Below are 281,400 nucleotides of genomic sequence, written 5' to 3' on the forward strand. Positions count from 1 at the left end.
CTCATTTGGGGTTTAGAGGAGAGTGGGGGAGTAATGGGGCTAAAACGGGGGTCTCTCCGTAGGTGTGGTGCTTCATTGGAAGTTCTGCATGTTGTCTAACTTGAGTATCTCCTGCTTCAGTCTGGGCCCATTTCCTCATGTTTATCTTCAGTGTGGGTGGGGAGCTCAGGAACTCACTGTTTGCTTTTTTCTTCTGTTTTCTCTGCCTGAGAAAATCCCTCAATCCCTCTTTCTTCTTGAGTTCTGGCCTCTTCTGGGCTCCTGTGCCCCCATTCTACCTCTCCTTTGGCCTGCTTCCAACATCTCCTAACAATACTGTTTTGGCTCATCCTGGCTCCTCTTCCTTGGGTGTCCATTCCCCAGATGGCGGTGTGAACTGTGTGTTCCAGACAGGGTGCTCTTGCCGAGGGTTCTGGTGGGGAGCGTCTGTCTGGTGGGGGGGGGGGGGTCTGAACTTGCTTTGACAGTCACCCCAGGGCGTTTTCACATTTAATGTAATCCTCACAACTATCCCATGAGGTTAGGATCCTAGTCTCCGTTATACAGAAGAGGAAACAGGCTCAGAATAGGGAAATAATCTCTTCAAGGTCATACAGGATTTGGACCCCGGGCTCTGCTACCTTTGTACCTGTATCCTTTCCTTTGGGAGGTGACTCTTCCTGTACATTTTCCCCTGGCATGCTCTGAAGTGCACTGGGAGGTAAGAAAGGCAAAGGCAGCAGTACCCGTTCTCCAGACCATGCTGAGCTCCCAGAAGCGCTGTGCTCAAGCTGTGTCTGGGATGTTGTCTTCTGTCCTTCAGTCTGACTCCTCACCCCTCAAGGCCTCATGACTTTGCTTATCCTTCCATGGGGCTGCATCAGTAACTTCCTCTTCTCTGGTCTGCCGGGGTCCTGCGCCTGCCCTGCTCTGCCCTGAAGCTATCAGAGTGAGAATAGAACATGCCAGGAGTTGGGCTTCAGTGGATCACAGAGAGGGTCTGGGACCCTTTGGGGAGTGGGAAGAGGAAGCTGTATTGTACCATTCTGGTCAGGGGAGCAAATGGAAGTCCGCAGGGCCTTGGAGGGCCTCTAGCCTCGAGAGGGTGCAGGATCCAGCCAGGGTGCGTTGAGATGCCACCCCTCCTGGCATCTGTGGAGTAGTGAAGAATTTGCATCTGGTGGGGCTTGGGTCCCCTCAGGAGCTTGTTTTTGGGCCTGGCCCCTGGGCCAGCTGGGGCCTCCTCCTAGTCAGGAATCAAGTGCCCTGAGAGCTTTGGCCCAGATCTGGCTCCTGACCACAGGGGCTGCAGCTGGGCCCTGGCGGGAGTCCCTTGCTTGCTTCTGGAGCCTGGGTATAAGGCCATGTGACCTTGTTTTGTGCCTTGGTTTCCCTGGGTAGCTGGCAGGTGGCACCCTGTGCTTTCTCTCCTCTTTGGTCTATTCCTTGCCTCTCCTCCCCTCCCCTAATGCCGGACCTTTGCTGCGGCCCTTTGTGAGTTGGTCACCTGCCTCCCTGCCTCCCTGTCCTCCTGCTGGCCCTCCTGCCTTTCAATTTGGCTTACCTCCTTCTCCCTACTCACAGGGGCTTTCTCTCACTTCCTGTGTTTGACATATTAGCCCCAGTGCCTTTCTTGTCTTTGCATGTCTCTCTTGGAGGCTCTGTTTCCCCCCTCCTGTCTTCAGCTTGGTCTTGGGGTCCACCTGGGATCTGTCTCAGTGACCTGGCTCCTCCCTGACCTACTCACTTCCCTGGAGTGCAAGGTGTAGGCCGAGGGCCCTGGGCACAGTGGGGAGCCTGAGAGTCCTGGGGTCCCTTTTCTTGGACTCCCTCCCATTTCTTCACTCTGTTGTCAGGGGTGGGCCAGGGAAAGGAGCCCAATGATGAAGTGGCACTGTGTGTGTGTGTGTTTGCATGGTGAGGGGTGCCAGGAGTGGGATGGGAGGGAGATTGTTGGTGAATAGGGGGTAGACAGGGATCTGCTTATCTGTCTGTATCTGACTCTGTTTGCCTGTCTCTGGATGTCTCTAGCTGTCTGCCAGTCTCTGTCCCTGTCTTTGCCTTTCCGTGTCATCTTGGTTCTGGGACTGGGGACTTAACCCAGCTCCTCTCCTCTGTGCCTCCCCCACGCACCACCCTCTCTGTCCACTTCAAGGGCGGGCCAGTCAGTGGGCTGGTTTCCCAGGAAGGGAAAGGGGCCGTGTGGGGGGGTGGGGTGGGGGTGGAGGTGAATGGTAATTGTATTAGCTAGTTCTGATGCAATTGGGCTTCCCAGACTGGGCCCCCCCCCCCCCCCCCCCCCCCCCGCCAACCCCCCTTTCCCTCCCCTGTCCCCCGCACCCCTCCTCTGTCTCTCCTCCTGTGCTCTCCATTCATCTCCCTCCCTCTCCCAGTTCCATCAGAATCAATTAGACAGTCCCTGCTTTAATCTCATGCAGGAGCCTGGGCTCAGACCCAGCTGCCCAGCTCCTGGTCTGCAGTGTCTACATGGGGCCCTGCAACCCAAACCCCAGGGGCAGAGGGATAACCAGGATGACCTTAGGGCCCCTGTTCTTCCTTCTCCACCCGCCCCCCTCCCCACCATGCTCTAGCCTGCCTTGGGAGGGAGACCAGGCCTTAGGCTCCCCAAGGGATCAATACTCTTCATGGCTCTGGGTCTGTCCCACCCCTCCCCCACGCACCACCGTTTATCATGTCAGCTGCTGGGTGGTGATTGAAGTCGTTTGGAAAGGGGCCCAGAGGACCCCAGGAATCTCATCCAGCAGAATAGAGAGGGGTGGGGGTGGGGTGGGGATGGGGGCTTGAATAATGAGCTGCCAGAGCCTGAAGGCATTCATTGTGCAGAAGAGAGTGACCAAGTCCTTCTCCTTCCCATGCAAGGCAGTACAAGAGGAAACGGGTTTGGAATTTGAGAGGGGGATGGAGGCTAGGTATCAGGAGGAACTTCCTGCCTGTCAGGGGTCAGAGACCTGGATTAGGGGGTGAAAGGGAGAGAGAGAATTTAGGGACTCACCTCCTTGGGATATCTGTAAGAGGAGGAGCATTTCCTGCCTCTCCTCTTCCCCTCCCCCTTCTCTCTCCTCTCCTCCTGTCTGCAATGCTGTGCTATGGAAAAGCAATGAACCAAGAATGGGGGGCCTCGATCCACTTCCAGCACTGCTACTGTCTAGCTGAGTGACCCCTGACAAGTTACTTTACCTCTCTGGGCCTTGGTGTCCTCAAGTGTAAACTGAGTGTGTGTTGGGGCAGGGGGCAGGAGAAGGTAGTAGGTCTTTTTCAAGTGTACCTCGAATCAGGGACTGGATATTGGGGAGCTGTTTCAGAATAGGAACAGGGTCCCCTAGTTAGGGGTGAGATGCATAATGGAGGATGCATAAAGACATCACTGTCCTGGCTGTAGAGCTGCAACAACCCTGAAAGTGACACTTCCCCCCCTGGCCCATAATCCAGGGCTGGGGGAGGGATCTAGTGGATCTGGAAGGAGGAATGGTCTTCCTCCCTCCCTCCCTCCCTCCCTCCTTCCCTCTCTCCCTCCCTCCCTCCCTCCTTCCCTCTCTCCCTCCCTCCCTCCCTCCCTCCCTCCTTCCCTCTCTCCCTCCCTCCCTCCCTCCCTCTCTCCCTTCCTCCCTCCCTCCCTCCCTCCTTCCCTCTCCTCCCTCCCTCCCTCCCTCCTTCCCTCTCTCCCTCCCTCCCTCCCTCTCTCCCTTCTCCCTCCCTCCCTCCCTCCTTCCCTCTCTCCCTCCCTCCCTCCCTCCTTCCCCCTCTCCCCCCCTCCCTCCCCCCCTCCCTCCTTCCCTCTCTCCCTCTCTCCCTCCCTCCCTCTCTCCCTCCCTCCCTCCTTCCCTCTCTCCCTCCCTCCTTCCCTCTCTCCCTCTCTCCCTCCCTCCTTCCCCCTCTCCCCCCCTCCCTCCCCCCCTCCCTCCTTCCCTCTCTCCCTCCCTCCCTCCTTCCCCCTCTCCCCCCCCTCCCTCCCCCCCTCCCTCCTTCCCTCTCTCCCTCCCTCCCTCCCTCCCTCCCTCCCTCCTTCCCTCTCTCCCTCCTCCTTCCCTCTCTCCCTCCCTCCCTCCCTCCTTCCCCCTCTCCCCCCTCCCTCCCCCCCTCCCTCCTTCCCTCTCTCCCTCCCTCCCTCCCTCCCTCCCTCCCTCTCTCCCTCCCTCCCTCCTTCCCTCTCTCCCTCTCTCCCTCCCTCTTTCCCTCCCTCCCTCTCTCCCTTCCTCCCTCCCTCCCTCCCTCCTTCCCTCTCTCCCTCCCTCCCTCCCTCCTTCCCCCTCTCCCCCCCTCCCTCCCTCCCTCCCTCCTTCCCTCTCTCCTCTCTCCCTCCCTCCCTCTCTCCCTCCCTCCTTCCCTCTCTCCCTCCCCTCCTTCCCCCTCTCCCCCCCCTCCCTCCCCCCTCCCTCCTTCCCTCTCTCCCTCCCTCCCTCCTTCCCCCTCTCCCCCCCTCCCTCCCCCCCTCCCTCCTTCCCTCTCTCCCTCTCTCCCTCCCTCCCTCCCTCCCTCCCTCTCTCCCTCCCTCCCTCCCTCCCTCCCTCCTTCCCTCTCTCCCTCCCTCCCTCCCTCCTTCCCCCTCTCCCCCCTCCCTCCCCCCCTCCCTCCTTCCCTCTCTCCCTCTCTCCCTCCCTCCCTCCCTCCCTCCCTCCCTCTCTCCCTCTCTCCTCCCTCTTTCCCTCCCTCCCTCCCTCCCTCCCTCTCTCCCTTCCCTCCCTTCCTCCCTCCTTCCTTTCTTCCTTTTATTCATGCAACCAACCAACCAATCTACCAAGTAATGTATGTCCATCGACCACGTGCCAGGCCATGCTGGGTGCTGGGGGGGGGGGCGGGGAGTGCAGTGGCTGACAAGGTGTTCTGGAAGCTGGCATTCTGGTGGGGAAGAGATGAATTAGTAAAGTGAGCAAATCTGTCAACAAGAGGCACTAAGTGCTATGAAGAAATGCTGGGTTGAGGGTGGGGGAGGGCAGGCAAGGACTTTAACGAGGCTGTCTGAGGAGGTGGGAACCTAGGAGGTGACGTTGGAGCCCACATGAGATGGGACCCCATCTCTGCAGGGACCCCTATTCTGTCGCATGGCAGGAGAACTGTTGAGTTCTGGATCTTGTAGATGGTTGTGCAGTGTAGCTATGGGTGCAGCCCATGAAGTCCCTGTAAGTGGTGCCGGACCCTGGGGAAACCAGCCTGGGAGGTGAGACCAAGTGAGAGCCCCCTGGGGGCCACAAGAGGACTCCTTGAAGCTGGGAGGGTGTTGAAACTAACTGGTAGTGAGAAAGCCAGGTCTGCCAGAGCCGTCCCCATCTGATGGGGGAGAAAGGCTGGGAGGTCCCTGGGGAGCGGCCTCTGTGCATCTCTCTCTGAGTGTGAAAAGAAGACCCGGAGCCTCCGATCTGATGCCCAAGCCATTCTCCCCCAGACAGGAGCCGCCATTGTCCCCCCACAGACAAAACCAGCTGGGGGCACTGTGACCCTGGGGGCCTGAGACAGAGGAGGCTCTGTGCCTGCCCTGAGCCAGTGGGCCCTCCTCCCAAGGCCTGTCCCCAGGGGGCTACTGGCTATGACCTGCTCTCTTATTTCCTTGACACCTTTGCTGGCTGCCTGTGGGAAGTTTCCCATTCTTCTCCTACTCAAGGGAAAAGTAGGCCCTCCTGGCTCTGACCCAGGGAAAACTTGGGGAGAAAAGCCCAGAGTGGCCCCCTCTCTGTGCACGTGGCTTCCGTCTCACCTAGTCTCTGGAATTTCCTCCCTGGCCTGCACTCAGAATCTGGGTCTCTGGGTTGTGTGAACAAGAGTGGGGTGAGGAGAGATTCCTCCTCCTTCAAGTCCTGGCCAGACCCACAACACAGCTTAGTTTGCTAGTCTGGAATCTAGCTGAGGAGAGGAGGAAGAGGGAGGAATAGTGGAGGTTCCGGAGGGTGGCAGGGCTGGGAGTCAGGCCCAGGGACCACTGAGGCCTGGGCAGGGCCACGTCACATGAGTTGGGGGGCGGGGGGTGGAAGCAGTCATTGGAAGGTTGGTTAATCCTCTGAGGATGCTGGCTAGCTTTACAAAAGCTCCAATGGGGAGGGAGAGTTAGGAGTCTGGGGGCTCTTGTCCGGCACCCTCATGGGCACCGTAGAAAGGTTGGGGTTCTGATATGAGGCCCTCTGATGGACCAAACTCCACCCAGGCTCATCCTGGCTCCTCATTCACTCCATGCCTTGGCTCTAATGTGTGGTCCACTGTGTTTGAGCATCCGTGTCTGGTCCATTCTGTGGAGCCTTGCATCTGTCCCCAGTATTCAGGGGACTGGAAGAAGAAGGAGGGAAGATTTACTAAACACCACCGGGTACTGGATGCAGTTTCTGGTGCTTTGACTACTTTGCGGGAGAAGGGGATTGAGATTAAGAGACCTTTTGGGATTCGGCTCCTCCCCCCCCCCCCCCAAAACCACAAGAGCCTTGGTGGAAGAGGAAGCAAAGGGGTCCCTACTAAAACCTTCTGGGAGATTCTGGGGATTCTGCGGCTGCTATTCTCAGGATTCTGCCCTCCTCTGGTGGTGAATGCCGAACAGAGGCCTTGTGGTTTCCCACGAGGCATCACACTCCCAGGGCCACATTTCTGGGTCCCACCAAGGCAGCATCCACGGGGGCAGGGTTAATCTTCAGGAACTGAGGTGTGGGGCATGAAGCTAGGCCAGGAGCTGGGGGAGAGGGGAGAGCTGGGAAGCAGCTGGAGGCAGTGATGGGCTTGACTGCCTGACTCTGTCAGCTGCACAGACTCTTCCGTTCCTCTCTGGAGGGTCCCTTGGTTTAAGGACACCTCCTGCTGGGCAGTGGATGAAGTGAAGGACTCTGTCCTTTTGAGCCTTTTTCATCGGATCTCCTTGTTCCGAAGAGCTAGGTCTAGCCATCAGTTTCTACTCTTTCTTCCCACCCTCCCTCTTTCCTTTCAGTGTCCTTGATGAGTGCCTTTCATGTCCTAAGTGCCAGGAAGACTTAAGGATGCTGTTAAGAGAAAGTCATCTTGTCCTCTTTTCTGCCAAGCAGGGCCACCCTTCAGCAGCCAACCCTATCTGAAGGACTTCCTCCTATTTAAAAAATGCAACAAGTGATTTCTTTGATTAAACTTTGTTCCACTCCCTATGGATTAAGCCCCATTTCCTCACGTCTCACGTTTTATCCATTTCCTCTGGTGCCCCGGTGGGGAGGCTGTGGAGACTGCCGGACCCCCAGAGAAGAGGAACGCCCCTCTGCAGCCCTGGAAGAGGCTTGAGCAGTGCCAGGGCCTTCGCTGGAGGTCACAGGCATGAGCGAAGGCCTGCTAGGGGGATGGGCTCACTTTAGTGGGAGGTGTAGAGTGTCCCCCTGAGGCCCCCTCCAGCTTTCACCTAGAGCCTTCTGTGTGTGTGTAGGGTGATGGTGGTCCCCTTGCTTGGGGGATTGTTAGGGGCTGAGGGCCCTGATGTCTGTCTTCCCCTCTCTTACTAGCCATGCACTGGCTGGGATCTTTTCCTTCTCTTTCACTGTGTCCCTGCCCAATCTCCCCCAAAGCACTGTACCCCACTGCCTTGTCTCCTGGTGGGGATCTGAAGTGGGGAGGGGGCAGGGCCTGAGAAGTCTGCTGGAGAAGGGAAGAGCTTGGGACAGGGGTGAGGGGAAGGGGGTAGGGAGACCGCATTGGCAAGAAAAATGGCCCTGAGATGGTCCCAGGGAAGCCTGGCTGGGCAGTGCAGGCCATGGGGGCCCTGGGGGCGGGGTCCCTAGCTGGCTCTGGTGGCCTGTGGCTGCGGAAGAGGCCCTGGCAGGGTCCTGCAAGCGCACAGCTCCCCCGCCCCTTTTCTCTCTGGGCTTGGCTGGCTGGCTGCCTTCCCGTTTCTCTGCAGCAACAGAAAGAGGGGCAAAGCTCATGGCTGCCTGTCCACCTCTCTGTGGTCTGGCAGTGGGTCTCCAGTGTGTCTGTCTTTGCCTTTGTGTCTCTCCCTCTCTCCTGCACCTCCCCCTCACTTCTCTCTTCTTCCCTCTTCCTCGTTCCACGGTCACAGTATGGTTACCCCAAACAATATTCCTGCGAGGACCCATCCTCGGTTCACATCATCTGAGCACAGCAGAGGCAGAGGTGGGTCCCGGCTCTAGTGGCAGCCACGGGGCAGGACAGAAAGTGAAGATGGGGAGTGGAGTGCCCTGAACCCTGAGCAGGAGGCTCGGCCATAGCCAGAGGCAGCCTGTCCAACTCTCATTCATCTGAGCTGGTTCAGCCTCCCAGGTAGGGTTCCTTCCAACCTGTGCGGGTTCTGGATGCTCAGAGCTCCCTCCCTCCCTGACTTGGCTGGAGAGAGATCCAGGTAGAGGAGTCTGGGTGTGGCCAGGGTCAGGGGTTGGTGGTGAGTTGGGACAGGTGGTTCAGGTTGTGTTCAGCGTCCCCATGTGCATGCCCCAGCTCGAGGATGTTTCTGCTTGTGCTGGAAGCCGGTGGCCTCCGTTTAAGTTAATCACATTATACTCTGGGGAGCAATATGGGAATTGAGTGAGGTCTGGAGGGGAATCCACACACGCACGCTGGCTCGCACACTCACTGCAGCTCGGAGCACAATGCCGCCGCCGCCGCTCAGCCTCCCAGCGCCGCTGTGCCTTCCTCGCAGGTGGACGCCGGGCGCCTGGCACCGCCTCTGCCGGGTCCCGACCCGCCTCTCCCGCGCGGCCCCGCGAGCCTCCCAAGTTGCCGGGGTGCTTGCGCCCGCCCCCCAGCCCGCCCGAGAAGCAGGCGGGCCGAGGCCGTCTCGCCGAGGGGAGGAGAGAGGGAGCCGCCGGAGGAAGTCCCCGAGGGTGGAAGCGCCCAGCAGCGGCCGGCGCCTCCCGCAGGGGCTTCCGGGGAGATGGAGCCACGTCGGGGCCGCTCCTCCCGCTAGAGGGGGCGGGACACTCGCGCGGCTCCTGCGGGGCTCAGGTTCCGGGAGACCCCGGGGCAGGGCTCTCGCCTTCCTCCTCGCCCCACCCCAACTCGGCGCCCCGAGCGGCGGGTCCACGTGCCCAGACCCTCTCGCCCGCCCGTGGCGCCCACCCTCGGGGTCATCATGACTCGGCTGAGCTGGTGCTTCTCCTGCGTGATCCGATGGGGCAAGTACCTCTTCTCCTGCCTCCTGCCCCTGCGCTTCTGCCTCCGCAGCCAGGTAAAAGTCCTCTGCCTCTGGCACCTGTCCCCTCCCTGCACCCCTCCCTCAGACAGGCACTCCGGGCAAGCGGTGTGCGGTCTGCCTGGGGGCCAGTGTATCACCCTCCCACCCTCAGGGACACCACCGTCTTGACCATTGTCAGCCTGGCTTTCGTCAGAGTTTGGGGACTCCTGGGGGGCCCCTACCCATGCAATAGGGATACATGAAGGAGGAGTGGCTGCCCCTCCCCAAGCGCACCTTAAGTTTGGTCAGAAGTCTGGAGGATAGTCTTTGGGAAGGCAGTGGGGATTTGGGCACGGAGGAACCTATCTAAGGGTTTAAGCATCCCTAAGTTTCTGTGGGAAGGGAGGACTAGTTCCTGGAAACGTCTCTTTTCCCCCACCGGACTGAGGAGGGGCCAGAGTTAAGGCTGGGGGAGAGCAGAGTGACATGGAAGTGGGGTGTGAGGGGCTGGTGGACTCAGAGGGGCTATCCCAGTAGATGGAAGGACCGGGGAACGGGACAGGGAGAGGATGGGGGCGGGAGGCAGTAGCTGGGTTAGTGAGGGTGGAAGGGTCTGCAGGGACGCAGTGCTATGGGTGGGTGTGTCCTAGCTGAGCATCCTGGGATCCTCCCCGAGGAGAGTAGATCCTTGACAATGTCTTCAGGGTGTGTTTGCCTCTGTGTGTGTGTGTGTGTGTGTGTGTGTGTGTGTGTGCGTGTGTGCGTGTGTGCGTGTGCGCGCGCGCACGTGTAAGGGGGAGGGTGGGGAAAGGGTGGAGGTGGGGGCATAGGTGGCCAGCAGAGTAGGGAACTGGAAAAACCGCTTGTAACCTCACATTCTCCCCTGGAGGGGCAGAGAGAATCCCCAGGGCATGACTTGAGCCCTTGGAAGCTTCCAGTGAGGGGAAGGAATTTAGGGACTCGGGGTCCTATGGCAGGAAACTGACCTTCTGATCTGTTCTGCATTCCTTTGAGAAACTGGAAGGGCCCGTGTCACACTGGGGAAGAGGGGTGCAGTACCCCACTCTGGTTAATTAAGAGTGCCAGCTGCAGAGCCCGTCTGCCTAGCTCTGAATTCTGGCTCTTCCATTTACTAGCTGTGGACGTTGGGCAAGGTGCTTAATCTGGCTGGACCTGAGTTTTCACACGTGTCACATGGGCATGATGAAACTACCTACCCCAGTGAGTCGTTGTGAAGGTTAAATGGGGCAGTACGTTTAAAGTGTTTACCAAAGTGCCCACTACATAGTAGTGTTCCATAAAAATTACGGATATTGTCTTTATTATTAGTGTGCCTTTCCAAGCAGGGGTCTCCTTCCTTGTAGACCTCCAGACAGGCCAGAACGGGGGTATGTGGGGATGGAGGGATTTCTCCCAGTATCTATTCTCCCCCTCATATGGAATTGAATGTTCAGCTCCTCCTCCCAGGTGCTGCCTCTGGGCCTCAGTTTCCCTCTCTGCCACTCCGCAGTGGGGAAAGGTGCCAGCAGGCTTCCGCCCCAGTCACCCAAGGTGTGCTTTGAAATCTTCTAGCAAAATGCATTGTCCCCAGTGATTGGCTGGGAGGCAGCCGCTGCAGCTGTGGAGCACGGGACCAGAGCACCATCCATGGTCCAGTGGGCTCTGAGTTCAGATGCTGCGGAGTCGGGTTTTCACATTTGGGAAAAGGCAGCCTGCAGCGGGCAATGGCCACCCAGGACCAGGTCAGTCGGACCCCAGGCTGCTTAGCAATTCCCCCTCCTCATTTGCAGAGGTAGAGAGTGACCTGAACTCCTCCTGGGCCAGGATTAGAACTGGGCACTGGTGGTGGGGGTGGGGGGGGTGAGGGGCTGGCTGAGCAGGTGCAGTCACCTCCCTCCAGCCAGCCTTTGAGGGCCTGAGTCAGGCAGGAAATTAGAGCTGGGGGAGAGATCAAGATCATTGAGTAGAGCTCTGGGAGAGATTTTATTAAAAATTGTTGGGATTGGGCCCAGACTCTGTCCCCACCTAGGGTGCTGGTGGAGGGGAGGTTAGGGGAAGGGGATGTGAATGATGCCCTTTCCTATGTCAGCTGGGGAAACTGAGGCCCAGGCAGGGCCGGGTTGGAACCTCACCTTTTGTCTCAGGGAGCATCCAGATTTCTGGAATGCAAGGGGGCCACCTCCATCTCGTACTAGAGGGGTGGTAGTCATGGGGGCAAGAGGCAAGACCTCCCCTAGCCCACAGGGTGCCTTGGTGGGCTTTGGGATGGATGCCCCATGCTCCGGACTGATGCGGCCCATGCCAGGCTTGGTGACTGGAGTATGGATGGGACTTCAGCCCCCACCTCGCCCCTTGGCTGCACCCTTGTGTGATGAACATCCCACGTAGTGGTACATGGAGGCATGCTAGGGCTCCAGCACCCTAGAACTCGAAGGCCAAGTGTGTGTGTGCTGGTGGGAAGCAGGGTGAGGAATCATGGCTTACCCGAAAGGAGGCTCTCTGGGCAGCGGGGGCCAGACCCTGTGCTCACCCAGGTCTCGGCCCCAGGGCTTGCTGGTACTGTGGCCTTTCTCTTCCTGTTGCCTCTTCTAGAGCCATAAGGGAGCCCAGCCTGTCAGTCTCACCCTGAACTGTGCGGCAGCACTCTTTCCTGCCCCCTGCTCCTCCCACCCAAGTCAGACCTGGGCAGCTGACCCCCTTTGTGGAGCTGCAGCACCAGCCCTTTGATAGGGGGTGGCAAGAGAGCTCACATGTCACCACAACATGGGACCTCAACCCCTCGTCCCTGGGTGACCGTACTGCTTGCTACAGGAGCGGCAGGAAAGTTCTCAATTCTCATGAGATGTTGAGTCAGACGCCCTGGTCTCCATTCTCACATACACTAGCTGTGTGACTCTGAACCTTTCTGTGCCTCAGCTTCTGCATCTGTAAAATGAGAGCTGGTAGGAGTCTTAAATACCACAGTGAAGGGCCGAGTTAGTTACTAGTGATCTTTCCCGGGGCCAGAGGTGGCATGGCAGAGGCTGAGGGGACGAAAGCTGACAGATACAGTTGCCGAGTGCTTTGGTGTTAGGATCTGCAGTTGGACATCGGACAGGAATTCCAGAGCCGGCAGTGCACCTGCCTATTTGATGGGAGGCCTCTGGGACCGGCTGGGAAGAAGGCCATGGTTTGAGCGGCCCCTGCGTGGAAGGCGGTGGGCTGTGGCATTGGTAGGAAGCTGAAAGCTGGACTCTGGTCTGATAGTGACCGGAAGGCAGGCTGCTTAGGAGAACGTGTGGGGCCTGGGACGCACGGGTTGGGGGCTCTGTTCCTGACCCGCTGGCTCTGTGACCTCCCTCCACTGCAGGGCTGTCATCTGATAACCAAGGAAGCTGGATGAGGTCAGCTGTGCCCCAAGGCCAGACTCTCCCAGTGGATATGTTTGACTGACAGAGTGGTTTCTTTAAAAAAGCCAGCGTGGTGAAATTTGCTTTTTTGTTCATATTTGGTATAAAAGACTTTATACGATAATATAGATTTGGGGCCTCTCTCGGCAGATCAAAAGATCTGATGGTATGGGCTCACATCCCTGATGCCACAGTGGCTGTCACTGAGAAGCGTGTGTCCCCTTTAGCTGGGGCTGCCGTCTCGAGGTCACCAGAGACCCCTCTTCTTTGCCTTCTCTAGTGCCCCTGAGAGCTCTGGCCTGTGACCCTTCCAGTCACCCTGACTGTGGCTGCTAGCTGAGCCAGAGGGTCTTTCCGCCTCCGATGGTCTATGATTTTCACGTCTGTGCTGGTGGTGACAGAGGAAAGGCTCAGTGCCACCATCGGAGATGGGCTGGACAACAGGAAGAACTTTTTGATAGATGAGTGTCGAGAGATAGGAGGAATGCATTGGAGGGAACTTGGTGGCATCAAAGAAGGTGCAGCTGGAAGGGGCCTTGGAGGCCATCAGCTCGGCCATTTTGCAGGTGAGGAAACTGAGGCTGGGAGAATGTCAGGCTTACAAAGCCCTTTTTAGCTTCATTCCTGCCCTCACTCACCCATCCCTCCGCGTCAGCTCAGTTCACCTCCGACCGGCGCCGGCCCTAGAACCTGCAGAACTGTTTCTTCCGTTGACTGCTGGGTCTGGATCTGGATCTGGAGACCCGCTAGCAGGAAGTGCTCTGCGTGCAGGTGGGGGAGACGAGTGGAACACAAACCAGGCCACAGCAGCGGGGAGGCAGTGGGGTGGTGTGGCACAGGGCGGTGGCAGGTTCTGAGGCTTCTGGGATCCCAGTCTGGAAAATCCAGCAGGCCCGCTGGCGTGTACCTGATGTCTGCTGCAGACAAGACCCTGGTGCAAGCGCGAGGCGGGGAACCCCAGACTGAGCACGAGTGTTCTGGCCTCCTGAGAGTCTGCAGCCTGAGAGAGCTCAGAGGCAAGGGAGGGGGTGGCAGGAAGAGACAGTACTGAAGATGGGTGGGTATCGTGGGCATGTGCAAAGGTGTGCAGGCTGGACTGCCCAAGGCCTTTTCAAGGGGGCCAGAGGGGGAGAGAGGGAAGGATTGGGAAGTTAGATGCTAACTGTAGGAAAATAGGTTAAGACCCATTGATTGACAGATTGACTCATTCATTCTTTAATCAGGTCTGGTACCTGCTGTATGCCAGGCTCTGGGGATATAAAGCACAGGACGTGTCCTTGCCCAAGGAGCTCTCCCCTTGCGTGGGTGGGGGAGGGAGCACCAGGCTGTGCAGGATGAATAATGGGTAACGAGCCCCAAACAGGGGGTCGTTGCAGAGTTAAAGACACCTCAGGTGGCAGAGCTTAACATTAAACCGGCTGGATGGTGGTTAGGTAGCAGGAAGGACTTCCCAACAGTGAGAGGTTAAGATACAGGAACAGACCCCCAGAGGCTTGGAAAAGAGAGATGGGAGCCTTCTGGGGGAGGGTTCTGCGGCACTAGGGCCCTTCCCACCTGTTTTTAGTCCCAGCTGGGGGGGACTGGGGAAGGCACTGGCCTAGAGGCTGCAGGGCCCCTTTGGGCTTTGTGGGAGGCAGACAAGTTGCTGTCACTGTGACTTGGTCCTCAGTTTTGTTTTCCAGCATTTCTGGGAAGCTGCAAGGTAATTTCTCAGAACTTCTGTGATAGCTGCTGGGAGGCACATTTCCTAGTGACGCCAGCAGGAGAGGGCGGTGGGAGCAGGCAGAGAGGACGGGTGGGCGTGGGTACTGGGGTGTCAGGACGTGGCCGCCTGAGCCCTTGAAGCGGTGGGAAGGCTGGCAGGGCTGGTGGTGGTGGTTGGGGGGGTGAGTGGGCTCCAGGCGCTCAGAGAGGCCTCCTGAAAAACCACTCCTCCTTGCTTGCCCCTACGCTTGGGTCCAGCAGAGGGTGGGAGGGTCTGCAGGAGTGTCTGTCTGTGGACGCCCCCAATGGGCTTGGTAGGGAGGTGGCTGGGGTGAGGGGGCTGAAGGGTATTATGACGCTGCAGGGCATGCAGTGTGGGGGCAAAACCCTTTGTAGCTCAGTAGCTCTGCAGAAGCGCTTGGAGCAGGAGGAGCAGGGAGTCCTGATTCCTCACCCCATCCCCCTGAGCAGAACAAAGACTTAGGCACCTGCTCCAGGAAGGACCAGAATCAGACACCTTGCTTCAGTGTCCTCCCCTGACTTCTTAGAACACCAAACGATAAGAATGTCAGTCCTTGTGCAGTGCACAACCCGTGTTTCTGTGTGTGGCAGCCTTTCCCCAGAGGAAATGTGAATGTTTCCCTCTCTTTTTGGAGTTTCTCAGGTAAATGTCTTGGCTGGACTGTGGGCTGGGAGTCAACATACCTGCTGGGCAGGTCCGGCTGAGGGGAGAGGCCGGTTGTAGAGACTGACCCCTGGGGATGCACTGTGTGTGTGGTGCTGACAGAGAGTGGCAAGGGCATGCTCTTGGGTGACGGGGGTGGGGGGAGCGAGGCTGGGAATTTGTAACCCTTTGTACATGTGGCCGGGGGCGTATACAGCACACTCGTGCATGTGCGTAGGAGCTCAAGCGAGAGGACTTTTTTGCCAGGTTACTCAATCCAGGAAAATGGTCTCAGAGTGCTCTGGGTGGGGCCCTGTGCTCGGCATTTTGAGTGTTTATGTGAGTTGGACTCTGTGTCCTGATGTGTGTGTCTTCAGAAGGGGGTGGGGCTGAGCCCTCTTTCCCTCCCCTGAAAGGCTCCAAAAAGCAGAATGGGTGATTCACCAGCCCCACCCACTCTCACTTGGTCCAGCCTCGGCCAGAGCTCAAAGAGGAAAGTCTTTGGGGGAAAGGTGGGGGGTGGGGGGGGGGTGGATCCAGACAATGAGAGCCTGAGCAGATTTTGCTGGATTCGCCTGCAGTGCTCCCTGGGAATACACTTAGATTCTGTACCCTACTTTTTACCCCTCTCTGGACCCCAAACTATTGCCCCGAGCTAAGGTGGGGGGAGGGGAGGGCTGGCCAGGAAGGGGGACACTGTGGGGGAGAAGTAGGCGGGTGGAATGGTGGGAGGTGAAAACCGGGCCCAGGGAGGGGGAGCCAGGGAGGTGGAGGAGGAAGTGGGGAAATGCAAACCAAATGTTGGCCCAGGGTACAGTCAAGAAAAACAGACTCTTGCAGGAGCCTGGAGCGGGGCTCCCTTTAGGAAGGGCAGGAAGGGCTGGGACAGATGTTTGGAGAAAAGAAAGAAAGAAGGAAAAAAAAAGAAGTAGGAAAAAAATTGGAATGAAATCCACAGCCTGGAGGCAGGGCCATTCTCCCACAGTCTCTGGCCTGGTTTCTCTTGTGTTAAGGCCTGTGTTAAGGCTGAGTGTGTGCGAATAAATGTGCGTTCCCAGGGCGGGAGAACGTGCATCTGTACTCAGAGATGGGATGGGGCCAGGGAACCCCAGGATATACAGACTGTGTCTGTCTGTCTGTTCATCAGTGGTCTGGGGGTGGGGAGGGGGGCTCCGCAGTGAGGACAGCAGACTCCAGGCCACCGGCATCAGATCAGAAGGTGGAGGAAGTTTTGGTGGCTCACCAGGGTTGTATGTCTGGAGGTGTGTGTGTGGGGAGTGCAGGGTGGACGGTGATGGCTTGTGGGGGGGCTGTCTCCGGTAGCTGTCCCTTTGCCCCGTCTCCTTCACACCCCCTGCAAAGCAGGGCTTCTGACCCCCAACGCCACCAGCCACCAGCCACCAGCGGAGCCTGGAAGGAGGGAGGAGACTGGAGGCTGGGACAAGGGGGTGGAGTGGGGGGAGGAGGAGGAAGGGAGGGAGGGCGAGAGGCCCGACAGATGCTGGCTGGAGGAGCAGCGGCCTCATTCTCAGAGCTGCCTTCTGCCTGCTCCGCGAAGGCTGTGAGCTCAGGGGGGCCGTGTGCAGGCTCCGGGCTTGGCCCGAGCGACGGGACCCACCAAAGATGACGTGGATCTGTCTGTCCTGCATGCTCTGGGTAGGTCTGGCTGCTTTAGCTAGGAGGTTGTACCCCCACCCCCGGTCTTATCCTTAGGCTGAGAGCCAGTGGTGGTCGGGTCTTTGGGGGGGAATGGAGGTTGGTGGTGAAGGCGGAGGGCCTCTCTGCCTCTAACTGACAGAAGGACAGACTGACTTGGGCAGGCCCTCAACCGTAGTCCTTCCCCATCAACAGGGCCTAGGCCCTGGTTCTCGTGGTCGGCATATCCCCCCTCTCTACCTCTCTGGCCTCCACTTGAGTGCAGGGGCTGCAAGTAGAAGAAAGAACCAGAAGTTTGTTTCTTTTTGGGGCCTCTCCTGCCTGCCGCCCCCACCCCCTGCCATCTTGGGGAGGGGTGGGGGGGGGAATTCCTCCCCCCCTGGGTTGCTCAGCCCAAACTGGAGAAGGTGGCTGTGCTAGGGGCCCAGGGAACGGGAGACACTGACCTAGCAAATGTAACCTGGGAAAGCCTGGCTGCAAAGAATTCTGCTGGGATTCCATCACTTCTGTCCCTTCTCCACTCACTTTCAGCCTCTACCCACTGCCATCCCTTCCTCTCTAGGCCTCCCATCCTTACGGACACCCCTGCCGCCCCTCCCCTCCTGCCCAGGGGAGGAAACCCCTGCCTCGTCCTCCTCCTCGGTTGAGGAAGGTGTGGGTTGAGGTGAGGGTGCTGAGGTGTGGCCAGGCAGGGCTTGGTGGGGGGCACATGATGAGGTTAAAAGCCTCGTGGGAGAGATGGGGGCTGGGAGAGTCCCGGCTGTTGCAAGAGGGGTGAGGGCAGGGGCAGGAGACCCCTTCCCTAGAGGGGCTACTTGGCTGTCTGGGCTGGGCGAAGGCATGCACAGGGGTCAGGAGGGCGGGGAAGCCATCCCCGGCTGAGGTTCATGTCGTCTCAAAGAGAGTGATGACTGGTTTTGGGGGAGGGAGCTTTAGACCCGGATCCAGATGTGGCCTTTCCTGCCCCTTTCCCTGTTCTGGCCAGGCCCTAGGCAAGCTCAGTCTGAGGACAACCGTGGGACATCAGACTTGGGTAGCCAGGTGTACTTGGGACAGAGGGGGGAAGGGTGGGAGACGGGGCTGGGATGAGGGGCTTTGGGTGGAGTGTGGGGCTCTGGGGCAGGCGTGGGTCTGAATAGTAGACTGAGGGTGCCTGGAACATCCTGCACACGGGATGCATCAGTGGTTTGCCGGGCTGATGTTGACATCTGTAAAATGGGAGCTTTGACCAAGTTCATCTCTCTAAGGTCTTCCGGCTTCCCTCAGATGAGCTTACCATGCTGAGGACTGAGGTGGGCAGTGGGGGAGCCCTGCAGGGGGAACAGAGGGCAGTTAGACTTCCAGGGATGATAGGCTGCTGTGGATGGAGGAAGGGCCACCCCTGCTCAGAGGTCGTGGGGAAAGTCCTTCATCCTGACAAGCCTCAGTTTCCCCGTGGGTGAAATGAAGATGGTAAAGGGGCATTGCAGAGAGGTAGGCGTGTGTGCCCTATGGATCTTACTGTCCTTTCTAAGAGTTGGGAGAAGGTGCTGTTGACCAAAGGGAGGTACGGGCGCTGCGACTTTGGTGCCTCTAAGCCCCTCCCCTGCCCCCTCTCCTGGTGCCTTCCCAGCCCTGTCCCTCCTGGCCCTGTGGGACAGCCCAATGGGCACTCGTCTACGGGATGGGGAAGAGCTGAGGGAGTGGGCTGGGCAGAGGGGGTGGCCGTTGCCAGGGTGGGCTGCAGTCTGGGGAAGTGTGGACTGGACCGAGGGCCCCGTTCTGGCCGTGTCCAGGCTGTTGTCTCCCCCCTCCCCCACAGCTGCACGGGTAGTTGTACCGGCAAACTTCCTCTCTTCTGGGTGGGCCTTGGTGGGACTGGGGTGTGTGTTTGTGGCAGGGAATGGAGGGGTAGATGGCACCAGTTATGGAGATGGGGCACAGAAGCCCTGGAGACTTTGCCAGGGGGGCTGCTTCTGCCTCGAAAGGCACCTGGCGGTGGGAAATGCGTGGACTCTGATACTAGACAGGCCTCAGTTAAAATCTTAGTTCTATTACTTGCTAGATGGGCAGCCTTGGGTAAAACAGTCCCCTTTGTGAGTCTCAGTTTCCTGATCTGTAAAGTGGGAATAATAAAACACACCTTGTATAGCTGGGATGAGCACAGAGGTAATGTATGTCAAAAGATCAGGTACCCAGGCACACAGTAGGTGCTCAGTAGATGCTGGTCCTTCCCCCTCTCGGAAACCTTGGCTCGTGGGATCCCCTGTATCCCAGATCTCATGTGCGGGGAGGATCTACCTGGGATGGCTGTTGTGGGCCGGGACCCCACCTCTGAGGCTCCCGACTGCCCAGGGCCTGGGGCCAAGAACTAGCTGGGTCTGCAGTTATTCTGGAGCCAAGAACTAGCTGGGTCTGCAGCTTAGGAAGGTAAACTGAGGCATGGTCTGGAAGAGATGTCTTATGCCCTAGTGTGAGTGCATGATTGTCTATGTGTGCATATGTTCCCGGACAGGGATAGCTACAGATGTTTCATCCAAGAAGCAACGTATCTGCAGGGTATAGTTTTCACAAGCTCTAGGAATGAAACAAATATCACTTTATTAGCTGAGGGGTAGAGCTACATATTCTGCATGACTTGATTCTCTCATCAAATGCTCCCGTTTGTTTCTACATATCCGAGTATGGTTTATTTAGAGAATAATACATGCCCATTAATTGAGGCTTTTTGATGTTACGCCGATTGAGTTAGAGCCACTCTGTCCTCTGGAACTGGAAGGAACGCCTCAAGGGTGGTGGGGCTGAAAGAGACACAAGGCCGTGGCGGGGAGTGGCGAGGGCGCCCAGGCCCTGCCCTGAGTAAGCCACGTGGCCTCTGGCTGGCCACTCGACTTTTCTGGACCTCGCAGAAGTGTGGATAGTATTTTCTGAGGCCATTTCCAGCTGCAGACAACGAAGTGTTCTCTGTTCTGGAGTTCATGCTCTTCCCAGTGCTAAGCACATATTTTTTTCGGAAGGGTCCTCACGAGCCCTCAGGTTCTCAGCGTGCGGTTTCTGCCACATAGACCCCAGTCTGACCTCCTGGTCCTGAATTTGCTGTCTCTGGAGTTTTGTTTGCCCGTGAGGGCTGTGCCCACCCGGGGCCTCCTGATAAGCAGGGTTTGGGACCTAGGCTGGGCTGGATGAGACTGACCAGGGTCTGAAACAAACCCCTCCTTGGGCAAAGCTTTTCGGAATGACTTTTGAGGCACAAAGTCAGAGACAAGTACCTCACTGTCTTTCTGCAGTGTTCAAAGGAAGTGCTGTGTGCTCGCTGACAGTGCCGTGCCTGGCCTTGATCCCGGCCTCGCTACTTGCTGGCTGTGTGCCCTTAGACAAGTAGCTTTACATCTCTGTGCCTCAGTTTTCCCACCTACCTATAGGGTTGTTAGATTTCAAATGAGCTAATAGACCCACACATTTGGAACAGTGTCTCTCACACAGTCAGGGCTCAAGAAATGTCAGCTCTTATCGTATGATGGCATGTTTTCAAAGCCACCCAGCAAGCTAGACTCAGGACTAGAACCTGGGTCTCCTGGTCCCCCATCAAGGGCTTTCCACTCTGGGACTCCTTCAGGGTAGGGTGTGTGGAGTCGATGTGAATGGGGCCAGGAGAACGATGTGAAGGCAGAGAACAATCAAGGCCTTCCCCTGCAGACAGCACACACAATGCTCAGAACACGGCCTCTGGAGCCAGCCTGCCTGGGTCCAAATCCTGACTCTGCCACTGGATAGCTGTGGTGGTCAGACAAGTTATTTTGCCTCTCTCTGCCTTTCTTGTGTACAGTTCCTTGACTTAAACAATTTCGTTTGAACCTCAGTGTGATTCCGTAAGGCACGAAGGGCAGGGACAACAAGTACCAGTTTCCAGCCATGGCGAAGGGGACCCACAGAGGGTAGGTGGCTTGCCCAAGGCCACATGGCCGCTGGGTTCAGTGTTCCTGGACAGGGAAGGTGAGGGCCAGTGCGGGGTGAGGGGTGTTGGAGCTCTGGTTAAAGGGGGTTGGGGGCGAGCAGCGAGGGGTACGGGCTGGTGTTGGGGAAGTACCGTGTGTGATGGAGAAACCGTCCGGCCATTGGGCCATGTTGGCACCCGCCTGCCCACCCACTGCCTGTCCATCCATTTCATGGATGATGATGGGGTTCTACTTTCTTCAAGAAGCTTGCAGATCTTGGGCTGATGATTACAATAAGATGGGTGTTGCCAAGAGGGAAGCTGTGGGTGTAGGTTAGGGGGTACCAAACCTGGATTGGCAGAGGCAGAGGTGTTAGGAAAGGCCTCTTGGGAGGCCTTTAATGCAGAGGTGAAGCTGAGAGCTCGGAAGTCCAAGTACAGCAAACGAAGATCGTTGTGGATGGATAGGACAGGGTCAACTAGCCAGGATATGGCCTTTGGGTAGAGGGGCACTGACGATGTGACTGTCAGGGCTCCTAGAGATGGCCAGGACGGGCCACTTCCGGCATACTGTTACAGATGATGGCAGTGAGGTGGCTAGGGACTTGGGACCTTGCCTCAGTCAGACCTGGATTCGAATCTTTGTTCCATCCTGCCCTACCTGTGTGTCTGGAGTAAGCTCCTCACCTCATCGTCACTGTGAGGGGTCCGTGAGGGACTCCGTGGCAGCCTCTTGCCGTGGCACCAGCCCATGAATGTGGCTCAGACTATCCCGTCCCTGTGTCCTTCCACCCCGGGAAGGGTGGGCACAAAAAGGGACCTGGGACTTGTTGATCAGGAGCGTTGGGATGTGGTTTGTGAAGGAGCCGAGTGGCGCAGAGAGAGGCCAGCTGAGGGGAGAGATCATTCAGCTCAGGGGACCGAGTCAGGGGCTGAGTCCTGGGCTCCCACGCCTCTCATGCTCCTCTGTCACCTGGGAGGAACTCAGTCAGTGCCGCCCCCTGCCCTCCTCCTTCCGCAGAGATGCAGGGCTACTCACAGTCAGAGAGCTTTCTTCTGAGCTTGGATCGGTGGCTGGTAAGGGGGTGACCTGTGTCCTCTCCCCGAGGGCAGGTCAGTGGGGTACAATTACACGGGGAACTGAGGCCAGGCATCAACTCCATTCAATTCGCTCCTTCTTTAGGGATCACACTGTTCCAGCACCTGAGGAGCAGAAGTACCGGCAGACACGTGTACCTGGGGAGCTAGTCTAGCGTGCACGCGCACGTGCGCGCACACACACACACGCATACACACGCAGGAGTGACAGACATGGTGAAACGTAGCCCATACCTAGGGAGCTTTTACTATGTGCCAGGTGCTGTTCCCTTGGCTTTTGAGGCATTGTCTCACAAGCTATGGGTGGTTACTTTTATCAGCCCATTTAACTAAAGTGAGGCAGACAGGGGTTCAAACACTTGCCTGGGGCCACCCAGCTAACAAGGGAGGGGAGGGACAGTCACATTGCACAGAGTCCTATGATGCAGCCCCAGGAAAACACAACCAGGAGAGGAAGGGATACCTGGGTTGCGGGTGGGGGGCGGTGCTTAGCCTGAATTGAATCCTGAGGAACCTGAGGGACCTCCTGCCAAAGAGCCTAGAGTCTTCGAAACAGGGAAATCAAAAGGAGGAGTAATGGGTCCAGATGAAAGAAGATGAAAGAAACCTAGCAACGAAATGTAATACAGGCCTCTGCCTGAATCCTGAGTGCAAAAGAAAAACAAAACCAACGGCCCAGCTCTGAGGGATGTTAATGGGGCAAAAGGGGAAATGAGAATATGAATTCAATATTAGATAATAGTACCACATTGGTGTGGAACTTCCTGCGCGTGAGACTCAGTGGAGCTTGTGTAGGGGCAGAGACGGAGAGGGAGCGCGGACCCAAGTGGCACATCATTAACAAACGGTGAATCACGGCCACGGAACAAGCATGCTCGTCTTTTCCAGCGCTTTTACGCTTTTCAAAACACCAAAAGAAGGCAGCAGTGGAGAGACTGAATCTGAGCCGGTGGTGTGTGGGGGAGGGTATGGGGAAAATCTCCCTGAGGGGGTGAGGTTTGGATGAAGCCTTCCAGGATGAGGACAGAAGCCTAGAAGCTTGGCCAGCTGAGAAGGGAGGACGGGCATTTTGGGAGGAGGCAAGAGCAGAGCAGAGGCTCAGAGGTGGACGCAGGGCAGGGAGTCGGGGAGTGGGGTGTGGGGATTGAGATGGCGGGGTGGGCTGCTTACGGACCAAGGCTGCTTCCCCGGCTGGCTTGAGGGAGTCCGGGTTTCATCTTGGATTCATGGGTAGGCATGGAAGCATTCTGGGGGGAGTGGGGGCATCAGTGACCTCATAGAGCGGTGCTCCTTAGAGGCTGCATGGAGGCTATGTGGGGAGTAGGGGCCCGGTGTCAGGGGACCAGAAGGCTGTTGCGGTAGCCGTAGGTTGAAGTGACAAGGCCTTCAATAAGGCAACGGCCCTGGAATCAAAAAGTACAGGAGGGCTAAGAGTGTTCAGGAAGCAAAATTCAGAGTCTGGCAGCTGGTTGGATTGGAGGGTGGAGGGCCAGGAGTTGGGGGGTGACTCAGAGTTTTCCACCCTGGCGACCAAGAACACTGTCAGGCCATTAGCTGGCTAGCAGATTGCAGGTGGTGGTGGTGGGTAAGGAACTTTGGTGTGTATGTGACAGGAAGTGGGGTTGGGGGAAGTTTGCTCTTGAGGTGACCGGGGTCTCCCAGATGCTCCTTGGGGAGTCTGAGTCTCCTCCACAGAAATGACAGCTGATGCCAGCCTGGCAGCCTAGCACAAGACTGCCAGACGTGGACTGGTGGATGGCCAGCAAGCAGGGCAAGGCCTGCCCTAGGCCTGCTTTTTGGTGACTCTCTTCCCTGAGGCTCACTGGCCGCGTAGACTTCTGCCCTCTGGCCACATCCTCTAGGGCTCCTAGCCTCAGGGCATAGGGAACCTAGTGGGGATAGGGCTGGGGAAGTTTCTCTGGAGGGGGCAGGAACTCCTGAGCTGGAGGACCCCTAGGGCTGCCAATCCCCTTTCACTCCCCACCCCCACACCATCACACTCTGCCCCCACGGGGCAGGGAGGAACCAACAATCAGCCTTTCCCACCCCAGGGCCCAGGACTCCCGCCAAATCTGTCGCAGCCAGATGTGCCCCGCCCCTCTGGCTGGGATGTATCTGGCAGGCAGGCTTGGCTGAATGGAGGGTGGGAAAGAGAGGATCCCCCTGAGGCCCAGGAAAGCCCTCTGATGCTGGGTGGGCTTGTCACAGGGGCAGGGGACTCTGGGCTCGGAGGGTGGGGAAGTATGACTTCTGGGCTGGGACCCCTTCCCTTTTCGGGGCTCTGGCTCTTGAGGGAAGTGGGTGTTGGAGAGATCGGGGAGCTCCTGTTGTGTCTTCTGTGTCCCCCTAGTTTCCCCCAGGCCCTCCAGGAGCTAATCCAGCTAGGAAGGGTGGGGAGTGCTTTGTGAGGCTGTCTGCCACCTGTCAGGAAAAATGATGAGCACTGTCACAACAAGTGGTTACCCCTGCACAGAGATTTGCACTTCACGGGCTCGTTCACATCCTCTGCCCGTATCTGCAGAGTAACTCTGGGGGAAGGCAGTGAAGGTACCCGACCCCCATGTTTTTTCTTTGTCTGGATTTTAACATGTGGTCGTCGGGAAGTTCTCGTACCCCCTCGAGTCTAATCTTGTGTCCTTGTGACTTCTGCCTGCCCCCCACTGAGTTTTGTTTTGTTTTCAGTAACTTCATAGATCACGTCTGGTTCATTCTTACCGTGACACCTCCTTCAGATATTTGAAGACATAAGCTTCACCCACCCTAGACTTTCTCCTCCAGCAAACTGGGAAATCTTCATACCTCTGTGGGTGACCCTTTCAATGAAACTGCCAGATACCCATTGGATAGCCGGTGAGCCGATACTGTAAAGTGGAGGTCACAGCCTGGAACCACTTGCCTGGGGTTGGCCAAGCTGGCCTCCTCACTCCCACCTGGGTTCCCTAGACTCTCACAGAGGGGTGATATCTCATGAGACATCTCTCTGTGTCACCATGAGCATGTCCTGCCCTCCGTTCCTCCAATCCCTTCATCTCAAACGGGCCCATTGTTTCCCCTGCTCTGTCTATACTCAGAGGATCTTGTCCAAACCCGTCACTTCTGTCTGGGGACTGTGAGAACCAGAGAAGGTCACTGATGTTCTCAAGGTCACCAGCCTAGACAGCAGGTCTCTAGATTCCCATCCCAGCACTCCTTGAGCCAGAGAGCCAGAATGGGGTGGGGGTGAGGGGCAGGAGTGTGCTGGGCCGTCGCCCACAGGCTGCTTAGAGAGGCCGCGAGTGAGGCCCCGAGTGTATCTGAAACCCTGTTCCTGTTCTCCAAGCCTGTGTGGGGAGAGATTTTGTAAACTCACATTTATGAGTTTGGGCAGGCAGAGCAGGCAAGCCCAGGGCCCACGGGAGAAGTCTGGGCGGTTGCTTGTCAGTCTGGAAGGCTCCGCCTGCTCCCCATCTGTTCACTGGGCAGCCAGGACCCTCTTTTGGGAGATTCCACTGCTCCAAGTATACTTTGGGGAGAAGGTCTCTTTCTGCCGGCTTTGGGGGAAGGGCTGAATTTGGGGTATAGGTGGAGAAGTCTGGGGGATAAATCGGAATGGGGGGCCCTGCTTGACTCACTGGGGTGGGAGAGGCAGGTTTAGGGGGTGGCTAGAGTAGGCCTGAAAAGACTGGGCTTAAGGGCTTCCTGCCTGCCTCCCCAGACAGGCCTTAAATTGAACTCCGGGTCCCCTTCCTGCTCCTCCCCCCAGCCCAGGGGGTGCTGCTGCGTCTGACATTGGGCTGGGCCCCCTCCCTGGAATGTCTATGACAGAGATTGTCTGGAAGGCTGCCAGCCAGGGGCTCAGATGGGAAAACAGGGGGGGTGAGACCTCAGAATGGAGGGAGCTCACCTACCCTCCTTGCGGGCTGGGGGACAACTGAATGAGGTCCAGAGCAGGACAGTGCCCTGTCATGTCCTGCCCCCATCCTCAGAAGCTGGAAGCACAGCTCCTAGGACCCAGCACGCTGGAGTATCAGAACCCAGGCCCTGCTGCTGGGCTTAACCACTAGGGGGCACTGCTGGGCTTCTGGCACCACTCTGGCTCCATTGCCCCCTGCCCTTGCCACTTCTGCCCTGGGCTTTGTTTCTGATCCATCCTGCCTCCCTGCCATCTCTAGCTGCCTGTCTCTTTGAATTTTGAGACAGTCTCAAACTTGAGATAGTTGCAGATACAGTGCAAAGAACTTTTTTTCTTGAGCTATTTGAGAGTAAGTTGCTGACACAATGCCCTGCCACCCTTTAATGCTTTCCTGGTTTTCCTACAGGGACTTTCTCCTACCTAACCCAACACAGCCATCAACGTCCGGGACCTGACATCAATACATGACTACTGTGTCCTCCTCAGACCCCACCGAAGTGTGGCCAGTTGTCCCACTGACGTCCTTTATGGGCATGGGAAAAATCCAGTTCAGAATCAGCCACTGCTTTTGGCAATCATTATCTCTTTAGACTCCATCAGTCTGGAAATCTCCTCCATCTTCCCTTGACTTTTGTGACCTTGTCACTTTTGATGATTATAAGCCATTTAATTGGTAGACTGTGCCTCGATTTGCGTTGGCCTGATGTTTCTTCACGATTAGATTCAGCTTGTGTCTCTTCGGCAGGGAAGTGGCAGAAGTGGTGTTCTGTTCTCAGTGTGTGTCCGCCATGGTGCACGATTTCCAGTCTTCCCATTACTGGTGATGTTCGCTTTGATCATTTGATTAACGTGGAGTCTGCCGGGAAAAGTGACTTTTTTCCCTTTGTAATTTATAAAAGTGTGGTGTGGTGAGGTGCTTTGAGATTTGTAAGTATTCCGTTTCTCATCACACTGTGAATTTTTTTCACGTATTTTGCATATCAGCATGGGCTCATTTAGGCCACTGCTATCGTTCTGTATTGTGATGCTCAAGTCTTCCCAGAGTTAGCGTTTGGGGGCCCATTCAAGCTGGCTCCTGTGTCCCTTTGTCTGTCTGCCCCTTTGATTCTCTGGTTCCCTTTACAGTCTCTGTGTGTTTCTATCTAATTTCTCTTATTCTCCATGTGTGCTTGTTCATCTCTGCCTTTGTCTCTGCCTTATCTCTGTCTTCTTCCTCTCTGACTCTCTGTTGTCTTTCTCTGTCTTTCTCCGTTTCTCTGTCTTTATCTTTGTCTCTCGGTCTCTCCAACTCTGAGTTTCTGTCTCTGTCTCTCTCTTTCCCTCTCTGTCTCTCTGCCTCTTTGTCTCTCTGGCTTTCTGTGTCTCTCTCATTTTGTCTGTTTTTTTCTCTCTGCATCTCTCGCGGCTCAGACTCACTCTGCCCCCCAGGACTCACCACTGCAGTGTCTTCAGAGAGGAGTCCTGGACCTGCTAGCTTTCGGGATGCTCTGAACACACAAGTCGCCCCCTCCGGCCCCTGTGTCAGCGCTTGGAGGCTCTGGAGCAGGGCACAAGGAGGGGGACCTTGAAGAGAAGAACCCTCCCCTGGGACTTCAGGGTCTGCTATAGGTTGTGTCTCTGTGTGTGGCCATGTGTGTGCAGAGGGGTGTCAGGGAGCCCTGCGCAGGGTGAGGGAGCTGCCGATGTCTGTGTTCTGCCGGCCCCTGCTGCCAAAGCCGGGAAATGCATCAGGTTGGACACCAGGGTGAGGGGCCTTGGAGAGGCATGGCGCCCGTGGGCAGGGATGGCTTCCCGGGGCATCCACGGGAAGCTCCCTGAGCCTGGGCCTGGGCTGAGGGCTGCAGATGGGAGGAGGGGGTCCTAGGCAGTGTGGGTGCAGGGTTTTGTGGCTTAGAGTGTGTTCCCATATGTGGTTACAAAGGACAGACTGTCAGAGTTTGAGGGTGTGGTGCCCAACCTCATGCCATCCAGAGCAGGAAACCGAGGCCTGTGGCCGCGGCGGCTGGTGACTGGCTCAGGGCTCACGGCCAGTCGGACACAGAGAAGGCTGGACTGTCAGCCTGCCTCTCATCGCATGTGTGTGGTGCTGTCGTTTTAAAAAGGAGGTTTAAGAGGCGCCTGCCTGGGTGGCTCAGTTGGTTAAACATCCAACTCTTGATTTTAGCTCTGGTCTTGATCTCAGGGTTGTGAGTTAAAGCCCCGTGTTGGGCTCCGTGCTGGGTGTGGAACCTACTTAACAATAAATAAATAAATAAATAAATAAATAAGTAATAAATAAACAAATAGATAAATAAATAAAGGGGCACCTGGGTGGTTCACTCGGTTAAGTGTCTGACTTCGGCTCAGGTTATGATCTAGCCGTTCGTGAGTTTGAGCCCCGCGTTGGGCTCTGTGCTGACAGCTCAGAGCCTGGAGCCTGCTTCGGATTCTGGGTCTCCCTCTCCCTCTGCCCCTTCCCCACTCACACTCTGTCTCTCTCTCTCAAAAATAAATAAATGTGAAAAAAAATAAAAAAAATAAATAAAAAGGAGATTTAACATGCCAATATTTTCATAGTGCAAAGAACCAAAAATAAAGATGGAAGAAGCCCGGGCTGGGGCAGGAGGTGGTAGGGATGGGGGTGAGAGAGAATGGAGGGACGTGTCACATTGGCGACATGGGGACACGGACAGGGAAAGGAATTAGCTGTGTTCACACACGGTGATGAAAACGAGGTGCTGCTGCTCCGTGCGACTGTGTGGATAAACCCCACGGATTAATCCTGAGTGACAGAAACCTCACAGTGAAGCTTAGAGCTCCGGCAAAATGCATCTTTGGTGAAAGGAGTCGCCACAGTACTTACCTTAGGGGGCTATTGACCGGGTCGGCCATGAGACAGCCTCCCGGGGTGTGGTTGTGCGGTGTGCGCGTGTAAAACCGTATTGAGCAATCCATTTAAAATCAGTGTCCCGGTAGGCTGACCCAGCTAATTGTGGGAGTCTGGGTCACACTCAGCTTTCTCTCTCCTGGGGCACCTCCTCCCAGAAATGGGCCCAGGCCTGTCACCCCTGACGGGGCTCTCACTTCTCCTTTTCCCCAGTCCTTGCCCACTTGTCCCCTAGTCCCCTCCGCCTCCTTCCCCGGCCTTCTGCCCAGGCCTGATCACTGTGCCTCTCCCCCCACCCCCCACAGCCGGAGGATCTGGAGGCCCCCAAGACTCACCACTTCAAGGTGAAGACCTTCAAGAAGGTGAAGCCCTGTGGTATCTGCCGACAGGCCATCACCCGGGAGGGTTGCACCTGCAAAGGTGAGCAGCTGGTCAGGCTCTGGCGGGGGGGGGGGGGGTGCGGGGAGAGCACTGTCATGGGAACGAGGTGGCCTGGGGCTGGGGCAGATGTCCTCGGGGTCCTAGCCTGGTGCCTGGTTCTCCTGTGGGGAGAGGTGCTACGCACACCAGATGGCAAGCTTGTGGGTGTGTGTGGATGGTACCTGGCAGGTGTGGGTGGCACGGGCATGACCTGTGGCTTGTGAGCGAATGGCCGGGATGCGTGTGGATGATATGAAGAAGGCAAGCGGAAGGGGTGTCGCATGTGGATGGCGTGTGGACGGTGCGGGGGAGGTGTGTGGATGTGTGCCTGGCACTGAAGAAGACGCCAAAGCTAGGGAGGAGTGCAAGAGGCTCTGAATCCGACTTGGGGGAGAGCCTGGCGGCTGCTGGGCTTTTTCAATCACTGTTCTCATGTGCTTCTGACACGGCCTGGGATTTGGCTGTGACTGTTGCCAGAGAGGTCAGTGTCTTGCCCCAGATCACACAGTAAAATCAGCAGGGGGGCCCCGCGCACAGTCTCAGTGATGGTGACTGACACCCCCCGCCCAGCGGCCCTACCAGATGCCTCCTTCTCCTGCCGCCCCCCCCACCTCCCATCAATCGCCAGGGCCCCCAGTGTAGTTTGAATCACTGAGCCTCTCCAATTCAGGCTGGCAGCACCTGTCATCCGGAGGGCTGACTTCAGCTCTTGGCATCCTGGCCCGCCCTCTCCAATCTACCGTCCTCACCAGCTCCGAGAGGGACTCCACGTAGATCTGGTTATGTCAGCTCCCTGGGTAAAGGTTCGGGAGCCCCCACTACGCTCAAGACAAAGCACTGACTCCTTCCTGTGCCTCCAAGGCCCAGCAGGACCCACCCCGTGCCAGCTCTCTGACCCATCCGCCCTGTCCCCCAAGCCCATACTCACCCCGGCTGCACCTCGCTCAGATCTGGAATACGCCAAGTATATCAAACATGCCAGAGGGGCCGGGCTCCTTCTTGCCCGAGGGTCTTCACTCACGTGGCTCTACCCGGACTCTCCCCTCCCTCCCTGCCAGTCTCGGCGGGGCTGGGAAGCTGGGCATCAGAGCCTAGGGAGCAAGCACGAAAGCACTTAGTATGAAAGCACTCACATGGATCTCCTGCAGGGCTCGCAGCCTCCGGAAAGTGCTAGTGTCGCCCTCAGTTTACAGATGAGGAAACCAAGGCTCAGAGTAGTTAAGTCTCTTGCCAAGGCACACAGCTGGCTGGGTCCGAGTGGGGTTGTCGAGGGTGTGCTCTCTGGGGGAGGGAAGTCCTCCTAGACAAGGAGTTTCAGCAGTATGTTGGAGGGGGGAGTGGGTGGATGGGAATGTGTGAGTGTGTGTGAATGTGCACGTGGAGGCATTCTAGGCACGTCCTGCTATGCGCAAAGGGCAGAGGTTAATGGTCCTTGACTGAAGAGCTGGGACGCCCGGAAGGAATTTAGGAGGCACAGGGACTTTTGCAGTACCAAAGTAAGCCGCATGGTGTCACCCTCCTCCCAAGAGGTCCGGCTGGGACGGTGTCGGGTTAGGGTGGGAGCCGGGAGAGTCAGGAGGAGATTGCTGGGGGCGCCGTTTTCCATTTTGCTTGCGTCACCGCCCCCACCCGACCCGCTGAAGTTAGCCCCTGAGCCTCCATTCCCTCCACCTCCCACCAGTTCCTTCCTTCCTTCCCTGGTGTGCCTTCCCTTCACCCCAGACCGCCAGCACTCCTCTGATAGGAGGCAGAACAGGGGTGGGGTAGAAGGAAGTCTGGCACTCAATGTCTGACCTTGGCACATCTCTGGCTGCAAATTCTGTAATAGTCTGTAGTCCTAAGTTCCCCAGTTGACCTGGCTTGAAGGCCTGGGTTGAGGAGGGGATGTGAACCTGTGGGAAGGGAAGGCCGCCAAGGTGAGACCTGGGTTTTACCTGGTTCGGAGCCTGGCCCTGCCAGTGTGAACCAGAGTGGAGGGCAGGTGGCCAGTGAGCTGCCAGGCTGGTTTGGCAGCTCTGAATGAGTTATTGAGAAGTGGGAAGAAAGCCAGGACTGCAGCCCAGAGGCACCACCAGGTGTCAGGACTGGGCCATGGAAGGGCTGGGGCTGGGCCCAGCAAGGGAGGATTGAAGACTCCCAGCTCTACAGGAGACTACGATGTGCATTCTCAGCAGAGGGTTGGGGTCACCAGGCCTGGGGATGGTGTTGGAGCCACTGGGCTTGCTGGTGAGAGATACAGGAGTGGGCCAACTCTCTGTGTTTTGGAAGCAGAAGGTGGCACAAGATGGACAGACCCCCTTATCCACCCACCCACCCATCCATCCACGGCCACCAGCTATGGTTGTACAGGTTGTTCCCCGGCTAAGGGGGTGATTGTGGACTAAAACCCAGGTCATGTTTTGTTCACCAAGCCCAAACCGAAGGGTTTGTGGTGCTCTCTGGTTCCTTTTTTGGTCTTCGAGTCTGGGGTCACAACATGGTCATTCTCTGGATTAGTGGCTGAGGGTGATGAATGTGGAGGGGTGCATGGAACATCAAGGCTCTGAATTCAGTCTCCTTGCAGTGCTGAGGGCACTCCAAGTGCAGGCATGGAAAGTGAGGGCACTTTCCTAGATCTAGAGAAATGGGGGCGTTTGTCCTGTCTCCCTCTGGCTGACCTGCTCTATAGCTTGGACCAGTCTTCTGCTCCCTGCCTTCCGCATTTCACTGTTTAATGTACTATGGCTGAAGGGGTTGGGGTTGATGATGGGGATGGGGAAAGGAGTCAGGGAACCTAGGGTCTAGTTCTGGACGGGGAGACTCAAAGATGGACAATGCAGGCAAAGAACGAAGGTGGCAGGACATTTGGGCATAAGTATGACTGATACACGCAGAGAGGTCACTGTGAGACTGTCACCAGTCTTTTCCTTCCCTGAGCCTGTTTCCTCCTGTGTACCATGGGATTAGTAATAAACCCTGTCCTGCGTCTCTGGGGGGGGTGGTTACTGCGAGGAACACTGAGGTTCTGTGTGTGGCTGTAAAATGAATACCAGTGTTCTGGACTAAGGCTCCCTGTGAGGGAGACAGATGGATGAGACAATGGGAGGAGAAGAGGCCCAGGCCTTTGTTAGCGGTCCAGGCACTCTGTCTGGCCCTGCCACTCACAGGCTGTATGACCTCAGATAGATCACGTCACCACTCAGGACTCAGTTTCCTCAACTGTAGAGAAGGGGCTGGACCAAGAATGTTCCCTGAGCCCCGGCCAGTGGGAGGGCCTGGAAAACTCCTCTGTTGGAGTCTGTAAAGGCTAGATAAGTCTCCCAGTGTAGGTTGCCACCTCACCTCCTGCACACACAAGGACATCCACCTGGCAGTCGTGAACTAAGGGCCCTCTGGGCTGGACTCTGTACCAGGTACTGGTGCCGAAACCCAGCCCCTGACCTGGGAAGACAGACATGCCATGAGACAATCACAGAACATGTGGCCAAGCTGACACAGAGGTGTATGAGAAAGGTTGTCTCTGACTTAGCAGAGATTTTCCTGTTAGGCTTCATCAGGGAAGGCAGAAGGAGGCTGGGTCTGGAGGGATGTTTATGAGTTCCTCAGGTCAAATGGTGGGTTTCCCCCAGGTCCTTGGGGGCAGTGCTTTAGGGAGTCTAGGGCCTTGCTAAAGGACTCTAGCCTTCTGCTAGGCTGAAAGCTGAGAGGAGAGACCAAAATGCCGGCTCCAGAGCCCAAGGATTGCCATCTGGGCCTCGGTGTGGGCCTAGTTTTAGACTACCTCCTTTCTCAATGCCACTGACCAGCCTGGAAGGCAGGGGAGGTGCCTGCTGCCTCCCCAGAGTGGGATGTACCCAGGGAAGACAATTCACCTCTCAGTGGGACAGGCCTACTCAGAAGCCCTTACTGGTTGGATTTGGGGAAAACTTGTTTCAGGGAGCTTGTTCTCCTCTGTTATTTCACTGACAATGACAGCTTTCACCCTGTTTCTGAGGACCTCTTTGGAATCATTGGAGGCAGCCTGGTAGGGTGGAAAGACCCCAGGTTCTTGTCGTGGCTTGCTATGCTCTGGCTGTGTGAGCTTGGGTGAGACACTTAACCTCTCTGGGCCTGACTTTCCCCTTTCTCTAAAAGAGGGATTGGACTGGATTAGAGGTTCTAAACTGTTCTCCAAAGGAACTGGATTTTTTTTTTTTTTGAGATAATTTAGGGGCCTGAGAAGGTAGGAAAAAGGAGAAATCCAAGGGAAGGCTTGAGGGGCTGAGACTCTGGAGCCCCTGCCCATTTGAATCAGAAAAGCTCTGGTTGTGGGAGTTAAATATATCAGGAGGCAGAATGGATGGTGGTTTTGTACTTAGCCCAGGCATCCTGAATTCATATCCCAGCTCTGCCACTTACGAGTGAGAACTTAGGCAGGTCGCATAACCCCTCTGAGCCTCAGTTACCTCTCCTTTCAAATGACACACATCACACACCTCTCTCCTTGACTTACTTTGGGGATGAAATGAGATAATATGTACACATAAAGGGCTCAGAACAGAGCCTGGTACAGAATGAGCATTCCTGAATGGTAACCAATATCAAAGGAGTCCATGCGCATGATGGTAGCCAATATCATAGGAGTCCATGTGCATGAAAGTTTCAAAAGCACTGGACGGGATGATCTAGAAGTTTCTTCTCGCTCAACTTCAAAGTCTCATGGCGCCCGTACCTCTGACCATCCCTTGCATTAGTTGGGGTTCTCCAGAGAAACAGAACCAACAGGATGTGTGTATAGATGGATGGATGGGTAGGTAGGTAGTTGATGGATGGATAGAGATAGGTAGGTAATTTGTTTTAAGAAATTGGCTCATGCAGTTACAGAGACTTGGCAAGTCCAAAATCTGCAGAGTAGGTCATCAGGCTGGAGACCCAGGGAATTGCAGTTCAAGTTCTAAACTAGTCTGTTGGCAGAATTTCTTCCTGCTTGGGGAGGTCTTTGTTTTATTCAGGCCTTCAACTGATTGGATGAGGCCCACCCACATTATGGAAGTTAATGTGCTTTACTCAAAGTCTCCTGATTTAAATGTTACTCTTATCCATAAAAAAACCCCTTCATAGAAACAACTAGAATAATGTTGAACAACTGTTTGAGTACCATGGCCTGCCCAAGGCCATGGAGATCAGCAGAGCAGGGAAGGGCTGTTAGGCTGGGTGGGCAGGTGGGTGGCTGGGCTAGTCACTCTGTCAGCTGGGGAAGAAGCTGAGGCCCACTGGGGGTGTGGGCGGTTATTGCTGGGGTCAGGTGCACACTGAGGCTATGTGCTCATTTTCCAAGCCGAGGCCAGGAGGAAAAGGCCATTTAGATCCCAACAATGTTGGCTTCCTGTGTTCCTGAGAGGCAGGAAGCCACCTCAGGACAGAGTCCTGGCAGCCCAGTGAGCCAGTGAGGCGGGAGCTGGCTGAGGGCTGGGGTTGGGGGTGCATTTTTCCACCCCAGAAGGTAACCTATGGACCCCTCTACACTATGGGGCTCTCAGCTCCCTCTTAGGCCACCAGCTGGTGTATCAGGAGCCTGGAAGGCAGGGGAGGTGCCCTGCTGTGTGGGGGTCACTGTTGACACCCATGGGCAGAGATGGGACTCTCGGGGCTGCACGGAGCTTTGGTTTGATGGGATCACTCCCCAGGGGGCTTCATCTTGCAGAGTCACTGGCTTCAGAGGCCACTGTCTTCTGTGGGAGCTGGGGAGGGCCACGGTTCGCTCAGGTGGGGTTGATCCTGAGATGTGCATCTGGGAAGGACTCAAGCGTAGAGGACATCAGGCCGGGAAGGGTGGCGTATTCCTGCCCTTGACCCTCAGTGAGGTGTGGTACAGTGTGGAGTGGGCATCCATGTCAATCACAGGCTGGGTGTTTCCTCCAGTGTGTGGGATGTGCGCAGGGTTGGAACCTGGGCTTCCCCCGCTTTCTTCGATGTTCGCTGGAGGGAGGAAGAGACAGGTGGTGACTGGTGGGGAGACCGGTGGGTAACCCAGACTGTCACAGCTGGAAGAGGGCTTGAGGACCATCTGTTCCAGGGCTCAGTGACGTAGGGAACTTCAGGGGTAATGTAGGCAAATGAGTGTGAGTCAGCAGGGCGTGGTGGGGACCAGAGAGTGGGAATGACTTACTTGCCTCACGTCACACAACTATATGATGGCAGTTGGGACCGGAAGCCGGGCCTCCTGACTAGGAGTTGGGGGCTCTCCAGTATAATAACAGCAGGGATGAAAAGCTGCTATGCTGTGGGTCGCCCACATATAGGGAGTCAGTTAATTCCCATAACAACCCTGTAAAGTAGATACGGTTATTGCCCCCATTTTATAGATGAGGAAATTAAGGCTCAGAGTGGTTAAGTAACTTGTCCCAGGTCACAGAGCATGACCTACATCTGAGCTGAGAGCCAGTCTACACGCAGCCAGGTAGGTAAGTGGGTAGATGGAGAGCTGGACCAGGTTGGATCGTAGGTAGTATTTGTACTGACACACCCGGAAAGCACTGACCACGGTCCCTATTTGCCCTTTCCCAGCAGGAGCTGAGCTGAAAAGTAGGGCTCACCTACCCTCTCTTGTGTCTGTTTCATTGCCCCGGAACATCAGCCCCAGTCCCAGTGGTTTGGGCTGGGGAGAATTTTTCCAGTTTTAAGTGTACTCCACGTGTGTTGAGCCCCATCTGTATGTCAGACCCTGTGCTAGGAGAAGGGGCAGGATACCAAGCTGCCAAGTTGAACAGGACCTGCCTGGGAGCACAGAGGAGGAGGCTTTGAGTGCCTGATCATCTAGGGAGGGGCGTTTTGAACTGGGCCTCAGAGGATGTATATGAGTTCACCATTTCAGGCCTACTAGCCTCAATGTCCTTTGGGGGAGTTCACTGTGGCAGCAACAGATCTCTTTTGGGGCAGTGGCTGGAGGCCAAGACAAGACCTGCCTGTGCGGGGCCTTATAAGCGTGCTGAGGTGCTGGACCAGGTGTTTCTAAGAAGGAGTATAAATGCGATTGGTTTGCACTTGAGAATGGCCTGTGGTTCTGTGGATTGAAGGGGGACAAGGCTGGAGGGGAGACGGGGCCCAGGGAAGGATAATTGGCCCGAACTGGTGCAGTGGTGGGGGGCTGGCAGGAAAAGGGTGACCCAACTGCCTCTTTGGAGTTACTTTCTGGGACAGGATGACTAATCGTATTGTAGGGTAAGGAGAGGGGAGAAGGGGTTACGGGGAGGAGCATGCTGGTCCCAGGACGCAAGGCAGGACTGAGAAGATGGCCTCTGGCCTCAATTCCCAGCAACAGCCTTTAGCCTCTTGCTTTCTGAGGGATCCTGTGCCCTGGTTTCTGTGTTGTTTATCTGTAGCTACTTAACACATCATCCCCCGACTTAGCAATTTACAATAAATATGCAATTATTATGTCACAGAGTTTCTGAGGGTCAGGGGTTCCCGTGTGACTTAGCTGGGTGGTTTGGACCCTGGGTCCCTCATGAAGCTGCGGCCAGGGCGGTAGTCATCGGAGGGCCTGACAGACAGGGCCTGGAGGATCCACTTGCCAGGTGGCCCGGGCCTGTGCCTGACAAATGGGCGCAGGCCGGTGGCAGGGGGCCGCGGCCGTTCCTCGCGTGGCCCTGTCTATACCGCCTCGTGGCATCGGGACTCGCTTCTGCCCCAGCAAGTGATCCAAGAGACCAGGGCTGAAGCCACAGTGCCTTTGATGACTGAGCCCCAGAGGTCACACAGCAGCCTTTCGATGATATTCAGTTGGGTGTATAAAGCAGCCCTGTTCGTTGTGGGAGAGGGTTCCGGGAGGTGCCATTGATCTGGGAAGTGAGAAGCCAGCAGAATGTCATGCTCAAGTTTCAAATTACAGCAGAGGGGATGTGCAAGTCAGAGTAGGAAATACTGCCCCGGGTGTGTGGGGGGTTGCTGAGAAGGGGTGACAAATTTGTGAGTGCACAGTCCCTGGAGGGCACTCAGGGCAAGAGGGCCTCCTTGGGGAGTGGTGGGCAGGTGCTCCTAAGGTGTCAAAAGCTCTCAGCAGAGCTGCTTGGAACCTGCCACTTGAGTTGAGTTTGCCGAGCTTTTGTCTTCTGGGCTCTGGGGGGTTGGGGGAGGTCTTCCCTTGCTCCCCACTGTAGAGCTTTCAAGGGCAAGTTCTCTGCATTCCAGCACGCAGGGAGCCCTCAGAACACTGTACTGCAGTTGCCCGATGATTTCTCCATCTGCCCTCCATTCAAGGGCATTTGTGGAGTGTCTGCCCACTGTGTGATAGGCGGGGCTGCCCTGTATGGTCATGCAGGCTGTTCATTGCCAAGGGCGCCTACCCGAGGGAGCCCTGGAAGCAGCCACTCTTTGCTCTCCAAACCACACACTCAGGTACAGAGTGGGGTCTGCCTGGAGAGGGGGCACCTCCTTGCCATTTCCACAAAGATACTCTACTCAGCTGTGTGTCCAAGGGGTTGGTTTGCTCAGAGGGTAAGCCTTTTTCTAATTTGCACAAAGCTGCTGTTTGCTGTTGTGGGCTGGAGCAGATACCGTTCTAGCTACTGGGGATATGGTGCGAATGAGACAGGCATGCTCCTTGTCCTGGTGAGTCTAGTGTAGGGAGATGCACTATTCATAAATGAGCAGGAATTGCCCACGTTGACTTCAGACTGTGAACTGTATTAAGAAGGAAATTATCAGGGTACCACTGAGAAAGAATATTGGAAGTACCTAATGTAATTTGGGTGGTCAGAAAAGCCTCTTTGGGGAGATAGATGGCTTTCGGTGGATTCTAGAAGTAGGAGAAGGATTTGGCTTGGGGAACAATAGACGGCTGGGGTGAGGGAGAGTGTTCCAGGCAGCCAGAACAGCAAGTGCAAAGGTCCTGAGGCAGGCAAGAGTTTGGTGCATTCTGTGAACTGTCAGGTATGCAGTATGATACTGGAGGGAGATGGAATCCTGGCTGTTGGTATCTAGACTGGGATCAGGAGGCCCAGATTGGATACTTAGGGATCCATTTTAATGGATAGTTAACTGTTGGGGGCAGAGTATGGCTCAGGGAAAGGCTGAGAGTGGGGTGGGAATGATTAAATGGGGGTGTACATAGATTCCAGGGGAGATCTTCAGTCAGGTCCAACTCATCAATCATTTGTTAAACCTCTACTGTATACCAGGCACTGTGTAGTGTGTGTGTGTGTGTGTGTGTGTGTGTGTGTGTGTGTGAGAGAGAGAGAGAGAGAGAGAGAGAGAGAGAGAGGGAGGGAGAAAGAGAGAGAGAGAGAGAGAGAGAGAGAGATCCTTCCTTTGAAGGAGCCCACAGCTGTAGGAACCAAGGAGGTGATGGGAAACATGCTCTCTCTGGTGATACCTGCAAGGAGGTAGGGAACAGTGAGGGAGGCCTCCAGATGAGGGGCCCAGGACTTTTTCCTGAAGGCCTGGGATTTGATTAGCAGAGGAAGGGGAAAGCTCCTTCAGGCTGGAGGTAGTGGCCCAGTGGGGGGCCGGTCTGGCTGGAAAGGCCTTCAGAGCTCAGGCCACACTCAGCCTGAGGCTTTCTCAATTCCATATTCTGAGGCCAGAAAAGAAGGTGTGGAGGTGGGGCTGGGGAGTCTGAAGGGGAGTTGCCACGCTGGGGTAGTGAGAGTGGGGAGACAGAGAAGCAGAAAGGCTAGCAGATGGGCATGACTTGTTTTGGGTGGCCAGGGGTGGATACGTCTTGGTGTGGCCAGGGGCGGAGAAGTCCCTGAGCTGGGCTGGGTGGCTGGTGGGGTCAGGAAAGCCTTGTGCAGCAGCAGCTGAGTCACATGCCTGAGCTGGGGCCAGGACTAGGTTCTGGGAGAACAAGGTCCCAGGTGAGGAGGGCCAATAGCCAAGGTTGAATCCTAGGCTCCACCCATTGTGCCTCTGGACTTCCACTCCCACGGACCAATCAGAAGCCTTGGTATGGAGAGCCCCAGAGCCTCTTTTGGCAACTCTGGGCCTTCCTCTGTGCCTCAGTCTCCCCTTTTGCATTCTGCTGAGAATCAAGTTGGCTCAAAGACAGAAAAGGATTAGAGGAACTAATCCTTGGATCCTAGTGGATCCAAGAGGTCAGGGCAGTTGGCTGTGGCTACCAAGGATTTGGGGTTGCAGCAGCTCCCCTGCCTCCCCGACCCCTGTTCTCTAACCAGTGCTGCTAACCCACTGTCTCAGCAGGTCGTGGGTAGCAAATAAGGTCAAGTCCGTGTAGGAGCTCAGCTCAGGAGACCCCTCACTCCATCTGTGGGACTTGGTGGGAGGGGACCAGCAAATCCCAGGGTGAAGGGCCCTGTGGGTGGGGCAGGCAGGGCTGGGACATTCCAGACGGAGGGAACCCCAGAGGAAATTTGATTCCAGCTTCTGGTAGTGGGAGGGCAGAATTAAGTCCTGTGTGTGTGTGTGTGTGTGTGTGTGTGTGTGTGTGTGTGTGTGTGTGTGTGTGTGTATGTTTCAAATGATGGACAAGAAGTTTGTGAGCCTGTATGAGCATCTGTCCATATGTCTGTGTCTACACGTCCGTGTCAGGCTGTGTGTTGGTGTCCCTGAGTCAGAGGTTTCCCTTGGGCATGAGTGTGAGTGTGTGTGAGGCTATATGTGTACATATGGTTATGTTTGCAAGTCTGGCTGAGTGTACGGGTATAAGTGGTTATGGGTGAGTCTGTGTGTGTATGGGTGTAAATGCGAATGTATGTGTGCACCGGTCTTCTCCTGGACTGTAAATCGGGTCCGTGTGTCCCTCTCTGGGGGAGAGTGAGTGCTATTGTGGTTCCTGGGGTGCCGACTGCCTTCCTGGAGCGCGCGCGCGCACGTGTGTGTGTGTGTGTGTGTGTGTGTGTGTGTGTGTGTGTGTAAGGGGAGAAGGCCCCCGTTATTCCTTGGCGCGGCTGGCATGGGGCCTGGGTCCGGGCCACCTCTGCCCCTGGCAGGGATCCAGCGGGGGAGTCTGTCCCCCCCTCCCCTCCTCCTGTTCCTCCCACCTTCGCAGGCCTGCCCCAGGGGCTCTGGTGATGGGGGCTCGGTGCCTCCCGGCCGGAGGGTCCGCAGTCCCCGGCGTTCCCACCCCGCGGGCCCCGGGGAGCTGCGGCAGCGGCCCCCCTCCGCCGCCTCCTCCCTGCGTCCCTCCTTCCCTCCTTCCCTCCGTCCCTCCTTCCCTCCTTCCCTCCTTCCCTCCTTCCCTCCCAAGCGCGGAGTGCGGGCGGGGGTGGGAGGAGATTCGCCGGAGTTTCCATTTCATACCTCGCGGCTAAACTTTCTTTCTGTGTCTCGCCCTCTCACAGTCTGCAGCTTCTCCTGTCATCGGAAATGCCAGGCCAAGGTAAGGGGCCGCGGGCCGCCTGGATCTGCGGGGGGCTCGGGGACGGGACTGGTTCGGGTTCTGGGACGGGAGCGGGGGCACGGGGGGCGCCCGGGGCGCCGGCGGGCCGGGGGCGGTGCGCGGGTCGTCCCCTGCCCTGCTCTTTGTTTATGCTAAGCTTTGGGGCCGGGAGCGGCCCGGGTCAAGGTGAAGGCGAGGGCCGGGACTGGCGGGAGGGGGGCGGGGGAGGGGGAGGGGGCTCTGGATGGGGGCCGCGCGCGGGGTCTCCGCAGCTCCTGAACGTGGCTGGCGGGGACCAAGCTCCGAGGGAGGGGCTTCTGAAGGCATTTCCCTTGGTTGGGGGGGGGGTGTGCTTGTGGGAGTGGAGGGGGAGGAGGAGGACGACGCGTTTCAGTTATCCCATGGGCCGCGCAGAGCCCTGGTTGGCCTAATTGGGGCAATCTGGAAAAACTCGGGATGGGGGCCACAGTCAAAAGAGCCCGAGGGCGGGAAAACGGGGTAGGTAGAAGTGGGGATGAGGTTGGAGGTCAGGGTTTCCCTGGGCCTGGAATCTCCTGCGAGACTATCCCACTCTCTTTATTGGCCAGGTGGCACTTTGGCCCTCAGTTTCCCCATCAGTGTTTCAGGGCTGGTCTTGGTGGGAGAGGAAAACTGAGGCAAGAAGGTCAGAGGGACTGCTGGGTCCTGGTTGGCCAGGTTGGCTGGAGCCCTGCTGCATCCTCTCGGGCCTGGACCGAGGAGTGATGGATCACGAGTTGGCTTCTTGGAGTAATGGATTATGATGGAATACTTGGGAGAGCAGCTGTTCTGTCAGATGGGCTCAGCTCTCTGGAGGTGGAAATGCCCTGCCTTACCCGTTACACAGCCCATCTCTGCATTGTCCTCCATCATTACTTACATCCTCCCTGCCCTCTCACCCCACCTTTGCCGTTCACACCTGATCTTTCAGGAAGGAGTTCCTTGAATGGAAGCAGGAGGGAGGATGTCTCAAAAAGAAGTACTGGGCAGTTGAGGCCCAGGATCCAGTACATCTCGTGCTCTGCTTCTTTATTTACTGAGTGACCTTGGGCAAGGCATCTAACCTCCCGGAGCCTCTGTTTTATTCTCAAGGGTATGGGGTAAGAAAAGGTTATTATGAGGATAAGATGGGATAATGCGTGTGAAGCGCGCAGTCCAGTGCCTGACATAAGGCAGGTGCTCAAGAGCAGAGTAATTGATTATTATCAGTTGGTAGCTCCAAGAGCCAACTGTTGTTTTGGGGAAGGGTGCCCCTGGAGCAGGCAGGTCTGCAAGGGAATCCACTTCTTCCGGAGTGACCTTGCTCAAGCAGGGTACATGGCCTTGCTGGGGGCATCTCCCCATCTGTGTGTGAACTCCGGGGGTGGGGGTGGGGGAGGGGGAGTGCCCTCGTAGCAGAGGTGCCAACGGCCCGGCTCGCAATGGGCACAGGTGGACGGTCCTGCCCCTCCAGGTGCCTTCTGCTTTTCTGACTCTCCCAGCCTTGCCTTCTTCAGGTGGGGGCAGTGGGTTTCTGCTCCTCCCTCCATCTCCCTCCTTGTTCTCTTCGTCCAGAGCAGAGCTTTTCCACCCTTAACTCCAGAACCTTTGTTTCCTCCCTCCTCCCTGTCTACTCCCTTTCTCTCCTGCTTTCTGCACCTGCTTCTCTTAATAACAATGGATGTTTGTACAGTGCTTCAGGCTTTAGAAAGCACTTCAGTGCATTGTCCGATTTTATTCTTTTAATTCCATCACCGCATAAAGCAGGCTGAAAGATCTCCTTGTTTTACACATAAGCAAACTGAGGCATCCAGAGGTTGGATGACTTTGCCAAGGTCTCACAGTGTAACTCGTCACCCATCTTTGTCCCTGGACCTTTGTGCTTCCTTCTAAATATCCGATCTTGCTGACGTTCCTTAATCCTTACCTGCCCCTCCGTCTTTGCTTTCCATCTCTTATGGCAGCGGATTCCTTCAACTAGGATAAGGGGACGAACATACTGGCAATGAAGGGTCTGAGTCTGGGTGAACAGGGGCTGAAAGAGGTCCGGAGGTGTGACAGAAGAGGGTTCCCTATTATGCAGCAGCCTCCTGTGGGGTGACAGAGGGATGCCAAAGATGACTTCTGGGGGGTGTAGCCTGCCTGGTAATTCTTGAAAATACTGGAAGCTCAGAATCCACCAGGCTGCGGCAGTCCTGCTCTGCCCAGCCAAGGACGACAACTGAGAGGGTAGAGGTGGCCCGGCAGGGCAGTGGCCAGGCAGACAGAAGGAGCTTTTTGGAGGATTTTCCTCTGTAGGAAATGGGACCCACCGGTGGTGTGAGCTCCACCCAGCTGGCAAGTCTTTCCCCTAAAACCACAGCTCTTACTACCGCCCTGCCTTTTCCTCTGCTGGGAAGGGCGATGTGAGCCCCAGAGCACACAGCAGAGCTCTGTCCTCTGGATTTTACAGCCAGATCAACTTGGAGGTCATTTCATCCACCCCCTTACCTCTAGACAGGATTCATTAAACAAATGTTTATTGAACTCTTTCCATATGACACTGTTTTTTTTTTTTGTAAGAAACACATTTATTTTAAGACACTGTTTTTTTAAAATGTTTATTTATTTATTCTGGGGGGGGAGAGAGAGAGAGACAGACCAACTATGAGTGGGGGAGGGGCAGAGAGAGAGGGAGAGAGAGAGACAATCCCAAGCAGGCTTGACACACAGCATGGAGCCTGATGTGGGGCTCAATCTCGTGACTGTGAGATCATGACCTGAGCTGACATCAAGAGACAGACACTGGTTTTGAAGTGAATAAGATAGATAAGGTGTTTGCCCTTATGGGACTGACACTTTTCTGGGGGAGACAGGCAGTAAATAGGTAAACATGTTATGAAGGAAATGAGCTAAAGCAGTGGGTTAGAGAGTGATTATGTTAGTGTGGCCCCGGAAAATTCAGAGGAAGTATTGCATGAGGTGAGACCCAAATGATGATGTTACATGATGATCTGGAAGATTGAACGAGCAAGTGCAAAGGCCCTGAGGTGAGATGAGCTTATTATGCTTGAAAGAAGGCCATGCCTTGTTGGAGAATAGTAGCCCTGGAGTGTTCTGAGCACATGCCACATGATCTGATCTCTATTCTGAGAAGACTCCTCTGGCCTTGAACAGGCACAAGAGTAGGGTAGGGAGATGGGTCAACAGGCTGCGGATGTTGGCCAGGTGAAGGGGGCTGGTGGTTTAGGCCGTGGTGCTTGCAGGAAAAGCAGTGAGAAGGGGCCAGGTCTGGGATACATTCTGGGGTAGAGCCCAGAGCTTGGCTGATGGATGAGATGTTGGGTATGTGAGAGAGAATGGGCTCAAGGATGACACCCAGGTTTTTGGCCAGAGTAACTGGCCACGTGGTTCCATTTACTGAGATAGATGGAGTGTGTAAGAAATTTCTAGGTAGGAAGGTGCCAGGATTTCTGCTTTGCCTGATTTCTTATTTCACGGTCCTTCTCGCACATGCTGGGGATTTCTTGTTGATGTGTGTCCTCTCCGGTCCTCTCAAATTCAGCCCGTGCTGGCTACCCCTCTGGTGAGTGGATCATTCTGGACCCCTTAACATGCCACCTTCCGGACTGTTCCTGCAGCATGAACCCATGGCTCTGAGCTGAGAGGGGCTATATTATTTATATGAAGCAATATGATATAACAAACAGCCCCCAAATCTAGTAGCTTAAAGCAGCAACAAACATTTATTATCTCATACAGCTTCCATGGGTCAGAAAGTTTGGAGTGGCTTGGCTGGCTGATTCTGGCCTGGAGTCTCTCATGGGGTGGCAGTCAAGATGTCAGCTAGGGCCGCAGTTATCTGAAAGTCCGACTGAGGCTAGAGGAGCTGCTTCCAAGGTGGTTCATTCATGTGGCTGGCAATTTGGGGCTGGCTGTTGGCAGGAGGTCTCAATTTCTCACCACATGGCACTCTCCCTAGGCTGCTTGAGTGTCCTTACAACATGGCGGCTGGCTTCCACAAAGTGGGTAATTCAAGGCAGAGCAAGGTGGAAGTCACAGTGTCTTTTATATCCTAGCCTTGGAAGACAAATACTGTTATTTGTACAATATCCTGTTGGTTGCATAGGTCATCTTCATTGTGGGGGGGGGGGGGAGCGATATAAAGACACGAATACTTGGAGGCAAGAATCAGTGGGGGCCACCTTGGAGGCTGACTGTACAGATGCCCAGAGAGAAGGCACGGTGGATCTGGCTCCTGGGGGGCTGTGAGAGCGTTGGGAAGGGCAGAGATGTAGGAGTCAGACATACCTGGGTTTCAACTCTACCCCTGCTGCCTTCCAGCTATGTGAGCTCTGTTGTAGAGGAATAAATGGATACCAGCACCTAGTAGACAGCTTTCTCCTTTCTTGAACCACAGGTGGAGAAGGGTTATCTATTCCAGATATTCTTTGCCAGCTCTTTACCACTTGGACCTGCTTGAGAGAAAATGCTTAGTGTTGGTAGAGGAGGGGCCTCAAAGTATATGTTAAATACCTGTTTACTGCACAAAGGAGGGCTGAGAGTTAGGTTGCACCCTCAAGTTTCTAGAATGGTGCCTGACCCCACTATTCTAGAGGTAGGGGTTCCAATGAAGGAGTAAAGGAATAGAATCAAGGAATGTTGAGGGACAAGAAGTTCCCATTTAGAGAGAGGCTATGGAGGGGGGTGGTGAGGGGAGGGTGTGAGAGCAGGAAAGAAGGAGTAGCAAATGGGTTCATAATTTCCCTCCAAAAGCCCTCTTACCTTCCAACAGAGACTGACTCCACATAGTAATTTTAGTCATTTACATTTTCTAGCTGAGGTATAAGTTATGTACCATCAAGTATACATTGATAAGTCTGTACCTATATATGAACCAGATCAAGATCCAGAACATTTCCAGCACCCAGAAGTGCCCTTATGCGCCCCTCCAAGTCAGTATCCCTCAAAGGTAATTTCTAGTCTTACTTGCACCATCCCAGATTACTTGCCTCTGTTTGAACTGCATACGAATTGACTCCTACAGTATGTTGACTCTTGCTCCTGACTTATTTCACTCACCATTAGGTCTGGGAGGCTCATCTGTGTGCGTGCACACTGTAGCGGTTCATTCTTCTTGATTGCTGTGTTGTATTCCAGCACATGAATAAACCACAACCTGTTTATCCATGCCACTGTTGATTGCCATTTGGGTGATTTCCAGTTTGGGGCTATTATGAACAGACGTGCTATGAACATTGAATCATCTGGATTTACACAGATCTTTGCAACACACAAAACGTTTCCACTCATCTTCTCGGTTCTGTGATGTGGGCTGGACTCCTGGTAGTCCTATTTTATAGATCCCAAATTGAGGCCTGGGCAGGGTAACCAACTTGGCTAAGGGCCAGTGGTCTTCTACATGATTCTGGCCCTGCCCTTGGACCCATGGGTGGGAAGCAGGTGAGAAGGGAAGAGAATGAGAGAGAGAGAGAGAGAGAGAGAGAGAGAGAGAGAGAGAGAGAGGAGCGCCAGCACGAACAGGGGAGGGGCAGAGAGAGAGGGCGACAGAAGATCCGGAGCAGGCTCTGCACTGACAGCAGAAAGCCTGATGTGGGCTCGTACTCACGAACCATTGAGATCACCACCTGAGCTGAAGTCAGACACTCAACTGACTGAGCCACCCAGGCGCCCCATTTATCTATCACTTTAAAGGCAACTTGTAATTTTAGAGTTGTTTTAGATTTATGGAATAGTTGCCGTGATAATACAGAGTACCTGCATAGCCCACACGGTTTCCCTAATCCCCAGATACATTTTTGAGAAATGCTTTTCTCACTCCTGGTTTGCTCCTTGTTTTGAAATAGCCGTCCCCGCTGAAGAGAGCGGCTCCTTCCAGCAAAGTGCTCCTCACCCGTTCCCAGGCCAGAGAAGAGTTAAATGAAAGGACCAGGCAGCCGGGCAGGCAAACTGCCCACTCCTCAGCCTTCAGGCAGCTCCCACTCACCTCCTGCTTCTTTATCTCTCTCCTTCCCTCTTCCCAGACCCTGGCTCTTCCCTGTCCCGAGCACCAGCAATGACTTGGTCTCCTCCCCTGTCCCAAAGGGGTTTAAATCCCGTCCTTTAAGCTTGAAAGGAAAGCAAATCCCATAATTAACCCCCACCTTTCAGTCATATTATACACCACCTTTACCACTCTCTCATAAACACACCTGCGGCTTTCCTTCACAATTGTGTTGGAGGCTTGGAGAATTCTCCTGCTGTCCCGGGTATAGTTGGACTGAGGGTTGTGGGGGGTGGGTGTGTTTCATGCCTTGGGACCCATTGAGTCTTCTCTGGCCCTGGAGGCAGAATATTGAGTTTAAATCCTGACTGCGTGGATAATTGGTTGCGTGATCTTGGGCAAGTTGCTTTACCTCTGTGAGCTCCATTTGCTCATCTGTATCGTGGGGATTATAGTAGGGCCTATCCTGTAGGACTCTTGTGAGCACTGAGAGTGATGACCCAACTGTAATGCCAAGCTCAAAATCAAGTGGTCAAAAAGTTGCTAATATTTATTATTATTATTATGTTTAATGTTTTATTTATTTTTGAGAGGGAGAGAGAGACAGACAGACAGAATGTAAGCTGGGGAGGGGCACAGAGAGAGGAAGACACAGAACCCAAAGCAGGCTCCAGACTCTGAGCCGTCAGCACAGAGCCTGACGTAGGGCTCGAACTCAGGAACCATGAGATCATGACCTGAGCTGAAGTCAGGTGCTTAACCGACTGAACCACGCAGGTGCCCCAATATTTATTATTTTACATTCCTTCCGCCTTCTCCTAACTCATGAAAGGTGGGGAGAATCTGGAAGACCAACATAGCTGACTCGAGACTAGATGCTTGCCTATGTTTTCTTCTCTTCTTTCCATTATCAAGGAGGCATCAGGAAATGGTGCAGGTGAATATAATGTGTCTTTTGCTTGGTTGCTGGCCCCAAGGCACCTGAGATTGTAGCACTGGCTTTCAAGACCTTGTCTGTGCATTAGAATCACCTAGGGGCAATGATGATGCCTGGGTCCTTCTCCCCAGAGAGTCTGATTTAATTGGCTTGCGACATGACCCGGGCATTGGGATTTTTAAAAGTGGCAACTAGCAGTGGGAGTGTAAATGGTACAACCATTTTGGAAAACAGACCGTTCCTTATTAAGTTAACATACACGGTTGCTCCCTGACACAGCAATTCCACTCCAAGGTATTTACCCAAGAGAAATGGAAACATGTCCACAAAAATGCGTGCATATCCATAGCAGCTTTATTCACAGTAGCCCCTACCTGGGGAAACCCCAATATTCAATAACAGGTGAATGCAGAAATTGTGATATAATGGCCCAATGGAATACTACTTAGCAACGAAAAGGAGTGAACCATTGTTCCGCATAGCACTGGAGGTGAATGTCAAAAACACTGTTGAGTGAAAGAAGCCAGACACAAAAGTACACACTGGCTGATTCCATTTTTATGAAATTCTGGAAAGTATGAAGCTGTCGTGGCAAAAAGCAGATTAGTAGTTTTCTGGCCCCGGGGGTGGTAGGAAGACTGACTGCAAAAGGGTGTGAGGGAACTTTTTTTGGGTGATAGAAATGTTCTTTATCTTTGTTGTGGTGGTAGTTATGCACATGTATCCATCTGTCAAACTCATTGGACTATATGCTTAAAAGGGATGTGTTTACTGTATGTAAATTCTGTCTCAATAAAGTTGATTTAAGTAAAAGCCTGCCAGGCGAGTCCTCTTTGCGACCAGATTTGAAAACCAGTGGTCTGCAGCTTCTGGAGACCTCTCTCCATCCTTTCCCTCTTGGTCATTCTCTCTCTCTCTCTTTGGTAACAAGTATATTGAGGTATAATTCACATACCATACAATTCACCCATTTAAAGTGATAGTTTTTTGTTTTTTGCATATTCAGTGTTCTGTGACCATCAACATCAGAACCTTTTTGTCCCCTTGAAAAGAAACCTGTACATTATAGCTGTCACTTCTCAGTCTCTCTATCCTTTCCCCCCACCCCTGCCCCAGCCCTTAGCAACCACTGATCTACTTTCGGTCTCTACATATTTCCCTGTTCTGGAGATTTCATATGAATGGAATAATAGAATGTATGGTGTTCATTTAATGATTGGCTTTTTTCGTTTCACATGTTTTCAAGGCACATCCTTTCTATGTCTGAATAACATTCCATTATGTGAGGTTATCCGTTCATCAGTTGATGGATATTTGGGTTGTTTCCATCTTTTGATTATTATGAATAATGCTGTCATGAATATTCACGTACAAGTCTTTTTGTGACCATATGTTTTCATTTCTCATGGGTATACGGTTGGCCCTTGAACAGCACAGGTTTGAACTGCACGGGTCCACTTATAGATTTTTATAGTACAGTACTGTAAATGTATTTTCTTCTCCTTATGATTTTTTAATTAACATTTTCTTTCCTCTAGCTTACTTTATTGTAAGACTACAGTATATAATACATACGCTATATAAAATGTGTGCTAACTTTGAGTAAAAAACGTGTTGGTTGACTATGTTATTGGTAAGGCTTCTAGTCAACAGTAGGTTATTAGTAGTTAAGTTGTTTTGGAATCAAAAGTTATATGGGGATTTTCATGTGCCGGCTATTGGTGCCTCTAACCCCCTCATTCAAAGGTCAACTGTATATACCTAGGAGTGGAATTGCAGGGTCATATGGTGACCCTGTTTAACTTTTTGAGGAACTGCTAGGCTGTTTTTCAAAGTAGCTTATATTAGTTTTCGAGATCTGCTATACCAAAGTACCAAAACCCGTGACCTAAAACAACAGAGATTTATTGTCTCACGGTTCTAGGGGCTGGAAGTCCAAAGTCAAGGTGTTGACGGGGCCATGTTCCTCTGAAAGCTGTAGAGGAAATCCTTTTCCTCTTCCCAGCTTCTGGTGGTTTGCTGGCAATCTCTGGCATTTCTTGTCTTATAGATCCATCACTCCAATCCTGTCTTCATGTGGTATTTTCCCTGTATGTCTCCACATTATTTTCCCTCTGTGTCTATCTCTGTGTCCAAATTTTTATAAAGACACCAATCATGTTAGATTAAGACCTATAACAATAACCTCATCCTAACTTGATTATCTCTATAAAGAACCTACTTCCAAATAAGGTCCCCATTCTCAAGTATTGGGGATTAGGACCTCAGCATATCTTTTTAGAGGGACACAATTCAACCTGTAACATTGCTATACCATTTTACATTCTCACCAGTAACGTACGAAGGTTATGATTTCTCCATGTCCTTGTCACTGCTTATCTTTTTGATTATAGCCAGCCTAGTGGATATGAAGTGACATCTCATTGTGGTTTTGATTTGATTTCCCTGATGACTAGTGATGTTGAGCATCTTTTCATGTACTTATTGGTCATTTGCTTTATCATCTTTGGAGAAATGTCTGTTCAGATTCTTTGACCATTTAAAAATTGGATTATCTGTCTTTTTATTGAGTTGTAAGTGTTGTTTATAGGTTCTTTTTTTTTTTAATTTTTTTTTTAACGTTTATTTATTTTTGAGACAGAGAATGACAAAGCATGAACGGGGGAGGGTCAGAGAGAGGGAGACACAGAATCTGAAACAGGCTCCAGGCTCTGAGCCATCAGCACAGAGCCCGATGCGGGGCCCGAACCCACGGACCGCGAGATCATGACCTGGGCCGAAGTCGGCTGCTTAACCACTGAGCCACCCAGGCGCCCCTATAGGTTCTTGATACAAGTCCCTTATCAGATATGATTTGAGATATTTTTCCCATTCTGTGGGTTGTCCTTTCATTTTGCACAAAAGTGTAAAATTTTGATACAGTCTAATTTATTTATTTTTTCTTTTATGACTTTTGCTTTTGTGTCGTACCTAATAATTCATGGCCGAATCCAAGGTCATAAAGATTTGCCCCTATGTTTCGCCTAAGAGTCTAATAGCGTTGGCTCTTTCAGGTAGGTCTTTCATCCATGTTGAGTTAATTTCTATATTGGGTATGAGGTAAGGGTCCAACTACATTCCTTTGCATGTGGCTATCCAATTGTCCCAGAAGCATTTGTTGAAAGGACTGTTCTTTCCCCACCAAATGATCTTGGCAACTCTATCAAAACTCACTTGACCATAGATGTGTGGGTTTATTTCTGGATTCTTAATTCTATTTCACTGATACATATGACTGTCTTTATGCTAGTACCACACTATTCTGATTACTGTTGCTTTGTGTTGTAAATATTAAAATTGGGAAGTGTGAGTCTTCTGTGTTGTTCTTTTTCAAGATTACTTTGGCTATTCTGGGTCCCTGGGTTTTAGGATCAGTCTATCAATTTCTAAAAAGCAATCTGCTGGGATTCTAATAGGGGTTGCATTGAATTTATAGATTGATTTGGGGAGTATTACTATCCTAATGATATTGAGTCTTCTGATCCATGAGCATGGAATGTCTTTCTGTTTATTTAGATCTTCTTTAATTTATTTCAACATGGTTTTGTAGTTTTCTGAGTGTGTTTTGTAAAATTTATTCCTAAGTATTTTAATCTTTTCTATGGAAGAAATGGATTTCTTTAAATGAAATTGTTTTCTTAACTTCATTTTTAGATTATTCATTGCCAGTGTATAGAAATACAATTATTTTTGTATATTGGAGATTTATCCTGCAACATGATGAACTCATTAGTTCTAATAGTTTTTTAAGGGATTCTTTAGGATTTTCTATACAAAATCATATAACCTGTGAATATGGTTTCACTTCTTCCTCTCCAACCTGAGTGTTTTTTTTAATCCCCCCTCCCCCCAGTTGTCCTGGCCGGAACCTCCAGTATAATGTTGACTTGAAGTAGCCAGAGCAGAAATCCTAATCTTGTTCTTGACCTTAGGGGAGGCATTCAGTCTTTTACCACTAAGCATGATGTTAGCTGTGGGGTTTTTTGGTGATACTCTTTGTCAGGGGCATTTTCTTTTATTTCTAATTTGTTGAGTGTTTTTTAAATCATGAGATATGGCTGGAGTTTGTTAAATCTTTTTCTGCATCTATAGAGATGATTATGTGGTTTTTGTATTTTTGTTCTTTGATATGGATTGTATTATAGAATGGATTAAACTAATTGATTTTCAGGTGTGAAAACAGCATTCCTGGGGAGAATCCCATTTGGTCATGGTGCATAATTATTAGTACATGTAGCTGGCTTTATTTTTTAGTATTTTGTCAAAGGTTTTTGCATCTCTATTCATAAGAGATATTGGTCTTTAGTTTTTTTTTTCTCTTGTAATGTCTTTGTCTGGTTTTGGTATCAAGGTAATAAGGATCTCATACAATGAGTTGGGAAGTGTTTGTTCTTCTTCCAGTTTTTTAAAGAGTTTGTGAAGAATTGGTATTGGTTCTTCTTTAAATGTTTGGTAGAATTCACATGTGAAGCACTTTGGGTCTGGGTTTTCCCTTGTGCATAGTTTTTTGATTGCAACTTTGAGCTCTTCAACTTGGATTTTCTGTTTCCTCTTGAGTCAGTTTTGGAAGTTTGGTTTAAAAAACATTTTTTTTTACATTTATTTATTTTTGAGAGACAGAGAGAGACAGACCACAAGTGGGGCGAGAGAGGGAGACACAGAAGCCAAAGCTGAGGTCCAGGCCCCGAGCTGTCAGCACAGAGCCCAATGTGGGCTCAAACTCACGAACTGCCGAGATCATGACCTGAGCCGAAGTCAGATGTTCAACCGACTGAGCCATCCAGGCGCCCCTGTTTTGTTTTCGTCTTTTTTTTTTTTTTTTTTTTTTTTAAGGATTTTGTCCATTTCCTCTTGGCTATCTAATCTATTGGCATATGGTTGTTTATAGTCTTCCTTCATGATTCTTTTTATTTCTGTGAGGTCAGCAGGAATGTCTCCTGTTCCATTTCTTTCTTTCTTTCTTTTTTTTTTTAATTTTTAAGCATTTACTCATTTTTGAGAGAGAGAGAGAGACAGCGTGCAAGTGGGGTTTGGGACAGAGAGAGAGAGGGAAACACAGAACCTGAAGCAGTTTCCAGGCTCTGAGCTTTCCGCACAGAGCCTGATGTGAGGCTCGAACTCACGAACCGTGAGATCATGACCTGAGCCAAAGTCAGACACTTAACCGACTGAGCCACCCAGGCGCCCCAAACTCCTGTTCCATTTCTGATTCTAGTAATCTGAGTTTTCTCTCTTTTTTTCTTGGTCAGTCTACCTGGATGTTTTGCCAACTCTGTTGGCATTTTCAAAGAATCTGCTTTTTCTCTTACTCTTACAGGATTTTTTGTTGCAATCACTTTGGTTAAAGCCACTGTTTATTGAGTGTCCTCTGCAGGGTGGCTACTTGACCCTCAACTCATTTAATCCCTGAAAAAAACACACATAAAGCAGGTGCAATTGGCCCCACTCTCAAATAAGAACACTGAGGTGAAATACTTTGTGCCAGTCATGAAGCTGGCAGGCAGTGGACCTGGGGCTCCAAAGCCTGATCACTTTTCACTGCAGCAGGGGACCTCCCCTGTTCTGCTCTCAGCCTCTACTCTCTGCTGCCGAGGTTTGTTTTCTGATTTCTAAGGGGAAGAGCCATGGGTCACGGTTCCCTCACATCACCTGTCAGTGGAACTCAGCATCATCTGGGGAGCCTGTTAAGCATATTCCTGCCACCCTCAGCTTTGATTCAGTGAGACTGGGCTCGGGTCCAGGGATATGCATTATTATCTACCATTCCTAACAATTCCGATGCTGGGGTTCTCTGACAACACCTGAGTAACCCATGTTTGCCCCTGGAAACTCCTCCTCAATTTTCCTGGGGGCAAGCCCCCTAGGAGCAAGCCACTGGTTCCTCTGGGCTCTGTGTTCTCCTGGCTTCTGCTTCTCCTGGGGTGCCAGTCAAGGCCAAGGTAGGTCTGGGGCGGGAAGCTGTTTTCTCTCTGCTTTATAAAAATTTGCAAGAAGTTGTAACAACCCATGCACCCCTACTTCATCTTCCTAAAGTTCTCTCTGAGGTAATAGAGTGTAGGACCTTCAGGAGTTAATAAGTTAGCTTGGAGTGTGTCATAAGCAGTTAGTGCACACACACATACACACACGTACACCGGCAGGGAGGGGGTGAGGCGAGGGGGTGGGGGGGGGGCAGAAAGTGACACTGAGCTGTGACTGGCTTCTCATTTTCCTGGAATGTGGCTCCCAAAAGGTCTCATGGGTTTCAGCGTTTCTGACTCTGAGGCTGTGTAAACATCACACAGGGGGTTGCTGCCTCTGAGAGAACAGAGGAATTAGAAAGGGGGAGGGTGGGAGCCCAGAGCAGGGAGAGAGGGCAAATTGGAGCCAGAGAGGGAGAAAGGAGAGGGAAATCCTGGGGGTCTTGTTGAAACAGGACACGTGGTGAGGTATGTGGGAGGGAACAGAGGCCAGCAGCTTCCCACTGCGAGCAAGCATGAGGGATCTGGTGAGGGCTGGGGTCCGTGGTGTGAGGGTAGAGGGCAGAGGGCCCTGTGAAGATTAGGAGGCTTGTCAGTGGTGTGGGAGAGAACGGGGTGACTCCTGGACCCCTGACCCACACTAGTCTCCCCTACTCCTTCCAGTTTTTAGCTTGGGAGTTAGTCTTTCCTGGAGCTGGCTAAGCACAGAGGGTGAGGACGGGCTGGGCTCCCCGCTCCTGGGGCATGGTGAGCCCGGTAGCTAGGAACTACAGCTCCTGCCTCCTGGCATCCTCAGTTGCCTCTGGAGAACCTGGCATTCTCTCCTGCATTGCTCTTTCTAGGGGCCAAGACTGTCTTAGCCTTCTGAGCCTCCCAAGCCGTTGACCTAGAACAGCTTCCGGAGCCCGCATGGCCTGAGAGGGGGCCTGGTGGAGTTGGAGCTTCTCTGGCCTTGGGCCCAGGTGGATCTTGACTCTGCCACTTACATGAACTGTGTTATGTCTGACAAGTCACACAACCTCCGAAATCTGATTTCCTCACCAGTATAAAAATGGCGACATCGATACCAGCCAACCTTGCAAGGTCGCTGTAAGGATCAGAGAAAGTGTGGGTAAAATCCTGGCATGTGATAGGCTCTTTATTGATAGATGATAACTCTTAGTCATTCTATTATTCTGAGACCCAAGGATAACAAACATCTAAGTGCCCCAGAAATCCACCAGCCAGCAGGCCCCACCAGCTCCAGAAGAATGACAGTGACCCACACTCTGTTATCCTGCCCGCACGTTGGTTCCTCTGCCTGAGGCTACCTGCTGGCCCCCTGTCCTGCGCCCTGCTTTTTGCTCTGCCCAGGAGCTGTGAGGCCCCGCTCCCTCTCTCTGAGAGTTCTGTGCTCTGGCTGATGAGTGACATGAGTGACTTGGTCATTTGTCCCCTGGAGCCAGCAAGCAGGGTGGGATGTTAGCAGGGGGCCATTAGGAAAAGGGGGGTATATATATCCTGAGGCACAAGAAAGCACAGAGTGAGTCACAGATTAACCCCCTGGCCTGTTTCCACCTGCTGGGCTGAGGCACCCGAGCGAGGGTGTTCAGAGGTGTCTGGGTTCAAACTGGGTTCTGTTTAAGGAAGCCAGGGAGGAAGGTCACTCATGGGTCATACGTGATTGGAGGAACAGCTTAAAAGCTCCAGTGCCCTCTCCTGCACTTGGAAAATCACACTGGCTTGAATTCCACCATCAGTGCCTGGCTTACAAAGATCCTCTCTCCTTGCGTGGTCAGGATCCATTTAATCTAATCCTTGCAACAACACGGAAAGGTAGGCATTAATGTAATCCCTTAGGGCACAGAGGAGGAAACAGGCTGAGATGGTGAGCAGTGGGTTCACACAGCCAGGAAGGTGATAGAACCAGGACCCAGGAATTGAACCCAGACTTAGGGAGATCCTTGAGGAGAGGGTCTGATCTGGAGACGTGGGTCTGACCCGCATCTGACTTATCTTCTTCAACAGTGGGCAAGTTGCTTAGCCTCATTGTGACTTGGGTTTCTGATCTGCCCCTGCCTCATCAGGTAATTGTGCGGGTTACACGAGTCAATGCGTAGAAAGTACTAGAGCAATAGTGAATACCAGCGATTAGTGTCATTGCCACTGCTTTGTGACTGGGGTCCCAGGACAGAGTCTGCAGTCAGGTTGGGTGGAGGAAATTCTGTCTTACCAAGCCAACCTTAATCTCCAGGGAAGAAAGTTAGATCGGTCCCCCCTGGACTCGGCTGTCTTGTGAGATGGTGAGCTCTCAGCAGCCATCTTGTGCTGTGGTGAGGGAGGTTGGACTGGAGACAGTCAAGGTCTCTTTTGTTGTAAGATTTGGGAGTTCGGGAGTCAGAGCTGGATTTGTTCTCTGCCTCCCCGCTTATAGCTGAGTGGCCTTGGATCATTTTCTGAGGTACGCTGATTCTCAGCTTCCTCATCTTTTTTTTTTTTTAAGTTTGATTTATTTTGAGAGAGAGAGAAAGTGGAAGTTGGGAGGTGCAGAGAGAGATAGAGAGAGAGAGAGAGAGAGAGAGAGAGAGAGAATCCCAAGCAGGCCCAATGCTGTTGGAGGGGGCGGGAGATGATGTGGGGCTTGAACCCATGAACTGTGAGATCATGACCTGAGCCGAAGTCAGAGGTTTAAGTGACTGAGCCACCCAAATGTCCCTTTCAATTTTCTCATCTATGATCTGGGGTCATAAAGGCCTTTCTGCAGGGTGGTAGTGAGAATGAAATTAGTAGATAATGGAGAGTGCTTTCAGCTCCTAGTGCTCAGTGGCTAGCAATTTGTGACAGCTGTGGTGGCGGTGGCAGCATCATGGCTATGAGCACTAGATGCCGACTCTGTCTCTGGGCGATTATCCCAGAGCTGAAGGCCCGGGGACTCCGCCTGTGTCACCTTGTGTCTAGGCCGGATCCGTTTCCTTGGCACCCGGAGCAGTCTGCCTTCTCCCTCCTCTCGTCTGAGGGCCCCCTCCTTGGGTTCCCTGAGGCTGGGGACCTTCCCGAGTTGAATCCCTCTTCCCTCCCAAAGGCCCAGTCCTTTAACTGCCCTCTGGCTCTCATTCTGAACCCTAATCTGTGTCTTTTTTAGAACCTACTTACATTTTTTTTTTTTTTAATTTTGAAATGATTCTAGACTTACGGAAAGTTTGCCCAAATAGGACAAAGAGTTCCCATATACCCTTCTCTCAGCTTCCCCAAATGTTGACAACTTTACAGAACTATTGCGCAATGATGGAAACCAGGAAATTAACACTCATCTGATGCTTTTACTAATCCACAGACCTTAGTCGAATTTGGCCGGTTTTTCCACTACTGCCCCTCTTTGGATCCTGGATCCACTTCAGGATCCTACACTGCATTTAGTCTGTGTCTCCTTGGCCTCCACCAAGCTGGGATCATTCTGCAGTCCTTCTCTGTCCCTCGTGACTCTGGCACTTCTGAAGAGTGCTCGTCATGTATTTTATAGAATGTCTCTTAGTTTGAGTTCATTTGATTTTGTATTTGTATCATTCCTCCTACGTTTATAAATGGAATTCGTCTGTTCTTCAACATTCTCCTGTCTCTATTTGGTCTACTGTCTCTTATGTCTTATTTATTTATACAGTTATTTGTTTATGTCAGTGCGGAACCTGGATATTCATTTTTTAAAGGTTATAATCCACTGCTATTGTTATTATTATTATTATTTGGATTGAATTGACCCCACTGTGGCCATTGGGAGTTCATTTAAGTTGGTAGGATCCATAGTTTTTGACCTCTCTTATTTACTCCCTGTATCAGTCAGGTTCTTCACAGAAACAGCACTAGGAGGTATAAACGGACACACCTCATTTTATTGTGCTTTGCAGGTATCGTTGTTGTTGTCGTCGTTGTTGTGTTTTACAGTGGGAGGGGAGATAGTAGCTACTGATGTCGTGGAAATAGCAAGAGAACTAGAATGAGAAGTGGAGCCTGAGAATGGGACTGAATCGCTACAATCCCAGGATCAAACTTTAATGGGGGAGGAGTTGCTTCTTGGGGATGAGCAAACCAAGTGATTTCTGGAGATGGAATCTATTCCTGTTGGAGATGCCGTGAAGATTGTTGAAAAGACACCAAAGGATTTAGAGCATTGCATACACGTAGTTGATAACACAGTGGCAGGTTTGAGAGCATTGACTCCAGTGATAAGAAAAGTTCTACAGTTGGTAAACGCTATCAAACAGCATCACGTGCTACAGAGAATTGGTTCGTGAAAGGAAGAGTCAACTTCCGTGGTGGCACCCTTTATTGTCTTACTTTAAGAAATTGCCACAGCCACCCCAGCCTTCAGCAACCACTACCCTGATCAGTCAGCTGCCATCAACATTGAGGCCAGACCCTCCACCAGCAAAAAGATTATGATCTGCTGAAAGCTCAGATGATTAGCATTTTTAGACATAAAATATTTTTTAATTATGTAAATGTTTGGAGATAATGCTATCACACACCTGATAGATTATAGTGTAAACATAACTTTTATCTTTTATATGCCCTGGGAAACCAAAAAATTCATTTGGCTAGCTTTATTTCGATATTCACTTTGTTTTCATTTTTTTTTTAACATTCATTTTGAGAGACGGACTGTGAGTGGGGGAGGAGCAGAGAGAGAGGGAGACACAGAATCCAAATTAGGTTCCAGGGCTCGGAGCTGTTAACATAGAGCCCGATGTGGGGCTCGAACTCACGGACCGTGAGCTCATGACCTGAGCTGAAGCTGGACACTTAACTGACAGAGCCACCCAGGCGCCCCAGAAGGAGGATCTTAAATGCTTGCTTCAGAAGCCTGAGTGGGAACGCCCCCTCCACAGGGCTTGGCTCCCGGTTCCTTCCAGGACTTGCAGCCAGTTTTCCGGGGAAACACGCAGTACCTTGTCTTCTGGGAGAGGCTAAGGTGGCCCTGGCAGAGTAGCGGTTCCTCTGTCTGATCTGATCGGTATGGGAGATGGTAATCAGAGAGACCACAGTGGGTAACCACAGAGCCCAGGCAGGAATTGCGGCTACAGGGCGTGTGTGCACGTGCACACATGTGTATGTGTTTGTGCATGTGTGCGCGTGCGTGTGTGTGAAATATCCTAGGGCGTGGGTGGGGAATGCTTGGAGATTCAGAGAGGCCTGGGATTTGAACCAGCAAGGAGGCTAGAGCCACTGAGCAAGTCTCTCTAACAGGGCTGCGTTCACTGAAGTTTTGTAGGTGGCAGAGAGGGGGAGGGAGAGAGGTCCGGCTTTCACCGAATTGGGGAAGATGTGGAAACTAGGGAGAAGGGTGCCTTCATGCAAGAGGAACGCTCTAAATATATCCCCAAGGCTCTCCCCTGCCCTTGGGGTCTTGGCATCCCCCCTCCCTCCCTGTGGGCCACTTGTCCTTTCCGTAAGGGGAAACTGAGGCCCAGGGTGGCTGCAGCTTCAGTAGAGGGGTGGGTACGACCACAACCACGGAGGGTAACCAGGGAGTTGTCTTGGTCTTTGTGGAGGACAATCTAGGAGGAAGCAGGTTGAAGCAGCAGCTGGAGTGAGGTGGGTTGGTTCCGGGGGGTGCCTTCTGGTGGTGGGGAGCCAGAAAAGGGGCAGCAGGGAACGAAGGAGCAGTTGGGGCCCCTTAACTGGAATCTCAAGAATAGAAGAGGTTGTGTTGGGCCAGGGCAGGGCCGAACAGGTGGAGTGTGTGTCTGGAGGGGCAGGGTGATGGGTCAGCGAGCGACTGGTGTCAGCAGGCACCCTTCGGCAGGGAGCCTCAGCAGCCCCGGCCTCAGTTTCCTCATGTGTGAGACAAGGATGATGAGCTCTAGCTTGCTGGGTTGTGGTGATGAGCTTTGGAAACGATGCCCGTTGTGGGGTGGACGTCCTGTTCCGGGCTGAGGCAGCGAGTGGGGGGTGGCTGATGTGTGCAGCCGGTACCCCTGCTGCCCCACCCCCCTCGCGGAGCGAGCGGAGGGGCCTGTGGTCTTTCCCGGGACCCCGGCAAAGGTGAAGGTCCTTTCCGCTCAGGGAGGCCTCCCCCTCCTCCCGGCAGCCGCCTCCCCTCCTCTCCCTCTCCAATCCCCACTGCCCCCCCTCCCCTCACACGTGAGGGTGATAAACACTCTGCCAGCTCCAAATAGGGCCTGACCTCAGCGGCGAGGCATCTCCCCTCGCCCCCCACCCTCCCAGCCGCCAGCCGCATTCCTGGAGAGGATGAGGTTGGCCTGCTCTCCCCTCTCGGCCTCCTTTGTCCTGCGGGCTGCTGCCCACCCTGCCGCTTCCTGTGGTCCAGGCTCATCAGGGCCTTGAGTGCCAAAGGGCCCAACTGTGGATCTCAGACAGGATAGTTAATGATCATAATTACAGTGGTTACCACTTATTAAGCAATTAGGACCAGGTTCCATGCTAAGCACATTACACGGATCATGCCAATGAATTTTCAAAACAGCCCTGTGAGGAAGTTGCTATTATTATTATTCCAGTTTTAGCACGGACAGCAGGGGAAGGTGGGAAGGAGAGGGAAACAGGGGAGAGGTCAAACGGCTTGCCCAACCTCACATAGTTAATGAACGGAGCCAGAAGCCCTATGTTGCTGCTGACCAGAACCTGCTCCTCCCGGCCAGCCAGCATTAGGCTCCGGTCAACGTGTCCAGCCCAGGACTCAGGACCTAGTCCTGAGAGCAGACGCAAGATTGGGAGGTGAGACTTGCTTAGGAGGCCTCCCTGGGGGCATCTCAGCTGCCAGGAAAGATGGATGGGGATCTCCTGGGTGCTGAGAGCTTTGTAGAAGTTTTGTGTCCCTCGATGTTCCTTCGCCTGTTTTCCTAGCCTTGAAAAGTTAGAACTTGGGCATGCAGATAGCCCTTCTAGGGCACCACCTTAACCCCTTTGTCATCAAGAGTGTTCCAGGCTTTGATGCACAATGGAAGGACTCTTTCATTAATATTTCCCCCGTGAGCCTCACGTTTTGAGAAGTTACATGCATTTTCCTATTTTTGTTAATCAAACACATTTTGACTACCAACTAGAACTCCCAGGAGGTGTGGAATAGCATATATTCCCATGCTGAGTTGGTGTAATCCCAGCCCCAAAGCTCCGAAGGGTGACGTTTTGAAATGTTGACCAAGGCTCACAGCCCTCTGTTTCTACCTTCCAGTTCTCCCAGCTGTCTGACCTTCATTCATCTTGCTGCAGTCTTTCCCTTTCTGCCACTTCTGTGTAACAACTGTTCAGACACCCAAACCCATTGTGCAGCCCGGGCCCTACCAGCCCTCCTCTCCTACCTCTCCCTCCCACAGATCATGTCGTTCTTGTCTTCCTCTCCATGTCTTTCAGGGCTGTAGCTCTCTGCTGGGCCCAGGCTCCTGCTGGGCTGGTTCCCTGGCTGCCTTCTTGGTTCCACTAGCAAGTGCGGGCATCAGAAGCATGTGGGTTCAAACCCTGACTGCCACCTGCTGGCCTTGGGACCTTGAGAAGGTCACATCTGCTCTCTGAGCCACAGTTCCCCCATCTGTAAAATGGGTATGATGTTGTCTACCTCTGAAGGCTGTGTAGGGATCAGAGCCAGTGCAAGTACAGAGCCGGGGTGGGGGGCTGCCCTCGATAAACAGCCGCGGTTGTTCTCCACTATTGTCTCTGCATTCCAGCTGTTCAGCTGTGCGGCCAGCCTAGGACCATCCCCTGTGGCCAATGTCTCAGGTAAGGCTGCATAGCTGCATATTCAGGATGCCTCTATCGTGGATCTGTGTATGGTTTCCCCGGCCGTGGGGAGTTTGGGTGAGCTTGGTGGTCTCTCGGCTGCCCTCAGGTGTATTCTCCCTTCCCATTGTACAATTCCATTCTCACCAGCCTATTCTCTCTCACCTAGTCACTAAAAAAAAAAAAAAAAAAAAAGACTTGTAGGCATCTGGGTGGTTCAGTCAGTTAAGCATCCAACCCTTGATTCTGGCTCAGGTCATGATCTCCCAGTCTCGAGACCGAGTCCCGTGTCAGCCTCTGCACTGAGCACCGAGCCTGCTTGGGATTCCCTCTCCTTCTCTCTCTGCCCCTCTCCCCCGACTCACTCGCATGCTTGCTCTCTCTCTCTCTCTCTCTCTCTCTCTCTCTCTCAAAATAGATAAATAAACATTAAAAATAAAAAGACTTGCTTTTATAACCTTTTACTCATTTAAGTGCTAGAATGTACAGGCTTACTCTGCAATTATATACTTTTGGTTTCTTTTAATATACAAAAGTATTAAAATAAAATGGTTGGGCCATGCTTCCGGCTAACAGCATCTTGAATACCACACTTCATAGAATGTGGATCAGCTGACTCCCCCCTCCCCCGCCACGTGTGTGCGCATGTGCGTGTGTTTGTCAATTCTTTATTGTGGGAGATTTGAAACTTGTACAGAAGTAGCAAGAATAGCATAATGAACTCCTTTGTACCCGTGTTTGACAACCATCAGTTTTTGGTGTTTTTGTTTCATCTGCCCCCCTCACTCCCTTATTTTTGCTGGAGTGTTTTTAAAGCAAATCCCAGACATTATATCATTCCACTGTAAATACTTCACTCTGTATCATTAACAGATAAGGCCTTTTAATTTTAACATTACCATAGTACCATTATCACAGTCAGCATAATTAATAATTTCTTAGGAGCAGCTAATACCTAGTATGTGTCCCGTTTTCCCTCATCCTGTTTCAGTTGCTTTGTGTGTATCAGGCAAATAAACTTGGAAACTGTGCTCTCATCTATTTCTGTAATGATCACGTATCTACATATATTGTTGCCTCTGTCCCTTCGCCGATCAGCTGGTGCCATGTGATCACATTTCTGATGGGTCCTCATTCCATAGTTTCTGTCCCTGGCCTCTCCCTTCCAGGTTTCCCTACGGGCTCCCAACTGGAGGGTCTCTGTCCAGCTACATGTGAAATCTGGAGCTCAGTTATCCTTCCCTTCTCAGCTTCCCCTCTCTGGCCTTGGCCTGCGGGTCTGTTGCCCTGTCCCCGGAAAAGAGGGGGCTCTGGAAGGAGGGGCTGTGGGGAGAGAGCAGCACCCCAGAGTGCCTAATCTGCTAAACACTGCCTCCCTGAGCTGTCCGTGTAAGGCTGCCTGGCTTGCTCAGAGTGGGGGTGGGGGGTGGGGGGTCAAGTGTGGAGTGGGGGGCCGGAAGGGGGTGGCCAGCAGGGTCCCGCGGCTCTGGGAAGCACAGCTGCCTTACTTACCAAGCCGGTGGCTGGGATGGCCGAGTCTTCGTGGGAACGCTCTCCCCTCTCTCAGCTGCAGTCCCCACCATGACCCCACCTCCTGTGCCTCTGTGCCCTCTGCCTTCATCTCCAGCCAAGGTCCTGTGCTCTTGGAGCCTGGTCGGCTGGTGTCAGGCTAGGGAGGCTGCTCTGATCCTGCCCGGTCCCATCTTCCCGGGGCTGGGAAAGTTACACCCCAGAGTCCCCCGGGCCTGCTTCCTTCCATTCTCCCTTTGCTTCTGGGGCCTCTCGCCTCGGCTCTGCTGGTTGGCAGTGCTGCCTCCTGGGGAATTGAGGGGATGGGGATACTTGGGGCCTCTTCTTGGCTTGTGTTTTTTTCAGTGAAAAGGAAACCTGGCGCCTTTGGGAAGCCACAGTCTCTCGCTGGCCCTCACTGTTCTCATGTGAGACATGTCCAGAACAGCTCTTGACCTCATTGACTGAGTTGCCCAGAAGGGCACTTGAGATTTAGGTGAGCGTGTGTGTGTGTGTGTGTGTGTGTGTGTGTGTGTACGCGCGCACACACAGACTTTAAAACTGCTGCCCTGGAACATGGTCAGGCTACAAGGTGAGATAAGACTTAGGGGCGCCTGGGTGTCTCAGTCGGTTAAGCGTCCGACTTCGGCTCGGGTCATACACGGATCCGTGTGTATGTGTGCCTGTGGATGCCAGTGTGTGTGTGTCAATGTGGATCTTTGTGAGTTCGAGCCCCATGTCGGGCCCTGTGCTGACGGCTTGGAACCTGGAGCCTGCATCGGATTCTGTGTCTCGCCCTCTCTTTGTCCCTCCCCCGCTCGCGCTCTGTCTCTGTCTCTCAATAATAAATAAATGTTAAAAAAATTTAATTCTTTAAAAAGACTCAGATGAGGACTGCTCCACATCACCAAAGTGCAGCGGAACTTTCTAGTTCCCAGTCTCTGTTGCAACCACATCTCTCCTTCTCTCCTGTTGCCTCTTTCCTTTAGGGACCTCAGGTTCCTTGGCTTTGTTCCTTCTCTTTCCTGTCTGTTCTATGTCCCTTCTTCTGGGGCCCTGAGGGCTCTGTGTGTTCATGTCATCCCCTGGATTCTCCCTTGTTCCCCTTCGTCCTGACTCTCCAGCCCTAAAATCCAAAGACCTCTCCCTCTTGACTTCATGGGTGGAGGAAGCCCCTTTCTCAGTCTTCACACCTCCATTTCCCAAACCCTTGGTGACTTGGAGGTTTGAGGGCTCATGTCCTCCTGTCCCCTGTTATGGGGACTGTCATCACGCCTCTGGCAGCTGCAGATGCCCCAGAACAGCCCCTAACGTCTGACACTTTCGTGGGGGTACTGCCCTTGCGTGTGTGTTACTCACAGTCCCCCTCCTGGGTCTGTAATGAACACGATTTTTTTCCCTGAGAAAGGTGATGATCCCTAAGATGTCCCTGATCTACCTGGTGGCACTGAAAATATGTGATTTAAGAGTCAGCCAGGAGGGGGATGGTTTGAGGTCCTAGGAGGAGCCCTGGCTTAGGAGCTGGGAGACCTGGGTTCAAATTCTGGGTCTCTCACTTCCTGGCAGCAGGGTCTCAGCGGACCCCAGTCCCTTCACCTGCATGATACAATGATGTCATTGAGTTGTAGTGAGCACGGGTGTGATGAGGCGCTCCCCTGGCGGGAGAGGCTCCGCCAGGCTGGTGTGTACTTAGTACGGGAGGCGCATGGGGCGTGTGTTTGCCCAGCTTGGGGCTGGAATGCAGAGAGGTCTTATAGTTTAGCCTGCGTCTCAGGATGGACACAGACCTCTTTTCCTTCCCTGCGTGCATGTCCCTGGGGGGGAAACTGAGGCCTGCAGTGGGCCCGGGGTCCCTGGAGAGGGGAGAGTGGCAGGCTCCTGGCCAAGGTGTCTGTGCTGGCGGTGTCGGCCTCTGGGGCTCCTCCAGGACGGCGCTGCGGGTGGGTGGAATCCACAGGGGTGAGACAGCGAGTCCGGAACGTGCCGAGGATGCTTGGGGCCGCTTATCTCGGGCCAGGAATGCGCTGCAGTATTATTAGCCGACAGCCTTCTCGCCTTTGGAATAACCACCCGGGTGGCGTGGCAGACATCTGTCCAGTTCTGCCTGCCCAGACAGTCCACGGGTGCCTACGCCAAGCCTCCCGTGGCTGGAGCTCACACGTGTGCCTGTGTGCAAGTGTGTGTGTGTGTGTGTGTGTGTGTGTGTGTGTGCGTGCGTGTGCATCCTTGGAAGTATGTACACGGATCCGTGTGTGTGTGTGCATGTGGATGCCAGTGTGTGTGTGTGTCAGTGTGGATCTTTGGGGGCCTTTAGGCACGGGAATGTGTGTGCAAAGAGTGTGCATGTGTATTCTGTAGACATAGTTCCTTGCCTGTGTGTGCAGACAGGTGTGTGTGCATGAGTTTAAGTACATGTGCTTGTGCGTAGTGCTTGGGTACCTGTGCATACATGCACAAATGTGTGTGTATGTGAGTGTGCGAGCATACATGGTTGTGTGGCTGTGTCTGTGTGAGCGCTGCTACCCTGGGGGAAGCAGGAGGCCCCAAGGGGGCCTGGGGGACAGGAGGCGGGTAAAGGACAGAGGGGAGGCTGATGAGTCCACCAGGGCATGATGAGAGGCTGGGAGGCTGGATGGCGAACCACGGCCAGACATGCAGGGCAGAGAGCAGAGGCTGCTGGGCTCTTGGCACCTGGGGTCTGGGCCGTTCCCCTCTATTGGACTCTCCAAGGCAGCATGAGCCCTGAGGTCAGCCGGCCTGGGTCCAAGTCCTGCCTCCATCGCCCACTGGCCATCACTTGGGCAAGTGGCTCCTCAGCTTCTCCAAGCCTCAGTTTTCTCATCTGTATGGTGATGGGAATAATAGTGTCTGCCCAGTAGAATTCATGAGAGAGAAAAAAAATGCAGTGCCTGGGACATAGTGAGAGCTTGATGACTGAGAACATATCACCATCATCATCATGATTATGGACTCCTCTGTCTGCCCCACATCTAGCCTTGGCAATCCCTCTGTGGTCGGGACCCCAGGCAGGATGGGGGACCCCCAGTTCATTCTTGCCCGATAGTAAGATGGAGGCCAGAGAGGGCACAGATCGGCCACGGGTCACCAGGACCCAGACCCTGGCTCCTGGGGACTCTTCCCTCCTGCTACACTGCCTTGTTCCTATTTCTGGGTTACCAGGCTGGAGAGGGAAGGAGAGTCTGGCAGGCTTTCTCACCTGGGCCAACCGCTGCAGACAGTCCAGGGCCAATCTGTTTATCATTCAGCTTCTTAAAGGAAAGAAGTTTCCACTCTCGGTCTTAACTGCTCTCCTGTGAGTCTCCTGCTTTGCAGCTCCCCTGATCCTGCTGCAAATCTTGAATTTCAGATGGAGATGAGTCAGCCCCAACGAAGGCAGGCCCCAGGGTCCTCACCCCCTTGCCCAGTCCTGCGCAGGAGAGCTGGCCATCTGGCAACGTCCTCGCACCTGCTTGGGATACCGCAGCTCCACCTTCTGCTCCTGACTGTGGCCAGATGGGGTGGGATTCCTAGGGAGTGCTGGGCCCATTTAGAGCTGAGCCCCCACCTGGCCTTCCTCTGCCCCTGCCAGCACATCCCACATCCTCTGCCTTGGCCCTGCTGGGCCTCTCTGGACCTCCCAGGTGCCAGGACAGCTGCCCGCCCCCGGGAAGCGAGCCCAGAGTGTCGCCAGGACTGTGGAGGTGGGAGCGGGCACTTTGGCGCCTGGGCATGGTGGGCGGGGTGGGCAGAGGCAGGTGGGGTCTGCCAGGATCTCTCAGCCTGGACAGGCGGTGGTTGCCCTGGACACCAGCTAGAAGAGACTTGTTCCTCATAACCATCACCAACTACCTGGAAGGAAAAGAAAAAACCAACAACAACAGCAAAAACAGCCATCAAACTTTTTTTTTTTTTTTGAACCTGCTGTTAATGGCCGATTGGCTGTACATTATTAAACAGGCAGCTGGAGATCTGCCAGGGTAGGGTGCTTGAGCCAAGACTCCCAGCTTGAACACAATGTTCCTAGGAAAACAGTCACCCGCGGGGTCCCTGGGGAGGAGCAGCCAGAGGGAGGGGCTCCAGCGGCTGCCCCTTGCCCTGCTCACCCTTCCTTCCCTGGCCTCTGTTCTGGTCATCGGTGGGGAGCAGGACTGGCCTGCACCTGGAGCCCAAGCATCCTTTATCTGGCCCTGTGGGTCCCTCACCACCCCAGGGGCCTGAGCCCCTCTTTCCTTCCTCATGGTTAAGTGGACACAGTCCTCCTTCCATCCCCGCATGGCTAAGCCCAGCACCGGCTCTCCTGGGGGCTAGTGTGATGCAGGTTGGGAGCTGGACACATGGCTCTAGGGTTGACTACATTGAGTTCCTCCCTATGGTGACATCGGGACTCCCTACTTGTCCTTTCTGGGCTTTAGCTTCCATATAACTATGATGAGAGGATTGGGTTAGTCAACTCTAAATTCTTGTCAACGTTTGTGAGCCCAGAATTGGGTGGCCCCGGGGAGAGCCGGGGGTGATTGTTTTCCAGAGTTTGGAGCCCTTCTTGCCCTATCCCTGGTCCCATCGGTGTCACCAGGAGCCATGTCTCAAGCTAAGCCCTGACAGGAGGGGCTGACCACTGGCCCCATTCACATCGTTTTGGACAGCCCCTCCAGCCCCCTTGGAGCCAACCAGGGGAAAGGTCAAATGTCTGAAGGTGATAGCAAGTGGGAGAGTAAGCCGGGGCTCTGGTGTTTGGGTGACTTCCATCTTGGTGAAGCCAATGTGGCAGAAGGGAACATGGATAAAAAGCACAGAATGGGGTCAAGGTCACCACCAGCGTGGGCCTGCCACCTTCTGCATGGTCAGGCTGCTGCTGGCATGTGTGTGTGGGTCATCGGCTTGGGCACTGAGTCCTAAGGAGCCCTCCATGAACCTCCTGGACATAATATGACATGGTGCTTCGGAGACCGCTGGGGTTCAGGCCTATCGCCCCGCCTCTCTGCTCTTGTCTTGCGGACTTTGGGCAGGCGACTTTGCCTCTCGGGTCTGAGCTCTCTCCACTGTTCGAAGGGGGTTAGAAGGACATCTACTCCCAGGCCTATGGTGGGGAGGGAATGAGCTAATAAGGCATGTGTGGGGTTTATAATGGGGCCTGGCACATGTTACGGGCACATTAGCCATTAGGATTTAAGTGATCCCTCCCTCTGGCTTTCCGGTCTTTCCCCTTGCACCACTCAGCACTGTTCCTGATACGTGTTTGTGCTTCTGTTTGTTCGGCGTCTCGTCCTCTAGACCAAGTGTCCCTGCGGGCAGGTGCTCCATCTGGCTTTGCGTGTGATCCACCTGTGGTGCTGGCCTGACCCTCTGTGGGCACTCCAAAGCATTTGTTGAATGGATGGGTGAATGTATGAATGAATGAAGGCCAACTGGGACAGGATCAGAAGCAGGGAAACGACCGAGTACCTGGAAGGTGGAAAGATCCAGAAACTGTGGAAGAGCTGGGAATGCCCAGCCTGTGAAACAAGTATTTGGGGAGAGTGTGAACAGGTGTGTGTGTATGTGTGTGTGTGTGTGTGTGTGTGTGTGAGAGAGAGAGAGAGAGAGAGAGAGAGAGAGAGAGGGGCAGGGCGGAGAAAGAGAGAGAGAGAGAGATTTCTGAAAGCTTTAAAGGGACTTGTTCTCTGCAGTGGAACCAGGAGCCACAGGAAGCAGGTTGCCACTCATTGGAGCCTTCCAGCCTCAGCTGGGTGTGGAGCGGGCTCTAAGGGCCTGGTGTGTGAAAGCAGAGGCTGGCGAGCGAGCATCTGTCAGGCACAGGAGAGCCCGGCACCCGAACAGGATGTCGATGGGCAAAGGCCCTGAGGTCCCTGCTGACATACCGTGGCTGCTTCAGTTAGGAGAGTAGTAGCAATCGTAGCTGATGTCTCTGAGCGTCAGTTTCCTTATCTACAAAATGGGGTTCATAATGGTCAATACCCATAGGGTTGTTGGGAGGATTGAAGTTAATATCCACGAGCTCTAGGAATAGTGCCTGGCACATGTGAAGCCCTCAATAAGTGTGAGTGTTTATTAAACAGGGCCTAAGACATCCGTGAGAAGGAGAGATGAACTGGGACTCTGGGGTGGAGGTGGTGAAGGCTTCTTTGAACGAGGAGGATGTGGGGGATGCTCTGTGTCAGACTCTGTAATCATTTGTCAGAGTGGTTCATAACTTGCCTGAGGTCACACAGCTGGTGAGTGGGGTGGCCAGGCTTCAGTGATGGTCTGGGTGGCACCAAAGCCTAGACTCTTTCCCTTCCCATCCCTGGGCCTTAGTGAGATAGGGCCAGCTTTCCCTGGCTCTCATACTCCAGGAGGGACAGCCCTCATTTCAAGGTGAAGCAAAGAGATTATTATTACCTGTAGGGTAAAAGTCCTCTGGAGGGAGTCTCCAGCTCTGTTCAGCCCTGAAAGTGCTATATAATTAAGAAAATATGGCGGGCGGGAGGGGAGGTGAGGGCTGAAATTTTCAGCAGCCCATTGCCACGGAGCACAGAGCAAAAAGTAGTCATCCGAAGAACGTTGGAGGCCTGAGATTCAATGTTAAGGAGAGGGAATGGTGGGGTGAGGGTCGGTTAGGGGGTGAGAGAAAGGAAGATGCACGGAAGATGAGGAGGTGGGAAGGCCATGCAGGTGATGAGGGGCTGGAGGGGAGGAATCCAGCTTTGGCAGGATCTGGGCTGCTGGGGAGCTCCAGACTTTGGGCAAGGGTGCCCATCTGGGGCCAGACCCCACGGAGCAGTGGCAAAGGGTGAGTCTTGGTGGGGGTGGGAGTGGGGGTGGGAGGCCAGTCGGCCAGCCTGGGACAGCATGTGCGAGCCAAACGTTCAGCCACAAGCCTGGCTCCTCGCCTTCTCCAGCTCAGCAGCCGGCTTGGCTAAAGGTCAGCTCCCAGGCTGGGGCCAACACGCTCCCTACTGATCGGCGCCCGCAGGCCTGGCCTTGTCAGGATGCCTTTGCATCCTTAGCAGCTGCTCAGCTCCTGACTGATGCTGCCTTTTGGATATTCAGAGATGAATGGGAAATGGTCCCAGGCTTCAAGGAATTCACAGATGAAGAGGCAGGGAGACAAAGGAGGAGTATGTAGGCAGTACAGTTTGCCCTGGCTCACTTTCTCAAGACAGTTTTTCAAATATCGGACGATGTATGTTTTGTCCTCTCTTTATCGTCTGAAATAAAAATTGGGCTCAATCTCTTTAGCCTTTCTTGCACTTTTATTCAATAAATGCTTATGGAGTGTCTTCTGCTGTCCTCTTCTGGATGCTGTTTGGTTTACAGAGTATAGGAGAGAACTCAACACGTCTGATGATGTCTGAGAGGCATGGAATAGAGTAGAACTCTCATCTCCTTTGGTCTAGATTCTATACCTCTATTAATGCAATCCAAAGAGCATGTGCCTTTTGGTGGCAGCCATATCCTCCTGAGAGCAGAATTCTGAATTTTCTGTTTTCTGTTGCCGCTAAATCTTAGACTTTTCCTTGCACGAACTATTATTAATTCAGCGTCTTTATTTTATGACTTTTTAACCTTAGTTTAGGACTTGACCTCAAGAGAAATGTTCCCTTACTAATTCTGGTCTGTTTGTAGTGTCAATTTTGTATTTTGGTTCAGTTCAACATCTTTCTTTTGCTTTTTTACCTTTGTGTGCTTGGTAAGCCTTGGTTCTAAGTCTTCATCCAAGTTACTGATAAGTATGTTGGACAAGCCAGGGCAGAGGACAGAGCCCTTTGGCAAGTCAGGAAGTTGACATTGATCTATTAATCAACACCCCTTGGCTTGCTGGCTCGGAATCCACTCGGCTTTCTATCTCGTCTCCAAGCATTTCATCACGGCTCCTGCCAACACCTTCCTGAAATCCAGATAACCTGGGTGTGGGGGATTCCCCGACTGTCCAGTCTAGGGACCTTGTAATAATGGGGTTAGGGTGGTGGGTGTGTGTGTGAGGGAGGGCTGTGGGTTCTCTGAAAGGATCCAGGCTGAAGCCGGTGACCATCGCTGGTTTAGGCTTGAGAGGAATCCTGTCCCAGAGGCGATTAACTCCCAGAGTCCTTACAGCTTTAAAATTGGCTTTCTCAGGGGAGACAGGGATTTGTGTGCAGTGAACTGGCACCAGCAATGATTTTCTGCCAAGGACCAATGTCTGCCTAGAAACATATTCCAGCAATCTTCCGAGGGATCTTCGAGGTTGTCAGATGGGGGGATGGAAGCCAAGAGGGACCAAGAGCGTCCTCTGGTCACCAGGGCATTGGTGGCCGAGTGGGGCTGGACCCCAAGACCCTGACTTCCAGTCTGAGGTTCTTGGGGCTGGATCCGAGTGCCTTTCCTGGGTGGAAACTGAGGCAGGCTCAGGAGGGAGGGGCGGCCAGCATGTGTCTTGGGGACAAGCTGTTGGCAGGCCATTTTTCTCATGCTTCTCCTGTTCTTTTGATCCTCTGTCCTCAGACCACAGGCGCAAACCAGAGAGGAGGAAACCAGAATGTGGAAGGCCTGGAGCTTCTCCCTCCCTGGGGCAGTGTGTGGCAAAGGGCCCAAGGCTCTGCCCAGCTCTGTACTCTGAGAGATGCTGGGAATGCATGCAAATGAGATGCAAATAAGGGACAGTGGTGAGGAGGGGGTGCCCCTGCTGCTGCCTCAGTCTGGCCTGAATGTCAAGGATGACAAACAGAAAAGGAAGAGACCTGTGACCTGGGCTGTGGAGCCCAGCATCAGGAAGGAAAGGAGAGGGGCTCTGTGGGGCAGCAGGGTGGGGTGTGGCTTCTGGAGCCAGCTCTGGGGAGGGGGGCACGTGGAAGGGGGAGGACCAGAGAATGGCCCTGAGATGAAAGTATCCTGGAGAAAGCCCAAGCTCATCTCTAGCTGCAGGGGCGGGGGGGATGTGGTCAGAAGGGAGAGGGTGCAACTCAATGCACAGACACTGACCAAATGCCTATGGTGTCCCCCACGGCCTGGCTCCCAGCCAGCTGTGTTATGGGCCCAGCAGGATTCTGAGGCCCAAGACCTCTCCCCTGGGGACCTGGGCATGTGGCCCTCCCTGCCTTCTCTGTGGTAGAGAGGGAGGAAAAGAGTGGGGGCCAAGGGCGCTAGAGGGGAGTAGCTCCAGCATCTCCCTGCCCCCTGTGCTAGGAAGATTGGGAAGCCAATTCCTGCCTGCTGGATGTTGGTCTACTCATAGCCCAGCTCAGAGGAACTTGCCCCTAGCTCCAGAAGGATCTGGGAACCTGGCCCTGCAAGAGTGGGGGTTACGTGACACATGACACGATGACCTCCAGAGGGAGCGCTGGCACCCAGCATTCCCAGTTGTATTGGGGAGTGAGACAGCCTTGAGTTGCAAGACCTGGATTCAGACTCTGTTTCATCAGCTGCCCTGTGGTCTTGGGTTAACTGCTCTGAGCCCAGCTCTAAGACTGGGATAAGAATGACAGCTTATAGCCATTTCTCAGATTTGAATGGGGGCCTGCACGGAAACACACACGGGAAAGTTTTGGTGCAGGGTAGGTCCTCAAGTATTGATGCAAATGGAATGAAGGAAAACATGGGAGCAACTCTGTGCTGGCCCATGGGGCCACGAGGCCAGGGGGAGTCTGGATTCAACATTCGCTGGCAGTATTTCCCTTGACTTTATCTTTGCCCTTTCTTCTCTGTCTCTGTGTGTCCCTTTGTCCTCCTTTCTGTCACATCCCCTCCTGTTCCATTGAAAGTGCCTAACTCAGCACCTGGCCCCGACATGCACGATTCATTTCGCTGCTCTTCTCAATGGCTACTCTGTGGCTCAGTGGCCCTGTCCCAGCGCCCCCAGCTTTGTCTCCTTGCTCCTTCTGGGTCTCTGTTTCTGACCCCCTCTTTGTCCTGCTCTCTCTCCTCCTGACTTTCCTTGCTCTCTGTTTCTCCTGCTTCTATCTTCCATCAACAAGCATCCATTGACTCCTTGCTAGATGCCAGGCACAGCCCTGCTACTTTCTGGGTTCTGTGTCTCTCTCTGCCTCCTTGCTGCCGGCCTCTCTCCCTCCCACCCCTTCAGCCTCCTGCCCTCCCTTCCCCCAGCTCCACAGTCTCCAACACTGGTATTATTCAGTTTTATGAGAAACCCCCAGGCCTACCCCTGAATGGACCAACCACAACTGGAACCAGATGTGCAGTCCAGCACGTGGGGATGGGAGGGAGGGAGGGAGGGAGGGAGGGAGGAGGGAAAGGGGCATGGGCTGGCTTAGGAGGCAGGGAGGGGATGGGGGTTGGGAGATGGAAAACCCTGGGAATCCCTTGTCTGCTCTGGCTCAGGGGAGGAGGGCTTTGTGGAGGGGAGGGAATAGGGGCTAAGCAGTCTCCTGTAGAAAGCAGCTCTCACTCTGTGTGTGTGTGTGTGTGTGTGTGTGTGTGTGTGTGTGTGTGAGACTATGCATGTGCATGTGTGAGAGGCTGAGACTGATACTGGTGAAAGTCCAGGGAGGGACTGGGGGTGGATGGTCAGCTATGGGACAGCTCTTAGAAATAAAGGGGAAGACTACTCAATTTCTTTGGAATCTCCCAGCTCCTTGGAACCCCCTCCCTCCCATCCCATCTATCCTTGACCTTCTGTCTGTGCAGTTTCTAGAGGCTTACTGAATTCATGCCTCCTTGCCCCAGGAGGGCTGGGAAAGAGAGGTGGTATTGGGGTGGAGGATGAGAGTGTCACCTCCAGTGGCTCCTTGCTAGCAACTGAAGCAGGCATCTCTCAGAGCCTCCTGATCTGCTGCAGATGATGCGTGAGGGACATGGTGTAAATGATCCTCAAGTCCTAGCAAGGTCAGTTTTTCTGATGGTCAGTTTTTTATATAGCTTTGAAGATAAAAGTCTGCCAACAGTTATCTTGGTACAGCTTTGTGCAGAATCAAACGTTAAAAAGTGTTCGTTTATTCAGTCTGTAGCCAACCATCCATCTATCCATCACTCCACCATTTATTTATTCAGTCTGCATTCACTGAGAATCTATGCGGCCACCTTGCACTGGGTACCCAGCATGCGAGGAAAGGGGAAGGAAATGAGGAATGAATCTTTGCTCAACTCACTGGGACATAGACAAGTGCACCCAACCAGTGAGTGTCCCGGCATTAATGTATGAGCAAGAGCCCTCAGTGTTCAGAGGAGGGGCCAGTGCCTACGGGAGGGGCAGTTGCAGAAGGCCCCAGGGAGGATGTGGCTTTTGAATTGAGGCCTGATCATGGAGAAGGAAAAGGGGGAATGGTGCCTTGAAAAGGCTCAGAGGTGGGGCTGTGTCACAGAGGGTCCTTCTGCAGTGCTGGGACTGGATCTGGTAGGCAGTGGGGAGCCTGGGATAGTTTGGTGTCAGTCAGGGTGATGGTGGGGTGTGGGTTGGAAGGAGGAGATGGGGAGGAGGCGTGTCTGCCCTTCGTGACCCAAGACAGGGAGGGGGTTTCCGCTTCTGTGGCAGACTCCCCATCTACCTTTAGGGGAACCCAGATTGCTGACGTGGAATCTCTCACTTCCCTCCCCTGACCAAGGCTGAACCAAGCCCCTGAGTCGATGTTGGTCTGCAGGGATGTGGGAGTTAGTAGGACAGGCTATTAGTATTCATCTTTGTCCCAGAGTTGGGACGAGGGAGGGCTAGACTCTTTCCTCACACGGTCCACAGTCTCAGAGGCACATTCTGTGGGGCCACGTCTCTCCTATCTCTGTCTCTGGCTGCACCTACACACTCACAGAGGGAGGCCACTGGCAAGGGCTGGTAGGTTTAGAGATACTGGGATTTGGGACTCTGGGAATCTAGACTCTCCACCTGGGAAGGGGTGAAGTCATCTTGTTCTGGAGGCAGGGGGTGGGCGCAGTGATGCTTCCGTCTCCACCCTGCCCACATTAGGGTCCTGGGAAGGTGCCCTGCTCCCACCCCCCCAATCGTCAAGGCTTCACTGTCACTGAAGCAGGGGAGCAGTCCTCCAAAGTGCTGATCGTTGCCCTGTGACACTGGCCCTAGATGCCCCCAGATCTTTCCCGAGACTGTTGGTCCCTCCTCTGGGTCTTCCCTGTCACTTTCCTGGGGAAGCGTTTGGATGAATTAATAAAATTAGTGAGTGTTAGAACTGGAAGACATCTTGAAGACCTTTGGATCCAAACTCATCATACAGCAGGGGAAACTGAGGCTCAGAAATGCAGGTCACTGGCCCAGATGGGGAAGAGAAGGGCTTTTCAGTGTCTGGAGAGCTGAGCGGTGGGGAGCTTGGCTCTGGAGTGAGCCTATCCAAGGTTGACTTTCTGCTCAACACCATCCTGTGTGGTCTTGGACAAGTCACCGAACCACTCCAGGATTGCTTTCTTCAGCTAGAATAACAGGGGAGATTTGAAGATTAAGTGAGAGAGAGAATATTCTTTAAGTGTCCGGCATGCAACAGGTGTGTAGCAAATAAATGACTTTTCCCTTCCCCTCAAAATAATCCTGTCCACTTATCTTCAAACTTTTCAAATCACGTTTCCCCTGATATTTTTAATTATAAATAAATTTTGTCCATATAGGAAAGTTGAAAGGATTAAATGGTAAACTCCGTAGGTTCTATAATGAATCCTTTGGTATATTTGCTTTATCACATTTCTGTTTATCTCTCCATCCATCAGTCCATGTTATTGTTTGATGCTTTTCAAAGACAGCTGAAGCATGCAATTCATTAACCGGAGTTCCTCTTCGCATCACTTTTGCATATAAAACCACAAATGCCTTCACTCAGCCGGGAGAAAAAAAGCAGAGGTGAAGAAAAAAACGGGCTCAGAAGTGAGATTCTGGGTCTCCTGTCACAAAATGAGTTGGGATTGGCATAGAGCAGGGTGCTCTCCAAAAAATTGGGAGTTGCCAGTTATTCCGATTATTATCATCGTTACTGCCATGTGACCAAACATCCTTCTCCGCCCCGCAGCCCTTTGGCCATTTCTCTGCCGCTCTGTTTCTTCCGTGGGGTCCTGGACCTCTTGCCACCTGTCCTCCCGCTTCTGCCCCCAAGCCCTCTGACGCCTCCCTGCAGGTCCTTGGCTGGCTGCTGAAGGAGGTGGGGGCTGCGTTGCGGGGCCCCAGGCGCCCGCCCTGCCGGGAGCTGCCCGGAGCGGCTGAGCGCTTCAGGGGTTAAAGGCGGTGGCGGCGGCGGCGGCGGCGGCGGCGGGCGGGCTGCTGGCCGGCTCGGGGAAGGAGGCGGTGCGCCGCTGGCCCGCCCGCCGCCGGGGGAGGGAGCCGGGCGAGCGGCGCCCTGGCTCAGTTGCTCCCAGCAGTGGCCCTGGGACCAGCTCCGCTCCTGCTCCCGCTCCCGCCCCGGACACAAGGCTTACTCACGCCCTCCTCCCGGCAGCCAGCTTACCAGCTTCTTGCCAGCCACAGCTGCTGCCCCGTCATTGCCCACTGCCTCTGTCCCAGACAGAGGGGGACCCAGGCACCCACCCACCCGGTGGCTCTTCTGTCAGAAAGGTGAGTGTGGGGTGTGTGTGTGTGTGTGTGTGTGTGTGTGCGCGCGCGCGCGTGCTCGCGTGCTGGCCTGTCCTACTGATGCTGTCAGGACCTCCCATCACATAAATTAGGGGAGGGGGAGGTCAGCCCACCTGGTCACCTGTCCCGGGGCTAGGCCAGCCCCCAGCCCCCAGCCCGACCTGTCAGTCCCCTGCCCTCATTGTCTGGTTCTGGCAGGGTGTCTGGGGTGTGGTTGTCCCCCGCCAGGAGAGACCAGTCAGAAGGAGTTTTGTTTGCCGGGGAAGTTGCCGGTGTCAGTGGCTGCTTGAGACTGAGGCCAGCAGGGCGAGAGGGGGCAGTCGGGAGTGTGGGTCTGCGGGGCTCTCCTCCCCTCCCTGCTCTCCATACCAGGGGTGCCTCAGGAGGGGACCAGGAGATGGGCGTGGGCATTTTTCCTCTTCATTTCTTTCCCCACCACCGCTGGAGCTGCTGCCGGGCCCTGTTCTCGGGCCTCCCCTTGCTCCCACCTCTCATCTCCCAGAGGGCTGCCCAAGGCTTCCAGGGAGGGTCTAGTGGGCCTGGAAGGGCTTCCCCGCCGCGCTCACCTCCCCGCAGCTTGGGTCCCTGGGTCCCTGGGCACAGCCTGGCATAAGTGCCCCCTGCTGCCCTCCCCCAGCCAGCAGCTCTCATTCCCTCCTCACCCCTCTGGGCAGAAATGGCTAATCCAGGTGGTTAATGAACAGACACACGCAGCTGCTTTCCACCCCCCTCTCCTTCCTCTCTTCCCACCCCTGTCTCCTCCTCTGACCCTCTGATGCCCTGCCTGCCACCCTTTCCCAAGTGGGGGAGTCTATGCAGAGCTAAACCTCAGTGTCTGGCCCCCACCCCCCAATTCAGGACCAGGGCCAGGACTGCCTGCCCAGATGTTTCTCTGCTGGCCACTGTCTTAGAAGAGGAAACTGGGAGGGGGTGACCGAGTAGTGACCAGGAGAAGCCTGCTGTGCCCCCCAGCCGGGCTCCCTGCAGGGGATGGGGTTAGGGGACAGGATGGGTGCTGGGTAGGGGAGGGCAGGACAAGCAGTTGTGGGGTGAGGCTCAGAGGAGGAACTGGAAACCAGGGTTTCAGAATCTTTGGGGACAGGGGTTTTTCTTCTGGAAGCTGCAGAACTTCTTCCATGTGGCAGAATCAAAGCAGGGGGGTCAGGAGGGCGTGGGGGAGCACTCTCTTTCCTTGAGTCTCTGCTGGGCCCCTTCCTGAAGCTGCCTGGGTGGGGTGGGGACCATTGTGGCTCAGACTTGGCCTTAAGTAGCTTCTAACCCTGCCAGCTGGCGGCTTCTCCTGTCTCCCCCACCCTCGCTGTCCCCCAGGACCTCAGAGCTGGTTATAGCCGAGCCCCCCCTCTGCCCCGACCCCTTTGGCCCAGGTCTGGTGGGGACCTGTGTCTGCATGAGGAGCTGGGTGGGAGAGCTCTCAATAGGACCAGTGCTGGGATCCCCGCTTGGGGAAGGTCTCCCGGAACCCCGAGGTTTGGGAGCCAGGACTTTGATTCAGAGCTGAGAATTATCAGGTGGTGGAGGAGGGGGCGTGGGAATCTCTGCTTCCAGACCCCTGCCTCTCCTTCCCTATCCCTTTCTCAGTACTTCTCATTCTTCACTTCCCACAGAGCCCCAGCCGAGAATCTCCCATGGGGGCCACAGCCTCCGGAATCACAAACACCCTGGGGGTTGGTGGCCGGGTGTGGGGGGCTGCTGGGTGGGGTGCAGGGGAGTTCAGGGCCAACCTTGCCGTTGGATGACCATCTTCTCACCTCTGATGGACTGTAGCAGAAGACCTGGAGTTTGAGAATTCTCAGTGCCCTGTTAGTACTGAGGTGGGAACAGGAAGCAAAAAGGGAGAATGGATTTTTGCTTGGTGAAGGAAGCTTGGCTCAGGTCTGTTGAAGGGTTTCTTAACAAGCCTGCTGGTCAGCAGGAGAATGGGCTGCCTTGTGAGGTAGCGAGCCTCCCGTCCTGGGGAGAGTTCGGACAGCGGCTTGAAAACAGCTTGGAAGGATTCCTGAGCTGGGATGCGGTTAGGAGAAATGACCCTGGAGGTCTCTTGGGATGCTGAGGTCCTGGGATTCTTGAAGTCAGGAATTCTCGGACACCCGGAATGGGAGAGCAGGAAGGCGGTGGCCTTTGGCCTGGGGCGGGGGCACTGTCTTCTCCTCCCTGCCAGTGTTTGGGGAACAGAGAGCCCGATGCTCTCCCCTCGCACCCATTGCGCACTCTCCTGCCAGGTCTGCCCCAGCTGCTTCCTGCAAGGATTCTGAGTTTCTTCCGATTCTTCCTGTCTTATTCTGAGCCTTGCCCCGTGGGTTAACCCCACAAGGGCCAGCACAGACCTGTGTATGGTATGGAATGGAAGGGATGCCATAGACCTCACCCCCTGCCCCCTCCAGTTAGAGCCCATGCTCCCAGCTAAGGGGGCTAACTGGGGGCCAGTGTGTGAGGATTAGGGATAGGAGTGTGCTTTGAGGTTTGGCAGCTTAAACCCCTGCCCAGTTCGTACCCCCTGACCCTGGCCCTCCCCCCATCCCCCCCACAAGCCCATGAGAAGGGGCCTCCCCAGCCTGCTAGGGCATAGTAGGCAGAGGAGCAGTGCCAAGGTCTGAGATGCAGAAAATCCCCGCGTTGGCTCTTACCTGAGCCTCAGTTTCCAAATTTGTGAAATAACACAGGGTGGTCAGGGGCAGCTTGCAGTGGTTTGTGCAAGTCGCAGGGGGATTTCACGGGAGGAGTGTGGGAGGAGCAGATCACTCGCTGTGTCCACGCCACCTCTCCAGACCTGTGTCTCTGTGGTGTGGGTGCCAGGCTGCCAGAGGAGAGGCATTGTGGGGTTGGAGATACAGGGTTTGGAACCCCAAACCCTGGGAGGCTGGCGCTTTTCATGATGGGAATGTCAAGGTGGGCTTCTGGGAGAGGCTCAGGAACCCACCCGGGCTCCATCCTTCCCGTCCCAGCCTGCCTCTCCACACAACCCCCGTGACTCCTTTTCTCCTTAGTGGAGAGAGTGAAGGAGTAGGGTCTGAGGTCCCCCTGGCCAACCCTCTGCCTCCAGTCAGTCAGTCCTGGCTTCGTCTGAAGATGAAGTCCTTTCCAAGTGTCTAACTGTAGTCCCTCGTCTCAAGCCAGGACTAGATGAGGCAGCTTAATTAGGACACTCTTTGCTCTGGTCTGACCGAGACCCAATAGAAGAGCAGGAAGGTGAGATGCTGGGTGTGCCCTTGAGCCTAGAGAAGTCAGGGTTAGAGCTGGGGACAGCAAAGGCTCTCAGCTGCAGGTCATTTGGCTTCTTGGCTTCTTTCTGGGGCCATGAGTCTTACCCCAGAAAGGGAAACTGAGGTCCAGCTGGGGGATGTGTGTTGGAGGGGGGCAGAGGAAAGCCCTCCCAGTTACTGGACTCTGAAAAAAGCAAGTGGGTGTGGTGCTGGGGGGAGGGGGAGAGAGGTTTTCAGAGACTGGAGGGACTCTTGTCCCCAGTGCTGTATCCTCATGGCCCTGGCTCTTAGCTTTCAAAGCCATTAGGCACACAGAGGCGTGGGCACCAGTGAGCCGGAACGAGAGGAGTGGGGTGGAAGGGTTGCCAGCCTTGCGGGCCATGCCCACCTCCCTGGGTGCCCTACTCCATTATGCAAGGTCACACCTGGCCCTCCTCTCCTTCCTTTTCTCAAATTGCCTGAAGCACTTTCCCAAGAGGGGAGGTGGCAGGAGGTGCAGCTGGGTCCCTTGCCTGCCTCTACCCTGGTTAGTGACCTTGGCCATCTTCCTATTTGTCCACACTTTGGTTTCCCTCTGGGAGATGGTTAGTCTCCACAGAGTTGGAGCTTTGTGGGGTGGGGTGGTAGGTGGGCCCCAGCCAGTCCTTGGTGCTGCCTCCTCCAGGGCTAGTCTGGACTCTGTAATCCCTGCCTTTTTAGGGCTGGAGGCTTGTAGCTCAGGCCTGGGTGTTTTGGGAGGCAGCAGGGACTAGCCGAGGAGGGTGTGGTCCCCGGGAGCCTGCAAGCAACGAGGGGTGACAGCGGTGTCTGAGCAGAGTCCTGTCCTGCTCCCGTGGTGAGAGGGAGTCCCAGTTAGAGGTCCGGGTTCCCCAGAAACCTTCCTAAGCCTTCTCTGGCAGAGAACATGGGACCCCTTAGTTTTCCCCGTCCTTCAAACTTCCCGTGTGCTCGTCTGTCTTCTAGCTGGATTACGAGCTCCTTGAGGCCAGGCCTGTGCCTTTTGCCTCTCTGGCAGTCCTTGCTGGGCCTGGCAGAGTGTTGCTCAGCACTAACTGGCTGCCTGATGAGGGGCAGAGGAGTGATGGTTTTAGATGGGGCCTGGGAGGACTTGTTAGGCCCGGAAACAGGGCTGAGTTTACTCAGAGGTCTAGAGTGAGGCAGAAAAGGTGACTCTGAAGGCCAGACTGCTGGGGCTCAACTGAAGACAACCCTATTTATTGACTGTGTGGCTTTGGCAAGTGACTGAACCTCTCTGAGCCTCAGTTTCCTCATCTGCAATAGGGGAGAATAACTGTACCTGTTTCATGCTGTGGTTGTGAATATCAAATGGGTTAGTTTATTGGAAATACTTCGAGCAGTGTTTGAGCCCGGCACATAGCAAGTGATCAGCAAATGCGAGTAATTGTTATTATTGGTTCTGGTGGTGGTCCTGGTGTTTCTCTAGGGGCTCAGTTCACTCTTTTCTCTCTCTTGGGGTTGTTCCGTCCCTAAGACGGGAGCATTATGGGATCAGAGGGTGGAGGAGATGGTGGCGTCATTTTCCCTTGAGGGGGTCCTAGCATCCGAGCCTAGAGAAGAGATTCCCCCTGACCTCTGTCTCTCTCTCTCTGTGAGTGTGGGGAGGCGGGGAGCTAAGGGGACCTCCCGAGGCCCTGTCTGCCCAGGGGAGCCGATGCAGAGCTGTGTTTATGGAGGACGCTGAGAAAATTGCCATCACTGTAAACAAGATGCATTATTATAAACCAGGCCAAGCTCCCCTCCTTGGATCCTATCCCATCCCTTGATGAGAGTCACTGAATCAGAGACTCCCAGGCCTGGCAAGAATGTGGCTGGCCTGGCCTCCAGGCAGGCTTCTCTTGACCGTGGACCATACCCATGGGGGTGGTGTCTGTATTGTAAGGTGGGATCCCCAAGCAACTGCAAGTTGCTGTATCTTATGTCCCCTAGGTCTCTCTGAAGTCTAACCTCCATCCCTCTTGCTGCAACTGTAGTTCAGTCCCTTGCTGGCGGGAGGTGGGGGAGAACCAGGCCCAGCCTTTCCTGCATGCCACATAGCTGGGGGCTTTGAACCTGTGGTAGGGGCGGGTCCTGGCCACACTGCCTCTTCCTCCCAGGGCTCTCGCCTCTCTGGGGTCCTCCACCTTCTGGTTCCTCATTAGCAGGGGTCAGCCCTAAAGGCCTGCCAAGCCGCACTCTCCACCTAGCCCGGGTTCCCACCCAGGGAGGCTGGGGGTGCTCCAGGTCAGGGGTGTGAGCTCTATTTCCGGACCCCTGGCCCGCCCAGTTGCAGCTGCAAAAGGCATTAAGCTTTTTTTTGGAGAAAGAATGGGCTTGGGTTGATGATGATGACAGCTGGGGAGGGTTCCTGAGCTCAACCCGCCCCTATCTCGCTTCCCCTCCTCAACCCTTGCTCACCTCTGCTCCATTTCTAGGCCATTGCTCCTCTGGAGGAGGGGCTTGCCTTTGGCTCTTGACCTTGACCAGATCTGAGCAATCAACTGGTCTACAACAGCCCTTTATGGGGAGCAGTCTGTGGGTAAGGTCCTGGGTTTGGGGCTTGGTTGGGGGTCAAGGGGTGGGCAGAAGGTTCAAGGGAAGTGTAAGACAGGCCCAGGGCATGGGGAGAGCAGTGTTCTTGCTCTGTCCCTGGACTCTGGAAGTGTCCCTTCCCTTGCTGGGCCTGGTATCCTCACCTGTCATATGAAGGGCTAGGGAGGTGCAGGGCTGGAAGCGTCCGGGAGTCCATCCCAGGCTGCAGACTTCACCTTGGATTGACCTTGCTTCCCTTCTGCCCCGCCCCCACCTCTGGCAATCGCAGGCAGGAAGTCCTGCTGATTAGGGCCCTAATCACTGGCTGAGACTCCTAGAAACAGCAGAGCTGGTTGAGCAGAGAGGGGTAGGCGGACAAGCACAGGGAGAAGCCCTCACCGAGGGATATGAGCTGGGTGTTCAACTGTCATGGGGGGCACTTGATGCCTGCTTGAGGCTGGGGGTCAGCTTCTGGGGTGGGGGCAGTGCCCAGGCATCCACCGTGGAGGCTGTGTGGCCGTGGCTGAATCTGGCCAGGCACACGAGGCCCCTGATTATTCACTTAAAAGCTGTTTTTGGGCACTGACCCTATGCCAGGCAAGGTGCCAGTGGTATGGGGCTGGAAAGGCCAGGGGGACAGGGTCTAGTAGGAGACAAAGGGGAGTAGATGGACAGTTTCTGCCAAATGCAGAGGGCGTATCAAGCAGGAAGCGGTGTGTATGACCTGGTGGAGTGGAGAGAGCTTTGGAGAAGAGGTGCCATTTGAAATGTTTTTTAAAAGAAAAATTTTAAATGTTTTTATTGATTTTTGAGAGAGAGACAGAGAGAGAGCACAAGCAGGGGAGGGGCGGAGAGAGAGGGAGACACAGAATCCGAAGCAGGCTCCAGGCTCCGAGCTGTCAGCACAGAGCCCGGCGTGGGGTTTGAACCAACGAACAGTGAGATCATGACCTGGGCCGGTCAGACGCTTAACCGACTGAGCCTCGCAGGCACCGCGAGATGGGTTTTGAAGGTTGAGAAGAAGGAGTTGTGCAGGAAGCAGAAGGGATGAAGACTTCTTCAGGCACAGGGGAAAGGCACGCACGAAGGCACAGTAGCACACGTGTAATGGATAAAATAGTGGCTCCAGTCCTGTGGTAGAGTCAGACACACGGGGCTGTCCCTCCCGGCTTTGCTGCTTATTAGCTGGGTGACCTTGGGTCAAACCTCAGTATCTACATCTGTCAAATGGGGTTACTATTCCAACCTCTTAGAATCATAGTAGCGATAAAATGAGATCATGTCTAGGAAGCAGTCAGCTCAGTGCCTGGCACAGGATAAGCCCTCAGTGAGTGTTGTGTGTAGGAAAGCCTGGCTTTGGGGAGAGCTTGTAGGTATTGCTTGGGGTCCGGCCATGGGGGACTTTCTGAGCCAGGTTAACAAGGGAGCAGCCGAGGGCTTTAATGTGGGAGAAATGTGATGAGACTGTTATTTAGGAAGGTGATTTGGGCAGCTGTGAAGACTGTCCTGGCCGGGGAGATCTGGGGACAGGCCATAAGCCAAGGCCCTTGGACTCCTCTGTTCAACTTTCTCAACCCCAAGCTGGGAAGTCCTCTCCTGAATCACTTCGTCTCTCTGGGCTCCCTTCCCATGTGTTGCCCTCCTCTTCTGAATCAGGAGGCCGAGGAGGCACTGAAACCTTCCTGGGAGATCTTTCAGGTCAGAAGAGAGCCCTCCTGGGCGAGGCTTCACACACAAGACCGGCACGGACGGATCGTAGCGGGTAGGGGTGAGGATGGACCGCAGGCAGCTCGCGTTTCTGAGGAATCCAGAGGCTCCTTTTGGGGGCACCCTTCACCGTCTACCTGGCACACAGTAGGCCCTCACTATTGGCCGAATGAATGAACAAACAGGAGTGTCCCCGAGTCAGGTGGAGGATCCTGCCCGCTTGGAGGCGGAGGCTTCCCTGCCTGACTGTAAGCGGCCTGGTAAGTGTCTGGACAGGGGCTGCCCGTTCAGAGGCACGAGGACCGTTGAGCGTCGCCAAGGCCAGTGTGACCGCAGGAGTTCAGTGACTGTGTGTGGATGAGGAAGCAGGGATTTCAGGAGCTTTAACTTGGAGCCAGGTGCTATCATGAGGCAATGTGGCAATGTGGGGGCGGGGAGGGGGTCAAGGTCAGATGCTGCAGTCACACCGTCTGAGTTTCAGTCTTGACCCCATCTTTTGCAGGCTGTGTGACTGTGGTCGGTGCTTTAATTTACTCTTCTGTCAAAAGTGGGAAATAAATAGAAGCATGTCCAGCATGTAGGCCATGTTATGTGACCCTTGATTATCATTACTGTTATCATTATTACTTGTGTTGGTGTAGAGGGAGAGAGGCAGGCAGGGGCTTCTCGGCAGGCATAAGTGCCCAGAGTGGGTGGAGAGCACAAGAGACAGACGAGGCTCCCCAGTGCCTCGTGAGCTTCGAAGGCTCTTCAGTGCCTTGTGAGCTGCCTCGAACGTCACACATGGGGCTGTGTCTGATGTGGCCAGCTGGGCTGAGCTGGGCGTGGGAGCGGAGGCCGCGTCCAGCCTGGATTCCAGGCTGGAGCCCTGGGAGAGCAGGGGGAGCTGGGGCGAGGGCCAGGGGGAGGAGAGGTGAGCAAAGAGGAGGCCAGGACTCTCCCAAGTCCCCAGCTGGGACCCTAGGAATTCCTCCCATCGTCTGCTGCCAGAGGGCCTGGCCTCTTAGCTGCATGGCCTCCGGAAGGCCTGTGGTCTTTCTCCCCGTCTGCTGGGAAGACTGTTCCTCCTGCCCCTTTACCGTTAGGCGGTGATTGCTCCCCACCAACCACTGTTTGGGGCACCCCCTTCCTTCCTTCTCTCCTCATCTCGGCTTCAGCTCTCCCAGTTCCAGTGCTTTTCCGGATGAGCAGCTGCTTTGCAGTGGGCAGGGGTGAGGGTGGGCTTTCAGGGCCTGGCCCAGGACTTGCGGTGCAGTGGAGGGACTGGTGGCAGGTGTGGGGGGTCAGGTGGCCTATTTCCCGTCCCTTTTTGGCAACATGTGACCTTGGGCAAATTGCGTCCCCTCTCTGGCTTGTTTCCTCATTTGTAAGGTGACAGATTGGCCTTAGGAGAGTTCTCTAACCAGTGCTGAAATCCTGCAAGTCTGTGGATCTTTCTGAGCAGAGAGGCTCTTCCTCTTGGGGCTGCTAGAGGAGCCATCCAGCATGGGAGTGGGTGTCCTGGAAGGTCTTCAGGCGTCTGCTGGGAAACCAGCTGAGATGCTGGGAAGGTCCCTTCCAGCCCTGGGATTGGAAGGTTCTTTGCCCAGTTGACCACTCTTCCAGGCAGCTCTGTTTCTTGGAACAGAGTGGAGGGTAACAGCTGTCAGGGTTGAGTGGACCAGAGTCTCCAGGGCTCTGTCCCAGTGACTCAGGTGGAGATGCACTGGCAGGATTGGAGCTAGTGAAGCGGGGGAGGGAACCAGCCAGATCTGCTGGCTCCCCTCGGCCACTCTCAGAGAACAGAGTGGGAGTAAGTGATGTGCTGGGGGGGGCAGGGTGCAGAGAAGAGTGAGTAACAGTTGTGAGTGAGTAATGACCCCGTGTCTCTGCTGGGCAGGTGGCTCCTAGTCTGCAGGGCTGTCTGGGGCTCCGGAAATGCTCCCGGGAGGCCCAGCCACTGAGTCACTTAGGAGCTGGGGGTCTAAGGTGGCATGCCCCCCGCCACCCTCCCGGTCCCTTTGCTTCTTTCTCTGTGCTCCTCTGCATCAGCCACTCCTTCCAGCTCTGCCACCACACCCTCTAGGCCCCATAGTTGCCCTGTCTTGTCTTCGAAGCACCCAGGTGACTTGGGTTGCCTATAGGAGTATAGATTTTGCAGTCTGGCTATCCTGGGTTCAACTGTTCATAGCTGTGTGACCTTGGGCAGCTTACTTTTCTCACTGAGCTTCTGTGGCCTCATATGGGAAAAGGAAGATGTGTCTATTGTACGCACTGTGGAAAGAATTAAATGTGGCATCATGTCTGCAGTACCCCGTGCATTCTATGTATTCAGATATTGGGGCTGTCAGTCAAGGCCCCAAGCTCTGTTTTGCTCCTCCTCACCACCTCCACCCCTAAAATTCCAGCTCCCATGCCTTTATTCCATGATTTTTAGGATGTTTATTCTCCTATCAGATCTGCCCCATGGTTTGTACACTCGCCCTCCTGTTTCTGACCCTTCCTACCCAGCTTCCATCAATGTGCCTTGCCCCTCACCTGCTCTTTCAGAAGGAGGGCTCTGTTTTGCTCCTCCTCACCACCTCCACCCCTAAAATTCCAGCTCCCATGCCTTTATTCCATGATTTTTAGGATGTTTATTCTCCTATCAGATCTGCCCCATGGTTTGTACACTCGCCCTCCTGTTTCTGACCCTTCCTACCCAGCTTCCATCAGTGTGCCTTGCCCCTCACCTGCTCTTTCAGAAGGACGGGCAGGAAGCAGGTAGGGGGGAGAGTCCAGGGGGAATCTGCTGCTGGTCCTGCCTCAGTGGATGGGCTGGCTCCTGCGGGCACTTTGAAACAACAACAATCTCTGAGATCTGGGTGAGTGTTCAGACTTGAACCCTCCCCACCCCACCTCTGCTGGTTATGCTCTCCCCTCCTGCCGTCTGCCCACATGGGTCATTCTGCCCCTGGCTTCCTCAGATCCTCTGTGCTCCGGGACCCGGTCCCCTGCCTGTGGGTGTGCTGGTGGGGCTGCTGTGTTCCTGTTGGTGCAGCTCTGCTCCGGGTGGGGCCGGGAGCGCTAGGGAGTGACTTTGCATCTGGACCTGGCAGTGGGCCGCAGGACTGTGTGTGCAGTGTGTATGTGCCTTAGGGCGTGTGAACTGTGTGTACATACATCAGCAGTGTCTCTGGGCCACCGGGTCTGTGGCCCATGTGAGCCCCCTCTCCTGCCTGTTTAAAATCTGCCTGCGTTTTCTGAACCCAGTGGAGAGAGGCAGGCCTTCCGCTGCCCCTCCCTGCAGCGCCCCTTCCCCCGGACCTGGTTTCAGATGTGTGCATCTCCGAGGTTCTCCTGGAGAACAAGGAAGCAGGGGGGTGGATATGCGTCAGATGGAGCCAAACAATGCCTGTGACAGCCAGGCCTCCGCCGGCCTCCAGTGCTGGCTTCACTTCAAGTCTCCGCTGCCTGCCTGCTAATTGGGAGTGAGAGGGGGCTTCCTGCGCTTCGGCCACAGATGGATTTAAAGGAGCAACATGAGGCTGGGCTGCCTGACCCTTGGGATTCCTGCTTCCGGGGCTCCTGGTGCCGTTCATCAGAGCAGATGGGGTTCCAGCACACCAGCCCTTGACAGGTGCCAACTGTGCGGAACCAACACACGAACTCCTCCTGCCGCTGCCTTCTGGGGCCTAGGAGTTTCCTAAATGAGTGCATTTTCAGATACCTGAAGCCTAGCCGGAGTTGAAATCTCAGGGGGAAAAGGTGGATTATTATTATTATTATTATTACTTTTTTTGGATGGGAATCTTGCATTATATTCTACTGTCCCGATCTCTGACTTAACGGTGGATGGGCGGGACCTTGTAAGTCAACAACCTCATCTCATCTGTTGTCGTTCCTCAGTTTCTTCTTTCAAGAGGGCATGAGAGCAGAACCTACCTCACGGGGTTGAAGTGACGATTCGAAGAAGTCGGGATACATGCAGTGCTCAGAATGGGGCACCGTGCAGTTTACTGCTCTGTAAATGAAGACGTTGAGGGGCAGACAGGAGCGATAATACAATAGCAACCGACTCGGTAGAAGGGGACTGTGTTTACCCAGCGGGTGCTGTGTTCCAGGAATCTTTAACCGTGTCCACACAGTCAGCTTTATTGAGTTGCACCCTGCAAAGTGGGTCTCCTAACTCCCATCTTACAGATGCAGGGGGCTTCAGGAAGTGGTGATCTGGGACAAAGTGCCATCGGGAGCACGCCTCACTCCACGTTCAGTGCTTTTTCTGTCCCACTTCTTGCCCTTTGGTTGGAAACCACATGGCCTCCCGATGTGTTGAGGAATTTGGAAATAAGGATCCGCAAACAGAAGGTGTTATGTATGATCTTTGAGATCTGAATCTGCCCCCAGCTACCCATTTCTTGGCTAGATTCAGAGCAGTCTGGAGTCTGGTGATGAGGCAGAATGACCTTTAGCTGTCCAGGGAACGTAAAAGCCACAGATGGGCCTTGAGGATATAGAAGTTTCTCCGGGGTAATATGCGGTTGGGTTTCTTTTCACCTTGTTCTTTCTTTTGGTGTCCCTGAATCTTTCAAAAAGGAAGTACTTTTAGGTTACAACAAAAATTTTCTTCAAATTTGAGATGGTTTTCTTTTTCTTTTTCTTTTTCTTTTTTTTTTTTTACGTTTTGGTGTTTCTGAAATTGGCATGTGCCTTGCAATTGAGGTGTACGTGTTGGGTACATTTTTCCCCCTCAAAAGCTGGTACCCAATTGATGGTGCCCCAGACAAGCAACAGCATCTTGGAAATTAGGAAACGGGGGGAGGGAGGGGGTAAACACCTGCACTTTGCAAGGCACCATGCAGGTGTGGAAGGGAGAGAGGCCAGGAGGCCCCGTCATGGCCCGCGAGCAGATGCTGTGCTGGTTTCAGAAGGCCAAGGGAGCCTCTGGTGTTTGTGTGGGCTCGAGTGTGGCTTCTAGCCCCAGAATTCTCAGCTCGTGGCCTGGCCGAGGCCAGCCTTTCCCCCACTACCCTCCCCTCAGCCTCCTTTGCCATGTCCGAGGGCTGCTGGTGTGCTTCTCAGCAGTTCCCGAGCCCTTTGACTTCTTGGGTTTCCCCCTTGCTCTTAGATATTTTTCCCATGCGTCCTTCCTGCCTTACTGTTCTGGCACAGTTTAGGGTCAAAGGCTTTTGTCCCTTAAAGTTCTCATCTGGGGACAGAAACCCTCAGTGGGGAGTGAGGGGGGGTTGGGTGGGCAGTCTCCCTCTGGGCGTAATTTCTGGAAAAACAGATGGGTTTGAATCCCAGTGAGATAATAGGCCTCTTCATACCTTCATTATAGCAGTTACTGGGCTCTTTTATAATTCTCTGTTCACATGTGTGCCTCCTCCAGTGGGCCCCAAGGTCCCCTCCTGGGCCAGGCCATTCTTATTCATCTCTGTCTCCCTCAGCTGGGAAGCTGGCACTGAGGGGCCCTCCTCAGTATTGTTGAGTGAATGCATGGTCTTGCTTCCCATGCCGGTCACCCCCCTGCCCTCCTGCCCCCCATTCCACTGAAACCTTCACCACAGACCACAGCCCTTCCTTGACCAGATTCTTCTAGGAACTTCCTAGAAGCTGCTCTCTGTGCTATAGGCCATGTCACCCCACCCCCTGCTTCAGAACACATGGCCCCTCTCCAGGAGGGGAAGAAGGGCTGGGGTTTTCCCTGGTCTTTGAATCTCAGGAGAAGGCAGCTCTGAAGTCTACATTTCACACTGCCTGTTGACACTTTCACTTGTACAGTAGAGGCCCTGCTTCCTCCAAGTCCTCCAGGCTGGGCCCCTCAGTGGTATCTGGCTTCTCCATCTTCTAATGTCTCCTTGAAGCTCTCTTGGTAGCCTCTCACTCTGCTTCCGGCCCTGGCTCAGCGCCAGACTCCCTTCGGTGGCAGCTGCCTATTTTAGGCTGGACATTTGGCCTCCAGCCCTGCCCCTCACCTGTGCCCTCTCTCACTGGCTCTGGAGGCACTGGGCTACTCCAGAGCCCTGGACATTTGCCTCAGTCCCACCCGTCAGGCCTTGCACAGTGTGCCCTCTTTGACCCTCTTCCTCCATTTTGCCATGTGCTCCCTGGGCCCAGCCGACCGGTCTCTCTTCTCTGTTTTCCCACCTCTGCCGTCTCCCCTGCTCCCTCCACCTCAGAGGCCATGCCCGCCATGAAGCTCTTGCTGTGGCCCTGACTGGGCAAGGTGGTGTGGTGCTGGGCAGAGCGGAGGCTTGGGACCTTGGGTGAAGTGTATGACCTCTTGGAGCCTCATCTGGGAAATGGACTGATAACACCTAGTACCTCAGAGTGTATTAGATGGAACAGAATTAGACCTGAAAGGGGGTTTCTTTGGCTGGAACAAGAGCACTGAGGCAAGGAGGTGGGGAATGGAGACTGAAAGAGAGACCCAGCCAGGTCCCTGAGGACTATGAGGACCATATTAGGGCATTTGGACTCTATCCCATGGACCCGGGAAGGACTTCGGGCAGGAGAGTGACAGGGCTGGATGTGCATTTCCAAAATAGTTCCCTGGCTGCTTAGTGGGGAATAGGTTAGAGGGGCAAGACCGAAGGCAGAGACCTGAGTTAGGAGGCTCTCACAGTAATCTCTGTGGTTAAGGGGACTGGAGGGTAGGGTGGCTTGGAGAGATATTTGGGCAGACGAATTATCCAGGCTTGGTGGGAGGGAAGGGAAGGAGGAGTCAAGGCGGGCACTCAGGTTTCTGGCTTAACAACCTTGGGTGGCTAGGGGTGGGGGAGTAGAGTGGTTGTCAGTGCTGAGCAAGGGAGCGGTGGGGCGGAGGCAGGGTGGAGGTAGGGCTGTGAGTCCAGTATGCTGACCAGTGTCCAGTATGCTGACCAAGCCCCGGGCCGGCCCAGCTGTGCCTTCTTAGCCCTGCCGGTAAATTCCTGTGGCCTCATGTGCCCCACCCTGTCTTGTGGCTATTGCTCAGCCCCTCTTGGACCCTTGGCTTACTCTCTAGTGCTCCCAAGGGCCTGGCACATAGTAGGTGCTCAGTAAAGGTTTGCTGACCTCAACTTTTCCGATTCTCTTGGTCATCATAGGAAGGCTGGCCTGGTTGCAACCTCAGCCCTCCTGGACTCCCTAATTGTGGGTGTGGGTAAGTGGGGCGCTGGAGCTGGGGTCCCAGCTGGGGTTCAAGGGGAGGCAAATCTTCTGAGAAAATGCTCTGCAGACAGCCGGGCTTCCAGCATGGGCTGATCCGGTGCTATCTTATGCCATCTTCCAGAAGGGCTCTGCAGGGCACCAGCTTCAGTAAGCGGGGAGACTGCTGGCTGCACAGCATATGCTCTGCTAGGTCCACCGCAACCCCTTTCCTGTGGCTGGAACATTCTGGCGGGGCACAAGAAGGGCACACCCAGCTCTCCCCCTTGTGTAGTGTTGGACTTCCCAGGTCAGGCTGCCGCGTGTGGGTGTGGCTAAGAGGTCAGGGAGGTGTTTGCCTGTAGAGAAACTTCCCTGACTGGAGAGCCCTTTCTTGAGTGTGTTACCAGACCTAGAGGCTGGCAGTGGGCTGGGAGGCCAGTGAGTGGGGCCTGAGGAGAAGGTTCCCAGACAAGAGGGTGGACCCAGGAGAAGGGCAGCTGCTGGAGCTTGGGGAGCAGGTTGATTGGGTCAGTGGTTCAAGAGGTGTATGGCTCAGGAGGATTTTGGGGGGAGGACTGGGGGCAGGAGTCCCAGGGGCAATGCCCGGAGTCAGCCCTCTGGGACTCTCCTCTATTTCTTGTCTGAGTTGGAGCCTGTGCTGGGTTTGGGGAAAGGGCTGGTCCCCTGGCTCTGGAGGGGACTCTTGGCTGGGACATTCCCTACCCCCCTCAGCTCGAGGTGTCCCTGGGAACAGGCCCCTTCTTGCCTCCAGGAACTGGATGCACTTCCTTTCCTGATCCTGAGCAGAACTCTATATAAGGGAAGGAAATAGCCGAGTAGGCCGGGAACAAGCTCTGGTGAGGACAGGTGGCCTGGAGGAGGGGGTGCGGGCCTGGGAGGAAATGGAGCCAGGGCAGTGGCCATCTTTCCCCCAGGAACCCCCTGCCTAGGGCCTGGGGCTCAGAAGGGGAGGCCAGTGTCTTGAGTCACTGAGCCATCCTGGCCTTGTTCTTGCTGCCCCCCTCACCACGGCTGTGGTGTTCTGTAGCTGCCTGACTGTTATGCACCCTCAGGTACTGAGGGGTGCACATTTGCCTCCTACGGGGCTTCCAAGCCATCCCTTGGTCCACTTGGCTGGGCTCATAGGGGCTGGCTGTGGTCTTTTTGCTGGAGCCCAGTGGACTCGTAATATGAAGTCTCAGGTGCTGGGCTGTCCACGGCCAAGGGGTCCTCGGGCTCTTTCTTCAGTCACATGGCATGTGGGCTAGATCCTCTGGGGTCAGGGTCTGCATTATTCTTGACCCCCGCCGTGTCGCCCCCGTGACCAGGGCTCAGGTAGCAGCATGCTGGCCACAGGCTCCCTGAGCGGGGCCCAAAGGGTGAACAGCAGCTCCCGTGGGGAGGGTCCACTTGCTTTGTGCAGGGCAGGAAGGGAAGAAGTTGGGGGCAGTGGTATCCTTCCGTGCTGTGGCTGAGGGAAGAGCAATAGAGGCTGGAGGTGGGGGTCTATCCAAGTGTGTGTTTTGTTAGGGTAGGGATTAGGGCCTCTTGGTTTTAGGGTACCCAATGGCCCCTTGTCTCTGGGCTTTGGAGCTCCTCCTCCTCTCCACCCCTTTCCTCCCCCCCCCCCATTATTAGTAGTATTGCTATTTGCATTATCTTCTGCCTGCCTTAAGTTTCACCATTTACTTCCCCCTGCCGCCTCTCCTACTCAGGCATCTTCAATGGCTCTCCAGTGCCAGCATCTGAAAGTCTTAACTGCTTTGCTGGGCAAAGTTGCCCATAGGAAGTTCCAGCCTGGAAAGAGTTTGCAGCCAGTCCTCCTTCCCTTGGTCTCCTTCAACGTGTCCTTTAGTGTCCCTCCTCCTTCCTTCCCCCACCCGTGTCCCGGCCAAAGGAGACTTCTAGTGGTTCTTCCTGCTGTGCCTTATTCACGTGATCATTGCCATGTGAAACGCCCGCTCCTCATCTCCACCTGTTAAAACCCTATCCACATAGTGAGCTCCAGGCCCTGAACGAGACACCAGGGCTGCCCACCCTGGGGGGTCTTAGAACAGTAGTGGGTGTGACACCCCACGGACAAAAGCAATGTGTCCTGGAGGCCTGGCCCAGAGACCCCCTGCTCCGTGGACCCTGCTTGCGCCCCCCCCCCCCCCCCGAGTGCTCTCTGCTCTCACAGCCCCTGGCACCTGTGTATGGCTATGGAGGCAGCATGGTGCGCTGGGCAAAGTGGGTTTCGGAGTCAGGCCGACCCAGGTGGCAGTCCGGGCACTGTCATTTAGCAGCTCTGCCCTCTTGGATCTCACAGGATTGCTGAGAAGACTGCTTGAGATCCTGTGAGATGAGGGTACTGCTATCTACCGCCAGAGGGCCATAGGGAGAGGTGCCCGGGTGGCTCAGTATGTTGGGCGTCTGGCTTGTGGTTTCGGCTCAGGTCATGATCTCACGGTTGTGGGATCGAGCCCCCTGTCAGGCTCTGTGCTGACGGTGCGGAGCCTGCTTGGGATTCTCTCTCTCCCTGTCTCCGCCCCTCCCTTGCTCTCTCTTTCTCTCTCTCTCTCTGCAATAAATGACATTTAAGAAAAGGTCACAGGGCGTGTGAGGGATAACATAGTGTGCCTGGCATGCAGTGAATGTACACAGAAACCTCACCAGATGCCGCTGCTTCTGCTTCTGCCATTGCTACTAGCTGTTCGACTTTGGGCAATTGCTTAACCTCTCTGAGCCTATTTGCCACAAAAACTTGTCATGAAGACTGAATAAAATTAATGTACGTAAAGCACCCAGTCAGTGCTACACAGCAGGCCCTCCGCAAACCCACCTTTTTTTCCCTCCCGTGTACCTTTTGGTGTCGTTTGAGATGGGCGCCTGGAGCGGTGGGGGCAGGGATGTGCAGGAGGAGTCAGCGAGAACTTAGGTGGAAACAGCCTGGGTGTCCATCGAGGATGGATGGATAAACACAATGTGCTGTACTTATATGGTGGAATAGTCTTCAGCCCTAAAAAGGAACGCCACTCTGCTAAGTGCAAGACATGAATGGATGATCCTCATACAGTCCTGGAGGCTGGAGGTCCACGATCAAGGCGTTGGCGCGTTTGATTTCCTCCGAGGCCTCTCTCCTTGCCTGTTCCTTGTGTCCTCACGTGGTCCTCTTTTTTTGTATGTGCCTCTAGAGACTCTCTGTGGGTCCTAATCTCTTCTTATAAGGACCCCAGCCACAAGGGATGAGGGTCCACTGATGGCCTCATTGTAACTTCATCACCTCTTTAAAGACCTTTCTCTAAATACAGTCCCATTCTGAGGTACTGGGGAATTAGGACTTCGACATATGAATTTGGGGGGATATAACTCAGCCCATAACACGAAGTGAAAGAAGCCAGATACAAAATGCTGTGTGATTCCCAGTGTATGAGGTGCCTAGAACAGGTAAATTCATAGACATAGAGAGGAGATTAGGGATCTCCAGGGGCTGGGAGGAAAGGGGAAGGGGGTTCTTGTTTAGAGGATGTGGGATTTCTATTTGGGAAGATGAAAACATTCGGGAAATGAATAGGGGTGATGGTTGTACAGCAGTGTGAGTGCACTTGATTGCCATCAAATTGTACTTTTTAGAAAAATGATTAAAATGGTGGGGTGCCTCGGTGGCTCAGTCGGTTAAGCATCTGACTTTGGCTCAGGTCATGCTCTCGCTCTTCGTAAGTTTGAGCTCCACGTTGGGCACTGTGCTGATGCTCAGAGCCTGGAGCCCGTTTCAGTTTCTGTGTCTCCCTCTCTCTCTGCCTCTTCCCTGCTTGCATTCTGTCTCTGTCTCAAAAGTAAACAAACAGTGAAAAAATAAAAAAAAGAAATGGTTAAAATGGTAAATTTTATGTTGTGTGCATTTTACCACACACACAAAAGACTAGCTAGAGATAAGGGGAGTGTATGAAGTGCTTAAGTCAGAGACTCAAGTGGCTCTAATTTTGGCCGGGGGAAGGCGGCCCTGTCCAGCCCCAGGGGCCAGGTGGTCATGGGTGTGGGGAGCTCCTTGGAAGGGTTGGGCAAGTTGAGGAGTCTGGGGTTTTATGTAACCGAGGCTGAGAACCTGAGGCCCTGAGAATGGGAGTTGTCACCCAGCTGGGGACCGGGTCCTACCACTTGGCTCATGACTGAGGTGCTGGGGGCCATGCCAGGCGGGTGCCTGGAGCCCACAGACCAAGATTTCACTTGCAGTGCACCCTTCCCCAGCGGATTGACCGGGGACAAGTGTCATGATCTCTTCGAGTCTCCATTTTTTCATCAGTAAAATGGGAGCAATATTACTGACTCTGCAGGACTGGAAGGTCTCAGAGAGACAGGCATGTGGCAGGATTAGCCCCAGCACCTGGCACACAGGAGGTGCCCAACAAATGGCAGTGATTTTTACCACTAGTGGCTGCAGGTGCCTTCCTTTCTCGGGCCTTGAGTGTCTTTCATCGTTCCACAAGTATTTAGTGTGCAGCTACTATGTGCTGGGACTAGTGTGATGAACAAGATGTATTCCTTGCCCTCATGGCGGTTGTTTTCTAGCAAGGGAAACATAGACAAGAAAACAGACACCTGCATAATTAGAAACCGTAATTAGGTCTGTGAAGGAAGAGATAGGAGTGCAGGAGTGTGTGTGTGTGTGTGTGTGTGTGTGTGTGTGTGTGTGTGTGCGTGCACGCACGCACATGCTCATATGTGTGTAAATTAAGGGAGTCAGGGAGGGCCTCTTGGGGGTGGTGGCATTTAAGCCTAAGCCAGAAGTGTGGGAAGGACTCAGCTATGCAGACAGCTGGGCTGAGCGTGTCCCAGGCAGAGGGAACAGCATATGCAGAGGCCCTGAGGAGGAGCAGAGCTAGGTGTGTTCAAAGGACTGAGATCAGCCCCCCTCCCCTTTATGGATTTGGGTCCTTGACAAGGGGATGGATATAGAGTGGTGGTGGAGAGGAGGGCAGGGGCCAGGTCATGCAGAGAGCCCTTGTCTGCCTGGCTGGCTGCTGTCTGGTGCTTTAGACCCTCGTGATCCCTGGGGGAATCTCCAAGGGTGTTCCTGTTGTTGGTATTTTGCTCAGGGACATTTGAAACTCAGAAAGCATTAGTGGGGGTGGGGGAGGGGGCTGATGAATGCCCAGCATTGGCCCTGGTCTGGCCCTGGCTCGAACTCACAAACCGTGAGATCATGACCTGAACTGAAATCAAGAGTTGGATGCTTAACCGACTGAACCACCCAGGCGCCCTGTACATTTTTTTTAGTAGGATCATAATGAGTCCAGGAAAAGAGCTTAGGACAGTAGCAGACAGACAGCCACATTCCATGAGCTTTCCATTACTATTGTTGTTGACTATGGCCATATGGAAGCCAGCGTCTACAGGAGCATCGGCATAGCAGAGAGGGCAGGAGCACATCTCGATCTGGAGCCAGACTGCTGGGTTCGCGTCCTGCCTTCTCTACTGGACAGCTTGTTAACCTCCCTGTGCCTCAGCCTCCTTGTCTATAAAACAGGATGCTGAGGTTTGTTGTAGGAACTAATGAGTTAATTTATGCAGAGTGTGAAGAACAGTGCCTGGCATATAGCGAGTGTGATGGGAGCATTAGCACCGCTGTTTTTATTGTTGCCTTTCTTAGGGTGGAAAAGTGCGCATCAGGCGTGCTCACCCCCCGCTGTGTAGATGGGGTTTTGCAGGTATATCAGGGGAGGAGGCTTACCTGAGGCTGACCTCCTGGGGCTGAGCCCTGGAATCCTGCACTGCTGATACCAGGGAAACGAGGATATGACAGGGCTGGGACCCAGAGCCGCTACGGACGCCCCAGAGTCTGCCCCCTCTGCAGAGAGGTTTCTAGCTTCGGTCCCTAAGGGGCGATGGGAGTGGTCAGTGCTGACACCCGGAGTGTGGGGCGGTAGGCACTGGCCACAGAGTGGCAGGGGGCCCTGGCTCTCCCTGGCACATTCCAGGCTCCTGAGAGGGTGGCCAGGGGCCAGGGTGCCGGAGGGAAGGAGAGAGCCTTTTAAGGAAACATTTCTCTACTTACAAAAAAAAAAAAAAAAAAAAGGAGAGAGAGAGAGAGAGAGAGAGAGACAAGAAACATTGAAACACACAACAAAGTTAGTGGGCTGGCTGGCCGGCTGGCCTGGAATGCACAGCTGTGGGCGGCGGGTGGAGGAGGCTGCTGGGGGGCAGCAGGCCACGAGGGGCACCCAGGCCTCAGGCCCTCTGGCTGGGGGGTCCGCAGATTCCCCTCAGATCTAAATCCTTAGAGGGTGGTTCTGCCTCAGGAGGAGCAGGGAAGGGACCTGGGGTCAGGACACCTGGACCCCCATTATTTCTACCGCCTGAGGATGTTTCTAGGAGAGAGACCCTCCCCCTGTTTCAGAGGATACTGTCCATTCTGCCCCTGCTTTAAATGTACCCATAACCTCTCCCTCAATCCCCGGTCCCTGAATGGGAGACTAGAGATCCCCTGGTGAAATGGCATGGGAGACACTGGCTATGGATGGGACTTGCCCGGGTCTGGGATGCTGTGGCCAGAGCCCGCAGCATCCCTCCTCCTGCAGTATGGTCCTCCATCAGGTTCCCAGCCCCGCCCCAGCCTGGAAGGAAGGAGCAGAGCAGGGCGCTGCCCTGTGGATTACACCCGCTCCCACCCAGGCCCCGAGGGACCCATAAATGGTAGAGCGGTGTGGGAGGAGACACTGGGGGCCTGGCCCCAGAAGGTTGAAGCCTGCAGCCCCTGAATGGGGTTGGGGACGGGAGGAGACAGGGAGGAGGCCACTGCTAGATTCAGGACTCCTGCCCTGAAGGCTCCTGATGGGGACACCCATGTGTCCCTTGTCTGAGACCTTGTCTGGTGGGTGGGGAAGGTAGGGAGCCCCGCAGGCCACAGTCTCCGCTGGGGCCTTCCCTTCCTTCCCACTCCGTTCTCCTGGCATCCTCCACCCCACTCCAGGCCCTGGACTCCCCTTCCTGAAACTTCTAAAACAGTCACTAATGGCTCCATGCTGGTATGTGTCAAGAACCCTGAACTTGTGAGAACATTCCCCCCATGTTTCCTCATTCTCTTGAACATAGGGGATGAGTCCTCCTTCACATTTCATTTCGGGAATCAGAATGCCTGGGTTCAGATCTTGCTCACTTCTCAGCTGTGTGACCTTGGGCAAGTTGTTTAACCTCTCTGTGCCCCCTGTGCCTCAAGTGAAGCTATAATAGCACCTACCCTTTTGGGTTTCTGGAAGGATTAAATGAGTTAATATGGGTCAAGCACTGATAATAATAATGCCTGTCATTTCTATAGTCCACATTCAGCAGGTGTTAGCTGTTGTTCCCTTTTTTGGCCTCATACATGAGTCTCGCCACAATCTCGGAGTAATGCTGAGTACCAGGCCATAGATACTGAGATTCAACTCAGGCTTCTTTGGTGGAGAATGAGCTGGGCAGCAAGCCTGTAACAGGACTGGGTCAAGAACCCGGGGATGCTAAACCCCTAGTTTCTCCACGCCTTGCAGAGCTCAGGGCACACAGTCATGTGTTGTCCCCTTCCGGGCTGGTGTGTCAAGCCTGGGGATCCCTTGGGCTGCTTGGAGGACAGCCTGGGTCAGGTGGAGGGAGGGCCTGGCTGAGGGTGGCTTCTCGTCAACAGCCAGGTCCAGCAGGGCCTGGGCTGTCACCGTTACCGCTTCACTGGCGTGGTGGCTGGGGCAGGGGTTGCCCACTGTTTGAGGAGGCAGCAACCCCCTCTTTGGTGATCCAGGGCTTGTGCCCAGACACCCTCATGCCCGAGGGAGAGCCTCCCCCTAGTCCCCTCTGTGGGCCCCTTGGGTTGGGAACTGGAGCCAAGATTGAGGTATGAGCTCCAAGAAAAACGTGTCCCGGCTAGAAAAAAAAGAACACACTGCGCCTCTGATAAAGGGCCCTGCTAATTGTCAGCGTAGTGGTTTTGGCTGCCCTGGCTGGGGGGGGGGGGGGGGTTGTTATCTCAGGGAAGGGAGAAATGCAGCCCTCCCTCCCCAGTCCCTCTGTCTGGAGGCCCAAGTTGCCACCCCCGCCTCCATCGGAGAGGAAGATGAGGATGATGTGGGAGCCAAAACATAAGAGACTCCTAAAAACTGAGAACAAACTGAGAGTTGATGGGGGGGAGGGAGGGGAGGGTGGGTGAGGGGCATTGAGGAGGGCACCTGTCGGGATGAGCACTGGGTGTTGTATGGAAACCAATTTGACAATAAATTTCGTCTTAAAAAAAACCAAACAAACAATAGCTGACCCATACAGGGTGCTTTCGCCCCTCAAGGCTTCCTTGGGAAGAGCTGGCAGGGGCCCTTCGCCAGCCTGCTTCCCACATGCTGAGGGGACCCCAGACACTGCCGTTTTTGGTGAGATGCCCTGGTGCTGGGGAGAACCTCCTTTCCTAGAGGTCTTAAACGTGTTTTTTAAAAAAAATTTAAAACAAATCTTAGCCTACTGTAGAACATAGAGCAAAGAAAAAAAAATCCTTATTCTTATTACCTCAACCCATTGTTGTGAAAAATTCTGGTGCACTGACCTCCAGTCTTCTGCGTATTTTTCTACAGAACTGAAAAATTGTGATACACATTTCGTTTTTGCCTCCTGCGGCACCCCCTCTACCAAGCATTATTGCCTGAACGTTTTCCCATGTTATTGCGCGGGCTTCTAGTGGCCTCTCAAGCTGGAGATTGTCATTGTGTTGAGTTGAGGGAAGGGGTGTCTAGTGTGGAGGTGGGACCATTGGAATGATCTCAGGAGGCCCTGGTTTTCTATGGGGATGAAAGATGCTAACCTTGCCCTTTCTCTGTTCCTCCCACAGGTGGCTGCCCCCTGCATTCCTCCATCCAACCATGAACTGGTGGTGAGTGACAGACCCTTCCCTACCCTGCTGGTCTCTCCTCCTCTTTCCCCAGCTCCTTGGTTACAGCTTACTTTAGACCTAAGCATGCTGCAAGCCCCCGAGGGTGCTGGGCAATTCGGGGAGGAGGAGGAGGGGGACCCTTCCCAAGGCTGAAGCCGGACTGGGAGGAAATGAGTCATGAGGTCCCTTCTGATGAGATGCAGGGCCTCCTATTTCAATTTGAGACTTAAGTCCTTGGAAAAACCCATAAAAGGGCATCTTGCATGCCTCCGAGGCCTGGCCAGGTGCCTATTGTTCTGGGGCTTCCAGGACCAGGGGGTGGCATCTCCTTCTACCTGCCTGGTCCCGGGTCAGGTACCCTTCGGCTGGAGGAAGGGGGACGGGAGGCATGACCCACAGAGTTCACCTGCTTGGGCAGGTGCTCACACTCAGGTGGCCCGTTCCACCTTCAAGCTGGAACTGACTCTGCTTTTCTGCCCCGTCTCCCTGTCTCCCACCCTTCCCTCCCCTGTCAGGCTTCCAGAGAAGTATGGACGGGCAGGACTCATGAGTTGTGGGCTGGGGAGAGGGGCCCGTTCCAGACTGATCCCAGCTGGGCTGATTTGGAACACTGGGAACTTTTCTTCCCTGCCCTCTCAGTGCCTTCGCACCCTGTGAAGGCCTCCTGCTCCCCAGCCCAGTGCTGGAGGCAGGCAGGGCCCTGGAGGCTGGAGGGGGAGGGGTCTGCCCCACACGGGGCATGCGTGTGCATGCAGGGTGTGTCACGGAGGGCCCCGGTGGGCACAGTCAGATTTGCTGGTGCAGAGGAGCCTGTGGTGACCCTGGTGTGGGTGGGGGCCGGGGGAGGGAGCAGGGGTGTCCCTGAGGCCCAGGCTGTTCCAGGTATCTACACGCTCGCTCAGCCTGCATACTGCAATCTCCGTCAGGCCACCTGGTTTCTTCTTTCCCTCCAACACCCATTGGCCGGGTGACCGTGGACCAGTCCCCCCCTCTTTCTGGACCCCAGTTTCCCTTTCTGTCAAAGAGAGGGGTTGCTCTAGATGCTCCCCAGGCCTTCTCAGTGCTGAGAAGTGTCCCCTCCACTGAGGGTCATTGATGGAACGAAATCAAGTTTGTGGAAGTGCCTGTGCCTCAGACACCTCGGACCCTCGGTGGCGCCCCTGCCCTCTGCACCCCAGGCCCAGGCCCTGCCAAGCTGTTTCCCTTCTGTGCAGCGGCCGCCCCTTTCCCTCTGGCCTCCCCGGGCTCAAGCCCTCCTGGGCCTCAGCTCTGCCCAGCTGTGCCGCTCCAGATGTGGAGTGTTATTCACGCAGGGCCCAGTCGCACGTCGTCTGACAACAGTGGGGGTGGGGTGCCGCGGGGAGGTGGTGGTGAGGAGGCCAGAGTGCGGGCCTGGTCTGCAGCCACCAGCGAGAAGTCTCTCTGGGATTGCTGAGGGTCACCGTGGCAGGCCGAGAGCAGGGAGGAGGAGCATAAGTCTCATCATTTCAACCCAACTGCCACCACCTTGCCTCTGAGAACAGAATGTCCTTGGCTGGTCTTGGACAGCTGGGGGGTCCGGGCTTTAGGGATCTTGGAGCAGAAGCCAGATTCCTGGCCATTTGGAGTCCTGTGAGCTTTGTTTATGTGAGGAAGGGGTCAGGGGTTGGGACAAAAGGGGACAGGTTGGCACTCCAGCTGGAAGGATGTCAGATACCAGAAGGAACTCCTACCTGTCTTCCCGTCGGGGTGATGTGCCCCACCTGTGCAGGGGACTCTGCCCTTCCCGGAGGTTGGGTCAGCCACCTGGTGGCGAAGCCGTTGTGACACCAGCTTGTGCCCACAGAGGGCCCCCACCTGAGTCAGAACAGCCCCGCCCCCTGCCCCAGCACTGGTGAAGAGTGAGGGGTTAGACTACCCCCTTTGGGTCCTGGCTCCCCAGTCTGTGGTATGCGATCTTGAACACACTGCTTAACTTCTCTGGGCCTCAGTTTCCCCTCTGCAGATTGGGATTTGGTAATAGCAGCCACTGCATGAGATTGTTAAGAGAATAAAAGGAGCAAATGAATGTATTTAATTCATCTGGATTCAGGGCCCTCCAGCAGCTGGCCACTTGATTTGCGTAAAAGTCCAGTTTCTTGCGTTGGCCTGTGCGTGGTCTACGTGACAGGTTTCCTTTCCGACCTTGCCTCCTTCTAGAAGCTCTCTCCTTCACTGACTCTGCTTCAGGTACCTTGTCTTCTCGCTGCCCCTTGAACATAGCAGGCACGATGCTGCTTCAGGGCTGTAGAGCCTGCAAGGCTCTTTCCCTCCCTCGGATCTTCCCACAAGTGTGAGATTTCTCTTCCCCCCGCAACCCTGTCTCCCCTCCCTGCTTTCCGTGTCCCTCCACGTATTGCCGTCTGGTACACTGTGTGTCTTACAAGGTCCCCCTCATACCAGCATGTAAGCTCTGTGTCAACAAGGGATTTTTACTGTTGTGTCCATTGTTGTATCCCCACTGTCTGGCACATAGTAGGTGCTCAGTATGTGCTCACTGGGTGGCTAGAAGGAAGGCTTGCAGCCGGATGCCTGGTGCAGATTAGGTGCTCAGTAAGCAGGGCTGCTGTCGCTCCTATTCCCTGGCTTGCTGATGGGTGGGTGGGGGGGTCTATTAGGGGGGCTGAGCTCCAGCCAGAATCTCTCCTGCTGTCCCCAGAGAGTGGGAAAGTGGCCCAGGGGAAAACCGGGAGAAAGTTTGGCTTCCCCCTGAGGGCACTCAGCACCTTTTCCTCAAGGCAGGCAAGGCAAGTGCTTTGAGCAGGTTCACAAGAGGGAGGAAAGGGTGGGATGTATTTTTTCCTTTCTTTTCCATTTGCTGCCTCTCCTTCAGCCTCGGCAGAGCTGGTCTCTGGTCTTCCTGCCCCCTTCCCTCGTGCCCCACACCGTGTGTGTCTGCCCGTGGTGTTTTCTCCATGTCTCAGTTGGGCCCCAGCTCTCCCTCTGGCCTTCTCACCCATCCTGCTTAGATCTTACCCCCCTGGGATCGGGGGCCCACATCCTGGGCACAGGATTTCTGCCCAGCCTCTGCCTGCCAGACACATTTTCCAGCCTGTGCCAGGCCAGCCAGGGCAAAGTGGCTTAATCTTCAACCCGTGTTTTCATCTTACTCAACAGATGTTGCCCAAGGCCTTGGGCAGCAGGGTCCTAGGGTCACCTCCCTCCTGTGGGGTCTCTCGGTGGGGGCAGGATGAAGAGGGGAGAGAGAGGGCTTGTTTGCCACGGACACTCCTGATCCTTGGAAGTTGCTGAAGCCGCTTTCTCAGCTTCTGACAAATAAGGGTCAAAAGGAATTTCCCGAGGGTGGTGGCCAAGTGGAGTGGCCACCGAGCTCTGCCAGATGGTGAGCCCTTGTGCACACACAGCCTGGCACCCAGGAGGCCTGGGCTGGCCAAAGATGGGTGTGCACTGCTTCTCCTCATACAGACCAGCCCCCTGGCAGGTGCTCCAAAGGGCCTCGTGGAATGAATTGGAGGTCCGGTGCGGGGTCTGTGTTGGGGGGGAGAAGGAAGAGGTGAATGGGGCAATTGGAATCCCAGGCTGGCTTCACCCATAATAGCAATCAGAGCAGTAGTTCAAAGTTAACCCTCGTATGGGACTTTCCATTTGCTAAATATTGTTCTGAAAGCTTTGCAAAAATAAACTCATTTATTCTTCATGACAACACAGCAAGAGGGATGCTGTTATTATCCCCGTGTTACAGATGAGGAACTGAGGCCTAACGCCACAGAGCTATTCAGAGGGTGGAGCTGGAATATTTAATATTCAGTAGTCAGCACCACAGTGCACCCTCCACTCCTGTCAGTAATGACAGACAGCATTCCCTTGCATGGCACCTGTGGGTTTCAAAGCCCTTCCCCTGACATTGGGCTATTCGGAACCCACAGTGAATTGTGTGGAAGTCTGGGCACTTCCAGACAAGTGTGAGACCAACCTGGGTGGACGGGAGGAACACATTGTGCAGAGGAACAATCTGGGGATCAGAAAGGCTAGGTGACTTGTTCATGGTCACACAGCAGTGCCGGTGGGGGAGAGGGGATGGGTCAGGAGTGTGGTTTTATTTTTTTTATTTTTTAAAGTTTATTTATGTATTTTGAGAGAGAGCCTGTGAGCAGGGGAGGGGCAGAGAGAGAGGGAGAGAGAATCCCAAGCAGGCTCTGAGCTGTCAGCAGAGAGCCTGACTTGGGGCTTGAACCCACGCACCATGAGATTATGAGCTGAACTGAAATCAAGAGTCAGACACCCAACCGACTGAGCCACTCAGGTGCCCCTGGAGTGGGGTTTTTGATTCCTGGTTCTGCTTTCTCCCCAGGATACCCTAGATGCTTTCTGCTGATGTAAACACTTAATGCAACCAGGTGGACTTTTCTGGGATTCCCTTCCCTTCCCTCCCCTCCCCTCCCCCCTTCTTTTATTTATATGGTCCCCCCTTCTTTTATTTATATGGTGTCAATGCTGTGAAGTTGATACACAATGTTACATTAGTTTCAGGCGTTGGGATTTCATTTTCTTTTTTTTTTTTTTTAATTTTTTTTTTAACGTTTATTTATTTTTGAGACAGAGAGAGACAGAGCATGAACAGGGGAGGGGCAGAGAAAGAGGGAGACACAGAATCTGAAACAGGCTCCAGGCTCTGAGCTGTCAGCACAGAGCCCGACGCGGGGCTCGAACTCACGGACCCTGAGATCATGACCTGAGCCGAAGTCGGACGCTTTACTGACTGAGCCACCCAGGCGCCCCTGGGATTTTATTTTCTAAACAGCACCAACCACCAGTCTACCTATGTAGCCCGTTTGCCAAAGGATCTGAGATTTAAAGGAGGGTCTGTCCCTCCATCTTTCTGTCCATCCATCCTACCAACAGACATTTCCCGAGCACCCGCCTTGTGCCAGGTGCCGTTTTAATGCTGGGGCTGTAAAGTTCTTTTCTGCCACAGTGCCAGGCCTTCTAGAAGGTGGGTGGGGTTGGGTGGCATGGAGTCACAGGAATGAGAGGGCTTTAACACTGTTTGGTCCAGTGAGGCCCTGAAAAAATATTTTTTGACTTTTCTTTTCTTTATTGTGGTAAAACACACGGAGCGTAAGAGTCACCATCTTCACCGTTTTTGAGCGCAGGCAGTGGTGTTAAGTGGGTATTCCACTCCTGTACAACCATCACCCATCTGTCTCCGGAACTCTTGTCGTCTTGTAAGACAAAACTCTACCCATCAAACAGAACGCCCCCTCCGCTTCCCCAGTCCCTGCCAGTCACCATTCTGCTTTGTATCTCTGTGAATTTGACCGCTCAAGTGACTCATGTCAGCGGAATCATGTAATATGTGTCCTTTTGTGACTGACTTGTTTCACTTCGCAGGATGTCTTCAAGGCCGTGCTGTGCTGGCAGAATGTCCTTCCTTTTCAAGGCTGAATAATGTTCCATTGTACGTGCGTCACATTTTGCTTAGCCGTTCCCCCGTCGGACATCTGAGCTTCCTCCGTGTTTCCATGTTTTAACATTCATTATTGCGAGTAATGCTGTTTTCTTGATAGCAGCCATCCTCGTGGGCGTGAGGTGGTGGCCCTGAGATTTTCAGATGACTTCCCCAAGGGGCGGATCTGAGGGAAGAAGGCACCATGCCGCCTCACGGAAGAGGAGAGGATGTGATGTTAATCGGTTCCGGAGAAGTGTGCGGAACCCTCAGCCCCCGTGCTGCCGTCTTGCCCTCCGTTAAGGAGAGTGGCTAGGAGTCACTTCAGTTTGGACGCCAGTCTCTTGATGAAATTTCATCTTGTAGCACTGTGTGCCATGAGTGACCATCTTGGGAGATTCTAGAAAACAGAGCAATGTCAGAAGAACCCCATAGAGCCTTGGTTTTTAAAGGAGAGCGCAAACTCAGGACATTGCATTCCAAGGAAGATTCCCAGAGTGGTGAGGGAGGCTGAAGATCTCAATTTGTGCAAAAGGGCTGTGCGGTCTGGAGAGGGGAAGATATGGAGTGGGTGTGGAATGGGAGTAAGAACGTGAGGAAGGGCAGATTGGCTTGTTTTCTGTTGCTCTCCGGAGTAGAACCTAGTAGGTGGAGGTTATTAGAAAAAAGACGAGACTTGGATGTGAAGAGGAGCTTTCTAACACCTCAAATGGCCCAGCGGGGCCATGGGGGAGAGTCTCTGTCTATTGCTGGAGCCCATACTCACTGATACCTGTTAGGTATGAGGCCGGTGCTGATGGCAGGTTCCTGCTCTGAGGAGTGCCTGGTGGCAGTCCTGGTGGAGGTCCTGCCCTTAGACTGGGCTGTGAAGGGACATGGTTCCTGGAGGCCAAGGCATCCACTAATGTGCTGACCACCACCCCTGGGACCTCCACTGGGAGGGGCCAAAGTCAGGCCTTTGCCCTCAGGAGCCCTGCCCTCTGGAGCCACGTTTAGTGGGGGCTGGGGGAGAGAGAGATTTATCAGGTGGAAATGAATTAGTGCCCGCCTGGGGGCGGGGGTCTGACCAGAGGTACTTGGGAGCCAGGGAAAGAAGCAGTCAGGTTGTGCTGTGGTAGTTGAGGAAGTCTGTCTCCTGTTCCAGGTCCAGTTTAAGATGTGAGCAAATGGAAGAGAGGTGGGGAGGAGGAGGGAGAGCTGAGACAGAGAGGGGGTAGGGCCTTGGTGTGAGTTACCGTTGGGAGCCAGGGCAAATCCAGGGTAAATATTTTTGGCCAGTCTGCCCTTGCTGGGTGGGGTTGGGGGGGAGGGGAAGTGGGGCCAGACAATCCTGTCTCATTTTGGTTGGTGGCCCTGGCTGGGCATGCTGGTGGAACTGGTTGAGTGCAGGAATGGAGGCAGAGTGAACCCGGCATGTGTGGCCAGATGAGGGAGGAGTTCACAAGCTGGGCAGGGGAACTTGAACTTGATGAGCCAAGCAGTAGGGCCGTTATGGGTCCGTGAGTGGGGAAGTGACCCAAAGCTGGATCTGAGTCTGCTGCCAGCTGTGGGGTGTGGCGAGGGGGCTGCGGGAGGAGGGCTGGGTGGACCAGAGGCTGGCACAGGTGCTTGGTGGGGGGCAGAGAGGATTTCGACAGGAGTGGCTAGAGGGGCAGGGACGAAGGGCCGAGCGGACTCCCAGCGCCCCGGCTGAGGGGAGAATAGCATCCAGGGTGGAGCAGGGGGTAGGAGGTGTGTTGGGGGGAGTACTCCCCCCTGGCCTGGCCAGGTGTGTGCATGCCACCCCTGCCCTTGCCCCCTCTCAGCCAGGAGCTGTGCTCTGGGTCCCTCCGGGTGAACTGGGGCCGGCCCGAGGACAGGAGTGGGCTTGCCCGGGCCCCTCCCTGGGGGGTGCGGGGAAAATCAGGCATCACATTCCATTTAATCACACCCAGCCTGTTCTGTTTCTCTGGTGGCCTAGGCCTGCCCAGGAGAGGATGTCGCCCCTGGAGTGACTTCACTCAAACACTTCAGGGGGAACCAGGCTGCTGGCCTCCCTCCTACCCTGGCCGGGCCTAGCCTTGCTTGTTCCACACCCTCTCTCCAGCCCCCTGCACTCAGTGCTGATGCCCAGCCCCAGTGGCTCCCCGTTCCCAGGATGGCCGTAATTAACACGAAGGGTGGGGGGCAAACACAGGCTTTGAGGCGAAGACCTGCGCTCATGTAGAGCTGGCCAGCCTCCCTGGACGCTCAGTTTCTGCATCTGCCAGAAGGGTTCCAGAGAGCCTCTGCTGCCTCAGCTCGTTTTATCCTGTGTGATGGTCCCGCTCCCACCCCTGGGGCTGTGGGGTCTGTAAAGTGCCATCCCGGCCACGCCCCCTCTAAGTGCCCAGGAAATGGCGCTTCCCTGCTCTTCCCTTATGCTACCAGCCCCTCCTTTCATCTGCTTAGGGTTCTATTTCTGGAACCGGAGCAAGTGAGCCCGGAATAACCTGTCGTGGGTCCTGGGGCTGAGGACGCCCCAGCTCCCCCGCTGGCCCTACCTGCCAGCTCCCACCTGTTCTCCCCACTCCTGAAAGGCAGCACTGCCTGTGATCTCACAGCCCGTTGCCATGGCAGTAGATGTGATGTCATGGGGTCTATTGGGCCTGAAAAACTGCCCGGATTCCAGGCCTCCCAGGGGGCAAGAGTGGGGAGGGCTGAAGGGGTGGAAGGGAGGAGGGTGTGAGGAATTTCTGGACAGAATGTTCCTCCGGAGGCTGAGTCTGCATTCTGCGCCAGACCCCTCCCCCCAGCCCTGGGCTTGGGCATCCACCCGCCTCCCCCCATTGGCCCTTGCCTTGCCTTTTCCTTCCTCCACAACAGCAGCCCACAGATACATTTTTTCCCCAGCCCACCCTCCCTGCAGGCCACCGATATGTACTGCACAAACCCCTGGGCAGCATCCTGGCCACCCAGCCCCTCGGGCCCACACAGTCGGGGTGGGTATGCATGCATGGAGGGGGCGTGCGTGTGTCTTTTTTTGGAAAAAAAAAAAAAAAAAACTTGAGGAAAGGATGTGCAGTTTCCCTTATCCGCCCTGTGGTTCACAACCCCTCACATTCAGGAAGTTCTCTCTGATGTCTGATCTCAGTGTCTTCTACTGCAGCCCATTTCCTCCTCTTCCTATGGCAGTGCATTGGAGGAGTCTCTTCCTCCTGAGGGTCCGAGACAATTAGTCGTTAAGTCACAGAAAGCTTGTTCCCAACAGGAGGGCAGTTGATTGAGAGGAACTCTCAATGAGTGAAGATCATTGCCAGGGAGGGGAGCTAGAACCTGAGAGATGGTGAGGGAGCCTGGTTTGAATCCCAGCCCTCCTCCCTACTAGCTGTGCTGTGTTGGGAAAATTACTGAATCTCCTGGACCTTCTGTCTCAACTGTAAAATGGGGTCCTGCTTACCTCACAGGGTGGTGATGCGGATTGATGATCGTGAAAGTCAAGAACCTGATATGACGCCCAGATCATTAGCACTCAATGAACAATTACTGTTATTGTGCTGATGTTATTGTGCTGATGTTATGAAAAGGCATCCCCAGACTAGGGCCAGGAAGAGGTAAGGCAGGTGAGGCACCCATGGTGGAAAATGTGAGAAGGCATGTTGCTCTCAGGGTCGTGTGGGTGCACGTTGAACTGCCCGAGAGTGAATGCCTCCTTACATTTTCTGCCCTAAGCACCTCACCCTAGTCCCTGCCTCGCTGCAGACTTAGAGTTTGGGACCCTAGAGCAGGGTGATCTGTGAAGAGCAAGGCTTGGCCATCAAGTGGCACCAGGTCCAAACCCTGCCACCTGCTTGGCATTGTTCTGGCTGGAGGCAAGGAGGATTCCTGAAGACCCCTGGCGGGGCTGTGAGTTGACCGCCCTCAGCTTCGGAAAGCCTGGGGTCCTTAGATCTGGGTTTTGTGCTGGGATTGGGTAGGGGTGGGGCTAGATGAGGGGTGCCCTCCCTGTCTGGCTTCATCTGCTATATCCTTCTGCAGCTGAGCCTCAGGGGGAAGGTAGGGGAGAGCCTTCCTGCTAACGTGTCCTGCAGGTTGGCTAGAGATTGGGGTGAGGGTCAGCAAGGTGAGCTCAGCGGTGGGGTCTAGAGACCTGGGTGCCAACCCCAGTATTGCTGTAGACCTTCCTGCGAGAGGCTGGGGGACTCAGACCTCTCTGCACCTCAGTTTCCCCATCTGTGAAACAGGGAGGGAGGGAGGAGATGGTGTCTGAGGTCCTTCTCAGAGCTGGTGTTCTTAGGAGTGGTGTGCAAGGATGGTGTGTGTGTGTGTGTGTGTGTGTGTGTGTGTGTAGAAAGGTCCTGGCCAAAATCCAAGCAAAGATGGAGGTCAGAGAGCTCGGCTCCAGGAAGTCTGGGGGTACCAGCCTCATGGTCAGGGGTGAGCATGGTCAGGGGGCCAGGGAAGATAGTGAGGGGCTCTCGTGGTTAACTCACTCAGTCGCTATTTGCTGAGGGCCTACAGTGTGCCAGGCCCCGCCCCAGGCTCTGGGGGCTATGGGGACTTACCTTGTAGTGGGGCAGGAAAACCCTAAATGAGATAAGCAAGTAAAATACATAGTGTGTTGGAGAGCAAGGGGTTCGAAGAAGAAAACTAAACCAGGGAATGGGGAAAAAGAATGTTTGAGTGGGTGTGTGTCCACGTCCCGAAGGTGGGCTGACAGCCTAGGCCGAGTGGGTCGCTGTGGCCATCGGAGCTCTGGGTCGGCCAGCTCAGGGCCCACAGGTTGGGGTGCTCTGGGGGCTTCCCTACAGCACAGTCAAGGGGCTGGGGCAGGGGCAGCCTCAGGGAGACCGTGACCTTGTGCTCCCCATCCCTTGCCTTTTTCATTTCCAGAAGCCCCAGGGCTGGCGGTGCCTGGGGGACAGAGAAGCAGGACTTCAAACCTGGGAGGACTGGGATGCAAGACAGAGGGGTGGGGAGCTCAGTGTGCATGCTGAGCTGTATTTGCAAACACCGCAGGGTAACACTGGGTGTCTAGCTCGGGAGGGGTTTTTGGAAATTTTTATCTTCTCAGAAAGCATGTCGACCACTAAGTCGAAGGCATCTGATGGCTGACCCTGTGGCCGCCCTCCAGCTGGCCTGGGGAAGGGGTGGGGGCCGAGGGGCTGGTGCTCAGATGATCGCTGGCCAGGAGGGAAGTTTCTCTTGCAGTGCTGAGGCCTGTGGTTTCTAATATTGACTCGTCTCCCTGGGGAGGGGTGGAGCAGGAGGGTCAAGGCGGGGTAGGGTGGGCCTTGGGAGTGTGCAGGGTGGAAACGGTAAATAACAGCTAACATTTATTGAGAGCTTCCAAGTGCCAGGCCCTATTCTAAGTGCTTAATGTGCTCCGTCTCATTTGGTGCTCACAAAATAGCGCTCCGCAGCCCTGTTGAGGAGCAAGGACAAAGTGACTTGCTTGCGGTCACAAGTTAGTAGCAGAGAGAGTCAGGACAGGGCCCTGGCTGCTAACGCTGTTAGCTTAGACCTGTGGTTTTCAAAGTGGCATCCCCGCACCTGGAAACCTTTGAGAGATGCACGTTCTTGGGTTCTACCATAGGGCCACTGGATTAGACCCTCTGGGCAGGGCCCAGCCACCTGTATGTCCACAGCCCTCCAGGGGATTCTGAGATCCTCCCCTCCTCCCCTCCCGCTGCCTGCCCGGTTCACAGCCTGTTCTGCCCAGAGTCAGGCCTCTCAGGAGGCTTTACCCAGAGCAGGATGAGGGCCTCCTAAGGGCCTGTGATGAGCCTGGGGCAGGTACTTTGTCTCCACCTTTTCTGTCCTACCCAATTTCTGACCTTTCTGACCCCCCCCCCCCCCCCCCCATCTAGGCAGGCTGGTTAAGAGTGAGGGCTTTGGAGTTGGGAGATCTGGATTCAAATCTCAGTTCTGTGGTGTAGACTGTGCACACAGAAGGTCCCTGGGATCAGCCTGCCTGGAGTGTTCCTCCTTTCCTGGAGGGTAGAACAACTCAGAGAGGAGGCAGTTGGGCCTTCCTGCTTAGCCACAGTCTCCACAGGAGTGTTGCAGAGCCCTGGACCAGAAGGGATAGTGGGAGGGTCAGGGCACCACTGCCGAGGACTCCCCTGGTTGGGGCTCGTGGTTGTTGGAGGCTGAGGGGAGAACCTGGCCCCAGTTAGCAGGCAGCTCCTAGAGCTCAGGCTGGGATAGCGGTCCCTGGGGATTTCCAGACTGCCCCTGCCGGGTGGCCTGTGGGCCGGGAGTGGGGGCTGGAAGAGGGTGGCTGAGGACTGGGACTGGGCTCAGAGGGAGTGGAATGTGACATCTTTTCTTCTCCAGAGTCATTCTCAGACTCCAGGCGGGCTGACCTGGGGCCTGGGAGGCGCTGGCTGACTTGCCTCCCCATCTCTTACTCTGTTCCTGGGCCCTGTCCTCCCTCAACAATCCACATTGTCTTGGCCATGAACTACTCAGGAAGTTTCATCTTCTGGAAAGAAGTTTTGGCCTCAGCCTCCCATCTTCCAGGCCATAGGGGTAAAGGGGTCTGGGCCATTTCCAGAAAGAGCAGTGCTACCTTGATCCCAGCTGGCTTTCTTCCTCCATGCCCAGCTCTCCTCCCTGATGCCAGAACCTTTCAGAGGCCATTCTGTCCTTTCCCCTGTCTTCCACAGGGGTGAGCAGCTCACCAGGAATGGGGTCAGGGCAGGCGTTTCCTATTCTGAGACACTGTCCTAAGCTGGTTCCTGCTCATCATGGCAATGGCTTGCTTTCTAACCCTCACGGTCATGCTCACGTCCTTCTGTGTGATTCAGGGGCCCCTGGAACTTTACTGGGTGGGAAACAGAGCCCTCGAGACTGTAGGCAGGAATTGGATCTGGAATGGGAAGTTTCTCTCCTGTATGGGGGAGTCCAAGGAACCCGCTTTTTAGGATCCCTTTAGTAGGAAACACTAATGTTGTCCTGGCAGGGAAAGGGTGGAGCCAACATCAGGGACAGGATCAGTCCAGGATCAGCATCAGGACAGGATCAGCCGGCATGTATTGGTGGCCGGCTACACATATATCCCAGTCCCCGGCGTGAGGGATATGGCAGCTGAGTTGGTAAAAATGCTGCTTTGAATGTTTTTTGGAGGCAGGTGAGTAAGACTCACAAAACAGTATTTGGGGAACAAGACATATTCCCATGATGAGATTATTTATACCCGAAGGACCAGAGACATAGCACAGAGAGCAGGCTTATTGGAGTTCCAAGGTGGGAGGGAGTCCTCCTTACTGAGTGTTCAGGAAGGGCCTCGGGGCGGAGACCTTGTCGGAAAAGAGTGTGGACGCAGGAGCCATTCCGCAAGCAAAGGCCTGAATGTGGGAATAAACCAGGAGATCTAGGGACAGGTCTGGATGGGGCAGAGCTTTGGGGCAGGGCTAATGGTGGGGGGCTTTGAAAGCCCACAGAAGAGTTAAGTCTCTGGAAGACTTCATCCTGGACTGTGGGGGTTTCACACAAAGACCACGAAGCGCGGAGTCCCAAGAGGGGGTTCAGATCCTGTTGTGGCCAGTAGTAGTCCATGACTTTGGGCTACTCATTTACCTTGTCCTTTTCTGTGAAGTGGGGGCTCAAAGGTAATAATGGGACCCACCTCACTGGGTTCTCGTCATGAATAAATGAGCCGGTGCAGGTGAAGACAGCTGGCACGTAGGGATAGGCTTGACCTTGACCCTCTCTGTGTTCCTTTTGGAGGGGTCAACAATTGAATCACAGGCCTTGGTGAGAGGTTCGTCGAGCTGGCTCGTTCTAGTACCAGTCGGATTATTTTACGTTTTCCAAACTCTGCCTCCCAAGCATGGGGCTAGCCAGTTACGTCTGAGCCTTGGGTCGGCGGCATGGGTCCTGCTTCATGAGGCATTCTGCCCCTCAGGGCCACCAGCCCTGGGGAGAGAGCCAGCCTGAGACCCAACCTGTGGCTGTTCGCCCTGAGGCCTCACACTGTTTTCTCCCTGTGTTTTGCAGCCCATCAACCCTGAGAATGCCCCGAAGAATGTAGCCGACAAGGTGAGTGGCAGCAGGTGTGGGAAACAGTCTGGGCATAGTGTGGGAAGCCCAGAAAGCAGAAGGTGGATTTGGGGGAAAGTGAACAGATGTGTTTGGGGACATCTTTCTGGAGTAGACTTGGGGAACTTGGGGGGAAGTGATGGGCTTGTGGGTCACGTGGGGACCTGGGCATCTGACATCACTTACGTGTTCGGAAATGGATTGCTAGGGAATTAGGGAGGCAGGTGGGAGAGGCCAGTGGTTAAATGTGGGTTTCTTTATTAAATATGTAGAATGTGAGAAAGCCGGGCAGATGTTTCCAAACAGAACTTTCTGACTTAGCAGAAAGACAGACAGTTTTCCAATTTCCTCAAGGCTGCATGAGGAGGAAGGGAAGAGAGTGGGTGGGTCCCAGAGTGTGGAAACCGAGATTAGCAGCTGAGGGGGATCTCCTGGCAATGGCCGACACGTAATAATGGGCTTAAGGTTGGAGGGCTTGTGTTCAGATCCTGCCTCATCCAAGCTGCTTCTTTTTTTTAAGTTTATTTATTTACTTTGAGAGAGCAAGCAAGCAAGAGAGCAGGAGTAGGGGAGGGGTGGAGAGAGAGAATCCCAAGCAGGCTCCACACCACCAGCACAGAGCCCGATGCTGGGCTCGAACTCACAGACCGTGAGATCATGACCTGAACTGCAACCATGAATTGGACGGTTAACCAACTGAGCCACCTAGGCACCCCCTTCATTCAGGCTTCTAATTGTGTGGCCATTGGCAATTCATGAGCCTGCCTGTACCTCACTTTTCTTACCTGCAAAATGGGAAGAGGAAAATTATAAAACAAATGAGAGGGTTGGTTGGCTCTGAGGGGCTTTTAGTGGACAAAGAAATGCTAAACACACAACTAAGTTGCCTCCGAGGCCCATCTGCCAGCTCCCTCCTGCCAATCCCAGTAGGTGAAAAACGAGGGTGCCCTTTGATTACTTTCCTTGACTCCCCTCTCTGACTGTGTTTTTTCTCCATCTCCAGGGAGAAGGAGCTTTCCGGGGTGGAAACACACGGAAAAGCCTTGAGGAAGACGTAAGTATGGGGATGGGGAAGGGAAGGGTTTGGCTGGGCTCATGGTGCCCCAGGGGGATTGGAGGTGTGGATGATGTATACTACCTGCCTTGCTGAAGCATCCTTTACCTCCTTTCCAGAAGGACAGGCAGGGGTCTCTGAGTGCTATGGCTGAGCAAGGGAGGAGGGGTTGGAATGGTGAACAAGCCCCATGGACTTACATACTGGACCTCAGTCTTGGCTTTGGCTCCCAGCTCGGCTGGATCCAGAGCTCATTTGCCCATCACTTTGCCAGACCTCAGTGCTCCAGGCTGGGGAGGGAGGCAGCAAGGGTGTGCTGTGAGGTCTGGCTCGGTGATGAGCAGGATACTGGCAGAGCTATAGCAGAGGGACTAAGGACAGAGGCGAAGAAGGACTCCTGGGCTCACAGAGGGTCATCAGACCTTGAGGAATTACAAGCTCTGCTTCTTTGGAAAAAAGGGGTCTTTGCAAACGTCAGGATCTTCTGTGTGGCTTCAGTGCCATTGATTCTGGAGGAAGAAGCTAGAAGCTGGGCCCGTTGACCCCTCTGGGCTCTTCCTGGTGGGCAGTTTTGGTGGAGGTCAATGGGCAAATTGCTTAAATGGAGAGACCCCTGGGAAGGGCAGAAGGGGCTCTCCTGGGACCCTGCTCTGAGCGGTGCTCGTGTCTGGGCTTGTCCTCATGTGCCCGGGGTAGACACCCCACACAGTCGGGCCTTTCTCTTTCTTCCCCACTCTCGTCTGACAATTTGCCCCTATGCTGGCCTCCATCCTTGCTCGCCTTGATCCACAGAGGAACAGGGAGTGGTTTTGGCGGTTGGCACAGGGGGAGCTGTTGATGGCATGAGGCCCTATCATCTGACAGCTGCCTGACCCGCCATGGGGAGGGCCCCAGAGGGAGGTGCTCAGGCTGCAGGAGGCTCCTGCAGGCGGCTGCCCTTGTGTGGTGAGCCCGTGGCCACGGCCACATTGCCCTGGGGCAGCCCTTCATGGCCAGCCCTGAAAGGCAGAGGCGTCCCTGGGGCTGTACGACCTGTCCAGGAGGAGCGGGAGCATGCCTCTTAAATTAGTGGGGAAGGCTCTGTTCAAGGTACGCGTGGGTCCTATGGGCACGGAGTGCACATGTTGGGGAGGGACTCTTGTCCAAGTTTGCGGTATTTTGGGGGCTGAGATGTGGGTCAGAAATTAGGCTTTGTGTGTACCTACTGCTGAGGACGAACTCAAGTAGTGCACCGAAAGCATATAATATATGCTCAATAAATATTAGCCATTCTTATTACTGTTATTTTGACCAAGGGCCCGGAGCTGGATTGAGTACTTTGGTGATCCCCAGACACCACCCCTATGGTGGATGCTATGGTCCCATTAAAAATTTTTTTTTTAATGTTTATTTATTTGAGAGAGAGAGAGAGAAAGAGTGAGCAGGGGAGGGGCAGAGAGAGGGGGAGACAGAGGATCCGAAGCAGGTCCCGTGCTGCCAGCATAGAGCCCAGTGCGGGGCTTGAACTCACAAACCATGAGATCATGACCTGAACCAAGGTTGGATGCTTAAGCGACTGAGCCACCCAGGCGCCCTTGGTCCCTCATTTTTCAGATGAGGAGGTAGAGACTTGAAGGGGCTCAGTGAATTGACGAGTACCTTCCCCACCCCTTCCTGGGTTTGCTGCTCGAATCTGGTTGTACCCTGCTCTCCCAGCCCTTGGCCAGGAGATGATGTGTGAACTAAAGCCTTTACCTGACGGCCTGGGCACACTTACGGCCAGGTCCTGATGCTGCTGCTTCCCCCAGCCCCAGCCTGGGCCAGACATGGCTTGTCAGGGAAAGCTGCAGCAAGAGGGAGTGAAGTTAGACATCATGAAGAACTTTTTGATGTGATGGTGGGTATGACCTTGGTCCCAGGAAAGAAAGAAGCGGCCCTTTAGTTGGGACGGGAGGTTTTTTTTTTTTTAGAAGGAAAGTTTGTTGATTTGGGATGAATGCGCGTGTGTCTAATGTGTGCCAAGGTGGGTAAGGGTTGTGTCCTGTCTGGGTGTGGGAAGAGGGCTGTGACTTCTGGCGTAGCTAGTCTAGTCAAGGGAACGCTAAGCGAGCGAGCGGATTCTAGAATGGCCTGTGTGCTGCAGAGGAGGGAAAACCTAGTGTCTAAAGTTCCCAGACACCTGTCTCAGGTTGGGTGATCCCAGGGTCTTTGGTCCATGCCCTGCTCAGCCATGGGGGACCCCCGCAGTCTGCCCCGTGCGAGGAGACCTGTGCTAGAGGCGGCACGGTTGCGGCCCTCAGCCTAGTGCCGTGCTGTTGGGCCTGTTTGTTGAGCTGTTTTCCTGTCTCTGGCCCGTGGCCCAGGACTCACAGGGCCGGAATGGCTGTTTTCCTCCAGCAGGGCTGGTGTGTAGAGAGGTTTGTGGATGCTGTGCTGTGTCGCACTCTGTTTTGGAAAAATCCAGGCTGGTGGGCAGGAAGGAGAGAGGAAGGGGTGTGGCTGGAGGGGCTGGTGGGGGCGGGAGGGGGTGGCCACGGCCCCCAGAGGAGAGGTAGGAATGGGGACGGGCCCCTGACGTAGATTGGGCACCAATTTCTGGCTGCCTGACGTGGCCCCTGGTGTTTCTTATGGACCCTCCTCCCTACTCTGCCCCCTGGGGACTAGGGCTCAGGAAACGGCTTTTCTTTTGGTCCAGAGCTGTTGTGTTTGGTCTGTGGACCTCAAAGGCAGGCAGGACTCTTCCCACACAGTTGTTGCTCTAAACCAACCCCACCCAGGTCCTGGGGTTCCCGCTCCTTGCTGCATGGTGGAGAAGGTGGTGGCAAATAACAGAGCCTAGGGCCACAGACCTTGAGCCACTCAGAAGTGTCCGAGTGGTCGTTGGCAGTGGGGACCAAGGCAAAAAGAGTTGGCTGGATCTGCAGGACGAAGGGTGAGGGTTAGATACTAGGAGGAACTTCCTGGTAGAGAAGTAAGACACCGTTTTGGTGGGGGGGCTGTGGAACTTCCTTTCATGCTGTTCTCTTACTGAAAGCGAGACCGTGGTTCGGTGATGACTGTAGGGGAGCATTCTTGGTGCCTAGGGAGTTGGATCAAAGTTGTATTATTGATCTCTGTCCTGGGAGAAGCGGGAGGGGGAGGTAAAGCCGAATGGGCAAAGGGCTTTGAGAGCCCCAGAGAGGAGAAGAATGGGATTACAGGCTGACAGAGAGCTTCTTTTTTCTTTTTAAAATAAAATCTTTGTAGTACTTTTTGTAAAGCCCTCTGGTAGTTTCCCCTGGGGGCTTTAGGTGGAACAGGTGAATCACATAAGATCACACGAGCACTGTGCTATACCCATTTTACAGACTGGCCAGTGAGACCCGGCAGCAGAGTCTCATGCCTGTTCTTGAAGAGAACAGCTCCAGTATAAGCTCTCTGAGGTCAGGGATTTCGCCTCCTCCGGTCCCCAGCGCCTAGCACGTTGCCTGGCACACAGCTGGTGGCACTCAGCGAGGGTTTTTGGAATGAGGGAAGGAGCGTGATGACGGACAGCAGAGATGACTGATCTCTCAGGGGGCTCCCAGCCTCTCAGAGAGGGTGTGTGTGCTGAGGCGTGTGCTGGGGGTGCCCATCTCTGGCCTCATGTGTGAGGTCACCTGTGTGTTTTGGAGCATGAGGCCGTGCTTGCTCATACCCCCTGCCCCCACAACTATGTGTGGTTCTTCACGTCCACGAGACTCAGGCTTGTCACCCGTGTGTCTGCTTTCTGCCAGCGAGTGTCACATGTCCTCGAACTCTGCAGAAAACAGGAAGCCCCGTCAGTTAGAGGACGGCCCAGTGATTCAACAGGGGATGACCATCCAGCTGTTCCCGTCCCTGTCATCTGGTGGGGTCACGGTCCAGGGCAGCTTCCTCCCCTGCTGCCCCTTCCCTGGCTGGCCTGGAGCAGAGCCGGCTTGGACTTTGTCTTATCACCTCTGGAGGCGGCACGGCCAGACTCTGTTGGGGCCAAGTTTTTATTTATCTTCCCTGGCTTTTTTGGGGTGGGGAGGTTAAGGAATGTGGAGTGTTGTAACTTTGGGAAGGGGGTGGAGAAACGGGATCCAGCTCTCCTGCCCCGTTCTTCCTTTTCACCCCTGTGCCCGAGGAGGCTTCTGGCTCCCCTTGGCTCCCCAGTCCCCTCGCCAAGCTGGCCTCAATATCACGTCTCCCTGCAGCTCCGTGAGCCCAGACCCATGGCCCTGACCACACCACAAGCCTCGGCTGCAGCTGTGGCTTCCAGTTGTTCGAGGCAGCTGTGGTGGCCTCCTCCAAAGTGGCTGTGGATCAGCAACAGATGAAACCCGAGGGTCTATTTATAGCAGGGTGGCCCCGGGGCCTGGAGCAGGGCCTGGGGCCTGGGGCGGTCCAGCGACTCCTCATCAGGGACCAGTGAAATCAAGACGGATGAAGTGTTGGGTCTCTGTGTTCCTCTGGGCGGGTAGTTTTGGAACAGCCTGGTTTGGGGCTTGAAAAGCAAACATGATCCCTCTTACCCACGCCCCCCCCCCCCCCCCCCCCCCCCCCCCGCCATGCCTGACTCATGCAAACCCAAGTTGTCAAGGCCAGGGGGCTGTGGAGACAGACACTTTCCTCCCCAACAGCCCCACTTGGCTCTTCCTGCTGCTACTGCAGAGGCTGAGTGGTTCGGAGCTGAGCTGTAGCCCACGCAGAGGGGGCTCTGGGTGCAGCCTTCTCACGGGTGGCTGGATGGAGACACCTCCTCTTAGTGGGGCTGCCCTGACTTTGGGCACTACCAGGAGCCTGGCCTCCAGGCTTCTCTGCCCCTGCCTTGTCGGCCCTGCAGGGGCCTGGAGGCGGCCGAAAGTGGCTGCTCTCTTCAGGGCCCCAGTGGTTAAACCCAAAGTCTGAGGGTGAGTCCTGCCAGTTGTCAACTTCCCCAGGACTTGGGGGTGAGTCACCGTGCCTCAGTTTCTCCTCTCCCTGGTAGACTGTGGTCCTGTCTCCTCCAAGAGGTGGTTGCAACTTGGTGGTGGGGAAAGGCTGGTTTCGGGGAGGCACAGGGATGTTTGGAAGGTGCCGATGGGCTCGGAGAGCCCTGGCTGGGCCTGGGAATCTAGAAGTTGGGTGGTCGATTATGCATCACGTGAGGTGGCTGACAGGTGGGGGGAGAGGTGATGCAGGGCTCTGTGTCTAGAGGTGAATGTTGGTTGTATGTGTAAGCACCCTTTTAATTGTACTAGATGCAGTAACAGTAACAATAAAGAAGTGCCTTATATGCATACTCCTTTTAATCTTCAAACAACTCCGTAAGGATTGCCCCATCTTACATGTGACGTTACAGAGATCCAGAGCATTGAGTACTCCCAGGTCGGCCGGCAGGGTGACCCTTAGCTTCCATCACGGTGCCATCGGGTCGTCTTGGGCTGTTTGGGACCCGAACTGGGGTCCGTTTGCCTAAATTTGTGCCGGTTGACAACCCTCGAGAGGGGAGCAGGTGAGGGGGTAACCCAGTGGGAGGTGGGTCCGTAGGAGGGTAACTTGCTGCCCAGCACTGGTCTCGGTGGGTACACGCCGCCCCTGGCTGCTCTCAAGCCACAACTTCTGCTCCAATGGCTCCTTGTCGCTGCTGTGAAGGGGAGGATCGCGGGATGGTGGTGGTCAGGGGGTCAAGGTTCAGAGCAGGACAGAGGCTGCTGTCACCGGTCTTTCCTTCTGTCATGCTCGCGGTCGGTATTCTCCCCTGGGGGTTACGGTTACGGCATCCAGGGAATCAAGATGAAATGTGTTTCCGTCCATTTCGAAACTCTTTTATTGAGCGTGTACTCAGTGCAGATGGCACCAGCCCAGACATTTCTCAGCATCTGGGATTTCTTCCTTCCCTGGGGAGGGAGAGCTGGGCCCTCTGGGGGCTCGCATGCACACTCACAAGCGCTCGGCCTTGGTCGCTTTTGGCCTTAGGTTGCTGTGTAGCCTGGATGTTAGGGTGCCTGCGCTGCAATGTTGGCCAAGAAATAAGATCATCTGTGTTTGTCCGCAGCCCTGATGCTCCTGGGGACATCTCTCCGCCAGCCTCCTCCATAATGCCGCTTGTCTTTTCTCTGTCCTAGGGCTCCAGCAGAGTCACCCCGAGTGTCCAGCCCCACCCCCAGCCCATCAGGTATGCCTGGCTTGTTGGGGGGGGGTGGCTAGGGATAGGGGTGCCGCTGTGAGGTCACTGTGGGTGTTTCCAGCATATCATGCTTTTGGGTGCCTGAGACCGAAGTCATAAAGCCACAGGTAGGGAGCGTGGGCGGATGCGCAAGCCACAGAGAGAGGATGCGGGTAGCTGCATACCCTTGGAAATGGTCATGTTTTGAGTTCTAGCTCGAAGCTAGGCCTTGAGGTGGATTTTTTTTTTTTTTTTTTTTTTTTTTATGTCCCTGCACGATCCCATCTAGTCCTTGCAACAACCCTGCAGGGTAAGTATTTTTATTCCCATTTGGCAGATGGAGAAACTGAGTCTCAGGGAGGTGCGGTGACTTGTTACAGGTCATGAGACCAACAAGAGGCAAGACTTGGGTGTGCCTTCGGGACTGGCTGGCATCATAGTCTATCTAGATCCAAGTCTTCTCTGTGGGCAGGGTTTTTGATGTTGAGGGTCATTTAGAAAAGGAAAGTTCTCTATCTGGCTGGGCCGGCAGGGGCTTGGGGCAGGGATGCACAAGGACTGGGTGCCTTGCTGATCTGTGTGCAGGTTCTGTGGTTTTTCTGGCTTGGGCCCTTCCCTCTCTGCCTCACCTTCACCTCTGAGGCTCCTGAGACAAGTGAGAATCTGCCTCCAGGGAAATGCAGCTCCAGCCAGAGAGGGCTGGTGTGTAGCTAAAGCCCCCAGTGGGTTGTGGCCGGGCTGCCAGCTGCCCGCAGACCTGAGCAGCCCCTTAGAGAATCTTCTTCCCTTACAGCTGAGAACCACCTTGGGGTGGGTGGGTGCAGGGTGCGATGCTGAAGTTGTCCAGGTGGTGGCACCGTTCTGCCTTGGACCCATCCCCGCCTGCCCAAGGCTGCAGTGAGAACCTTATCTTAGGGACAAGGAATGGCCCGGCTCAGAGGTCAAATTCAAACTGGGCTCCTTACCACAGCCCACTGGCCCCTCTACCACTTGGCTCCTGCCCTTGTCACCATGGAGAAGCCATACCTCGCCCTCGGCCCCCCCCATCTCCAAGCCCTATATACACAGTTGGGTTCCAAGTTAACCCTGGTGGTATCTCTCTGCTGCCCCTCCTGTCTCACCTTGAGCCTGCTGTAGTGAAAGAGTCTCAGAAGGAAATGTTGCCCACCTTGAATACAAAGAGGAAGTGAGACAATAGGGGGCAGGTGACAGGGTAAGAAGGTATGGTGATAGGGAGGGTGTAAGGTGGGCCTCAGAATGGAATTTCAGTGTCCTGAGACCCATTTCCCCTTCCTGTCAGCTCCCCGGGGGCCACTCTGGGCCCTCCTGCTGGAAGAGAAGCTGGATGAGGTATAAAGGCGTGAGCCCCCGCCTCCCCTCACCCGGTGCAGGGGCTCCCCACTTCCTTTAGGAGCTCAGGTGGCCACCTGCCGCCGCAGCAGTAGGCTCAGCACCCTCTTAGAAATCACGGAGGCTGCAGCCAAGAAATAGCCCTGGAAGGTGGTGGGAGCTGCCAGAGGTGGGGGAGAGCCAGGGAACAAAGGACGGGAGCCGGCCTGCCTCTGGGGAGGGCTGGAATGTGCACCGTGGTCTGGCTTACTGGAGCCCAGGTGAGCTTGTCACCTGAGCTGCCCTTTCCCCTGAGAAGCCTCCCCTCCCATCCCCCTGCCCACTCTATAGCTCAGGAGCAGGGGGAGGGCGGAAGAATGCTCAGCTCCAGGGGCACCCGCCGCTCTCCTCCCTGTACTAGATCCGTCCCAGGATCCTTTGAAAGACTTCTGCCAGACCAGGTGGCCACAGTGTGTTGGAGGGCTGAGCTGGACTCCTGGGCTCCTGGCAGGTTCTGATCCTGACCCCGACCTCTGCGTTTATAGGTTGAAGGCAGTGCCGACAGGATTGATGGCCACCTAGGGTTGCTGTCATCGCTGTTTGGCTTGGAAATGGCCCGAGGTCCTTGCCAGCCTCTGCCCAGCTCCCTTTCCTCTGGTGCTCAGGGAACAGCCAAGCCTCCGGGGTTGGAATTGTGGGCCACATAGAGTGTCTAGGGGGCACAGATCCCTACACCTTGCCCTGAGGACCAGGGTTCTGATCCGAACCCCCTTCTGCCTACTGTGTCTCCAGAAACATGAGTCTGAGCCGGACCACGGAGGACAGCTGTGAGCTGGACCTGGTGTATGTCACAGAGAGGATCATCGCCGTCTCCTTCCCCAGCACAGCCAATGAGGAGAACTTTCGGAGCAACCTCCGAGAGGTGGCCCAGATGCTCAAGTCCAAGCATGGAGGCAGCTACCTGGTGAGGATGGGGCCCAGTACCCCCCGTCCTTTCTGCTCACCACCTCCTCGCTGCTGGTGCCCCTGCCCACCTGCCCTGGGCCAGCTCTTAGCCTCTCTCACGGCCTGAGTCCTCACTCACCCCCCAGCCCAACTTTACTGGGAGGAGTGTGTCTGCGGCTGGAATGCGGCGTCTGGAACCAAGTCACGTGTGCCCATGTGCATGTGTGCGTGTGCGCGTGAGTGTAGGTATATGTGCACGTGGGCATGCGTGTGCTCGTGTGTATGTGTGTGTTGACCAGGAGGACAGAGTAACAAGAATTCATGTTATTGCGTGCTTGCTATGACACAGGCCCCGTTCAATCTGCTCTCCACGTATTAAACTTCATGACAGCGCTAGAAATCAGGTTTTGCTGGAGCACAGAGAGGTGGGGCGTTTGCCTGAGGTCGGGAGGCGGCAGTGCCTCTGAGAAGTCCGAGGGCAGAGTTGTGGAAACGTTGCTATCACGGGGATGGTGCCTGGCCCAGGAGGAACACATCACGAATGTGGATGAGGGGCCCGGGGGTGCTCTTCTCTAATGGCAGAGAGCTGGCATGGGGAATCAGACCTATCCTTGGCCCCAGGGGAGGGCTCAGTTCTACAAGGAGGTGCCTGTGGATTTGGGCCGCACCCACCGACCAGACCGTGCAGCCTCGAGGGGCCGCCCCGATCTGTGAGCAGAGGCCGGCGTAGGGGACTGCATTAGGTCCCTGGGGCTGCTGTAACAGATTGCCACAAAAACGTGGTGTCTTGAAACAGCAGAACTGACTTTCTCACAGTTCTGGAGGCTGGAGGTCCAAATCAAGGTGTTGACCAGGCCATGCTCCCTCTGCAGGCTCTACAGGGGATCCTGCCTTTCCCCTTCCTGGTTTCCAGTGCCCCCCAGCGATCCTTAGTGACCTTGGCTTCTAGCTGCATTGCCGCAGTCTCTGCCTCTGTCCTCACACGGCCTGCCTTCTTTCTTGTGTCTCTCTGTGGGTCTTCTCATCTTATAAGGACACCAGGCATCGGACCTAGGGCCCGCCCTAAATCCAGGATGATCTCATCTTGAGATCCTTAACTACTTACATCAGCAGAGGCCCTATTTCTAAATAAGGTCACATTCTGAAGTTCCAGGTGGATCTGAATTTTTGTGGGACACTGTTGAACCCACCACAGACACGCCTCTCCATCAGCTGTGTTGGGCAGCGTTGAGAGCCCGGCTTCAGACACCAGGGAGTCCTGGGTTTGAGTGTTGGCTCTGCTCTCACTATCTGACCTTGGCCACTTCGCCTCACTAAACCTTAGGTTCTGCATCTGTAATATGGGTCTAATTGTACCGCCTACCTCTTATGGTTGTTGAGAGAACTAAGCCAGCTGCTAGGTGTAAAGTCCTCAGCATTGGGCTGGCAGGTTGGGGACACTCGAGTGGTAGCTGTTGTTAATGTAATAAAGTCTGTACAGTTATAGGGTCCAAGAATGGACTGGAAGCCATCTGGGATCATTCCCAGTTTCAGGAGTCCAGGGTTCTGTGGGTCTCTGCTATGCCACCCTCCCTCTGCTTTCCCATCGCAGGCCGTGTGGTCGCTTTCCTCGGCAGGAGGCGGCACAGTTTTCTTTGAGTTTTTTGGGCAATGAGGTGAAGGTGGAGACAGGAAGTCCAGGGATTGGGGGAGTCTTATGGGACATGGTTAGGTGTCGGAGGGCATCTTCCGGGAAAGGGGTGTCAAGGGTCTGAGAGGCCCCACTCAGGGTGATTTGCACACTCGGAGGGAGGGCGTCCTCCCACAGAGCTGTTGCATTTTTAGGCGGATGAGGTTCTAAAGTTGACACGTGAAGTGGAAACCAGAGATGGCCAAACACTTATCATGTCACACCACCGGATTCCCGTCCAGTGTGGACGGGTGGCACATGGGATGAGACAGGCTGCATCCCCTTCTCACCTGCAGTTTGGGTGTCTGTCTGCTCACTGAGGGTTGGGGCTGAGTGTCCATGTACTTCTTTCTCCTTCTCTTTAATTTTTTTTTGTTAATATTTTTATTATTTATTTTTGAGAGAGAGAGAGAGAGAGCGTGCGCGCAAGTTGGGGAGGGGAAGAGAGAGAGGGAGACACAGAATCCGAAGCAGGCTCCAGGCTCCGAGCTGTCAACACAGAGCCTGACGCAGGGCTTGAACTCACGAACTGTGAGATCATGACCTGAGCCGAAGTCAGATGCTTAACCGAGTGAGCCACCCCGGCGCCTCCTCTCTCCTCTTTATCCTGAGAACCTGTAGTTGAGTGCCTGTTGGTCAATGTGTGGGTCTGATGGGACTCCATTGTAAGCTTATGCATGGATAGAATTTTCACTGGGTGGTTGGGAGGAGAGAGACAGAGACAGAGACAGATGGACAGACAGCCAGCTAGCACCAATTCATGATCTCTTCCTTTTCCTCCTTGTAGCTTTTCAACCTCTCTGAGCGGAGGCCTGACATCGCAAAGCTCCACGCCAAGGTGAGCTGGTGCGGATTAGGGGTGGGGGCTTCCCTCTGCCTGGAAGAGAAGGAGAACAGCGTGGTTCTCCCCGTGGTTCCTACTTCGGAATCTGGGGGGAAGGGCTGAGACACTTCGCAAAGCCTATTCCCTTTCTATGCCAGCTTCCCTTTGGAACATGGAAAATACTGTATTTATGGTTTCTGTAATACACATTGCAGACAGCAAAGCTTGATGCAGCGATTTCCTACCCAGGTCTACCCCCCCACCCCCACCCCGGGTGCACATAGCATCTCTGGGGCGAGACTGGAGCTGTGAGAATTTCAGTCTTATTGAAAAGCATTTTGGATTTAAACTGGCTGGGAATTGCCAATGGCTGGTTTTCACTTGTTCACTCGGCGGGCTGAGTGCCGGGCTTTGCGTGGATATCTGCTCTGCCTCCCGGATTCTGGTGCCTGTTGCTGGGGGACCCTGGGCAGGTGACAGTTCTCTGGGCCTCAGCTTGCCCCTCTGAAAGTAGATGGGCTGGATTAGACGTGCTCTCTTGGCTTTTCCAAGCATGGGTTCTCTTTTAGTTTAACAATCTGTGAGTTAAGCAAAGCTTTGAGGAGCCTGAGGACGGCCATTCAGATCTGCCCTCTGTCCCCTTTCGGGTTCTCTTGGTTGGCCGGAAAAATCAATGGCTTGTGTGTCAGGGCCTGGAAAAGAGCTGTGAATGGCTGGGGGCTCTTCACTTTCCTCTCTGGCCCTGAGCCAGCGTCTCTGGGCCACACCCTTGCCCCCCACTCTGGGTTGTTGGGCAGGGAGGGCGGGAAGCGAGGTTGGCTGGTGGCCGCTGCCCTGGAGCCAGCATGTGGCGTAGGTGCAGCTCCCGCTGCCCCGGTTGAGTCTCTGGGGCTTCCGCCACTTCTCACTCATGACTTTGACCACAGGTCCTGGAATTTGGCTGGCCTGACCTCCACACTCCAGCCCTAGAGAAGATCTGCAGCGTCTGCAAGGCCATGGACACTTGGCTCAATGCAGACCCTCACAATGTCGTCGTTCTGCACAATAAGGTCAGAGCAGGGGCTGCTCTGTATGTACGTGTGCGTGTGTGCATGTACACACGTGTGTGTATGTGAGCATGTGCACACATGCATAGACGTGTCCTCGGGTGAGTGTGTGCGCATTCTCCTTTCTAGGGGATGGTAGATCCTGTCCCGGGGGGCACCTGAGAAATGGGGGTTAGGAGCTTGTGGGACCCTCACGTGTGGTAGATGATCAACTGCGTTTCTTCTCTTTGGGACTCAGCCCGACCTGCTCCCCTCCCTGGCATCCCACTCCCTCCTTTGAACCACACCCCTCTCTCCAGCTGCTGCTCACTTTTTCTCCAGGCTTCTGGACGGGTTCTGGGGCAGCAGGGCTGGCCTTAGAAATACAGGCTTTGTGTTTGGGGTTTTTTCAGGGAAACCGAGGCAGGATAGGTGTTGTCATCGCGGCTTACATGCACTACAGCAACATTTCTGCCAGGTAAGAGCCTCTCATTCTCTGAATATTGATGGCAGGAACCCCGTCTGCCCATCCCTCCATGGCCTCTCCCTTCCTTGGCTGGGAGAATAATGACAGGGGATGGGGTGGAGGAGCCCACGGAAAGGAGAGGGATCTGCCCACGGCTCTGAGGCAGGTGGCTGTGCACGGAAGTCAGGAGCAAGGAGAGTCCTTTACTGGGGGCACTGGTGGCAGCAGACTCGAGAGGCAGGCCCATCCACGGACACCCCATCCAGCCAACTTCCTGGGACCACTTTTCCTTGGCAAATAGCCCTCTTTTTTCCTGAGTGAGCAGGTGAGAGAGTCAGAAAGAAATGTTGGATCAGATCTGGGTCTGAAAGAACCATCTAGAAGTTATCTCATCCTTGTGGGCCTTAATAAGGACTTTGGGGCTTGGGATGGGATGTTGCTAGAGAGTCAAGAACAGAGGGTCTATATTCTCTCTCTTCAAAATGATCTCTTTGCAGACAGATAGAATGGTCTATGAAGGGTTTAGATGGTGGTTGTGTGACTGTAAGAAACTTAACCCAGCCTAATCTTTCCTTAATGGTGAACATTTCCTGTGCACCTACTGTGTGCCCACATGTGCCAAGCTCGTTATACATGTTATTTCACTCAATTACCGTAACGACCTTCAAGGAAGGCACTTGTCACTCTCATTTGACAGAAAATGAAAATCAGGTTCAGAAGGATTAAGTAAACCTGCCTCAAGGCACAAGGTTAATAAGGAGGCGGCACATTTGGTATGGGAACCCAGGCTGTCTGGCTCCAAAGCCCCAGGGCTGAGTCCTGCAGCATACAGGATGCAGGAATGCCAGGGCACTCTTTTCCTGAAAGCTTCTCAGAGTAGGGTGGCTGGAGGGCTCTACAGGTCTGGGGGAGCAGGGGTGGGGAGACCAGGGAGTTGGCTCCTCTGACCACCTGTCTCTCCCTGCAGCGCCGATCAGGCCCTGGACCGGTTTGCAATGAAGCGATTCTATGAGGATAAGATTGTGCCCATTGGTCAGCCATCCCAGAGAAGGTGGGTCTCCAGGGCTCACTGCCAGTGCATGCACACGTGTGTGTGTGTGTGTGTGTGTGTGTGTGCGCGCGCGCGCGCCGCGCGCGCGCGCGCTGTCTTGGGGACTAGCCTCACGTACCCACAGTGGGTGGAACAGCCATGCCTAGGTGGGGGTGTACAGAGCATGCATATTCAGGTGCCAGCCTGGAGTGCTGTAAGCTCAGGGGCATGAGTGAGCCAGTGGGCAGCTGTGTGTGCCCACAGATGGGCATGGCTGTTGGCTCCTGAGGCCAGCGCTGGAGAGCAGTGGGGCCGCTGGTGGGGGATGCACTGGTCTGGGTGCAAGAAGGCAGCTTGTATGAGAAGGAAATGCCATGTTGGTCCTGGCAGCGGGACCGTGTCAGTGCTTGGGTGAGCCTGTAGGAGGCTGGCGTCATTGCCGCCTGCCCTGGGGAGATCACAGATTCTTACCATAAGGGTCACCTTCTGCTGGGAGAGCTTTAAAAATTTTACCAAGGGCTCTCAAGCACGTGGTCTCATTGGAGTCCACAGCAGCTGAGGGAGGAAGCAGGGCAGAGAGGATTCATTGATTCATTGGATAAGTTTTATGTGCTCTACTACATTCCAAGTGCTGGGGATATCTAGTTGAGCAGGACGAAGTGCTTTGCCCGCAGTGAGCTGATATGCCACTAAGAAAGATGGGCATTGCCCGAGTAGATAGACCAACAGGACAATTTCAGGTAGCGGTTAGTGCTAGGAAGGAAAGAGAACAGAGTGGGATAGACCTGGTGGAGGAGATTGGGGCTATGTAATGAAGGGGGTCAGGGAACGCCTGTCAGAAATGATGGATTTGAGGCCAACCCTGCATAATGGTGAGCTACGGTATGATGATCCAGGGCATCCCCACTTTACAGATGAGAAGCCTGAGCCTAGGGAGGGGACTCAACATGGCCAGGATCCATAGCAAGTATTAGCAGAGCTAGAATGTACTTGGGGACCTGTAAGTCCGGTCAGGGCAGGGCCCCAGGGTTGTGCCGCCCACTGTCCTGAGGGCTGGCCCGGGACTCTGCTCTGTGGATAACGTGCTGTTTAATGATGGCTGAGAGAGCACAGGGCTGGTGGACTGTGGGGAGGCTGCAGTTGAGTGCGAGTCAGAAGCCCAGGCTCAGAGGGGAGAGCTGGAGATGGGGAATAGGGCCCTGCCCCTATGTGGCCAGAGCTGCGGGCCCACCACACGTGGTGATGTGCCACACCACTCTGCACACCGGGGCTGTGGGACTGACCCTCTCAGCAGGGTCTCGTGGAGTTTCCCAAGGACATGAGCCATCAGGGAACTTTCAGGTCGTGAGAAGTACTTGGAAGGGGAACAAAACCCAAACAGAGCGTGATGGGCTAGAGAGTGATAGGGTGAGCGCCAGGGCTGAACTTTCTGAACAGGTGACATGCGGGGTGAGCTCTGAGAGGAAGAAGGGAAGCATCTGAGGGCGGGGCTGGGGTCACCACACAGAGGGGACAGCAAGTACGGTGGCCCAGAAGCCAAAGCATCCCACTGATTTTTCCAGCCCCTCGGAACACTGACCGGGCAGGCAGGACCCCCTCGCCTCTCTATGCTGGGGTTTCCCTTCTTATTCTTCATCATCACCCCCATCTTTCTTGCCTTGTTAGAAGGGTGCCGGCTCCGCTGGGGACTTACTCCCATTGTAGTGGGAAGCCCAAGCAGAAGCGAGTCCTCAGGCCACCTGGTGTCTTGCACCTGGCACAGGACACCCAGGAGCCAATCTCTGGGTCAGCCGTCAGAAACAGGATGGCTTTATGTGCAGAAAATTCTGGCTGGGCTGCCAGATGCAGCAGCTGTGGATCAATGAGAATCTTCCCAGGGAGGAAAGAATGGTCATTCAAGTACCTGCTCGTCGGTCCCTGGCTTTCTACATATGGCTGGTGGCCTTGGTCACGAGCCTGACCTTGAAGGATAAGAGGGACAAACAGAAGAGCATGATGTTACGGTGACGCAGTGTGGCTTGGAGAGAGTGGGCAGAGCAGTCACACCCCTGCAGCAGAGCGCCTGGAGCACGGGGTCGGGGTTACCTCTCAGCCGTAGGAGTGTTCGGGGACTCCACAGCGCACGGCGTATGCTTACACAGCGCGCAGTCGGGCGTATGTTTACATTATCTGTCTGCCTTGCAGCTTATATCTGCAACCGCACCTGCTTATGGGTGGGTGATTCTGTCCGTGCCCGTGTGTGAACATGCAGCTGTTGGCTTCATTATGTATTTGTTGCCACTTTCCCGCCTTCTGGGCAGTGTCGTTTGCAGGGACGGGAGCAGTTGGAGGAGAGGAGGGCAGAGAGAGAGGGAGGGAGGGGCTTTGCCTGCAACTCCCCCATTCATTGTCACCCCACCCCCGGGCGGCTCATTGTCCCCAGCGCACAGACACATCCTGTTGGCACGATCCAGAGATCTGATAGGAACCGCCATTCCAGGTTTCCGGTTTGAGTAATGGGGCTGGGGGCTGGTCAGGGGCTGAATAGGAACCGGCTCTGCCCATCAGATTATCTTGCTTGGGTAGTCTGAAGTGACCCCACCCGGGCCCAGGGACAGAGGCCCACAGGCCTGGAGGTGGGCCAAGGAGCCAAGAGATAGGAGGGGACCATTGTCACGGTCATGTGGGTTCTGGTTCCACCAGCCTCAAAGAGCCCCCTTGCCTCTCGCCAAGTCTCAGGATTCATTGTGATTGGTGTGGCTGACCCAGCTCACCATTCAGAAAAGGAGGGCGCACTGACCAATCCACAGCAAAAGGACGGGCCTCTCTTTCTGGCAGGTGCTTTGAAAGACAGCATTCCTTCTCTCCCCACCCACCCCCGGCTTTGTGTGTTCTTGCTGTGCCAGCAACTCTTTCTGGACCTAGTTTCCTCTTCTAGAAGGAGTGGAGATGCATTCTTCCAACAAGATCCAAAGAGAATTGGGGAGAGGAATACACAGTAGATATTAGATGTCTTTCAATACCAGATATAGAGGGATTTCATACACTTCAGCGTGATATAAAAAAGTGAAGGACTGTAATTGTTAAGCTCTTACAGTTTGCTGGACTGTCATGTGGCTGGGGGTCTGTGGGGACAGAACTGGGGCCTGTGGTTATAAGCATAAGCTAGGTTTAAGCTAGGTTTAGGGGTGTTGGAGTGTTTGATGGTTGATCAGCCTGCCTTGTGCAGTGGTGAGCAGCTAAACGATGCCTGTCAGGGATGTTGTGGAGGGGAATTTTGGTCCAGCTGATTTTTGGGCTGGGAGTGAAGCTGGAGAGGGATTTTCATTTTGACCACCAGGGGGCGCCAGAGAACCCCAAAGCAGAGTATTGCCTTGACTCAGCTCCTGCTTGAGTGGTACCTGCTTGTCCTCTCTGCTTGGGGCTCCAGGCAGCAAGAAAGGATGGTGCTGGGAAGGAGACCCCAGCTTCCAGGAGGTCTAGGAGGGTGGTGGTGGTGGGGAGCTAGGTGAGCCCAGAAAAGAAACCAGGATGGCTCTGCTCTAGGGCAGGCCTCCTGGCTGAAGTTGCCCCTCTCCCTGCCCCAGGTACGTGCACTACTTCAGTGGCCTGCTCTCTGGCTCCATCAAAATGAACAACAAGCCCTTGTTTCTGCACCACGTGATCATGCATGGCATCCCCAACTTCGAGTCTAAAGGAGGTACCTGCCTGAGCCCTCTGGCTTCCCCTCTTCCTGTCTCCCATCTTCTTTTCTTAAGAGGCAGCCTTGGGGTGGGGGGGGGGGGGGGAGGGTAGAAACGTATGCTTGGATTGGAGTCCCGACTGCATGACTTCCTGAGCTTTCGTTGAACCTCAGTCTATTCATGGGTTAGATACTGGCATTGCCTGCTGGCACATGATGTCGGATGTGGCAATGTATTTTATAAACTTAAAAATGCCTCTCAAATGAAAAGTTAGTATTTCTTCCTCCTTTCTCTTTCCATTTCTCCTTCTTCTTTTCCTTCTTCCCCTTCTTCCCTCCCCTCTCCCCAGCCCTTCCTTCCTTCACCCTCTCCCCCACCCCTGCACCGTTCCCGCTGTCTTAGCTAACATCACCCTCCCTTACAGGGTGTCGGCCGTTTCTCCGGATCTACCAGGCCATGCAGCCTGTCTACACATCGGGCATCTAGTAGGTCCACAGGACAAAGAGGCCAGGGGTGCCTGGGGCCTGAGGCTGAGGTCCAGGGACAGGGTGTGGGGGGATGGGCCAGGACCTCCTCTAGGAGGATCTCATCTAGCACAGGGCTGAGGGACAGAGGCAGCAAGCCTTCCTAGGAGCCCTCTGGCAGGGGGCGGTAGGGAACAAGCGTGCTGCCTGCCCCCTCAACAGCTCTCTTTCTCTCCGCTCGCCTCTCTCCCATAGCAATGTCCAAGGAGACAGCCAGACCAGCATCTGCATCACCATCGAGCCTGGCCTGCTCTTGAAGGGAGATATCTTGGTGAGTGCTGCCCCTCTGTTTCGAGCCCCCTCCTCCCTGTTTATTTTCTCTCCTTTCTTCTCTCTTCCTGCTCCCCTCCTGCCTCTCCAGACAAGATCACCACTCCTCGTGAGTCACCAGCCTTGGGGCCATAGGCTCTCAGGGCTCCTGCAAAGGCTGGTTCAGCCTCCAGTAGTCCTTGTGCATTCCCCTGCCTCAGAGTTGGACTCGCTTCTCCTACGCCTGTCTCTTGGTCTGGAATGTCTTCAGGGAAATATCTCTCCGTGTGAGCTGGCTTCCTGTGGTGACAAGGACTCCTTCACTTCTAACTTCAGTCTTTTCTCCTGTAATTTAAATTCACCCCTACTTTTTCCTTTCTGTGTGAAGGAACTTCTTGGGAGGACAGTTTTGTCCCTACAGGGCAAGACTGGCCTCCAACATTCTGCTTTCTAGAAGTTTCCCCAGATAGCTCTGAAATCCTGTTTGGTATTGGTGACCTCTCCCTCAGTGGGCTTGGGTGAGGCCTGCTTCTCAGTCGTGGAGCTAATAAGGAGGCTCCCTGAGACCTGATTTCTCATCCTCAGTCCCCTGATGGGCTCTGCTTTCTTTCCCACCCAGCTGAAGTGCTACCACAAGAAGTTTCGGAGCCCAGCCCGAGATGTCATCTTCCGTGTGCAGTTCCACACCTGTGCCATCCATGACCTCGGGGTTGTTTTTGGGAAGGAAGACCTTGATGATGCCTTCAAAGGTGAGCTCACTGAGTAGAGGGACAGACCTAGCAAGGAATAACTATACCACAGGGTAGAAGAGCAATAATGGGGGAGCTATGGCAGTCAGGAAGGGGGAACCATTTTCTGAGGGAAAGAGAGTTGGTTAGGGAGGTGTCTCCCTTCTCTATCTGTTTGAGGTTTTGTCTATATCACATTGAGACCTGGAACATATCCACATCCATTCACCCATTCACTCATCCACCCATCCACCCATGCATCCACCTACTTATCCAAATCCTCCCTCCCTCCCTTCCTTCCTTCCTTCCTTCCTTCCTTCCATCCATCCGTCCATCTACCCACTCTTCCAAATCCATCCATCCATCCAACCATCCATCTATCCACCCACCCATCCACCTACCCACTCTTCCAAGTCCATCCATCTATCCATCCATCCATCCATCCAACCATTCACCCATCCATCCACCCGCCCATCCATATCCATGGATCCATCCACCCACTCATCCATATCCATCCATCCAAATCCATCCATCCATCTATCTAACCATCCATCCATCTATCTAACCATCCATCCAAATCTACCCATTCATCCACCCATCCATCCACCTACCCACTCTTCCAAGTTCATCCATCTATCCATCCATCCATCCATCCATCCATCCATCCATCCAACCATTCACCCATCCATCCACCCGCCCATCCATATCCATGGATCCATCCACCCACTCATCCATATCCATCCATCCAAATCCATCCATCCATCTATCTAACCATCCATCCATCTATCTAACCATCCATCCAAATCTACCCATCCATCCACCCATCCATCTGAATCCATCCATCCACCCACCCATCCATCCACCCACCCATACATCTACTCACTTATCCAAATCCATCCATCTATTCATCTGTATGCTTGTCTATCCCTCATCCATCCATATATCCACCAAGAATCATTGTGTGTCTGTATGTGCCAGGCATGCGCTAGACCCTGGGGATACGGAGAGAAAGAAGTCAGGCCCTACCCTCAGGGAACTCACAGTCCCATTGGAGATAGAGACACGCAAGTGTGATACTATGAAGGGACCCCTGCAGTGATGGAGACATGCACTGGCGTGTCCCATCCAGGAAGTGGTCACCATGCCTACTGTAACTTTGCTTTCCACACAGATCACACAGATGGTGATCTGTGTGCAGATTGGGCTCAGGCCAAGGGCAGAGAGTAGGGCTGGGGCTCGGGGGAGGAGGAAACTGATTCCCCCAGTGCAGTAGAAGGATGTTTCTGTGATGAGCTTCCCCTGGACTGAAGCCAGGAGGGGAAAAGCAGAAGATGCCATTATAATTCAGAACAGAATGCAAATGTTATCAGTCTTAACAAGGAAAAATAAAGGAATAACAGACAACATAAAGGTGGAGTTGGTAGAGGCAGAGGCAGGGGGGTGGTGCAAATTTTCTCCTCTTACATGTAGGGGGTCAGGAGACACCGTCGAAAATGAAAAGATCAAGAAATAGAGGTTTAGCTTAGGATCTAAAGTTTCAAAGGCAATTAGAATAAATAATGATAATAATAATAATAATAGTAAGAATCGACTTAATAAGAAGGGAGATAGGAGTGATATTAGTGGGCCAAATTAATCATTTTCATAATGGTGAATCAGTGGAGATTACTTGAAATCGGTAAATTGAGAGATAGTGGCATAAAAATAGAGTCTATTATTTACAGTCTTAGAGGTAACTGTTAGTGGAACAAGAAATAGAAATGGTTGGGCATGGTTATCTCAGGCAAGTAAGACTAGGGCTAAAGAGGCTCATTTCATTACGTATATATGTGGTATTATCAACCCTGCATATGCACATTATGTTAATCTTGTCTAGAAAGATTAAAATTTGAGTCCTTTTGGGGAATTCACTGCCCCTTTTTGTCTTTTCTTCTCCCTTTTCAGATGATCGATTTCCAGAATATGGCAAAGTGGAATTTGTATTTTCTTATGGACCAGAGAAAATTCAAGGTATTAGCTTGTTAGAATTCATTTTTTCCATGCCCTTGCTTTCATCCTAACCTGTCCTCTCTCCACCCCATCTGCCCTACAATTGTCAAGTTACTATGGCTACAAGGCAGGCCAGCAGTAAAGGATCTGGGTATTAGAGTGGACCCTCAGCTAAACATGAACCAATGACTTAATCTTTGGAGAATAAAAATAAAAAAGCCTACCAAGAGGTGCTGGGTTGGGTAGACTGTTCTTGTCCCATTAGGTCACCATCCTGTTATATTCAGAGGTTGAGGGCTGTGGTGGATGGAGGGAGTGGCTGGGGGCCATGCAGAGGAACTAGATGGACGAGAAGTATTTATGAGGCCCGAGGTGGTTCAACCTGAAGATGAGAAGGCCATTTTAATAATAGCCATTAGGCCTTTAGACTGGTTATATGTGGAGGCCAGTTGTTCTCCATCCTGTTTGAGAACAGAATGAGGACGAGACGAAATTAGGTTACAGACAGTGGGACTCTGGGTAGATTCTAGAAAAGACTGCCAAGAGGAAAGGAAAGGGACTTGCCCTAGGAGGCAGGACTTGGGGCTCGTGCGCTCTTCCCCTTCTGTGGATGTGTGGGAGAGACTGCTTCTCCCCTTGGATTTCTGCCTGGAGTGGAGGGCATCTTAAGTGGGAGGAGGGGGGTTGGCTAGAATGACCTAGTGTCTTCTGAGTATCACGGCTGTGATTTCCCTGATGTCCTTGGCCCCATGCTGCTCGGCACAAGCCTCTTCCACACTCCTCTTGAATCCAGGGGCAGGCCTTCTGGCCCCCTGGCACTGACCCAGGGACCCTAGAGACACAGAATAGGACGAGACAGACACCCAGCCAGAGGGCTCTCCAGCTTTCTCCCTGGGAAGGGGGGGATCTTCATTCCTCAGTGTTCCGTCCTGATTTACCCCTACGACCTGGTATGAGCCTTTTCAAGAATGCAAGAAACCAGACTCCTGGGTTCTCTGTCCAATTTAAGCTACTGGTCCCACCCACTATGGTTAAGAAAATAAGAAGTCCCTTAGGGAGCATCCCTGGGGAAGCTGTTGACTTCCTCTGTTTTTCTAGCTGCTGATTTTTTTTTTCTTTCTCTTCACTGCCCTCCCGCCCCGTTTCTCTCAGGCATGGAACACCTGGAGAATGGGCCGAGTGTGTCCGTGGACTATAACACCTCTGACCCCCTCATCCGCTGGGATTCCTATGACAACTTCAATGGGCATCGAGAGGATGGCATGGAGGGTAGGTGATAGCAGTGGCTTCTAGCTCCTCTCCAAACAACACTGCCCCTGCTCACATGGCCTTGGCTCTCTTGGTTGGCTGTGAACGCCATACTGGGTTCAAAGAGGAGGCAGAGGAGAGGTCCAGGGCACCTTGGAGAGCTCACAGTTCAATGGGGGAAGATAAGACAGAGCATAGATAATGAAGACAGAGCTAAAGAATGCAGCCAAACAGCCACACGAGAGTGTATCGCTGTTGTTAAATGAGTCCCATCTACGGTGAGCAGTGAGTGCTCTGAGACTGGCAGGGGAGGGATTCTAGACAGCTGGAGTGGCCTGAGAGGGCTCCTCAGAGGAGGTGGCCTTGAGTGGAGCTTGAGAGAACTCCTGTGCAGCAAACACTGCATTTGTTAGATTTCTTTTCAACCTGCTGTTAGATTTCTCCAGGCTCGTTGCCTGAGTTCCCCGGGGTCAGAGCACTAGGAATGTAGACACAGCATGCAGGACCTACAAGCTTTCATCAACAGCCAACGAAAATGTCGAAGAGCTGGAAATGAAACCGATAGGCTCCAAAATTTGAAAAGTAAGCTGCAGTTGAAATTAATGCATGTCTAATTTAGCTACAAAACCTAACATTATGTCAGACGGTCAACTGCCACTCAAGTTCAGTCCCTGAGAGTTATATATGGACTGTATTTATTTGTGTGGTTCATTTGAATATGTGCGGTGGGTGGGGCCTCCAACAGGGGGCATGCCTGGAGCCCAGGAGCCCTTGAGACGCCTGTCTGGGGGTTGGCATGGACTTGCGTTTCTGAGTTGGTCCTGGGACCGCAGCATGGCAGATCTGGAAGCATCCTGAGGACTGCTGGCTCATTCCCCCGTTTTCATTTGGGGATAACTGAGACTCCCTTGAAGGAAGGGTCTCCCGATTTACCTCCACGGCCTGGGATATGTCCTTTCAAAGACACCAGCTCCCAGCCTCTGGGCTTCTCCCAGCTGCAGCTGGTCCTAGGGTGAGACTGTGCCATCTTGGGGACTCTGGGCCCCGTGGCAGAGCTGGGCTGGGGGAGCCAGGCCTGCTGGGCCCCCGACCTGCTCCTGACTCTCTGTACCCCCCTGCCTCCTCCCGCCTTCCCCCTGCCTCCTCCCACCTTTTTCTCCAGGATTTTGGATTTGTTGAATCCACTCTGAAATTCTTTTAGGTCTTTTCTTGAAAACAGATGGTCTCTCTGACCTTAGAGATACCACAGTGAGTGATAGATTTCAGAGCGAGTGGGACGAGGGCGGCCGTGGGGCTAGAACCCAGGGCTTGAGGAGAGCATGTTGTTTACAGGCAACACTGCCAGGTCCATGGCTTCTCCTCTTGCCTCCCTTAGTTCCCGATCCCTTCCTCCCCCCAGGGGCCCAGACACCCCACTGGGCTGAGGCGGTGCCCAAAGCACGCCTCCCCACTGCCCCAACCCCATCTGCTGTGCCGAGTGGCTGGGGAGAAGGCAGAGGATGAAATGAATTAGTTCTGAGGTACCAAAGGCTGCCAGCCTAATTGTTCATCGTTCTGGAGATGTTTGCATTTTTAACAAGAACACTTGGCAATTTGAAGGTATTTTCAATGTCTCCCTATTTCTCCCTGGTGTGGATTCAATGCAATGGTAAATGTAAAAGCATTTAGTAAAGTGCCAGGCAAACAAAAGGTAAAATAATTACAGAGAAAGAAGGAGAGGCTGTGGAAGGCCAGGGTGGGGACACAGTTGCTGCGAGGGAAGGCAGATGGCCCGGTGGAGGGAGACCGCAGCCGTGAGAGGCAGGGAAGAGGAGGAAGGAGAGGGTGAGGGAGCCAGGGGCTCTTCTCCACTCCTTGCCTCCCTCCTCTCTCCTCATCCGCTCCCCCAGGCAGGGGGATGGAACCAGTGGGACCTTTTGGCCAGTTAAAGGTCAGCTCATCCTGCAGGGACAGAGGGGCTCCTGTCTAGAGGCTGAGAAGCTGGCCCTGTGCCTGGAGGGTGGGAAGGGAAGGCTAGGGAAGCAGTTCGAGGCTCTGCTGTCCTCTCCCCTGGCCTGGCCTGGCCTGGCCTGACTACGGTTGGCCTGGTCCGGGAGCTACACAGTTGGGGTGGTCAGCGGGGCTGACCCTGCCTGTCCAATTGTGTGCTCCCCGCTGCCACTGGGCTGCATCCCCCACAGGGAAAGCAGAGCCAACCGGAACCAGCCATAAGGTGGGAGCGGTCATCATTATTCCTATCCTGCTTTTCTTCCTGGCTGGGGGCACTCCTGGAAGGTTCTAGATTCTGGGGCCCTGAGGTAAAAGCATTTTCTTTGGCTAATTTTCTTGATCAAGAGGGAGAAGTAGGAGGCCTGTGCCTGTCTCCCTAGTTGTGAGCAGGTCCCTGTGCCTCAGTTTCCCCGTGTACTAGCTGGCGTAAGGACACCTAACCCCCAAGACTCTGGGGTGCCCAAGAGATGGCTCAGGCTGGAGCCTGGGAGGTGTCTGGGTGTCCCCTGGAGTGGTCCTCGGGCTGGGGGGATGGGCTCTGTGGGTTAGGGTGAGTACCAAGGTGGCTTTGCCTGTTCTCTGAGCAAGTCGCAGCCTGGGAGCGGCAGGCAAAGCCCGAGGAGTCGCAGCAGTGTGGGCGAGCCTGTGTGCTTCAGGCCTGACTGCCCGGGTCTGGTCCAGGTCCCAGGTCTCCCCTCTGGAGCTGCCTGCCCTTGGTCGAATTACCTAGCCTTCCTATGGTCTTTGTTTCTTCGTCTACAGACTTGGGATCGTAACAGGACTCGTGCCATTGGCTTCTCCTAGCCATTTTCATGAAAGGCAGTTTAGCGTAGGGGTTCAGAATGTGGCCTCTGGAGACAGACTACCCGGGTTCAAATCCTTTGACAAGATGCCAGGGCCTTGGTTTGCTCTGCTGTAAACGGGGGATTCAGTCGACAAATCATTTTGAGCACCTTTTGGGGAGTAAGAGCTTCGGAGGCTGCCTGTTGTGGCTCCTCACGTGTCTCTGACAGGTCAGTGGTGACTGCGGCCTGCACCTGAGACATCTGCAGACAAGGCTAAGGGGGAAGACTCCTCGGCCTTAGGAGCTCGTTCTGGCTTTGCCATGTGACAGTCGTGGTGCCCAGCCCTTGATAGTGACCATTTCATGTCATGGTCACAGCCACCCTGTGAAATGGCACCATAATGGTGCCTGGATAGGGAAACCGGGGCACAGAGGAGTTCAGTAACCTGCCTAAGGTTGCCTCGCCGGTAAAGAGCGGATCTGGGTGTGGAACGCCAACCGCTGTGCTATTTTGGTAGGCACCAGGTCCTGTGGCACTCCCCGTGTCGCCACCGGGCTTGGGGGAATCTGCTCCCTTGGTCCCCACCTCTCACCCCTGTGCAGACCAGATGAGCCCTGTCATGACTCCCAGGATGAGGGAGGGATTGGATTCAGTGGTACATGGGGCACAGCACCTGGGAGACCGTTAGGCCCCCCCGGCAGGTGCTTAGCAGGACTTCCATGCAGAGAATAGCTGAGGCATGTCCTAGGATGTCCCTACCCCGCCTTCCAGCAGGGTATGGGGCTGCTCACACTGGAATGCCTCTGGTGAGGGGTGGCCTCTCAAAAATAGGTAGAGGGTAGCGTGTCCAAGGTGAGATGAGGCCATTTCTGGAAGTGGCACGCCTCTTCTATTTCAGGCCCAGCGAGGGAGGAAAGGCCAGACCAGTCCCTCTGGAGCCCGCTGGGTGGCTCAGGGGGAAAGGCAGGGGACACTGAGTCAGGTGCTGGGGAACAGAGAGAGATGACCTCTGGCCTGGGCTGTTCCTCGCCCCCTCCCTGCAGTGAAGGCAGTCAGCCCTGCTCCCCCTGCTCCTCCTGCTCCCGTAGGAGACCCTGACTTGACCTTCCATGACCTGCTCTGTGTCCTTGGTGCCGGCACCCCCCACCTCCCCCCTACCAGTTCCCAGTTCCACTTTCCACTCCCTCAGGACATCGCTGATCAATCTCAGCAGCAAAACGAGGGAAGAAAATCCATGGGACTTCTGTTCTCTGTAGGCCGACCTTCCAGGCTGGGGTGGCCCAGGCCAGTCACGGAGCCTATCTGACGCTGTGCTGCCACAGTGAGGAAACTGAGGCTCGAGAAGGGTGGGGACCTGCCAGAGGGGGAGGAAATCCTCACTTGTGGAACCCCCATCTGCGTGACCTCATATCCTGCTGTACTGACTCCGTTGCTCCAAGGAATACACCAATGTGGTCGTGTCGTGGGGCATCATGAGATGGGACACAGGGTTGCTATTCGAATCCAGGGGTCTGACTCCGTCCCTTTCCACCTCCCTTGGAGCTTAGCTTATTCAGCGCCCTGTGCCCCCTAATTCAGGGTGGTCCTTGGGGTGCTTGTCCAACTTCACACACCTTTATTATTTTTTTATATTTACTAAACAATTTTTTAATGTTTATTTTTGAGAGAGAAAGAGAGAGAGAGAATCTGAAACAGGATCTGTCAGCACAGAGCCCGAGGTGGGGTTGGAACCCACAAACTGCGAGATCATGACTTGACCCAAAGTCGGATGCTTAACTGACCGAGCCACCCAAGCGCCACCCCCCGCCAAGGCGCCCTGAACTTCTCACACCTTTAGATGGCAGAGAGCTCACTGCCACCCAGGGAAGCCATTTCACTTTGGACGAGCCCAAAATTGAGGGGACAAGGAGAGTTGCCTTTGTGTGGTGGACCGAGGTCATGGGGACCATGGATACTCAGGGACCGGTAATGCTCTCCTGCGCTTAGGCCAGAAGGAAGGGGAAGGGATAAAAGGTGAAGAATCAAATGGAAGCTTAATATCAAGAACTCTCTGATCAGAGAAGGTCCCAGGCCTTGGGACATGTGGCTGGGGAGCGGGGGAGCCCCTCCGTCTCCAGGACTCCTTACTTTGGGAGTAGCTCCCTCTGGTGAACACAACGGCCTGGTGTCTGAGGCTGCTTGGGCGGCCACAGTGAAATACCACAGACTGTGTGGCTTAAACAACAGACATTTATTTTTTCGCCGTTCTGGAGGCCAGAAGCCTGAGAATAAAGCGTCAACAGCATTGGTTCCTCCTGAGCTCGTAGATGGCTGACTTCTTCCCTCTGTGTCTGTGTCCTGACCTCTTCTATATAAGGACACCAGTCAGACTGGATTAGGGCCCATTCATAGGACCTCTTTTTAACTCAATTACCTATTTAGAGGCCCTATCTCCAAATACAGCCACGTTCTGAGGTACTGGGGGTTAGGGCTTAAACATAAGAATTTTGGGAGCAAACACTTCAGCCTGTGACACCTAGGAAGGAGTTTTCTGGGTTGCCTGTAGTCAGATGCCTGGAGCCTTGGTCCTGAGTGGGGAGGAAGAGAAGGTCCAGGGTGGTGAAGTGGAGAGTGATCTAGCCCCCCACCAGCCTCCTCCTAGCAGGCTGTCTCTGTCTTTCTCTGCTTTGGTCGGAAACCTGCCAGCTCAGCGCTCTGGCTGACACCACGTTTCACAGCCTCCAGAAGCCCCATTAGCTGTTTGGCCCGAGTTCTGAAGCCCCATGCCCAGATCCCAGCTCCCTGTGGGTGGGAGTGGGGCTGTATTTTTGCCTATGCTGCATAGAGCGGTCTCCAAATTCCTCCGGGGTGTTCCAGGGCGAGCCTTCTCGGAAGCGAGTTCCATACCATGCGATGTGGGCTGCCTTCCACCTCCAAGAGGCCCAGAGGTTGGCCAGGCCTGAGCTGCCTCACTGTCTCCATTTACTTCTCCTGTTTCCTAACCCCCTTGGACATTGAGTTGTTTAGAGTCCCTCACAACTTAAGAGGGTATTGGGTAATGGGGGTGCGTGCTGGGCAAGGTAGCAGATGGCTCAGGGCCAAAAGAAAGAATGGAGAACACGATAGGCCCCCTGGCCTGGTGGCAGATGGCAAGGGGGGCTGGTGACCACCCCTCTTCTGGGTTGTTCCTCCATGGTGCCCATTAGTCCCTCTTTTGTTTCTGTGGGCAGTTCCCCCACCCCCCCCTGCCCAGAGCCAGGGGCACTGGGGGTGTGGTTTTGTGCCCAAGCATCTCATCCCTCTGAGGACCTGTGAGGAGAGGCACTCTGTGACTGTAGGACACCCAGAGTCTCTTCAAGCTCTGTTGACTGAGCTGGGGAAGAGCCTCCTGATGGCAGTCATGAGTCCCTAGTCTGTGGTAACTTCACCTGAACTGGGCTTGTCCAAGAATTCTCTGATTTTTTTTTTTTTTTTTAAGAGAGAGGAAAGAGGGAGAGAGGGAGACATAGCAAACAGAGAGTGAGAAGGAGAGAGCAACAGGCAAGGAACATGGAGAGAGAGACAGACAGACCTGGGTAGACATTGGCCTGGGAGGCAGGGGATTTGTGTTCTGGGTGCCCTTGGTAACTCCTTTTCTTTAGCTCTCTCTTGTTTCCTTTGAAATGAAGGGATTGAAGGAGTGGTTCTTTCTGTTTCTTTGAGCTCAATCATTGTTTCTGTGACTTGTGAGGAGCTAAGATGGACCTGCTGAGCTTCCCTCTCAGACCTTCCCACCTCACGAACTTGGAGTGGGGAGCTCAGCGGTGGTTATGTTAGTCAGGAGAGGCTTGGTTATGCTGGGTAACAAATAGCCCCAAATTCTTACCCCAACAAAAGCATATTTCTTGCCCATGCCGCATGTCCAGTGTGGGATGGCAATCTGTTCATCTATCTTATTTACTGCAGGCTGGTGGTGGCTTCATCCCATAGATGTTTGCAATCATTGCTATACCAGTGGGTAGCGGAATGTCCACAGTGCTTCTTCCTGGACATGACACATATTCTTTCTGCTGACATTCATTGGCCAAAGCAAGCCACACACCCAAGCCTGACATTTCACTGGCCAAAGCAAACCACACACCCAAGCCTAACTTCAAAGGGGGCAGAGAAATGGTGCATGGAAGATGGAAAGTGGAAACAACGTTGAAAAGATTAATACCTACTATAGGGATTAAGTCTGTGGGATCTAGAATCAGAAGATCTGGTCTAAGCTCTGTTTATAATGTTCCTCGGTCAAGATGCTTTACTTCCCTGGGACCCAAATGTCTTACCTATAAAATGGGTACAATAACAGTACTTTCTTTCCTCGTAGGATTGTTGTTAAGATTCAATGAGGTAATATATATTTCACAGCCTCCAGAAGCCCCATTAGTTGTTTGGCCTGGGTCCTGAGGCCCCATGCCCAGTGAAATATGGAGTGCCTAGTATGTTCTATGCTGGCAGTAATTTGTGTCTGTTACTGTTACTATTGTTATCATTGAATTACTGGAGGAGAGAAGGCAGAGAGGTGATTTTGAATATATATGCGCCCTTTCTTCTTGAGAAAATTTCCACATCCCTCTGACTCCTCTACTCTCTGGGAACCATCTGTAGCTGGCTCTGTTCTAGGAATCCCACTCGTGGGAGTCAGGAGACTTGCCTCTGATTTCGAAAAAGTTACTTCTCCTCTCTGGTTCTCAGTTCCCTTATCAGTGAATTGAGGAGGGTGGGTTCTGAAGGGGACTTTAGCTCTGTATCCCTGATGATGATAATGATGCCGTACAAATGACTGGGTGACGGCTAGCCTTGGTACCTGCCCTGAGCCAGGCATCACCAGCTACATGTTCTCTTGGTTACTCTTCCCCGGCAGGTACTACTGTTCTGGGACTACTATGCAGAACTTGTAGAGTGTGGTTATAAAGCCACCTTGGGTGCCACAGCCCTTAAATCTGTCCTGTGCTTTTCCTGTCCCCGAGTGATATTAGGGCCAGCCTTGTGCCTTTTCTAGCCACTTTCACGGAATGAAAGGTCCTCTGGTCGGCCCTAAATGTGCCCAGCACCAGTGGACTTGGCCTGAGGCCGCCAGTTCTTCCCCCTTGTTGGCTCTTGCCTGGCACCAGCTTTGGGGTGGGGGGAAGATCACTAGGTTTTCCCTGTTTTCCTGACTTATGGGAAGAGAGGAAAGGAGGGAAGGAATCGGGAGGGCGTTTCTGTCCCCCAGGTACCGTTGTGAGGCTGCACACACTCTGTGTTGAGACAGGCACGGATAATGATTCCTGAGCTCTTTGCTGATGGGAGATTCTGGAGGCGTAGATTGCTGTTTCTCTCCTGTAGCACTTTTGTGGGTGTTTTGGGGGCCCCTGTTAAACTCCCCATAAGTCACTCACTCTGTTTCCTTCAGGTGGGCGACCGCAGCTCTGGCAGACTCTCACAACCCTTCTGGACCCACGTGTCCCTTGTCCCTGCAGTCTCCTCCTGGTGCTGATGTCAGTTCAGCCCAACAGGTGGCCCTCTCCGACAGGAGCTGAGGCACCCCCCCCCCCCCCCCCCCACCAGGCTAGCCCTCCCTCTCCTGGGCCCACGGGAGCCCTTAAGTGCTGTTGGCCTCAGCCAAGCCTGGGATGGGGGTGGCCAAGGCAGCCCCTCTGTCTCTTCCCCAGCCCTGCCTCTCATCCTCCAGACTTTTGGCCCCAGCCAGGCTCTGCCTCTCACGTTCTCTGTGCTCCGGAAGACTCACCGAAAGGAGGGAAAAGCCCCTGACAGCAAAACAACACTCTCCAAAATTCTTCTTGGAATGTCCCACTTCCTGATCCTTTTCCTCCGTGAAGTGTAGGTGTGGGAGGTAGTTTAGAGCCACAGAAGAGTTCTCAGCCCTCTTTGTCTCTTATAAAAATACGACAGCTAATATATTTCTAATGTAAGATACTGATTGATATAACTTAGTACAGGCACTTCACCTGTTTAAAGTATGCAGTCCAGTGAGTTTTAGTATATTTGGGGTTGCACGACCATCTCCCTAATCTAATCGTGGAACGTTTGCATCACCCCTTGCCGTTGGCAGTCACCCCCCATGTCTCTCCCCAGCCTTTGCCTCCTTTCCGTCTCTATAGATCTGTCTATACAGCATATTTCCTGGAAATGGAATTATACAGCACTTGGCCTTTCACTCAGCGTAATATTTTCAGGGCTCATCTAGGTTGTAGTGGGGTCATTGCTTTACTTTTATTGCTGAAAGATACCCCATTTATGGCCATACCACATTTTGTTCATACATACCTCAGTTGATGAATATTTTCTTTGTGTCCACTTTTTGGATATTTATTTTTTTTGTAAATTTTTAAATGTTTATTTACTTATTTTTGAGAGAGAGAGAGAGAGAGAGAGAAAGAGAGAGACTGAGAGAGTGTGAGGGTTAGAGAGAGAGGGAGACACAGAATCCAAAGCAGACTCCAGGCCCCAGCTATCAGCACAGAGCCCGATATGGGGCTTGAACTCACTAACCGTAAGATCATGACCTGAGTTGAAGTTGGACACTTAACCGATGAGCCACCCAGGCCTCCACCCACCCCCCCAACACTTTTTGGATATTTTAAAGAACACTGCTGTGGACATTCATAGATAAGCTTTTGCATGGACTTTCACTTTTTCTTGGGTAGATCCCAAGGGGGTGAACTTGCTGGGTCATATGGGCAAAATATGTTTCATCACTGGAGGACCCGTCAGGCTGTTTTCCAAAGTGGCTGCACCATTTTTTATATTCCTCGCAGCCAGTGTCTGAGGATTACCACTTCTCCACCTCGTCAGCAACGCTTGCTATTTTCTTTGGGGTCTTAGCCATCCTAGTGGATGTGAAGTGTTACCTCACTGTGGTTTTGGCTTACCTTTCCCTAATAATTAATGATGTTGAACATCTTTTCACATGTTAACTGGCCACTGTATATCTTATTTTAGAGAGATGTCTAGTCACATACTTTGCACATTTAAAAAAATCATTTTTTTATACATTTGCTATTGAGTTATAAGTTCTTTATATATTCTGAAGACAGGTCCCTTATCAGATATGTGATTTGCAAGTATTTTTCTCCCATTCTGCAGGTTGTCTCTTCACTTTCTCTCTTTCTTTCTTTTTTTTGTTTAATGTTGGTTTATTTTTGAGAGAGAGAGACATAGCGCAAGCAGGGGAGGGGCAGAGAGAGGGAGGGAGACACAGAATCTGAAGCGGGCTCCAGGCTCCCAGCTGTCAGCACAGAGCCCAACATGGGGCTTGAACCCATGAATCGGGCAGTCATGACCCTGAGCCGAAGTCTGACACTTAACTGACTGAGCCACCCAGTTGCCCCGTCTCTTCACTTTCTTGATGTCAGTGATGTGTTCCCGCAATCCTTCTGTGGTGATCTCCTGCTTTACTTTTGGAATGGGGTGTTCATTTTCCTGGGGCCTCTGTCACAGCTGAGATCCCAATACTTCCATGTTAACATCTGGTTGCAACTAGGGTTCCCATTTTCTAGATGAGGAAACTGAGGCTGTCGCAGAGAGGTTGAAGGCCTTGTTCTGGATCATGTCCTGAGTAAATGGTGGAGGCAGGATTCCAACGTGGGGGTCTGGAGCCAGAGTCAGGGATCGATACTGCTTCCTATCACTTAATGATCTTGATCTAAAAGAGAATTCATCGGTAGCCTGAAATACTTTAGGCTGCTTGGTCTGATTTCTTTCCAGCCCTAGAGATGGTGCTTGAACTGGCCTAGAAAATCTGCCCCATTGCATAGAGAGGGAGGCCAAGTCTCAGATCCCTGGATGGCAGAGAGCTCTGCCTCTCAGCTGCCTCAGCCACCCACATGGCCCTGTGTCCGTCCCGTCATCTCCCCGAGGCCAGGCAGGATGAGGGCGGGTGACACTGTCCTCCAGAACGTGGCCCCTTTGAGTTGGGAGGGAGGCAGTTCGGCAGAGGGGGAAATAGCCCCTGCGCCCACCCTGTGCACACACTTATCCGTCATGGTGAATATCTGCCCTTGACATACTTGCATAGGGTTTGGCATCCTTGCTTTCTGAACTTTTGGGTAAGATGTGGGAAGAACCAGGAAGAGAGGAGTGCAAAACTACAGGCGGTCCCAACGGATTCACGAAAAGTTTCCAAGGATCCTGGAGTGATAATCTGCCCCATACCTCTGAGCAGAGGGTTTTAAGGGGGTGATCCTCTAACCGAGAGCCTGCCAGACTGATTTTTGTTGGGAAATGTCAACCTGGCTGCTGGAGAAGGCAGCCCTTCAGGTCTGTGATTTCGGGGGGTGGGGGGCAGGGACGGGCAGAGAGGCAGAAGCCCAAAGCTGCCACAGAAATCTTCTGTCCGTGTTCTGTCATGTCACGTAGGACCAAAAGCTTAGTCTGCAGCAGGAAGGGAATGACTTAGCCACCTGGTGGCGGAGCTTCCCGACTGTGAGAGCACAGATCAGCTATAGTAGGGAGGTCAGGGAGGTCAGGTTCTTGTCCTGTGGGCTCCCTTGGGCAGAGATGTCAAGAAACAAGGGAAATGGGTCTCAGGGTGGGATGGCCTGACATAAGGACAGAGGCAGGATGGGATGGCTTCTTGAGGAGGATCTAGGACCTTCTCTTCTCCCAAGTGAGGGGAGTCCTCTCTCCTGACTTCCTGTCACAGTCAGGGTGCTGAGAATCCAGACGGAAGGTTGGCCTGACCTTGTGGGTAAGAAGATGACACCACTGACCCAGCATCTGCCGGCCACCTGCTTTGTGGGGCGAGGCGGGGCTTGTCCCAATGCCCTTGGACCCTTAGCTGGCCCTGCTCCATGAGGCAGCTGGCAGGCTAGGAGAATAGTGTTTGCCCATGGAACATTCAGTAAACCAATACCCTCCTGAGGGAATGTGATTTTGGCCCTCTGTAATCGCTGCCATCGGGTGGAGGCTGGGAGGCGGCCAGAGCCACACTCAGAGCGGACCGGAGCTCCCGGCCAGTGGCCTGAGCTGCACGTCTGCCCTCCTGTGGTGCTCAAATATCAAGCTCCAGGCAGGGCAAGAAGAGAGCACTCTGCCCCTGTCAGCCACCCTCCCCTCTTCCTCTCCTGCCACACTTGTAGACAAGCGCGAGTTAGCTGGACCTGGCGAGACCCCAAGATGCCGACTCTGACCATGTCCAAGGAAAGAAACTTAAGTTCCCATGAATCAAATATTTTTTCCTACAGCTGCAGCTACTTTTCACCATCATCCCTCTTTCTCTCCCTCCCTTCTTCCTTCTCTCCCTTCCATTTCTGTTTCCTTTCTTTGCCCAGAGACTTATGGATCACCTCCTAGGTGGCAGGTGCTGAGCTGGCCTGGGCATGGAATGTTGTGTCCTGGAATTGCCTGCAGACGAGGGCGGGAGGGGGTGCGGAACCGTCCCCTGTGTCCCACAGCCAGATGGAGAAGGATCTCGGCCGGGGGTCCCGGCTTCTCAGGAGAGCAGCAGCTTCTGGGGGACGGCTCTGTAGAGGGGCTGTGTTTGCCCTGGGTCTGGGAGGGGTATGCGGCATTGAAAGCAGAATCGTTTTCAAATCTAGAAGCGGCATAACAACATTTCTCAAAGTGTAGCTAGTGGAGGGAAAGAAAAGTCGTAGAATCTGACTGACCTCCCTCTCATCACTGCTCTGGTCCTGGGGCGGGTGGGTGGGACGCTAGCGTGATGCTGGAGCTGGTGAAGGAAGGGATGATGGAGAGGGTGGAGGTGGAGGGTTTGGGGGAACACCGAGGGAGCCATATCCTAGAGTCCAGGAGGGGAGAACAGTCCAGGAGATTCAGAGAAAAGACAGCACACAATCCTGCAGCAGATGAGCCCCTCTTGCCTTCTGTTGACCTTGGACAAATCATTTAGCCTTTCTGAGCCTCAGGGTTCTCACCTGTAAAATGGGGACAAGAACAGTACCTCTCCCGTGGGGCTGAGAATTTATTGAGATAACCTTTGGGCGTCTAGCTCTGTGCCTATACGTAGTGAGTTGGCAGTTCATGTCTGTTGTCACCGATACCACTACCTGACCTTGGGTGGTGCTCTGTAAAATGCTTCCCTGAGTGCAAGTCCGTTCATTTTTCAACGATCCCAGTTGTTGAACTGGACCTGGAACCTGGGCCTCTAGCTGCAGTTCCGGCGTTCTTCCCACCACACTGCACCAGGCGTGGGTGGCCGGACCTTTTCCCCGGCATCATCCAAACACCAGGCTCCATTCCCGTGGGTGAGTTACACCCTTTGCCCTGGGGTTGGGGGATAGGTGGAGGTCACACTGGTAACTGGGACAGAGCCAGGCCTAGCTCCCAGGGTCTTTTCAGGATCTTCACCTCTACGGGTCCTGCCTCCCTGGCACCAATCCTCAGCGGTGCCCAGGCTGTGGGTTATGGCGACTGCTGGCGTGGCTGTGAACTTGCTTTGTTGTCTTCCGTTTGAGAAAACAGTTCAGGGGAGCGAGAATGACGTGGTTGTAAGGGTAACCTTGAGTCTGCTCCACTGATGAAGAAGAAAAAAAGAAAAAAACCAAATCACGTCTGTTCTTTGGTACATGGACTATCCTCAGTGACATTCACTCATTCAGTCAACAAATATTCACTGAGTGTCTATGTGCCATCACTATTCTAGACGCTGAAGATGTAACTGGGCAAAACCAAGATCCTTGCCCTTGTCGTGATTACGTTCTAGTGGGAGAAGACAGACAATGAGAAAGAAAGTTTTAAAGACATTATAAGTAAATGAGAGAGCGTGCTAGAAGGTGATAAACACTCTGGGAGAAAATAGAGCAGAATAACGGTGGTTGAGAATGGGGGTGGAGTTGAGTGGTGAGTTGAAATTTTTTAAAAAGCTGGTCAGCCGAGCCTTCACTGAGGAGGAGACATCTGAACAAAGACTTGAAGGAGGTGACAGAGTTAGTCAACAAAATATCTGAGGAAGAGCATTGCCAGCAGAACACCAGCAAGTGCAAAGGTCCTGAGGCAGCAGCTTGCCTGAGACGTAGGCTTGGGAATTATCAAAGAGGCCAGTGTCATTGCAGTGAAGACTGTAATAGGCAGAGAGGTCAGAGGTAATGGGGACCAGATCATTTGGAGTCTGGTAGCCATTGCAAGGATTTGGCTTGTAGCCTAAGCTTTTTCATCTAGTGATGTGTCATGGGGACCCTGCCATAGTAGCACGTAAAGAACCTTTATATCTTTTTTCAGGTGCATATGATTCCACCGTATGCATGTACTATGTTTTACTTAATTGGTATTTTATTTAACTGTATTTAAGTAATGTGGACAGTTGTTTCCAGGCTTTTGCTGTTGTCAAAACTGCTGCAGTGAATAACTTCGTATCTACACCATTTTTATTTGTGCAGTTCTATCTGTAGAACTGGGATTGCTGGGTGAAGATTAGATGCATACATAATTTTGAAAGGGCCAACTTGGCCTCTGTACAGGTTGTGTTAGTTGACGCTCCCCGCCAGCAATTTGCTTAGGGACTAGGAGGAAAGTCCACCTCTCGCTTCTATGCACACCCTCCATGCGTGAGATGCTGTTAGGTGCCCATTATTTCCTTTACTCCTCATGACCCTCCTGTGAGATGCTTATTCTTGTTCCTACTTCTCAGATGAGCAAACAGGCACAGAGAGGTTAAGTAACCTGCCAGTGTTTGCACAACCAGGTAGGGATAGAGCTGGACTCTGATGCCCGCCATTTCTCACCATGGCTTCACAAGGGCAATGGTCTGAGGAGCTGTGCCCCCCCTGCCCCCTACCCCTTGCCTGATGCCAGCGGGTGTGTGGACTTAGCAGCCTGGGGTTTGAGACTCCTGAAAACGAGGGGCTGAGTTAAAATGGAAAGCCTGCTTGCCTGGCTGTGCCATTGCTGCATCTGCATTTTGGAGACCCTTGCAGGCCAGCAGCAGGGTGGGAAGAGGCCAGCCCGAGGGACTGGGAGCCACATTGGCTAAGCTGGCCTCCCCTTCTGTCCCCTCCCATCATCAGCCCCGGTGGCGAGACCTGGCAGGCTGCGGTCCAGCTCATTCTGCTCCAGGTGGGGGGCTCCCCACTGCTGTCTGCTGGGTCGGCTCGCTCCAGGGATTGGGTTTCGGCATTTCGCTGATGAAAATAAATCAGCCTCTTTATTGCCCAGCATGGCCCTCAGCATCTCTGCAGCCTGGCGTGTATTTCTAGATTTCCGGTAAGTCACTGTTTCTGTCCTAGCCCCCAGGGGCTCTGTGGCTGCCGCATAGATAGCCTCGGATGAGCTTGGAGCCCAGAGCTACTCAGGCAGGACCAAGTAGGAGAGGAGAATCAGGCTCAGTATCTGGCCAAGTTGGATCTTTGAGCACCTAGCTTTGGGCCAGGAGTTCAGAGATCATCTGGTTGTGCTTTCCCATTGCATAGAGGAGTACACGGAGGCCCATGTAGGATCGCTCTTTAGTACTCTGGCCCCTTGACTCCCAGTCTACTGCTGTTGCTGCCGGACAGCCTTTCTCTAGGACTGTGTATTGTGCAGTGGCCAGTTACGGATGTGAGGACAGAGTTGGAGAGAGTGGGTTTTAGCTGCAGCACGACAGGTAGAGGTCTGACATCCAGGAGAACTGACTTGCCTTTGAGGGAGATGAGAAAGGGGAACTGGTGGCAGGACTGGATTTTCTCTGAGATTCCTTCCACCCTACACATCTGCCTAGATGGGGTGAGTGACCATGGTGCACGGACATGGGGAAACAAGGCAGGTTCTAGAGTGCTCGGACAGAGCCCCAACAAGGTTCTGAGTGCAAGAGGGACTCTGGAGTCTTGCCCCAAACCCCCTTTACTCCTGCCCCTCCTTTTCTGTGCTCAAGCATTATTTGCAAGTACAGGACTCTCCAGCAGGGACACGGGGCATCCGGCCTCAGATGACAGAGCTGCTGGACTGCTGTCCCACCCTCGAGGGCCAGAGCCTGTCCATCCCCTGGGCACTTTATCCAGGCCGCGGGCGGGGCTCCCTTTTTCTGGGAAGCAGCTGAAGAGCTGTCAGTGGGTGGGCGCCAGGAGCTCTGACTGCCTTTCTTATCCCCGACCGACTGACCAAGTCTTCACATCTTTACAGCTCATCAATGCCCTGGTGCTAGTTGGAGACTTCACCCTGGACTGTGCTGATGGCTTTAAAATTGTCAGCAGCCAAGTGTTCTTTGATGTCTGTTCTCCTCCTTCTCCAGGGGCCGTGAGATCAGATTTTGATATGAAAGCTCAAAGCTGCTCGGATCTTTTCACTTCCCTTCCTGCCTCCCTGCCCCCCTCTGTGCGTACAGGACTTGAGAAATTTCCAGAAGCAGGCAGGTGCTTGTCATGTGACACAAAGAGAGAAAGAAGCCTGGGGGTGGTGCCCTGCCTTCTGTGTCCTGTCCAGGCCTGTGCCCTATGGTGTCGTAGCTTCTGTCGGCTGGTGGCGGGGGCACGTCCAGCTTGTCCCTCTGCAGCAGGGAGTGCTCATTTCTGGCCCACCCCTGCCCAGTGGGTGGAGCTTGCACTCGCTGCCTGGCAGACTGCCATGGAGATGCCTGTATGAGCCTCCTTTCACTTATTTGGAAAAAGAAGCAGAGCCCCAACCAGATTTGCCACCCACACCCATACCCACACCCACACACGCATGGAACTGCATAGACTCCTCTGTGTACACTCACCACTCGTGCAGAGAACCACAAATATCTCCCACTCAGCATACACCCACCACTCATTCATGGACCCACGTAGACCTCTACCCCACGGCACACCGCACAGTGGTGATGGGGGCTCTAATGGTACAACTGCACGGCCAGTCTCATAACCAGTAGTCACGTGTGGTACTTCATGGGCCTGTTTGGTGTTAAGGATGGGGACTGACCCTTAAGTGCAGAGATGGGTTCATTTTTGTGAATTTTGAACCAGTCCTGAAACAGTTGCCTACAAGTTTCCAGAAATGCTTTGAGCCCCGGAAGCATCATTAGGGTAAATGCATAAAAGCCCCAGGGGACCACGTTGATGGCTCTCACTTGGATGTCAGGGTTTAAGCAGGTCGTTCTGAATCAGCATCGCAGTTGTCACTTTCCACTCCTTTCTTCCTGGTGGACCCCCGCAGCCCTCACCCTTTGCCCTTCCCTCTCCTTCCTTCCTCCCCTCCGGGAAGCAGAAAGAACATGAGCCCCGCAGAATCACACTGGCAATGTGATCTTGAGCAAGATACAACTTCCAAACCTCAGTCTCTTTACCGGGAAGATGGGAATGATAGTATCTCCCTTGAAGGGCATTTGTGGAAGCAAATGTGCGAGTATCCATTGAAGGGCGGACACACAGTAAATAAGTTGTGGTCTCCATTCTGTGGCACTCTCCCATTCTTCTTGGCTCCCCTGGTTCCACGGCCCCCTCCCCATTTCCCTCCATCCTTCTCTAGGGAGACTGTAAGAGTGGGGAGAGGCAGGAAAAGGTGTGTGGGTATGTCTCTGACACTTGTCCAATTCAGACATCTGCCTGGGACTTGACGATTCCCTCCCTGAGTGACCCTGTGGCACACCGGCCCCTGCCCTCCTCTCAGGGAATACTATCCTGAGGCTGGCGCTGTCTGCTGCCTTTCTGGGTGGGGGGACTTAGAGACCCTGGAAGGCTGGGGCCGTGTGAGGGGCGCCCAGAGCCTGCCCTGCCCCCGTGCCCCTGAGCTTCCGGTCAGCCCTGCTTTGCATCTCCCCTGGGCTGGCAGGCAGGAGGAGGTGCTGTGGAGGTGTGTGGACATGAGTTCATCCCCCACCCAGGCAGCAGGCCTCTCCCTGTGCTCCTCCGTTGCCCACCTGACCTTCGACAACTTGACGCTTGGCATGCCCGTGCCTTTCTCCTCCCCGTGCCTGTTCCGCATAGGACGAGAAGCTTTAGAGTTCAGAGGTCATCTTGTTCTTCTCTCTCATTTTACCACTTTGGAAACAGAGGCCCAGGAAAAGGAAATGACTTGCCCAAGGTCAAGTGGCGAGTTAGTGGCCCAGCTGGGACCGGAAACCAGGACTCGTGAGTCACAGTCCTGAGCTCTGTTTCTCACACCCTCAGTCTGGACTGGGTAATTGCTTGTTGCTGGGCCCTGACCCGTGCATTGCAGGTGTTTAGCGGCATCTCTATCCACCAGATGCCAGTGGTATTTCTTCTAGTTGTGACAACCCCACAATATTTCCAGACATTGCTAACTGTTCCCTGGGGGGCACATCCCCTGGGGGAGGACCACTGGCCTAGCTGTCCCCTCAGCCCCTTGTCTCTGGGACCTTACCTCTCCTGCTCGTAGGGTGTGAAGCAGCCCTTCACTGGGGACACTCTTTTCTGCTTCTTGTTTCCGTTCCCGGATTGGCTGCTCGGAAACCCAAACACTCAGCCATTTTGTTCCTTAGGAAAACGAGCAAAAAAACAAAAAACAAAAAAAAAATACCACCCCCCCCCCCCCCAAAATCCAGGTTGGGAAAGATCTTCCACACCTGGCAATGAAAAGAAAGCACGGGGCAGGAAGGGGGCTGCGGGAGGCCCCCTGGAGAACCCTCAGTGTGAGTGAGAGGCCCTACCTTGTCCAGCTGGCCCAGCTGTGCGTCTGCAGGGGATGAAGCATTTGGTAGATTTGCATTTGGATGGTCTTTCTCAGCTGTAGAATTGCCCTCGACTATTCCACTCTGTTTGTGTGGCGGGACCCAGAGACCTTTGAGGTTCTTTTTTTTTTTTTTTAATTTTGTTTTTAACGTTTATTTATTTTTGAGACAGAGAGAGACAGAACATGAACGGGGGAGGGTCAGAGAGCGAGAGGGAGACACAGAATCTGAAACGGGCTCCAGGCTCTGAACTGTCAGCACAGAGCCTGACGCGGGGCTTGAACTCACGAACCGCAAGATCATGACCTGAGCCGAAGCCGGATGCTTAACTGACTGAGCCACCCAGGCGCCCGACCTTTGAGGTTCTTACATAACAGGGACCCTAGTGCCCTTTGAGGCATCTCCCTCATCGTGTGTGACTCTTCTCTGGTGGTGGAGAGGATTTCCTTCTGGGGACCGGGAGCCCTGGGTGGTAGTCTCTGCTCCAGCACTGACCCAAAATGCAGCAGTGGGAAACTTCCTTACCCTGAGTCTGGTGGACCACACAGGGGTGTGGGGGGGGGGGGGTGCGGGGGGGGGGGTTGACGAACTCAGGATGTCCTCTGGGTTGACCACCACTAGGGCTCATCCAGGCTGGCTGCCCTCAGCCGGGCCTCATGTGGCAAATCTGGGGTCTCAAGTACTACTGAGCATCTGAGGGTCTCCAGAAGGTCACCAGGTCACATCCTCGCTCTAGATCTTATATTTCATGAAGCCGCCCTGCCCAGGACTGTCTCAGGGGGCAGGGGACACGCAGCCTCCTTGGAAGCAGGAACAGTGCTTTCACATCTCAAGCTTAGCTTCCCCCACCCCCTGTCCAGAAAGATTTTTGCTGTAGCTCTATTCTGCAGTTTACATTAAGGAAAAAAATGTTTGTTTTTTCCTAAATAGAATGCATGGTAAAACTGAGTCCATCCTTTTTCAAACCAGATCAACCACACCCCTGCCCAGTTCTCCAGGAAGCACTTTCCTATTTGTGTGAAGGCAGCCGAAGTCTTGCCTGCCCCTCCTTCCTCCTCCTTCCTCATGGTCCTATGGAGAAGCCAGTTCTGGAGGCGGGAGAGCCGCTGTTGGCAGTAACCAAACTGGACGGTCTTGGTACTTAATTAGCTGAACAGCATCACTGTTTCATTTGATGCCATGATTTTGGAGCAGGGAAGGGACAGGCCAAGTGATATGCCCTGAAGCTTAAGCATCGGGCATACTGCATCTGGGCCCGGGGCGCTAGGGTCACTGAGGTGCTGCTCAGGGTCGAGCTGGGTTAGGGAAGGGGGAGGAGGAAGCAGGTGTCATAGTTGTGGTTGTGTATATGGGGTTGCCTCACATAGAGCATCTCTGTGTGTTCTGTGCTGTGCCGAGTGCTGTATGCGCACTGCATCGGTCTTTGCAGTACCTTCTGAGATCAAAATATTAATATACCCATTTTGCAGATAAAATAACCAGTGCTCAGAAAAATTAAGTAATCGGCCCAGGGTTGCACTAAGCTAGTAAGTGGTAGTGTCTGGATTCAAACCAGTGTCTGCTTGACCCCTAAGCCTGTGTTCTTAGCCACTGTTCATGGCAGATGCTGAAGTGACATGAGCAAGAAGGGCTGGGTATAATATTAGGCTTCATTATTAAAGGTGTGGTTTCCAGAACGTGGGAGGTGATAGGCGTATGGGGCCATATAGGTCAGAGAGTTATATGCGTTGTTTGTGGGACCCTTGCTTCCCAGTGATAAAACCACTCACACGGGTGCTCGGATAGTCAAGCAAAGGGAGGTAATGGTACGGCGGGCGCAGGGACTCCAGGTTGGGTTCTGGGGAGAGACTGCCTGTCAAAGGACAGACTTAGGAGGACATGTGCACCACGTTTAGTATCTGAAGAGCTCTCGTGTGGCAGAAATTTGCCATCGGGCACGATAAGGCCAGTTAGTGGAAAAAACAGGGTGCTAAAATCTACCCGTTACAGCCATCTAAAGATGAAGTGGGCATTTTGGGGGGATAGTAAGATTCCCCATAGCTGAAAATAGTTAAGCAGAGCGAGGACCAGTTTTTCCCAAACCTGGTGGCCTAGCGTTCTCAGCTGGGGAGCGTTTCCCAATTCAGATTCCCTAGGCCCCACCTCTCACAATTCTGCCTCTGAAGGTCTGGGGTGGGGCCAGGGGTTCAGGGTTTTTATAAAACTCCCAGGGCTTCTGGTGCAGCCGGTCTCTAGAGGTAGCACAGAACCGTAGGATCCGGTTGTGACTTCTAGGGACTTGTGCGGTGGTTTCCAAAGTGTGGTTATGTTGGCCAGGTTGACAATTATATATGAAACGATTTTAGGTGCATTTATTTTAATGCATGTTAGGAAAAAAAGGTACAGATTTTATACGGTATGTATCTATGGGTATTGATGCTTAGAACTACTTGAGCTTAAATTAGGTTTTTAATTAATTATTTACTTATTTAATTTGAGAGACAGCGTGCACGTGCACAAGCAGGGGAGAGGGGCAGAGGGAGAGAGAGAGAATCCCAAGTAGGCTTAATGCTCAGTGTGGACCCGGATGCGGGACTTGATCCCACAAACCTGGGATCGTGACCTGAGCCGAAATCAAGAGTCAGATGCTCGACCGACTGAGCTGCCCAGGTGCCCCATATGAAGTTTATTTTAAAAGTTGCAAAATTATATAAAAATGATGTTGGTAGGATTCACATGTACAGATAAACAAGAAGGTCCTATACAAATAAAATCTAGGTTAACACTGTTGTGGGTGGGGTTTGGGTAGGAACGTCCATGGACTGGGTAACCTTAACCCTTTCAGGAGCTTGGGGTTTGTTGGTTAGTTCTAGAAGGCTCTGTGGAGGTAGGAGGGTAATTGCAGTAGTTTGTCCAGATGGTGGTCTTCCAACAACCCGGCACTGGGAAAATTCCAAGTTGTCCTGCCTCCAGTTTGGAGCCTGAGGCCTGGAAATTCACTTCTCCCCTCCCCATTCGTAATGGTGTCCGTGAAGTCTGTGTTACTGGGCTAAGGGCCTATCCCGTCTCATCCCTGCAGATGCAGTTAGACAGGGCAAGACCAGCGTACAGGGCATTTGGTACCACGTTTGTTCTTCCTCCTATTTTCCTTCTTTAGTCTCAGAAAGAGGCAGCCAGAGAGTGATGCTGGCAATGGGGAGGGGGCCAGGGTTGAGGTATCAGCTCAGGCTCCTGCCTCTTCCCTCCCGAGCCTGCCTGCGGCGCCAGACTTGGCTGTGAAAGGTCTGGGCACGGGGGTGGGGTGATGCAGAAGCATGCTGGGATTGCAAACTAACTGGGGTCTTCAAGGAGACGACAAACCCTGAAGCCCCCATGGCCTGGCGGCAGCCCCCAGGCCATCTCTTGCCAACTCTGAGAGTTGGGACATCCCCTTGATGTGCAAATAAGTCACCAACATGGTGCAAATAAGAGTTAAGGTTTGGTGTCCTACTGTCAGGGACACCAGGACTTTCTGGCACTTTGGGGGGCACGCCAGGATGATGGTGGGGACTTTCGGGCAGCTCTCGTGGTTTTGGCTGAGGGGCCTGCTTCAGGTCTGGGTGCTTGGTGTTGAATGTGGATGTCACTGATGCTCTGAAAAGTTATTCTCTCCACTCTTCATGATCTTTATAGATTGCAACAAGCTGAATATTGAGAGCTAGTCAATTGGAGGCATCTTAGGTGGCCTTGGTGGATCAATATCCTGGGCCAGATGCCCACTGGCCTTCCCAAAGTTGGGCCTCATAAATCGTTCAGTTTGCTGAGCCAGAATCCAAAGCTCTGCACTGAGAATGTAACTTTGGGGCTCCTGTCCCCCTCCCAGAGACCGGCCTGGGTGACACCTCAGTTCCTCTCCTCAGAACTATTGTCACCTCTGGGAAGAACGGGGGCTTGTGTTTTGTTTTGTTTTGTTTTCTCTTCCCCTTTATAAGCCAAGGAAGTGTCCTGGTTCCTAGACTCTGCCCCGCTGGGGGGAAGGAGGGGGAGAGGGAGGGGAAAAAAAAAAAAAAGATTTCCACCTTATTGTTCAGCAGCTGGAAAATTGTTGTCATCTGTTCTGCCTTTCATTTGCTGAGAATGGAAAAAAATGTGGAAAAATTTGGAGAAATAAATCTCAATACCATCGTAGGAGCTCTGGCCCTTCCCTCTCTCCCCCTAGTATCCCGGCTGCTCTGCTCCCGGGCTCGCTCTTCCCACTTTGCTGGGCACTGGGGCCACGATGGGTTTGGGACTGGGGCTGAGCTGGGCCGGGCTGCTGGCCGCCGCTCCTCGCTCCGTGTGGAGGGCTTGGGAAGCCACTGTGATGTCATTCAAGAGCTGCATAGCTACAGGATGATAAGTGAAGCCCTGGGGACCCAGCTGGCTGAAATTACAGACAGAGTTTTATCCCACTGGCTTCCTACAAGCCAGAGCGAGGCAGAGCTGGCCGAGAGGGGGAGAGAGCGAGGGAGCGAGTGGAGGGAGGGGTGGTGCGTGTGGACCGGGCAGGCAGGCGGCACTGGCTCCTCCCACCCCTGACAGTCTGAGGGAGCCCCGAGCAGGACACAGACAGCCTTGGGGCTGCAGCCATGGAGGACTTATTTGAAACTTGAGGCACAAGGAGCAGAGATCAGATCGGAGTGGTTATTTCTCCTCCCCTCTCTCCCTCTCCGTCCAGAGGGTAAGTGTCTGCTGGGCAGTTGTGTGTGTCCCTGCGTGGCGCTCCCTGTAGGACCCGGAGGTGTGTGTGTGTGGGGGGGGCTTCTGTGCTCGTGGACCGGGATCTGCCGTGGACCCGGACCAGGGAAGCGCGTGGGGCGGTGTGGGGCTGTGGCCCGCCGCGCTGCCTTTGGAGGTGGCCACCTCCCTCCTGGACTTGCTGCCCTGGGACGAGTGAAAGCCGCCGCCTCAGGTCTGAGGGGTGGCTGAGTTGGTGGGGGGCAGAGTGTCTGAGCTGGCCTCGCTCACGGAGGATGAGAATGGGGTGGTGGGTGGAGGGAATGTACTGGAGGCATGGCTAGCTCCCGAAACATTCCCAGTGGGATGTTTTATTCAGGACACCCCCGCCCTCATTCTGTGGTCGGGGCTTTGTGGCACCCCCCCCCACCCCGTGCTGACCACTCCCCCGCTGGCCGCCCGTGGGCTCCCATTCATGGCTTTCCCCCAACTTTGGCAGGGCCTGTATTGGCTCGACCATCCTCCTGGCCAGGGATCCCTGAGTGTCCAGGCGGACACCCTGGCCTGGCAGAAGGACTTCGGTTGCTGTGGGCTCGGGTGCTATTTTTACTGTCCCGAGCGCCTGTGATATCTGGTGCCCGGATAGGCCGAGGGCAGGGAGTGGGGGCGCCAGGCTCTGCTTATAGTGCCTGGCGTGGGAGCTGACGGCCAGGCTGGAGTCAAGCGGCTGGCCCTGAGAGTTCACGTTTGCCCCACAGGCGTGGGCCTTCGTGTGACTTTGGCAGGTCACACATCATCCAGGCCCCGGTCCCTCGGGTCTGAAATAAAGGTCACGATTGAGTTTTCTGTCCCTACTCCCTCTCTCTGGAGGAATTCCAGTAAGATGGTATCTGTGAAAGTGCCATGGGTCCTTCCTGAGGAAGGCCTGGGGACACATCTATCATCATCGCTTGATGAAGCCCCATATATTATATTGTGAGGTTCTTGTTGTGCAGCCATGAATGGAGTCCCCCTGCCCTCCCCAGACTTCAGCCATCTTCACCTTGAAGGCTGTTAGGAGAATGAGCGCCGAACTTCTCTGTGCTGGGTGACCTTGGGGGGGAGGGGGAGGGATTCGCTGAGCCTGCTGAGTGTCATTGCCTCCTGAAAACTGAGGGGTGGGCAGTGGAGTAACTGATCCCCTAAGACCCTTTAGCTTAAAACCTCATGACGTTTAAAAAGCTCTCTTGGCTCCGCTAACTTCCTGGAGCAGCCCGTGGGAGGGGCTGTCTTTCCAATTTCTCTTTGACTGCTGACTTTCTCCACCTTCAAGGCCCACAGGGTGAAGTTGAGACCAGGCCTCCACTTGGACATTGGGCCTTCTTTCTTTCTTGTCTCAGTGGAATGACGGAGGTGGCCACCCACCCTCCCTGGGTCCACAGAGGCGGGTTTGTGGGTATCTCTGGTGAGGTCGCTTGTACAGAGCACAGAGCCACCTGTGAAAAGATTGACAGCAGCCTTGAGAGGAATCTTATTGATCTTTTGTCCAGTCTCGGAAAACGTAGTGGGTTCCCTCCAAGTGCTATGAAACAAGAAGAGAGGTGTCTGTTTGCCATGCGTGGACTCGTCTGTCCCTGCCCACGGGGCCTGAGGGCCCGTGCTCCTCCGCGGACACCTCCCAATGTGGACCTAAGTCTCTCGGGCTGCACCTGTTGCCTGTTCTCTGCCATCTCAGAGGCAGTGTCTCCTCTGTGCGCTTCCCCTCCAGAGAGTTGCGTGCTCCTCTTCAACCCTAATTCTGCTGACCTTCAGAGTCCCCGAGGAAGCCCGTTTCCATCTGGAGATGTTCCAGAGCTCTCTGCAGCTGGGAGGAACAAAGGGCTGCCTCAGTCCCCGGCTGGCTGTAGGATGGGAGGTCAGCATGGGTGGAGGCTAAGGCTGTCACAGACAGGGGTACAGGAGATCCCTGCCACTGTTGCTAGGGTGTCTCAGGAGGACCCCAGGTTGTGCCTGGGCCATGGGGCTGAGGTTCTGCATGCCCCTGTCCATCACCATCCTCTCCTCACCCTTGCCTTCCTCGGGCAGGTCGCAACTCAGTGGGCTGCTCTGGGCTAGACCCCTTCTGCGCTCCCCCAACCAGAAGATTTTCCTTTTGGTGCGCTGTCCCGTCTCTCGCAGAGCCTGGCATTCTTGGCGGAATCCCGGGTGCCAGAGAGGGATCCCCAGAAGCAGCACCCTGTTCGATGAATACGTCTAAATTTAAGAGTCATAGATGGACTTGGAGGGGTCTGTTGACCCCCTGAAATTAGGTACGACATTTGTGTTTGTGCATTTTTTTTGGAAATTAGTCTAGGCTTTCATCAGCTATCCCCAAGGGTCCTTACCTAAGAAAGCTAACGTCCACTGGACTGGAGTATGGCCGCGGAGCCCTCTGAGAGACCCCGTGGGTCCAGCTCTGGCTCAGCCAGCTTACAGGCACCTCCACCGTGCCCAGCCGGTGCTAATAACCACATAAACACTCCTCTCTCGTGATGTTCTCTTTCTTCTTCCCTTTGGCAGAAGCTTGGGTCCACCTTGAACCTCTGATTTTTCTCGTCCCCGGGTGGCAGTGGAAGAAGAGTGTCTCAGTAGCTGACAGGACTATATAAAAGTTTTTGGATTATTTAATATAACGCAAGAAGCATTTAGGAAACGTATAATGTGTGCCAGGCACTGCATCCTGTAGAGCTGTCCTGTATAGCCATGCAGGTTATGCCTTAAAGTCCAAGAGGCACTGTTCACGTAGAACATATTGTGAAGGGTACCTTCTGGGAACCAGGCACTGGACCGGGGTGTGTGTGGGGAGAGACAAAGGCTTTTTCTCCAGGAGTCCTCACCTTAGTGGGAGGACAAACATGGATAACAGTAGGGAGGTTGGTGTTAGAGTAGTTGTCTGAAGAAGGCAACAGGAACAGAGAAGAGGTTAATCTCAGTTTGGAGGGCTGTGGGAAAAGGGTTAGGTTGAGGAATGTGTCACAAAGAAGTTCAGACTGAACCTGAAGGAGGAGAAAGGGGTTTTCCAGGGAAGTTGGGAGCTTTGGGGAAGAAAAGCAAGGAAGGATCTTACAGGAGAAGGAACAGCATGTACAAGGCCCAGAGGAGGAAAGAGCATATGAATATTGAGTGCGTTGAAGGGTATCTGGAGTATTGAGGACAGCGAAGGTGAGGCTTCAAAAGGCAGACAAGGGCCAGATGAGAAGAGGTCTGGCAGTCCAGCAGTGGCGGGTTGGGCTTTACTCTGTGGGTGATGGAAGCTGTTAAAATAGGTAAAGAGGAATAGAGAGAGAGGAGAATAGTGTCCGTATGTCCCAGTTCTAGCTTACTAGAGCTCTAGCTACTTAGCTCCTGAGTCTCGTCACTCAGCAAACCTTCAAGTGAGCAGGCTTGGAGGCTGGGCTCTGTGTGGTTAAATGGTTGATGCAAGCTGACTTGCCATTAAGATGGGGACCATCCTTTGGAGTAACGGGGTGTATCTGGCACAAAGGTGGGGTGGGAAGGGGTACATCTCCTCTGCCTTCTCTCCAGAACCGTATCTCTGTGGCCTCCCTGCTACCTAGCCCCCTCCTCTGGCTCTTACACTGTTGCTTCTCAATAGCCCTGGTCCTAGCCCCAGTCTGGCTCCCTCCATGGCTGAGGGAGAGTCTGTGGCTAACAGGTTAACACGTCCAGAGCTTGCTCTCCAGGCTGCTTCTTGGCCTAGCCTCAGCCCTTGTCAGAGCTCACCTACTTCTTATTTATTTATTTATTTATTTATTTATTTATTTATTTATTTAGAGAGCATGCACGCACAAGCAGGGGAAGGGCAGGGAGAGGGAGAGAATCCCAAGAAAACTCTGTACTGCCAGCACAGAACTCAACATGGGGCTCGATCTCACGAACCGTGAGATCATGATCATGACCTGAGCTGAAACCTAGAGTTGGACGCTTAACCAATTGAGCCACCCGGGTGCCCCAAAGCTCACCTGCTTCTTGGACACACATGGCCTTTGATGCTCCACTCCCGTGTGTAAGGAGCTGAGATTCCCTTTGGGTCTGCGGGGGCCCCGGTCTGCCTCTGAGCTACCTGTGTCCACGGTGGGCACGGTGCCTCTTCCTATTGGCACGGCATTGATTTTCTTCCACAAGGGTTCGTCATCACTGCTCTGGGCAATATATTTTAATGAATTGCTATTCTGCTGGATGTGGACCCAAAAGACTTTTTATCATGAAAGGCCCCATCCTGAAAACCTTAATAAATCATTCACTATTCAAAACAGGTCTGCAAGTTAGACAAGGAGGGGTCGCTCCTCACTGAATCATCACTAAAGGAAACTTCTTTCTTGCACTCGATCAGCCTGGCACCTTTTGTTATTAAAAAAAAATTTTTTTTTTAACGTTTATTTATTTTGGGGACAGAGAGGGACACAGCATGAATGGGGGAGGGTCAGAGAGAGAGAGGGAGACACAGAATCTGAAGCAGGCTCCAGGCTCCGAGCTGTCAGCACAGAGCCCAAAGCGGGGCTCGAACTCACGGACTGCGAGACCAGGACCCGAGCCGAAGTCGGACGCTTAACCTACTGAGCCACCCCGGTGCCCCTGGCACCTTTTATTCTTTATGGTCAGGCCATCTGTCCTGACATCTAAACAAGAAAATTTCTCCACTAGACATGAGTAAGAGAAGTGAGGATCCTTAATCTCAGAGTCCAAAGTGCTGACCACTGGGATCAGGGTTTCCCAAGATGTTATCCACCTGTGTGAGCCCCAGAACCTTGGGAGAGCTAAAACACTGCTCTTTGGCCTCACCCCAGACCTATGAGTGAAAATCTTTGGGGGTGGGGCCCCAGAATCTACATGTTTTTAACCAATCCCTGGAGGAGATGCTTATGAACATCAAAATTGGGAAACACCTGCCCTAAACCCGTATCACCTTTGCACCCGTGTTTCTTTCATTCTGGTTGAAGCGTACGGGATGGATGCGTCCCTCCTTCCCTGCATCCTGGCCTGTGCCGCGCCTCCTAGCACCGCACACACCTCCGCGGCCTGCTGGCAGGAGCCTAGGGAGTAGGTCCACATCCAAGTCAGCTGGGGATTTTCCTCAGGGCTTTCCAAAAGCGTGACTCACACATCTGGAGTACGGCCGCTGTGGAATAAGGGCCTCTTGGTACAATCAAGCTCAGCGTCGAGGGTGGAGTGCGGGTTCGGAGCAGCTGCTGGGGAGAGCCAGGAGATGTAGTCAGACAAAGCAAGTGGGGCCTTGAAAGGACTGCAGGCTTCTCGGCTTCCCTAGAGCAATGGCCAGGGAGAAGGCCCATGAGACAGGACGTTCTGGCTGGCTTGGCCTTGGGGCTGAGAGCTCTCCACTCCGGGCTGCTTGTAACTCGCGTTTCCCCTGAAGTTTAGCTTTCTGTTCCACTGTCACCCATGCCGGTGACAGGTTCCTCCTGTCCCCACGGCCCCACCAACCAGGCAGGTTCTTCCTCTGCCCCCTGCTCCCTGCCCCTGGATGCCCAGCAACCTCTCAACTGAGAGGATTTACGTAAACTGGTCATGCCCCTGGAGGCTTCTGGGACTGTGAGTTGAATCTGGTGGCCCCTCAGGTTTAGAGCCTCAAAGCCATCTCCCCCCACCTTTCTAAAGCCCCTCTTCTCTGGCTCTCTGTTTCACCCTCCTCCTTACTCTGCCTGCCTCTCTCTTTTGCCCTTCCTGCCTTAATAGATTGAAACCAGCGCTATGTTCCGGCTTCTTGTGGTCCTGCTAAATAGCACTTAACGCGGCCACGGTGGATGGGCAGAAGGGAATGATGGGCATGTGTGTACCTGTGTGGGGTGCGGGGAGCATTTTATCTCCTTTAGAAGGAACGGGGGTGCGTGCCTCCGCTGGGGTCATGCTGACATGCTGGGGTTTCAGCGAACCCTCACGGGGACTAGACATACCCGGGATGGGTCTGGGGTGTCCTCACTGTCTCCCCCTGATGTGAAAAGGAAGACCAGTGAAGGTGCAGAAGAGCCCGGAACATGTAGCCAGCACTGGGTGGTCAGAAGCAGCTGGCTCCTTTTTGGAAGACAGCAATAGACATTTCCGTTTGTTACTTTGCAAAAAAGATTTAGTTCAACAATTTTTACTTCTTCCATTTTCTTACTCAGCCTCAGTGGCCTGGCAGTTACTGTTCCTGATGTTGCTGCAAACAGTGGACCCCTTGGGGGTAGATTACGTGGCAGAATGAGCTTAATTTTGACATTGTCAGAATCAATGAAGGGGCCAAAAGGGACGAGATATCAGGTAGTGGTAATTAGTGTGAATTCTTCCTCCCTGCCTCCGGGAACGCTCTCTTAGCTCTCTTGCCAAAAGCTCTTCTTTTATGAACCCGAGTGAGATGCAGGAGTGGGTCCACTTTCTCCCAGAAGGAAAGGATACTTACAGGTTTGCACTGGTTTGCACCCAGCGGTTCTCATCGACCCTAAGTGCAGATGGGGAGCGTACTGGACACACCACCCTTTGCTTTGCTGTCCCCGCCACTTCCCAGACCACATGAGCATGGACTTGGGGGGATTAAGGAGGTGCAGGGGATGCAGGAGCTCCCTGGCCCGGAAGGCACCTGGCGTCTCGCAGCGTGAGCTGCAGAGTGGGGCCAGGGCCCCGGAATGGGCCTGTTTCACTGGTGCCAGCAGCTTTCCAGGCACAGAGAGAAGGAAGGACAGCCCTCCAGCCTCCTCTGACTGATGCGAGGGGCCCACTCTCATGGCACCACCCTCGGAAGTCTGAGTGGAGGAGAGCCCTTGTCGGCAATGCTAGGGAAGCAGTCAGCTGGGGTCTCTTATTTGGTGTAGCAAGGAGCCCAGTTCTTTAGAGGACATGGCACGAAGGACAGCCTCTCTCCTTTAGTAGCTTCGACACCTTTAGGAACGGTGACAGGCCACTTAGAAGAGGCAGCCATGCTTGTATCTGCGTCTTAGCAACTATTAGGGGACCTGGCACAGGGAGCAGACCGCTGGAGATTCAGACCTATGTCTGATTCAGACCAGCCCCATCCCTGTGAGCCTAGGGCTGTGGCCACACTCTGGCCCCCTATCGCTTGGGGCCTGCTGCCGGCCGGCATCCCAAAGCCCCAGGGAAAACTGGGGACAGATAGATGGTTCTGGAGAGTTAAGTGAATGGGCAGAGCATCCAGCCCCCGGGGGGTGTGTGTGGACCGTGTGCCTTGCCGGCATCTCTGTGCCTGCTCCCGGTGACGTCATTTGGTTGGCCTGTGGTTTGTGTGTGTGTGTGTGTTGATCAGGATGTTCCTGTTTTGTGGTTGTCTGATCACTTGTTTTTGGCCGTGGGCTTCTGTATGAGTGTTTATTTTTAGAGGCTGCCACTTCTGGCCTGAGGGCTGATCCTTGGGCATGGTAGGAGCTTGTATTTTCTGGAATGATTGTGGCTTTAAATTTAAGTATTTATTTTTGGGTATTGCTGCCTTTTATGTGTTTATTTTACTGTGTGTGTGTGTGTGTGTGTGTGTGTGCGTGTGTGTGTGTGTGAGATACGAGAATGTGGAATAATAGAAATTGCGTGGTCTTTGAAGTTCTGATTTTAATTTTGCTTTTAATTTAGTTGTATTTTAATTGACTTTTAAGTGATTTTAAATCTCTGATTTTAAATCCTCGCTTTACCAGATACTGTGTATCTGCAGATAAATGGTTTCACTTCTGTGAACCTCAGTTTCTCCCATCCTTAAAGTAGGTGTAAAACTCGCTGACTCACAGGATTAGAAATAATGTGTGTGTAAAGTGCCTAGCAAGGTGATTGGCGTCTCGAGGTCACCTGTCTCGTGTACGTCAAGAGCGCACCAGGGCGTTTGATTTGGCCGCTGGGTGTTCGACTTGGGTGATTATGAGCTGGTGTGTGTTTGTGTCTGGATGTCTTTGTGTCTGGTTTTCCCGTGTGTGGTTGGTGTGTGTGACTGTTGGTGTCTGGCTGGAGTTTGTGCAGTTTTTGGGAGGGGACTTTCTTTTCTTGCCAGCTGGGGGCCTGCCTCGGAGTGAGGGGAGGGGAGGTGCTTGTGCGTGTGTGCGTGTGTGTATGTGTGTGTGTGCGTGTGTGTGTGTGTGTGTGTGTGTGTGTGTGTCGGGGCTGGAAGCTGGGCTGCTGACTGTACAGGGTGTGAAATCACCGAGTCCCTCTGGGTGGGGAAGTTCTTCGTTCCTGAGTCAGCCCTTTGGCCCTGAGCCACCCAGCGCTCACTCTTTCCTTTCAGAGAAAGTATTGCTCATGGGGTCGCCAGAGCTGTGTGCAGACAAAATGACACAGGGGACACCCTTCCTGGATGAGAACATCTCCTTTTGTGTTCTGGATTCCTAAGATGTTTCCCATGCCACCCTGGCCCCTGAACCCCCAGCATTCAGAGGAAAAGCACGGGGAGTGCTGGCTTGGCTGAACTCCATCTTGACCCAGTACCTCCAGGTCTTTGGGAAGCTGAGGAGATACCAGAGCCAGGCTTTGGACTGGGGCATCTTGCTCCCAGAGCACCCCAGCCAGTCTTAGACTTCGCTGTTTGGCCCTGAAGCCGGGTGTTGGGGCCCAAGAGCCTGGGGTAGGGGTCCCTTTGTCCTCTTCCCCTATATCCTCTGACCTCAGCTCTATCTCGGGTGGTGCGAGGAGATTTTAGGGTCTAGGGAACGGAAGCTCTTGGCTCCTTTCCTTGGGGAGGAGATGTCATTGCCTCCCACCGACGTCTGCTGATTGTTGTTCCCCCCGCGGCTCTCTTACAGAGGTGGTGGGACACACTCAGGGGCCTCTGGACGGGAGCCTGTATGCCAAGGTGAAGAAGAAGGACTCCCTGCACGGCAGCACCGGAGCCGTCAATGCCACGCGTCCTGTCCTGTCGGCCACCCCCAACCACGTAGAGCACACCCTCTCCGTGAGCAGTGACTCCGGCAACTCCACAGCCTCCACCAAAACAGACAAGACCGATGAGCCTGCCCCTGGCCCCTCCAGTGCCCCTGCTGCCCTGAGTCCTGAGGAGAAGCGGGAGCTGGACCGTCTGCTCAGCGGCTTCGGCGTAGAGAGAGAGAAGCAAGGCGCCATGTACCATACCCAGCATCTCCGGTCCCGCCCAGCGGGGGGCCCTGCCGTGCCCTCCCCTGGCCGCCATGTCGTCCCGGCCCAGGTTCACGTCAACGGTGGGGCCTTGGCATCTGAGCGGGAGACCGACATCCTGGATGACGAGTTGCCCAACCAGGATGGGCACAGCGTGGGCAGCATGGGCACACTGTCCTCCCTGGATGGGGTCACCAACACCAGCGAGGGGGGCTACCCAGAGGCCCTGTCCTCACTGACCAACGGTCTGGACAAGCCCTATCCCGCGGAACCTATGGTCAACGGTGGGGGCTACGCCTATGAGTCCGTCAGCCGGTCGGTGCCTGCCCACGCTGGCCACACGGCCCCCATGCGGCCCTCCTACTCCGCACAGGAGGGTTTAGCCGGCTACCAGCGGGAGGGGCCCCACCCAGCCTGGCCGCAGCCAATGACCACCTCCCACTATGGCCATGACCCCAGCGGTATGTTCCGCTCTCAGTCCTTTCCAGAAACCGAGCCCCAGTTGCCCCCAGCTCCGGCCCGTGGGGGCAGCAGCCGGGAGGCTGTGCAGAGGGGCCTGAATTCCTGGCAGCAGCAGCAGCAACAGCAGCAGCAGCCACAGCAGCAGCAGCAGCAGCCTCGTCCCCCTCCTCGCCAGCAGGATAGAGTCTACTTGGAGAGTCTCGGGCCCAGCAGGCCCAGCCCCCAGCCGCTGGCAGAGACCCCCATCCCCGGCCTCCCTGAGTTCCCAAGAGCAGCCTCCCAGCAGGAGATCGAGCAGTCCATCGAAACACTCAACATGCTCATGCTGGATTTGGAACCGACGGCCGCCGCCCCCCTGCACAAGTCCCAGAGTGTCCCAGGGGCCTGGCCAGGGGCTTCCCCGCTGTCCTCCCAGCCTCTCTCCGGCTCCTCCTGTCAGCCCCATCCACTGACCCAGTCCAGATCTGGCTACATCCCCAGTGGGCATTCCTTGGGAGCCCCTGAGCCGGCCCCACGGGCTTCCCTGGAGTCCTTCCCTCCTGGCAGGGCTTACTCACCTTACGATTATCAGCCGTGTCCAGGTGGGCCCAACCAGAGTTTCCGTCCAAAGAGCCCAGCCTCCTCCTCCTCGTCTGCCTTCCTGCCAACTACCCATAGCCCTCCAGGGCCTCAGCAGCCCCCAGCCTCTCTCCCTGGCCTCACTGCTCAGCCTCAGCCCCCACCAAAGGAGGTGACTTCAGACCCCTCCCGCACTCCAGAAGAGGAGCCACTGAACCTGGAGGGGCTGGTGGCCCACCGGGTAGCAGGTAAGAGCCATCAGTCTTAGGAATCCCCTCCCCTTCCCTCTTTGGTCTTGGTTGGTCTCGCTGCGGGGAGGAGGTGTAGGCACAGCCGTCGCCCCTTGGCAGGTGCCGCTTGGACCTGGAGGAGAGGCTGTCAGGAGCCTCGTCCTAGCCGTCCCTTCCTGCATTCGTTGTCTGTTAGGCTGTAAGCCAGGCATTGAGATTCAAAGATCAGTGTCTTTCAGTTCCTGCTTTCAGGGAGTTTACCGTCTAGTTAAGGGACAGCTACACAGGAATGTAACGTGTGCTGTGACAGAGGTGGGGACCAAAGCCCCAGAGCTGGAGGGAAAGCAAGGCTTACCACCTAGGGCAATCAGGGAAAGTTTCTTGGAAGTGGTGACTTTGGGGCTGGAGTACAGATTCTCTATGCAGAGAGAAGATGCTTTCTGAAACTGCCTGCTGTCCTCAGACTTCAGTTCCCAGGGGGAAGGTGTGGAGAAGGCTGGAGGGAGACCTCTGTAGACTCAGAGGCATAACAAAGATAGAAAGGGTGTCCTAAAGGCCTTGGGCTCTACCCGAGTGTTCAACCCTGGTGGGTCCTTTCAAGATATGTCTCATTTTGGTGGGGAGGCCAAGGTCCCCTTCTTGTTCAACTGTCCTGTTAGTCCTGGCTTTTGGACCTGCTCTGTATGAGAAGCAGGCACTGAGGAACCAACCTCTGTTTCCTATCAGAGAATGGGCTCATCTTCCTGGAGAGAGGAGAGAGAATGGGGTGACCAGAGAGCTCACTGGGGAGATAAAGGCAAGAAATGGCCGAGTGTGCAGAGTCATGTTGGGAGGGACCAGAAGGTCTCCCTTCCTTCTTAATGGCCTAATCCTATGACCATTCCATGGGGGCAGCCACACTGGGTGGGAAATCCTGGGGGTGTTTTTCATTGTGGAGGTAAGGCCGGGCGGGGATGGACTAGAGACTGGGGCTAGGGGATCTTGTGCCAAGCCCCTCAGCTGACAGGGTGGTGGGAGTTCAGGGAGAAGAAGAGGAGCCTGGGCGGCTGACTCTGCCCTCCACCCTTTTCCCTAAATTTAGGGGAAGCTGAGTCACCGTGCCAGCTGTAGGAGAGAGGGACACACCCTCCCTGGGGATGGACAGTGGGCTTGGGGAAGTAGCTGAGGGCAGGCCAGCTGGCTATTGGGTTGGGTTCAGGATTGGGGTGTGGGGGCATAGATGCCCTGCTGTACTTCAGAGGAGAGCACAGTCCCAAGTTCCACTGTCAGCAACTTCAAATTGGCCGTCATGAAAGTATTTACACCATGGAAGTTGGTAATCAGGGTCTCACCTCGCCTAGAGAGCTGGCCCACGAGAACATCATTGCTTTTAGTGGGGAGTCAAACACGGGATGAGTAGCTCTATAGATCTAGACGTGAAATGCTTTATGGAGTGGTCCACAGGGGGCTGCCGTCTTTTGCTTTGTCCCACATCTGGGCCCTGGCTTCCTTGTCACATATTTTGGTCAAGGGAGAGGGATGTGGCCCTCTTAATATTTTACAGAGTTGAGGTGGCCCGATGAATGGTAACCCTCTAGCCTAATGATAGGATCTGGGGGGCAGATTCTCTGGGGAAACAGAGTGAATTCCCTACCCCCCCCACCAGAAAACCCTTCTGTGTAGTTCTCCTGGAGCTTGCCCTAAAGGAAGCCGTACCTGAATGGCTCCAGAAGTGTGTTCATCTTATAGTGCGTCTCCCCTCAGCCCTTTTCTCTCCTACCGGCTTCTGAGGTTTTGACTGTCACCATCCATATCCTTAGCTGCTCAGGCTTTGGCTGCCAAGGGGTCACAGGAAGGGAGAGACGTCGTTGGTACAGCATCTCTGTCTCCAGCCCTAATTTCCTCTTCTCTACCTCAGTCAGAGAAGGGATGAGATGCATAGAGAGGACAGATACGTTTGGTCCCCAGGGCCATGAAGGGACCTCTTTGGTTCATGCCCTGCCATGGAAGTATTTCCTATGTCAGCGGGTCCTGTTTGCCCTGCAGAGTGTCTGACATGCTTGTGTAGGTACAGATGCACTGTCAGGATCATCGTGTGCAACAGTATGGGAGTCAGGGAATAGACCAGGACCGCTTCTTGCTGCTTCTTGTACATTCTTCTGCCAGAAGCTGGAACGTAAGCTTCAGCGTGAGTAACTCAGGAAGCTTAGACCCGAGGGAGAGCCTCTTCATGGCCACGAACCTGATCTGGTTTCTCCTGGCTTTTCTCCCACAGGTCTGCCTTTTCTTCCCTAGGCTCAATACCTCCTCTGTACCTTAATACTATATCCCTGGCTCATTCCACTTTGATCGGACAGGTCCTCCTATCTTATTTAAGCTTGGATCTCAGAGAACATAGGGGTAGTTTTCTTAACCTGATAAAGGGTAGGCACCAGAAGCCTGTAGCATACATCACACTTTCGTGTGAAAGGTTAGAAGCATTCCTGTTACACTAGGAACAAAATAAACATGCCTAGTATCACTGCTATCATTTAACATTGTATCGGATACCCTAGCCAGTGCAAGAAGGCAGGAAAAAGAGATAGAAGCCAGAGTTGTCGAGTTCATGTTACCGTATGATCCTGATTATGTGACTGGACTGATCTCAGATGTCTCTAGAGGTAGAGATTTCAGTGCATGCTGGAAATCAGGTGTGAATCTTATCCCTAAAGGAGTCTGGAGTTTAGTAAGGGGAAAAAGGACTGGAACTTTAAAATGAAGTCATTCCTAATAAGTGAGACATGGGGAAAGTTCTGTGGGAATGAAGAAAAAGGAAAGATCAGTATCAGCTGGAGAGATTGAGGAGTGAGTTGCGTGTGGGTTTTAGATAGAGCCTTGGAAGATGAGTAGGAGTTTGAAAGTGGGTGGGGTCATAGGAGAGAGAGGGTTTTTAGTGAAGACACGAAGGCAGAAGTGTTTGATGGATATAGGAGGTTGAGAGCAATTTAGGTAGTGTGAGAGGTCAAGAAAGGTAGCCTGGGGCCTGCCTCTGGTTGGTCTTAAAATACCAGACCAAGGAGCTTGAATCTTACCTGGTGGCAATGTAGGAACCCATGACTGTGTTTAGTCGGGAGAAAGCCATGATCAAAGCTGTAATTTAGGAAGATGTAGCTGGTGAATCTGGGCAGGAAGGGTGCAAAAGAGGAGACTTTGTTTGAGTTAAGGAGGTGTAGTTGCTTATTAGGTAGACTGGGTTGGGGGATTGCATTAAGATGCTGACCGTGGAGTTGAAAAAGAAAAGTGTCAAGGACGCCGCGGGAGTAGAACCAATGCATTTACAAGTTGATTGGATGTAGTGGGTGAAGGAGAGGAAGACGTCGACGATTATTCTGAGGCTCCACGAATAGGGGCAGAATGCTAGTTCCACTAACCAGCCCAGAGTTAGGAGGACAAGTGGATTTTGTGTGAGACGGAGATGCCAGTGTTCCCTATGTTGAGTCTGGAGGTGACGGTGAGCCTGCAGGTAGGAGAGATGTATGGAAAACAGCTAAACATTTGGAACTGGAGCTTGAAAGAGTGGAAAAACTACTGATTTTGGAGTCATCCTCGCAAAGATGTAGGTCACACCTTTGGGCATGGATGAGATCTCTGTGTCAGGGGGCATGGAGAGAAAAGTAGGACGAGATGGCCATGAGGAGAAGAGAGAGGAAGGGGACTGAGACGGAATGTTCAGGACAGTGAGAGAAGACAGGGACAGTGGGTCACCGCAGAAGTGAAGACGGTAGAGGGTTTCCAGGGGGAGGGGTGGGGGGTTCGCAGTGTCACTGCAGAGGGATCATGAGGAAGAGGATTGGGAGAAGTTCACTGGGCTTGCCAATTAGGTGGCCCCAGGGATTTTCAAAGGCATATAGAGAGTGACAGAAAGCAGACTGCAGGAGTGAGGAGCGAGTGCAGGGAGAGTACAGACAGGATGTCAACTGTTCTTTCAAGTGGCTGTGTGATAAAAGGGAAGACGACAGTAGCTAAAGAGGGTAGCAAGATATCGAGAGCCTGTTTTTTCCTTTTTTTCTTTTTGTAAATTTAAGAGGCATGAGAATGTTTTTAGAGGAGAAACAGAGGTTGAATATGGAGGGAAAAGAAATAAGAAAAAGAATGTAAGAGAAAGAAAGAAGTTGCTAGAATAAGGTCTCTAAGGAGGTAAGAGGGGATATAGGCCCAGGAGCCCAGGTGGATGATTTAGGCTCAAGCAGGAAGTGAGATACCTCTTTGTGAAGCAAGAATAACGGATGAATACAGATATAGGGAAATATCTGTATCAAGCTTTGGGACCTCAAATTGAGAACCCAACATTTACATTTCATCATGGAAATAGGAGAGGGCATCGAGGCCCATTCAGTCATTCATTCAGCACGAATCCCTAGTCTGTGTTAGTCTAGGCTCTGGGAAAATGGAGGTAAACAAAACAGGTAAAAATCCTTGCCTTCATGGCGGAGATGGACAAAAAACAAATAAGCAAACACATATATAATATGTCAGATTGCTGATAAGTGCCATAGAGATAAGTTAAAGCAGTCAAGCGTCAGTGAGGGGTAGAGGGTAGATGGGTGGTTGCACTTTACGTAGGATCAGAGGAGGCTTCACCGGGCCACCAGGGAATGCGCAGATGGGACAGCAGGTGCAAAGGCCCTGAGGTGGGGGTGTGCCTGATGTGAGGAGCCTAGTGGGGCATGAAGTCAGAGAGGTGATGGGAGTGGGGGCCGGCTTGCAGTGGGCCTTGTACGTGATCGTGAGAACTTTGGTACTCTGTGTGCTGTGTGCAGAGCAGTGACATCATCCGACTTGCTCTAGAAGGATCGGTGTGGCCAGGATGGAAGGAAGGAGACCGGTGAGGAGGCTGCCGCTATTGATCAGGGAGGTGGCTGTGGAGATGGTGAGAGGTGCTCAGGTTGTAGACAGTTTTGGAGGTGGAGCCATCAAGGCTAGAGGTGGGATGTGAACAAGTCAAGGGCCGCTCTAGGTTTTTGGGTCTGAGCAACTAAAGGGTGGAGTTGCTCTTTCCTGAGATGGATAAGGTGTGGGAAGAGCAGGCTTGGGGGGAATGTCCTAAGTGTGAGTTTGGCCGTGATCGATTTGGGATGCCCTCGAAACCACCAAGGGGAGAGGTTGGAGTTTAAAAATGCGGGTGTTATGATGCCAGTATGTGATGTCACGTGAAGTGTGGCGTTGCATATGGCACCTAGCGGTGAGCACGGATACAGAAGAGGTCCTAGGACTGAGTCCCAGAGCTTCCCACATTTGACGGTGGGAGGCATGAAGACGAAGTGGCCAAGAAACCGGTGTGGAGCAGCTTGTGAAGCAGAGGGTTGGTGAAGGAGCCTGGTTCCCTGTGCGGCCCCTGAGGTGTCAGGAGGTCAGTGACGGTGGATTAAAGGATGGCATAGTAGGTCTTTCTAGTGCATTCAGGTGGGCTCATTTTAACGACTTTTTGGTGGTGCCCAGCAGCTTTGGGCGGCAGTAGAAATGTAAGGGGCTCCGGGGAAGAAGGTTACCTAAGGTACGTGTGAGGGAAAGGTGAAGGGCAGAGGGATGCTAGGAGGCTAGGGAGTGTGGCCCTTGGGCCAGGCTGGTAGGATCACAGCTGAGGCCAGGAAGAGGCAGGTGACCATGAGAGGAGACAGGTCCTGGGATGGGGCCAGGCCGATGGTGAGGGCGGGTGAGGTGTGGGGCGACAGGACTGTAGTCTCCTGGTCTCTGGCTGGCACCTGCTCGCCCCATGCTGGGGTTAGAAAAGAGAGCTGTGGCGTCCCTGCCGACAGCGGGAGGTCCGCCTGGCCATTGGAGAAGCAAGACCCTCTCTTCTTGCCTGACACCCTCCCACCTCCCTCCAGCGTGTGGTCAGATCCTAGACTCAGAACACCAACTAATCTTGATTTTCTCTTTGTTTTTGTTTTGTTTCGTCTTGTTTAATGCCTTGTCCCTTGCGTTCTCCGTGTGTCCCGTGTCCACCTGCCCCCTGTGCTATGGGTGTGGTGCCTTCCTTGCCTGGTGTCATCCCCTCCCGCTCACCCCCTCCCTGCCGGCTCCCCGGGGTGGGGGTGGGCAGCATACAACGCCAAGCTGCAGAGCATCGGGCACACGAGCTTCCAGCTGCCTCCTCTCCACCGGCTCCGATCTTCCTCCCTCTCTGGTTGGTCCACCTCTGCCCCTTCCCCCTGATAAGTCTGCTGCCCTCACTATGGCTCTCAGCTTCTCTTCCTCTCTGCTCCATGGGCCGCTTCTTCCAAACTTTTGCCCAGTCTAGTCCTCTGTCCTCATTTTTCCATTCCCCTTTACCTTTCTTCCTTCCCTCTTCTGTTCTGTTCTTTCCATCTCTTCCCATTCTCTTTGCCAGCCCCTTACTGCCCCCCCCCACCCATTTCTCTCTCCTCCCTCTCTCCACACTCTCTCCCCCTCCTTTCTGCATGAGCGAGTGCTCCCACTTCTGCATGGACACAGGCCTGATGCCTTTTGCCTTGGCCTTATCTGCTGGGGACAGGGTCTGGGGTGACTAGATGAACTTACAGGCTCCCGGTGGACACGCAGGCCACCGCGTGAGTGTGCTCAGTAAGGGTGAGGACAGCCCAGCTCTCTGGCTACCCTGGCCAGACCACTCAGGCTGCTGGGCCAGGGCCTCGGTAGGAGCGAGGCTGTGCTTTGCGTGGGCCACCAGGCTCACGACAAAGAGCGAACATCTGTGCTCTGTCCACTCTAGAGCACACTACTCTCTGGGGATACAGCACACCCTCTGACCTCATCCTGAATCTCGGATCCTAGGACCCGTGGCCAAACGTCAGAAGCCCTGGGTGTGGTCCTGGCTCTGCCTGTGACCCATCTCTGTGACCCTGGGCAGGTCTCTTAATTACTCAGGGCTCAATTGCCTAATGAGAAAAATGGAGAGATCATAGCCCTGCCATGTGTATTTTACGTTGGTGGCTTCATGGCCTCCAGTATGGTGGACCCTTTATCAAGGGTCTGTGTCTGCTCGATGATGCCCACTAACGTCTGCCCCTGGCCTCTCGGACGTAAAGGCCCATAGTCTTTTAGCTCTATGGAGGGAATCTTGTTATTAGTGCCCTGAGCCTCGAAGCCCGAAGGCCCAGGTTAAGAAGGCTGCAGTTCCGGGAAAAGGCTTAGGGGACAGTGGGGATTGTTGACTCCCAATGGCGGTATCTGGTGCTTGCACAGCCCCTCCTCTTCCCAGTCCGTGGATAACGGGGAGATGGCTCTAGCAGAATGCCCCCTGTCCGCCTCCTCTCCCCTCCCTTCACCCTTTCTCGGCCCAGTGGTGGGGAGTGTTCAGTTGGGCCTGGGGGATGGGGGCAGTTGTGGGGTGGGGGGGCCTGTCCCGAGGGGAGCTGGCATGGCTTGCCCTGGGGCTGCTAGTGTGATCGCCGTGTGGCTTTCTGGTGCCCTGGCCCAGCAGGTGGCCTCCCGGATACCCTGGCTTTCGGAGCCCCAGGCATGCCGTCGGACACCCAGCCCCGTCACCTGGAGCTGAGGAATCCAGTCTTTTGGAAATCGGAAGGCTGGAAAGAAGAGCTGGGTCTGTGGGGGTGGAAGTGGCCAGTCCGGGGGCTGCAGGGGAGACATGTGATGAAGCCTGACACCAGGGCATTTGTCCGTGGGACTCGGGTGGTGGGTGGCTGTGCTCGGCCAGAGCGGGTGTGTTGATGTGTGTTAGGGCTACAGCGCCCAGACTTGCAGTGTGTGTGTGTGTGTGTGTGTGTGTGTGTGTGTGTGTGTCTGTGTGTGTGTGTGTGTGTCTGTGTGTGTGTGTGTGTGTGTGAGAGAGAGAGAGAGAGAGAGAGTGAGTATGTGTGCGCGCCTGTGTATGTGTAGGGAGACAGAGGCCCTGACAGACTGGGAACAGGCTCAAGAGACTGAGAAAGTCTTGGGGTTGAGGGTGGTGGGGGGAAGGAGGGGAGTGGGGAGCAAGCCTATTTTTATGATGGGTCAGTCTGCGGGACACGAGGGAGGGGTGTTCTCTCTCTGACACTGGCTGTTAGCTTGTGTCCAGCTGTCCCAGCTTGGCTGAGGAACAGTAGGACTCTCTTCCCTCCCCCCGGCCATGCCCTGTCTCCCCTCCCATAGAGAAGGACAAGAGAGAGGGGACACGCTCTCCAGCACTCCGGGGCATATCTGAGCCTGCCAAGGGGGACAACAGTGAGATACTGTGTTCAAAGAATGCGAGAGCCCTGGCCGGCCACTGGTGCCATGGGGCGCACTGCGGGGGGAGGGGCTGTCCCCATGGGAGTGGAATGTGGGGTCTTCCCCTTTCTGCAGACTCCTGGCTCTTTGGAGGTCATCCTGTCCATCCCCCTGCCTTAGGACTTGAGGAGGTGTGATCGTTCTCAGATGTCTGACTGCCTTGTGCCGGGGGCCTCATGTCTCCACATTTGGGAAGCCCCTCCAGTAGTCTGGCCTCGCCTCTGTGAGGTGGCCACCATTTGTGGCCACCATCTGGGGCACCTAGACATGGAGGATGCTCTGAGCAAACCGGGAAGATTTTTCTCTGTCCCTCTGGGAGATTCAGGGCCTCGGATTAAAACAGACACACTTTTCAAGGGCAGACATCAGATCCCCAAACAGGCCGCCCCTTGCAAAGACACAGGGACCTGCCAGAAAGAGGCTGCCGGGCTGGGTGAGCCGGAACTGAAAACCGGCCCTAATGCATTTCTTTTAACCTTGGGGCTGAACTTCGTTCCAAACCCCTAGAGCCTTTCCCAAATGGGCCTCCTTTGTCACAATTATTATTAGAAAATCAATGGCTATGTCTGTTTCTTTCTAATGTTTTTGCCAGGAATGAAATGAGCAGCAGCTCTAGATGAGGCTGCCCAGGAGGCCTGGGGAGGAAGGGGCTCAGCGGAGGTGGGAGAAGCGGGGTGAAGGCAGGCGCACCCTCAGTTGTGAAGTGGCACTCGATGCTGCTGCTTCTCTGAGGGCTGGGAGCCTGGGGTTTGCTGCGGGGTCCCCGGGCGCTGCTCAGCCCTTTCAGGGCCTGCCTGCACCTTTGACCCGGGCTGATGCTCAGACCCTAGTTAGGGCTATGTGACCCCTATGCTTCTATTCTGAAAATAAGGGCATTTTAAGGTGAGGGCTTTTTTGCTTTAAGGAGAGCCGTTTGGGAGTCTGGATCACTGTCCCCATCAAGGGGCTCTTTTGTCTTGGTGGAGATAACAGGGAGGCTGCCTCTGGGCAATGAGGAGCCCAAAGCGGACCCCACCCCATCTGGGTACCGCTGTGCCTTTGTAAATTATGCCAGTCCTGCTGCTCTCTGGATGGGCCCCCAGTAATGGGACATGAGTGACTGTGTGTGTGTGTGAGAGAGAGAGTGTGTGTCTGGCCCTAGTTTGGCCTCGGCATCTTGCTGCTCATGACAAGTAGGAAGGCTTCCCGGCAAGTGCTTCTCACGGCAGCCTTAGTGGCTGAGCCAGGCCGGAGCTGGGGGTGGGGCGCCTGGGGGCACGCCGACCCCACTGTGGATGGTAGACGATTCGCTCTGCAGGAGGGTGATTTCTGCTTGGCTGCGCTGGCACATTTCTAGTGGCCAGCAGTGGGCCGGGCACGCATGCGTGTGTGCGTGTGCGTGTGCGTGAGTGGTGTGCGGTGGGACAGCGTTCCCAGATGCGCTGGCTTGAGGTTGGTGCGGCCAGCGTCCTACGTGGCCTTTGGAATATCCCGGCATTTCCTCTCACTTCACCTGCCCTCCCGGGAAGCGGTGAAGGCAGAGCTGAAAGTTCTCTCACACAAGATAATGAAGACAAGAAGCCTGTCCTCAGGCTGGGTCTTGGCCTCCGGGACCTGGGGAGTAAGTTTTCGAGGATTCTGGAGCCAGCTCCATGAGGCAATGGGTTCCGTGCCTCAGCCCAGCTGTGGGAAGACGGAGTGGGAAGGAAGGAGGGCGAGGCTCCCAACGTGCCCGGGCCTGTGGAACGGAGGGGATACAGAAAAGCAGATGGAGCTCATGACTTCAGCCCCTCTGCCTGCTGTTCTGCTGGGAGGGGGAGGGTGGGAAGCTCACCATCTTTGGGGCGAGGAAAGGGGTGAGTAGATGAGGGGCCGGCAGAAGGGAAGTTGGCGAGAGGTTTCAGAGATGCATGGGAGGAAGGGTGGGGAACCCCAGAGAAGACCGGCGATATTCTAGGGGCCAGCTGGGGCTGGGGACTTCACGATAAGACTTGAGTCATTTCTTTGTTTCTCCTCGGGAGCACCATTTGCAAGATGATGCATTATTGGCTCTTTCCAAATTTCTTCCCCACGGGCCTGATGTTGCTTGTCGGTTGACGCGGTCACCTTGGAGACTGTCTCTCCTCCTTCCACCTTCCCTCATTTCCCTGGAAGCTCTGGCCCTCTGCCTCCAGGGTTTGCAAAGAGTTGACATCTGTTTCTTGTATCAGCCCTTGTGCTTTGGGCCCCAGCCCTGTGCAGGGTAGCGATTCCCGGTGAAGGCCAGCCCAACCTTAGCAGCTCCCCCGCCCTGCAGAGAAAGCCTGGGGTGCGGGCGGAGGGAGCTGGTGGGGAGTACTCAGGGGAGACAGGCCCAGCTCCAGTGTGGCCCCTGGCTAAGGTGCACCGCCTTCTCTGGGGGGATTGGGCCTCATCGATCCTTTCTCGCCTAATATGCTCATTGCCTTCTATGCCCTGCATTCTTCCCAGGGGTGCAGGCTCGGGAGAAGCAGCCTGCAGAACCCCCAGCCCCTCTCCGGAGGCGGGCAGCCAGCGACGGACAGTATGAGAACCAGTCTCCAGAACCTGCGTCTCCCCGTAGCCCTGGGGTCCGTTCCCCTGTCCAGTGCGTCTCCCCCGAGCTGGCTCTCACCATCGCCCTCAATCCTGGAGGGCGGCCCAAAGAGGTGAGTCCTTGGGCTGTGTCCTGTGGCCAGAGAGGGTAGTGGATCCCACCTGAACTATCCAGGGGCCCGATAGTCACCTGAGTGACACTCTCCTGTCAGTAAACTCAGTTCTCACCCTATGTCTCTTCTCTGGCATGTGGAAGCTGGCATTTCCCTCCCTAAATAACTTCTATGCTCCCACTTCTTACATCAACACTGAGGTTGAAGTTCCCCCTTTGACTCCTAAAGGGCGCCCCTCAGTAGGGTGGTAAGGATCCTGGGTATGACACAGATGACCCCAGTCTCTACACTCCGAACCCGATCATAGAGACTGACAAGAGTGTTGTTGAATTCTTTCTAGGTATAGAGTTTTCTTGGGATATCTAATTTCTATGTCAAAATGTTTGCACTTCTGAGCCATTTCAGTAGTTGGAGGCAGTAGATTCCAGTGTATTAAGGCTGGGACAGGGCTGAGGAATATGCATTGTAGACGTGCATCTTGGAAGATCCTGATACGAGTGGCCCATGTCGGATACAATCCAGGCTAGTGAGTTACTCTGGATATAAATGGCTCTTGGACATCTTTTCTCTCCTGACTGCCTTCTGGACCCGAGTCCCCCATCCCAGCCCCTTGTCTTTGGCCCCATTGTGGAGTATTTCCAAGGCAGGTGCCCCTCATTTCCACCCATGCTGGCCCACGGTTTTGCAAAGAGCCGATTTCCACGGTTTTGCAAAGAGCAGTGATGAAGAAATTGGTGGCCATCTCCCTTTGACCTTTGTGCTTGCCTGAGGAGGGGTGGGTGGTCGGGCTGGCGAGGGGACTAGTGGGCCGGTTACTTGGGAAGCCCCTGATTGCAGGGTATGGCCGCCAGTGGGCATCCCCTCTACCTGCCCTGTTCTTCTCTTGCAGCCCCATCTGCACAGCTACAAGGAGGCCTTTGAGGAGATGGAGGGAGCCTCCCCGACCAGCCCACCACCCGGCGGGGGTAAGAGCTCCTCACTGAATCTGTCTTCCCTGGGTTCCCTCAAGCCCCTCTCTCAGCCCTGGCCTGAGTAAGCACCCCGGTGTGGGGGGAGGTGCTGGCAATGCTGGGCATGGCCAGGATCTGCCACTCATTTCACTTCACCATCCTGCCCCACGTCTCTTCCTTCCATCGTCCACGTGCAGACATGTACGGATGCAGCAGCCACAGGCTTGGGATCCTGCTGACCTTCTGTGGGGTCCCCGGCCTCCCACCGTCTAGATTTTTCCTAACTGTTGAGAGTTTTTGCATCCTGCGTGCAACATCCCCCCCCCCCGCCTCCCCCAATTCCTAAAGCGACTGTGACTTGCCGATGTGTCCCTGAGATACCCTTTGACCTACTTGCTCCTGACGCCCATTTCTGTCTACATCCAGGCACCTGTTCCGTTTCAGGCAACCTACTTAGTTTCCATCAAGGAAAGAAAGGCCCAGAACACTCAGCCTGGCAGAGTCCCCATCTCATCCATCCTTGGTCTCCAGGCAGGAGCATTTAGTTTGTACCTCCTGATGCACTCACTGGAGAGGCAAAATCCCCCAAGGACACAGGCATTTCCAACCAAACAGAAGACCCGTCTGAGTGCAGGGGTGGAGTAGAAGAGGCAGGAGGAGCTGGAAGAGGGCAGCGTGGGACAGCAGTGATGGGACAATACTGAGAAGGACTCGGGGGGGGGGGGTCTGTGGCAGGCCCGGGGCAGCAGAGGAGGGAGAGACCGGGGAGGGGAAGAGGGTGATAACAGAACTGGTGACATGTTCTCCTGGTGGCTGGCTGTCCTGAGGACGGGAGGAACGTGGCACCAGTCCCTGCCACGGTGCCAGCACAACTAGTGTTGGCTGTCATCTGGGACACGCAGGAGGCCCAAGTCGTGAGCAGCAGCTCACGTCCAAGGAAAACAGGACACGAGTCACGTTTGTGATGAGACATTTTCTAGCAGCCGCCTTGAAAGACATAATAGGAAACCGGAGAAGTACGTTTTAATATTTTTCTATTTAACCCCAAATATCTAAAATATTATCGTTTCAATAGGTAGATCAAGATAAAAATATTTTTTTTTAATTTTTTTTTAACGTTTAGTTATTTTTGAGACAGAGAGAGACAGAGCATGAACAGGGGAGGGTCAGAGAGAGGGAGACACAGAATCTGAAACAGGCTCCAGGCTCTGAGCTGTCAGCACAGAGCCCGACGCAGGGCTCGAACTCACGGACTGTGAGATCATGACCTGAGCTGAAGTCGGATGCTTAACCGACCGAGCCACCCAGGCGCCCCTCAAGATAAAAATATTAACGGGGTCTGTTACAATCTTTTTTAAAAAATGTGAAAAGAGGCCAATGAAATCCCTTTCAGTAACAGGTTTTATTTAACCCCAAAGACCTGTCATACAAAGAGATGTGTTGCCTTCTTATTTCACAGTAAGTGTTTGAAATCGGGCGTGTGTGTTACACGCGCAGCACATCTCGATTCAGATTGGCCACACCGCGCAGGTGCTCTAAAGCCACGTGTGTGCCTCAGGGCTCCCCTCGTGGACAGTGCGGGCCCAGGGCGGTCTGCTCAAGAGGCAGCTCTGTGGCCTTTTGTGACTCCGTGGAATCGCTCTCCCTGGTCTCAGCCCTCCGCCTTCACCCCTGCTCCAATTCGCGGTTGGTCCAATCAGCCAGGATCTTGGTCATCACCCTGTTTGGGATGGAAGCCATCTGGGCTGAGCTCGAGTTAGGTTTTGTCCCGTGTGCCTGTTCCCATTCTTCTCGCCCTGCCCTCACCAGCCCTGGTGTCCCAGCGGGGAGAGTAAGTACGAGGCTTCATCGGTGCACAGGGTTGGGAGAGAGGACAGAGGCGGAGAAATGCGAGGAATTTCTCTGTCGGGAAGCAAAAGCCTTGCCTGGCTTCAGGGCCACCCACTCGTCTGCTTCAGCAGAAGAGCCAGATGCCTGGGGACTGGGGCATGAGTGACGAGGCAGCTGGAGATGCTTGAGGTGGAGCCAGGAGAAACCTCCCCCTGCCTCTTGTCCTCTTCATCTTGGGTCACTGGGCCACCTGTGCCTCTGCTACCAGCTGGGCCCTCACATGCACACCTGTGGGCTGGAGATGCTTCGTGCCCATTCCATGGGCAGTGGTCTCTGAAGCTGGGCTCAATCCTCCATAACTAATCACGTTCAAATTCATTCGTTTGACAAACATTAATAAGTGCTTCATAAATATCTCTTGCAAGACACCATTTTCAGTAAGGGGGGGGCTGGAGGGTGGTGGAAACCAAAAGTGTGTGTGTGTGTGTGTGTGTGTGTGTGTGTGTGTGTGTGTGTGAGTGTGTGTGCACGTAAGGAGAGAGACCTGCAAACCTGGATCTGCCTCACTACCCAGATGTGTACGTTTGTACACATTTGTGTCCTGTGCTGTATTTGTCCAACCGGCACCTAAGGATGGTGCGAGGATAGACTCTGCCCCCCACCTGGACCCCTGAGAGTTCCCACTGTTCCTGTGTGCACCCATGTACACAGCCACCTGTGCACCAGCAACTTATGTATGTCACTTGCATTGAGAGCGTGTAGCTTTTGTTTCCTGTAGGTCTCTCTGCCTTTTGGGAAAAGGATTGTGGGGGGGGGTCCCAGAGCTGCTGTGGGGGTGCTAGGCATCGGAGGGTGGCTGCTGGTCTGTTGAGGCCAACGGCGTGTGGCAGGCAGGCTTGGGTCCTGCCCGAGGCTGCGTGTCCTCAGGGCCCGTGGCCTCTGCACGCTCCCCGTGGCTGGGCTAGGAGACACAGAGCTTGCTTCTTTGCTTCTTCTCAGAGGTGTGTTAGGAGAGGCAGCTACTGCCACCGAGGAGAGATCTCGTGGCTGGGCATAACCACCGCCCTGCAGTTCAGCTCGGACGCTGGCCACGTCCTTGGCTGATGGGAAAACGGCTGACAGCCCTCTCTGACCTTGTGTGTTCCATGACACTTCTAACCCAGACAGGCAGCTGCGAAGGGCCTTGGGGTTTGCTCAGGGAGTCAGTGCTCTTGGCCAAGGATGGTGGCGATGGGGCTTCTCCCTCTTCCCGGACGCTGGGATTTGGGGGTACAGAGAGCCTCACACTGAGAAATTCTCTCTTCCTGGGGTTTGCAAGTGACGTGGTTGGCTGAGGGCTGCCCTGGGGTCTCAGGGTGGGCACGGCTCTGCCCGGGGTCCCTTTCCTCCCTCTGTCCTTTACAGGATGTGCCGTCTTGATATCCCATTTCCTTTAGTTCTCTAAGTCCATTGAAATGCGTGGTATAGAAAGACTGTGCATCGGCGGGGAACAAGAGGATGAGGGAAGGGAGAGTATAGTATGGAGGAAGTCAGAGAAAGCCAGAGAAGCCTGTGTGTATGTCGTGAGCCGTGGCGATTCAAGGGGATCACGGCGATGCAACTGAGGTCAAGAAATTAACTTCCTTGAGGTTGAGGGCCAGGCTGAGGGGCAGCTCCATGTCTTGACTTTGTCTACCCTTGGAGCTGTGGAGGAACACAGAGACAGGAAAGGGCAGTGGCAGCAACTTCTGGGACTGGGGCTGGTTCTTCTGCACCCCCTCCTGTCGCCCACCCCTCACCGACATGCCCTCACTTATGGGTGTCTGCACTCCTGCCCCTTTTCCTCTCCCCACACCTCTCTCGCCCCGAGGCTCACTCGCCGTGTCTCCTTTCTTCTTTCTGGCACAGTGCGCTCCCCTCCAGGTCTGGCCAAGACACCCCTGTCGGCTCTTGGCCTGAAACCCCACAACCCAGCGGACATCCTGTTGCACCCTACCGGTGGTGAGTGACAGGGCGTGGAAGGTGGGGGGGGGGGAGGCCAAAGGAGTGAGTCAGCATCTGAGGACCCCTGTGGTCCTGGGCGGGGCCTCAGGATCTAATCAGAAAATGCCCCGAGGTGATGGGTTCTCAGGACCCTTCTGGAAACAAGATGGCAACCTGGCTTTGTGCCCACACTGTCAGGTCTGAGTGGGGGTTCTCTGTGCAGGGGTGGAGGCGGGCAGGTCCCTTTATAGTCTTCATGGGGTCAGTGCCACTCCCAGGGTCCTCTGACAGGGGGATTTGGAGGCTTGGCCTCAGTTTCCTTCTCTGCCAGAAGCCTGGCCCTGCCATCCCCCAGTGTTCAGGCACTGTGTACTTGGAAACACATACACACACACACACACACACACACACACACACACACACACACACAGATGTACACACACTCCCAGTTCACACCTCCTACTTCCTTATCACGTGCCCCAGCTCCTTTCTTCCCTGTGGGGAAGGGGAGAGTGGAGGGCCCTGGTCCCTGAGTGGCCATTCTGCGCAGGCAGAGCCCAGAAGGTTGTTCCCTAGACTCTGGCTTTAGGGCTGGGCTGGGGCTCTTGGGGCCAACTTTGCTTTTTCTCCTTAGTCACCAGAAGACTGATCCAGCCAGGTAGGAGGGCAATGACACGCATGTGTGACCCACATGGCCGGCACAGCCTCCCACTTGGAGGTGTCTGCATGGCCAGGGACACTGAGTCACCAGGGAGCAGAGGGGCTGGGGCTGCCTCTCACCGGCCAGCACACTTCTGCTCGAGATGTAAGCCGAGGGGGCAGGGGCCGTGAGAGGGGCTGGCTTTGTCCCTGGGAGCGAGGCTGTCCTTGAACTGTGCGCCCTGAGCCCTCAGGGTCCTGTCAGGGTGGATCTTACCCCTCACCCTGGGCTCTTCCGCCGTGGCCTCACCCCTGCTTTCCTACCACCTCTTTCTCAGTGAATTCTCTTTCAGGAAATAATCCCTGTTAATCGGTCTCTCTCTCTCTCCTTTCTGCTCTTCCTCACCTCCTCATCATCTGCCTCTCTTTCCTGCCTCTCCTTCCTGCTACCTCTCCTCTCATCTTCCCTCAGAGGAGGATGAGGGGAAGGTGGTGACAGAGCTTCCCAAAGGTAAGTGTGGCTTTGCTGGTGGCCGCTTCACTCTCTCTGAGTCTGGCAGTGGCTGTTCACGAGGGGCTTGGTTGGGCTGGCTTGGGGGCAGTTCTCTTTTCTGATGGGTCTCAGATGACCAGGTACATAGCTTTCTGGTCCCCACCCCCTGGTGATGAGCTGTCCCCCTGGATGCTGCCCCGAGTTCTGACCAGGGAGCTGGGCACAGGTTCAGGCGTAGCCAGCTCCGGGTGCCAGTGTGGTGCCCCCTCGCGATGATCCACCCCCCCTCCACCCCCGCCCCTTCCTCCCCCAGCGACACTTCCGCTAGCTTGCCTGCGGTGCTGCCAGCCCCCTCAGAGGGCGAAGGGACACACGTTATCCCACTTCCTGGGGCGTGCCCCACGTGCATAGCTCAGAGCAGGTTTCTCAGCAGACTTAGAGCCGAGAGTTGCCCCCTTGAAGCCCTTGCTACCACAGATGGTAGGTAGGGAGTCTGCTTTCTGGAATCTTGGATGCCTCTGGGGATTTCATGACAGCTATGGATCTCCTCCCACACAAATGCATCAGGACACTGTGCACATAACTTTGACAGTTTCAAGGGGTTAGCATGTCTGTGTCCCAGCTTAACCCTCAGTTTAGATGAATTCTGTGTTGTACATGAAGCAGAGCAGGGGACATAAGCAGAGGCGGGACACAATCTGGTTGGAGGCCTTTAACTTATTAGGAACAGGATTCAAGTGATGATTCAAGAGCATCAGGTGAAATGAAGGGGGTGCCGGCCGAGGCTGTCTGTGTGTGACTCTGGGCATCAGGGTCCCCGTCTCCACCAGGGGGGCTTGGATGAGGTGGGCACTGAGGTCCCTTCCAGCTCTGACATGTTAGATGTTCTGACTTCCTACTCGGGCCCTGGTTCCATGTGGCCTGCTTTCTTTAAAGGCTCTATCTGCTTTTCCGAATCCCACCTGCCTCGTTCCTTTGCACTCACCGCCTTGATTTCCCACCCCCAAAGTGGGCATGGGCTGTGCCCCTCTGAATCTGCGCGCTGGACACCAGCCAGAGTTTGGGCAGCAGCCCCAGGCTGCCTGGGGGTTGCAGAACGAGGTGGCTGCCAGCAACAGGCCCCAAGCAGGGGGAGCCACAGCGTGCTCTTGGCTGCCCTTCTCCCCAGCCTCCTATGGGAGTCGGGGGTGGGGAAGGGCTTTCCCCCAGGCCGGCTGCTGGCTCCTAGCTCCTGACAGGGCAGTGGGGATGGGACAGGAGTCCAGAAATGCTGGGGCCCAGGAGCACCCACAAACCCTCTCCAGTGGGAGGCTCTGAGGGGGGATTATCCCACAGGCTGATAGGTGCTGGGTGTTGTGTTTCCCACTTTGGGGTGACACTTCAGAGAAGTGAGTCTCAGCAGAACTGAACTGCCCATTTTACCGCACGAATGACTCTCGGCCTTCAAGGCCCCGAGTCCTCCGACCCTCCTTCGTGTGTCCGGGAGCCACAGAGTTTGGAGGGGATGGTTCTTGGGGATCACCTCTGCTGGACCCATCGTTTCCACAGATGTGGGATGGAGGCCTGTGTTGTGAGTGAGGGTCTGGGGCTTCAGTCCAAGGCCCCAGTTAGGAGGCAGCAGGGCCCAGACTGGACTTACAGGTCTCCTGTCTCCTAGTCAAGGGGCTATTTCAGAGCCCCCCTCCTGCCTCCAGACACTGAGCCCTGGGATTCCAGCGTGGGGGTCGGAATTTCTGTCATGGCCTGGGGTGCAGGGCGGGAGAGGGCCGGGGAGCGAGGCTCCCGGCCAGTTCCATTTTCCCTGACTCATGTACCACCTCCCTGGTCAGACCAAAGCACATTGTTTGCTGACCCTCCGAAGCTCTGCTTGATCTCCCTGCTGAAACTTTGGTGGGAAATTCAGAGAAAGATGCCTGTGAGGAAAAATGATCAGAGGCAGAATTACTCGGCTAGAGGAAGAGCAGATTTTAGGGGGATCTGCTCTCAAGGCACTGTGCTAAGTGCTTTACATGTATTCTCTCATTCTTTGATTCATTGATTCCATATTTCACGTCCCTATTACATGCCAGTCACTGTGCCAGGCTCTGGGAATATACTGATACGCAGTACTGTGATTCCTAATCTCATGGAGCATATACTCCATGAGTGATCAGGAGCCAGAATTAGGTTACTTGGAGTTACGCATTGAGATGGCACTCCAAAGGGAAGGGATACAGTTTACGAGACCTTATAGCCAAGAACCTGATGTTGGTTGAAGAAGTAAGATGTGAGGGTGAGTGACATTAACCTGGTGAAACTGGGAGGTGAGAAAAGCATTTGATGTAGAGAAAAAGCATGTACAAAGGCCCTGGGGTGGGAGGGAACTGCATGTTGTTTCTAGGAACTGCAAAATCAGTGAGGCTGAGAGCAAGAGGGAGCTGGAGGCTGGAGTAAGGGGGAATGGCTTTCTTCCTCTCCTTCCTTCATGAAGAAGAGAACTCAGTCCCCAGCCCCACTGTTTCCATTTGGAGGTTGTACCCTGGGCGAGGGTACACTGTAGGCAAGGGGGTTGGGGGGCGCTGCAAGTGTAGATCAGCAAGGATCCCAGGGTGGCCAGGGAGCGGATGGACGTCCTTGTCTTCCAGTGAGAGAAAAGGGGTGCTGAGGACTGTGGGCACCCGGGGTGAAGCCAGGAGCCTGGAAAGGTACAAGAGGAGTTTTCAGAGAGTGACCCAGAATGGCAAGGGATGGGAGGGGAGAGTGGACTCTGGCTTTGCGTCTCCATTGCCATTTCTGTGGGCTCCTTGTTGCATGGTTCCTCTGCCCTGATGGGTTACCCCAGGACACAGCTATCCCCCCCCCACCCCCCAAGACTAAAGACACATGAAACGACAGGCTTCCGGACTTTAGCTGGCCAGTGTGTGTGCAGTGGGCGGGAGGGCAGCTCCAGGTCAGACCGCCTGTTTTCCTAGGCCAGCTGTGTCCCTCGGTCCCCTGTGATGGGCTGAGGGACTTACATTCTCCTCCTTTGCTCATGTAATTGCCATTGTTATTATTATTAATAGTTCTGGCTGACATGCTGGAGTACTGGGTCACAGCCAGCTCTTGGTGTCCCCGTGGGGCTCTGGCCCTTCTCTAGGCTACCGGGAGCCAGCGTTGAGAATCAGGAGACCACAGTGCTAGTACCTATGGCCATTGATTGGCTGTGTGTTCTGGGGCAAATCACCCCACTTCTCTGGGCTGAGGAGACTGGTGAGATCAGGGGTCAGTAAACTATGCCCACATCTGGCCCATTGCCTATTTTTGTAAAGAAAGTTTTATTGCCATACGGCCATGCTGTTTTATTCACGAATTGTCTATGACTTTGTGCTACAAATGCAGAATTGAGTAGTTGCCACAGAGACCATTTACTAAATGGTCTAAACGATTTACTATCGAACCTTTTACAGAAGCACGTGCCTGCACTGGGCCAGAGGGTCTCTGTAGCGTCTCCTGGCTCCAGCAGGCCCTCGGGCATGGTCGGCCCAGAACCAATGCCTTTGGAGTGACAGAGGCCTGGGGCTTCTGTGACATGGCTGGGTGGCCTGGCTGGTGGAGGGGGGCTTTTGAGTAGGCCTTGCTTACCTCTGCCTGTATGGACTCCAGCTTCGGACACCAAGGTGGCTGGTTCTGTATCACCCTGTGCTCTGTACCTGGAATACAACACCCCATGCTTGACCCTCTGAAGACATCTTGCCCTCCCCCCATCTGCTGTCACACAGTCCTGGCCCTCGAAAGCTCCAGGGGCCTGGCCGGCCCAGGGCAGCACGGATTCTCTGGTTCTTCACTTTCTCGGGCTGATTTCAGCGGATGCCCCGATTGTGGGTGGTGTGTGAGCCTGTGTTCTGATCATGTCCCTCTTGGGGGAGACGGGATGGTGCCAGGTGTGGAGGTGGAAGGAACATCATCCGTCCCTGCTCATGTCCCTGGAGAGGCCGAGTGCCCTGCTTCTTCTCCCTGCGTAGCACGGAGTTAGTTTCAGGCCTGGCCTCAAAGGGCTGGGAGGAGGGTCAGACAAACGCCGGCTGGGGGTCAGGAGATCTGGCTCCGGGCCGCACCTCCGGACACATTGATCGCTCTCCCCAGGCCTCAGCGCCCTCACCTGTAGAACGGCCTTGCTGGCACTTGTCCCGCAACCCCCCCGGATTCTGAGACTCTGCTAAACACCAGACAGGGATAGTCATGTCGGTCTCGGGAGGAATGCTAAGTGTGTCAGGCAAGGTGGGTGGGTGTGTCTTGGCAGGGAAGGGGCTGGGCGTGACTCACCAGCGCGGGCCTGTTGCTAGGCCAGGAAGCCTGTTTGTGGATTCTGGGCGTGGGTGGAGCCCATGTGAACCCTGGCTCTGTCCCGAATGTGGGCAAGGCTGGGCTGGAGCTCTGGGTTCACTGTAGAGCCCAGACTCCAGCGGTGCCAGGGGGACCTTGAAGGGCCTGGAGGTTGGGTAGAAGGGTCTTTGAAGGAAAGAAGCCACTAAAAGGGGTGCCAGCCATCGACAGGTGTCCTAGCTCTAGGAGGGAAGATTCTACGATGGCTGTGTCCAGCGGCAAAGCTGGGGTCCGTTTCTGGGAAGCTTCTGTGAGCGAGGCCCTGGTTAAAGGCTCTGTGGGGGCTCTTACAGCTTCTCCAAGACACTGGGAAGAGGGGGAGTGTGGGTAGGCCGGAGCCCGAGGAGTGCCCTTTGCATGCTTGGCTGTCCTTTGGGAGCTGTCCCCACAGACTGGGGAAACGCTGTTGGGTTCCCTGACAGGTTGGGAGGGGTCTACACTGCACCCTCGTGGACCTCAGTGTCTCTTCTGGCCCTTTCCAGAGCCCCGGAGCTACGTGGAGTCAGTGGTGAGGACGGCAGTGGCTGGGCCCCGAACTCAGGACCCGGAGCCCAAGAGCTTTAGCGCCCCACCTGCCCAGGCCTATAGCCACGAGATGCCCCTGAGGAATGGGACCCTAGGAAGCTCCTTTGTCTCCCCGAGCCCCCTCTCCACCAGCAGCCCCATCCTCAGTGCTGACAGGTAAGTGGGGAGGAGGGTCCAGGCCTAGATCTGCCTGGAGCGCGGGCGGGTAGAAATCACGTCCAGATGGCTGCACCTTGGACACCAGCCCCCCAGGGTGCATTGGGAGAGCATCCCAGGTGCCAAATCTCATGGAGCATGAGGATGGGTGAACTATAATTCCCAGGCTGAATTCAATGCCACCATCCAGAAAACTGTGCCGGATGTAAACCACCATGCACTGTGGTAAACCAGTCCTTCCCCCCAACTTTAAAACCTAACGACAGCACCCACTATCTAGTGAGTCTTCCAGTGTGCCTGGCGCTTTGCTAAATGCTACTCTTAGGATCCTACTTTTCAGAAGGGGAAACTGAGGCACAGGGAGGCCAAGTAGCTTGCTCAAGGTCCTGCAGGCTAAACAGTAGCGGAAATACGATTCAGACCAAAGGCGTCTGGCTCTAGAGCCCATGTCTCTCCTGGACCTGCATTTAGGTGCCCGCCTGTCACAGGATGACAGTCGGACATGCCCAAAGCAGACATGTACGTGTCTGGAGCTCCGAGCAGGAGGCTACCGTTTCTGGGTAGGGGTGCAGAGAGGCTTTCTGGGGGCTGGAGGTATTTGTGGTGAGGCCAGGAGGGCGAGCAGGTGTTGAAAGGGGGAGGGGGAGGGAGAGGGCATTCTAGAAGGACAGCACAGCCGGGGCGAAGGACTGGGGTGCGGACGTGTTGGTGCGGGGGGCTGAGGGCACACAGCGGCAGGTGAGGAGGGCCGTGTTGGTGGAGGGCGCCTGGCATTCGAGGTGGGTCAGACAGAGAGGAAAGCCTGGAATCAGGCAGGGGAGGGCTCTGAAGGGGAAGCCCCCTTGTGGGGGGTAAAGTGAGACGCTGCTCAGCTGGGGGAGTGGGTGTGGGCTTGGCGACAGGGAGAGCGTGACCTGACACAGGACAGGGAGCCGGGGGTGAGCTCGGGCAGGGTGTAGGGTGCCGGGCACGGGGGTTACGGACTAGGCTAGGCTGCCCTGGGACGGGAGACAGCTGCTGGGCGTCCCTTTGCACGTCCACCCCCTTCCCTAGCCTGGGCTCCTAGGAGGCCTTGAAACTCTCCAACCATGTCACCGGCCAGGCCCCGGTGGCTGAGTTTGCCGCAGGCCCTCCACCCTCTGTTGGTCCCGCACGGCGTGCCCCCTCCCAGGTCAGCGTGGGGGTGGCTGGGTGAGCAGAGGTTGCGTTCTTCTGCTCTTCTAAGAATTCTGGAACCTCAAGCCAAGCGTGCACCCTCAGTCCACCTTGCCCCCTCCCCAGCCTCTTGACAGGCAGACGGCTCCACTTCTTGGGAAATTGCTCCGAGCCAGAAGGTGCATTCTTCCTTTCAAGGAAAGGACATTTCCTAACCTGGCCAGCCCCCCCCCCCCCCCCAGCTCATGTCCAGGGAGCCCTGACATCAGGAAGTTTTCACTGTTTCTCACTCAAATTCCTCCTGCTGTAGAGTTGGCTCTTTTCAGGGCTCAGGAAGCTAGTGTTTCTCCTGTGGGGTTAATCTTCCAGAACTCCATGTCAGTCCCCCCGACCCCACCCTGCTCAGCCGGACACTCCCTCCATTCCTCAGAGGCCATGTTATTCCGTACCAGGAATGGCATTCCACTCTAGCCACTTCTGGGATCTGAGGTAGACTTTTTCTTGGCCTGGCCCGTGACCTGCTTCTTGCCCTTGGCTCTTGCCGGGCCCCCCACCTCACCTCAGCCGGGGACCTGAGCTTATCCTGGCCTCAGCCTGGCCTCGAGACTCCCTCCAGTCTGTATTTCCAGGTTGGCCCATATTCTTGTGTAAGGACACCCTCCCAACCCCTACCTCACCCCCCACCCAGGGGCTCCTGGAGCAGAGCCTATCTGCCACCTCCCTGCAGCTGCAGCTGATGCAGGGTCCCTGTCAACCTTGGCCTCTCCCGCCATGTCAACAATGGATAGGAGTTTGGGTCTGGAAGGAATCAGGGTTATCTGATCCAGCCCCCTTGCTTCCCACATGAGGAAACTTTAACAAGCACGATCCAGGTTGCCCTTAACCTTGGAGGAGAGCCTGTGATTGTGGCTGTCTGCCAGGTACAGTCCCCTCTGAACTGAACTTTCCAGAGTCTTAGAATTGGGAGCAACCTTTGTGCTCATCTACTGTAACCTCCCGGTGGAGGAAATTCCCACCACAACATTCAAGAGGTTGGTCATCGTCTGCTTAAATGCTGCTAATGACGGGAGCCTCATTACCACGCAAGGCAGCTTGCTGCATTAGTGGCCAGATCCAACAGCTGGAAAGCAGACCTTACAATAAGCTGAACTGTCCTGCTCTGAGACGTGGTGTCTTTGCCTTTTGCAAAGACAAAATGGGAATGAGAGCCCAGGTCTAGCGGGTCTAGGCAGTGTTCAAAGATGCTAGCAGCATCCTGGGAAAAGTAAGTCAAGGCAGGGATACTCCTGGTAGGAACAGGAGCCGGGTGGTTTGACCCCACCCTGGTGTTCAGTGTCTGTGGTGCTGGAGGTGACATGGGGACAGCCATCTTCAGTTTCCATAAGGGAGACCCCTTGCTTTGCCTTCTGGTTGAGGAGTCAACAAGGGGCAGTGGGGAAAACATGGGCTTCAGAATCAGATGCGACTGAGTTGGAAGCCTGGTCTTTTACAAGCTATGTGGTCGTGAGCTTATTGCCTAACCTCTCTGAGCCTCTGTCTCTTCTTCTGATGGTTCCATAGGGTGATGTGCAAAAGTGGTGACATTCTGGCTCATGCCAGTGGGGCTCCTAGTGTTGCTGCTAGCGGTGGGGGGGGGGGGGGGGGGGAGGGCTGAGTGCTCACTGCAAGCCTGGCCTTCATGAAATGCCATCTTGACGTCTCAACCTGCCCCCTCTCTTTCCAGCACTTCAGTGGGGAGTTTCCCCTCAGGGGAAAGCAGCGACCAGGGCCCCCGGACACCTACCCAGCCTTTGCTGGGTTCCGGCTTCCGTTCCGGCAGCCTGGGACAGCCTAGCCCTTCGGCCCAGAGAAGCTCCCAGAGCTCTTCTCCTCTCCCGACCGTGGGCAGCAGCTACAGCAGCCCCGACTACTCACTACAGCAGTTCAGCTCCCCAGAAAGCCAGGCGCGGGCTCAGTTCACCGTGGCCGGCGTCCACACGGTGCCTGGGAGCCCTCAGGCGCGCCACAGGACAGTGGGCACCAACACCCCCCCCAGTCCTGGCTTCGGCCGCCGGGCCATCAACCCCAGCATGGCTGCCCCCAGTAGCCCCAGTTTGAGCCACCGCCAGGTGATGGGTCCAGCGGGAACTGGTTACCATGGTAGTGCAGTCTCCAGCCCCCAGAGCAGTACAGCGACCACTCCAGGAAGCCCCAGCCTGGGCCGGCACCCCGGGGCCCACCAGGTTTCAGGCCTCCACGGCAGTGTGGCCACTACTCCGGGAAGCCCCAGTCTGGGCCGGCACCCCGGGGCCCACCAAGGCAACCTGGCCTCCGGCCTCCACGGCAATGCAGTAGCCAGCCCTGGAAGCCCCAGCCCGGGCCGGCACCTGGGAGGGCCTGGATCCATGATTCCCGGCAGCCCCAGCTTGGACCGGCACGCGGCCTATGGCGGCTATTCCACCCCCGAGGACCGGAGACCCACGCTGTCCCGGCAGAGCAGTGCCTCTGGTTACCAGGCTCCCTCTACGCCCTCCTTCCCTGTGTCCCCTGCCTACTACCCGGGCCTCAGCAGCCCCGTCACCTCCCCGTCGCCGGATCCGGCAGCCTTCCGGCAAGGGAGCCCGACGCCAGCCCTACCCGAGAAGCGGAGGATGTCCGTGGGAGACCGAGCAGGCAGCCTCCCCAACTATGCCACTGTCAACGGGAAGGTGTCCTCCTCGCCTGTGGCCAGCGGCATGTCCAGCCCCAGCGGGGGCAGCACCGTCTCCTTCTCCCACACTTTGCCTGACTTCTCCAAGTACTCCATGCCAGGTGAGCCCCTCCTTCCGCCCCCGCCTCTGCCGTGGCACATGGCCCACTGGGTAGGATGTCTGTGTCCATCTCTGTGCTGATGGCTCTTTGGCACACAACCAGGGGCGGCTCATTGACTTCTTGGCCTCAGTTTCCTTGTCTGTAAAATGGGAGTTGGAGGTGGCCTCAAAGTAAGTGGGCTAGGTGCGGGGGCAGTGATGAGGATGTGGGTGCCCATGAGGAGGAGGAGGAGGAGGAGGAGGGGGAGGAGGAGGAGGAGGGGGAGGAGGATAATGATAGTGTTACTGTTATGATTATCATCACTATCAGCTTAGCTTCTGCCACTCACTGAGTACGTGCTGTGTGCCAGGCTCTGAGCCATGCGCTAGCTCTTTAATCCTCGTGGCCGCCTGGCAAAGTAGGTATTATTACCCCCATTTTATGCATGAACAAAGTGAGGCTTAGAGAGACTCCGTCATTTGTCCAGGGTCACACAGTGAGTAAATGGCTTCCGATCTAGGCTCATTGGCCATAAAACTCACGCTCTCAAAGCATTATTGGAGTTGTCTTCTCCTGTTTCCACATTTATGATTTAGCAAAACTTTGAGAATCTGCCTTCCTAACCCGGACTGCCATCCCTTTGGCCTGCCCACAGCACTCAGTCCCCACCTTTTGATCCCACTGTGTGCACATCACTGTTAACATATCTGGCGGCCACGTGCACTGGGGGCTGAGGCCGAGGGCTGAGCATTTTCACTGGAGTCTGGTTTCTGCCGACCCGGCTTTGCTGAAGCTCATGCATGTCCGCACACTGATCTCTTTGCTCGTCTCCAGAACTTGGCATCTTTGGCCTCTGCGTAGGGGGCTCAGTGTCTAAACACAAAGGTCAGGGCCTCCGCCAGACCTCGAATGTGCCTGTTGCAGAATGGCCCCAGAACTCTGGGGCATTCGAGGAAGACTGAGAAGGTTTCAGGCAGCCCCGGGGTGGGCCCCTGCTGCCTAGATTCTCAGTGTGTCGCTCCCAGGTCCTGCCCCGAGCCTGCCAGGCAGGGGCATCGACAGTGACCCCGCATGCCCCTGCTTCCTGCTGCCCACCGGAGACGATTGGTTCCCAGCCCCTCTTCTTGGAGGATGGAAAACTTCTAGTAGTTGGGACATTTCCTGTTTCCCACCATCTTCCCTGCTTAAAATAGTCACTGCAGCCACCTCTGACAGCTCGTTAGGCCCCAGCAGCCGCGGGGCCTGGGGCTTCAGAGCAGAGAGACAGGCAGCTTGCCGCAATTGCTTGGCCCGGCTGCTTCGCCCGCCCCTGCCCCGTGCGCAGCTGCCAGGAAAGGGAGCCGGCCTACCCCCTTTTGTCCTCCAGAGCCGATCCCAGGGGTCTAGCCCAGGGTTACTGACAAGTCAAAATTGACTGAACGCTGGACCCACAGTCTAACCCGGATCTCACCTCTGCACCGTCAGCTTTATAGCGTCGTTAGCACAGGCGTCCTCTGTTCTGGCTTCTTTCTAAAGGGGAGGAAACCTGGGGAATTGGAATGTTCCTTTCTTCCTCTCCCCCCAAACTCCACCACACCCCCCCCCCCGCCTTTTTGTTTCTTGGGTGCCAAAAGATGAAGGAAAGGCTTGGAGAGCGAGGGCCGCACATCCTAATACCCAGACAAAGATCAGGCAAAGCAGGCACTAAATGGGCACCTGTGTTTTCTTACCTGGGAAGATCTTACAGGAGCCTTTCTGTGAACCACCTGTGTGATTTGGGCGGGTCCCTCTCCCTCTCTCAACCTCACTTCCCTCGTTTGTAAAGTTGAGCGGTTATCCTGGGTGCTCTCTCTGAGCATCTTCCAGAACCTAATGCTCTGTAAAGCATCTCTGGTCTGCAAAGGGTCTGGGTGGGGGTCATTTGCCAGGGAAGTGGGGTATGTGACTCACAGTAGATGGCCTCTAAGCCACCTCCTCCTCTGTTCCAGGGCAGGACTGATTTTTTTGTATGTGAATATGAGGGAGAACACGGGCTCTTCATATAGGGCATGAGGAGGGGCTTGGGGAGAAGTGATGGAAATGTAGCTTTCTTCCCTCAACTGCAAGGTTGCTATGACAAAGTCGGGAAATTCAGCCAGTGGAGAAAGAGGCTAGCAGGTGGGGTGCGTTAGCCTGTGGAAGGGAAGCTTCAGGAAGGGTTTGGTCCAGATCTTCTGGAGAGAGGAGAGGATGGGGTGGAGGGAGGGCTTTCCTCAGCTCAGTGAGAATGCTGTGCCAGGCTTTTCCATCGGAGAGCAGCTCTGCGATGCACAGCGGCTGGCAGGAGACAGGGGAAGGATGGGCAAGCCACTTGAGGCCCCTTCCAGCAGGGCTCTGATGGTGTCGAGGACACTGCCTTTCTGTGTTTGTTTCCTATGGCTGCCGTAACAAAGTGCCACAGACTTGGTGGCTTAAGAGAACAATTTAGTCTGTCATGGGCTGGAGGCTAGGAGTCCAAAATCAAGGTGTTGGCAGGCTCCTTCCGGAGGCTCATGGGAGAATGTGTTCTAGGCTTACCTCTTAGCTTCTCGTGGTTGCTGGCACATCCTTGGTGTCCCCTGGCTTGTGGATGTGTCCCCCCAGCCTCTGCCTTCATCTTCACAACTGTCCCCATGGTCTCTGTGTCTCTCCTCCTCTTCTGACATGAACACCAGTCATATTGGATTGGGGCCCGCTCTGATCCAGCATGACCTCATCTTAACTTGAATCCACCTGCGGAGACCTATTTCCACATAAGGTCACATTCACAGGTACCTGGGGTTAGGGCTCCAACCTACCTTTTTAGGGGACACATTTCAACCCATAACACTGTTTTTCTGTCTCCGTCTCTCTTAGACAACAGCCCCGAGACACGGGCTAAAGTGAAGTTCGTCCAGGACACTTCCAAGTATTGGTACAAGCCTGAGATCTCCAGAGAGCAGGGTGAGCCCTAGGTGGCACCGAGGGTCCTGTGGTCCATCAGAGGTCACAGCTGGCTGCAGCCCACCATGTCTTCCTGGGCAGACTTACTCCTTTTTGCAGTACGGGGTGGACACAGAGGGGGGCTGGGATCAAGTTCAGACGGTAAGAGGCACCTCCTCGCGGTGAACTGTGGGGAGAGGAAGCATGGTTTGTAGACCTACGAAGGGTGCTTAAAAGTAGCAAAGTCTCAGGGTGCCTGGGTGGCTCAATTGGTTGAGCATCTGACTTCAGCTCAGGTCATGATCTCATGGCCCATGAGTTCGAGCCCTGCGTCGGGCTCTGTGCTGACAGCTCAGAGCCTGCAGCCTGCTTCAGATTCTGTGTCTCCCTCTCTCTCTGCCCCTTCTCCGCTCAAGCTCTGTCTCTCTCTGTCTCAAAAATAAAAATAAAACGTTAAAAAAAAAAGGTAGCAAAGTCATGATTTTCCAAGCAAGGTAAAAGGCCAGCCAAGGTCATAGAACAAATCTTAGCTATGTGATGTGGAGAGTTTTGCACATTTTATAGGCAAAACAAAGCTGTGGTTGTGGGGATGGAGTGAGGTCCACCGGGCCCCCAGGGAAGGTCTGTGTGGATGTTAGACAGGTTTTGGAGACTATGGCCCAGGGCCCGGACCTCTTTCTGTAAATGCAGTTTCGGTGGAACACACTGTATCTCTTTGCTTCTGTATTGTTTGTGGCTGCTTTTGTGCTGCAATGGTAGAGACGAGTAGTTTGCAATACAGACAGCATGACCTGTGAAGCCTGAAATAGTTACTACCTGGCTATTTATAGAAGATGTTCACCAACTTTATCATAGGAGGACCCTTAGGGGTGTTTAAATTCTAACTAAGGAGCGAGATTGGGTAGACCTGATGAGTCTTAAGCAAGGCCCGTGCCATCAATTTCTTATTTGCTCTGGTCCCCTCATCCCTTCCAATCCCAGCCATCGCTCTCCTTAAGGACCAGGAGCCAGGGGCCTTCATCATCCGCGACAGCCACTCCTTCCGAGGGGCCTACGGGTTGGCCATGAAGGTGTCATCTCCTCCTCCGACCGTCGTGCAGCAGAATAAAAAAGGTAACACCCTCCTCTCGAGCCAGGCTCTGGACCAGCACAGCCTCCTCCAAGCCTGAGGTGCCAGAAGGACTCAGGGCTGGACAGACCTATGGTTCTTGGGGGAGCTGGTGCCTGCTGAGTCAGACTCTTTGGAAGAATGAGTCTTGGGCCTGGTGATGGTTGGGGTCAGAGGACAGGGAAGCAGGATTATTGGAACTCTGGTTGTGTTTCCTTGAGCGGTGGTCTCTCCATTCCTGGGTTCTGGCTGTATTATCTTTCCAACCCTTTCTCCCGCCACAGAGCTGCATGTGGGGAAGGGATGAAGTGATGTTAGCAAGTGGTGGGAGGGCCCCATGAGAAGTGCTCAAACCTCATGTCTTTCTCTTTATTCCAGGGGACATGACCCATGAGCTGGTGAGACATTTCCTGATAGAGACTGGCCCCAGAGGAGTCAAGCTCAAGGGATGCCCCAATGAGCCAAACTTCGGTGAGCTGTTCCCCAACCCCGTCTCCACAGTCCACCTGCCTAGAGTGTCTCAGGCTGTCCAGGTCCCCCTTGTCATAGACGCAGCAGAGGAAATGAACAGTGGCCTCCCGTCCTCTGTACTGTGGCTGATTCACTCTGCCAAATTCCTTTCTGCATTTGTCTCACCCCACTGAAATGCATTATCATTAGAATTTGAATAACAGCTGTAACAACTGCCTTTATCGACCACCTACTATGTGAAAGTCACTGTCTGGGAACCTTACATTACTTCTGGTCTCATAACAATCCTGCATGGGAGGTGTTATGGTCCCATTTACACATGAGGAAACGGAGGTTTGTAGAAGTTAGACTTACCCAAGAACACATAGCTAATAAGTGACTTGATCCCACGATTTCTCTGATTTGATCCCACGATTTCTCTGATACTTCTGCTGCACTGTCCTGAGAGGGCCCCAGTAGCCAGAGGGACTTAGGAGAAATGTTGGGAGGAACTTTCTAGAAAGGACACCTTATGGCTGCTTAGAGCGAGCTGCTGGAACCTTCTCCCTTAGATATTGCTAACAAGGAGGGAGTGGATTTTCAGCTTCATTGTGGGATGAGGGAGAGGTGGGTAATAAAGAAGCTGAAGATGACGGATAGTGGGCTGGGTGGTTGGGCTCCTCGGTGCCCGGGCCTGCTCCCAGTGGCACTGCTCCTGACATGCTGTCTCCCCCTGCAGGGTCTCTCTCTGCCCTGGTCTACCAGCATTCCATCATCCCACTGGCTCTGCCCTGTAAGCTGGTCATTCCAAACCGAGGTAGGAACGTGAGACTCCTTGCTCTCCAAGTACATCTTTGAGCTGGGCTGCTGTTTGTGTCTGCTCTGCCAGCCGCTCCAGAACATGGGCCAGCATTGAGGACCTGGGTCCTTTTGCCAATCTAGGGAAATTCAAAGCTACTCTCCTTTTTTTTTTTTTTTTTTTTTAAATCTCCTATTAAAAAAAAGAAGGAAAAGTTCTTAAAAAAAAACTTAACTCCAGGAACACACATAATTGACTTTCCAGATTGTTCTGGAAAATTCTCCGGTGCCTTTAAGAAATTTTTTTGCGAATCCTCAGAATAAGCCCAGGGGGGAGGCACTAGAGGTAGGAGTCAGTTATGGGGAGGACTGTGTCTGGAGGATGAGATGGGCATCGGTGGGCAGGGCTGAAGGAAGGGGGAGGGGAAGGCAGATTTAGGTCATGGGGGTGCCCACGTGTTGGAGGTTGGTGTGAATAAAGAGCAGGGAGCACACGCAGAGGAAGAGTGACTGGGTTCCTCATGGCTGGGAAGAAAACAGGGCCAAGACGTCCTTGGAGTTTTAGTCTGCTTGGCTGACAGGGTGTTCTCTGACTGAGGGGACGTAGAGCTGATGGGAAGAGCGAGGCCTCTTGACTGTGGGAAGTACAAATGGAACCCATGAGCCTCAGGACATATAGGACATTGAGTGAGACACCAGGCCCAGCTTCTCTCAGAGAAGAGCTCCAGCTTTGGAGGCTGGCGGATGGACACCCAAGACTCGTCACCGCACAGGCTTCTGTTGCCCAGCCCCATGAATCAGGGCCCACCCAAGGGAAATTATGCTCAGCCCTGACCTTGAGGTCTAGGAACTGGAAACTGGGTACCTGGTCCCCATCCTCTCTGTTTAGCAATAGGATATTCAGAGTGTCTCTGGGACTTTCTTCCGGTTTCTCTTGGAGCTCTTGGGGTTGTGCCCATACACAAAACCCCTAATATTATTTCACAATTTCTGTGAATACAACTCATTTCATTGAATTGCTACTAATAATTGGCCGACATTATTAATTTAAAAGTTCAAGTACAACTTAAGTAGCATTATTAAGCACAAAGTTGAGACACTAACTAAATTATAGTTCTATGAAATTTATGAAAGTAGTTTAGCAGTTACAAAACTGTTTGACGTTTACATTATATAAACCAGTGCTTCCCAAAGTATGGTTCCCAGACCAGTGGCATCGGCACCCTGAGAACTTGTTAAAAATGCAGATATTCTCAAGCCCTCCAGTGGGGCTCAGCAACCTGTGTTTTAATCAGCCTGCACTCCAAAGCCTGAGAAACACTGGTACGGACAATACTCCGTTCTTAGTAATATCGAAATCATGACTGCGCTGTATTAGTGCTTTAGTGAATTGGGACATTTATCGATCTACACAAAGACACATCAATGCAAAATGACAACAGAGATGTCAGTTGCCACTTGAGGTCCTGCTTTATGCCAAGCACTGGGCTAACACTGTATATGGAACATCTCAAAAGCCCAGCACAATGGGACTGTCATCACAATCTCCATTTTGTAGGTACTTGGCAGGTGCTGGGGTGAGGGTCTGCACCCCACACTGTTGGATTCCAGAGCTCTCAACCCATGTGCTAACTATTGACAGTCCTCACTGAATGTTCAGACTGGACACACACATGCCTATTGCCAGGGCCTGTTACGAAAAGCGGTATCCATTGCACGAAGTATTTGCAGAGCTTGCCTGAGGCCCAGCCGAACTTGTGCTTCTTTCCAGCTCTAGAGTTTTAATTACCAGCTGAATTAAATTTTTGTCTCAGACCCCACAGATGAATCGAAAGATAGCTCAGGCCCTGCCAACTCAACCACTGACCTGCTGAAGCAAGGGGCAGGTAAGTGGCCACCCCAGACAGGATGCCCGCCCAGCCCTTTCCTTCTGCCTGCCCTGTCCCGTCCTGCAGACCCAGCTATCTCTGGGCAGTCCGTGATTCTCTGTGCGGATGCCTTGGCCTGAGGCTGGCCTAACATTCATCTACTCCTCCCCCGAAGAGCTGAGCTGGGAGGTAATCCCCACCCACTCCACTCCCTGTGACTTCTCTTTGGGTGGGTTTATTCCAGCCTGCAACGTGCTCTTCGTCAACTCCGTGGACATGGAATCACTCACTGGGCCACAGGCCATCTCCAAAGCCACTTCTGAGACTCTGGCTGCTGACCCCACACCAGCTGCCACCATCGTTCACTTCAAAGTTTCTGCCCAGGGAATCACACTGACTGACAACCAGAGAAAGTAAGACTCTTCTACTTGCTTCCATACTGGGCTCTCCCCACTGTGCCCCATCTGTCAATCTACTTACCCACCCACTTACCATTTGTACCTTGTACTCATCTGTCCACCTGTCCACCCGTCCACCTACCAACCTGTGCCTCCATCTGTCCACCTGTCATCCACCCACCTGTCCAGTCTTCCACCCACCCACCAATCCATCCACCCACCCACCCATCCATCTATCCATCCATCCATCCATCCATCCACCCATCCATCCATCCATCCATCCATCCATCCATCCATCCATCCATCTGTCTTCCCTCCTACAAATATGCCTGCATAGGGTATACAGCCAGAAACACAACTCATGAAAGTGCCTGATTTCTAGAGCAGAGCCCTTGCTCTTGTGCTCTTCCTCCAGCTTCTTTCCTTCCTCTGTCACATCCCCTCATTGATCATTCTTCAGTACCAGTTTCTTCCTTCTTTTCCTAGTCACTAGCATTGGGGACATGCTTCAGTGACACATTTATGTCCCTGTGCATTGCTAAGATGAGCAGCCCAGGCCACCTTGCTCATAAGGGAGAGGCTGGGTTAACCCATGACAGCTGCAGAGGGTAGCCTGACGCCTGCAAGTGGAAAGTGGCAAAGGGTGGTCACGTGGATACTCATTCTCTGTGTATCTGGTATCTGTGCCACAGGCTCTTCTTCAGACGACACTACCCCCTCAACACTGTCACCTTCTGTGACCTGGATCCACAGGAGAGAAAGTAAGTCTCTTGTAGTCGCCTTCTCTTGCACCCATCTTCACAGCACTGAAGTCTGTGTGGGGGCACGTGTGGGCGTGGGTGTGCGTGTGGGTGTGTATTCACAGTTCAACTGGAAGATCCGCCTGTGTCTGTGAGACTGTCAGTAATTGCATTGGGTACTTTTTTGAGTTTTTCCCATCACAAATTTGGAGCCCCTCCCAGGGACTCAAATGCTTGCTTCCATGCCCCGTGCCATATCCTTGACCTTGAATCCGCTTCTCCTCTTCACACTCGGGAGAGCTCTTTGGGAGGCAGGCCACAGTGTTCTCTCCACCCTGAATGCCTCCCCCCGCGTGGTCTTTGGAGGCTCCCACCCCCCTGGAACGGGGTTTCCCTTGCTTTCCCCCTGCAGGTCTGGGCATGCGCAGGGCTGCGTTCTCGGGGGAGGAGTTGTGGTGGTTTACACTGTGGTATCTTTGTCTCCACAGGTGGATGAAGACAGAAGGAGGTGCCCCTGCTAAGTAAGTGTGGCTTCTCCCCCGATGCCAGCTGGCTGCTCCCTGGGCCGGGGGGGTGGGGGGTTGGTGGTTAGAATCTGGGACCAGGGGTAGGCAAAGGGCAACAAAGCCCTTTGTGCTCAGGTTACTCAGCTTTGGAGAAAAGCTTGGCCAGGCAGCCAGGTCTTTTGCCTTCTCTTGCCTCAAGGCCAGAGGCCCAGCCTCCAGTCTCCTCACCTTCCCTCTCCCAGGACCAGACCAGCAGAGATCTGAGAAAGTGGACAGAAAGCTGGGAGTTCTACTGGAGGCAGTGGTCATGGGGCAAGGCTTGTTTAAATGATCTTTCTGCCCCAGTCCTGGCTTCCTTGATTCCTACTCTTGCTCTTTTGGTGGGTTTCTGTGGATCCTGTGGCTGGGCCTCACCTCTTCATCAGAAGTTGGGAGCCCAGAAAGTCCACATTTCTTCTGGGATGGACCTAGGACCTTTTGGCTGATTCTTCCACCCCTTCAGCATTTCCCACATGTCTGCAGGGCACTCGGCCCCAGGATAATTCAGACGGACCAGGAGGCTGACTCTGCCCTCAGGAGGCCTGATATTGGCCCAGTGGATAAGACAAGTGCATAAACAGCCCTGACGTGCTGGAGTGGTTTTCAAACCATGTTCCCAGGAACCCTAGGGTCTTCCGGTTGCAACTGAGCCATTATGAAGGAAGGAGAAACCCTGGCTTGAGAGGCAGTTATTGACCAGTATGGATCAGGGTTTTCTCAGTTTCACAAAACCTAAATAGGGTATAGCAATAATCTGAGTACTGAAGCTGGCCTATGGTCTGCAATTCCACATTTGACTTTGTATGGTTCATGCAAGCAGCCCCAATTTTTCTCCCTCATTGACTTTATAATAGGTAAATGTTTTGCTGTTGAATCGATACATTCATGGCCATAAATCCTGCTGTCACCTTCATGTATTTGGACTTCATGTAAGATTGCTTTAGAAAAGGAAAACTTTTCCTGTTAAAAGAAAATTAAAACTGCTGTTGTAGCGACACATGAAGGGTACCAAGCACGAAGAAGAGCACATCTAGGCAGGGAGAGATTTGGGAGGGTTTGGGGAAAGAACTAATACTTTCTTTTTTTTTTTTTTTAATTTTTTTTTTTCAACGTTTTTTATTTATTTTTGGGACAGAGAGAGACAGAGCATGAACGGGGAGGGGCAGAGAGAGAGGGAGACACAGAATCGGAAACAGGCTCCAGGCTCCGAGCCATCAGCCCAGAGCCTGACGCGGGGCTCAAACTCACGGACCGCGAGATCGTGACCTGGCTGAAGTCGGACGCTTAACCGACTGCGCCACCCAGGCGCCCCAGAACTAATACTTTCAAATGGGTCTTAAAAGACAGCACATTTTGCACAGGTAGAAATGGGTGTGGGAGTAGGAGACAATTTCCAGGGGACAAGGAGGCAGGGCCACACCGATGGCAAGCTCCTGAGGGCAGGACTGCCTTCGTGGTATGGGAGGGGTGATAAATATTTGCCGAATGAAGAAATTCGAGGATGGAGGCAAGCAGGGGGAGAGTGAGGAGGAAGCACGGTGAGGCCCCCTGGGTCAGGAATGAATGGAGCTGAGCGTAGGCAGTCAGCACCGTGAACGCCCTTGGGAGCATCCAGAGGGGGATGCAGGGCACCTCTCCTTGACCGAGGTTACATAAAGAATTAGCTGAAAGGAGCACGCAGGTGTCCAGCCTTCTTGAAGCTTGCCTTGTACCTACTTCAGCCTTCTTTGAGTTCCCAGGGTCGTTGGGTCTCTCAGTCTCGGACCCCAGCCAGGCAGGCCAGAACTTGGTGTTTAAGGGAGCTCGTGCTCATTCAGCACTGGGCCCCACCGTGGGGAGATGGGTCAGGGACAGAAGTGGGCTGGTCCCAGGCCTGGAAGTCATTCTCTTCATTCCGGAGCTGGTTTTGTGCTGAGCTTCCTGCTGACACGGCCTTGCTGGGCCAGGCGGAGCCCCAGGGAGCCTGTCTCAGATGAAGGAGGGGTGCGCAAGGCGCCTCAGGCCCCACGTTTAAGGAGACACTTGTTCTCAGGTTCTTGCAAGTGCCCCTCCCTGCCTCGGGGCTGAGGTTTCCTGCCTGGATCCACTGCCCCCAGCAGAGAAAGGACTTGGCAGTTGTTGAACTGGCCCTGGGAGCTGAAGTAAACAGTAGGGCAGGGCAGGCGGGCCGTGTTTAGGCTGGTGAGGTTGGCTGGCTCTCCACCCCGGCAGAACCAGGCAGCCGGGGCTGGCTCGCTGTCATGCGGCAGCTTGGAGCCGCTCCCTCTGTCCGCCCTTACTGCCTTCCACTGCACCAAGGAGACTGAGCCAGCCTGGAAAGGGGGTCCTGGGGATTGGTCCGTGGACCCAGGCTACCCCTTCACTTGGGCAGGCCATTACCCCGGACTCTGGTCCAGCTGTTCCCAGACCCTGAAACAGAGTTGGGGAGAGCAAAGCTGTAGGACGCCCAGTGTGTGTGTGTGTGTGTGTGTGTGTGTGTGTGTGTGTGTGTGTGTGTACATACATGCGGTCGGTGGCAAGCAGGACCCAACTTTGCTAATTTTAGCTGTTGTGGTCCAGTCCTGGGGAGAGGGGTTTCCATCGGAATCTCCAGCTGTCCCGATTTCCCCATCTCGCTCTAATTAGCAACGTGCCGACTGGGAGGGGACCTGGGCTCACATTCTGTTCTCTGCTCATATTTTTAACTCTGTTTTGCACAGAGAATGCCAGGTCATTCCAGCCCTGGTGCAGGGAGTGGGGGGTAGGGAGGAACAGGTGTGGGGTCCTCTGTCCCCTCCCGTTCTCTGGAGCCCAGGAGAAGTGTGTGTGTGTGGGGGGGTGGTGGTGACCCCTTGTCCTTTTGTCTCCCTGACCCTCTCCTGGTGTCTGAGGCCAAGTGCTTTGACAGGCAGACAGCGTTTTATTCATGTGCTTCTGTGTTGTGTGAACAGTCAGGGAGGGGCGGGGCTGGGAAGGACCGAGAGAAGCTCGCCTAGGAATGTCCCCATTTTATTTTCGGTCTCCTCCCTGCCTTTTAGTGTCCAGTCTTGTCATTTGCCTCCAGCTCCGCCTCCCCCTGCCTCTCAAAGGGGAATCTCTGTCTACCTAAAACCAATGACCCTGTTATCTCCAGGACCTGGCTTTGGGGTGCGGGGTGGAAGGGAGAGAGGAACCCTCTCTCCTGTGCCCTGTGCCCCAGTCCTCATGTGCTGGGAGAGGTGGGAAGAGTGGCGAGAGACTTGAACCTGAGGAGAGCTCGCTCACGGGGGCAGCTCTCCAAGGCCTGGGGTCCGCTTCACGCCCGTCATCCCCTTCTCCTGCCCCTGCAGGCTCTTCGGCTTCGTGGCCCGGAAGCAGGGCAGCACCACCGACAACGCCTGCCACCTCTTCGCTGAGCTTGACCCCAACCAGCCCGCCTCCGCCATCGTCAACTTTGTCTCCAAGGTCATGCTGAGTGCAGGCCAGAAGAGATGAACGCCACCCCTCGCCCGGGGCCATGGCAGTGGGGACGGGGCATGTGGGGCGGGGACTCATGAATCCTGACCACCCTTGAATCCAGAAGGAGGACTTTGGGCCAATTTTGGAGAAGGAGAGAAGAAAGTGCAACGTGGGGAGGGGGAAGTGAATTGCAGAGGGGAAGGGGGGGAGAGAGAGAGAGCTAGAGAAAGAAAAAGATGGGGGAGGATAACTCGGATTCCCCTGGGTGGATGGATACCGCAGAGCCCCCAAAGCCTCCACCGCTAACCAGGTCCACCTGACCCCCCTCCCCCTTCCAAGAGGCTCCTCAGAGGAGACAGACAGACCAACTCCTTGAGGATCTATATTTTGGAAGTAAATGGAAAAGCTGTCTCCCTAACCCGACCGCTTTGCAAGGAGAAATCAAATTGAGAGAATCCTTTTCTGGCCACCTCTGGGGTAGATTGGCAAACCAAAAAGAGCCAGCATGGGCACCAAGTGGCAGAACTTTTGCCTGTGAGAGTACCGTAGACCTGAGGTCCCTGAGGTCTCTGGACTCTGCCTCCGATGTACAGTCTGTGTGGGTGTCTGTATGGGGTATATACTGTGTCCACACCCACATCTTCACGTATTGATTTCCATGTGCCTCTCAGCCAGAGTTATAAATATATAGACTTTTGCGTGCCCCGTGTATTTGCACATGCACGTGCATACTGTCCAAAGAAGGTGAGAGTTGGGCGCGACAGGGCAGCAGGAGTATCCAAGATCATGGGATCGCAGACTCTCTCTCGGTCCCCACGCTTGCTCTCTAGCGGCCCTGGGTGCTGCCAGCACCTTCCCAGCAAAGACCCCCGCAGGAGTGGGGCTGGCCGCCCTACAGCCTTAGCCCTGATCTGCCCCCACAGGGAGGCTGGACGCTTGGTTCGGGAGGTGCAGACGTACGTGTGCATAGTCTTGGGGAGGAGATCCCTCAAGAGGGTTGCTGGTTGAGCTCTGGGGGTCTTCTCAGAGGCGTGTGGCCCAGCAGCAGGTATGGGCAGGTGGCTCCGGCCAGCTCTGAGCCCTCAGCCCATTCTTGGGTTTTGTGCCCCAGACCAGCCTTTCTTCAGAATTGCTTATCTGTTTGATGCCTTTTTGGGTGTCGGGGATCAAGCCTTCCTGCCCTGGTTTGTCCTTCAGGGTCTCTATGTTGGAGCTCGTCCTGGGGAACCTGCTCCGTGAGGCCCCGGGGGAGACACCCGATGGCCTTTCGTCCCCCCCTCTGCAGGTGATTCTGGGTCTGATTTTTACTGGGCTGCCCGGGCTGTCCTTGGCAGAGCTCCTGGGGCCACTTCCTGTGCATCTACATGGCCTACCTACAATGCCAAAGCCTCGCTGTTCCCCATCCTGCCATGGTTTCCCCAGCAGAGCCAAGCTGCCCGTGGAGCAGAGGGGCAAGGGAATGCATTTAGGTCAGAGGGCTGAGAGTCCATCTGGGCAATTCGAACCCCCCAGACCACCACCCAAGCACTCTAAGCCAGAGTAGAAAATTCACCGGGATTCCATTATTGAATGGCTTCTTAAGCCTATGGGGTTCCCTAGAGAGAGGCATTGTACTGATATATAAATATATATAATATATATGTGAGACATACTGACAGAATCTGTAAGCTAATAAAATATAAGAAAAGGTTAAAAAAAAGAATAGGTAAATTGACAAGAAGTATTTATTGTTTTCCCATATTGCTTTATTGCCTTCCCGGGCATCAACCAATTCCCGTCCCTTTTTTATGTATAAGTGAGGTCTGAACTGTAGGGGGCCTTTATCCTTGGAGCCATCAGGGGTCTCCTGGCCCTACTGTTGGCCTTCCCTAGACTCCGTCTGGGGCTCAGTGAGAAGGGGGTGCACACGTCCATTCCCTTCACCCCCTTGTTTTCTGGCAAGCCCGGGGCACAGCAGTCAGCTCCCAGAGATGAGGGGAGCTGCCCCCCTCACTGTGGGCCTGAACAAGTGGATGAGCCTGCGGGGGACAAGGGTGTGTGTGGCAGATGTGGGTGACAGGTGTGTCTTTTGCATTTTTTCTCCTCCAAGAAGCTGTACCTGTGTGGACGTTCTGTTTCAGGGAGTTGGAGAGTGTCTGAAGGTAGGGAGCAGGCCCTCGCTTCCTAAAGAATACAACCTTGCACTTGGTGGCCAAGGTTCCTCCCAAGTGCTCTTCCTTCTGAGGCATTCAAGCCAGATACCCAGATCTCCCCCCTCCTCATTCCCTACATACCCCGACTCTCTTCCCAGATAGGAGATATCCCTTGCCCACTTCCTTTGTAAATATCTCAATCTCCTGCTGGACCTGGCCCCGGGACTCTCCCCTCCTGGCCTGGATGTCCTCTCTCCGCTTGAGGCCAGGTGGAGTGTAGACCCTTCGGCAGCCAGCCCCGGGCCGTCACACGTGCGTTCCCACTGCCCACCAGCAGCTCCCACCTCCCAGGCATGGCCAGCCCGCCCCGCTCAGGCCTGAGCCTAGTGTGACCCTGGGAAGGACCGGGCATCCTGGGAAGCTGATCAGCTCACTCCCTCACGTCCCTCTGGAAGGAGTGGGTTTCCAGAAGAATGATAGGGAAGGGTACCCCCGTCTCCAGGCGGCCCTACGTTTGGGTTAGACACTGCTTGGGAGCACACTGTGGCTCTCCCATGTCTCACAGGTTAGGTCTCTGTACCCATGCGTGCACGCACACACACACACACACACACACACACACCCCCCACACCCCACAGCGCTGCGGTATATTCTTGCCAAAGATTTCCTTTAAGAGAAAGCACTTTTAATAATTATTGTTATTATTGTGTGAATGTCTATCCTTTCCTCTCCTCCTTCCCCTTCAACCCTTTTTGCTGTTATTGTTGAATCTGTGTGCCAGCCAGGAGAATGCTGTCTGGTCTTGAAACAGGCTGGCAGGGCAAGGGTCTGGGGGAAGTTGGCAAGGAAGAACGGGAGAGGCGGCGAAACAGTGACACAGACGCCAGGCGGGCTCAGGCCCCGCCCCCCCGCTCCAGCCAGGCGTCTGAAGCCGGCCTGGGGCCTGGGGCTGGCCTGCACGGTGTCTGGAGGGAAGAGGGCAGGGAGTTGACATCTGTCCGATTCAGGGAGAGGTCCAGGTGGCTACCCACCCGTGGAACAGGAGGACAGGGCAGGGCATGGGAACAATGGAGAGGTGACCCCAGAGGGGAAATAGGAAGGAAGTGAGCTGTCTGGTCAACCTCCAGGGGTGACTGCAATGCTCCTGCCCTGCAGTCTTGGCACCCTGGTCCCCTTATCTAGCCAGGTGTTTGGGGGCCAATACACTGTGTCCTAGGCTAGGGAAGGGCCTTTTGACCCCTATCTTTGTCGGAGTCTCTCCCTAGCAACTCTAAAAACATGTGGATTCCTTCTCCTGTGGGTTTCGAGGACTCCCTGGGTGTGTCAGAGGCTGGCAGGATAGGGGTGGCGGGGCCTGGTGGCCGTGTGATCTGTAGGAGGCAGCAGCCAGCTGGACAAGCGTGATCCTTATAAAGGGCACTCAGGAGGGGGGGTACTCTGATGCGCCACAGCCGAGGTCAGGGAGGCTCCCCCGCCATCCAGGGGGTGTGGAGGTGTCTGTAAGCAGAACAGGGATAGGCCTGGGGCATTTGCTCACCGTCCCTGCCTCCTGGCTCTCCCTCGCTTCTTCGGACTGTCTCAACTTCAGGATTGGGGGAGGTCAAGTGGGTCCATGCCCCATCCAAGGGCTGCCTCCCGCCCCTACATCTCCCCACACTTGGGTTCCTTGGAGAGGTTGGGGGCAGAGTCCCAGAGCCACTCTTCACCCAGGCCCAGGCCCCAGGGTCCTGAGACTGGAGCTCCTGGCTGGTGTTACACGGGGCGGGTGCATACACGTGCGTGTGCAAGTGTGGGTGTATATGTGTACATATTTTGCTGGTCTCTAGGGAACACGGGGTTAGGGTCAAAGGCAGCGAATGAGCTATGGGATGTCAAGGTCAGTATCACCCAGCAGTGAAAGGAATCAGGAGGGCCCCGATCGCTAGATTATCAGTATTGTTGGTGAGGATTGGCTACACGGGGTGCTCCCTCCCGACTCCTCTGTCCTCAGACGCCCAGCATGTTTGAGGACTTCCGTTTATGTCCCACACCTGGGCTCTTCTCAGCAGCGAGGTAATTGCAGAGGAATGTCCCCAGTTTGTTTTCTAATCAGTGTTAAACAGTTTGAGACTCTCCTGTGTGTCCATGTTCGGTTTGTGCGTGAGACTGAGCACATGTGTGTGTGTGCACGCCATGTTTCCCCATTTTCTCTCTTCCCGCCGACACGCCATTCGAAACAAATGTAAGAAATTCCTTGCCACCCCCTCCCCGCCTCCCAGGCCCTCTGCAGGAGAAACAATAACTTGGCATCCTCCCCGTCCCCTGGCTGTGTATTTATATAGATGGAAATATCCTTTCTATTTTGTATCATCGTGCCTATAACCTCCGCCACCTTGTATAAACCCTGACCTGTGCTCCTTGCCCTGGATATGAATGTATTTTACACCAATGCTGGCCCGCTCCTGTACAGCTGCTTTGTTTCTTTGCGACCCATTGTATGGCTTTATAAATGGTAAAGCGAAAGAAAAAGTCTGTGCCTTTATCTAACTGTGTTTTTCGGGAAGGGGTCTGCTGCGTCTTGGTGAGCATGAAGGGGGCCTCACCCAGGCTCCGGGTATGGGGTGGGCTTCAGGGATGCCTCTGGCATACGGCTCACCTGTAATTCTCCCAGCAGCGTCCCCACCATCTAGGTCTTGGTTCTGATTGCCACTGAGTTTTTCATCTGGGTTCTTTCAGTTAGGAGAGAAACTCAAACTGTTTTTTTTTTTAATTTTTTAACGTTTATTCATTTTTGAGAGATGGAGAGAGACAGAGCAAGAGTGGGGCAGGGGCAGACAGAGAGGGAGACACAGAGTTTAAAGCAGGCTCCAGGCTCTGAGCTGTCAGCACAGAGCCCGGACGCGGGGCTCGAACTCATGAACGGTGAGATCACGACCTGAGCCGAAGTCGGACGCTTAACCCATGGAGCCACCCGGGCGCCCCTCAAACTGGTTTAAGAAAAAAAAAAAAAAGAATGTATTGGCCCACGTGACCAAGAAGTGAGGCACCACTGGTCCAGCAGCTCGAACGGTGGAATGGGGAATTCAGCTCCATCACTTGGTTCTGAGTTGGCTTAATTTTTGGACAGCCTCTATCCCTGGGGTGGCCCCACGGATGCTCCAGGATACGGCCACTCGGTGCTACCAGTTTGCATCCTTCCAGTCCAGCAGCCCCTGTAGAGAGCTCTTTTCTCCCAATATTTCAAGCAAGTATTAGATGCTGGGATGAATGCTCTTAGGCTCTGATAGACCCTGCTTGGGTCATAATGACTAACTCCGAACCAACCAGTTTATCTGGAGCTGGTTCACAGGACTGCTTCTGGAACATTCTGGTCCACGGGGACAGCAGGGAGGTGTCGTGACATCAAAGTGACAAGGAGAGCAAGGCTGTGAGAGGTCATGTAGCTTCTGACAGGCAGATCACGTAGCAAACCTGCTAAGTGCCAGAGACGACATTGAGCACGTATGCGTATTTTCTCATGCACCTGCACCCAGTGAGATAAGGGCCGTCCTTGTCCTCAGTTTACAGAGAAAGAAACCGAGTTTCAAAAACGTTGAGAGATTGCACAAAATCACAAAGCTGATAATTGGCGGAGCTGGGCTGTGAACCCTGAAGCGTCCATGCGTTTCTTAGCTCACATCTCTCTTCCTCTGCTGTTGGGGTTTTGTTGAGGAGGGAAAGACAGACTCTGATGAGTGATGGGCAGGCAGGAGACCAAACTGCTGGCATCGGTCCGACGGGGAGCTCGGGAGGCTGGGTGGTCTGGCTGGCTTCCCACGGAGGGGACCAGGGCTCCACATGTGTGAGCAGGGAGGGCACCCTCCGATGCCACCCCGCTCTGGAGGGATGTGGATACTTTAGGCTGGGCCTGGGGCAGGGGATGAGAGAGACAGAGGAGAGGGACAGGCTGAGGCTGCCTGGCTTTGAGGGGACCAAACAGGGGGGCAGGGTGGGGGCCGGCCCTGGGGAGGAGGAACTGGACTGGGGCTGCAGCAGGAGGGTCTGGGGTAGGGAGGCGAGCGCTCCTCATGCCCCTTATTACACTGACGACTCTTCATTCCTCATGCGAGTGTGGCCCCTGCACTGTCAGCATCGGCATCACCCGGGAGCTTGTTAGAAAGGCAGAACCTCGGTCACCACCCCAGACCTGCAGATCAGAATCTGCATGCTAACAAGACCCTCAAGAAATCCGCACATGCACCGAAGTCTGAGCAGCCCGGCTGAGTGTCACACAGCTGGGACTCAAACCCAGGGGCCGAGATGCTCCGTGCACGGCTTGCCTCAGCACCACCCGAGCCGTTAGGATGGTGACCGCTCTTGTCTGGGTCTCCGGTGGAGACCAGCGGTCCTAGGCATCACCTCACCGTCCCGTCCTGCTGACCGGAGTGTGGAGTCTCTGCAGCCCGGCGCTGGCCGGGGCTAGGAAGGGGCGGCGCTGGGGCCTGGAACTCAGTACCCTGGTTGTTCCAGGTGTTCCGAGCGTTGGCAGAGTCCAGCCGTGGAAGAGGCAGGAACATCAGTGGAAGGGCAGGAGGGGCAGAGGGATGGGGTTAGGGGCCAGAGAAGAGGAGTCTCTCACTTGGCCTCAAACTTGGCTGAAAAGTCCTGAAGCCTGGGTCACACCCTGAGATCCCAAGTGAATCCGTCTGAGGTCCAGCGGGGGCACTGGAATTTTTCACCTCTCTCCAGAACCACTGTGGAAGACCTTTCTTCGTGCAGAATCCTCTGTGGCAGGTGTGTGTGCCCACAGGCAGAAAGACAGACAGAGGCACCTGCCCTGGAGAAAGGCCCAGAGGAGGGCCAGAGTAGGAAGAAGTCCTCTCTGGATTGGCTTGGATGTCCCCATGGCCCCCTTCCCCATGTGCCCCCTTGTCCCCTTGGGAGCTGAGCCCAAATGTCCCTCCTCCTGCCCCAGCCCCCAACCAGCCTGAGGCAGAACTCGTTGAAGGAGAAGCTGTCTTAGTCTCTCCGGGGCCATGCCCAGGCCCTCTGGATGTGAGTGGGAAGGGAAGGGCCTGGGAAATCTGGTCCAGCGGCTCTGAAATGTCTCCTCATGGGCATAAAATTCTGCCTTCCTCTTTTAAAGAGCTGGATTGTCCTCATTCGTTGGCGAAAATGACTATTCGTCTCAGGAGTTTCTAAGCAACTCAAAGTATGGAAAGGATCTAGCTGGTTCTAAACAATGGACAGTAGGTGTGGGACCAAATGCACCTGTGTGTGGGGGTGGGGTGGGGTGCATGCACACACTCACATACACGCACACACACGCACACACAGGAGACCTAGCCTGTTGGGCTGCACAGTGTCTCCTTTGTGACCTTCTTCCCGCCCACCTTCTGGTGTGGAGACTCCGTCCCAGGGGTATCAGGCCAGCAAGGGGGCAGGGCTGCTCCCACAGCGAGCTGACCCCTGGCTGTGCTAATTAGCAGAGTGGCACAGTCAGAGGAGAGGGACAGCACCCGTAACCCCCTGAGTTCCACAGGTCAGGCCAGGGGCCCGGTGCACAGTGGACACAGGACGTGGGCAAGCAGGAGTGGGTGGAAAGGGCCAGTGGGCTGCAGCCTCGAGGAGCCTCGAGGAGCCTCGGGACTGGCACAGCTTGGCTTGGAGCAGTGGAGACGCGGGGAGGCCGGGATGCTGGCTGGGCTGTGTCCTGTGGCCTCCCGGGGACAAGGGAGCCCGCACCGTCACAGGTGGGGGCTGCTGGGAGCCCAGAGGGGGGAGGAGCTACTGGCAAGTGTGCTCTGGGACCAGTGAGCTCCCGTCTCTGCAAGTGCTGGAGTGTGGACTGCCTCCATCCCGGATGTGGCCGCGGGCACAGCCTAGGAAAGGCCTCTCTTCCAGCCCGATCTGGGCATCTGGGAAGACCAGGCCAGGCCTTGGGACTAGAGATGAGCCTCGTCCAGTGTAACCTGTCAAGGGAGCGCGGGTCTCCGAAGCAGGCATGGCTGGGCGTGGTTCTGGTTTTGCTAGGACTTCGGGAAAGTTTTTTTTTCCCTCTCTGGGCCCCGGTTTCCTCATCTGTAAAATGGGAGAGCGCCTACCCCGAGGGGCGGGTGTGCAGATAAACTAGAGTCTGCTGCCGGGCTGTAGGGCCTTAAGGAATATGCATCTGCATTCCTCTTCCTGTGCCTCTGGCCTCCTCCACACCATTCCTCAGGCCTCGGGAGACGCTTGGCTGCAGAAAGGACTCGTAGTTGAGAGCCTCCCCAACGATATTGATCTAGCTGGCTCCTGACTCCAGACCACATGCCTGAGGTGGGGGTGGTACGGCCGCCTCCACGGCTCCGGCTTTTATGGGGTTTAAAGATCATCTCTGGCCATCGAGACAGGATGTCCGGGCTCTGGACCCCTCCTCTCAGCCCCCGTTCCATTCCCTGACTCCTGGGTTGGTCCTGAAAAACCAGGGGGTGCTTGCAAGATCATCGGCCCCTGGCCTCCCCCAGCCTCGTATCCTGCATGAGTAGAATCTGACCTGGAGCACCATCACCCCTCCCTCAGGGGACTCAGGCTGGTTGGGGACATCAGGAGCAGAGGCTGCGTGGGGCAGGGGTCCTCGAGGAGGGCAGGAGACCACCAGGGGGAGAAGGAGAAAACCTCACAGACACGGAGCTCTAGAGCTGGTGGAGACCTCAGGGTAACTCAATCAATCCATGAATTCACCAGATATTTATTGAGTACCTACTATGTGCAGGCATTGTGCTTGGCATTGAGCAATACTGGTGTGTTTGCTTCTCTTGCAGCACCTGGGTCTAATGACAGCACGGAAGGGAGAGTGGGGGGAACATAAAGAAGCAGCTAATATATAATTACAGCGTGACAAGTGCCCCAGAGGACAGGCACATCATGCAGTAAGAGTTTGTGAACAGATTCTGATGGTCTGGGGAGAGCACAGAAGGGGTCCCCCAGGAAGTGACGTTAGGGTCCACAGAGTGAGCAGGAGTCGATTGGGTAAAAAGGAGAGAAAAGATATTTCAGGCAGAGGGAACAGCACATGCCAAGGTCCAGGGGCAGGAGGGACATAGTCTGCCCGAACCTCATGTGCCTTCTCTGGGCAGCGTGTTTTGCAGTTTTAATTTCATATTCAGTGGAAGGCCAGATAGAAAAGGGGTTAAGCGCACAGGCTGTGGTGTCACGGTTCAGATTCTGCTCCATTCCTACTAGCTGTGTGACCCTGAGCACGTGGCTTGACCTCGCTATGCCTCTGTTTCCACATCTGCCAGGGCGGGATGATAGTGGTGTTATCCGACTTCGGGGGTTGGTGTAGGAGTTGAGAGTCTCCACCTGTACAAACATTTTAGGACAGCACTCGGCAAACAGTAAATACTCAATAATGTCGGCTCTGTTTATTATCTACTTGATTCCTTCCCCGCTGCCCCCCTCACTAGGCTATGAAGTCCTTAAGAGCAAGGACCCAGCTCCGTACCTGGAGCCCCGGCACAGTGTCGGGCATGTGGGAGGCCGTCTCTTCATGTTTGTGGAAAGAGTGAGGCAACTGCAAGGTCAGTGTAGCCCAAGGGAGCTGATGGGGGGTGGGGAGGGTCAGGAGGTTGGACTAGAAGAGGGTGGGTGAGTTTGGCAGGGCGCATTTGGTCACGTGAAGGGTTTGGTGTTTGTTGTAAGAACAGTAGACGGTTTTGAAAATTCTCCATCATGAGAGTGGTGGGAACAGATCAGCGTTTTGCAAAGATGACTGGGCTGTCTGTTCCAACATCTGTTGAATGCCAGCTATATGTTAGATAACATAGTCGATGTTATCTAACTTATTTATAAAACGACCCCGGGAAACAGGTTATATGTGGCTAACGACACTAAAGCTTGGGAGATTAGTTTGCCCAAGATCTCAAAGCTGGAAAATGCTACAGAAATGGATTCAAGATCCCTTAGGACATTGACTCAGCTTCTATAACAGATTCCACATTACCAAACACTTAAATGTGCTAGGAGTCCCCCCCACCCTGCCCCAAGGTAAAGGCTCCAACTCATACTGAAGCTCTACTGATGAAGTTGCTGAGGAAATACAGGTCCTTCAGTTTTGTTATACGTGGTCCAGAAAGGTGGCTCCAGCTCCTGCCATTGCAGCTGCATTCCAGTTAGTGGAAAGCAGAGACAGAGGAAGAGCAGATCATGTCCTTCTCTTTAAGGACACAGTCCATTGTTTGCATCGTATACATTGTTTCTGCTCAGATTGCCACCGCCCAGACCATCACCTGACCTCAAGGAGCTGCTGGGAGATATTACTTTGATGCTGTGCCACCAAGAGCCCAATGAGTTCTGGGGACTCATTAGTAAAGGAAGAAGAGGAGAGTGGGTGTTGGGCGTAGCCACTGGTTTCTGGCTCACACTCCAGGGCCAGTGGGAAGGAGATCCCCTCTGTGGCTCCAGAAGCAGGAGGTGAGGGCCTACACTATGCCTCTTTCTGGGGCCACACTGGGCATGCTCAGTGGCTAGACTTGGAAAACAAACACTGATCCAATGCAGGGGCGGTGAAGTATGGTTAGAAGGATAACACAGAGTTGAGGGACAGGTGAGGAGTTTGGGGCTGGATGCGTTGAGGGAAGTAGCCGAGGGATTTCCGGGTGGAAATGTTCACTGGGCACTTAGAAGTGAAGGGTCAAGGTCCTGAATTTACAGTGATATCATGTGGGGTAGCTGCACGGCTCAGTGGTCCTCTTTCCTGGGAAGGCCATGACATACGGGGGTGACCCCCAGTAGTCATGTCTGTGCATTGGGGTACCCTGACTGCTTCCTCCCAGTTATACAGCAGGCTGGTCCAGGGGCGAGTATGTGACTTAAGGTGGGGCAGTGCAAGCTCCTCCTTGAACCAGAGAAAGGAGAAAAGAAAGGGCCCGGGTCTGGGGTGGGTGACTATGAACTTCTAGACAGTACCTCCAGCGAGGTGACAAGATGCAAGAGGAGGACGGTCCTGCGTCTCAGTACAGAGGACAGGGACCAGGGCAGCAGGACAGAGGTCCCTGTGTCTCAGGTGTGGTTCAGAAACTGCAGAGAGCAGCCTCACTGGGGCCACGCAGCCCAGATGATGCCGCGGCCCTACCTAAGGTTCAAGTACTGGGCGCCCCGAAGTTCCTCGCTACTTTAGCGGACAGGGTTATGTGATGGAGAAAATAATCTGAGTCGTGAAAATCTTGTCATGCATTTGTGGGGTGAGATTCATGCTGATCTAAAGGCATCGTAGAGAGAGGAGGGTCATGAGTGGAACCGGGGCACATGGGTGTGTGGGGAGGAAGCAGAGGAAGAGGGTCCTGTGAAGAGGACGGAGGTCTCAGAATGGGAGGAAGATCTCATGTGTTAGTAGGCAAAGGGGCGAGAGTTTCTAGGGGGAAATGGCTGATCAACAGTCCAGCCATCCCCCTTCGGATCAAGTCGCATGAGCCCTGGAAGTTCATTGAATTAGACCGTGAGGCCTTGTTTCTTCCTTTGGGGAAAGAGTGACCGCAGAGCGTGGGGGCACAGGGTTGAGCAAGTGGCTTAGCACGGTGTCTGACTCAAAAGGGCACAGGATAATCCCAGAACTGGTGACTCCATGAGTGACCAGGAGGTGGAGAGAGACAGCAGGTGCGGGCAGCTCTTTCAAAAACCCTGACTGCTACCCACCGTAATTCACTTCTTGTCCTGGGCTTTGCTCTCTGCTCTCAGGTGGTCCACCTGCTTTCAGGTTGGCCTAGCTTCCACCTGCTTAGCACAGGGCAGAGGCCGGGAAAGGAGGTGATTTGTCCCGGAAATCCGAAGCCTCCTTGGGGTGGCCTTGCAGAAGGAGCTGACACCTAATCTCGATCTTTCCCGCAGCAGTATCAGCAGGTGTCAGCTGGGGAGGGAGAAGCCTTCTCTGAATGACGCTCCTTCAGAGGACTAGAACCAGCCGGACTCTATCCCAAGTGGAGATAAGGGAGGTGAAAATCAGGTGAGAGCCGGCTGCCTTTGTGTCTTGGCTTCGCATTACAGCCTCTCCCCGCACTTCTTCCTCTCCACTCCCTGCTCCCGGAGCGCTGATAACCCAAAGCCTGGATTGGTATTGAGGAGGCTGGCAGCAGGTGCACGAGGCGGACGCCAGAGCAGGGTGTCCGGGCTCTGCAGGGCCAGGCGGGAGGAGGCCCAGGGAGATGTTACGTCTCAAGTTTCCCCCCTCAGGGCCCTCTCTCCCTTCCTTCTTTTCTCGTTCATCCCCTTCCTAGCTGCTCTTTCCCGCTGCCTTCCCGGTTCCCTTCGGTTCAGTCCCCCTCACTGCCCATCTCATTGCTCTTTCTCTGTCCCCCAGGGAGCCTCCCCTCGCCCCCCGCCCCTCAAGGGGGCGGGTAGACCGGCTGCAACTACCGGCTGTGGTCTTTCCCGGTGGATGGACCAGGGACCTCAGAAAACAGGAGGGGCCTAGGCATGCGTGGGGGACGAAGGGGGGCTCTGGAAGTCCAGAAGGGGCTGCGATTCTGTGATCTGAACTTTTCTCCTCCAGCCTTAGGGTCTGACCGTGGCCGGCTTCCCAGTGGAGTCCCTGGCCTAAGGCTCCCTCCAGCGGCCAACAGGGGTACTGCAGGCACTCTTGGCCTCGGTCACTGAGGCCTCAGGCTGAGCCAGCTTCCAAGGGCCTGAGAGGCCCAGTTAACTGAGAGCTGGAAGCCGAGAGTAGTTGGGCACTTAGACGCAGACTGTTTATTAAAAGCTCCAGGGCAGTGGCGGGGACATAGATCTGGAGGACCCTGGAGGTTTCATCATTAATCACCCTTCCTGGCAGATCAGAACTGGTCTCGATCTTCTTTTTATTGATTTATTTATTAAAAATTTTTTTAAGAAATATTTATTTATGTTTGACAGAGAGAGAGAGACAGCTCTGTGAGCAGGGGAGGGGCAGAGAGAGAGAGGGAAACACAGAGTCCGAAGCAGGCTCCTGGCTGTCAGCACAGAGCCTGATGTGGGGCTCGAACTCACCGACTGAGACCATGACCTGAGCTGAAGTCGGACGCTTACCCGACTGAGCCACCCAGCTGCCCCTGAGCCATTCAGGTGCCCCCCAGATCTTCTTAAGGGCCTGCTTGGGGATGGGGCCCGAGGTCCTGCAGGTGGCCCGTGGTGGCAGGAACTGAGGCCCTGAGGCTACTGAGGCCACAGTGTGTAGCTCGGTGGAGGGGCACTGAACTAGCAGCCAGGAGATCTGGGTACACTGGGGCTGGCCAGGAGAATTCCCCTCTGAAATCTCTGTGTCCTTTTCTCTAACATGGGTCTCTGGGCCAGACGATGTCTCTGGGTACCTTATCACAGCCCTGCATGACCCGACTCTCTGGGTCTGCAAGGCTGGTCAGCCCATCGCCCTGCTGCCGGCCTGCTGTTCACCCTCGCCAAGCTGGCAGGCCGGGCCGGGGTCTCTCCTAGGCAAGCAATGAAGAGTTTGGTTCCACTTGTCCTTAGGAATGACCCGACACTCTGTAGCTTCTTTTCTGCTCACGCTTGTGCCTCGGCCTTCAGTGCGAGCAGGTTTCTGCAGGGTCCGGCTCCTACGGAGGTGGAAAACAGCTGCTTCCTCTTCTCAGGGCCCTGGGTCTAGGAACCAGGAATGCAGGTGCCTGCATTCCCTGGACTTGGTAATTCACTTCCCCCCTCTTCAAAGTCAGGGACCCCCCATGAGACTGAGTGTGAACATCCACCTTTCCCTCGAAGACTCCCAGGCCACCGGTCTCACCCACCTGTCCCAGGTCTTTATGAAAGAGAAGCTGAATCTGACAAAAAATAAAAATGAAGAAGTTGAATAGACCTCTTTCCCCCCCGAAAAGGAGTGATGGGGGCAACTTGGCAGAGGCAGGACTGAAGCTGATACCCCAGCTGAAAAACAAAGATGAGACAACAATTTCGACAACCTGCACGTGGAACAGGGAGGCAAAGCGCATGGTGGGGTAAGGGGGGAGAGGGAGCCCGAAAGTCCTTCTGGTCTGCTCTGCTCCTGCCCAGCCCCCGATTCCAGGCCAGTTATTTGACCAGCCTGTGCTTCAGTTTCCTTGTTTGTAACACAGGACAGTAATGATAAAGCTACATACATATCAGTGGTCCTTTATGTAGGATGTCTAGTTTGATGTTGACATGGAATATTGGGAGGGAAGTTTATTTATTGACTGCCTGCCATGTGTGAGGTACATAGGATCTCATTTATAGTAAATCCAGCCAGGTGGCCATTATCGCCCCCATTTCACAGATAAACAAACCAAGGCTCAGAGAAGTGATAATTCAATTAAGAGCCGATCTAAGGATTTGAACTCACATCTGTCTGTTTCCAAAGACTTATCCAGGAAGGTATAGATGGGGTGGAGGCAGGAGCCTACTGAGGGTAGGGTCCGGAGAAGGCAGAAGTCCTTGTGAGACCAGAGAAGAACAAGATAGGAGAGATGGAGGTAGTGAGGAAAGCAGCAAGGGACAGGCCTAGAGAGAAGAGGGCTCAGGGCTCATGAGAGCTGGTGATCCCTCATTTCAATGTGCCCTTTGTAAGCAAGACAGCTGAGGTCAGAGAGGGGAAGGGACTTTCCGTAGGTCACTTGACCTCTTAGAGCATGGCTGGTCCAAAGGTCCAATGATTGAGAACCTAGAACCATCGCCAAGAGTCTGAGAAGGCCAGACGTAGTCTGCAGGATGCGTTTGGGGGATAATCCAGGGCCTGGCCATGGGTGGCACAGGGAAACAGGACCGCAGAGGGCAGCAGTGACACCCTGGGAGAGGAGGTGGGTGTGGTGAGAAGACTGAGGGTCAATGTGGGGCCTTCCTTTCCAGCCAGAGCTGGGAAGGCCCCGAGACAGGACTGGAGGGGTCACTTGCCCTGACTCTGGAGGGGCTGGGCATGCTCCTAGGCTTAACAGGAGAAAGTCTCAGGGCAATCCAGGGACGGAGGGAGAGAGAAGCCACAGAGAAGTAGCTCACGGCCAAGGACATCATGGTTAGAATCTGAGTCCGTTGGACATCCAGCTGTGGCCACGAGGCCAGTCATCTGGTCCAGAATCCCCTCCTTCCTTTAGGAGGGGAAGTGGGCATTCTGTCTCTTCCTGCCTCCCCTGGTCCTGGGGAAAGGGTTGATTTTAGGCTGTAGAGGCATTGGAAGGGGGATGTTGCCCCCTTGTGGCCATGGTGGTGGTATTATGAGGCCAAGGCTGGAGGAAGGGCTCCAGGCAGCCAGCTGGATGTCAAGGTTGAAACACTTTTGAGTTCCTCCTATGTGGCAGGCTCCCTTTGTGAGAGATGTCCAGGAGTAGGGCTCATGCGAGACGGTGGTGGCTTTCAGGCTTCAGTGCTGTGAGTGGTTTTCTCAAGAGCGAATTTGGGGCTCTAAGGGGCCCAGGCACATTACAACAGCAGGAGTGGCAAGGATTAGAAGGACAACGGGGCACGTGGTGAGCTGTCTGCATAAACCAGGCCCTGTGTTAGGCTCCAAGGACGCAGACCTGGACCATGGCCTCCATCTATGCAGGACCCAGGCGAGAGACCAGCTGACCGTCGCGCAGCCTTCTCCGGGATGGGGGGACACGGGGTTGGGGCATAACCATTTCTCTATGGGGCGGTTTCTGAGTGATATCCTGGCCTCTCTCCTTACCCCTCTGTCTTTTTCATGTCAGGAGGAGGGACTCATCAGGTCGGGGGGTCTGGGAGGAGAAAGGGAGCTCGTCTACCTGTCTCTGCCCCCTCAGGGCTGGCACACTGCTAGGATGTTGACATGTCCCATGTGGCTGGGCATCTGTGTGCGGGGGCCCCGTGGTTGTCCAACACAGCTCAGCTCTGGGATGGGGGGGGTCTCATTTCGAGTGACATATGAGCAAGTTACAGCGGCCACGGGCCTGAAGTCACATTCTCCAATCAGCTCTGTCAGTAACGTTTTGATCTTCGTCTTCCTGACTTCGGGTCAGTCGATTGTTTCTGAATTCGGGTGTGGGAAGAGGAGGTTATTTATTATTTCTCTAAAGCCCACGACCAGTGGTTCTCAGCCAGCGGTGACTGCCCAGGTGACTGCTGTCACAGTCGAGGGTGGACCCCTTCTCCTGGTATCCAGTGGGGAGAGGCGAGGGATGCTAAAAAGGAAAAAAATCCTAACACACTCAAGACGGACCCTCAGGACAAAACGTATTCAGGCCAAATGTCAATAGTGCGGGGGTTGATAAGCCCCGACCGAAGGCATAGAAGGTTGTGAGAAAGTACAGTAGAGGTGCCCAATGCGGCCTTTTGCAGGGGGAGGCTGTGTGCAGTGGGAGTTGAAAGAAGGCTTCTGGAAGGAGGTACTATCTGACTTGGGTTTGAAATATAAGTTGGAGATTTCCATGCAGATGAGGGGTGTGCGAGTCAGACATGTGGAGGAATGTCCAGGCAGCGGGAACAGAGTGGATGAAGGCATGGAGGCAGACAGGCCGTGGCGCATCTGTACGGGGAATCAGTGCTTGGTGCATGAGCACAGCTGGGGCAGGCAGATCAGGCTGCGGAGGCGGGTGGGGTGGAGCACGGAAGGCTTTGCATGCCTTGCGGTGGACCGCCTTCTCATAAAGTATAGAGAAACACGAAATACACTTAGAAAAGTGTACAACACACAAGTGTGTGTCAATGTGGAGCTCAATAAATTATCAGTCATAGGGTGCTTTCCCCACCTTTGGCTACTATAAATAAAGCTCTATAAGCATTTCTGTACTTGTCTCTTGGGGTTCATTCTTATGAATCTCTTTTTGGGTAGAAGCCTATTAACAGAACGGCATGGTCACGGTGTATGCCTATGTTCAGGTTCAGTTGGTATCGTCAGACAATTTCCCTAAGTTCTTGCAGGAATCCACACTCCTAACCGACAGTGCCAGAGAGTTCCCACTGCTCTCCTTCACCAGCATTTCATACGGACACCTTCTTAAATGTCAGCTCCCCTGGGATACCTGTAATGGCAGATGTGTGTGTGTGTGTGCGTGTGTTTAAAATAATGTTTATTGGGGCACCTGGGTGGCTCAGTCGGTTAAGCGGCCGACTTTGGCTCAGGTCATGATCTCGCGCTCCATGAGTTCAAGCCCCGCATCGGGCTCTGTGCTGACAGCTCAGAGCCTGGAGCCTGTTTCAGATTCTGTGTCTCCCTCTCTCTGACCCTCCCCCGTTCATGCTCTGTCTCTCTCTGTCTCAAAAAATAAATAAACGTTAAAAAAAAATTAAAATAATGTTTATTGACACATAATTTGTATATAGCAAAATTCACTATTGTAAGTCTACAGGTCTATGAGTTTTCACTAACCTATACACTTTTGTAAGAAAAACACACACTATTTCCATCACCCCCCACACCCCCCAAAGATCCCTGCTCCTCTTTGCGGTTAATGCCTCTATTACCCCCAGTACCTGGGAATCATGGATCTATTTTCTGTCTTTATAGTTTTGCCTCTTCCAGAATGCTGTGTCAATGGAAGTGTAAGGCAAGTGGCCTTTTGAGTTTGGCTACTGTCACTTAGCAATATGTTTCTGAGATTCATCCAAACTTGTTGCATGGACGAACAGATGGGTAATTTCAAAAGTGAGATGGAAACTATAGGAAAAAATCTAATGGAAATGCCAGGAATAGAAGACACAGTGACAGAAATGAAGAATGCTCTCAATGGTCTCATCTCTCTTTTCTTCTCTATCATAATTTTTCAGCATGAACGGTTGGCTTATACAGGAGAGTAACAGGAATGAGAAAGAAATGTGGTCAGTTCCTTGGTTGTGTGTGTTTCTTAGAACACTATTTCCTTTTTTCTGGGTTGAAAGCAAGGTCTGGTTCAAATGGAAGGTGAGGCCTCTCAGGGCTATCAGTGCCCGGCTTACCCAGTGGTACCTACAACAAGCTCGCCTTGTACTCACGTGGAATCCTGCTGAAATCCCGGGCAGAGTGCAGCCACTGGAATCCGGGCCTACTGGGCGTTGCCCACAGCTGTGTGTGTATGGGCAACAAAGGCTAGTGGACAAGTTTATTGCTGCCTCTTCTCTGCTCAAGGGCACGCTCCCTAGGCCCGTTGGACTCCACTTACAAAACACAAGTTCAAAGACAAACTCATCGAGAGTTGAGAATTCATGACATTGACGGCAGAACGTGGAACAAGCATGGGCTCTGCCCCCACTCTGGTTCACACCCCCACGAAGCTGGCCCAGGAGCCCCGCTCCATTCGTCCTAATCCCAAGTCCATTTTCCAGATGGAGCTTTACATTTCTGTTTTATTCTTTATTTTGTTTAAGTTTTTATTTTTAAATTTTACTTTTTTTTGAGAGGGGGGTGGCAGAGAGAGAGGGAGAGAGAGAATCCCAAGTAGGCTCTGCAATGTTAGCACGGAGCCCCACATGGGGCTTGATCCCACGAACCCTGAGATCATGATCTGAGCTGAAATCAAGGGTCGGATGCTTAACCAATGGGGCCTCTACGTTTCTGTCTTAAAATTTTGCTTGTGGTTCCCTCTTCTGTAATATATTCCTGTTTCTTGATTATTGTTTTAGAGATTATCCAGTCATTTTCTGCAGCTGAGAACTAACTCATATAATCCCCTCCCTTTGCCTTGCACCTCTTACCAATATCATTACCTTTAGTCCTTCCTTGGTCTTTTTTGGAAATTTATATAAGATGCCTCTTTACTTCTTGCTCTGTAACTTGTAAACATGTATCTTGATTCCCTCGTTTTGTAAGTTGGGGACTGTCAGGCCCATTTCCTTCGACAAGTTTTCCCCTTTCGCGTTCATCTTTTCTCACGTGTGCTTTTACTTACCACACGTGTTAGGGAAATACTAGATGCTGAGACAAACATGTCTTGAACTCGGTAAAGGTGTACTTACCGCTCACAGAGCAGCGGCGGGGAGATGACTAGGTTGGCAGGCAATTCATTGGTCTGTTCTGATGGAAGCTTTATGGATGCAACGACATGTCACGGGGACTTGCATGCTAATCATCTGCTTCTCAACCGGCTGGACAGAATAACGAGCGAACCCGGGCGATGCCTAGGGGCCAGGCCCGGAGTTTGCGCACGTCAAGTCACGCATGCCATCGGCTGGAACGCAGACCCGGGGACACCCTTTACTGCGGGGAGGAGGGGGGTAGCTGCCCAGGAAGAAGAGGAAAACAAAACAGTGAATCTTGGTCAATAACTTTGTCCCTTGTATATCACCAAGTTTGTAGTCTTCCCATTCTCTCCAGTGGCTTCTTCATTAGCTGGTTCTACAGCTACAAGTCTATGGCCAGGGTTGACATGGACACAACTACACGGTCAGGGTTCCGATGCAGGACCAAAGCCACCCTAGGTAGTTTGAGTGGGGAAGAATTTACTACATGAATTCAACATTTATGAGGAGGGCTGGAAAAACAGACTCTAGCTTAAAATTTCAGGAACCGCTTTAGAAATCATCCTCGGGGGTTCTGTGACTGTCACAGTCAAGGAGCTATCACCCCCAGAACCACACGGGCCAATTCCCGTTGCCAGGAGGAGGAAGCTGTCTCGGGGAAGCCCTGGCTGCCGGTGGTTCTAGAAGCACGCAGACCTGCTCTGAACCCACCGGCGGCAGGAGGGCGGCTCCCAGCCCCGCCTGGGCGCCCCTGAAGCTGGTCGCTGGGCACCTGGCTTCTGCTGATGCTGCGCACAGATATTCCGGCCCTTCCGCTGCCGTGTGCACCAGCCCGAAGCAGCACCAGCGGTAACAACCCCACGTCTGCTTGGAAAAACCTCGAGTGCACCCGGTTGGCAGAGTGTAAGTCGCATGGAAGGCGCTAGCTGCAAGGGACATTGGGAAACACAGCTGTCAGTCTTCCAGCCTCTTCCATCCAGAAATAGTTAACAATATTCAAGCTATATGTGTGCGTATATATATACATGTATATATTCAAACATTATATCTATAGCCAAACACACACACATTTACACGGTATCCACTTTTGTATCTCCTTACATTGAAAGCTGAGCTCACGCCAATATATCTACTTCCCCAGCGTTTATTCCCATTTTCTCCTTTTCCATATTTCCTAGTGAGAAACGTGGCTCCCATTATTCTCAGTGTATTCCCTATTTGTCCCCTCTCGCTGCATAACCAATCTGCTTCGCTCCTGCCCTTAACCCGCACCCCTCTTGCCCAGACACCCTCTGCATGGGGCACTAGCTTAAAAATTATTCACCATTTATCTGAAATTCCAGTTTAGCTGAGCAGCCTATATTTTTATTTGCTAAATCTGGTAAATCTGGATGAGGGGCCATTCCAGCTTCAGTGCTCCTGTGGGGTCAGCTCCTACGGGCTCACCCGCCTGCTGGTACCCTCTCCAGTCCAGACGCTGGTCCCTAGAATGCTCCCCCATAAACTTCCTGCGTGCCCCTCTCCACCTCAGAGTCAGCCTCCTGGGCACCTGACCTGCAGCACCAAGTCTCTGCTTTATTCTTTCTCTGGCTCTGAGATCCCGGACCACACTGGTGCGAGTCCAGTTCGCAGAGCAAACTGGGGCTTTCTTTAGAAGGAGAACCTAAAACGAGCTCAGGATGCCAGCCTGCAGGTTGTGAAATGACTCCGATGCCCACCAGGGGGCAGTCTTTACCCACATGTGAGCAGAACAGCGGCCCTGGGAGGGTGAGGGGTGGGCTCGAGGAGCCGGCCCTGCGTGTGTACGTGCGGGAGGGCACGTGCGCGCTGGGCAGGCCTGCGTGTGTGTGTACGCGTGCGTGTGGCCAGATGTGTGCTCAAGTGCCCGACCCCAGGCAGGTCGTTCCTGTCACCTGGACCTCAGTTTTTTCATCTGGACAATGAGGGGCCTTTCCATTTTGACAGTCTGGTCCTTTGTGTCTCAGCACTGTTGGGTCATCTCTTTAGATATTTCTCTGCTCATTTAAGAGAATTAAAAAGTCTAGGCCACGGGGAGGGGGGGGGGCCCAGGTGGCTCAGTCAGGTGAGTGTAAAACTCTAGATCTGGGTTCAGGAGCTCTTGATCTTGAACTCGGTCCTGAGATGAGCCAGGGTCAGGCTCTGTGCTGACGGTGCAGAGCCTGCTTGGGATTCTCTCTCTCCCTCTCTCTCTGCCCCTCCCTGGCTCGCTCACGTTCCCTGTCTCAAAAATAAATAAAACTAAACAAACAATCAAAAAGATCCAGGCCAGTGATTTGAGGTGGGGGCCAGGTGGGGCAAAATGGAGAGGTTTTATTTTCTGCTACCAACAGCAATGCTTTAATTGCATTTTTAAAATTCTGAATTTTCATTTCAGCGAAGGTTTCTCTCCAAATAATCTGAGTTTGTGAGTCCTGTGCAAAGGCACCAGGGACCCTGGATGGTGCTTCTCTGCTCACCTGTGGGAATCTGGCCCCATCACTACTTCTCAGAGCCTCTGGGACTTCCCAAGAGGGTGCCCCTGACGCAGTAGAGAAAAATGAAATGGGAAAGAGTGACATCAGGGTCAGCCTTCCTGATCCTCGCTGGCCATTTGATTGCTGTGCCTCAGCATCTCGTCTGTAAAACGGGAGTAGGAACATCCACACAAGTCACACTATTACTATTATTGCTGTTAAATCCTGGTTGAGTGTTCCAGTCTCAGCTGCATCATACAAACTCTGTGACCTTGACTCTTCTCCCTGTGGGACCTTTGTTTCCTTCTCGTCACCAGGCAGGGATAGCACTCATTTTGTGTAGTTGTATTGAATAGGGAGGATGTTTGTGAGACCACCCTGGTACATAGTAGATCCTAAATAAATTCCAAATTCCTTTCCCGGATCCGCGTGGCTTCCCAAACACTTAGTCTGCTGTCACCCTGATGTCCGAGAGGTCACAGCGATAAGCCAACGATCCCACCTGGCAGATCTTTCCAGGACACCTGTGCGTAGGGGACAGCCAGAGTGCAGGCATCAGGAAAGCTCAGGGGAGCACGATTTAGCTTCCTGGAGCGCTCCTTTTGCCCCTGAGGTATCACCACTGTGGCTTGCCTGGGGTAAAGGGGCGGGGCTTGCAGGGGTGCAGAGGGCGTGTCCCCTGGAAGCCACCACTTTGCAGGTGGGGCCATGCCATCTATCTGTGTGAGGAAGGGGGGGTTTGTTTTCTGTTCTTGTATTTTTCCCTGCACTGTCCCCAGCTCCCATGTCAGACAGCCTGCTCCTGTGGGAGCCTCTATTGCAGGGCGAGTGTTGGGAGGGCTTACACATACCAGTCTTTTCCGGCACTTTTTAACTTAATTTAATTTAACTTAATTCTATTCTATTCTATTCTATTCTATTCTATTCTATTCTATTCTTTTCTATTCTATTCATTCTATTCTATTATTTTTTTCTGGAGGCTAGAGTTCTTTGGGAGGTGATCCCTCTGAGGGCAGAGTCCCTGTGGACCTATGCCCTCTCACCTGGCTGTGCCCAGGGTGGACAGGACCTCGGGTGGACTGCCTGATGTGTTTGGGATCGGGTTTCCCTGGCACTCGGTGGCTCAGAAACCTCAGAGCCCTGGGATCCTGGGGGCAGTGTGGCCCTGGAACGGGGTCTCAGCAGTAACCGTTGGGGACAAGTGGCCAGTGACCCCTCGTGCTTCCCTTCTCATGATGGTGGTGAGAGAGAGACCGGGCAGGTGTCTCACTGAGACTGAATTCCCTGCCTCCAGGTGGGATGGGAGCTCAGAGACAGCTCGACCTCGATCCAAAGACATTTTTAAAAATGACATATTTTGCATCCCTCAAATTGTAGAAACGATTTATAATTGCTAGTTCTGAGTCTCCCGGATCCCCTACACAACTTGTCCACAGCGAATGCGCACTGAGCCCTTCTCCTTAGCTGCCAGCCTACCTATTGACACCTCCCCATTGCCCGAGGCCCAATCCCACGGGCATGGCGTCAAGAGGCCAAGGCGAGGTCTCCAGACTGCAGATGCCTGGAGAAGGTACTGCTCAGTCCAGCACTGGCACATCGGTCTTCTTGGGAAAGGTGCAGGAATGAAAGACAACACGAATAGCCACCAGTCACTGAGTACTTACAATCTGCTGGGCATGCTTCTAAGCCCTCCGAGCATATTATCTCATTAATCTGTGCAACGGCCACTGCTCTGTTGTCTCATTTCACAGATGAGGCTGGGAGAGGTGAAGTCCCTTACCCAAAGTAAAAAAGCTAGCAAGTGGCAGGGCCCGGACACCAGCCTGGGTGGCTGGAGCCCAGAGCCCCTCCCTTGAATCACCTGGAACTCAATAAATAACGAAGTGCAGAAAGAATCAATTAGGCAGGTGAGGAATGCGAGGCAGGATGAGTTCAGTTCCTGCTTTCCACACTTCTGTGCTGCGAGCCCGTCCCACCCTGTGGGACAGCCCACCCAGCCTGTGGGGGAAGCGAGGGTCACTCGTCCGTCTCTGCCGGACCCTCTGGGGGCTTCTGGTCCTAACTCTGGGCTGGGCAGTGGGAGCTCTGGTGCCTTCTCTATCAAGGATGGACAGAGACGTTCTTTTTCTTTCCCCAGTGCCATTTTGTTAGAGCAGAAAATCCTTGAGGGGTGAAGTCACATTTTCCATGTCCCTGAAAGCTCCAGAGAGCCGACGAGTATTATTGTAACTAGAGGAGGCTGGGGACAAAGGAAGCTTATAATTTTGTGAACAGAGGCTTGGGAGAGGCCTGCCTGAGATGGCTTTCCAGGGGGAGGGAGAGGGGAGAGGCAGAATTTGGAAAAACCCGAAGCCGGGGGAATCACGGGACTGGTCAGCGTGGAGGCCTGGCACCCAGGCAGAGACTTGCTGGGGATCAGGTGAGTGGAGGGGGTGTTCCCCGACCCGTCCTGATTCCTTCTGCAGTCACCATTCCCCAGTGCCCCCCTCTGAGGGATTTATGCTAAACTCGCAAGTTGTTCTGAGGAGGTGGCCAGGTCACTGGGCTTGGGGCTCAGAGCCCAGCTGGTGAAAAGCCTTGGTTCTTTTCCCCAGCTTCTTCATCTGTAAAATGGGATAGTGAGGGATCTGCCCCGATGTGTATCCCGTCAGCCTGGTGACAGGGCCGCGCTCCCCTCTCTCCTGCCTGAAGTTCCCACCATTCCTCACTGTCTTTGCCAGACCACAAAGGCGGGGGCTGTCTGCCCGTGGTACTGCCATTTTTCTAGGGAGCCTGGAGGCCTCCGCTTGCCTCGAATCAGAAGGACATTAAGAGCTAATAGTGAGTGCTCCACGGTAAGTGACTTTCTACGCATCTCACTTAATGTGCGCGACAGACTTGCAACGTCCATTTCACAAGACTAACAACATAAAGGCGCAGAGCAGGGGCGTCAGGAGCCCGGGGCCGCACAGCTTTCTGTCTGCAGAGCCCGCGTGCACGACCACTGAGTGTCTCTGCTCAGCTCCTCTTGGCCCAGAGCCTCCCAAACACCAGGCTGGGACCTGGGACACTTGTCACGAAACACTTATTAACATCCTGGAGCACAGCTTTAGCACCATGGACAAGAAGACCTCTTAGATGCTCGCCTCACCGTGAGAAGGGCGCACTGAATTAAAGGGAGAGAGAGAGAGAGAGACACTGAGAGACAGAGAGGGAGAGAGAAAGGGGGAGTGCCACCGTTACCAAGGAGACAAGCATCATCACATAAAGTAGTGTTCTGGGAAAGGAAGAGGAAGGTGACAGGAAGGAGGGCTCTCCCACCTGGCGGGGGCAGGCCAGAAACGCCCCTGCATGTGTATTTTGATCCATAAACTGAGGACGGCAGGGGCCCTTGCCTCGCGAAGGAGGAAACAGGTACACCATCATCTCCCTCTTGATTCATGTGAGTGGCTTGGCCTGGGTGAGGACGATGCTGGGATGGGAGCCTGGGAAGTTTCTGCCACCTGCCTGGTGGGGGGTGGGGCAGGCTTCTGGACTTGGAGGCTTCGAAAAGGTTGAATGAGGCCAGAATTGGAGGAGGGAGGGGAGTCCACGCTGCTCACCAAGGAGACCCAGCCTGACCATATATATGCTCATTGACCTCAAGAAACCTTTTCCGCCAAACACTCAGGCACCTGCCGCTTCTGGCCTCTGAGCCCCGCCCCTGGCTGTAGCCCAGACACCTGCCACCGAGACCTATATCGCAGGTGCAGGCAGTCGGGAGTCCCTGAAGGTGAACTCTTTTTTCTCCATCTTTGGATTTGCACCTCCACCCTTGTCTGGGGCATTTGTCTTCGAGGGGGCTTTTTGTGTATTGTCTCCATTATCTGTGCAGCCTTAGTGAGGGTCCCGTGGTGAGCAGGAGGAGGTCACAGTCACCTGCATGAGCCTCATTTGATGGGGATCTTCAAAGCTTCGTGTGCCTGCGAGGGGAAGTGGGAGGCTCCAAGAGAGTTGATACAGTGGGAGCACTTTTGAGGATTATTTGCCCAGAAAAACCTCTTTCCCTGGGGTATCTAATGGGATTAGAGTGCCTGCTAACCAAGCCCCTCACTTTGACAGTCCAAACAGAAATGGAAGCTGTCCTCCCCCAGTCACTGGGGACCGGCTGGGGCTCGTGATCAGGGGCATCTGCTGCTGGAGCAGGCTAAACTTGGCTCCGGGATTGTGTCAAGGGCATCCAGTTGTGCTCCCAAGAGCCTCAGCGGCCAGCGTCTCTCCCGGGTGTCTTGAAAGGCCCTCCTGGCTGGCGGGCACTCCCCTTGTTGGAATGCCCTCAGCTGCCGACACGAGGGACTGGCACCCACACTCACAGATGACGAATGCGTAGGGGAGGGCTAGCCGGCTGACCTTGGAGGAGCTTGGCTCATCAACTTTTGCTTCCAAGACCTGGGGATGCTCAGGAGGGGGCAGCAGAGGGGAGATGGCACACATCAGAGCTGGCAGGGTCTTTGGGCATCACTGGGTCCAGAGATTCGCATTAGCTGTGTTATGTTTTCTTTAAATGAAAGTTGAAATGGAACCCCACTAGAAGAAACAGCAAATAGAGCATCCTAGATGAAATACGCGAGGGGAGGCCAGAAGAATGTGATCTCGGTCCACTCCTCACTGTTACGGATGAGGGAGGTCATCCTGAGACATGTCCCCAGATCCTTTCCACTTGCCTCTGCTCTTTATGTAATGGCTCTTATTCTGGGAGGTACCATGGGGGTACCTGTCTCCTGGGGGTTGAGGGCTGCTGAGGCTTAAGACCTGTACTGTATGGGCGAAAGCAGAGGGGCTGGCTGGATCCTCTCTTCTCCTAAGCTAGTCTTCACCCCTTCCTGGCATTTCCATGGTGGAACCTTCTCTGTTCTGGGCAGAATAGGACTCTACCATCCCTGTGCTCTGTCTGCAATCTGGGTGCTGGAGTCACTCTGTCCTCTGTGTGGGTGGTGCCCTCTTTGGCACTGATCTCCAGGAAAGATGATGCGTGCCCACCTGCTCCTCTTAAATCCCGCTCTGTCTCCTTGGGAAACACCTCCCATGCTCTAGCCATCATCATTTACTTGTGATTTCTGCCCCCATAGCTTCGACTCAGAGGCTTCTGGGGTTCCCAAGTTCAATGCAACGTCCCTACTTATCGCTCCCTTTCTCCTCTCAGTGTGACTGGTCTCCTAAAGCCACTGTTCTTGACTCGGCTTCCATTTCTGGATCACCCTGGGCTGGAGCTCAGAGCTGGTTTGCACCGGAGCTAACCCATGTTCCCTTGTTAAAAACTGATCTAACTGGGGAAGGAGATGCTTGGGAAGGATGTTAAAAACTGATCTAACTGGGGAGGGAAGATGCATCCTTCACAGCCTCGCTTGCAAGGGGTCAGGTTTGTTGCCCCAGCATCAGAGGCCCACTGAGATCTTCTTCACCTTGTCCTAATTTGTTCGCTTGCAGGGCGTTCTTGTGACTGGCCCAGAGAACCTCTCTTCTCTGCCCAGCCTGTCCTCTCTACCCAAATGGGGTCTCAGCCTCTGCAGAGGGTGGCTAGATGCTGGTGATGGTCCAAAACTAGGTCTGGACGGCCCTGAGCATAGTGCAGAGGACCAAGAAAGTCCAGACTCAGGTGAAGCTGGCCCCAGCTGTCCATTCACCTGGACGGTGGCATCTGCCTGGTTGCTGGCCCATGAGGGTAGATGACTCTTTTTGAGTGTGCATAAGAGGGAGGGGGATGCTGCACGATATCTTCCTGTCCGTGCTGGGCCCATGTGATCCTGACGGGTCAGGCCTTACGGGACAGTCCCCTGCTGGGCAGGGAAGAATCAATGGCACATGTCATCATGATATGTGACATTGTAGCTGCCCTGGGAGTCAGGGGTCCCAAAGGCCGTACATCGGCCCTGGTCAGGCGCGCACCGTGTTCGTACGGCAAGCAGAGGTAAAACGAGTGTGCAGGTCCACTCCTACGGGAAGGGCCAGGCCATACCCTGTGGTCCCCTGTGGAGCCTGCAGGCTGTGGGGACATACACAGTCCTGTTTACCATCCCATATGTCCTTCCAGAAGGTATGCCAGCGGCTTGTGGAGATTGTGGGCTCTCGCTGGAAAGCCAGGGGCTGGGTCCAGGAAAGTTGATTTTTGTCTCCTGAGATGCTTGCACAGGCCCCAGGCCAAGGTCTGCTGAGGGCTGGCAGCAGACTGGGAAAGGCTCTGCTCCCCTGTCATTGCGGACTCCAGAAGCAGCCTCTAGGGAGGAGAAAAGCCTCGTGGAGGGCAGCACAGGCGAGCCATGCCGATGAGACAAAACAAAAGGGGGGGTGGGTTACTGGAGAGGGAACGGACAGCTGTTCCTCTGGGGTAAAAGGGTAGAAGTGCTGACTAGTGAATCTGACCTAGGAAGAGGGGGAGGGGCCAGGAAGGGGGGAAAGAAAAACAATGGAGATATTAGAAAAGCCCAAGGGGGCACAGTTCCCTGGAGGGAAGCCGTGGGGAACGATAGCTAGAACAGGAACTGAACTTGAGACAATAATGGTCAAGATGCTTTGGGATTCACGATGGAAACAAGTGCTCCTGTCTGTTTCCTTCATTGCTTCGACATCATTATATAAAATAGAGGCAACTGCAGATTAGGGTCTCAAAAAAAAAAAAAAGAAGTTTGTTGAATGAATAAGTAATTTGAGCACAGGGATATAAGGAAAGGAACATTGCATCCTAGGGAAAGAGCTAAAAATCTCTTCCAAATCTCCTCTGGGGTCCTAGAAATGCTTGCAAGGGGCATTTCAGGGGAGATGTTGGGTCATCCCACCAGAGGGAACACATCGAGGCCTATAACTAGAGAAAGCAGAGAGAATAGTGAAGGTTGATCCCAACTTTAGGGAAGCCTGGGGGTTGGGGCACCAGGAGCTCTAACCTTGAGCAAGCCAGGCAAATATATGCCTTTCCCAGGCACCCGGGGAAGCCAGGGGTGAAAGGCATCATCACTTTCTCAGAGGTGGGGAGATCCGCAGTCCACCCTAGAGTGAGGCGGCCGGGCCCCCTCCTGGTGCTCCCACAAGGGATCCAATATCTGTTTACGCTTACACAGGCTGCAGGCTGTGAGGGGTGGTCCACCCAAGGGGGCAACTCGATGAGTCGGCACCTTCAGGGTGGCCGAGGAAGGATGAAGCAAGCTGTGGAGGGCAGACCCTTTTCTGTCAGCTAGTTGCTGGATCACGGAACCCTCGCTGCGAGTACCTGAGAGAACATTTCAGGTATTGGTTCTACGAACACTGAAAACCACCCCTGTGCCAGGCACTGGCTCGGGAGTCGTGCGAACAGCGGCGAGTCAAGGCAGGGGTGGTCTCTGCTCGAATGGAGCTTAGCGTCCAGCGGGAGAGAGAAGGATGGATGAAGTAATCAGACAGAGAGGTGTGTTCTGAGGGAGCATCAATCTCCACCTCTTGAAGAGAGGAATATGAGAGAATCTGCGGACCAATTTAAAACCACTACACTGTCCAAGAACAGACTTGTGCACTCCTCCCCCAAACCCGGTCCACTGGCCTGGTTCCTTGTAGAGCAACTGGTGCCCACAGAGCGAACCAGGAGCACACGCCTCCCCATTGTGGGCCAGATTCAGTAACCTGCTTCTTCTAAACAGACTACAGTGATGGTGATGTTCTGGGACTTCCAAGGCCAGGTCATAACAAGCATTGTGGCTTCCATGTTGTTACTTTCCCTTGGGTCACTCGCTGTGGGGGAAGTTGCTGCCATGTCATGAAGGTCTATGTGGCAAGGAACCGAGGCCTCCAGCCAACAGCCGTGTGAGTGCGCCATATTGGAAGTGGATCTCCCAGCTCCAGTCAGTCTTGAGAGGACTGCAGGCCCCACTGACATCTTGACTGCCACTTCACGAGAGACCCTGAGCCAGAACCTCCCAGCTATGCTGCTCTTGGATTCCTGCCTTGCAGAAACTGTGTGAGATAACATAGCAATAGACAATTAATACTGACAGCCAAGGGTAGGTGTTGGGTAGGCATTTATTGTGGCTTGAAATTAAAATTTGAGAGTTGAGCGGCCCCTGGGTGGCTCAATTGGTTGGGCATCGGACTCTCGATTTTTGGCTCAGGTCATGATCCCGGGGTCCTGGGATCAAGCCTCGTGTTGGGCTCCTTGCTGAGTGTGGAGCCTGCTTGAGATTCTTTCTCTCTCTCCCTCTGCCCCTCTCCCCTGCTCACACACGTGCACGTGCGCTCTCTCTCTAAAATAAAAATAAAAATAATAAAAATAAAAATAAAAATAAAAATAAATTTTGGGAATTGACTGCCATTTGATGGTGGGTGAGCCATTTAGGAAAACATAAGACGAGAGAAGAGATCCAGATTGAGCTTCAAGAAATTCTGTCCCTTAGTGGCTCTGTGGAGAAGGACAAAGTGGGTTTCCAATTGTGCTCTGCATTGTTTTTGGTCCAGTGGAGGGACTCAGTGGATGGATGGGGGTTGATAAGCAGCTAGCCCTGCCAAGGCCTCTGGTCTGACTCATGGTCCTGCCTTTTCTGTTTTTAGGTTGGGGTTTAGAGTAAGATTCATGTGGGGAGAAGCCAAGATCTGACTCTAGAGTATCGCAAACTGCTAACCGGGTGCAATTTCTTTTTTTGTCGATGAGGAAACCGAGGCTCAGGCTGGCGAAATGACTTGCCCACGGGCAGGAAGCCTTGGAGATAGGTTTCTGGGCCCCAGTCAGGTGTTCTTGCCACAGAGTCTCCCATCTCCAGCACCTTCCAGGGGGCCCTGGGGAAGAGTTGGGAGATCCGCAGAGGATACGATGGATCTCTGCCCATGGCATCACACCCCTTGCCACTGTACAATTTGGGACAATGATACCGACCCCCCCCCCCCAGGCCACCTTTTCTGGGAAGGGGGCAGGAGCCATGGGCCCATTCCTGGCTCTGCTAGGCATGTGGCTGCTCTGAGCCTCAGTTTCCTCATATGCCAAATGGGAATGAGGATTCATCCCTGTGAGGGTCCACTGAGGTAGGAGAGGCAGGGGGCTTGTCATCCATGAAGTGCTTCATAAATGGAGCAGGCAGGTCGCTGCTGGCCGGGGACGCACAAACGTTGAGGCTGCCCCTGGGCGGGAGGGAGACCTGGAAACCCCGACACAGTATGACTCCTCTGCTAGACCAAATGCAGGCCGGCCGCTCAGAAGGCTGGAGCCATCAAACTGTCAATAACCCGGACCCCCATCAATCAGCAGGATCCCTCTGGGTCTGACTTGTGGTGCAAATGGACTGTTAGCCGTTCCAAGTTCTCTTGGCTCTCAAGTACCCATCCTCTGGGTCCCCGGTTCTGTAAATCTTGCCCCACTAATTGTCTCCCTGTCAAATTTGGAATTGTACGGAAGGGATGTGAGAAATCGGAGTGTACCCATTGTCTTACTGGGGAGACGGAACGAGGCCCGGGAAAGCGGAGTGACTGTCCGCAGTCAGACTGTCCTCTACCCACCCGTGTCCACCTTCACGGTTTCCACGGAGTGATGCTTGTCATCTCAGCCCCTCACGTAGCTGCCCTTCCTTGGCCCCCCCTGCCCTCCTGAGCCTCCTCTTCCCTGACCATCCAGTCTGTGGCCCCGTGATCCAGCTTTCACCCTAACCCTGCTGCACCTCTGTCGGCGCTCACTGCACTAGACCCCTGGCCCTGGCCCGAAGATTATGCTGTTTGTGGCTCCACGATCCCCCTCTAGCTGCCATGCCCCCTTCCGTGTGGGACATATGGCTCTTGAGTCCTCTGAGGGGAGGCAAGGAGGTCTTAGGAGAGGAGCCAGCAGGCCTCTGGGTCTGGGCGCCTCACCCCCATGTTGGCTGTCCTGTCCCCTTAGCCCTCACGTTCCTCTCCTTCCTTCCCCTTCCTTCCCCAGCCCTCCTCACCCCCATCACCTCCCAGCCCTCCTCACCCCTACCACACCCCAGCCCTCCTCACCCCCACCCCTCCCCACTCCTCCTCATCCCTCCAGCCCCTTCAAGCCTCCGGGCTGTTTCTGAGGTTTGGAACCAGCAGAGCATTTCCCCTGACCCTATATTTTCTCCTGCCACTTCTTCTTGCTTGAAACCATTTGTAAGCAAAAAACCATTTGGGGTGTTGTGTTTATTTTTTCCTAGTTCCACGGGAAATTACTCAGAATGTATAAGTATGTGTTTTCCTTAGAAAATAGATTCCTTTACATTTTGGCTTTGTGGTTCCCGAGGCAAGTGGGGCCCACGGAAACCCGGGCTGCCAAGAAGGCTCCCCTTCCAGGAGTCCCGCTGGCCTCAGAATTACACCCTTTCTCCTCTGGGGGCTAGCCACCCCCTGTGGCCCCCTCGTGGGCCCCTCATCTTCTTGAGTCCAAGACTCCAGCCCGGCGGGCCAGACACCTCTCCACCACATTCTCCCAAATGCTTCGACTCCAGTCCTTCCTCCTCTCTGTTTGGGGAAGATGTTGAGGCAGATCAAGGCATGAGAACATTTTGCCCTGCCTTCCCCCCACACCCGGGGCGGAAGAGCTCCCTGTCGGGGTCTCCAGCACAGACCCAAAGCCAGGATTCCGGGTTCTGATCCTGGCTCTGTCTCTTGCTAGCTGGTGATGCCGGTACACCTCTTCACCACACCCCCCCCACCCCAGGCCTTGTTTTCTTTTCCCGTAAATGGGCACGTTAACAGTATTTGTGCGGAAGGCGACCTTGAGGATGCGGGGAGGGCACGTGCGGCTCTGGCAAGAAGCCACACGGCATGTTTTCTCCTGTGCCTGTGCACGTGTCTGACATGTGAGCCATCCCAGCCCCCTCCTCCCGCCTGGCAAAGGGAGACCGAGGCAGCAGGGGGCAGCTGCGGCTTCTCCCCCGCCCCTCCGGGGCCCCTTCCTTAGGCTTGACCCTTGAACCCACAGTCCTTTCTCATCCCCCTCAAAAATCGCCTTTCTAGGGGTGCCTGGGTGGCTCAGTCGGTTGAGCGTCCGACTTAGGCTTGGGTCATGATCTCGCGGTCCGTGAGTTCGAGCCCCGCGGCGGGCTCTCTGCTGACAGCTCGGAGCCTGGAGCCTGTTTCAGATTCTGCATCTCCCTCTTTCTCATGCTCTGTCTCTCTCTTCTCAAACATAAATAAATGTTAAAAAAAAAAAAATAAATCGCCTTTCTATTTGCATGCCCGTGCTCACAGCGACCATCTGTGCTCACCGTGGCGGGAGGCGGGAGCAAGTGTCATCGGCGGATGAACGAAATGTATCATATTGATAAATATTGTCGGGAGCAATCTTCCTGCAATTTTCCATACAAATCGAAGTTATTCAGCCTTAAGAAGAGTGAAATTCTGACACGGGCCACAATGTGGACGACCCTTGAAGGTGCTTTATTTCATGAAACAGGCCAGACACCAAAGGACATACCGTGGGGTCCCATTTAGATGAGGTCCCCAGGGTAGTCAGATTCAGAGACAGAAAGGAGAAGAGTGGTTACCAGGGGCTCAGCGGGGGCAGGGTGAGGGGTTTATTGTTGGAGGCGCAGGGTGTTTTAGTTTGGGATGACGAGAAAGTTCTGGAGACGCATAGTGGTGACAGTTGCACAATATTGTGAATGGACTTGATTCCAAAGAATGCTACACTTACAAGTAGTCAAAATGATAAATTTTATGTTTTCTGTATTTTACCACGGTCAAAAAGGCAGACATAAAAATACATACATCACTAATAATAATAGCAGATTTGCCTTTCCAGACCCTCTGAGGGGCATTAGTCTTCCTGGAGGGACTTTGGGGCAGGGGATAGATACGTAAATGATAACTGTAGTGCGTCCCATTAAGGACTTGTTCTTGTCCTGAGAACCGAGTTTGGGGGGTGGGGGAGCCCAGGGGAATTTAGAAAGTCTACCTGAAGCTGGATGGTGACATTTGAGCTGGGCTTTGCAGGATGTGTACGACTTTTCAACTCAGGCTGATGGGATAGATGGGCGAGGTCAAGGGCTCATGGAGTTGAGGCCCATGGGTTCACCCTTACTTGGGTGGCTGGTCCATGGGAAGTTGGGGGAGGCGACGACCATGATGCAGGACAAACAGGTCGGGGCCCGAGTGCGAGGACTCGGGGGGCCCGGCAGGGGCAGTGGACACTTCTGAAAGTCTGTGGACCAGACTGATGGCTAAGTACGACCCTCTCCTCTCTTCTCAGATCCCAGGGTACTGGTAAAGGAATGCAAGTTTCTTTTTGCGTTTGTTTTTAAAAGGGATGATTCTAGGCACCAGGACAAGCTTGTGAGTGATATTTGGGGGACGTCCTGGTGTTTGTTACCTCTCACCCCAAAGGTGCTCACGGGCTGCCTGATCCCCACTTGGCCACTGTCTCTGAGGGTCCTGGTCTGGGAAACCCGTTCCTTCCTGAATTGCTTAGTGCCCCTGCCTCTGCTTTCTCAGGACTCATCAGGGCCTGCCTCCTCCAGGACGCCCTCCTGGGCTAAGGCAGTGGCAGACAACTGAATCCATTTAACTCCCAGAGCTATACTCTCTACCTCTTAGGGCAGAAGAGTGTGGTAATGAGGGTCCTAAACTCTGGGGCCAGAGAGGTGGGGTGGGCTCAAATCCAAACTGCTACCCAGCAGCCATGGGAACTTGGGTAAGTGACTGAACTTGTGTGCCTCAGTTTCCTTGTATGTAAAACGGAGACCGTACTTGTATCCGCGAGCCATACTGACAACAACCTCCGCCCGCTGTGTTCTGCCTCGTGCACACACACTACTTCCTGGCCACAGGACGGGTTGTACCCGCAGTGGCCCCAGAGTCTCTCCCACTGGGGTCTTTATTTCTAAGCTTCTCCTCGTGATGCAAATCAGAGTGTGCCTGGAAGAGAGGCTTCTGACTTCAGCCTGGCTTCTGGAACTGGGCTTGACAGTGAACTCTTAACTGGCACACCTTATTGCTTTTAACCCTCTGCCCTGGCCAGCCTCCCTGGGGGACCCCTCAGTTCACTGGGCTCTCCAGCATTGGTAGGAAGCAGCTTCCGTGTCACAGAGATGCAGTATCTCTCCCACCTTTCAGGAACCAGGGGCCTGGCTGCTGGTGACGCGTGTGTGTGTGTGTGTGGCCCTCCTGGGTCCTGCAGCACTCCACTCGGTCCCAGTGTGTGACTGGCCATCCATCTAGTATTAATTAGGCACCACTGTATGCTTGGTAGAGTGCCGGGCACTGGGGGTGCAGAGCCAGATGGTGCCCTGCTTCAAGGGCTTTCGTTCTGGCGGTCAGTGGTCAATTGGCGGTGTCAGGACCCAGCTGAGAGCTTCACGTGCATTCTTCCCCTTAGCTCTGCCAGCGGCCCTGGCAGGTGGTGTGGGGCCCCCACCTTCAGAGAAGCATTTTGCGACAGGGAGGTGCCTAAGTCTATTCGGAGACATTGCCATCCTGTCTCCACCTTCCCCACTTAGGGGCTTCTTGCCTTGGTCATTTGAGTGCCTCCTCTGGGGCCAGAAGGAGGCCCTGTAGACCCCATGGCACCCTCTCCTGCAGCCTCCGATGACCTCCACGTTAGGTCAGGCGTGGTTAGTCCCCAGAGCAAGTCCCCAGCTCAGAGCTCTCAGGGGTATCTCTGAAAGTAGGGTGCAAGGTGAGGATGCGTTGGCCAGGTACAGGGGACAAAGACCAGAGATCGCCTCCAGTATATTGGCCCCAGGGATAGGAGGCCAGCACCTACCTGCCAAGGCACCATTCCCACGGCAGCTGGATGCCTCACTTGGTGGGGAAATTGCAGGTCGGGCCAGGCGTGGTGCCGGGCCTTGTGGGCTGCATGTGCAGAGGCGGTGATGCCTCTCTCATTACCTCCTCCTTCTGCCCTTCTGTTTTCACTTGCTCTGCTTCCTGCTAAATTCCCTTCCCAGGCTAAAAGTTTCCATCTCTGGGCTTGGCCCCAAAGTGAAATTCTTTGGAAACTTTCAGCTGAGTTCATTTAGCGATTGTGGGGTGGGAGAGGGTGGGTGGGGGAGCCAGTGCGGTTCTGCTGATTTCTGATATTTCACATGGAAGCATGGTGAGCGAGACCCAGAACTTTCCCCTTCGTTGCTTGGGGGTCTCAGCTGGGTGATGGAAGAAAGTAGTGGGGGGGGGGCTGGACCCCTCAATTCCAGCCCTGGCTAGGGGGAGACTTGCCCTGTTGATCTGCTGGTCAAGGGGTTTTAAGTCTTCAAAATGATTTGCTGATTTCTAAGGCTGGGATCTTTTGATACATGATTTGAAGGTTCTTTACACACAGCCCCGATGCTGGCTGATGGAGGCTTTAATAACCTCATGGCATGATTTTTCTTTGAAATGATTCGGGGCAGCCATCAGAGATTTCTAGCTTCTGCAGATGCCTGTGCTCCCTTGTCAGCCTCCAAGTCATAATCAACCATGGCTGGACCACAAAAGTCTCAGGCTTGGCCTGATGGAAATCAGGCAGCTGGCCCGGAAGGAATGAGCCTTGTTCTGCCCACCCTTCTCTCCTGTTTGTTTGGTTTTACTTGTGTTCTGCGTCAGGGATGAGCTGGTTGGGAAGAAGGGTATGAAACGTAGATCCTAGATCTGCACATGTTGTTTGGTTTGGGAAATTAAAAACAAAGCATTTGGTTGATTTTAGTCCAATAAAGTTGTTTTTTTTTTGTTTTTTTTTTTTAGAAAGACAGGTTGTTGGTCTGGATGTAGCTGGTTTTTGTTTTTACCCTAACATAAAAAGGTAAAAAAAAATCAGCCTTTATTAAAAAAAAAAAGGTTTGAAAAATGGTCTCTCTGAATTAATTTCCTGCTAAGAGGGTCTTCGGTAGATAGCAGCCTTGCAGTGCAAGTCAGATGAATGAAGAATGGTAGGAAAGGACAGAGGCCAATGTGGGATTTTCAGATCTCCAGAAAGTTCTGTGGCTTCGACACCATTTCTGGGACATATTTGTAAATTGCTTTAATTGTTCAGGGAGAGAGGAAGGGGCTGCCAAGTCCCCTTTCCCTAGAAACCATAAAAGCAAGAAGGTCTCCGGGGTCCCTGGGGTTTCTCACTAGTCTCACCTGGAGATAGGGGGCTCGCAAGCAGGGAGAGGAGCCAACCCATCTGGCCGAGTGCACGGAATTACAACCCCCAGGTTGCTAGAGGGGAGACCTTCACAGGCTCTCTCCGAGTGGGGTCTCAACTGTTTCCTTCTCTTTCCTCTCCAATCCTGTGGTGGAAGCTGTCCAGACGAGTCCAGAGACCCTGACTCCGTGTGTTTTTAAGAAACTGGGATAGAATTGACATACAGCAATGTGTAGCTTAAGGCGTACAATGTATTGATTTGATATAACTCACTGTGTGCTTTTCAGACCTCGTAGATACTGAATTGATGCTGTTGTTACTGTCCTTACACCACTTCCCCCTAAGCCCGCTGTCTTACTTTGCCCTTGAGATTCTTGTCTACCTTTTCACAAACAAGAATTTGAATGGCTGATTGAAGATAGGAGGGAGAGACTTGGTGGGGCGCAGGGAGATATTTCGCTTACCCTCTGGGGACCTGCGTCTCATCAGACCCTGAAAATGTCAGCGTCCATCGTTAGCGCTCACTGAGCAGCTATTATGTGTGGGGCTCTGTAGTCCCCTCTGAAGGTAGTATTCACGTTTGACAGTTTGGGAAACTGAGGTTCTTGCCCAAAGTCACACCTTGGGTGAGATACAAAGCAGGGATTGGCATCTGAACTTGTCATTTCAAGCCTATGATCTTAACCAGCCCAGTCAGCTATCTCTTGGGCACCAGTGGATGTGAACGGTAGTCAGTAATTCCCAGTAGTAGCTGATTCTTGCTGTGTGCCCGTCTGCTGGCCAAGTATTTTGTACCTCTTCATTCTACCCTCCACGGCTCTGCTCCCAGCTCTGGTGCTGTTGGCCAATGCCGAAGAGGTCCTCAGACCTGAGCCATGTCTCCCCAGGGGCAGCAGCCCCCTCGAGGCCTTTGCTGTCGGGAGCCCCGCTTTGATTTCTAAGGGGCCTGAAGCACCTTGCCCTTGTGGGCTCCTTCCTGTGTAGAAAAACATTACAAATTATATGACCACATTGGTATAAAGACAAATATAATTCAGGCTGAATTCACGATTGCATACTCACTCTTACTATACTGATTTTTGTGTTATGAGTTTTAAGGAAAGGAAAATAAAAGCACTTCTGAGGGGTCCCCCAAACAGCGTGGGCCCCAGGCACAGTGCCCCCTGGAGAAGCCGGCTCCGTGTGTTGTAAGTGCCCTGTCTCCTTGTCTTTCTCTACGGCTCTGAGAACTCCTCTGGACCCAGACACCCCTGCCGTTACCTGACATAGAGCCAAACTCCACTCCTTTGCGCACTGGCTCTAAGGTTCAGGAAAACCCAGATCATCTCTGCTTCTTCCTTCCCCAGCTCTCAAAAGTCTTACGAGCCTTGCAGGGAATCACACTCCAAAGAGCGTAACCTCTCGGGGCCTTTCTAAAGTCCCTACGGTCGTCCTCCCTTCTCCCCACCCAAATTCTCTGATCTAGCCTTCTTCTTTTCCCACTTTGGGAATGGCTGACTTAAGCCCGGTGACCTTGGCAGCTCACCATATTCCCTAGGAAACTCTTTTTCCTTCTGACAGTGGGATGCCGGAAGCTCGAATTCGGGGAAGCCTCTGCTGGGGTGAATCCTGTGGCAATGGGGTTGCTTGTTTGGGATTTGGGCACTGCAATCCCACCCCCAGCCTTTGCAGGCTTTGTACTTCAAAGCTGTGGCCTCAAGAACTCGATGGAGAGAAGTGGCTTCTGATCCAAGCCCAGTCCTAATATCACTGGGGCTTGAAGGAGGAGTCCATCTAGTGTATTCAAAACACTAGTGTATAAAAAACCAACCAACCAACAAAACCCCAAAAAACCAAGTTACAGTGTGTGTTCTTTCCTCCTTCCTCGACCAAAACACACACACACACACAAAAACCCAAAAAACAAAAAAAAACAACCCTTTATAACAACCTGGAAGATCAGCTTTTGACTTAGAACTTTAATTTTTTTTTTAATTTTATATTTGAGAGAGAGAGAGAGAGAGAGAGAGAGAGACAGAGCACGAGCAAAGGCAGGGTAGAGAGACGGAGACAGAATCTGAAGCAGGCCCCAGGCTCTGAGCTGTCAGCACAGAGCCTGACGCGGGGCTTGAACTCATGAGCAGTGAGATCATGACCTGAGCCCAAGTCAGATGCCTAACCGACCGAGCCACCCAGGTGCCCCTTAACTTAGAACTTCAGACTCTTCGGAGTTCTGTGCCAGAATATACTGGAATGGGGAAAACTCCATGGTTCCTGCCTCCCATACCCACCCCTCTGTTCTCCTGGCTCCCATCTCCAGCCTTAGCCTGGAGCCTCTGTGTGTGTTCATGGGGCCGCCCCACCTCCTAAAGCCAAGTCTGGCTACCCCTCAAGTCTAGGTGTGTGCATGCCAGTAAAGTGGTTTGGGCCGGTCTTGGGAGAAGGACCCCTGGGCAGAGGCCCGCACAGGTGACCAGAGTGTGGTTCGGAGAGGATTGCTGGGCTTTAGGCTGGCATATTCCCTTTGCGTCTCAAGTCCTTGCCCTGTGGAGAACATTAAGGCTGGAGGAAGAGCAGATGAGAACCTTCAGGAATGGCCCAGGAAGGAGGTCTGTCTGGCCTGTGGGTGGTGCTGTCCTCAGTTTCCACTAGGCTATTCACTGTCTGGGTCTATATTTAGATTTGCTGCCTCCGCTTGTAGGAAGTTTGTTCATGTCCTAGAAGAAGTGAACTGCTCTTAGGGCGTGTGGAAATGGCGGTCCTTTGTTACACATGACCTACGCCCACATGCTGGAAGTGAACAGAACTCTTTATTGAAACCATTTATAAGTAAACTGAAGTCTTAAGAAGCAAGTTTAGAAAGAGGCAAACTCTTAAGAACAAGGTAGCTTTCTCGCTAATATTGATGGCAGTTGGAAAATGTCGATAATTTCGTAATTGAAGATTTCGTAGGCCAATTCTTGTGACAGACCCGCTTGGGTCGAACTCTACCAGGGTATGAATAATTCCCAGGTTTCGCACCAGCAATTCTTACGCTCTAAATCGAGACAAACATCGTGAGCGCTGAGTGATGAAGTTGTGTTTTAATCCATTGCCGAAGTTTTGGAGCTGGGGACATCCCTTGGTTTCTCATCCTAACGCTGCCATGGCCAGTCTGAGATTCCTCCCTGCATCTTCCCCACATATGGACGCAAAAAGGAGAAAATGCCCAGCCCTTTTCCTGCAGAGCAATGACTTTCCAGTCTTCCTAACCAATTAAGTGAACCCTAATGACTGTGTCCTCACCATGTGCCAGGCGCCCGGAAAGCAATGTGAATCACACAAGTGTGGTCCCAACCCTCATGATATTTGCAAAACCTATTTTTTAAAAACAGTTAGAAAATCCTCTGTCTCCTGACAAATCAGGAGGTTTGCCTTAAATTTAAATATGACGAGGCTTCTTTAATGGCCGCGTTTCCTCTCAGCAGCAGTTGGTGTGAAAGTTTTTCAGTCTTCGTCAGAAAGGAGGCGTGTCCGTAGGACCGAATCCTTCAAGCGACTGAGAGGCCAAGAGGGTCTAAAAATCTGTCACAATGGGCTCGGCCACCAACTTACTTCATCATAAGGAAAAAAAAGTCATTTGCTCTCCCTGAGACTCAGTTTCCTAGGCTCTGCGGCAGGAGAGCTGACCCGGCTGATGCCCAGTCTCCCCTTCTCCCTGACGTTCTGTGACAAGCATTGTTAAGACAGAAATAGGCAATTTTCAGCATAGGCCCCGAGCGGCTTCACTGTGTTTATCCTGACGCCCACCTTGCACTGTCCTGCACCAGAGGTAGTCTGGCCTCTGTCGGGCAGCCTTCTTTGTCTCTGATCACAGTCTTCTGTCATCCTTGAACTGTTTTGGAAACGGCGGGCCGGATGTATCCTAGCTGCTGATGGCCTCTGGGACTTCCCAGACCACTCTGGCTGCAGCACCCTGCCCCAGGCCTTCCTGATGGTCACTTGTTCGTCTCTTGTGCCCTCATCACACACTCATCTATCCCCCAGCAGACTGATCCATTCATCACGCAAATATGTATGGAGAACCTATAGTTCCAGGCACGGTTTTTAGCTATGGCAGGAAATATGACAAGCCCCTAAGTGCGTGGGTTGTACATTCCAATGGGGAAGGAGAAGAGACGCGTGCACAGACACACACACACACACACACACACACACACACACACACACATGCTGTGATGTCAGTGAGTGGTAAGTGCGTGAGGCACAGAGAAGAACAAGGGGATGTAGCTTGGGTGATTGGGTGGGGGGACTTTCTGGGAGGGTGACTCAGTGCAGAGACCCAAAAGAGGCGAGGGCACGGGCCACGATGATACCCAGGTGAGGAACGGTTCATGGAGAGAGAACAGCAGGAGCGAAGGCCCTGAGGTTGGGAACACGCAGGCTGGGCTCCAGTATCAGGAAAATGGCCAGGGTGGCTGAGACGGGTAAGTGAGGGGAGACTGAGAGGTAGGAAGCCAGAGGTTTAAAGGCCCGATCCCGTAGGAGCATAGGAGGGTGGCTTTTGTCTGAAATGTGATGGGAAAACTTTGAGGGGGGTGGTTTGGAGAAGGGGACAGAACAAACAAGAGCTGATCTGGGTTTTATTAGGTCCATCTGGCGGCCGTGTGATGCAAAGAAGTCTAGAAAAGCGGGGAGGGGGGACTAGTTAGGGAGCCCAGGGCGGGGAGGAAGATGGCTGGCCAGCATGGAGGCCGCGGGAAGTGCTTGCATTCAGGGCACGTGAGTGTGGGCACAGACAGTGTAACAGTCACCTGAAACGGCATGTGGCCAGAGCAGGTGCTCAGAGAAAGGAAGGAAGAAGAGAGAGAACACAGGCGTGGTGCCAGAAAGCCCAGCTCTGAGCCTCTCTTGGCATTCCCCACATTTCTCTTATGTGCCCCTGCTGTGTGTATAATGGGGAGACCCTGTGTCGCTCCATCCTTATGTCGTTCGGCCTGGCACTGCTTATCCCCTAAAGCTCTTGTTTTGTCCCCATAGGACCCCATCCTTCTGGGACGGCGCTTCCGTCGTTTGCTGCCCTTCCCCCTCACCCCTGTCTCAACAACGTCTTCGTCACCTCAAATTTGCTTGGCCTTTCCTCTCTCCTGGGTGCTCACCACCTGCTCGTGGAGATCCTCGCCTGCCACAGCCGCAGCCACAGCTCCTCCTAGGGCCTCCCTCCCCTGGGAAGCATCTGGGCGCCACCGTGGCTTCCATCGCTCCTGCCGCGGGGGCTCCTGCCCGACCTGGTCCCCAGAGTCCCTCATTTCTCCCCACCCTGGTCTCTGATGGAGTGCCGTACAGGAGGCACCTGACTTCACAGGTGCTCCCTCGAGGTGCCAGCAGCGTGGGGGAGCTAATTCCTCGTGTGGACCATTTTGACGTAAGATAGACAGCCGACGGGGGGGTCCAGCAGGTCAATGTTTCTCCCTTCGTCCGTATGACAGACAGGATGGTCTTGGGTGCAGTGATAGTGCCCACGGCTGGCTGTGGCCTCTTGGGAAACTGTGCACCACGCCGTAATGCACTGATTGCACCTGTGCCCTTTTCTTCCCACCCAGCTACCCTTGCCCGCACCCTTTCTGCCTTGGGATTGCACCTCCCGACAAGCCCAATCACTTAAGCTGTGACTCTGGCCTCATTTTCTTAGGTGCCGCCCCCCCCAAGTCACGTGATTCCAGTGGACTCTGTCAACCAATTCCCAGTTTCTTGGCCATGGAGGTGGGCACATATCCTCAGCTAGTCCTCGCCTGGGGTCTTTTTAATCAGAACTGAAGGAATACCCGTTGTTCCCTTTTGGCATTGAACCTGCACACGTGCCTGAGAGCTGCTAGGGGCCACACGGAGGACCGCGGAGGAAACCTATCTGGGGGCAGGAAGCTGGCCTGCAGAGAGAAGCAGAGATGAGCAGTGAGAGAATTCTGGATCCAGTTGCTCCTAAGACCCAGCTGCTTCCCTGTCTTGCCCGCAGCTTCCTTCTGTGAGGCAACACATTCCTCCTCTTTCCTGGCGGGTTTGAATTGGATTTCTGTCATTCGCGGTATTAGTCGGGGCCCAGACAGAAAACAGAAACCACTGGGAGGATTTTACATGCGGAGAGTTGAACGCTAGGGATGCCAGAGCAGAGAAAGCAAAGGGTGCGGGAAGATTCCAGCACCTCTGGGGCTGGAGGGATAAGGAAGGGGGTGGCATGACTGGCCACCAGGATGGGGGCTGCCTGGCAGAGGCTGAGACCATGGGCAACCCGTGTGGTGGGGGCCAGAGCCACGGGGCGGAAGCAGCCACTGGTAGAGATGCTGCCCGAAGCAGAAAGGGCGGGGCAGAAATAGCGTAGTCTTCCTTCTGCCCCTCGGCCTCCCATCGTGCCCCCATGTCAACGCTGCCCCCGAGTCAGAGGGCAAGGCGACCTGGGAACTGCAGTTCTCCGTAATGTAGCACAGAGAAGAGAGGAGACAGAGAGGGCGGAGCGACCACACGCGGGTGGTCGATGAGTCCATTTATTCTACTGTGTCTGCCTTTGGCCGCGAAGCTTGGAGAGTCCCGGTGTGCAAGTCGAGCACTGTGCCGTCCCCCAGAAGCTCCTCACAAAGGGCTGGTGGTGACAGCAATGATGTGGGCTGTCCCCGAGAAGTCCTGCTCCCTTGGCGAAATGGATGAATTCTCCCCGTGCATGTTTTAGTGCCTTTACACTCACATGGGGGGACCCACAGGAGGCTGAGTTCATTATTTCGGGACACAGCTGAGCCACAGGGAACCAGGGGCAGCCTCAGACTAAATCCCCCAGCACGGCCTCAGCCAGGGTCTACTGAGCTCCCCCTCAGAGGCTGACCAGAGCTCCCCCTCAGAGGCTGTCTGAGCACATCGGGAAGTTCTCCCCAGGGTCCAATCTAAATCCCTTTCCCTGGACGGTCAGATCAGCCTTGGGAGACGTGGGGCGTGATTGCCCCATGTCATCTAGAAGGTAATTTGAGACATTGGAGGCGAGGAAAAGCATGCTTTTTGAGTATGGACTTGGTGAATTCTGATGATGTGGCAAAGGCAAGGAAGAGGGGACGGGGTCACGTGAGGGATTTTCAGACTCCAGAGTGACCGGAATGACTAGCTACAGCTTGTCCAGGCAGTGGGGTTTGAGGTCCGGCTAGGCTCACAGAGAGGTTCCTGGGAACCCAATGGGGACAATTTGGGGTTTTGCAGATCATCTGAACAGAGGTTGTTTCCCATATGTTGGAGCGCATGCAGTTCTCTATACGTCTGTATTTTAAAGTAAATAAAAGACTCTCTGAGCAAACCACACGATATTGGATGGACTCGGATTCCAGTTCTGAGGCCTCTGCTTTCTGGCTTTACAGGAGCCTGTGGTGACCACTCCACGCTGGGCGTCCGGGTTGCTGGGTCAGCTTCTGGCTCCTGACACCGATTCCCTGCAGTTCCAATGGACAGGCAGCCTGCTTGTGCCTGTACCTCAGTTTTGCCTTTCTGTGAAACAGGCAGACGGGCTGGAGTCATCGGGTATTGCGAAAACAGATTGTATTGTATTGTATTGTATTGTATTGTATTGTATTGTATTGTATTGTAATTTATTGTATTTAATATTATTATTTTATTTTATTTTATTTTATTTTATTTTATTTTATTTTATTTTATTTTATTTTATTTTTACCACTATAAAGTAAGATTTAATTTAGAGACACAAGGGTGGTTAGATATTCAGAAATCAGTCTGATATATGATCATCTTGATAGATACAGATAAAGCCTTTTACAATGGATAATCTTTGTTTATTCCAAAAACTCTTAGAAGAAATGTACCTCAGTCTATAAAGGCCGTATATAACAAACCCATGCTATTCCTGTATTGACCATACATTTGCATCCCTTACTTTGTAATTGACGGTTTGTATCTCTTGGTCCACTTCGACAACAGATGAGATTTTAGGTCAGTCTTCCGGGTTGAATTGTGTCTCCCCCCAGATTAATGTGCTGAAGTCTTAACTCCCAGAACCTCAGAGTATGACCTTATTTGGAGACAGGGTCTTTGCAGAGGTGATGAAGTTAAAGTGAGATCATTAGGGTGAGTCCTAACCACATATGAGTGGTGTCCTTGTAAACATTTGGGCATAGATACGCCAAGAAAAGATGATGTGAGGACAGCTGTCTGCAAGCTGAGAGGAGAGGAAGAATGGATTCTTCCCTCACGGCTCTCAGAAGGAAGCGGCCAGGACAACCTCTTGATTTTAGACTCATGGCCTCCAGCCCAAGTAGATGAATGCCTCCCGTGTCTTCTCAGTGTGGACGTGTCAGGAGAATCCCTATTCCTCTTCTTCCTACACTTACTCCTATATCACCCTGACACATTCCCTTCAAAGCTTTGTATTACTTCCATCTAAAAAATTTATTGCCGGGGCGCCTGGGTGGCTCAGGTAAGCATCGGACTCTTGGTTTCTGCTCAGATCGTGATCTCATAGTTGGCAAGTTTGATCCCCGCGTCTGACTTCATGCTGACAGTGCGGGTTCTCTCTCCGTCTCTCTGCCCCTCCCCCACTCACACTCTCTGTTTCTTTCTAGATAAAGTTAAAAAAAAGTATTGTTGCACTTAATATCTTGAACTCTGCAAGCTTCTGTCCCCCTTGAGTGTAAAAGGAAAATGTTTCTTTGTTGGAGTCAAGGGTCCGTAGGGATGCAGGTGCGGTCGGTGGGATGGAGGTGTGCCACTGGGAGGGCCATCTGTCGGGGGGTGGGCAACAGGTGAGACAAGGGGGAAGGATGGGAAGGAGGCTGTCACCACCTCTTCCCCAGAGACCTGGGTGGGAAGGCTTGACTAAAAGGCACTTCTGCTTGAAGACAGAGCTGACCAGTGAAATGACTCCCAGGGGCATCGAAGACTCATTCCCCAATCTGGGTATGTCAGGTTACTCGGAGAGCTTTAAATGTTTTTCATCCCCCTTTTGTGTTAACGAAAATGCGAAATACCACCTCGAATATCCTGGTACCTACAGGCATGGCTGAGATTAAACTGTACAGATAGACTTAAATACACCCCTGTATGCTTCTCATTTTTAGCTTGGGAACTTTAAAGAAGTCATATAGATTTCCCAGCCCGACCACAGACCCTGAACCAGAATCAGCTGAGGTGGGGCCCAGGACTCCATGTTTCTCAGGCTCTTCAGGCCGTTCTGTGCGGCCGGAGGGACAGGGTGCCCCTGTGGATGGAGCCAACGAGGCTGCAGGGATTGCGTCTAGGAGTCCCCAGATTTTCTCTTCAGGAGTCAGCTCCACACGCCTTGCTGACCAGCTCGCGGGTGCTGCCTGGGGGACACCGGGTGGGGCCAGAGGCACAACCGGAGTTGAGGGGGCTCAGAAATCAGGGGCTGCTGGTGGCCAGATGCTGGGTGAGCATTTGTGGAGAAGAGAGAAGGCAGAGGTCGGAGAGCGTTATCTCCCAGTGGGAAGAAGATGGACGCCCTTGTGTCAGGATCCGGGGAAACGAGAGCCAGCCCTCTCGCACATCGATTTCTAAGACAAGCTTCTCTTCCTGTTACATAGAAACTAACGTCTCACCTCTTTCCCCATCTGTTCTATTTTCAGCCCTGTTCTTCCTCTCCTCCTTACATGATCACGGGAAAGTCACCTCGACCCCTAATTTCCACCTCTTGTAAGTGGAGCTAACACTATCTTTCTTGTTCTATTCGATAGCGTGGTTAATACAATCAAATCAACGGATGCTCAGGCAAGTACTTTGAATCCATAAAACATTCGGATTCTACTCATTCTTCAGTGTCAGGATCGAGTATCATCTCCTCAGCCACACCACCCTAGACCCCACCCTTCCCTTCTAGGCCAGAAATAATCCTGTTATGTTTCCTTCTTCTCTCCAGGAACACATCACAGTCTCCTTTATTATATATGTGTATATATATATATATATATATATATATATATATATATATATATGTTTTATTTATTTTTGACACAGAGAGAGAGAGAGAGAGACAGAGCATGAGTGGGGGAGGGGCAGAGAGAGAAGGAGACACAGAATCCGAAGCAGGCTCCAGGCTCTGAGCTGTCAGCACAGAGCCCGACGCGGGGCTCGAACTCACGGACCTCGAGATCATGACCTGAGCTAAAGTCGGATGCTCAACCGACTGAGCTACCCAGGCGCCCCACAGTCTCCTTTAAATTAGAATTATTTGTTTCTACCTCTATTTCGCTCACCAGACTGTGAGCCCCGTAAGCACAGGATAAACGTTTCATTCAGGTTTGCGTCTTCAATGCCTGCCAAGTGTGTTTTACGTCAATGAATGAAGACTTTAGACAGAGTGGGGCACTGATCAGCCCTCTCAGAGTGGGACACTGCCCAGTGGCCCAAGCGGCAGAGCAATACTCCGGGGGTGGGGGTGTCCAGGCACAGGCTGCAGGGCAGTACCCCGACGGGGGCGGGGAGGTTCAGGCATGCATAGCAATGGCACAAATGCAGGCTTCTGCATTGCAGCTGAATCTGTAGGAGGCCCTGCTTCCGGTTGGGGCTTCACCGGGTACTACGGCTTCTTGTGTATTAGCCAGCGCCCGCCAGCGCCTCCTGCATCCCCGTCTGCTGGGACTCCAGGGCAGCGGGCTTGCCTTGTGTGTCCATTTCAGAAGGCAAACATGTAATTTCAGGTCATGCCCGGTGCCATTTGGAAGGAAGCTCAGGTTTCCCTAAGTGGAAACAGCATGTTCTGCAAGCAATTATGGGTCGGGAGGCATGTTCTGGAGCGAGACCCAGCATTTATAGGCAAAGGTTACCCTTCCTGCCTGGTGACAGGACAACCCAAGGAGGGACACAGTCCAGTTAACCCCCATTTTATCCCAGGAGCGCCTGCATCATCCCTGGGACAGGGATCTGCTTGGTTTTCGATGGTCTCTCTGGGACCACTCTTTTCCACGGGAAGACCTTGGAAACCGAATAAGACAGGCCTCTCCTTAGGAATGGTGGGACCTTGACCAATCACATCGCCCTCGCTTTTGGTGCCCTGAGGAGGTCGAGCCAGATAGTTTCTGACCAGTCATGTGCTGGTGAGAGTTTAACAGTAGCTGTCTGGAAAAAAAGGCCTGGTCCGTAGTGCCTGCTAATTTCTGCAGTGTAAATACCCCCACCATGCCAGATTGCAAGTTATGATGTTATGTTATCAAATGCAGACTTGGGGCGAGATGCTTGCTGAATGTTGGGAGCTGGCATGAGCCATAAGAACCAGCCCAGCACGTCGCTGCTCCTGAATCTGGGGCCTGCAGAGCTCTGCCACCGTCACCCAGCTGAATGTTGTCTAAGATTCCTCTGCTGTGCACCTGAACAGGTGCACACAGAGCTGGCTACCTAATTTGCGGACCCCCGTACAAAATGAAAATGCAGGTGCCTTGTTCAAGCGTCAGGGGAAAAAGTGCCATCAAAGCTACTAAAACATGAAGCTCTTTCTTTTTCTGCATGGTCTTTCAAGGTGTTTTCATTCTGCTGTTTAATGTAGTTCCAAGTAAATGAAAATTTAGAAATTAAATTATTAGCATGAGTTTTACTGTTACCTTGTGCAATGCTGGCCTTGGATGAAAATATAAGAGCATTTACCTAGAAGAACCACCAGAACGACACAATCGTACGTCACAGTTCACACGTGAATAGTAGGGGCTCTCACAAAACGGATCGCTCTACCGTTTTCATGGCACCTCTTTTTAAAAAAAAATTTTTTTTTAACGTTTATTTATTTTTGAGACAGAGAGAGACAGAGCATGAACGGGGGAGGGTCAGAGAGAGAGGGAGACACAGAATCTGAAACAGGCTCCAGGCTCTGAGCGGTCAGCGCAGAGCCGGTCGCGGGGCTCGAACTCATGGACCGCGAGATCCTGACCTGAGCCGAAGTCGGACGCCCAACCGACTGAGCCACCCAGGCGCCCCCTTCATGGCACCTCTTGATGCGCACACATCCTACAGCTCTCGCCGCCTTGGCTTACTGGCGAGGAATCAAAGATCGAAAGGAATGAGATCCGTGCATGGCTCCCTTCTCCCCTTCCCTTGGTTGGATATGTTTCCCTAGAAGCCATTTCCTCCTTGCCGTGTTCAAAGAAAGTTCTGGTCTGAATGGAAAACACAGCTTCCTGAGATCGTCAGCTCCCATGTTACTTTCGTCACAGACATAACGTGCTTATCGTGTACCGGATTTGAGTCTTGCTGAGCGGGCGTGCATGGCGAGTCCGCCAGAACTCTGTGCTCAGAGGAATTGCAAATGCTGTCTGCAGATGGGGACGCCCAGCACCGCAGACAAGCTAATAATGCTCGTTTCTGCCCTGCTCATGCGCATGCCGGGTCCCGCTGGACTTCACTGATAAGACACAAACAGGAAATGACTAAGAGTTTCAAGATGGTGACAGCAGAGCCTCACACCCAATATGGGGTGCTTTTGAGCTCAGAGACCCCACGTGCCTGCACAGGCTGCGCGCACAGGAGCTGGCCTTGGAGGAGCCATTACTTGTGTCTGGGGTCCCGGATTTACTGCTGAGATTCTGCTGCCCTATGCGGTGGGAGTGACAGGAATCCTTGGAAGTCCTTGGCTTACAACCGCCTCGTGTCCCTTGTGAACCCACCTCAATTTGAGGAGCGCTGTGGTAAGACAGCAAACTTCGAAAGGAGGGAGAGACCATGGGCTCAATAAATATTGGTTAAGAACATGGATGTGTGAATGAGGTAAGGAATGAAAGGGGATTAGAGAAGCCTGGGGATGTCAGGGACAGGTGACTGTGAGTTTCCCGTCTAGTCCTGTGTGGTCCAACCCTTCTCACCTTTTGAATGGGTTCCCAGCGCTTATCCCAGGGCTGGGAGTAGGGGGTGCAGTTCCTGCTTGTTGAGTGGCTGAGGTCCACCAGGGGCCCCCCGGAACCCAGGGTGAGTTGAGGGCAGAGGAGACAAGATGTCAGAGCTCTCTCTGAAGTCACCCACAGGCCCTGAGCGAGCCCCTTTCCGCATGGAGTTGCAGATACAGCCAGGCTCTTTGGGGAGCCTCAGGTGTGCGTGTGGGGAGGCACGGGAAGTCCGAGGCTGAGGCTGGAGCGGTGTTGGAGGAGTGTGGGGGGCACCTTTTGGCTCTGGCCCCACTTCAAGGTCTTCAGAGAAGCGCTCCCAGCCACCTCCATCACCTGTTCCCACGTCTCACCAGGGTAAGTCAGGAGCTAAATCCCCATGGATTTGGTTGTCTGGGGCATAGAAATGGCACCTGGGTCAAATGCCTGCTCCCTGCCCTCCAGCTGGAAGGCTCGACTCCCTTCTTGGAACTCCCAGAGCCTTTTATCTGTGCCTGTGCCTCTAAGACACTTGTCGCAGCCAACCTTGTGACTTGGTCGGTGCTTGTTCTCCCGGGAAGCAGGGCCTGAGTGATTTATCTGTGTGCCCCTTTCTGCACTCCCCGCCCCAAGTGCTGATTTAGCACCGAGCCGCCTGGGCCCGGCTTGCAACACGGTAGGTGGAATGAAGGCCGGAAGGTCTGTGTCCTGTGCTCCTAATGCTGGGCAGGTGGGCCGCCGGGCCGGGGGGCTCTCGCTATGGCAGAGTGGGACTCATCAGAGTGTCACGGTGCACCCCCCACGCGTGTCCACAGGTGCCACGGCAGGGAGGCAGGACGGCCCTGAGCAGGTCCGCTGTTCTTTGCGCTGTGCTGGAAGAGGCACATCCTGTCCCCGGTGGCTCTCCAGATGGGAAGGGACCCCGTCCCGACAAAGAGTGGAGGACAGACCACAGGAACGGGGCCTGGCGGTGGAACTGGAGCTGCTGGTGGGAGGGGTCCTGCCGCGCAGCCGGCGGAGTCTCATTTCATCACCTGTCAAGTGAGAACAATATTAGATGACGGAAGAAGGACGCGGAGGATCTGGCGGCCTCCCATGTCCACTTGGAGCATTAGCGGGCTCTGTCTTGGTTCTCTTTGCCCCGTTTTGCCCCCCTCCTCCACGGATACCCATCTGGCAAACCTTGAACAGGCCAGACGGTCCCCTTCCTTTCCTCTGTGTCTAATCAGAACTATAATAATAACAGTAACTAATATTTAGTGGGCGCTTCCTGTGTCCCCTGCACTTTACTAGACTCTTTCTGTGCACGAACCCATTTAATCCACATGTCAACCCAATGACAGAGGCACTTCCGTCATCCCCGTCCTCTAAATGAAGAAACCCAGGCTCAGAGAGGCAAAGTAACGTGACTGAGGTTGCACAGCTAAGAATTGAAGAGCTGGGGCTGAAAGCAGGTCTGTCTGACATCGCAGTTGGTGATCTTCTCCACCAGCTTCCTGGATTGTTTCTCCATCTCAGGCTGCAGCTCTCTGCTTCTGTCTCGATGGTTGATTTTAAAGCCATTTGGATCCACATAAGAGTGAAAACATATGGTATGTCTTTCTCCGTATGACTTATTTCACTTAGCATAAGATTCTCCAGTTCCATCCACGTTGCTACAAAAGGCCAGATTTCATTCTTTCTCATTGCCAAGTAGTATTCCATTGTGTATATAAACCACAATTTCTTTATCCATTCATCAGTTGATGGACATTTAGGCTCTTTCCATCATTTGGCTATTGTTGAAAGTGCTGCTATAGAAGTTGGGGTACAAGTGCCCCTCTGCATCAGCACTCCTGTATCCCTTGGGTCAATTCCTAGCAGTGCTATTGCTGGGTCATAGGGTAGATCTATTTTTAATTTTTTGAGGAACCTCCACACTGTTTTCCAGAGTGGCTGCACCAGTTTGCATTCCCACCAACACTGCAAGAGGGTTTCTGAGAAACTTAACAGAAGACCATGAGGGAGGGGAGGAAAAAAAAAAAAGTTAGAGAGGGAGGGAGCCAAACCGTAAGAGACTCTTAAAAACTGAGGATAAACTGAAGGTTGATGGGGGGTGGGAGGGAGTGGAAAGTGGGTGATGGGCATTGAGGAGGGCACCTGTTGGAATGAGCACTGGGTGATGTATGGAAACCAATTTGATGATAAATTTCATTTAAAAAAAAGCCATTCGGAGATAGGGGCCTGGCACTTAATGTGCTGGCCTTTGGCATTTTAACTGGCCTCTTAGTCTTGTGGCATTATGGCAGAGGAGAGAGCTTGTAATGCCAGGTGGGTAATGCAGTTTCCAGGGCTTGGGCTGGAAGTCCAGCCCTCCATTCTCCCACTTTTCTCCTTGGAGAAGCCCGGCCCCTCCTACCTTCTGTCTCTGAGACCCCAGATCCACGCAGTGGGCCTTGTGGTGGAATGTAGGAGGTATGTGTTCTGTGACCTTGGGTTCTTAGCATGGTTGCTGTCTGAGATCTATTTAAACTGCCTGTGGGCTCTAGGGACAATGCTGAATTGGATAAAAGGCATCCACGCCCATGGAATCTTCTGGCCCCTTCAGTAATCAGATTCATATCCTCTCCCAGCTGATGAGTGAGTAAAGGCAGGAAGGTCCGTCTTTGCAGCAGATAGGACTTGGGACACCTAGGGCCCTGGGGCTCCCATAGATGACCTCACAGAACAGCTCCCTCTGACCCCAGAGAACTGGTGAAGGTCACAGCCTTTGAGAGGCATGGGCTGGTGACAGTGCTTTCTTCTCCCCACTTTGCTGGGAGGCCACGTGAGCAGCCATGTGGCCTGTCAGGCTGCAGGTTCATTGCTGTGGCATATTGAGCACATCTCCCCACATTCGTGCCTGGGTTTTCTCATCCATGGAGAGAGGATAATGTGTCCACTCTACTTACTCCCACAGGATGCTGTGAAAATCCTTGTAAGATAAGAAACAATTGTCGATGGGGCACCTGGGTGGCTCAGTTGGTTGAGTGTCGACTTCGGCTCAGGTCACGATCTCACGGTTCGTGAGTTCGAGCCCCGCGTCAAGCTCTGTGCTGACAGCTCGGAGCCTGGAGCCTGCTTCGGATTCTGTATCTCCCTCTCTCTGCCCCTCCTCTGCTCACACTCTGTCTCTCTCTCTCTCAAAAATAAACATTAAAAAAAAAAGAAACATATGTCAACGAGTGGGAAATGCTTAAAATATAAATGAACATAAATGAAGTAGCCATTGGCTACAGGGTCATCAGTTAGACCCTTCCGTGGTCATTTGAGGGTTCCTAGCTGGAGGAAAAGGCAGTTTAATACAAATGTATTGAAACCTCATTATTACGTTTGTAGTAAACACTGGTGAGGGCATGGTGCACGGCAGTTAAAAACAAATGGCCCATTCATATATCATATTCGGCCCATTGTAAAGGGTAAGCACTTTTATTTTAGCCTAAGTAAGGTATTACGCCTTGATAAAAGGCAAACTTTTATATGGATTACATAAAATAAAGAACCAACGCAGCTCTGGCCTTCGGTGGAAATTCACATACATTCTCATTTCCACATGGATATTAATTAAATGACCTTGGAGGAAATGTACTGTCGACTTGATGCTTGTGGAGGTATGTGGAGAGGGCGTGAATGAACCCTGGGACCACCGTGGAGCTGACGTAAGGGTGGTGGTGCCCCCCCATCCCCCCACCCCCCCCCACCCTCCCATCCCCCCCCCCCCCACCAAGATGTCCAGGTGGGGAACAGTGTACTCTTTGTACCCATTGCTTTTATTTTTATTTTTAATTCGACAAATGTTTATTGAGTGCTCATTACCTGTTAGACCCTGGTTTTAAAAACAGTGTTATTGAAGTATAATTGGCATATCACGGATTGCAATATCTAGCTGTACAATCTGGCGAGTTTCAACATAGGTATACACCTGTGAAACCATCACCACAAGCAAGGTATGGACGTGTCCATAATCCCCAAAAGTTTCTTTGTGGCCCTTTGTAGTCCTCTCTCACTCCTCTCCCCCATGAGATCGTTGATCTGCTTTATGTCTCCATAGGTTCATTTTAATTTCCTAGAATTTTATACAAATGGAAAAATAGGTTTTATATCACCTTGTCTGGCCTCCCATAGTGGGCCATAGCTTGGATATATGACAGTTTATTCGTTCACCTGTTGAAGGGTTGTTTTCAAGTTTTTGGCTGTCATGAGTAAAGCTACTGTGAAAATCCATGTATAAGTCTTTGTATGAACATGGGCTTTTGTTTCTCTAGGGTAGATAGCCAAGAGTGGGTCATATGGTAGGTGTATATTTAATTTTTTAAGAATTTGCCAAAGGGGGTGCCTGGGTGGCTCAGTTGGTTGAGCGTCCAAGTCTTGATCTCGGCTCAGATCATGATCCTAGGGTCGTGGGATCAAGCCCCGTGTTGGGCTCTGTGCTGAGCATGAAGTCTACTTGGGATTTTCTCTCTCTCTCTCTCTTGCTCTCTCTTCTTCTGCCCCTTCTACTTTGCTTGTTCTTTCTCTCTCTCGAATTAAAAAAAAAATTGCCAAACTGCTTTCCCAAGTGTTTGTCTTATTTTAAAACCCCACTGTCAGTACATGGAAGTTCCAGGTCCTCCACATCCTCACCAACACATGATACAATCTCTTAAATTTTAGCCATTCTAATAGTTGCTTAGTGCGTCAAAAGATACACTGAGACATATCACAATTTCCTTGTCTGCTAATTCGAATCTGTGCCAGTTCCAGTCTGATTTTCACAGAGTGGCTGATTTTCTCATTATGGGTAATATGTTCCTGCTTTTTTGAGTGCTGGTGATTTTTGATGGGACAGCATGTTAGTTGGATGTAGAAGTCACTCCCAACCATTTCTTCCCTGGAGTCTTTGAACCAGCAGATCAGATATTGGAATCTCGTTGCCAGCATGTTGAATGCCGCCTGTGCTTTTGTTGTGTTTGTGCACAGTGTTTTAAAAATGCTCTCAGATATTCCTCACCCTTAAAAAGCAAGAGATCTCATGAAAGCCATGAATTCCTTTAAAGACTAAAAAAAAAAAATCGGGATATGTTGCAGCAACATGGCTTCCATTTCCTCCAGGAACAAACAGCTGGAGAGTGGCCACCCTCTCAAGATGGTTGGGAGGTGTCCACGGCTCCTTGTGTTTATACACCCTCATCAGAGGTGTTTGCGTTTGAGTACTTGTTGTCAGAGATCAGTTTTCTGGAAGCAGCCCTGAGATGAGTATTGGGTGCGTCAGCGATTTGTTGATGAAGGACTTCGGGGAGAACCTTGAGAGGGAGCAGGGCATATGCAGGACAGAGGAGGGGAGGGGGTCCTGCATGCACGGAGTTTCAGGCAAAGACGCATGGAGGAGACTTCAGTTTGTTCCCACCAAGGGATGAGGGAGTGAGAGTAACATCCCAACTAGAGGTAAGGGGCCCAAGCTTTCATCCTTCCTCACCAGCTAGTCAGATGGTGTCCCCCACACCTGGCGAGGTGGGCAAAATGGGGAGGGCAAGAGGGTGGCGCATCTGCACATCTGGTTCCATGTCTTTCCAGCTGTGCTGAGGGGTCTGTGTAGGGGTCCCCTGGGAGCCTCCAGGGGTCCTGGTTGGGATGGGGTCCAGAGAGGGTGCTGGGGGCCTGGGATCAAAACCATGAAAGAGTCTGGAACTCCTTTCTCCTGATGCCACAGCTTTCTCATCTCCAGGACTTGACTGATGAGAAGATCATTGAGACCCTTAGGGGAGGTTCATTTCATAGACAAGGAAACTTGAGTGCAGCCTGGGGACAGGACTGCCCCAAGGGCTGCTTTCTCCTCGTGTTGGAAAGCCTTGTTGATGCTGCTCGCCCATTCCTGTACTTTGTGGAGAGATCTAGATTTGGTATTATTGCGGTCTCCAGGAGTCTCTGGGGAGGGGAACCTAGTAATCTCTCATTCATTCATTCATTCATTCATTCATTCCCTGGCTCATAAACATATATTGAGCCAAGAAAAATGTTCTGAAGAACTGTTTGAGTGAGGGTACTTTGAGCCCTTTGTAAAATAGAGCTTTGGGGCGCCTGGGTGGCTCAGTCGGTTAAGCGTCCGACTTCGGCTCAGGTCATGATCTCACAGCTGGTGAGTTTGAGCCCCTGCGTCGGGCTCTGTGTTGACCGCTCAGAGCCTGGAGCCTGCTTGGGATTGTGTGTCTCCCTCTCTCTCTGCCCCTCCCCTGCTCATGCTCTGTCTCTGTCTCTGTCTCTCTCTCTCAAAAATAAACAAACACTAAAAAACCTTCTTAAGACAGAGCCCTCTTCCCTGACCCCCTTCACCCAGGTCTCAGGAGGAAATCAGGTCTGCTGTCATTGCTCCAAAATCCTTCAAATCTCCCTCCAATCTGCGCCCAGGGGGGAGCAGTTTTGCGCCTTAAGTTATGGACCTGGGAGCACCTGTGGCCTTTCCTCTGACTTGCTGGTTCTCTCTGCGTCTTCTCTCTGTGTCTGGATCTTCACTTCCCCCCGTGGGAGTGAAAGCTACCAAAGGAGGAATCAAGGGGCTGGGCATTGGCTATCTTCGGCACCAAGGAGGGGGGTGACCAGATGGAAACATGGGAACAAGACAGCCCTTTGCTAAGGCACCCGGCCTCCCCAAAGCCTTGGAAATGAGTATAAATAACAACCCCCCACCGCAGGACCCAGAGCTCTGAAGGAATGGGCTGGGTGAGGACCACGGGGAGGTCCTGGGGGTGGGGGGCAGGCCGGTTGGGGGCAGAGTCTCTGGTCATTGTCCAGCTTTAAGTGTGCTGCTGTGAACTAAGGACTGGCAGAGAGGCCCAGAGAGAGGACGGGAAAAGAAGAGAGAGAGAGGAACTGAGAAAAGGCGTGGGGAGAGTCGCAGAGAAGGAAACTGGAGGAGAGAACAAGAGAGAGAAAGAAAGAGAAAGGGAAAAGAGAGACAGAGAGAAAGGGAAAGAGAAAGCGGGTGTAAGGGGGCGGGGGAGGATGCAGCCGTGGGGGTGTCCCGGTCTGGAGATTCTAGGGGTGTTGCAGTTGGAGAGTGTGGTGAAATGGCCTCAGGATCTCAAGAAGCTACCAGTGGGCCTGTGCCAGGCCGTAATAACAGCCTCTCGGTGCCTCCAACCCGCTTTGGCCTCTCAGTTCCCGGGAACACTCAATTCACACAGGCGCAAAATGCAGCCTTCTTCGGCTCGGCTGCCTGCTAGCTACCGTGGTGTTTGCCCTGTGCCCGCAAGCATCACGGGCAATTAAGAAAGTCGTCCGTTGCAATCGTGGGCTGCCTTTTAAGGGCTGGAGCCCAGAGCCCTCTCATGAGACACCAATGAGCAGAGGGAGGAGGGTTGTTTCCCAGGAGAGGGATTCCTGCCATTAGCTGGCAGATCCCAGAGGGAGGCCAACAAAGGCTGCTGTGGGCTCGTGGGAAGGGAGAAGGAGATGGGGCCGGCAAGCGGTCCTGCGTGTGCAAAGGCCATGTGCACGCACGGGCACGCCTCTCAGAGGCCGGCGTGCACTTGCATGCACCGGGGTGCAAACCCACCTCGAGCACAGTCCTGCAGACATGTTTGGGGGGAAAATGTGTGTGAAGCACACACACGCTTGCACACACACATACACACACACACACATACGCACACATGCACAACTTCGTGCACATACTGGTGATCAAGTGCACAAACTCACGGGCTCACACAGACATCTGCACCATGTTTCAGTGTTAGGGGGATATGTATTTACATAAACCTGCACTCACACATTGGCAGGCACTCTCACAAGCACAAATGTATGTCCATACGCACATGGATAAAAAAGTGGATAAACTCAGGCACACACACACACACACACACTCACATATTCGAATCTTGCAATCTAAAATCCATAAGCAAGACGGCTCCAAGATCTTTAAAACACGCATACTCTAGACTTCAAACTGCTCTCACGGCCACGAGTAAGAAGAGATTTGGGGACTGGTGCATTTGTCTGGTGGAAGAGAGAAAAGAGCTGGAAGAGAGTCGCCCTTTCTTTCTTCTACTTTGAGCCACCGTCCGGGTCAGTTATGTGGTTGAAAAATAATTGCTGGTGGCCAGCATCTTTCCAGAAGCCTGCCACTTGACCTTGTTGCCATTGATGTCACGCTGATGATTTTTAGGCTCTCAGAGAAGGACATTTCAAAATATTCTTTCTAAAATGAAGCATAATCAACACACAATGTCATGTTAATTTCAGGTGTGGAACATGGTGAATCAACAGTTCTGTGTATCACTCAGGGCTCACCACGGTAGGTGTGGTGACCGTACCACGTTATTACAATGTTATTGATTGTTCCCTAGGCTGCACCTTTCATCTCCGTGACCTACTCACACAACATGCCATGAAAGCAGGGTTCACCCTCCTCACTTCCCCCAAGTGTCTCATGGCCCAGGGCAGGGGGCTGGATTGAATGAGTACAGGGTTGTGTACTGTGACTTTCTCATTTTTGAAATAGAATTTAGAAGCGTTTTCATCCTTTTCTGAGGTTTGGGGTTTCTCTCTCTCTCTCTCTCTGCCTCCCTCACCCCTATTTCCCGCACTGTTATTAGGGAAAGAAAATTGGAGACCATGTCCATTCTGAGACCGTCTCCCAGAATAATTGTGTTGTGACACACGGGGAGTGCAAACGAAAAACAGGAAGCCAAGCTGCAAGGGCTCGTTTGGAACTGGCAACCCTTGCAGTGAAGTTTTCAGCCAGAAAATCCACAGATGGCAACCATTTCCCCACAACTCCGCTTCCCGCCGTGTCTGGTTAAGCATGGGGGCTGCCATTGGCCTGATCCGTCTCCTGCGGTGGGATGGTGACCTTCCACATCAGACCCCAAGATCAAGTTCAGTGCGTTTTGTTGTTGGCTCCATGTGGCAAATTCTGGAAGCCAGCAGACTCTGACCGCCCTGCCCCCCACTGTTGAGGCCCACGGAGCCAAGGCTCTGTTGCAAACCTGCCAAGGACATTGGTTTGGAGGCTTTGGGGCAGTTTAGATTTGGGTCAGAAGTGGCTTCAAGGAGCCTAATTGACTTAAGTGTTTTCATTGTATTTTTAGCACCCGCCTCACCTCCATCTTTCAATTTCTTTTAATTGACAATAGAATGTACTGAAAAGGCCAGGATATTTGAGCGTTGGGGCTCTCAGAGCTCCTGAGTGGGCATGATGCTGCTAAAGGGTACAGAGGCAGACACCGATGGCAGAGGAGTTTCCACTGCAGCTCCTGGGGCCGGTACTGGGTGGGAGAGATGTCAGGGGTGTGGTTTTCCTCTAAGGCCGAGGCTGGTGGCTGGGACCTCCCCCAGGAGCCGTTTCGGTGTGTAGAGGCAATGATAATTAGCTATTTCAATATTTACAGGGCTGTCCCCCTAGACAAGGAATCACGATTATTCTGTATCTATGGGGGTGCATCAGGTTCCATTTTCTGCATAGCAAAACATCCCAAATCTCAGTGACCTCAAATAATAACTGTTTACTCAGCTCCTAATTCTGAGGGCGTGCAAGTTGGGCTGGGCTCAGCAGGGCAGTTCTGCCGATCTGGGCCAGCTGGGTGGCTCTCAGTTGGGGCTCACTGGTGCATCTGTGGTCAGCTGGCAGGCTGGCTGTGGCCTGGCCGGCCTAGGATTGTTCAAGCTGGCATGACTCAGCTTTCCTCCATGTGTTTGTTCATCGTCCACCAGGCTACCCTGACCTTGTTCTAATGGCAGTGACAGGGTCCCTGTGGAAGTATGCAAGACCCCTCGGAGCCTAGACTCCAAGATGGCCTGGTATCACTTTTGCTGCATTCTAGCGGTCATGAGTTCTATCCTGCAAAGTCACGTGCAAACGACGTAGAAATAAAGGGCAGTGGAGAATGGTTGTCTTTTTTATAGCCTATTGCATGGGGGACTTGATATTTAAAGCCACCACCTAACGAGTTGGGGCGACTTAGAAGTGGGACAGACAGACTAGCCTGCCAGGGGCCTGCTCTAGAGGAAGGACCACATCCCTGGTGATCACAATGGAATCGTGTGGCCTCCAAAAGCCCTTCCAATTTCAAATACAGTAAAACTATGGATTGCGAATAACTTGTTCTGTGAGTGTTCCACAAGACAAGCAAACATTTCTTTTTCTTTCTTTATTTTTAACATTTATTCATTTTTGAGAGAGAGAGAGAGCGAGCGAGAGAGAGCAAGTGAGCAGGGGAGGGTCAGAGAGAGAGGGAGACACAGAATCCGAAGCAGGCTCCAGGCTCCGACTCCGAGCTGTCAGCGCAGAGCCCCACACGGGGCTCGAGCTCACGAACCGTGAGATCATGACCGGAGCCGAAGTCAGAGGCTTAACTGACTGAGCCACCCAGGCGCCCCAGGCGCCAGCACTTCTAATACATTTTAATTTGATGAATGAGTGACGTCTTGCAATACGAGTAGTGTGTGACGCTGAATGTCACGTGATCACAGCTGAGCCAATGGTTCTTGAAATTCGCTTTGATATACAAGTGCTTTGGATTACAAGCATGTTTCCAGAACGACTTAGGCTTGCAAACCAATGTTTTACTGTATTTATTTACTGAGAACTTATTTTTAACAACCCAGAATAGATGATTTTCATAATCTGAGAAGCAGAAGAACTGGAATAATGTCCCAAATCCTGGAAAGCCCTAATTCACCTGCTGGGGCCCTGTTCGGCTAAGAGGCAGGGAGCAAAAGAGGAAAAGGTAAAGCACGCCCCCAAAGAAAAGGTGGCTGGGCTCTGAATTTACGTTATGGTCTCTAAAGAATGATGTGTGTCGGAAAGAGAAAAAGAAACAGCACATGTGTAGTTTTCAAAGAAATGCACACGTGCGGAGAGTGGAAAAGAAGAGCCAACACCCCAACCTGAAGTCAGTTCTAAAGGAGATGTAAGCTTGAGCCTCAGAATCGGAGCCAGGACAGGAAGTGGGCTTGGCCTGAAGGAGGGTATACGCTGCATGGAAAACCACCGTGCGCCTGGGCTCCCCGTCTTAATTCCCTTCAGCCTCTAGCCCTTTCTGACCCTGGGAACAATGCAGCTCTGTCCTGAAGGGTTTCCAGCCCGAGCAGCCGAGACTGTGCCTTTTGTGATGGCCTGGAGAGGAAGAATGGAGAACTGGTTTGGGCGTCTGCGTGTGTGAATCACTCACGTCACATGGCTGGGCCGGCTGCATGTGGCTCCCCGGGTCCGCACAAGGGCACAGGGGAGCGTGGCCCGAGTCCACGCCTGGAGGCCGGTCAGCCAGCTGTGGAGTGCCCTGCTCTGAACTATAGCAGCAGGGGAGGGACAGAGAATGGGCTGGGGGTGGGGGAAGGTCTGGCCCAGCAAGGGCCACTGAGGACACTCTCACGGTGCCACAGAACAGGCTCTGGGCCCTGGCTGTCTCCCTCCATATGGCAGATCAGCTGTGGGTCCTGTGCCTGAGGTTCCTGAGTAGCTGAATTTCTTCTGGTCCATTCCTGAAACCTACAGGGCCTTGGCTTGTCCCTTTATTTAGGCAGGTCATGATTCCCTCCACCCAAGGGGGTTTTCCCCAAGGACTGGAATGTGTCCAGAGTGTGGAGAAGCCACCCTATTCTGGGGCAGAGAGGATACAGGGAGCAGAGCAGTTGCTGAGGCTGCTGCTCTGTTTCCCGGAACCAGATGAATCCTGACTTCAGAGAGAGAAATGCTAAGGCTGCCTGCAGGCAGAGGGCAGGTTGGAGAATGGGGAGCATCAGGACAGGGGGAAGATTCGGGCTAGGCAGAACGGAGTGTTGACTCAGACCCCATCGCAACTTGCGGAGGGAGGGCTTGCACCGCGTGCAGGCAGGGGAGTGGATCCCACCACCCTGAGCGGTGTGTATTTGCGTGGCTTGGCCTCGTTGAGCTGCCTTCTCCCTGACGGCCTGAAGAGGGCAGTGTGGTACTGCGGGCAGGACTCTGCTGCCTCATCAAATTTTGTTTCCACTCCGCTGGCCCCCTAATCTTTTCAAACCAAAGCTGCTTAGACACACACAACCTGAGCCCTGCTTGAATGACATGGATTTAGCCTTGTGCTCTGGGACCTCTTTGCTGAGAGAGCCCCTGGCCTGGGATCTGCTCAGAGAGCGTGCCTAACTCTTCTCTTTGCCTATTTCCTGGTCCCTACCCCTGACCCAAATCCTAATGGTGGCTTTGTAGACGGGCAGCAGAATTCGGTTGTGCACACACAGATCCTTATGGTTTTCAAGACACATTCTCCTCTGCTCCTCACAATAATTCTGAGAGGTGGGTAGGGGGTTCCATTTTATAAAAGAGAACTGAGCGTCACAGAGAGGGGAAGTGACAGTGCAAAGTGGCTCATCTGGTAAGAGGCAGAGACAAGTGGGGGGACACTGGTTTTCTACCCCCCTGGTCTAGTGTTCATTCCACCCCTCTATGATGCCCCTGAAATTCGGCCCTGAACGCTCCTCTTCCCAATGGGCCATCCCCCTCTTTGTGGGTGTACTTTTCTCCCAAGGGAGGAGTGTGAAGGTGTCTCCATTCTTCTCCTAGACTCTTGGGCTACTCTCTGGTCAACTCTTCAATCTTGGCAAAGTCACTCCCCATCTCTGGGATTCGCCTTATCCACCAGGAAGATGAGGGTGTTGGAGCAGGTTGTCTCTAAGATGGCTTGGAAACTTGCCCTTTCAAGGTTCCGTGTTTGGGCCATGTCCCCAGTTACAAGTTAGCTGCTGGAACTAAGGAATCAAACCTCGAAGGGCCATGCGGTAGAGACGCAATGTGAATTTGAATTAGGAGTCTGACCAATCTCTTTACGCTTTGATTGGTTGTTTCCACGTGGTGGATGCAACCTTTGTCTCCCAGGGCTTCAGAGAGTCTGATTGAACCACACGGGGCCACCCCTCATGCTGACAAGTGCTGTAGACAACTTGGAGGACAGTCAGCAGCTGCACCCAAGGGAGCCCCACACTCAGAAGCTCACTGTCAGATGCCAGGGGAGGTAACACGTTCCTTGAGGGGTCTCCCTCTTCCTGGTCAGTCTCTCCAGCAGTGACACGTAGCTCCAGCTGTCTGAAGGTAGCAAAGCCACTCCTGTGGCTGCCTTAGGAGACCCGTTCTTTTCCAAGAGGTGGGCATCCGACAAAGCAAGAGGCAAACCGTCCAAGGCACGTCCAGTGGGTAACGTATGAGACATACCTGGGGTGTATGATACCGGGAGGGGTGGAAGGACCGAGCGGCACAGAGAGAGCCCGCAAGTTGGAAGTCCTCACAACGTCACCAGTCACCCTTGTGTGAGGACTAAGTCAACTAGGCAGTATTGTCAATGTTCTTGTGTTGCAGTTGAAGAAAATTGAGGCCCAGAGAGGCTGAATAACTAGTCAAGGTCCCACACTTCATCACAGGGAGAGTTCAGACTGCAAAGCACATGTCCTTAATCACTCCTTTAGGCTGTGACTCTCTTTCTGAGATTGAATTATCTTCCCTATTCTCTGGACCAGAAATTAGGATATCCATCCATCCATCCATCCTATTCTATCTGTCTATCTACCTGTCTATCTATCATCTATCTATCTCATCATCTCTGTCTCTCAGGATCCCACCAAGTGGAAGTATAAAAAGATCTGAAGTTGGTTATGATTTCTCTACCCACATTCTCATTTGTTCTTCCAGCAGCTGCACAGAATAGGGAGGGCCGGTATCCCAGATATGAGGGAGCTGAGACATGGCAAAAGTCAGAGACTTGTTCAAGGCTCCACAACTGGTTGGTGACTAGCCTGGTGTCAGAACCCTGTTCTCCCGACTCTTGATCATGGTGTCTTATTGACCACAACATGGGAAAAGGGTGCTGGCTTGGCCAGTGGGGTTGGGAGTGCTGGCTTCCCATCCATAAGGATCTGGGCTCCTGGGAGCTCCAAGAAAATCCGTGCCCAGAGATTCATATCTGCCTCTGCCAGGGACAACCCAGGGGACACAGGCATGGCATCTCAGTCCAAATGCAGGTTAGGGTAGGGGGTTTTGTGGAATCGATCCTGCCCTTCAGGCCTGGTGTGCGGAGGTTCTGGGCTTTCCCACCGAACCCACAACCATGAACTGTATCACGGCTGAGACTCAAGCAGGAGTGCTGGGCTTAGGCTTCAGATCACAGCTGGCCACCAAGCCACTGCTGCAGCCTAGCTGTCCTGGGGCAGCTGAAGACGGGGAGCCATGGAAGGGGAAGCCTCAGGGGAGGGTTCAGTGGCATTTGTATGGGGTTTCATAGCTCACAGGCCCGAGAGTCTTAGGTTTCTGAGAAATGTTTCCACCTGGTATTTGTGGCTTAAGGGAAATCTTTTCTGGAGGCAGGAGCCTCAACATAATGATTTTCAGAGATTTTTTTCTTCTACTTGATTTTTTTTCTTCCTCTGCCTAGTTTTGCTTTTCTGCTTAAAGACTGCCATGGCTAAATGCTTATATAATGTAAAAGTTCATCTATTTGCCTTAAAAACAAAGCTACCTTTTTAGCTCATCCCTGCTACTCCCTTCCTCAGGCCTCTATCTTCCTCTCATTTCTATTTTTTTAACCCCACCGAACAACTGTGCGACCTTGGGGAGGTCCCTGGTGTGTCGGGCTGTTGTTAGAGCATGTGTCGTACTTTCAACAGATCTGGGTTCAGATCTCGGCAGGCAGGCTCCAGCCAGCTGTGTGAACCTGGGCAAATCACACCATCTTTCTGAACCCCGATTCAACCCCCTGTAAAATGGGGATAATGTTATCTAACTCCTCTAGCTGTTACGGAGACCTAAGGAAGACCTAGGAGTTCTTACAACGTAGGTCTCAGAATCTGCTGGAATGAGGCAGTTTGGTGAGTGAGGAAGAGAGAATCTACTGAATGCAGAGAAAGCAAGATTTCTGAGGTTGATTTTAGTCACAGAGTCATTGCGTTCCTGCAATGTGACGTGTGAGTGTGTGGATTAGCAGATGTGCTTTGGGGCATTTGTGGTCAACGCCTGCCCTGGAATGCAAGCCCGAGTGCATGCATGGTGATGATGGCTACTGGTGTAGGTGTGTGAGATAAAAGGAGGTTCCCCAGAGCCAGGAATCTGGTATGATTCAGGCACCTTAGGAAGTAGGACGCTGGAAGATTCTGCTATGTGGGATGGCCTGAGAAAAGACCGGAAGGCTGGAGAATGGGGTCGTATGGCATTTGTCTTTGTGGGAGTAGAGAGGGAGTTTTATGGTCCCTTAAAAGAGATTGAAGAAGGTGGGGGAGGCCAGGAAATGGAGCGCTTTGAAGCTCCATCAAGCAGAAGGTCTAATTTAGGCTGAAAGAGGTTTTGGCTAGTGGCAGGGAATCGAGCCGAGTATGGGGGTTGGTGAAAGAGGAGGGATGACAGAATTGTACCAGCTTTCGCTTGTGAGAGCTCACCCACCTTGGAGAGCATCTTCAAGTGGCTCATTTGTGTAATTTTTTCATTGCTTTGGTGTTTCCGACAGCAGTTCTCAAACCAACATACCAGACTCGACTCAGCCTTGACAAACACAGCACCAGATGATCTGGTCTCCATGGTGCACCCCCTCTGAGCCCTGGTGCCCAGGCAGATGGGCAATGGGAAGCCCCGGAGAAGCTTTCCTGATGTGAACACTGTGGCGATCGTTGGAAGGAGCTCCATGGTTGTGGCAGGATTGGGGGGTAGGCTTCTGGCAAAGTTCAGGCACCAGCTTTCCTACCCTCAGCAACATCTGGTGGCCATGATCTTCTCAGAGTGTCCTGGAGGAAAGCTGCAATGGAGAGGAGGAAGCCAAATGATTGATGTCTTGCATTCACATCCTGTGTCCCTGCATGATCCCCATGATTCCTTTCTTTCTTTCTTTCTTTTTCTTTCTTTTTCTTTCTTTCTTTCTTTCTTTCTTTCTTTCTTTCTTTCTTCTCTCTTTCTCTTTCTTTTCTTTCTTTCTTTCTTTCTTTCTTTCTCTCTTTCTTTTCTTTTCTTTTTTTGAGAGAAGAGAAAGCACAAGCGAGCAAGGAGCAGAGAGAGAGAGAGAGAGAGAGAGAGAAAGAGAGAAGCAGGGCCTTCCTGAAGCAGGGCTCGTGTTTAACCAAAGCAGGGCTTGAACTCACCTGATGTGGGACTCGAACTCATGAACCATGAGATCATGACCTGAGCCAAAGTCAGATGCTTAACTGACTGAGCCACCCAGGCACCTGATCCCCATGATTTCTAAGAAACTCAGCCTAAGCCATGTGGGTGCGGTATGTTTTCTGGGAGAAACAGATTGGGTGCCATTCATTTAGATTTACCTTGTCTAAAAGGTCTCAATTTCTAATTTTTTTTTTAACATTTATTTATTGTTGAGAGACAGAGACAGACAGAGCATGAGCAGGGGAGGGGCAGAGAGGGAGGGAGACACAGAATCGGAAGCAGGCTGAGCTGTGCTGAGCTGTCAGCACAGAGCCCGACAGCTCGAACCCATGAACCGCAAGATCATGACCTGAGCCGAAGTTAGACACTCAACTGACTGAGCCACCCAGGTGCCCCCAAAAGGTCTCGATTTCTTAACACCTCTCAGGAATACTGGAAGCCCTGGAGTCTATTCCCCTATGAAGCCAGACAGCCTTTCCTTGTGCCCAGAACTTGAAAGGGACTTTGGGTATTGTCATCCCACTTCTGTTTTCTTTTTCATCTGGTGCAACAACAAGAGATTTGGCCATCTTTGGGCCCTCGTCGGAAGCTCCACTTGAATCGAACTAGAAGCAGGGAACATTCCTGCCAGCCCTGCCAGGAGAGGAGAGCGGAAAGGGCCTGAGCTGGAAATTAGAGCGCCTGGACTCAAGGTCTGGTTTTGCAGCCATGGTTTGTGCTTCAACTTGTTCCCCTGGAAACCCATGAAACCAAAGTGTGACATCTACCTGAAATTTTCATGAGGATTAAAGAGATTATGCACTGCCACGTAAAAGAAAGGCAGTTGTAAGCACAGCAGACGCACTCGGAAAATGTCATTTCTCTCACGTGGGTCCCAACACGTCTTTGGCATTTGGGGGTTGGGCGTCCTAGTTGTGCTGCTAATGAACAGGGATGCTAATGAACAGAAAGGACTCAGCCCAGTTCCATCCCTCTGAGAATCTGCCACTTGTTTCTTCAGTGGTCTTCTCCTGCAGACCAAGCAAACGCAACTCTGCTCAAATGTGCACTCCTTGCAAGCTGGACACACATATCACTTGAACCAGAAGCATCGACTTAAAAATGGCTGTGACAAAACCAACCAGTGGTACAGGGTCTCTTACTATTTTGAATGCCACCAAAAGAGTTCTTAGTCCCATGTGCCAACTGGCAAAGGCACAGGAAATTGTCTGAACCAAGTCACCTTCCACTGCCTCCTTTCTGGGGGCGGATTTTTGGTCTTTCCATGTTACTTCCAATCCTTGCCCATTTACCTAAGTGGACTTCACTTTGTCTCCTTCCCACTTTCTCTTTTTTTCTACTAACTGACAACGATCAAGGTTGATCTCATCTTACAAATGCAACCAAAAGGAAAGACAGAATTCTGATGATATTCTCCTCCAAGCAAAGGAAAGCAGTTACCCAGTAAACTTGGACATGGCCAAGAAATAAGAATGACAATACTCAAAATAGTGACAGTGTGTGTATGTGTGTGTGTGTGTGTGGGGGGGTAAGCACTCATGACTAAGTGGGAATATAATTGGGTCCAACCATGCCGGAAGACAATTTGGCATATGTATCAAAATTTAACAAAATATTACATGGTAATTTAACATCTAAATATATTCTAAATAAACAACTAGGCAAATTCACATGGCTGTAACGTGCAAGATGGGGAACTTATGCTTACATTATATTATGTTATGTTTATAATACCAAAAATTAGAAATATGATAAATATTCAATAATAATGATTTGTTGAATAGATTATGGAATATGAGGATATGATACAGAGTCATTTAAAATGGTGACCTGGATTAGATGTTACATATTGATAAAATTGAGAGGATAAAGAATTGCAAAGTATGTGTGATTCCATTTTTATAAAAAACAAAACCTTAATGAGTGCATGGAAAAAATCTGGACCTAATGTATATCATAAAGGAGGGGAAAAAAATTAAGGGGGACTTAAAAATCTTTGCTAGTTAACTGAGTTTTGATTTTTTTTTTTTGCTACAACAGAGATTGCTTTTTTAATAAAGCAATCACAATAATTTAAATGGAATCAAGACAATGAACACAGACATAAATAGTGGCCAGCTGACATCTCCATCAGAATCTCAAAGTCCCCATCTTTCCTCCTCTTTAGACTAGATTAGCTTCCCAGGATTCTAGAAATGCAAAACACAAACAATTAGTTCTTAAGCAATTGTACCGATTAATCCTGTGCTAAATTACTGATTTGCCCATGATATTATTTTCTGCTATTTTTCATTGACTGCATTTTTACTGCATTGGGTCCGAAGGAAAGCTGAAGAGAGATTCTTAGTCCTGTTTTCATTTTTTGCACGACTGTCCTTTCCAGCTGCAGCTTTGGAGAGGAAACAAACATTGAAACCCCATCAGGGAGGCAGCTGTATGCATCCCAATCAGTCTGGCTGGAAGGAACCTCACTTGGAAACTGACCGAAGGGCAGAAGCTCATTTCCCGTCCTCTGGCTCCTTCCTGGCCCTGCCACCCCGGCCCACTTCTCCTGGCTCTATCTGAGCCCCGCTTCCTGGAGGCCTTTTGGAACTGGGTTTGGGGCACCTGTAGCTTAGTTCTGTCTCCCAAAGGGGGTTTAACTTGTCCATGAGAAATGAGTCAGCACGCAGAGCCTGGGGCTGTGAGACACTTCTGTTCTGAGATCTGGAATCTTCTGGATAGTTTAGAAAGACTTGTTTTTGGCGGGTGAGGTCTCCAGGCCTGGGATGGGGCATTTTGGTTTCCGGCTCGGTTAGGTATGTTCTCCAGAGCAGGCAGAGCTATCCTGGTGAAAACATGAATAGGCACTGATGTGGGGTTTCCAGGTTGGTGAGAACAGATCCTGTCCCCCAGCAGTCCTGGCCCCACACCGTTGTGCGGGAACAGCGGTGGGGTGGAGAGATAGGGGAGACGGAGGTGGCTGATTTGGGAGAAGCAATCCCATTTTGCTGAGCCAGCTTGCTGGCTGGGGTGGTATTTGGGGCGGGGATCTGGTCACAGCTCTGTCTCCCACCCAGATTCTTGCAGCAGGAACAAAGTGACCCAGGCCTTGTGTCTCCAAGCCCCCCACGCAAATGGTTTCCGTCAAGTTTTGTAATGTGAGAGCTTCCCTGGAGGCCGAGGCCTTCACGCTTAGCTGCGAGCTGCTGAGACGCCGTTTCCAATCTTTTTAGCAAGTGGATTGGCTTCCAGATTGACGGCCTTGGAAACCAGACCTCTTTGTTTGTCCCCGAAACAGGTATCACCTGCAAGCTGCACGCGGAGGCAGAACACGCTGTCCGAGGCCAGCTCCTGATTTTCCATGGGTTGGGGTGGGTGCGGGAGGGTGAGGGAGCATTTGGAGAGCCCAGAGAAATGATGTCTATAACCCCAAATTAGTAACGATTATGAAAAGTCAGCCACCTGCGTGAACTTCCCCCATAAGAAGATGTTTCTAAAGTTAAGTAGCTGAAAGTGACATTTGAACAATTTCAGTTCCGACTCATCCATCCCTCTGAGGCTGCCCTCCAAGGATGGAGTCGATGAAAAGCAAATAAACTGTTTCTGCCCCTATTCAGGCCACAAGGAATGGAGACGGGAGAGTCCATGCTCATGAGCCCAATACTTCCCCTCCTTCCCAGTCGTACATCTGAGGATCTGATGAAATCAGTGCTAGAATTTCAAACGGATTGTCTTATTTAATCCTTCCAGCAAGAAGACAACAGTAACAAGAACAGCTGAGGTTTATTGAGTGCCTACTACACACCAGGTGCTTTATATGTGTTACCTCTAATCCCCAAAATTAATCTTTCAAGAGCAGTGTTATTACCCTCATTTTACAGGCAGAGGGTCTGAACACTGAGTCTGGGGGAAGTTGTCACTTGCCCATATTTGCATGACTCAGAAATGTTGGGATCCTGGTGGTATGCTGTCCCCAAACAGACTCCCTCTCTCCCATCATCCCCTAGATCCAGAACAGGACAGGACCAGGGAGGAGAGATGTCCACTGCTCACCCAGCCCTGTGCTCCTTTACTGCACAGTTCTTGGCTAGAACCCACTGTCATGGTTTACTACATGGCTGGGAGAGGGAAGGGATTCATTTGTCTCCCAAACCTAGGAGATGTAGGGTGGTTGGGATGAAGAGTGACATACGTGGGAGGAACCAGGGTGACCATGGGGGATGACAAGTCAGCTGCGTTGGTCTAGAGGAGTGTTTATGGACATTTCTCAAGATGAGGGACATATTCCCTTTGTTAGTCCCACGTTCCTGGAGATGACAATGGCCCGGTCTAGGGAAATCTCTTTAAAAACAAAGTTCAGGGGTGCCTGGGTGGCTCTGTTGGTTGAGCGTCCAACTCCTGATCTCGGCTCAGGTCATGATCTCATGGTTCGTGGGTTCGAGCCCCATGTTGGACTCTGTGCTGACTGTGTGGAGCCTGCTTGGGATTCTGTCTCTCCCTCTCTCTGCCCCTCCCCTGTTCGTGCTCTCACTCTCTCTCTCAAAATAAATAAATAAACTTTTAAAAATAAAATAAAAATAAAACAAAATTCGCAGCTATTGTAAGTTTCTGTTTCTCTGTCAAAGGCTGATCCCAGTCAGATCCACCCACTATGTTGGTTGTAGAAGAGAAACATTTCAGAACCGTGTGGCCACCCTTGTGCTCAACACCTGTGGTCCTGGGGTGCCCCCACATAATTTGGGGGAATTCTGCTCCTATAGGCCCAATATGGCTGGGAAGAGTCAAAGAGCCTTGGTTGGCACAGAAATGTAAAGCCATTAGCCAGAAAGATGTCCTGAGCCAAGAGCTCAGAGACAGTGATAGAAAATGCTTCCAAATCCAGAAACCGGGGCCAGCTTCACCACTCCTCAATGCTTGCTTCTCCTGAGTCACCAAGGTCACCACCCACCCGGTTCCCCCATCCAGCCCTGCCCACCAACCCCACAGTCTGCTCTGTGTCTAGTGCTACTCTCCAGCCCCAGATTTCCCATTGCACTAACATGAGATGACCACAGTCCCCTTAAATAGTGGTAATGGAGAGAGTAGTTTCAGGGACAGGACAAATAAGAATAATGTTCCCCAGAGGGTGACTCTACCAGGCACTATGCAAGGTATGTTACCTACTAATCTTAGTCGGCAGAATATGCCCAATTTTACCAAGATTCAGAGATGTTAAGTGACGTCCTCGGGATCACATAGCTAGTAACGCAGTCAGAATGCCGCTCAGGCCTGTCAGACTCCAGAACTCACGGCAAAGAGGACAGAGTAAAAGCGTCTTTCTAGTAATAAATACAAACATCATCACTCAGCCATTCCAATCCTCAGTGCGTTCTACAGAATTCTCTGTGCTGTCAGCCACAGATGGGGAAGCTAAAGTGTCGAGAGGTTGAATGAAATATCTACAGTCTCGAATAGGTCAACAGATGAACCCAAAAGAGAATGTGGGTGGTCCATTAATTGATTGCCTCTTTTGCAAAAACTGCCAAGAGATCCAATTGATTGCATGAAAAATATCGACTCAGGGAAACACAACAGTCAAATGGATAAAAATGTCAAACATCAAGATGCATGTTTGTCTGTGAGCCAAGTGGGTGGCGTCTCAGGATGCTGGCTGGGGTGACGTTTGTGTCATGGTCTCACAGAATGCAGAGCGGGGAGGGATCTGGAAGGTGGGGTCATCTAGCCCTCCACTGCGTCCCTGACAAGTGGTTACCCAGCCCCCGCCAGGATACCCACAGGGACAGAAGAACCACATTTCCAGAAGCTGCAATTACTCCATCTTCCACTTCTTCAGGACACGTCTGACTTCCTGGATATTGAATCAGCGGAAGTGGAATGTCAATATTTTTAGCCTGGGATCTGATGAGTGCGAACGAGATCCCTATAAGAGTCCGACACAGTGGGGATGCCAGAGGGTCCAGGCATTTTGGAAAATGGTTTGGCCATTTCTTTGCCCGTTAAGTGTCTATTCATGTTTTCTGCCCATTTCTTCACGGTTTGGCCATTTCTTATAAAGTTAAACATACAGTTGCCATGGGGTCCAGGGGCCCCAATCGTAGATGTTCTCCCAACGACGCGATGTGTCTATGCTAAAAGCTGGATGCAAATGCTTCATTCATAATCATCAAAAACTGGGAAACAACTCCAAGATCAACAATAGTCCATCAACTGGTGGATGGACAAACAAATTGTGGTGTGTCAGTACCTGGAAAACTACCAGTACAGCAAGAAAAAAAAATATGACTTGATATGTGCAACATCCTGGATATTTATCTAAATGCTTTATCTAAAGCTTTATCTAAAGAATGCTTTATCTAAAGAAACCAGACTCAAAGGGCTGCATAAAGTAATGATTTATTTTTTCCTTAATTTAAATTCAAGTTAGTTAACATACAGTGTAGTCTTGGCTTCAGGAGTAGAACCTAGTGATTTATCTTTTACATATGACACCCAGTGCTCATCCCTAAAAGTGCCCTCGTTAATGCCCATCATCCATTGAAACCATTCCCCCACCCACCTCTCCTCCAGCAACCCTGTTTGTTCTCTATTATGATTTAAAAAAAATTTTTTAAAAATGTTTATCCATTTTTGAGAGAGAGAGAGAGAGAATGAGAGTGTGCTCAAACAAGGGAGGGGCAGAGAGAGGGGGAGACACAGAATCCAAAGTAGGCTCCAGGCTCTGAGCTGTCAGCACAGAGCCCGATGTGGGGCTTGAACCCATGAATCATGAGATCATGACCTGAGCCAAAGTTGGATGCTTAACTGACTGAGCCACCCAGGCACCCCTATTATTTCTTTTATATGACATTCCAGAAGAAGCAACAAATGGCATATACATATATATAGTTGACCCTTGAACAACATGACTTTGAACTGAGTGGGTCCACTTAAATGCAGATTGTTTTCAATAAATACAGTACGGTAATGTAAATATAGTTTTTCTTTCTTATGATTTTCTTTTTTTTGTTTGTTTAATTTTTTAAATGTTTATTTATTTTTGAGGGAAAGACAGAGCGCATGCAGGGCAGGGGCACAGAGACAGGGAGACACAGAATCCAAAGCAGGCTCCAGGCTCTGAGCTGTCACAGAGCCCGATGCAGGGCTTGAACTCACGAACTGTGAGATCATGACCCGAGCTGAAGTCAGACACTTAACCAACTGAGCCTCCCAGACGCCCCGTCTTTCTTATGATTTTTTTAACGCCATTTTCTTTTTCTTTAACTTACTTTGCTGTAAGGAGGTAGCATATAATATATACAACATACAAATATGTGTTAATCAACCATTTATGTTATCTGTAAGGCTGCTAGTCAGCAGTTGGCTATTATTAGGAACTAAGTTTGGGGCAAAGTTATACAGGAATTTTCGACTGTGTGTGGGGTCAGTGGCTTTCACCCCGGCTTGGTCAAGGGTCAATTGTATGTATTAAGAACAAAACAGATTGGTTTTGCTGGAGGCTGGGGAGGAAGGGAGGTATTCACTACAAACAGACAGGCAGGAATGTTTTGGGGTGATAGAAATGTTCTGCGTCTTGCGATTTTACAACTGTGTGCACTTGTGAAAATGTGTTCAGCCGCCCACTTAAAAAGGGTAAATTTTACTGTAAGAAAATGGTACGTCAATAACTCTGACTTCAGAAAACGATGAAGAGAGATGCAGACACAAAATTTGATAGTTGGATGGTCTCCATCTGTGTAGCTGAGAAGCTTTGGTCCTCATCGTGAGGATGGTAATGGGAGGGTCCTTCTGTCTCTGGAGGTCTACAAAGGCTGCCTCACGTGGGTGTCTGAATCCCTCCAGCTGCCTTGGGGACCTGGGTCATTATCCTCTCTGGGCCAGTAATTCTGACGTTCCTGCCACTCTGTCCCAGCTTTGGTCCCTGTTTCTGTCTCTGAAGCTGCACTTGGTCTGTCGCCTGTGTCAAGGCTTTTCCAGGCTTTTCCCCTCGGGCACTGATTGCTTCCTTGCTGTTCCGAGCTACCTGATAGGTTCTTCTCTGCCAAGACAGAAATGGTTTCCTTGTCTTGATGATCTACTTCTTTGTGGTTTCCTTCAAGAAATTGCTTGGGTCCTTAGATATCATGGCTTTTTTTTTTTTTTTGCTTACGCAAGACCCTCTCTCTATGCTCATGTCACCATGGTGCCTGGGATTGGGGTCGATTGAAGCAGGGCCACCGCCTTGCTGTTCCTGAAGCCCCCACTCGCACCCTTGAAGTCCAGACCCTGAGGCTAGGTCCAGCACGCTGATGTGTTTCTGCCTCCGTTGCAGATTCCAATTTGCCTCTGCCCTTGAAATTTCTCTTCTCTTGTCATATTCTACTCACACACCCCAAATTCACCCAGTCTATTTCTATGTCTGAACCCCGAGTTTGGTCCTGGTTGAATTTCTTGTCCCAGGACATCCTAACACCCCATGCCAGTCAGTGCTGTAAATAAATTTGGGGTTTGGGGAGTCTGGGGGAGTACCTAACTTCAGACGTTTGAGATAGCTCAGTTCTAGTGTTGGTCTAAAGCCTTCTTTTACATAATGGAGATGTTTTTGGTTTCTAGCGGCTTCTGTCTATTGTCCCCATTCCTTTCTGTTACCAAGTCCGGTAAGTCTAATGCCTCTTCTATGCGACAGGCTTTCGGCTCTTTGAGGACAATGATCATGTCTTTCTGAAATGTTCTATCCAGGCTGCCTTAGCAAAAATTTCCATGTCTGCTGGGAAATTGCATCTGGAATCCTGAATTGAGATGTGGGCTCTGAACGTAAGAAGAACCTCGAAAAAAGGGAGGGGGGGGAGATAACTCAGAGGTGAACAAGCAGAGACTCCCATTCTGTGCTGCAGGGAGAGCACCCTGGACCTACCTTGTGCTCTGGACTTTGCCTTTCCTTCCTATGTGGAAATGTCTGGAGAACAACCTGTCATTGCCTTGTCGTTAGTGAGCAAAATAACTCCTTCCTGTCTGGAAACCTGGAGTGAAATGATACTGCCTGTAAAAGTCCTCTGTGGAGTTATTGGCATGTTTTCGAATACATTATTTCGATTTTTGGCTCAAAAGTGGATTTAGCATCTCTTAGGAGTATTGGCTTGGGCTGGAGTTTGTGTGGAAGCCCAGAGGGAGGAAAAGTCCTGGTTTTAATGGAAGAAACACCCCAGATGCATGGGGAAAAGACCAAAAAACAAAAAACAGAGAAGCATAATGTACCCAGCCCTGCTCAAAGCACATGGGAGTTGGCACCATGTGAAATTCTGCTGTTCAGTCAAGGTTGAAGCATAACCCAAACATTGGCGAGTCCAGGGGCCAACTCCCTACATTTCTGGACTGGCCTACCTGACGATTAGAAATACATTTCATCAACCAGAATACCCTTAGTCTTTACCACATCGGCTGCCTCTTCTGCCTTATACTGGACAAGATGCACCCTATTCTAAGCACAGCTCCAGTTTCTGAGCATGGATGGAGACCCCCCTTTCCTCCTCCTCTAAGAACTCTTTTTTCGGAAGGGCCTGTATTTATTTGGAAGAAATCTTTTGAGTCACTGTAGGTGGAGGGTGACACCCAAGGCTGTG

General features: G+C 53.6%; 1 protein-coding gene and 4 long non-coding RNA genes across 14 annotated transcripts; 1 reads left to right on the top strand and 4 right to left on the bottom strand.

Moving 5' to 3' along the window:
• Nucleotides 1–16,360: 16,360 nt before the first annotated feature.
• Nucleotides 16,361–211,129, top strand: TNS1 (tensin 1). Of its 10 annotated transcripts, XM_053904966.1 has the most exons (36): nucleotides 16,361–16,471; nucleotides 28,546–28,660; nucleotides 39,919–39,956; nucleotides 98,933–98,974; nucleotides 112,362–112,403; nucleotides 113,407–113,457; nucleotides 119,529–119,578; nucleotides 121,691–121,862; nucleotides 124,300–124,350; nucleotides 125,262–125,384; nucleotides 125,774–125,838; nucleotides 126,794–126,877; nucleotides 130,423–130,535; nucleotides 130,943–131,003; nucleotides 131,238–131,313; nucleotides 131,911–132,040; nucleotides 133,964–134,029; nucleotides 135,161–135,277; nucleotides 166,993–168,588; nucleotides 174,632–174,715; nucleotides 179,224–179,420; nucleotides 180,310–180,385; nucleotides 184,088–184,180; nucleotides 184,797–184,820; nucleotides 185,274–185,312; nucleotides 190,121–190,319; nucleotides 193,198–194,264; nucleotides 197,097–197,183; nucleotides 198,144–198,275; nucleotides 198,649–198,741; nucleotides 199,460–199,537; nucleotides 201,333–201,404; nucleotides 201,631–201,799; nucleotides 202,477–202,545; nucleotides 203,013–203,045; nucleotides 206,378–211,129. In XM_053904966.1, the coding sequence occupies exons 1-36, from the start codon at nucleotides 16,439–16,441 to the stop codon at nucleotides 206,520–206,522; spliced, it is 5,682 nt and encodes a 1,893-aa protein (XP_053760941.1). In that variant the 5' UTR covers nucleotides 16,361–16,438; the 3' UTR covers nucleotides 206,523–211,129. The 10 variants fall into 10 exon arrangements, with proteins under 10 accessions (XP_053760941.1, XP_053760928.1, XP_053760927.1 ...); XM_053904974.1 differs by lacking the exons at nucleotides 16,361–16,471; nucleotides 28,546–28,660 and adding an exon at nucleotides 37,095–37,114; XM_053904953.1 differs by lacking the exons at nucleotides 16,361–16,471; nucleotides 185,274–185,312.
• Nucleotides 19,035–28,653, bottom strand: LOC109265084 (uncharacterized). Its single transcript, XR_002079013.2, has 3 exons — nucleotides 28,576–28,653; nucleotides 21,424–21,587; nucleotides 19,035–21,274 (listed from the first exon to the last, which is right to left on the bottom strand). It is a non-coding gene; the product is annotated as an uncharacterized LOC109265084 (long non-coding RNA).
• LOC109265083 (uncharacterized) lies at nucleotides 33,120–40,162 on the bottom strand. The gene is made up of 2 exons (XR_002079012.2): nucleotides 39,878–40,162; nucleotides 33,120–34,597 (listed from the first exon to the last, which is right to left on the bottom strand). It is a non-coding gene; the product is annotated as an uncharacterized LOC109265083 (long non-coding RNA).
• On the bottom strand, nucleotides 43,660–44,524 carry LOC109265085 (uncharacterized). The gene is made up of 2 exons (XR_002079014.2): nucleotides 44,244–44,524; nucleotides 43,660–44,012 (listed from the first exon to the last, which is right to left on the bottom strand). It is a non-coding gene; the product is annotated as an uncharacterized LOC109265085 (long non-coding RNA).
• On the bottom strand, nucleotides 72,963–76,183 carry LOC109265086 (uncharacterized). Its single transcript, XR_002079015.2, has 2 exons — nucleotides 75,932–76,183; nucleotides 72,963–74,418 (listed from the first exon to the last, which is right to left on the bottom strand). It is a non-coding gene; the product is annotated as an uncharacterized LOC109265086 (long non-coding RNA).
• Nucleotides 211,130–281,400: the final 70,271 nt, after the last annotated feature.

This window comes from Panthera pardus, unplaced genomic scaffold (assembly GCF_024362965.1).
Source record: "Panthera pardus isolate Hobbes unplaced genomic scaffold, ASM2436296v1 HiC_scaffold_10, whole genome shotgun sequence".
Taxonomy (NCBI): Eukaryota; Metazoa; Chordata; class Mammalia; order Carnivora; family Felidae; genus Panthera; species Panthera pardus.

Bases quoted from the DNA above. Each gene is read 5' to 3' on its own strand.
- TNS1 (XM_053904966.1), top strand. From the start codon at position 16,439: ATGACGTGGATCTGTCTGTCCTGCATGCTCTGG. The intron at 39,957-98,932 runs GTAAGGGGCCGC...TTCCTCCCACAG, and splicing joins ATCGGAAATGCCAGGCCAAG to GTGGCTGCCCCCTGCATTCC. The intron at 194,265-197,096 runs GTGAGCCCCTCC...CGTCTCTCTTAG, and splicing joins CTCCAAGTACTCCATGCCAG to ACAACAGCCCCGAGACACGG.